We start from the raw sequence: 251,076 nt of genomic DNA, 5'->3' as shown, positions 1-251,076 counted from the left end.
TGGTTGGAAGGGATTAGGGTGAACCTCCATGCAAATGATTTGCATGGAAACTTGTTGGAACATCGATCACTATTCCACAGTTAGTCAAAAAAATCAGCCAATAGCAACTTGCATGGTCTTAGCAACTGTTAGTGCATTGAATCCTGTGGCTGTTCTGTACAAAGCTTTGTACAGATTTGAGCCTGTGCCTCACTTGACCAGGTATCAAAAATGTAGAGTTAGCATATGGTTCTAGAAAAAGGAGGACAGATTAGACATCCAGGTTTTACTTCCTTTGAAAACACTGGATGTAAAATCTGGATGTCTCAATCCATCATCATTTTTTCTGGAGCCATATAGTAACCCTACAAGAATGCGAAGAGGAACTACAAATTGGTTTGGGGATCTGGGAAAAGTTTACCAAAATTAAAGGTATATATATCCAGTGACATGTAGTGCTAGTATAGGTACATTAGATAGATTGTGAGCCCACCAGGCCAGAAAGGGAAAAATGCTTGAGTACCTGAATAAGTTCATGTAAACCATTCTGAGCTCCCCTGGGAGAACGGTATAGAAAATTGAATGAATTAAATAAAAATAAATAGGATTTTGCTTAGGGTCTATGATTTTCTAAACCAACTGGCTATTGCAGGCAGCATCCAGACTTCCCTTTGTCTTAAATGCAAGCTGGATCAAAACCTGCTTTGGTCTGTCCAAAGGTACTAGTTTAGAATAGTGATTTATATGATCCATATTTTGGGCACTGGGTTGACAAATTCAGGAATATGATGGGGATTGGGTGTAGTTCCAAAGAGGATTGTTACAAAATGTAGCTAGTGTCGAGGAAATGTATTTTGCAGAACTGGACATCAGTTACACTAGTTGGCCACGTGGAAGACCAGGGATTCAAAAGGATTCCTTCAAAGGAAAATTTAATAGCTGAGGGTATAGGACCCCTAGTTATAGAATGCACATCCCAGGGGGCGCAGTATGCTAGTGAATGAGTTGTAGAGGATGATGTGAACCAGGGCCCTCCCTGATGATATGACATAATTCTGTAGCAATTATGCATGTATAGTGGGTTTGGCATTATTTTCTTCTTAGTCTCTGATAGTAGGAGCAGAAGTAGTTCTGTCTGTCTCTTTCTGCTGCAGAAAGAGTCCAGGAGTGTACATTTGAGACCATTGGGAACGAACAGCTGCAAAATTAGAAATTCCTGAGCCTACAGCAGAGGAATCTGAGTCCTATAGGAGTTTGTACGTTAACTTACATGCACAGCTAATCCTCCTTACAGGATCACGGGCAGCAATGTCTGTTGTGAACCAGCTTCATTTCTGCACAACCATGGACCCATTCACTGCTCCAGATCCACATGTATAAACACGCAGTTAGATATAGGAACACACAGGCACCCATCTGGCCAAGCTTGTGGGGAAAATCTGGAAATGAATTACACAGTCAGCTTTAAGCAGATTTTGTGTTTCCTCTTTTTTTTTTTTTTTTCCTTTTTTTCTGTTGCTTCCTACCTTGCCATAATCTTCCTCCCCTTGCTTTACATTTGTTCTTGGTTTGGAACCTGCTCTCGGGGGAGGGAGGGGATGCCTGATGTCCTCCTTCTCGAAATCCAGCAGAAGCTCTGACTGAGTGTATATACTGTTTGGTGCTTCTTGGCTGGTGGTTGATTTCATTCTCCAGCCATTCTCCCAGACTCTTTACTGTGATTAAGAAGCTGCTGACCCATTCACGTGCAGCATCTCTCCTAGTCCTGCTTTGGGCCCAGCCTTAAAGAAACAGTCATTACAGAGGAAAACAAGAGTATTCCTTAAATATATAAACTGATGCAAATGGGAGGGGGGGGAGGGAAGTGGATAGACTTGAGCAGGAAAATCAGTATCGTAGCGTCCTCCCCTCAAACAGCTGCAGCTTTTGGCTTCCAAAAACTGGACTCTGCCTGAAACTTACAAAGGGGGAGGGGGGCAAGGAAATCTCAGGCCAAAATACAGTAGAAAAGCCCCAAACCAATAAGCAACTGAAAGTGTGACATTGTCCATGGCCTTGGTCCATTTGTAGGCAATATTACTAATGGATGTAAAACTCAATCCATCTTCTGAGATGTGTTCAAAGCTTTTGATATATAATCAATTTCAATTCTATCCTGGTGTGCAACGCTGCTCAGTTGATCATTCTGAAAACCAAAATCTCCTTTTACCCTTCTATTCACTTGAAGTTAAATTATGCCAGTAGGTTTACTCTGCATTATTAGTGTCAATCAGGCTTAGGCTAGCCATTCTTAGAAACCAAATTACAAGGCACACCATTTCATAAAATGTTTTCATAAAGGCAGTTAATACATCCCAATAAATGCAATATCAAATAAAAGCTGGGATAGGAGAGTGATTGAAACCACTGTTCTCATTAAACATTTCGTAACATTCTGCCCGATTATGCAGTGCTATTTAACCGGGTACACATGCAGAACACAGATAACCCCTATGGAAATACAGAGCCACAAATCCCCCCCCCCCCTCTCTTTTATAAAACGGCGTTAAGCTTTTTTGTCATCAACTGTGATGGTAAAAGCTCCAATGCTCATAGACTTCCTATGAGCATCGGAACTAATACCACCATGGCTGGTAACTAAAAAGCCTAATGTGGCTTCATAAAAGGGGGCCTAAAAGTACTAAGATGCTAGACTCTACTTGCATTACACCAGAGAAGTAGAAAGAAATTGTAATTTCTTCCTGAACAGTGCAAAATATAAACAGAAGGCATTCGACAAGGTTCCGCATGAACGACCACTTCAAAAAATTGCCAGCCATGGAATTGAGGGTGAAATACTCACGTGGATTAAAAACTGGCTGGCGGATAGGAAATAGAGAGTGGAGGTAAATGGACAATACTTGGACTGGAAAAGCGTCACTAGTGGAGTATGGCGGGGTTTGGTGCTTGGACCTGTGCTTTCAACTTATTTATAAACAACCTGGAAATTGGTACGATGAATAAGGTGATTAAATTTGCAGATGATACAAAGTTATTCAGAGTAGTGAAGATGCAGGAGTGAAGACCTGCAACGTGACACAAACACTCTCGAGAAATAGGCTGCGACATGGCAAATGAGGTTTAACATGGATAAGTGTAAGGTGATGCATGTCGGTAACAAAAATTTTATACACGAATACAGGATGACCGGTATGGTACTTGGAGAGACCCCCCAGGAAAGAGACCTAGGAGTACTGGTTGACAAGTTGATGAAGCCGTCCACCAATCTGCGGCGGCGAAAAGGACTAACAGAATGCTGGGAATGATTAAGAAGGGTATCTTGAACAGATTGAAGAGGGTTATCGTGCTGCTGTATCAGGCCGTGGTATGCCCTCACCTGGAGTACTGCGTCCAGGACTGGTCGCTGTACATGAAGAAGCACACAGTGCTACTCGAAAGGGTCCAGAGAAGAGTGACCAAAATGGTTAAGGGGCTGGAGGAGTTGCTGTACAGTTAGAGGTTAGAGAAACTGGGCCTCTTCTCCCTTGAAAAGAGGAGACTGAGAGGGGACATGATCAAAAAGTTCTAGATAATGAAGGGAATAGACTTAGTAGATAGACAGGTTGTTCACCCTCTCCGAGAATGAGAGGACACTCTCTAAAGTTAAAAGGGGATAGATTCCGTACAAACATAAGGAAGTTCTTCTTCACCCAGAGAGTGGTAGAAAACTGTAACTCTCTTCCAGAGGCTGTTATAGGGGAAAACGGCCTCCAGGGATTCAAGACAAAGTTAGACAAGTTTCTGCTGAACTGGAACATACACAGGTAAGGCTAGTCTCAGTTACGGCACTGGTCTTTGACCTAAGGGCTGCCGCGTGAGCGGACTGCTGGGCATGATGGACCACTGGTCTGACCCAGCAGCTGCAATTCTTATGTTCTTAGATAAAAATTCTCAAAACAGACATATTTCGATCACTATATTGAAAATAAAATCATTTTGCCTACCTTTTTTTGTTTGGTGATTTTATTTTTCTAACCATCTTTTTACAAGTCTCTAGCTGCACTTCCTTCTGTCTGTGTTCTTAACTGTGTTTCCAGGGCCTTCTTATCCATTTATTGTTTTTCTCTCCTTCACTTTCTGCCCTACATCCATCTTTCAAAGTACAAAAAATCCTCAAATAAAAACCCAGAAGTATGGACAGCACTGCAAACAAATGTACCACTTTCCAAAAACCAAAAACCAGTTCTGTAGTAAAAGCTATGGTGAACTGTTACTAGTGCTCCTAGCTTACCATCTTTGAAACAAGCCAACATTCAAGCTTCGTTGTGCACCATCATGGGCCCCACAATGCAAATTAATAATGAATTATAAAGTTTGAGTGCAATAAATAAATTTAATTTAAAAAGAACATAAGCAATACCTCTGCTGGGTCAGACCTGAGGTCCATCGTGCCCAGCAGCCTGCTCACGTGGCGGCCCAACAGGTCCAGGACCTGTGCAGTGATCCTTTATTTATACCCTTCTATCCCCCTTTCCAGCAGGAAATTGTCCAATCCTTTCTTAAACCCCAATACCGTACTCTGCCCTATTACGTCCTCTGGAAGCGCATACCAGGTGTCCACCACACGCTGGGTAAAGAAGAACTTCCTAGCATTTGTTTTGAATCTGTCCCCTTTCAGTTTTTCTGAATGCCCTCTTGTTCTTATATTTTTTTGAAAGTTTGAAGAATCTGTCCCTCTCTACTCTCTCTATGTCCTTCATGATCTTGTAAGTCTCTATCATATCCCCTTTAAGTCTCCTCTTCTCCAGGGAAAAGAGACCCAGTTTCTCCAATCTCTCAGCGTATGAAAGGTTTTCCATCCCATTTATTAGATATGTCGCTTTCCCCTGAACCCTCTCGAGTAATGCTCTAAACCAGTGAAAAAAGTAAAACTTATCTGCGGTAATTGCCAAAAAGTTCAAGTCCACCATCCACGAACTTTCAAATGTCCTTCTCAATATTCCAAAGAGGCTTAAAGTAGCCAAGTGTAGCTCAACTGGTCCAGTTTCAAGAAAAACCCTTTTTCAGGAGCATGGAAAGAAACTTGTTGTGAAGGAAACAGGCCGCAGGCATCCATCTTTGGCATTAACTTTCTCATTCAACTTTCTTCCATTTTTCTGCTTTCTTCCTTTCTATCCATGTATACCATCTCCTCTCTTTCTTCTCACCTATTCCCATTTATCCATAAGCAGCATATCTTCTATCTCTCTTCCCTGCTACACCTCCCTCTCTCCCCTTTCCCTCCATCCCTATGCACCATCTTCTACTATCTTTCTCTCGTATGGTCTGGCATCTCACTCCTCTCCCATGGTCTGGCATCTCTCCTTCCCTCCCCCTTCCTGTGGTCCAACATTTTTCTCATTCCCTTCCCCCCCCCCTTTCCATGGTCTGGCATCTCTCTTTCTCCTCTCCTTCCCACAGTCTGGCATCTCTCCCTCTCTCTTCTCCTTCCTCTCTGATCCAACATCTCTCCCTCTATGAGTCTAACTTTTCACACTCTGCCTTCCCCTTCGCTTGAGTGAAATTTCTCATTCCCTCTTTTCTGCCTTCCCCATCTTACCCTCTCCCCCCACTTCCCCGTGAAGTCAGCCAGCAGGAAGGATGCCCACTCTCTCCTGCCATAACCCCCCCCCCCCCCAACTGTCTATGGCAGCAAGTTGCTTCATTGGCTCCCTGTCCTCGTCTGCATATAGTTCAAACTCCTCTTACTGACCCACACGTGCGCTCACTCTGCAGCTCCTCAATCTCTCCCCTCTCTTATCTCTCCCTACAATCCACCCCGGGAGTCTGTTCTTCAGGTAAATTTCTATTATCTGTACTCATCTCCTCTACTGACAACTCCTGAATCCGCCCCTTCTGCCTTGCTGTACCGTATGCTGGAACAACCTGCCTGAATGAATACGCCAGGTTCCATCTCTGGCAGTATTCAAATCCAGGCTCAAAGCTGCATTAAGTCCTAACCCTTCCAACTTGCAATACACTATATCTGTTTCTCATTCCCTCTGCAGCCCCTACCCTCTCTACCTCTCCATCCCTTTATATTTCCCTTCATCAGCAGCATATATTGACTCACTCTCTGCCCTGTGTGTCTGTCATAATTAGATTGTAAGCTCTTTCGAGCAGGGACTGTCTCTTACGTATTTTATGTACAGTGCTGCGGGCATCTGGTAGCACTATAGAAATAACAGATAGTATGTAGTAGTACTAGCAGGCTTCCAGAGCTGGTGTGTGCACATGATCGATTACCCACCTACAGACACAATTGCAGTGGTGCTAGCATTTCTTCAAGAAGAACTTGAACAAGGTCTAGCAGTGGGCTCCCTCAAAGTACAAATCTCAGGTCTCTTGTGCTTTAGACTTTCGACCAGATGTATCCAGATTTTTTAAGGGAGCATTGCATCTGTATCCGCCAATACAGCACCCTTTTCTAGAATGGAATCTGAATCTTGTCCTGTGAGGTCTAGCCAGAGCTCCATATGAGCTTTTTGGAGAAGGCATCAATAATGGATGTCAATGTGAAAGAAGCATTTTTGATGGCTATCACATCTGCACAATGAGTATAGGAGCTGCAGGCTCTATCCTGCAGTGAACCTTTTCTCAGACTATCAGAGATGGGAATAGTATTCCATACAGTCCTGTCCTTCTTGCTGAAGGTAGTATCCAGTTTTCATGTCGTCCAGGAGGTCCGGTTGCCTACATGTGCACTTTTGGAATCCAAGAAGGCCAAGATCATGAAACTGCTAGATGTGTGCCGAGTATTGCTACATTACCTAGAAGTGACTAATGAGTTTTGGCTGTCAGATCATCTTTTTGTGTTAGCGGGTACTAACTGCCATGAACAGCCGGCTTCAAAGGTGACCATATCCAGAGGAATTCAAAAGGCTATTTTGTCTGCTTATATTGGGAGCGGTAAGATACCTAGCTTCCCTGAAGGCCCACTCCACTAGGATTGTGGCTTCTTCCTGGGAGGAGTCCAAGACAGTGTCCATGGAAGAGATTTATAGAGCAGCCATGTAGTACTCTGTCCACACATTTACAAAATTTTACAGGGTGAATGTAGTGGCAAAATTGGATACTGCTTTCAGAGCTTCATTGCTGTCAGCAGGCTCATCTGTCCCACCCTAGATTCCAGGGACTGCTATGATATGTCCCACTGGTTCAAGACTGATGTTCCTATTGAACTAGAAGAGAAGATTATGTACTATACCTACCTTCTTAATCTTCTTTCTAGGAGATAGGAATGTCAGTCTTGAAGCTCACCCTGTCATATGACTTCTAGCCTGCATTTCTGCCTCAGTCTTGTCTGTAGCACCAAACAGCTTGCTTCTCCCATTGATTCACCCAATGTTGACCTGCAAGGTCTCCCTTCAGCCCTCTTCCTCAGATGCTAATGGGTTCACTCAGTATTTCCACAGTAAAAGAGCACAACATCGTTGAAATGTTCTCTGCATCTTGCTTTATATTGTTCTCTTCATAACTTCCTATTCCAATTTGATGTAAAAAAAAACAACCCAAAACAACCCTAAGAGGAAAAATGTGTTAGTCCATAGTTGCTACAGAGATGGCCTTAGGCCAAACCTTGGAGAAAAAGCCACACACATAAGTTTAATAGCCTTATTGTTCATTGTGGTGACTGACGGATCTATAGGAACATTACATTAACATATCCAAAAATAGAAGGGGCCAGAAGTTCTATTTTGTTGTCACCAGCTTTTGAGACACTGTTAATCTCTATAGCAATCTTGTCATAAAGGCACAATGCATTCAGAAATACTATGCATCACAAAACCCGCTGAATCATTCATTATGGCTGAGGTCTGAAGTTTTCAGACCCAAATATAACATGATTATGAAGTAATCCTGATATCAAGTAAGGACAACACAGAATGGTGAAATGGTAAACACAGCTGCTGTGTGCAAGGTTGGTTCTGGAAGGAATGAATAAGACTCCATCAGTGATCAGTGAGGCTATTGCAGTGTGTGATCTCAGTGACATGTGGAGGAAGGGAGACTCCACAATAAGTTGTGTGTAACAGGGAAAATGTTGGTAGAGTACCCTCGTCAGTTAGGACCTGATACAAATAGGAGTACATAGGAACATAAGCAGTGCCTCTGCTGGGTCAGACCAGAGGTCCATCATGCCCAGCAGTCCGCTCAAGTGGCGGCCCATCAGGTCCAAGACCTGTATAGTAATCCTCTATCTATACCCTTCTATCCCCTTTTCCTTCAGGAAATTATCTAATCCCTTCTTGAACCCCAAAACCGTACTCTGTCCTATCACATCCTCTGGAAGCGCATTCCAGGTATCCACCACCCTTTGGGTGAAGAAGAACTTCTAGCATTGGTTCTGAATCTGTCTTCTCTTAATTTTTCCGAATGCCCTCTCGTTCTTGTAGTTTTCGAATGTTTGAAGAATCTGTCCCTCTCCACTTTCTCCATGCCCTTCATGATCTTGTAAGTACCACCCTTTCTTTAAAAAAGTTATTTTCTTAGATTACTCTTAAGCCTATCACCTCTTAACTTCATCCTATGCCCTCTCATTGCAGAGTTTCCTTTCAAATGAATGAGACTCGACTCATTCGCATTTACATTACGTAGGTATTTAAACATCTCTGTCATATCTCCCCTCTTCCGTCTTTCCTCAAGATTATTAGGATTTTATATACCGCCTATCAAGGTTATCTAAGCGGTTTTTACAATCAGGTACTCAAGCATTTTTCCCTCTCTGTCCCGGTGGGCTCACAATCTATCTAACGTACCTGGGGCTATGGAGGATTAAGTGACTTGCCCAGGGTCACAAGGAGCAGCACGGGGTTTGAACCCACAACCCCAGGGTGCTGAGGCTGTAGATCCAACCACTGCGCCACACACTCCTCCTCCAAAGTATACAGATTGAAATCTTTAAGTCTGTCTCCATACACCTAATGATGACCATATACCATTTTAGTAGCCTTCCTCTGGACCGACTCCATCCTTTTTATATCTTTTTGAAGGTGTGGTCTCCAGAATTGTACACAATATTCTAAATGAGGTCTCACCAAAGTCTTATACAGAGGCATCAATACCTCCTTTTTCCTACTAGCCATACCTCTCCCTTTGCAACCTAGCATCCTTCTAGCTTTCGCCATCACCTTTTGGAAGATGTGGTTCACTGCTAGAGCATGTTGCCTCTGCACCCAGAGATTGTGTGAGATCAAATCCCAGTGCTGCTCCCTGTAACCCTGGGCAAATCACTTAATCCACCAGTGCCCACTGCATTGAATGTTGGCTTTGAAATGCCAAAGCCACAAAAATATGTTCCCCATTCCCTTTTCCCTTTTGACCTGTTTGGCTACCTTTAGATCATCATATACTATTACTCCCAAGTCCCGCTCCTCTTTCTTCACCCCCTAAATTGTACCTTAAATTTCTTAGCATTAAATCTTAGTTGCCAAATTTCAGACCATTCTTCAAGCTTTACTAGCTCCTTCCTCATGCTATTCACACCATCAGGAATGTCTACTGCAGGGGTGCCCAAAAGGTTGATCGCAAAGGCAACGCGAGTCGATCACCATAAAATTACCTTTGTCCTTCCTATCATTCTTTCTGCAAGAAACTCCCCTACCCCTAAATGTCCTGTCTGTCTGTCCAAACTTGTTGTTTGTAAGCTCTTTAGAGTAGGGACTGTCTGTTACGTGTCAAATGTACAGTGCCTTTCATCGCTGTAGAAATGTTAAATAGTTGTAGTACTAGTAAGGTAGGGATTGGAATTGAGAATTCCAGCTTGGGATATGCTCAATTGTAGTGGCGTTCTAGAAAATGATCCATTGGCACACAGAGTGGGAATTTCCCAAATATACATGCTGGAAAAAATGAGTGGCACAGACCCAGCAACTTCCAAATGGAGGTGTTGGCATTTATATGTAGAAGTGGCAATTTCATAATTTCGAAGGGCAAGTGACACTACTTCATGTCTAGCTGCCCTGTTTTACGAATTTACACATGGAAGTGCAGCCAATGAGGCCCCAGTTTTAGCAGGGCAAAAATACACTGCATGTGATTAAGGATAATGACTCCCTTTCTCCTTCATGTAAGCCTTGACCAAAACAAGCACCTCTTTAAAACATAGAAGTGTCATTGAGTAGCCCCTAAAATCTCTCTGAGATATGGATCCCTACCTGTAAAGAGCAGCTTTCTAAGTTCACTGTTTACATTCGTATGATACATGTGTAAATGCCACTTTTCTCCAGTAGGTGTGTTTCAGAAATAATGTTCATATAGATGTTGGTCAATTGTCAAAAGCCCCTTTAAATCCCTATTTTATGCATGGAAATGGCTTAGAAAATTGTTCCTATAGCTTTCAGAGCATGACAGAAAAACCAAACCAGACCCTAACCCTAACTTTTGTGTGTGAGAGGAGAATACAATATCACAGTACAGCAGGAGTCCTCATCCCAGGCCTCCGGAGCAGTGGGATAGCTAAATCCTATTTTGAAGCTGCAGCTTTCAAAATTCTAGTCCAGTCATTGCTGTTGAGTCTTCTGGACTATTGTAACATTATTTACTTGACGAGTACAGTAAAACCTTAGTTTGAGAGCATAATTCGTTCCAGAAGCATGCTTGTAATCCAAAGCACTTGCATATCAAAGCAAATTTCCCCATAGGAAATAATGGAAACTTAGACAATTCATTCCACAACCCCAAAACTTTAATACAAAATACTATACGTACTCTTATTGCAAGACCTCACTCGTTTAGAACAGTCACTACACTCCTGCAGAACCATCGGCTCAGTTGTGATGATGTGACGCGTGTATACTGTATGTACTCGTATTGCAAGACCTTGCTCGTTTAGAACAGCCACTACACTCTTGCAATGTCAGAGAGAGAAGAACCATCGGCTCAGTTAGAAACATAGAAATAGACGGCAGATAAGGGCCACGGCCCATCTAGTCTGCCAACCCCAATGACCCTCCCCTACCTTTCTCTGTGAATAGATCCCCTGTGTCTATCCCATTTGGCCTTAAAATCAGGCACGCTGCTGGCCTCAATAACCTGAAGTGGAAGACTATTCCAGCGATCAACCACCCTTTCAGTGAAAAAGAATTTCCTGGTGTCCCCGTGCAGTTTCCCACTCCTGATTTTCCACGGATGCCCCCTTGTTGCCGCGGGACCCTTGAAAAAGAAGATATCTTCTTCCACCTCGATGCGGCCCATGAGATACTTGAATGTCTCGATCATGTCACCCCTCTCTCTGCGTTCCTCGAGTGAGTACAGCTTCAACTTATCCAGCCATTCCTCATACGGGAGATCCTTGAGTCCCGAGACCATCCGGGTGGCCATTCTCTAGACCGACTCCAGTCTCAGCACATCCTTACGGTAATGCGGCCTCCAGAATTGCACACAGTATTCCAGGTGGGGCCTCACCATGGATCTATACAATGGCATAATGACTTCAGGCTTACTGCTGATGAAACTCCTGCGTATGCAACCTATGATTTGCCTTGCCTTGGATGAAGCTTGCTCCACTTGATTGGCAGTCTTCATGTTCTCACTGACGATCACCCCTAAGTCTCGTTCTGCTTCAGTTGTGATATGTGTATACTGTATGTACTTGTATTGCAAGGCATTGATTGTATATCAAGTTAAAATTTAATAAAATGTTTTGCTTTTCTTGCAAAACACTTGCAAACCAAGTTACTTGCAATCCAAGGTTTTACTGTACTAAGAAAAATATTGCCAGACTGAGATTGATTCAAAACACAGTGGTGAGGCTGATTTACAGTCTGAAGAAATATGATCACGTGTAGCCTTACTACCATGAATTACATTGGCTTCCCGTTGAGGCTTGGGTAATTTTCAAGCTGAATTGCTTATGTTATAAAGTTGCGTTTGGTTTAGCTTATGTTGTTACATAAGAATAGTAGAAAAACATGCTCTTTTTACTTTTCCGTCAGTCGAGGGATATAAAAGTAAGAAATACTTTGCGTATACTCTGTCATATCAAGCATCTCTTCATGATAAAGATTTTTGATTTTTTTGCTACTTACATCCTACTCTTAAGGACATTTCAGAAAATTGTTGAAAACTTTCCTTTTTTCAAAATTTTTGTCAAATTAGTTCTAGTCATACTGTCTTATATTGTAATCTTTTGTAAACCGCATCGAACTAATGGTTATGTGGTCTAGAAATCCGATGTAACAGATGACGGTGTTTAGGTGGGACAATAGGTAGGATGGGTGTGTGAATACAGATTTCCTTTCCAAATGCTCTGCCTCTCGCCCCTTGTTCCCTACCCCCCACCCCTTTGACTCTGCTTCCCCCTCCACTTCTTCACTCCCCCCCAATCCCTCTCCCCAAAACAAAACTTAAATACCTTAACTGGTGGGGTTCCCCACCAGCTGGGTTGAGAACCACTACACTAAAGACAAAAGGAATGGGACTTGTATACTGCTTTTTTGTGGTTACACATTCAAGGCAGTTTATTTATATAAAGGGACTTATTTTATACCTGGGGCAATGGAGGGTTAAGTGACTTACCCAGAGTCACAAGGAGCTGGGATTTGATCCCACAAGCTCTGGGTGCAGAGGCCACTCCTTCCCTCTGGATTTGACTGGGGCAAACAGGTGAAGGATTAGCTGGAGTGAAGTAAGAGCTAGGACAGGATGAAGAAAAGGTGGGTTTATAAAGGCAATAGAGCGAGTGAACATTATAAAGAGGCTAAGAAAAAAGAAATAAGCAATAAAAGGCATGGCAAGAGAAAGTGACACAGAGAGACGGAGGTGATGAAAGGGAAAGGGGGGATAGAAAGAAGAAGGAGACTAGAGTTGAGCAGATGGGAAAGGGTCTCCTGCATGTCTTGTAATACTTCCCATGAGACTCAGCTTTCAATTAGTGAAAGTGGTTCTGGATTGCTGCGATAAATCACAGAGGACCAGAGGAGAAAGCATCTCCATACAGTTAACCCCTTCGGCACTGGGTGAAGAAGCTTGTGCTAGGACCGCAGTATGAACTATTAGACTTTCACAGGCTGGAAGGAAGATCTGACTGCAGTGCTCTCAGTTTATTCCAATGGTGCATCCTATGTCAAATGTAATTATGGAACTGAGAGAAGCCGATGGCAAAAGGCAGATGAGGATTTGGGAACTTAAGCCAATGCTGGGGCCTGGTGTAGAACAGTGGCTGCTTCACAAGTCTTTCTTCCCAAGCCTCTTACACACAAAGAACTTTTTCTTTCTGGAAAAGTTAGAGGGCATTGTAGCAACTTCAAGACAGTTACAGAAAAGGGCAGACGGGTTGATGCAGCTGCTGAGTCTAGTGTGATGAATACAATAAGAACTTCAAGTTTTAAACACCTTTCATCTAAATGAGAAAAGGAGGATCAAGGGTCCTGGGCTGTAGGAATTGGAGAGGGTTGACAAGTATAGCCTCGGTTCAGGGGCTTAGATACCATTCAGCGAGCCCAAAACATGCCCAGGGCTACCCAATGGTAGGGGCCAACTGAAGATGCATGCACTTGATCCCTTCCCCCTGTTCGCCCAGATCTAAAGTACTCTAGCCCCCCCTCCTCCCAACATGGCCTTCACACACTGCAGTGGTGATTGCAACAGAGACAGCCTACAAACTGCCTTCCTTCTGCCGTGTCCTACATCCCTCTGATGCAACTTCCTGTGGGCAGAGTATGACAGAGTAAAGGTCCCGTCAGCCAGTGTGGCAGCTTTCAGGATATTTCTGCTGTGATCTCCACTGTAACGTGTGCAGGCCCAGCAGGCAGGGAAGTGGGATGGTGGACCTGGGTGCAGGGGGGATAGAGAAGTGCTAGACTTGAGGGGAGCAGAGGGTAAAGAGAGGGTAGATGCTGGATTAGGGGAAGGCAGCAGAGACAAGAGAAAGACTGGACATGGGAAAGAAGGGGACAGATGAAGGGCCAGCAGAAGGAGGGAGGGGCGGAGGCAGGAGGAAGGGAAGAGAAAAGTTGGACATGGGCAGGGACTGGACACAGAAGAGATGGAGTCCATAGAGGGAACAGGGATACTGAGAAGCAAAACTGGAAATAAACAGATGGAAAAGGACACAGAGGATTGATGCTGAACATGGGAGGTGAATAGGGACAGGGACATAGAGGGCAAACACTGGGGAGGAAAGAAAGGGACACACAGAGAAGATGAATGCTGGACATTGAGAACAAATGTCAAAAGTTCAGAAAACTCCATAATCGTGACAGCCATTTATCTCCAGTTAACAACGCAGCGTGTGGAGGGACTTCAGCGCATCCGAGAAGGAAACAATCTCTGCAGGTGGTTCATTAGTCGTGATGACAGCAGCAGTAACTCAGTCCTCATCAGACTCTTGGTTGTCTGCAGTGTTCTTTATGACTGTACAGATATTGGAATTAGTGCTGTCAGATGATGTGGGCAGATCGTTGTCAACGGCGACATACAGCTCAAACTCTTGTGACGAGAGTCCAACTGGGAGTTCAATGGACAAAGTTTTTGCTTCAGTTGTCTCATCAGATGCGTGAACGAAGCTTGCCTGTCGATAACAATTTGAAATCATTGATGATGAGACTCAACTCCATGCCTCCCGTACCATATGAAAAGAGTTGAGCCAGCTCAGCAGCTGGATTCTGTGTTTGTATCAATCACTGCCATTACATATCGTAAGATGAGTGACCTGTAATGATGTTTGAAGTTTGCAATTATCCCTTGGTCCATTGGCTGGCTCAGAGGTCTTGTTTGGCGGCAGAAACATGAGTTTAATATTGGTTAGTCATACGTCATTGCTGTGTACTGCGCAGTTATCACACAGCATTACAATGTGCCTCCTTCGCCTTCTCATCAGATTGTCAAGCTTCTGTAACCATTCAATCCACAATGTTGCTGTCGTCCATGGGTTTTTGTTGCTTTCATATTTAACAGGCTCTGCATTTAATGTTTTTGAAGCACTGAGGATTTTAATTGTTCCCAATCACCAGTAGCTGGAGCTTTTCACTACCATCCACATTGCAACTGAGCAGCAATGTTGATCGTTCCTTTTGGCACTTTGAAGCCAACAGCTTTGCTGCGTTTGAAAGCCAATGCTCTGTCAGGGATGGCACACCAGTACAGGCCCGTCTCATCAGCGCTAAAAACGTCATATGGTTCATATCCACCAATGACTCATGGCAACACTTCCTTGACCCATCTTTCTGCACCAAACTCATCTACGTCTTGTTTTTCGCCATGCTTCTTAAATTTTATGCCATTATGAACTTTTCACCTCTCCAGTCATTCATTTGTTGCTTTGAAATCTTCTTTGCCCAGTTCTTCGGATAGCTGTGCTGCTTTCTCCATCAGCAGAGGTTCACTGATTGGCAGTTGTCAACTTCTTCTAGCTTCCGCAAACCTTCGCAGCAATGCCTGTTCAATGTCTCCAGCCTTCCCAATTCTTTTCTGTTTCCTGGTAGGATTGCTGTTGTTTTGCCAGTCTTTCAATATTGCTTGCTTTTTTTTTTTTTTTTTTGTAAATCCGAGAAATCTCTCTAGGATGAATGCTGTAATGTTTTGCAATAGAGACCTGACTCTCCGTTTGGTCAAGTCTCTTTGACATTGACACATTCAGCCAAAGGCAATGATTTTTGTCCATGCGACGCCATGATGCAGTTCTGAAAGTTTGAACACCTGGCCAGGCCTAGGATGCAGTTCCGAAACACGTGGCTCATCCACGTCAGAACATGATTGCATTTAACCGGAGTGAACGTAACGTGAAAGAATAGAGGTGGAACCTATGACAGTGCGCATAAGCGGATTGTGTGCTTATCAGAATTGTAAATATCTGGAGTTTACGTCCATTGACTTTAATGTAAAAAAATCAGAACCGTAGTGGTCAGGTGCTGATAACCGAAGCGTGTGTTTAACTGATGTGCATTTAGGTGGAGTTGACTGTATGTCAAAAGATGGAGGGGAAACTCGATAAGGTTGATATTGAGTATATTGTTGTTGGTTTGCAACATTGCTGGTTTAATCAATAATGACAATTATTGTGACTTTCCAAAATGATAAAACCACTCTACCCTATTTGTGGTGTCAGCATTTGATCGTTAAGTGTGTAACCAATACAGAGAGACGGGTCAGGCTCTGCCTGCCTTATTGGACAGACTAGATGAACTAAGTAAGCCTTTATCTGCATCCTATACTGTACAGAAACATAATAGCATATGTTTTTAGGGCAAGGGCTCTCTCCCCAGCCCTAACTTTAACAATGAGCAGCAGCGCCACCTGGATCATTTAAGAGCCCAATGCTACAAGCTGTGGGAGGAGTGTGGTGACTAGAGTAAGGGGCTGCGCCCGGTGCAAATCCCCCTTGTCCCTTTGAACCATTTCTAATTTTGAGATATCATTTTTTGACATAGAGCGACCAGAACTGAACACAATATTCCAGGTGAGTTTGCAGCATGGAGCGATCGAGTCATGGAGGAAGCCACTGCTGGATTGGCCACTGTTGGAAACAGGATACTGGGCTAGATGGATCATCAGTTTGACTCGGTATGGCTATTCTTATGTTCTTATTTGGTGTTGAAATGCAATATTTGTAATCCATTGTTTTTATTTTTAGCTCTCTGACAATAAAATTCTGGCCTATTTTTACTTCCACGCTATTGTCTTAAGGTTGATGAAGGTCATTTGCTTATAACAGGTTTTGAGTTAAGTAAAGTAAAGAAGGGAATGAGCTGTTAGGGCATGCTGAGGAAAGGAAATTATGTTTCCCCTTGTTAATTAGCATTGCCAAGCCCCTGCTCTATGGCCATGAGAGGGGCACGGGTGGGTCAGGGTCATTCCCAGAAAATTATACATGATGTTAGGAAATTATCTGTATTTCCATGCCTAACTGCCATTAGTTGGATGCAGAGCAAAACAAAAGCACAGAGGACCTTCAAGTACTGCCTGCATCAGGGTTCGGTCCATAGAAAAGTAAACGAATACAACCATCCAACATGGAGTCCTGCTGATGTTGTAAATTTAAACAAAATTCTGCCTCAAAGGGAAAGTCAGGTGCTTCAGCGAACCATTGGGGGCGAACAGATACTGACAGTTTGCTGAAGTGCTGGGAATTTGAAGGCCCTTTGTGCTTTTGTTTTGATCTTCATGTGGCTTCTGCTTTGTCTCCCCCTCTGCTTTTCACTATTAGTTGGGTGCACCTAGCCATTGGTGGGTGTAAATGCCTGTGTCCAAAGTCAGGTGCAAAATGTGCGCTAAGGTAATAATCTGAAAAGGATGTTTAGCATGGATCATCCTAACTGTGGGTGCCGATTATTGAATCTTTCCATGAAAGTGTCAGTAGAGACTAGAGATGCCTGATTCAAATCAATTCACCGATTCACTTCAGTGAATCGATTCATTGTCTGAAAAAATCGTACTCACCGATTCAGTGACCAACACCTCTCCACCCTTCCCTGACATATCTCCAGGCCTCCTAAAGCAGTGGCAGCGGTGGCCGGTCAGCAGAGGCAGCACTTTGAATGGGCTACTCAGGGCCTTCCCTCTGCCGAATCACTGAGGCCTATGACGACTATGGGTGCCGATAGTCTGTATGATCTAAAAGTTTAGTGGCATACAGGTGGTACTGCTGAGGTCTGTTAGCCTAAGAAGTCTAAAGTTGTTAAACTTATGAAGACTTCTTTTGTGATATATTCATTTGAATCACTGATGCAGCAGAAGGAAGGCCTGGTGGGGCAGGACACAATCAGCCTGTTCACAGCGCTGCCTCTTCAAGGCTGGCCACCACCATGCTGCTGCTTTGGGAGATCCAGAGGTATGTTAGGTCTTATAGTGAGAAGTTCAGTGGGGTGCTGCTGCTCTAGGGGATGAGAGAGAAGGTTGAAAAAGTACTGCACAAGAGAGTGGGAGGGAGGGATGGAAAGCTGCTGCTCAGGGGGTTGGGAGAGGAGGAAGGATGCTGCACATGGGGGAGAGGTGAAAGAGGAAGAATTGTTGGGGTGGAAGAGAGGAAAGGAGAGATGAAACAGGTAGAAAGGGGTAAGAGGGTGGAGGAGAGGAATAAATGCTGGACATAGGGTGGAGGACAAGGAGAAATGGTGCATGGGAAGAGAGAAAGAAATGTAACACATGATAATGGAGGGGAGGAATGGAAAGATGTTGCATGGAGGGGAATGAAGAGGTTTGACCCAGGGCACAAGGCAGGGAGAGAAAGAGATGGTAAACAGTGGGAAAGAAACAAATATTGGATATGACAGTGGAAGGTAGAAAAGTAATTTTATTTTCTAATTTGTGATAACGATATATCAGATTTGAAATATGTATCCTGCCAGAGCTGGTGTTAGACAGTGAGCATGAGCTAGGACCTAACAAAGAGAGAAAAGCCTTTTTTGGTTATTTTGTTTACATCACAGCACTGGAGTGGGGTTGGAGAGAGCAAAGGGGGATGGGATGGGTAGAAAAGCTACAAAATAAACCCACTAGGGAAAGTGAATCAAATTAAAAAATGGATTCAATAGACCAAATTGAGTTGAATTTGTAACTTTTCCTTGAATCGGGCAGCACTGGTAAAGATCACCTGGGGGAAGAGAAGAGTGAAGCTAACAAGGCCATTATGGAATTAGAAAAACGATGGGATTTGATATGCTGCCTTGCTGTGGTTACAAATACAATCAAAGTGGTTTACATATTGAATTCAGGGACTTATTTTGTAGCTGGGACAACGGAGGGTTAGGTGATTTACTCAGAGTTACAAGGAGCAGGCAGGGGTGCACCCTGGTTCTCAGGCCATTGCACTAACCACTAGGCTACTCCACTTGATAGAAAAGTGATGGGGGAAAGGGAAATTTGTTTGTTTATTTATTTAAAATTATTTGTAACCCACCTATCCAGAAATCTAGGCGAGGAACATTACAAACATAAAAATCAGCAATTGACAAACAACAAAAAAACAAAGACACAACACATCAAAAATATCACAAAAACATCATTGCACAATCCCAAAATATATCTTCAAAAAGATAATTTGGTGCTAATAAAGCAGAATCTCCTACACATCCACAGCTGGTACCAAAAGCGCTTTCAAAGGACACTGTTTTTACTTCTTTTCTACATTGACAAAGCATGGCCAATTGACGCACTGAAACTGACAGGCTATTGCACAAAACCGGAATAGTTAAAAAATGCTTGCTCAGGGCATTTAAGAGCTCTGGAAAGTGGAGACCAATGGCAGCGTTTGATTTGTGTGCTCATTGATTAAAATCCAGGGCTGCAAACACTTAGAGAGATTAAAAGAGGAGGAAAAGGGAAGAGACAAACCAAGAACATTTTATACAGGAGAAGCAGCAGCTAACGGCAAAAGAAAGTATCCTGCTAAAAATGCTCAACAATCTGTGAGAAGGTCTTCACTGATTCTGTACTTTGGGATATTTTCCTTCCCTTGACTTTGGCAATTCACCTACAAACCGTTGGCCCTGGAAAGAGTCCTGAGTCTGAAAGAGGAGCAGAAAGACCTGTGAAAGAGAATAACACTCGATTTAAAAGATTAACAATGGAATTCATTACAATGTGCCTGCCTAATATTTAAGATCTTACATGACACTCTTCCTCCTTTAATTTCTCTATCTTGGAATTCTGCCAGACCTGATATTACCAGATCTATCCAAAGGCTTAAATTATCTTTCCCTCGTTAAAAGGCATTATCTATATTGGGAAATTTAGGGAAGTCTCTGTAAAATTACTGAGCTTTGGAATAATTTTCCTGTCCAGCTGCATAATTTGGGCTCTTTCCAATAATTTTGAAAACATCTGAAAACTTGGCTATTTTCAAAAATGTAAATTTTGCTTCTCTTATATAATCACTAATTCTTATTATGTTTTCCTTTAAATGTTTTGTAAACTGTTCTGAGCTCTGTCTTTATAGAGAAGATGCGGTATAAAAGCTTATGTTTTAGTTTAGTTTACCATGACAGCAGTCTGAGGAGTGTATGACTCATTTAGACACTGCCCACTTTTCAAGCAAAAAAAAAGAAGAGTACCGAGAAGACTATGAAAGACTGAAAGAAAAAGTATTCATGGAGAGAAAAGTTTCCATAGGAAAAGATCATGAGAGGAGGAGCAGAGTGGAGGACTGACAATGCTAGAGAGAGAAAGGGGAAGGAGGGGACCGAGTGAGTGGATGCAGAGCGTGGGGTCTCTTGTTTGTGGCCGGGCAGAGATGCTGGAATAGAGTGAAGGACCTGAGATAGTCCACCCTGGACTGATAATCCCAAGAAGGAGCAAAGAAAATCCAGGTGAGAGAGAGGGAGGCAGTTTTAACGTCCTGTTCTTATCACTATTACAGTATATGCCTATTTTATCATATCTTTTATTGAATACTTTGGCAGTATACGTATGAGTTGACATGCCAGTAAAGTTTCTTGAATATGATTCTGCCAGAGACAAATTGAAATTTGTCATAAAGAGGAAGAGGATTACTAGAACCTGGGAACTGTCTTTCTCTTTATCACTTTGTGTATCAGTGTGGCTTATTTGAAAATTTAAAAGAAATAGGGAGAGAGAACGTGTTTGCATGGGAGGCAGAGGGAGAACTGGAGCAGGAAAACTGAGACTGAGAGCTGGAGCCAGGTGGAAAGAGAAAGGCAGGAAACGGAGTGTGTGGGAGAGTTTTCACAGTTCAGGGGTAGGTAGAGTTTGTCTGTTTTGTTGTAAGGGTGGAGGGGGGTGAGGGCCTCAGAAAAAAAATAGTTAATGTCATATTAAAGAAATGATAATTTTGCATGTTTTTGGCTAAGTCTTAATAATAATATTGTAATTTATAGCTAAAGAGACATATGATCAAGAAACTGTTTTATTTTACTTTTGTGATTATGATAAACATACTGAGGGCCTCAAAATAGTACCTGGCGGGCTGTGAGTTTGAGACCCTCCCCCAACTCTGTCACTCACACTCATAGATTCTTATTTTTTTTTTTCCTCACCCCTCTTCTTCTGAACAGGTCAGTGTTTAGACTCTGCTTGGGCTTAGAGAGTTGGGCGGGGACAGAAATCCCTCTCGTCCCCACCTTTCCCTGGCAGAATCCTGTCCGTCCCTGCCCGAATTCTCTCTGTCCCCGCCCGTCCCCCATAAATGTTACCTGTCCCCATTAAAAGCAGCAATTACTTCTGACAGGTTTGTTTGGCTTTTTTTTTAAGTCTTAGTTTATTTAAACCAACAATAAAATACAATATAAACAAATAACGGTGAACAGCAATAAGAGATGCATGCATCACTGGAAAGAATTAGACCATTTCTTGTTAAGAAATAAGAGTTGGATTTTTTTGTCAATATAAAGCTCATATCTGTAGAGCAAACAAATCTGGTTCTGCCATCTGGCATATAGGTAACTTGTGAGAGGTCCTTCCAAGATCCACAAATGATTTTTAATGTAGCAATGAGTAAAGAATCAAACAATGCAGCATCAAAATCATTTAAAGCAGAACTGAGAGAGGCACTTTTCAGGACAATGGTTGCATAAGAAAATGTGCCAAAATTGAACTGAAACCCCAAAACAAACTCAGCAAGTATATCATTTTGTACTAAACACAATTGGTGGCATAACCATAAGAGGGGGCTGGGTCTCCCATTTTGAGCTTAGCCCCCCTCAAAATGAACATCTCCCTTGCTGTAGCTGGTGGGACATTTTGTTTTTTCATCATCTTGGTCCCAGTTTTTGCTTTTGTCTGTCTTCTACTAATTCTCTTTCCAGGCCTCGGGAATCCCGGTTCCATCCCTGCGAGAGTCCCGTGAGCCTGAGGAGGGTCCTCATGGGAGTCCCATAGACCGGGGGGGGGGGGGATCCTTGTGGGAGTCCCATGGGACCCACGGGATTCCCGCAATCCTCGCTCCCGTGCAGACCTCTACTCTGGCTGTGAGGTTTAACTACTACTACTACTACTTATTTCTATAGCACTACTACACGTATTGTGACATTTCCATCCCTAGGGATGAACCAATCATGGTTAAATTCCGAGCTAAACCAATCCCCAGAGGCAGGAAACTAGTTGAATGTAGAGCCTCAGAGGCTGTAGAAGCCAGGGCTGCCTATCCTGAAGGAAATGAGCTTGACTGACCCAGAACCCATCCATGAGCCAGAACCTGTCAGGAGAAAGTTGAGTCAGTTCCCAAACTGCTTTACACCCAGTGAGCTGAGAGGGAGCCAGAGAGCGTACAAACCTGTGCCCCAGCCACATAAGCTAGGGAGTAGCTTTAACAGCTTAAAACAGCTCTCAAAGAGTGTGAGGCAGGAAGACCTGGCAGATAGGACTCTTCTGGCCATGCAAGGGCTTCATATTCCAAGTCACAGCCCATGGCTGTGAGTGTTTCAGACAATGTTTACCGCTGCAGGCTGAATATCTGGGAGATTGAAACTAAAGAATATAGAGAAAAAGAAATCCTTACACCCCCTCCTCCCCAATAGCAATAGGAGTAAGAGAAGGTGTTATCATGCCATTGTACCGGGCCATGGTGCGCCCTCACCTGGAGTACTGCGTCCAGCACTGGTCACCATACATGAAGAAGGACACGGTACTACTCGAAAGGGTACAGAGAAGAGCGACTAAGATGGTTAAGGGGCTGGAGGAGCTACCTTACAGCGAAAGATTAGAGAAACTGGACCTTTTCTCCCTCGAACAGAGGAGATTTGAGAGGGGACATGATCGAAACATTCAAGGTACTGAAGGGAATAAACTTAGTAGATAAGGACAGGTTGTTCACACTCTCCAAGGTAGGGAGAACGAGAGGGTATTCTCTAAAGTTGAAAGGGGATAACTTCTGTATGAACATAAGGAAGCTCTTCTTCACCCAGAGAGTGGTAGAAACTGAACGCTCTTCCGGAGTCTGTCATAGGGGAAAACACCCTCCAGGGATTCAAGACAAAGTTACGCAGGTAGGGCTAGAACCAGAACGTACGCAGGTAGGGCAAGTCTCAGTTAGAGCGCTGGTCTTTGACCAGAGGGCTGTCATGTGAGCGGACTGCTGGGCACGATGTACCACTGGTCTGACCCAACAGCGGCAATTCTTATGTTCTTATGAATCTATGGATTTGAGAATCGGTTCTGAAATTTTCATTTTGATTCAATTTGATGTATTTGATTTCAGGCCATGCCTCTGGGTGGTTAATATAATACAGAGCAGAAGTTAGCCAGGGGCTATTAACTCATCTGAAGTGCACCTTCTCACTCCATGGACCCCCGTCTAGCTTAGAAAATGGCAAGAAGTTGGACCAGGATAAAGACCGTACTGCCACTTCTTCTCCACTGGCTGGCATCATCCATGCCCACCATGGCCACGCCCAATCCCACACCGGTTGATGAAAGTGGTGAGATTGTGGTAAGTCTATTGGACCACTGAAAGATCTTTTATTCCCCTCATGTATGCCTTCAAGTGGATATCTCACATGGAATACAGTCTGTAATATATACTTTTCATCCACTATAACAGGAGATATAAGGTTGTAAGTTTCTGGGCTGTTGTGGTAACTTGAAGATGAGTATCTGAAATTTGCATAGGAACTTGCAGAAAAAGCTTCCACTTCCTCTTACTTCATATTTTGTTTGTATTCAGACATGTTGTTCATCTGATTTAGCATCTTCTTCTCATGCGCTATCTATCTCTCTTGTCTCATCTTTGCTACTGCTTAGCTACAGTCACTTTCCCAGCTATCCAGCCTCCCTTCTATGCTTTTAACAAATAGAGATGTCTTTATTTTCTTTCCCATCTGCATGCACTCTTCTAAGACCTCTCAGCAATCTCCCCTCTCCCACAGGCAGAGTTTGACTTTAACTTCCCAATGGCACTCTCCCCCTTCTCCCAAGCTCAAAACTTCTCCCCCATCTTCTGTCCTGAAACATCTCTCCCTTTCTGGTTTTTCCTCCACTTCCTCTATATAACAACATTTCCCCCCCCCCCCCCCATTTCTCTGCCCTGCAATTCTTCTCCTTTCCCAAAATTCCCCTCACCCTATCCATGTAACATCTCCCAATCATTAATTTGTCTCCAACCCCCTGCCTGTAACATCTTTCCCCATCTCTGATTTTTCATCAAAGAACATAAGAATAGCCATACTGGGTTAGACCAATAGTCTGTTTCATCCAGTATGCTGTTTTCAAAAGTGACCAATCTAGGTCACAAGTACCTGGCAAAAACTCTAATAGTAGCAACACTCCATGCTACCAATCCCAGGGCAAGCAGAAGCTTCCCCCCTTGTCTGTCTCAATAGTAGACTATGGACCTTTCCTCCAGGAACTTGTCCAAGGCATTTTTAAACCCAGCTATGCTTACTGCTGTTCCAGAGCTCAACTATTCTTTGAGTGCGGAGACGGAAGAGACCGCAGTAATGATCCACATTGGGACGAATGATGTCAGCAGGAGAGACTACAAAAGAAGTTCGCTGATAGAACAGTTCAAGATTCTGGGAAGGAAGCTGAAGATGAGGACCCAGAAGATAGCATTCTCAGAGATCCTACCGGTACCGAGGGCAGATGTGAAAAGGCAGGATGAACTACAATCAATAAATGCGTGGATGAGGAGATGGTGTGAGGAAGAAGGATTCCACTTCGTGAGGAACTGGACGACGTTCTGGGGCAAGAGCAAGCTCTACAGGAGAGATGGATTGCACCTGAGCACAGCGGGAACTAGACTTCTAGCAAACAATGTCAAGAGAGGAATAGAACAGGCTTTAAACTAAGAAGAAGGGGAAAGCCGACAGTCGACCAAGCGTCGATGTTTCGGAAAAAGGTATCCCGTGAAGATACTGAGGGGAAAAAAGGCTGGGAAGAAACAATGGACAAATTACAGGAGTCTACTAACCAAGAAGAGAAGGTTAGAAAGATTGTAGCCCAAGAGAAGTATCTAAAGACCGAAGCGCAGGGAAAGGAATTAAAGGCAGCAAAATTCCAGGAGCTAAATTGCATATATACTAATGCAAGGAGCCTAAGAAACAAAATGGGGGAATTAGAAGCCATGATCATTGCAGAAGACATAGACATCATTGGAATCTCTGAAACATGGTGGAATGAGGAAAGCAAATGGGATACAGCACTGCCGGGGTACAAGCTCTATCGCCAGGATAGGTCAGGACAGAAAGGAGGTGGAATAGCACTATACATAAAAGAAAGCATACAATCAACAAGAATGGACACAGCGGAGACGACCAACAAGCTAGAATCACTATGGGTTAAAATACCAGGAAGGAAAGGGCCTGAAATAAAGATAGGCCTATACTATCGTCCACCCGGACAAACCGGAGACATCGATGAAGAAATGGAAGCCGAGATGAAGCGAGAATGCAAAGGCGGTAACACGGTTATTATGGGAGACTTCAACTACCCTGGGATAGACTGGAGTCTCGGAAGCTCAAGATGCGCTAGGGAGACAGAATTTCTGAAGGCTGTACAAGATTGCTTCATGGAACAGCTTGTTAGAGAACCGACAAGAGAAAATGCCACTCTGGATCTAATCCTAAATGGGCTAAGGGGACCTGCAAAGGAAGTGGACGTAGTGGGACCGTTGGGAAACAGCGATCATAATATGATCAAGTTCAAGATGGAAGTAGGAATACTGAAAGGAAAGAGAACCATAGCGACAACTTTTAACTTCAGGAAGGGTAACTACGAAGCAATGAGGGGAATGGTAAAGAAGAAACTTAGGAACACTTCCCAAAAATGGCAGACGGTAGAACATGCCTGGTCCTTTTTCAAGGACACGGTGAGCGAGGCGCAAAATCTATATATCCCCAAATTCAGAAAAGGGTGCAACAAGAGTCGAATAAAAGACCCGGCGTGGATAACTAAAATAGTGAAGGAAGTGATAAGCAATAAGAAAAATTCATTCAGAAAATGGAAAAGGGACAAAACTGAGGTAAACTGGAGAGAGCACAGGAAGTATCAAAAAGAATGTCACCGTGTGGTACGAAAAGCCAAAAGAGAGTATGAAGAGAGACTAGCCAGGGAAGCACGAAATTTCAAACCTTTCTTTAGATATGTTAAAGGGAAACAGCCGGCTAGGGAGGAGGTGGGACCACTGGATGACGGAGACAGGAAGGGAGCGGTGAAGGAAGAGAAAGAGGTCGCAGAAAGACTTAACATGTTCTTTTCATCTGTATTCACAAACGAAGACACAACCAACATACCGGAACCTGAGAAATTCTTCAATGGAAATCAAGCACAAAAGTTAACTTCCATAGAAGTGAGCCTTGATGATGTGCGCAGACAGATAGAAAAACTAAAAACTGACAAATCCCCGGGTCCGGATGGAATCCATCCAAGGGTGCTGAAGGAACTAAAAGAGGAAATAGCGGAACTACTACAGCAAATTTGCAACCTGTCTCTGAAAACAGGTGTGATTCCGGAGGATTGGAAGATAGCCAACGTTACGCCCATCTTTAAAAAGGGATCAAGAGGAGACCCGGGAAACTACAGACCGGTGAGTCTGACCTCTGTTCCGGGGAAAATGGCGGAAGCATTAATAAAAGAAAAAATTGATGAACATTTTGAAAAACACGAACTTCTGATAACCAGCCAACATGGTTTCTGCAGGGGGAGATCGTGTCTGACCAACTTATTGCACTTCTTCGAGGGAATTAACAAACAGATGGACAAAGGAGACCCCATAGACATCATATACCTAGATTTCCAGAAAGCCTTTGACAAGGTGCCTCATGAACGTCTACTCCGGAAACTGAAGAACCATGGGGTGGACGGAGCCGTGCATAGATGGATCAGAAACTGGTTAGCGGGTAGGAAACAGAGGGTAGGGGTGAAGGGACACTACTCAGACTGGAGGAAAGTCACGAGTGGTGTCCCGCAGGGCTCAGTGCTCGGGCCACTGCTATTTAATATATTCATAAATGATCTAGAAACAGGAACAAAGAGTGAGATAATAAAATTTGCGGACGACACCAAACTATTTAGTGGAGCTCGGACAAAGGAAGACTGTGAAAAATTGCAAAGGGACTTGGACAAATTGGGAGAATGGGCAGAGAGATGGCAGATGAAGTTCAATGTTGAGAAATGTAAAGTATTGCATGTGGGAATCAGAAACCCGAGGCACAGCTATACGATGGGAGGGATGTTATTGAATGAGAGTACCCAAGAAAGGGACTTGGGGGTAATGGTGGACATGACAATGAAGCCGACAGCACAGTGCGCAGCGGCCGCCAAGAGAGCGAATAAAATGCTGGGGATAATCAAGAAGGGTATTACAACAAGAACAAAAGAAGTTTTCCTGCCGCTGTACCGGGCAATGGTGCGTCCGCATCTTGAGTACTGCGTCCAGTATTGGTCACCATACCTTAAGAAGGATATGGTGTTACTCGAGAGAGTTCAGAGGAGAGCGACAAGACTGATTAAGGGGATGGAAAACCTTTCATACGCTGAGAGATTGGAGAAACTGGGTCTCTTTTCCCTGGAGAAGAGAAGACTTAGAGGGGATATGATAGAGACTTACAAGATCATGAAGGGCATAGAGAGTGTAGAGAGGGACAGATTCTTCAGACTTTCAGAACATAAAAAAACAAGAGGGCATTCGGAAAAGTTGAAAGGGGACAGATTCAAAACAAATGCTAGGAAGTTCTTCTTTACCCAACGTGTGGTGGACACCTGGAATGTGCTTCCAGAGGACGTTATAGGGCAGCGAACGGTACTGGGGTTTAAGAAAGGATTGGACAATTTCCTGCTGGAAAAGGGGATAGAGGGGTATAGATAAAAGATTACTGCACAGGTCCTGGACCTGATGGGCCGCCGCGTGAGCGGACTGCTGGGCGCGATGGACCTTAGGTCTGACCCAGCGGAGGCATTTCTTATGTTCTTATGAGTGAAAAAATATTTCCTCCTATTTGTTTTAAAAGTATTTCCAGGTAATTTTATTCCTGGCCTTTGTACTGTTTGAAAGGGTGAAAAATTGATTTACTTTTACCCGTTCTACACTACTCAGAATTTTGTAAACTTCAATCATATCCCCCCTGAGCTGTCTTTTCTAATTTGAAGAGCCCTAACCTCTTCAGCCTTTCCTCTTATGAGAAATGCTATTTGCAAATTTAATTACCTCACTTGTCATTCCCAATTTCTAGGTCATTTATAAATGTTAAATTGTACCAGCCTTGGAACAAAACCCTCCTCTACTGAGAAAAAGCCATATAGCCCTACCCTCTACTTTCTGTCCAATAACCAATTCCAAATCCACAACAGAACATTGCCTCCTATTATCCCATGACTCTTTAATTTTCTCAGGAGTCTTTCATGAGGAACTCTATCAAAACCTTTCTGAAAATCTAGATATACTACATCACCTTTATCCACATGTTTATTCACACTTTCAAAGAAATGAAGCAAATTAGTGAGGCAAGATTTCCCTGGCTAAACCCCATTAAACCATGTTTGTTTGTGTTCCGTAATTTTATTCTTTATAATAATTTCCACTATTTGGCTCATACTGAAATCAGGCTTACCAGTCTGTAATTTCACGGATCACACCTGGAACCTTTAAAAAAAAATAAAAAATCAGTGCTACATTCACCACCCTCCAATCTTCAGGTATTATGGACAATTTTAGCGACAGGTTTCAGATCACTAATACCAGATCATGGTTGAGTTCTTTTGGTACCCTGCAGTGTATACCATCCAGTTATGGTGATTTATCACTCTTTAACTTGTCGATTTGGCTCAGTACATCTTACAGGTTCACCAAGATTTCTTTCAGGTCCTCTTTGTCGTTACCCTTGAAAATCATTTCTGGCACAGGTAGATTTCTAAAATAAAATAGGATCAGGAGTATAAGTCTTCTGTACAGACTGAAACAAAAAGCAAATTGATTATGATATGTGAACAGTGTGTTATTTGACTCAAACTTCCAGTATGCATTGTTGCAGCCTGTGGGCTCAGTATGCCCTCCTGCTACCAGTGGGCATTGCTGCAGTGGGCTGAAGCAGCCTTCCCTTCTTCTGGTTTGTGGAGAAAAGCAAACTCCATTTTGTTAGTTAGTACATGGCTTAGAAAGCATTGTTGTCCCATCAGGTTCATACCTTTGAATTTTGCTGGCCAAAATGCAGCTTCTGAGAGAAATACGGCATTGCTGTGCTAAAACACTACCAGCTTGAACCTGATCTCAGGAGGTGCTGGTTGAAGTGTGGATTCTGTGAGAGAACTGTCTTAAGAACTGCTGAACTGTGAGTGTATTCATGTCTTTGTTTAAGTTTGTATTAAAGAAACTTGCTTAAGAAATCAGAGTCCAGCCTGGTAATATTATAGGTTACAAGTTCAATGTTTTAACGTCTGAGATCCCCTTTGAAAAGCCTCAGTCACACTCTCCGCTATAGCCTTATCCTCCATGAGTACTCATTTTGTTCCTTGATGATCCAGTGGTCCCACAGATTCCTTCACACATTTTCTGCTTATGATGTACCTGAAAAGTTATTACTGTGAGTTTTGCCTCTGCGGCATGTTTCTCTTCATAGTCCCTTAAAGCCTTCTTTATCAATGCTTTGCATCTAACTTGCCAGTGCTTATGTTATATAGAAACATGATGGCAGACAAAGGCCAAATGGCCCATATCGTCTGCCCATCTGCAGTAACCATTATCTCTTTCTCTCTCTCTGAGAGACCCCACGTGCCTATCTCACACCTTCTTGAATTCAGACACAGTCTCTATCTCCACCACTTCTTATTTTATTTGTTTGGATCCTTTTCCCATTCTTTGAAGAATGTTATTTTGGCTCTAATAGCCTCTTGTACTTCGCTTTTTAACCTTGCTGGCTGTTTGCTTTTTGTTCACCTTTGTTAATACATGGAATATATCTGGTCTGGGCTTCCACAATGGTATTTTAAAAGGGGAGGGGATAGGGACTTGTATGCCGCCTTTATGTAGTTACACAACCACATTCAAAGCGGTTTACCCACCTTAACACCTTCCAATTAAACAAATACCATAAATAGATTGTAACCTACCCTCTCTAACTGCATTCCATATGTATTTTTTGTACAGTTCTTCACTGTCAGTTTAATTTCCATCCTATAAGTTCACATAGAATTTTTCTTTTTTCAACCATCTTTATTTTCTCTTCTTTATTAATTTCCAGGTACTTTAGTTAGATTGTGAGCCTTCGGGACAGTAAGGGAATTTTTTAAGTACCTTCTTACTTCTCATTTATAATCTTAATGTATACTTTCTTCAAACCGCTTAGAACCTAACGGATGTAGCGGTATATAAGAAATAAATTACATTACATTACATTTACATATAGGTACTCAACAATGTCTATGCCTGATGTAAAGTCCTAACCTTTGCAGCTGATCCTTTTAGCTTCTTCTCTGCAAAGTTTTCCCTTCTTTCTCTGGTTTCCTCTCACCCTTTTCCATTGCTATATCACCGCTCCCTGCAATATTCTTCCTCCCATTTTTCTGGTTTCCTTTCAGCTCCTACCATATAGCATATATCAGGAACAAAAAGGGTTTCATACAGAACGAAGGCCTCACTACCGGAACCCAGGTCATGTGATTTCTAAATTCCTTATTGTATTCCTCCTCTTTAGGACTGGTTGACACGCTATGGTTACCTCCCTCTGCCTGATCCCGTCTCAGGCAAGCTGCAGACCTGGGAAGCAGTGACCAGTGCAATACAGAGCATGCAGCGCTTTGCAGGCATCGCAGAGACAGGAATTCCAGGTATGACACTTAGAGCAGAGGAAGGGGGCAGAGGGAAGCCATCAAATCTTCGGTCCATATTTAAGCTTTTATCAAAGTCAATTCAGTTGTTACTTGCACAAACGCCAGTTTTCTGTGAGTCTAGAGTCATAGTAATCCATGCATAATTTGCCTTCTACAGTAGAATTACAGGATAGAGCTTTTCTTAATTTAGAAACAGAAAAATTAAAACAGAGACAGATCATATGGCTTATTCAGTCTGCCCATCCATCCCATCTACTATTTTTCTTCTCCCAAGCTTTCTTGAATTCAGATACAGAGTTCTAGTCAAGTTATCTGGGCAGCTGACAGACAAAATAAAGAGGTTGTATAATCAGAACCATATCATCATATATTGCTTCTATCCCCTCCTTTCTTATAAAACATGGTTCCCGTCACACCATCATAGCGTTCCAGATCCTAGTTAACACTTTGTTACTCTTAAACTATTGACAAACAAGATCTGTGTGATAAGAAAAATAAACAGTGCAAATAGGGTTCCCAAATTGGGCTCACCTAGGTCAACTAGAGCTGTATCAATTTTGAACAGGTTAAGACAAATGCACAGGTTGGTTCCTTCTGAAAGGCAAGGCAAAAATGACCCAGAATAATAGTCACAATGGTAAGAACATAAGAATTGCGGTACTGGGACAGACTGAAGGCTCAGTATCCTGTTTCCAACAGTGGAAAACCCAGGTCCCAAATACATGGCAGAAACCCTGATAGTAGCAACATTCCAGGGTTGAGACTGTGAGGTCATAATGCCTCATTTCATCAATGCCTAAGTGCCAACCTCATTAGTGATGTCACAATGGCTTGTCTGTCCTTTACTTGGCTCACATAGAATATAAGAACATATGAATTGCCATACTGGGACAGACTGAAGGTCTATCAAGCCCAGTATCCTGTTTTCAACAGTGGCCAACCCAGGTCCCAAGTACCTGGCAGAAACCCAAAGAGTAGCAACATTCCATCAATGCCTAAGAGCCAACCTCAACAGTGATGTCACAATGCCTCAATTTCCTATACTTGGCTCACATAAGAACATAAGAGTTGACATACTGGGACAGACTGAAGGTCCATCAAGCCCAGTATCCTGTTTCCAACAGTGGCCAATCCAGGTCCCCAGTACCTAGCTAGATCCCAAGTAGTAAAACAGATGGTTCTGGAGATGCTGTCTCTGAAGCACCATCTACAATTTTGACTGGGCCTCTCTTATGGCGTTATCTTTCACCATACATTGCCACCCCACTGAATGTGAAATTGATTTGTTCTTCTTCAGTTCAACCATTATCTCCTCCAATAGATTATCCATTCGCAGTTGGTATAAAATAGACCATGCTGCTGCTAGAGAGGAGACCCTTTTTGTTGTACCATTAAAAGTGAAAGTCAAACAAAAGGGAAATCCCTACTTATATTTAATGCCCACTGATCTTAAGAAGGCCACTATACCACCAAATTCTCTTCTCCTTTGAAGTGTGATTAAGGAGAGGTCCTGATAAATTTCCAATTGTAGTGATTTCCATTGGAATTTCTCCAGCTTCCTTGCGGCCACCATGATTCTTTGATAGTGAAGTCATGGATACAGGCTAAAGATGTCTTGAGTCTGATTCTGCCTCTTTGTCCCTAATGCTAGTTTCAAGTTTCAAGTTTATTAGGTTTTTATATACCGCCTATCAAGGTTATCTAAGCGGTTTAACAATCAGGTACTCAAGCATTTTCCCTATCTGTCCCGGTGGGCTCACAATCTATCTAACGTACCTGGGGCTATGGAGGACTAAGTGACTTTCCCAGGATCACAAGGAGCAGCGCTGGATTTGAACCCACAACCCCAGGGTGCTGAGGCTGTAGCTTCAACCACTGCGCCACACACTCCTCCCGCTCTGTGTGTTCTGTCCGCCTTAATCGGATTCTCCATCAGATCAGTCTTTTCCTCTGCAGAAAACAAGTAGGCAGCGAGCTCTTGAACCAACGCAATACAGTCTTGAGGTGACTGTTCTTCTGGGACGCCCCTAATCCTGATATTGTGCCTTCAGGATTGGTTCTCCAAATCTTCAACATGATCCCATAATATTTTCAGATCGATGCTTTTGGGTTTCATACCCAGACTGCATTGTTTCTACAGAGACCTCATAGGCCACAGTTCTGCCCTCCATCTCTTCCTGATTAGCATCCATGCCTGGTCATCTTTCTTTAGCTCTTCTATGAAATATTTAAAATCCTGTCGTACCAGCTGGAGTTCCAATTTAATTTCAGCCATCCAATGCTGCATATCGCAGTTACTAAGAGCTCCACTCCCACACTCAGAGTCATCTCCCTCTTTTGGTTCAGACTCTTGACAGTGTGGGTCAATCTCTCCCTCAAGTCCTGTGTTTGCTTTGCTGCTTTCGTCGTAGAGATCTCTAGGGCTTCTCTCTAGTGTCCTCAAATTCTGACAGTGCCATTTTGGTAGCATTTCTGTCCTGGGTTCTAATTTTATTCTCCAGTTTGTCACACTGTGAGGAAGCAGATTGCGATGGTTCAGACATCTTTCCTAGCCATCCTGCCTTCAGCTGCTTCCACACGAAGATTGGATCAAAACAAGAGATGTGAGGAAAGAAAAGATACCATTAAGGTGAGCCCGATCAGAGCATCATTCCCTTGCAATCAACACCGAAGCTGATGTCACCTCCTCTCGAAAGACTTTTTTTCAGGTGTTAGAAGGAGGTGGAAGGCCAGATGTGGAGCTGTAAGATTGAAAGATGCAGAGGATCGATGTGAGGAGGAAAAAGTAGAAGTGGTGAATAAAAATGTCTGGTTTGGTGTTCACAGAAGAACTCATGTGGCTGGCACAAGGCCATATGAGGCAGAGCGGTGTTTTTTATATGCTGCTTAAAGTATTTCCTAAGCAGAGGAATACGACAAAATGGAGTCGGTTATTCCCTCATATATGCCTCCCCCTTTTAAATCATAGCACTGTTTTTAGCGCTAGCCGCGGTGGTAACAGTTCCGATGCTCATTGGAATTCTATGAGTATCGGAGCTGTTACTGCAGTGGCCGGCACTAAAAACTGCACTACGGTTTTGTAAAAGGGAGGAATAGAGAAGTAGTTCATAAACTTATACAGAATTCTTCTTTTTTTAGTTCATGGCCCTACTCTTTGGAATTCTTTACCAAAAAACATAAGGCTACAAAATAATTTGGGATTTTAAAAATTAGAATTAAAAACTTTTTTTGCAAACAGTACAACCATAACACAGCAAAAAACATGCCATCACAGAAACAGCAGTCCATATCAACAGAACAAGTGCGAGTACAAGATACAAGACCAAGTGATGAAACGCAAGTAGACCGCATGGCTCAGACAACGCTATCTGTGGCTGTGGCAACAATGTTTATCTTCTGGGTGGAGCCAGGGATGGTGGGGCTCCTCTCTGTCTCTCTCTTAGAATCTTTCGGGCACTGTCTGGGTAGGGTGGGCTAGGCTGGGCTGGGGGGGGTGACTGGAGTGTGATTGTTGGATCTCTTTTATAATTAATTTTGATGTAGATTTGCAATGAATTGTTGAAAAAGAAAAGACAAGCACACAACCTTATGTTTTATCTCTTTCTTTCTCTTAAATTAATATACAGTATTTCTATTATTTATCCTCACTGTCTAGTCTTCTTAAATGACACATCCCTTAAATTTTATTTAGCATTGTAAGCTGCTGAGATGGTTTTACCATAATGGGTGGGATAGAAAGTCGTAATAAACTTGGAGTAGACAGGAGTAATCTAATGAAATGCAAGTATTTTTTTACAGAAAATGTGAAGGCTGATTGGCTCAGGCATTGACAGGAAAGTAAGGCTTGACAGCTCAGAACCCCCCTCCCCTCCCTGGCAAATTAAAAAAAAGACCCCCAATCCCACCAACACCCCCCACACTTTAAATAGGATGGGAGGGTTGCCCACTCCCTCCTGCTGTCAGGGTCCCCCGACAACCCCTAAGGGTCTGAATGGCCCAGGTGCCTAGGGCCCCTTCTATGAGAGAGGCTGTAGGTGCCTGGGCAAATCAGAATCTTAGGCCCCTCCCTGGGAAGAGGAAGGCATGACACTTTGAAAAGATGGGCATGGTGGCCGATGGGAATAGGCATCCCTCCTGCCAGACTTCATCATCAAGATAAAGGGGGGTCATCGAGGGCGGAGGGGGACCTCGATGGCCGGAGGGAGTGGGCATCCCTCCTGCTGTCCTTCAGTTTAAAGTGCAGGGGGATGATGGGTGGTTATTGGGGGGTGGGGACCCCAACAGAGGGAGTGGGCATCCCTCCTGCTATCCTTTAGCTTATAGTGCGGGGGTTGTTGGGAGGCAGGGAACCCCTGGCGGTAGAATAGAATGGGCATCTCTCCTGCCGTCCCTCGGTTTAAAGTGCAGGGGAGTGTCAGGTGACTGTTGGGGTGGAGGACCCCAACAGCAGGATGGCGTGTGCAACCCTCTTGCCTTCCTTCAGATTACAGTGCAGGGGTTTGTTTGGAGGCAGGGGCCCCTGGTGGCAGGAGGGACTGGGCAACCCTCCTGCCATCCTTCAATTTAAAGTGCAGGAGGTTGGCAAGGGGGGATGGCAGCAGGAGCGGACCGCTGTGCGGGATGGACCTCTGGTCTGACCCAGTGGAGGCAACTTCTTATGTTCTTATGTGTCAGGGAGTGGGCATTGCAGCTCTCACCTTCCTGTTTTGTATCGTAACTAGCCAAGTGGGATCCCAGAAGACATTTTCATAATAACATAACAGATGCTGGCAGATAAAGACTGATTGGTCTGCCCCAGTTGGCCTTTTTATGTATCTCCCATTCTATCACAAAATATAATCCTTTCATGATCAAAACTCCCACCAGATGGTGATTTCCTTTCTTCTGGGATTCTCTTCTGCTATTCTTGTGTTCTCCTTTTTTGTGGACCTCCACTTTTAAATCAGTCTCCATATAGGATGCTTCAGTAGGACTTTCATTTATTTCCAGCGCCAGGGAAGTGTTCTCTATATCAGTACCACTTGAGGAACTTGTGTCTGACTTAGAACTCAGAGCATACCAGTGTTTAACCCAATCCATCTACTACTCCTTGTTTTCAAATTCTTCGTATGGATGGCAAACTTAGGTTAACTCGAAAAGGTTCTAAAATCTCAGCTCCATCCTCCCGTTATTATACCTCCCATTCTTTCTGATCCTTTTATATGGTTCAATGAATGCTTGTGAAATTTCTCTTTTATTAACACTACCTTAATCTGAAGGATCACAGATTCTATAAATAAAACCGTAAATAGAATGGGTGGACCTCCGTGTAAGAAGAACTCAAAAATGTGGTTGCACATAAGTTTGAGATAACAAAATCTATTTTTCTCTAGATGATTCTTCTGTTGCTCCAGTAAAAGATTTCATCCTATGCAGGGAATTCTGTATTCTTTAAGCTCAATACCAGAATTAGACACCTGTACTCTGAAATGCACCAAAACTGAATCTCTCTCCCACCTCATTTTGCTTAATTTTTGCCATAGATGATGTCACACTGGCACTTATCCGTACACCACGTTGCTCTTTGCCTGACATCAGTCCCGTCATTCTAGAGAAGAGAAAAAGGAAACGGAGAAGTAAAAAAAGAATGCCGCGCAGTGCGGGGTCTTCCTGGGGCAAGAAGAACATCTCCTGGAAGTGAGTAAGACTGAGCCTCTACCGTACATCTCACCGCCTCTCTCTCCCTTTGTCTGTCTCTTCTTCTCTGTCTCTTTGCTCTTGCTTCTATTTCTCTCATCTGCCGTGGATATATGGCAAAAAGACTTCCAAAATGGACAGTTTACCAATAAAACAGGAGAGAATCGACCTATCCAATGGAAGAGAAGCTGGAAACCCAATGTGATTGTGGGGACTGGTCAAAACTGCTGAGAAGGTTTCTGTGATGTATCTGGAGTTGATTTCTGCCTCTTCATCTCTAGATTCCTTGTAAGCATTCTGTGTTTTACCAGGTCTGTACTATTTATTTGAAGAGTATTGCTTGGATTGGTTGTGGGTGTAAAGATGTTTAGAAGGATAGGACTTTCTGTGAGAATAGTAAGTTAACTTTTTGTAGATTGGCAAGACTGATCTGCCATATCATCCTCAATGGTATCCAGTGTAGGGCAGTTCTTCTTCAAGGAATCAATTATCTCCTTGATCTTGTCACCAAATAAAGTATCACCCAAACAAGGTGCATCAGCAACTTTCAAGTGGATATCCTGACTCAAAGCTGATGTTTTAAGCCATGCCAAACGCCTGGTGGAAATGGCTACCGCTGCCCCTCATATGGCTGTATCATAAGCGTCATGAGAAGTCTTAACCATATTCATAGAACATTCAAGATCTGCTAAGATGATGTCAAACGGTGACCTCGATTCCGAAGGAAGAGCATCCACTTGAATGTGAAGAGAATCCATTATCGTGTATGGGTATTGCGTGGAACGAAATTGACAAATTGCTATTCTACTTCCAAGCATAGAATTCTGATAGTCCTTTGAGGATTTAGCTTTTCTCATAGCAGAGTGAACTGATATAGATTGGGGAGACAACTGTGCTTTACTGTGGCCCCATGTATCTTCAACCCGATATTTGGTATCCAGACTTTTCTTTGCTGATCTAGAAGAATATGGTGTTGACCAGACAGCTTTTTTATTTTCAATAAGAACGTCATGCACCGGTAGTAAAATTATTTCTTTTGGTACATTGAGGTATTTTAAGACCTTTAAATTGGTAGCTCTAGGATCTGGTTTGGTTGAAGTCGCCAATTGGAGTACTAAAGCCATCTTCGGGAGAAAATGGGAATAAGAGACATCTGGTTGTGAAGATCTGGTGAGTTCTGGAGGAGACGGGTCAGATGAAAGCCTAGGTGAGTCCTTTCCTAGAGATGAAGGCGCTCTAGAAACTTGCGGTGTAGATTGAAGAGAAGCTCTGGCTGCAGCCTCCATAGAAGATGTGGTGGAGACAGAGCATGATCTCTGTCGCAACAGAGGAGGAGAGGCATGACAGCTGAACCTGAAGAAATACCTGAAGCTAAAGAGAAGGCATATGTGTCTGAACAGTGTTGACTCAGTACAAATTGTTTAAGCAAAGACAAGATCTCTATTGGACTTGGAAGCAGTAGCTGAGTGGCTCAGATTGCTGAGGTTCAGAGAATTCAGATTCCTCGGAGAAAGAAAAATTTCTTATGAAAAGGGATAGCTTACGCTGCTTTGTAGGAGGAGAACAGTCTCTGGGTTTTATAGCAGGGATGTATGCATACCGAAACAAGTGTACCAAACCAGATATACTGATATTGCTTAAAACAGGAACCTGTGAATTTCAAACACCCAGAGGCCTTATGGGGTATGAATATCATCCCAACGGCTTCCTCAGGGCTTCACAAACTTTTGCAGTCCGGATTCAGCATTTCTAACGCCTGCCTAACAGCAAGATATCAAACAAAATGTTTTTTAAAGCCTGAACAATTCAAATGTGACACTTAAATAAAATGATTTTCCCTTTATTGTTTCCTGATTTGTAATTTTTAATTAATTTTACACCCCGTTAAAAAGTGCTTCTCTCACCATTCACTAAACATTTCGTCTTTAGTATAATATTTTACAAACTCAATAAAAAAACTTTGCCCTAACAGCTGATTATTAACTTCATTTGTTTAAAAAGCATTCAACATTATTTATATATTCTATGCTTTGCCTTCACAACGAACTGCCGACATTCTCCTGGCCTTTTTTATTTAAAAAGCATATGACACAGTTTATATTGTTAATGCTTTTCTTACCTCACAATATTCGATCATGTGACACCTTACTACCGACAGCTGCATTGGCTGCCGATGGAGGCACATGTGAAGTTTAAGTTTGGTTGTTTTTGCTTTAAGATACTATTCAGTCTAGCTCCTAAATATATAACTGACCTTTTCTCTTTCTCGGCCAACAGACTTAAGAAAAGCTCACACTTGAACTTTGTTTCCCCTCCAGTTAGAAGATGTAAACTCAAAAGACATCATCGACACCTTTTCTCACATCAGGCAGCACTATGGGGTAAAGATCTAGATCAATTGCTTACGCCTACTACTTAAGGGGAATTTAGGAAACGCCTACAAATATATCTGTTCCTGAAGTATCTAGGCAGCTGACCTGCACAACTCTTTCTCCACAATAACTGATCCCTAGAGCTGTTATTCACTAGCTTAACTCTGTTAAGTTCACTCATTCTATACCATCTTTTAATCATTGTAAACCGCATAGAACTTCAAGGTCCTGCGGAATATAAACTGTTGTTATTATTATTAACATTAATGTTGTTCTCTTTAATTCAATGCCAGCCAATCAACACATTACTGTACACAGTATCTTGGTTTGCTCGTTGTTGCAATCTTAATTTGTGGTTTATAGAAGTAGCATCCCCCAGAAGAAGGTCTTTTACGACCGAAACACGGCCCGTGTCGGGTCTATACCACATACTTTATACCATGTTTTATATTTTCATATTGTGTTTTATTTTTTTATTTATCTGTACCTTTTTCAAATAAAGATTTCATCAGGATCATCAGTTCCACAGTTTCTTTTGTGTTTTGTGATTGCAATATGTCAGATTTGAAATGTGTATCCTGCTAGAGCTGTTAGACAGCAAGCATGAGCTAGGACCTAAAAGAGAGAGGAAGTCTTTTTGTTTTGTTTTTGTTTACACCACAGGGTGGGCATGGAGTTGGAGAGGTTGTAACCCTGTGGAATGTTAAACTGTAACCCGTTCTGAGCTCTCTGGGGAGGAAGGGATATATAAAGAAATAAGCAAAATTACTAAAAATATTTTTTTATATGGTGGGGGGGGGGGTTTAAAAATTATCAGCCCCGGGTGTCACATACCCTAGGTCCGCCACTGGTCATGGGTAAGCCTGAGCCAAGAATGGGTGGGCTGTACCCACCCATAGCTACGCCAATGCCAAGACTTTCATTACCTACCTACCTCTCTCTCCTGTATCTTTCCTATCTTCCTCTCTGACTTATTCTGTTTATCTTCTTTGCCTTATCTCTTTCTTTCTCCTCATATAGAGTGAAGTCATACCCGCGGCACTCGTTCCTGAGCCGGGAGACCATGCGAGTGCTAATGTACTATGCATTGAAGGTGTGGAGTGATACCACGCCCTTGAACTTCCACGAAGTGAGAGCCCGGAACCCAGACATCGTGGTGGAGTTCATGCAGAGGGAGCACCAGGACGGGTACCCCTTTGATGGGGTGGGGGGTATGGTTGCTCACGCTTTCTTCCCCGATGACCCCATCAGAGCTGGCAATGTCCATTTTGACAGTGACGAAAACTGGACATTCCGGTCAGCAGGTGAGGGTCGTAGATCCAGTTCTCAGTTCTCTCTGCCCCATCCTGTGGCTTCTGAGAGAGAATCCCCAAAACTGCATTCCTACCATCTCAACCCAAATCTGCTCAAAGTCTGTTTTTCCTATTATTCATTTGAGGCCTTTTTGATGATGTCTCTTTCTATAGCTTTTCTTTATTGTTCCTTTACTGTATTTAGGTCTTTCTCTATGTATCTGTATACCTATGCCTGTTTTTTTGTCTCATTCTTCCTAATTCTCTTTATTCTTTCTGTCTCTCACTATATACCCCTCATTCATCCTATATTGGGCTCTCCATTTTGGTCTCATTCCTGTGTTTACTTTGGTTTCCAAGAGGATTATGGGACAGATCTCTTCGCAGTGGCAGTCCATGAGTTTGGTCACAGCCTGGGCTTGGCTCACTCCTCCCTGAAGCGCTCCATCATGCGTCCATATTACCAGGGACCAGTGGGAGACCCCCTGCAGTACCAGCTGAATGCCGACGACCGGGCAAAGATACAGGGACTTTACGGTAACACAAACATGGCCGTCTAATTAGCTGAGTCTAACCTTCTTCTTTCCTTCAGTCCTGAAAGAAACTGAACAATTTATTTAGAAATCTGCTTCAAGAGACAGATAGGAAGAAGCAAAGATATGAGGGCGTCCAAGATAACAAGACAAGAGGACAAAGAGGGAAATACAGAGAAGGGTATGAGAGAGACAAGAAATAGAGACAGATTATCAGGGGTAGAAGTGGGCAGCATGAAAATTTTCATTTTGTCATATTTTAAAGCTTTTTTTGGTAGAGGAGGAACATCTTTCCTTCTTGAAATTGCATGCATATGTGCATTATTCGTACATCTATACATTATCAGGAAAGAGTGTGCACGCATCGCAAAACATTGCTCTCTCTTTGCAAATAGCTTGCACTCTTTCAAAAGCATGCTCACCATTAACAACACACACAAAATCTCAACAGGTTGGGGGTTTCCTTGTCATTTCAAAGGAGAAAATGAGGATTATATGAAGAGCATTCGAGGGACACTCCAGCAATTATCCTACACCCTGCCTATGCAAAAGGAAGACGTATAGTTCTGTTTTATTTTGTTTTGGGGGTTTTTCTTTGTACAACCAGATTAAAAATGTCACTGAATTTTGTGCAAGACCCACATGAGCAGATCTAGGATTCTAAAGAGGTAACATGGGTGATGTGGTGCATCATTCCTCTCTATCCCTTTCACTATGAAATTCTCAGAACCTGCCCAGATTTCTCACCATCTTCACCAGGTTTTCTTCACATTCCTCCACCCTGGTTTCTTCTCCCAAGTTCATCACCATCTCTTCCTCCTCTATCCATGTTTTTTTTTTTCTCCTCTTCTCCAGAGTGTAACTATTCGAGTGAAAAAAATATATATTTCCTCCTATTTATTTTAAAAGTATTTCCATGTAATTTAATCAAGTGTCCTCTAGTCTTTGTACTTTTTGGGAAAAGTGAAAAATCAAATCACTTTTATCCATTCTACACCTCTCAGTAGATCTCAGTCAAATTTCCCCTCAGCCATCTCTTTTCGAAGCTGAAGAGTTTCAAGTTTACTAAAAATTTGTTTGATTGCTTTACATAGAATTCTAAGCAATTTATAATAAAATATGGGGAAACAAGTCATGGTATAAAAACAATACAAAAGACATGAACGCAAATCACATACTTGAACATAAGGAAAGGAAGAACTACAAGTCACTGAATTTCCCCCCCCCCATTGCCCCAGGTACATTAGACAGATGGGGAAAAATGCTTGAGTACCTGAATGTAAACCACGTAAGCTGTAAGTGGTCTATAAAAACTTAAATACATAAAATAAAATACGAGTGGGAGGGGAAGAACATGTTTAAAGGGGAGCCCTGATCACTTTACTCTTTTCATCCCCTTTTAACATTTTGGTTGCTCTTTGGACCTTTTCTAATTCTGCTATATCTTTTTTGAGCTACAGCAACCAGAACTTAGTGCAATATTCTTAGATTCTTTGTCTCTCCGTCCTTTGCCTTAAGCTCCCCTCCATATCTCCCTTCCCCCATTTCTACCATTTCCTTCAGATTCCTATCACCCCCGTCTGTTCTTTTCCTCCTCTACAGATGGAGTCCTCTTGCCTCCCATGGAATCTTCTCCATCTCTCCTTTTCCCCATTGCTCCAAGCAGTGGTGCAGTGAAGGTAGGAGGCGCTTGGGGTGATGATGCCCCTCGCCTTCTTCTCCACTCCCTTGCTGTGCATGTACCTTCCCTTCCACCATACCTCTTTAACTCTTTGCTGGCGCAAGCAGCCTCTCCAAACTGCTGTCTGCACCAGCCTTGGATCTTCCTCTCAGGTTTTTTCCTGGTCCCCCAACCTGGAAATACTTCAGAGGAGAGCTGAGATCAGCAGCAGGATGGAGATGGTGCTTGCACCAGTGAAGAGTTAGAGGTAGGGAGAGGCGAAGAGGTGGAAATGTGCCAGTGCCCCAACCAAGAAGCTGCCCATGGTGGTCTTCCCCCACCCCTCTTACTACACCACTGATTCCAGGTTCCTCTCCATCTTTCCATTTGTCCTCATATTCCATTCTATCACCCACTCTTTTCAGTTTCTTTTCCTCTTCACAGGTAAAGCCCTCTTCATCTCCTTAGGGGTTCCTCTCCATCTTTCCCTCACCTCAGATTCCTTTCCATCTTTCCATTTGTCCTCATATTCCTTTCTATCACCCACTCTTTTCAGTTTCTTTTCCTCTTCACAGGTGAAGTCCTCTTCATCTCCTTAGGAATTCCTGTCCATCTTTCCCTCGCCTCAGGTTCCTCTCCATCTTTCCATTTGTCCTCGTATTCCTTTCTATCACCCATTCTTTTCAGTTTCTTTTCCTCTTCACAGGTGAAGTTCTCTTCATCTCCCTGTGGATTCTCTCCATCTTTCCCTTTCCCCATTGCATTAGGTTTCTCTCCATCTTTCCATTCGTCCTTAGATTCCTATCATCCACTCTTTAGTTCCTCGCCACCTCCACCATTCTCCCTCTCAGATTCTTTGTAGTTTCTTTTTCTCCTCCACAGACAGTCCTTTTCAGTCCATGGATTCCTCTTCATCTATCACCTTCCCCATTGTCCCAGGTTCTTCTCCATCTTTCCATTTGTCCTCAGATGCCTCTATCATCCACTTCTGGGTTCCTCATCACCTCCCTATTTTCTCTGTTTGTTGGTACACAGAAGTAGTGGCAGGCAAGTGAGGTGGGAATATGGTGAGCATGTGCTTCCCTGTCTTCTTGGTTCTTCTTGCCCCATAAGGTATTTTTCCTTTGTAATCAAGAAACTATAGAAAGGAAAGGAGAAGCAGAGAATGAGTGTACATTTTTATTGGATCCCAATGATGTGGGTTTGCTGGCACCGAAAGAGAAGATGATAGATGGGGGACAATTAGTCTTTTATATATGGTGTCCTAGATTCTTGTGATATGTTGATGACCATCCTAGGGCCAGAAAGAGGTTTTAATAATTTGTGCATTTCCTGGATTAAAGGAAGCCAAGATCTTCACTCAACGGAGCAACCTGCCATGACTGCTGAGCTGGGAGAGCTGTCACCCTCTCCTCAAGAGATCCCATCATTCAGGTGAGAACAAGAAAGGGAAGGTGCTGAAGAGACAGTGAAAGAAAGCAGGTAGGTAAATGAGAAATAGGGAAAAGGATGAGAGAAAGAGTAAAGGTAGGAAAGAGACATAGGAAGAAAGGAAAAATTGAAAATGGATAAAGAGGGGAAAATGGAAGGCAAAAAAAAACAATGGGGAAGTAAGAAAGAAAGGTGAAAAATTAAAGGAGAGAAGGAAAGGATGGGAAGTGATGGAAAAAGAGAAGGAAGCTAGCAGAAGAATGCAAGCAGATGAGAAGATTTTACAATCTGGTCAATATTCAAAGTGACTTATGCAACCAGCCAGAAATGGCTCTTGGCTAGATAAATCACCTGTTTGGGGCTAACTGGTTGCCACAGTTTACATTGCTTCATTGTTTTGCACATAGAGGTATATTAAATGAATCAGTGAAAGGGGTCACGCTACTCTGGTGCATTGCGAACAACATGCTTGTGAAAGAAATGTCCCGAAGGCAGAAGCATGTTCTTTCCTATCTAATATTACTGTTTCGAACTGATCAAAAACATATTCTAGTCTTAATGATAATACAAGCAGAGAAACAGGGAATGGCAGAGGGGCTGAAGAAGAAAAGAGAAAACTGGATACAGATACAGAGAGAATGAAAGGGAAAGAGGAAAAGTTAGAGATAGTAAGTGAGAGGGTGGTGAGACCCTGAAGCTTTGTCTTTCTCTGTCTTGATCTTGGGTTTATTTTATGCTTCCATTTCAATCTCAGATGTTCTTTATGTTCTCTTTCTGTCTCTCTTTATCTAAGGTTCTTTCTATTTGCTCTAGGTCTGGTAGAAAAATCCCCGATCGTTGCATACTGGGGGTTGATGCCGTCACTCAGATCAGAGGGGAGACATTCTTCTTTAAAGGTTTGTTTAATGTCTGTGATTTGTTCACTCTCAAGTATTGTCAGGAATTTCTTGTGGATGAGAGATGGCCTTTTTCTAGTGTTTCATTACTGGACATTGTCCTTTCCATCTGTATCTCTCTCTGGGAATTGTTGTTTTTTTAGCATCCTCCCTTCCTTCTCAGGTCAGTATTTTTGGCGCCTCACTGCAGCTCGACATCTAACATCCCTTCACCCAGCAATGATTCAGGGATTTTGGCGGGGCTTCCCAGGGACCCTAGAGAAGGTTGATGCTGTTTACGAGAGACATGTGGACCATCGCATTCTCTTCTTCAGTGGTAAGAGGACAGAAAAAAGCAACCTGTAGGCATCAGTGATATTAATTGTGTTCATCAGATCCCTTAGATTGTCCAATGTCGGTCCTCGAGGGCCGCAGTCCAGTCGGATTTTCAGGATTTCCTCAATGAATATGCATGAGATCTATGTGCATGCACTGCTTTCAATGCATATTCATTGGGGAAATCCTGAAAACCCGACTGGATTGCGGCCCTCGAGGACCGACATTGGACACCCCTGCTTAGAACATCAGAATTGCCATACTAGGACAGGCTGAAGGTCCATCAAGCCCAGTATCCGGTTTCCAACTGTGACCAACCCAGGTCCAAAGCACCTAGCTAGATCCCAAGTAGCAAAACAGATTCTATGCTAATTATCCTAGGAATAAGCAGTGAATTTCCACAAACCATCTCAATAATGGCCTATGGACTTCTCTTTTAGGAAATTATCCAAGCCTTTTTAAAACCCCGCTAAGCTAACTGATTTCACCACATTCTCTGGTAACAAATTTCAAAGTTTAATTACACTTTGTGTGAAGGAATATTTTCTCCAGTTTGTTTTAAATCTTAAGCTTCATCGCATGCCCCCTAGTCCTAGTATTTTTAGAAAGAGTGAATACGCATTTCACATCTACCCTTTCCACTCCACTCAGCATTTTATAGACCTCTATCATATCACCCCAGAGCCATCTCTTCTCCAAGCTGAAGAGCCCTAGCCACTTTAGCCTTTCCTCATAAGGAAGTTGTCCCATCCCTTTTATCCTTTTTGTTGCCCTTCTCTGTACCTTTTCTAATTCCACTATAACTTTTTTTTTTAGATACAACGACCAGAATTGCACACAGTATTTGAGGTTCAGCCATACCATATAGCGATACGAGGGCATTATAAAATTTTCATCTTTGTTTTCCATTCCTTTCTTGATAATTCCTGTTTGCTTTCTTAGCCACCGCCACACATTGAGCTGAGGGTTTCAACGTAGCCTTAGCAATGACACCTAGATACTTTTCCTGGGCAGTGACTCATCATGTAGAACCCTGCATTACGTAGCTATAGTTCCCACATGCATCACTTTACACTTGCCCAGTCTTACAAGGTCCTCTTGCGATTTAACAACTTTGTGTCGTCAGCAAATTGAATTAGCCAACTAGTATTGAAACATCTTCCACTGTAACTATGGCAAATTCAACCTGTAACTGTACATTATGTATATACTGGCATTGATCCCTAAGGGGTATCTAGTTAGGATATTCCCAAGGCAGGTCACAATAGAATCCATACACAAACAGAATCACATACAGTACAACATATCGAACATGAATAAAACATAACGGTGATAATGTACAGCTTCCTAAAATTACAAAGAGGCTACCAATGGATAGAAAACTTGTATTGAAAAACTTACACTGTTGAGGATTACTATGGCAAACTTTAACCTCTGAACTCTATCTTATGTTTATTGGTATTAGACCCCCTCTAGTATGTATAGAATTAGGACACAACCTTGTATCGTGTTCTGTAACTGTCAAATTGTAACCTGTTAACTGTATTTTATCTATGTTTAACCTGTAACCCATTCTGAGCTCCCTGGGGAAAATGGGATTAAAAAATGAATGAATGAATGAATAAATAGTTCTTTTTCTCTCAGATTCAGGTTCTGAAAACTTTATTGAAATCTCAATTTAAACATGTCTGTCTCCTCCGCCCCTTTTCTCTCTTCTCCTAGGAAGGCAGTACTGGGTATTTAAGGATAATGGGATGGAGGAGGGCTATCCTCGCCCAGTGACAGACTTTGGCTTGCCAGAGGCAGGAGTGGATGGGGCTTTCTCACACCCCCAAGACAGCAAGACATATTTCTTCAAGGATGGAAGGCACTGGCGCTATGATGAAGTTGTGAAACAAATGGACGCTGGGTATCCTGAGGAAAATTCAGTCTGGCTCCATCTCCCTAGTCCAATAGATGATGTCATCAGTGGAGCAGATGGTGAGTAGCTTGGTGACTTTTGTCCCCCCAAAGGCCATTAATGTCCTCTGGTTCTTGGTATCTCTGTCTTCATACCATTCTTAAAGCTTCCACTAATCACCAGGTTCATTCTCTAGACTTTCCTTACTAATTGTACTAATTCCCCAGGTTATTCCTTAATTAACAATATCATATTCTAGAAGTTTCCTATTGACCATGGTGATTCTTTAGGATTCCTGTAGTCACCATTTCCATTTTCAAGGCTTCCTATACTGACTATTTTCTTCTTCATGTTTCATGTGTTCCTCTTACTGAATGATCTCTTTTTTTGTATACTATATTTATTGTAATAATGTAACAGAACATCAAGAATAATACACATTTTTCAAATATAAGAGTAACAGCCTTATAACAATCAGACTTGTCCACTCACTCATTTTCTGTGGTCAATTATGGATGTGAAAGCTTGACACTACAGAATTAAAGGGAGTTCATTCCATAGTTGAGAAAGTTTAAAGGCCAGAGATTGATGGAAGATCTTAACTCCTGCATGATAGAGTAAGTCACAAATATGTTTACTTTTATTTCAACATTTGAGCTAATGTCGTACATCCCAGTTTATAAAGCAATCCTCCTCTGAAATGAAAGATGCTGGCGACAATCATTCCCCTGTTTGCTGCATCTCCTGCACCCAAACTGGCCTCTGAAATTGGGCAGAAATTTGTGTGAATATACAGTGACAAGACAGATTCCTAGCAAAAAAAAAGTAAATATCTCGGCTCAATTAAAGAAAAAATTGTTATAAATTTATTTATTTAGATTTGTATCCCCAAAGAGCTCAGAACGGGTTACAGTTTACATTCACAATGTTACAATATAGGACCTGGGAGTCAGGGTCAGGGGCATAGAGGTTTTTTTAGAAGTCTGATTGCTGCATTTTGTACATGCTGGAGACGTATGTTCTTCGCTGTGAGACCGTTGAATAGCGTGTTGCTGGAGAAGACTAAGGCATAGTTGGGTGAAGTCAGGCTCAGAAAACTAGTTCCTTATTTTTGGGAGTTGTCACAGGTGGTAAAATTCGGAAGATACCACTTGAGAGATATGGTTGGAAAGCGATACGTTGGAGTCAATGAGTATCCCTAGGTTGCAATTATGATAGTTGAGTCCTGGTGTAATGAGGGACGGGTGCAGTTGCAGATCCAAAGCAGTTCCGTTTTGAAGGCGTTTAGTTGTAATTTGTTGACGGACATTCAGTTTTTGATTTCCGAGAGATATAGTTGGATGTTATCTGCAAAGGAATGAATCTGTATTTGGTATTTGGGGGCTATGTCTAGGATAGATCTAATGTAGAGATAGGGGGAATAGTAGAGCCCCCGTATTTGATCGGTTTTGGTTTCAATGGTGCATTGTTGAGCAGTACGATGAAACCTTCCACCCAATGTGCGGTGGTGGCCAAGAAAGGAAACAGGATGCTAGGAATTATTAAAAAGGGATGGTTAACAAGAGTAAGAATGTTATAATGCCCCAGTATCACTCCATGGTGTGACCTCATCTGGAGTATTGCGTTCAATTCTGGTCTCCTTATCTCAAGAAAGATATAGTCACTTCATTGGCTCCCCGTCCATTTCGGAATACAGTTTAAACTCCTCTTGCTCATCTACAAGTGCATTCGCTCTGAAGCCCCCAATATCTCTCCTCACTCATCTCCCCCTATGCTTCTCCCGTGATATCCGCTCATTTGGCAAGCCCCTTTAATCTGTACCCTTCTCTTCCACTGCCAACTCCAGACTCCATCCCCTCTTTCTTGCGGCGCCGTATGCCTGGAACAGGTTGCCTGAATCAATACGTCGTTTATCCCAGGACAAGCAGGCAGTATATTCTCAACATGTGGGTGATGTCATCCACAGAGCCCAGTAGCGGACAGCCTCGCAAGCAGACTTGCTTGAAGATCTTCAAAGTTTGCTACTGCTGCACCGTGCATGCACATGTGCCTTCCCACCCGAGTTAGGGCGTGAGTCTCCTCAGTTTTCCACGGAGCCAAGAAGCCCTGTTTTTTCTTAGCTCTGCTGTTTACTGCCTTCTTGCACCACGGCTTTGTTCTTTTTCTTATCGTTCAATCGCTGTGCGGTGCGTCTTAAAAAAAAAAAAAACAACCAAAAAAACTTATTTTTTTTTCTTTCTGCCGGTTCCGTCTGGCGGGCTCCAGGCTTAGGCCCTGCCGTCAGCCCTCGTTCAGCTGCAGCTGTACTTTGTCTATGTCTCGGCCTCTTACCAGGTTTAAAAAGTGTAGCCAGTGTGGCTGGGCCTTTTCTTTGACCGACCCCCATCGTTGGTGCATTCAATGCTTAGGACCCGAACATTGTCCTGAGTCCTGCCCATGCTGTGCTACCATTCAAAAACGGGCCCTTCGCAGACCTTGTGTCAAAATTCTTGAGCTCTTTGGCACTATGGAGCAGTCTGTGGACAAGGCCTCGACCTCGGCCCCAGTGGTGACCTCGACCTCGGCCAAGTGGCCCTTGACCTCAAAGGCCTCGTCTTCTGTGCCTCTTAAGGTTCCATCCTCGGGTAAGTCTCATCTTCCTTCTCCAGGTACGCTACCTAAGAAGCCTCCAGTTGAGTCTCAGGCAGTCCAGGCAACGAGTGCAGTCGTGCCAGCCTCTATGAGACCTTCATCCAAGCGTGCTTCCAAATATAGGGAATACTCATCCTCGAGGTCACCCTCATTGGAGCGCACTGCTGCACCTATATGACCAGATCCATTGGTCGCGGTGCCTATGTTCGAGGACATGCTGAAAGCCATATTGACCACGCAAATTACCTTGGTCTTTGCTCAGCTTGCTCCTAGCTCGACCCTGCTTACTGCGAGCCAGCCTGAGCATTCCATCGAGGTACCTTGAGACAAGCCTCGTAGGTCTCGACGATTGTCCTCCAGTGACTCTTCGCCTCGTCCTTCCAGGCCCGAGTCTCCAAGCACCCAGCCTGTTCTAAGAAGAGCAAAGCGTCTCCTCTAAGGGGTGGACAGTCTCCTGTGCCTTGATTGTCGAGGCCCATCGAGACCCCTTCAAAGTCCAGGCATAGGTCTCGACCTCCAGAGCCTTCTACGCATCCTGCTTCTCCACATTGAGGCATGTCGAGGTCAAGGACTCCTTCCTCGAGACCGCTCATAAGAGATCCTCCTTCACCTTTCTTTCCGAGGCACAACTCGAGGACATCAATTCCTCGGACTCCTGGGTATTCTCCTTCGAGGCTTCTGAAATGTAAGCACTCTCTGACTCCACCAATATCACAAAGTAGAGCTTCTTCAGTGTCTCTTACGTTGGATACGGATATGCTTTCTCAGTATTCTAGAGAAGCTTCTCCATCCTACTCGGCAGCACCTAGATCTCGCTCCTCTTCATCCCCTGAGGAGGCTTTGACTTCTAAGGCATCATCCTTTACTAAACTCATCTTTGATATAGGTAATGCTCTTCAGCTTGATCTCCAGTCTGAATCCAAATATACCCCTGAATATTTGGCCGAGATGGAGCTCCCTCATCCGCCAAAAGAAGCCTTGAAACTTCCAATGAATCCTGTATTAAAACAAACATTCATCAGGAATCTTGAGACTCCCTATTCCATTCCGACTATTCCCTCTAAAATGGAATCTTGTTATCATACAGTTCCTTGCAAGGGATTTGAGAAGGCACAATTGTCTCATCAATCCTTGGTTGTGGAATCATCTCTAAAGAAACCTAATCCCTCCAAGATCTATGCTGCTGTTCCTCCAGGCAGAGAGGGACGTACTATGGATAAATTTGGTCGTCGTCTTTATCAAAATTCAATGATGGCTAATAGAGTCTTCAATTATAATTTCCTCTTCACGTCTTACTTCAAATACTACATTAAAGCCATGCCTTATTTCTTTCCTGACTTGGCTGTCCATCGCCTACCTGCGTTTAAACAACTTCAGAAGACTTTTTCACAAATTCGCCTTTTCATGCTCCAAGCCACTTATGATGCCTTTGAGTTGTCCTCTAGGGTAACAGCTTTTGCGGTAGCAATGCGACGCTTGGCTTGGCTACGCATTGTGGATATGGATCCCAACTTGCAAGACCGTCTAGCTAATCTACATTGTCAGGGTAATGAGCTTTTTGATAATACCATCGAGGCGGCTACCAAGCGTATTTCTGAGCATGAGCGATCCTTTGCGTCTCTGGTGCGGCCTAAGGCTAAAACTCCACCTGCTAAGCCTTATAAGCCGCCTCCACGGTGTTGCCCTCAAAAGTCTACTCTGGCTTTTTCCAAGCCTCCACCTAGAAGACAGCAGCAGCAACAGCGTCAACAAAAACCTTAGGCTCCTGCTGCGGCTAAGCCAACGCAGTCTTTTTGACAATCTGAGTCTGAGCATAACGTTGACCTGCATCCATCAGACTTCTGTCCTGCCCATAGGTGGTCGACTCCATCACTTTTACCAACAGTGGGAGCAGATTACATCAGACCTCTGGGTTCTCACCATCATTCGGGAGGGTTACTCACTTCAATTCCTTAAAGTGCAGTCAGACTCGATCCACAATGATTCTAACATGTATGAGTGAGACAGATAAAATGTTGTTAATGAAACTTTATTTTAAAAATAGACTGACCAAGTTCTGTGGGGATTTGGTCAGTATATTTCCAGATGTTTCAAGAGCTACTCAGCTTAGAAGAAAATAATTTTTGAAATTGAGAAATAGAGTATTAGCACTTGTATTAGTATTCTATCTAAAGTTTCCCTGTAAATGTTTGGTTAAGATACAAGATACTGAATTTGTTTTTTGGGATCCTATTCAATTGCAACAATTTTTGTTAGCTCATGAACAGAAGTGAGATTTCTCTTTTTTCTTTTCCTTTTCCGTTTCTTTCTTTTATTCTTTATTGAGAAAATAAGATAAGTATGTCCATGTCCCAAATATAGTAGGGAATGATTTGGGTTCTTTGGAATTCAACCCATTTCTTTGTTTTTCCTTTAAATCTAGTTGATAAATAAGCAACATGTTTTCCCCATTTAGTGGGCTTGTAAAGGATTGTTTGTTGTATGGTTTTGTTGTATTGAAAATCTGTATGGAAACCTTTTTTTCTTGATATCTTTATGATATTGTAAATGTACTAAATTCAAATAAATAAATAAATAAAAAAGGACCCGGTATGGGGGCAGCTTTGGGGGAGGGGTGTGCTGCGAGGCAGACAGCTTTGCTTGGGGGGGGGGAAGAAAGAATAATAATAATAACTTTATTCTTCTATACCGCCACAATCTGATTAAAACCGGAAGGACCACAAGAAACACCAAAAGGAATGTCACCGAGTTGTTAGAAAAGCTAAGAGACAATACAAAGAGAGGCTTGCTGGGGAAGCAAGGAACTTCAAAGCGTTCTTCAGATACGTGAAAGGGAAGCAACCAGCGAGGGAGGAGGTGGGCCTGTTAGATGATGGAGACAGAAAGAGAGTGGTTAAAGAGGAAAAAGAGGTAGCCGATAGACTGAACCGGTTCTTCTCGTCGGTCTTCACAAGTGAGGACACCTCCAATGTACCAGAACCCGAGGAGACCATAAGTGGGGATCAGGATGAAAAACTGGAGACCTTAGAGGTAAGCTATGAGGATGTCCTCCGACAATAGTAGAGCCCTCATATTTGATCGGTTTTGGTTTCAATGGTGCATTGTTGAGCAGTACGATGAAACCTGACAGATTGAAAAGTGACAAATCACCGGGCCCGGACGGAATCCACCCAAGGGTACTAAAAGAACTGAGGACAGAAATAGCGGACACACTCTGACAAATCTGTAATCTATCCTTAAGCACTGGGAAGGTACCGGAGGACTGGAAGCTAGCGAATGTCACACCTGTCTTCAAAAAGGGATCAAGGGGTGACCCGGGGAACTACAGACCAGTGAGCTTGACTTCGATTCCGGGCAAGATGATAGAAGCATTAATAAAGGATAGCATCTGTGAACACATAGAAAGAAATGGACAGCTGAAACCGAGCCAACATGGCTTCTGCAAGGGAAGATCGTGCCAAACAAACCTACTGCACTTCTTTGAAGGGATAAACAACCAGATGGACAAAGGGGAATCCATAGATATCATTTATCTTGACTTCCAAAAAGCCTTTGATAAGGTCCCCCATGAGCGGCTACTTAAGAAATTGTCGAACCACGGGGTGGGAGGAGATGTACACAGATGGATCAGGCACTGGTTGGCCGGCAGAAAACAAAGGGTTGGAGTGAAGGGTCAATACTCCGACTGGCAGAGGGTCACAAGCGGTGTTCCGCAGGGGTCGGTGCTGGGACCACTGCTGTTCAATATATTTATCAACGACTTGGAAACGGGGACGAGGTGTGAAGTTATAAAATTTGCTGATGACACCAAACTCTGCAGCAGAGTTAGGAACACAAAGGACTGCGAAGACCTGCAAAGGGACCTAAGCAAACTGGAAGAGTGGGCAAACAAATGGCAAATGTGCTTTAACATAGAAAAATGTAAGGTCATGCATATAGGGAAAAGGAACCCAAGGTACAGCTACAAAATGGGGGGAACATTGCTGGGGGAGAGTAATCTTGAAAAAGACTTGGGTGTGCTGGTGGATACAACTATGAAATCATCAGCGCAATGTGCAGCGGCCTCGAAGAAAGCTAACAGAATGCTGGGCATCATTAAGAAGGGAATTACAACCAGGACGAAGGAAGTCATCATGCCACTATATCGTGCAATGGTGCGCCCGCATCTAGAGTACTGCATCCAATATTGGTCGCCGTACCTCAAGAAAGACATGGCGATACTTGAGAGGGTCCAGAGAAGAGCTACGAAAATGATAAATGGCATGGAGGACTGTTCAAACGCTGACAGGCTGGACAAGTTGGGACTCTTCTCCCTGGAAAAGAGGAGGCTTAGGGGAGACATGATAGAAACTTTCAAGATCATGAGGGGCATGGAGAAGGTAGACAAGGACTTCAAACTACGGGGAACCACAGGCACAAGAGGGCACTCGGAGAAACTGGAAGGGGACAAGTTTAGAACCAATGCCAGGAGGTTCTTCTTCACACAGAGGGTTGTGGACACATGGAACGCGCTCCCGGAGGAAGTGGTCGGGCAGAGTACGCTACGGGGATTCAAAGAGGGATTGGATGGATTCCTGAAGGATAGGGGGATTGAGGGATACAGATAAGGGTAGATAAGAGTATGGAAAGAGTAAAGATAAAAACAACGGGACTATAGGGCTAAATCAAGTAAACATGACAGGTCATGGACCTGATGGGCCGCCGCGGGTGCGGACTGCTGGGCGCGATGGACCTCTGGTCTGACCCAGTGGAGGCAAATTCTTATGTTCTTAATCTTGCGACTTCTAGGCAGTTTACAATCAAGAGTGCTGGACATTCAGCGAAATACAATAAGTAGATATTCAGAGGAAATACAGAGATCAGAGACCTCAGGAGGCAATAGTATAGAAATACAATTTGCTGAGTGAAAATGTAATATGTACATTTTAGTAGGTAATGTCCGACAGGACCTGTTGGGGATAAATAGCAACGTAAAGTTACGATAAAATGAAGATAACAGATTATATTTATAACAGTGCTGTAAGTTCAGGTGGAATAGAGAGGGGGAGGGAGAGGGAGAGCGGGTCAATTGTTTAGGTATTTCTGGAACAGGTATGTTTTTAGGCGTTTCCTGAATTCCCCGTATGTAGTGGGCGAAAGCAGTTGGTCTAGGTCTTTGCCCCATAGGACTGCTTGGTGAGAGAGAAGGGGGGCCACGGAGACATAGTCTGGGACGAACTGGAGAGGGAGAGGGAAAGGGGGCTGCTTTGGGAGAGGGGTGTGCTGGGAGGCAGACAGCTTTGCTTGGGGGGGAGACAGAAGGGGAGCCACAGAGAGACAGTCAGGGAGGAACTGGAGGGGGAGAGGGAAAGGGGGCTGCTTTGGGGGAGGGGTGTACTGGGAGGCAGACAGCTTTGCTGGATGGGGGAAGACAGAAGGGGGGACATGGAGAGACAGTCAGGGAGGAACTGGAGGGGGAGAGGGAAAGGGGGCTGCTTTGGGGGAGGGGTGTGCTGGGAGGCACACAGCTTTACTTGGGGGGGAAGACAGAAGGGGGGCCAAGGAGAGACAGTCATGGAGGAACTGGAGGCCGAGAGGGAAAGGAGGCTGCTTTGGGGGGAGGGGTGTGTTGGGAGGCAGACAGCTTTGCTTGGGGGAGGGGAGACAGAAGGGGGCCACAGAGAGACAGTCAGGGAGGAACTGGAGGGGGAGAGGGAAAGGGGGCTGCTTTCTAGCACCCGTTAATGTAACGGGCTTTAACACTAGTTTCTTTATATTCCCAGTGCATTGTATTTCTTTCTCCAAAGTCCCTCTTCGAGGGCCGCAATCCAATCGGGTTTTCAGGATTCCCCCAATGAATATGCATGAGATCTATTAGCATACAATGAAAGCAGTGCATGCAAATAGAGCTCATGCATATTCATTGGGAAAATCCTGAAAACCTGACTGGATTGCGGCCCTCGAGGAGGGACTTTGACACCCCTGTCCTAAGGCGAGCTTCAGACTAACTTGTTTCATCGATTTTTATTTATATGGCCCCTTTTCCTTGGTATCTTGTGGTCACCTCCTCACCATTGCTGTTGCTTTCTCACAAGCTCCCGATGCAGACGGCACAAGTTCTCCCCACTTCCATCATCTGCCCTTTTTTCTCTCTCCCTCCACCCCAGGCAATTCACTTAGGGGGCAGGATAATGTGATGAAATTGCCTGGGGTGGAGAGAGAGAGAAGGGGCAGATGATGGAAGTGGGGAGAACTTGTGCCATCAGCGTGAGGCACATATGGGAAAGCAGCAGCAATGGTGAGAAGGTGAGGGGGAACACAGCTAAGACTAGAACCAGCTACCTCTGAAAAATCCCCATCCTACAAAAAAGTACTCCAGCATGCACACTATCTGCTGCCAAGATCAATGCCAGGATAGGTCAACAATAAATATATTATTTTAAATAGACACCATCACTGACAATCAATGGGACATTCTCTTGATTACAGAAACATGGTTAAAAGACAATGAAGGTACAATGTTAGGTGTACTATGCCCTGCCAGCTACTAAGCGCTAGCATCTTCCCACCCTGATAAAGGGGGAGGAGTGGCTGCCATCATCAAATCAATCCTAAACCCCAACTTATCGACTTTATAGTCCTTCAAACCCTAGAATCCCTTATCTTTTCAGTAGGACACGACAAAAAAAAAATTCATCTTTATTCTAATCTACCATGCGCCCCATTTACCAGTGAGCACCCTCGAAGACCTGTTAGCTATCATCAGCAAGCTGGCGATAACTCATATACCAGGATGATCTCGGGGCTCAAGGGTCTCTCGTACGAAGAGAGACTGAACAAATTACAGCTCTACACTCTCGAACGTAGGGAGAGGGGAGATATGATTGAGACATTTAAATACATCACAGGACGTATCGAGGTGGAAGATGATTTCTTTCTCAAAGGACCCTTGGTCACAAGAGGGCATCCGCTCAAACTCAGGGGTGGGAAATTTTATGGCGACATCGGGAAGTATTTCTTCACGGAAAGAGTGGATGACCGTTGGAATAAGCTTCCAGTGCAGGTGATCGAGGCCAGCAGCGTGCTAGACTTTAAGAATAAATGGGATGCCTACGTGGGATCCCTACGAGGGTCGAGCTGAGGAATTGGTCATTAGGGCATAGACTTAAGAGGATGGGTCAGTAGAGTGGGCAGACTTGATGGGCTATAGGCCTTTTCTGCCGTCATCTTTCTATGTTTCTTTGTTTCTATACAGATAATAGTCTCGGGTGACTTTAACTTTCACAACTACCCTGCAGTCACAAGACTTTACAAGAACATTAACAGATCTAGGCTTCTCCTAGATGATAACCTCTCCCATGCACACCTCTGGAAACATTAGACCTGATCTTCACCCTAGATAATCCACTTCATGGCCAAAAAACGACCAACTACACTACTACTCCAGTTCTATGGTCTGATGACTTCCTTGTTGTTTTCAATCTCCCAATCAAACACAAATAAACCGTGCATAAGGACAAACACAGAGTAAAACAATATTCAGTCTTGACTCCATAAACCCTGAATCCTTCTCCACGGCCATTACCAAAAGATTCAGAGCCTATGAACAACTTCCTAGAAGAGGCAGCCATAGCATGGCACAAAGGAATAAAAAATGTGTTATGAAACACTAGCAAAACCAAAACAAATCAAAGCACCAATGCACCAGAAAACTTCTCCATGGTTCATAGAAACCCTCAGATAAAAGAAAAGAACAGTGAGGAAAGCTGAAAGTCATGGCACAAATCTAGAAGACACAAAGAGAAAACCCTTTGGAAAAAAAACAATTGGAAGACTATAAATTAGACATCTCGAATGGAAAAACAAGTCTACTATTCTAACCTACTACTGAAGGCTCCAAACAGATCCAGCAGGCTCTTCGCACTAACAACAAATTTCTTTACTGCATCCCGAGGAAACAGCCAATCCCTACAAACAAGCCTAGACAGTGAAACATTATCAAACTTCTTCCACAACAAAATACAAAAAATCCGCTTTAACCTTGATTCAGCTGTTAACCAATCACAAATACACCACTACCATTATACCACCAAACACCATCCCAGCAGCAAACGCCCTCTGTCAATTTAAAACCATCTCTCACGCAGACCTGAACAAAACAGTTGACTCATTAAGCCCATCAGGCTCAACCTTAGACCCTTACTCAGCAAGTCTACTGATCTCAACTAAAGAAGCCTTCCTAAAGTTAATTCTCCCCCCTGATCAATGAGTTACTTACATCCGGAGAAGTACCCACAGCCTGGAAAATTGCAGTGGTATGTCCCATCTTAAAGAAACTGAATGCAGACCCAGATCAACCAAGCAACTTCAGACCAATTTCAAACCTCCCATTCATTTCAAAGATCCTAGAAAAGTTGTCCTACAACAACTAAAAGACTTCATGGACAACCAAAAAGCTCTGTCAATTTATCAATTGGGATTCAGGACATCCCATAGTACCGAAACAGTCCTATTAGACATTATTGACAATTGTTGGAAATTTCTTGACCAAGGAGAAGATGCGCTGCTTGTCCTCCTTGACCTCAGCGCCGCTTTTGATACCATCAACCACACTCTTCATCTCCAGACTTACCGACATAGGCATCGGTGGCACAGCATTACGCTGGTTCTCCTCATTCCTAAAAAATAGATCACAGAGTGTACTGCTAGAATCGGACCTCTCACGTCCCAAACCACTCAAATATGGCATGCCCCAAGGTGCATTTCTATCGCCGCTGCTCATCAACTCGTACATCAAACCAGTGCTTGACATTGCGTCAAAACATGACATCATGATTCAGTCATTTGCAGACCATATTCAACTCTACCTCCCACTTGGTAAGAACCGGGACACCCAAATAAAAAAATTTACAATGCTGCCTTTCCGAAATCAAAAACTGGATGACTGTATCTCTAGCTGCTATACTCGTATTGCCTTATCGGGTGTTCTGTATATTTGCTATGTGTAAATTTGTAACTTTGTTGCTATCCTTTCACTATGTATGTAAAATTGTAACCCGTTCTGGGCTCTTTTGGGAGGACAGGCTAGAAAATTGACTAAATAAATAATAAAAGAAAAACAAGTAGAAATAAAGAAGAAATAAATAAATAAAAGGGGACATGGCGGGCCCAGGGGCCCAGTGTACTTGTGTGCCTAGGGGTCCTCGAAGAATTAATCCTGCCCTGGTTACAGGGAAATATTTTAAAACCAATGAGGAATTTTTTTCACTCGGAGAATAGTTAAGCTCTGGAACACATTGCCAAAGGTTGTGGTAAGAGCAGAATAGTGTAGCTGGTTTTAAGAAAGGTTTGGACAAGTTCCTGGAGGAAAAGTCTATAATCTGTTATTGAGAAAGACATGGAGGAAGCCACTGCTTGCCCTGGATCGGTAGCATGGAATATTGCTTCTCTTTAGGTTTTGGCCAGGTACTAGGGACCTGGATTGGCCACCGTGAGAATTGGGCTACTTGATGGACCATTGGTCTGACCCAGTAAGGCTATTCTTATGTTTTTATCAATTATTCAAGAAGGAGGTGAACCATCATAATGTAGTGTCTCAGATTCCAATTTCAGAGAGCTGTACAATGAGGAGAGGATGGTCAAATAGTGTTGAACACTGTGCTGAGATCCAGAAGGATATCATTATCCTGAGTTTCCAGCAGTCGTTGATGTAGAGGACGGTTTCAGTACTGTGGAATTTCCTTAATTCTGATCAGAAAGTGGAGACAGGTTTAAAATTGCTGGGCTCGTTAGGGTCAAGTGTGGTTTTTTTCAAGATCGGTCTGATGACTTCCAGTTTGCGGGCACTATTCTTGTTTGTAGGGCAGTGTTGATGAGAGGAAGGATGGAGTCTACAAAGCTGTCTTTCACAGCCACTAGGAGGCGTGGCAGACAGGGGTCTAGGTTGGAGCCGGAATGGCGAATAGTGGCTAGTGTCTTGGTGATTATAAAGTGTTGATGAAACGGTATATGACACCTGAGCACCTTCATAAAATCAATAAATCTGTTTCAATGCTGTGTTGGAGGGGCTGCAGGACTGTAGGATCTTTCATATGTGGTAGCAATGTCCGATGGTAACCTCTTTTTGCTCATAAGTGAAGAACGGTTACTAGTAGGATAGTAGGTACCATTATACAATCAGATCCGGGGTTATGGCTGATCTCTGTTCAGCAGAAACTCATCTCTTCCTCCTTTTTGACAGTGAGATGTGTTATTGCCTCTCAATGGAAATTTCTACAACCCAACAGTTGGAGGTGTGGTACAGGAAGCTACATTTGGTCCTATGGAACAGCTGAATGCAAGGCGCTCTAATGCAAATGCTAAATTTGATGACACCTGGGGTCCGTTTCATCAGAAGTATTTAACTGATCAGATGAAGTCTTTTCTATGGCACAAGGTAGTGAACTTCGTTTGAGAGGTGGAAAGGAACATGTTTGAGCAGTTAGACCATGAGAGGGATATGTTACTTTATTTTGAAATAAAGTAAAAATAAAAGTAACATACTGTTAAATGTCTAATGATTAATGATTGTAAGTTCCTGTTACTCTAAAGTTCAACAAAAATGTATAGATTTTAAAAAATAAATGTGTATGAATACATCAAAACTAAATAGAAATCCTTTCAGCTTCAAACGTCTGCAAATGAGACCCTTTAGATACAGGAATGGTAACTGAGTACTGAATCCTGACAATCTCATGCCTTTCATGTCTCTACAGGAGAGGTTTATGTCTTTAAGGGCCTGGAGTATTGGAAGTTTGACAGTGAAACCCTGCGGCCAGAGGCTGGCTATCCTCGCAGTATAGCAAAAGACTGGATGGACTGCACAAAGGATTCAATTGCAACCCAAATCGTCACTTCACATCCCTTCTTGGGTGCCAAAATCCAGCAAGATGATCGGGGGCCTGAGCTAGAAGTGGAAAGATGTATGTGTTACAACTCCTGGACTGGCTCTGGCACTGGAAGGACTTTACCATCTGTGGTGATCTATGCTGTCCTGGCAGTAGTTTGCACTGGATCTCCCTAGAGGCATCTGCTTTTCCCACCACCCCACCCCTTGCATGTGCAAACCCACTGGACAATAAATGACAAGGAGATGTAAATATCTGTACAAAGAAGAAACTAACAGTAAATCAAACAAGTAAAGATCTTTATACGCCATATTCCCTCTATCCTGGCAGTATTTAAGGGAAGGCGTGACAGCCAAAGAGATATTCCTTACATTTTACTCCTGTGTTTCATCTTGGCAACAGGTTCAGCCAGGATACAATTAGTGTCAGATAATGGTTTCATAGTTTAGTAAAATTTGATATACCACCTTATCAAAATTCAAAGCGGTTTTACAAAATTTTAAAAAAGAAGGGAACAGAACGACATCAAAAAAATGATAGACAAAAAGACAAGATATACAGAAACGAGAGGAGACGGGGAGGAACTACAATATTTGGATAGAAAAGAACGCAAAGTGGAAAAAACATAAGGAAGGGAGAATGATTAGTAGGCGGAGCTCCTGGGTATCAGGTTGTGGTGTGTGAGGCAGGCATCCTGGGTATCAGGCAGTGTTCCCTCTAAGCTATGTAGTCTTCTTGCATCCAGTAATTGACACTGTTCTCCCGTTGTTGGTGTTGATTGGAGTTCTTTTCCCCTATGATTATAATTATGTAAACTGGCTCTATTATGCTCCCATGAGCAGCAGTATATGAAGTTTCATAAACCACTATAGATATATTCTAGTGCAAAAGACATATGCAACTTGAATCAGTGGGTTATTCACCTCTAATTCCAAGTTATAGAAACATGACGGCAGATAAAGACCAAATGGCCCATCTAGTCTGCCCATCCACAGTAACCATTATCTCTTTCTCTCACTCAGAGATCCCAGGCCCTCTTGAATTCAGACACAGTCTCTGTTTCCACCACCTCTTCCGGGAGACTGTTCCACGCATCTACCACCCTTTCTGTTAAAAAAAAAAAAAAAGTATTTCCTCAGATTACTCCGAAGCCTATCACCTCTTAACTTCATCCTATGCCCTCTCATTGCAGAGTTTCCTTTCAAATGAAAGAGACTCAACTCATGCACATTTATATTACATAGGTATTTAAACGTCTCTATCATATCGCCCCTCTCCCGCATTTTCTCCAAAGTATACAGATTGAGATCTTTAAGTCGGTCCCCATACGCCTTATCATGAAGACCACACACCATTTTAGTAGCCTTTCTCTGGACCGACTCCATCCTTTTTATATCAATTTGAAGGTGCGGCCTCCAGAATTGTACACAATATTCTAAATGAGGTCTCGCCAGAGTCTTATACAGAGACATCAATACATAGAGACATAGAGTATGATGGCAGAAAAGGTCTGACAGCCCCAACAAGTCTGCCCACTTGAATAACTCACCCCCCTAAGCACTTCCTCGAAGTGAACCCACATGTTTATCCCATTTATTCTTAAAATCAAGCACATTTCTGGCCTCTACTACCTGTAGTGGAAGATTATTCCAGTGATCAATCACCCTTTCGGAGAAGAAATACTTCCTAATGTCCCCATGAAATCTCCCACCCCCTCCTTTTTTCTACTGACCATACCTCTCCCTATGCAACCTAGCATTCTTCTAGCTTCCGCTGTCACCTTTTCAACCTGTTTGGCCACAATCATACCCAAGTCCCGCTCTTCTGTCGTGCACAAAAGTTCTTCACCCCCTAAACTGTATTGTATCCTCAGGTTTTTGCAGTCCAAATGCATGACCTTGCATTTCTTAGCATTAGATTTTAGCTGCCAAATTTCAGACCATTCTTCAAGTTTCGCCAGGTCTTTCTTCATGTTATTCACACCATCCGGCGTGTCTACTCTATTGCAGATTTTCGTATCATCCGCAAAGAGGCAAATCTTACCCAACAACCCTTCAGCAATATCATTTATGAAAATGGTAAAAAGAACAGGCCCAAGAACAGAAACTTGAGTCACACCACTGGTAACATCCCTTTCCTCAGAGCGATCTCTATTGATCACTACCTTCTGTCGCCTTCCACTCAACCAGTTAATGACCCAGTCCGTCACTTTGGGACCCATCTCAAGGGCACTCAATTTATTTATTACTTATTTGCTAAAATCCAAATGTGCCACATCTAGCGCACATCCTCTAACCAATTCTCTGGTCACCTAGTCAAATAAACTGATCAGATTTGTCTGACAAGACCTACCTCTAGTGAATCCATGTTGCCTCCAGTCCTGAAATCCACAGGATTCCAGAAACTTGACCATTTTCTGTTTTAAAAGTGTTTCCATGAATTTGCTTATCACAGAAGTCAGACTTACCGGCCTGTAATTCCCTACTTCTTCCTTACTTCTACTTTTGTGGAGAGGGACCACATCCGCCCTTCTCCAGTCCTCCGGTACCACTCCCAACTCTAGAGATTCATTGAAAAGGTCAGTCAGTGGAGTTACGAGAACTTCCCTAAGTTCCTTCAGCACCCTCGGATGTACGCCATCCGGCCTCATTGCTTTGTCTACCTTTATTTTAGCTAGCTCCTCACAAACGCAACCCTCTGAAAATCGATCAGGGACTATTACTCCTCCATCCCTATTCATGTTTGTCTTCTGTGGTCCCGCTCCCAGCGCTTTAGCCGTGAACACAGAACAGAAATATTTATTAAGCAATTCGGCCTTTTCTTTATCAGCTTCTATATATTCCTCCCCTTCATCTTTGAGTCTCACAATGCCACTTTTGCACTTCTTCCTATCACTAATATATCTAAAAAATGTCTTGTCTCCCCGCTTTACTGTGTCAGCTATTTTTTTTTCTTCCATTTGCATCTTTGCTTTCCTGACTACACAACCAGCCTCTCTTAACTTTTCCAGATATTTTTGCCTGTCTTCCTCTTTCTGGGATCTTTTGTAGTTTATGAAAGCTAACCGCTTATTCATTACCTTCTCAGCTACTACTTTTGAGAACCAAAGTGGCCTTTTTTTCCTCTTACTTACTTGCCTCACAAAAAATGTTAAGTCGCCCTAACAATCGCTCCTTTCAGTTTTGCCCACCGCATTTCTACTCCTTCCAGGCGTTCCCATCCAGACAATAATTCCTTGACATAAACCCTAATGCTTTCTTTATTCAACACAATGACAAAAACAAGTATACAAAAAATAAACTAATTTCTATCTCCCAGCCCTCTCCCCATATGTTCAGTTACCCTCAAAATAGTCCTGTAATATTTCCCAATAATGCTCATAGGATTTTATCATGAACTGAAGCTGTGAGGTTTTCCCAAATGAATGACATATCTTAGTCTCTGGCACCATCTAGCTACTGAAAAAGGAGTTTTCAAAATCCAGTCATTAATTTTTATTTTGGGGTTAAACCAGAGTAAGGTATGTCTGTTATGATGATTTTGTTTTAAATTATGTATGTCATTCTGTAAACCGTTTAGTTATAAAACAGTATAGAAATTTTTTAAATAATTAATTAATTAATTTGTCCATGAAGGCCCGGATTCTTTAAACGGTGCCATTATCAATGGCTACCCAGAAAAGTGACGTCCCGTGTTGCTGCATTCTGTGATAAATAGCATCTCTGTATACACATAAGGTGTCCATTTTTGTGAGTAATAATAGTAGTAATAGTGAACCCAGTGATACAGCTGCTATTATTAAAACAGGCTGCTTCAAGGCTTTCCCTGTGATGCTTCCCACCTTCTTTGATGCAGCTTCCTGTTTCTGGCAATGATCAATGTATATTAAAAGAATGAACTGCAGGGGGGAAGGGATAAAGGAGAGAGACAGGCACCATGTCCAGGGACGTTGAAATGTGCTGTTTGACCTAGAAAGGAGAAGGAAGGAACTGACAGGGAGAGGCAGGGTTGGATTAAATTGTAGGCCTAGTAGGCACATGCCATGGACCAGATGAATTCAGGGGGACTCGCCGATGTGCTACTCCGATGACTGTCTGGCTTATACCTCTGGATCTCCCAACCTCCCCACCGCTACAATTGAATCTTCGGGCTGCTGGCAGCGGCAATGAGGTAAGCCTGCTGCCATGGGCCTGCCATGAAAGCCATCTTTCTGCAGCAATTTCCTGTTCCCATCTAGGCAGGATACTGCAGAGAGGGGGCTTCCGGGTCAAGCCAATAGCAACAGGCTCACCTTGTTGCCACTGCCGGCTACCCAAAGATTCAATTGCTGCACCAAAAGAGGTAGGTGCCCCCCCCCCCCCCAATTCTCTCATCTCCTTCCTTATACCTTATGACACTAGAATTTGAATAGATTCTATTTTATACACTGAGTTATAAAGTGAAACATCTTATTCCTTCTCTTCACCTGTTATTGGGAAAGTTTTATTGATTATGCTGGGAATGTACCATATAAATAATTATACTCTGACCAATCAAAGGCAATTATAGGTTTGACAGTTGTGACCAGTCAGGCTCCGTGCCTGCCGTGGTCCCAGTGAAATTGCATAGAAAGGGCAGAGGTAAACCCAGAAAGCAATCCTTTCAAGCTAAACTTCAGATCCAGATAGAACAGCCTAAGGATGGGTCAGACCCAGAGTGGGAGGATATGGGAATCCTCTCCAGTCACTACGCTTCTTTAAACCCACCTAGGAACATAGGCTTTAAATCTAATCCTGTTTATAGGAAGTCATGCAATCTCTCTGACAGCCACCAGCGGGAGCCCAAGAGAGCCACAAGCTAGAGCAAGCTCAGGCATGGCAGGGCGTGGCTTTCCCCATGAAAAACCTACAGATTTCTCTAGGCTGTTGGAGAGGATAGGGAAGAGGAACAAGCCTCTCCCCAAGGAGCAGTTGCCCAGCTCAGGTCAGGGTAATGGCCCAGATCTGATGGAAGTAAAGGAAGATGGTTCTTCTACAGAGTTTGCAGCACCAACCCAGGAGGAACTGATGGATTTTCAGGAAGAGCTGTTCCAGGAACCTGAATTAATAGATGTGGGTATGGCTGCCAAGCACTACGGAATGCAGCGCTGTAAGTTTGGAATTGCTGAATTTTGGGACATTTTGAAATGACTGTGCTTTACTTTTGGTGATATTTTTCTGTGCATTTGCTGATTGAAATGTATTGATTGTTGTGCCAGAGTTAAGTACCTTGAGTTTAAAAACCCCAGCTGTTTTGTTTTGGACTCTGTGTGGGGGTTGGGTACTAGCTAGTGCCTGAAAAAGAAACTGTGTTTTCTTTCTCCCTGGCCCAAGCCTTGGCCTAAGCCAGTAGGAAGCTGATGTTTGCTACAATCCTGGGTGGAAATTTTGAAAGCAATTTGGGAAAAGCGTTTTGGAAAGGCAAACTTGTGGCAAACTCCCTGGCCTCAGTTCTGCTTGCTAACAGCTGGAGGCTTCAGCTTGTTTTTGTTTTGATAAATGTTTAAATGCTTGGACTGCTACAACTTAGGAAAGTTGAACTTACCTGGGACCTGCATTAGGCAAGACAGTGGAAAGAAGTTGGAGAATAAAATAAACTCTTTAGGAAAAGAAAGTTTTTGATTTTGAGAAAGGAAAATCCTGAAAGTTTTACAAGGGATTTTTTTCTTGATAATCATTTTTGTTGTGCTTGAGTTTACTGGAGGGATTTGGCACATTCTGACAAATAAACCTGTGTTGGGAAGTTTCTTTATCACAAAACTTGGTGTTTTGCACTCTTTATTTTGTTTGTATTTTTTTTTTTTTTTTTGATCCTGCAGGGCTAACTCCATCTTGAGTAGCGCGCCTAGACCAGCAGTTTTGCCTGTGACCACTTGGGGCGCTGTTGGCTGTTCTGTGAGACCCCTGTGGTTACACAGTGAAAGCATAATTAACTAGAGTTACCAGATGTCCGAGAAAATCCAGACATATCCTCTCCTTAGAGGACTGTCCTGGTGCCCAGAGGGATTTCCAAAACCCAGCAATTTGTACGAGTGTTGGAAGTCCCCGTGTTCAGGGCCGCATCTGGAGGACGTCGATGCAATGACATCATACTCATGTACATGATGTCATTATGTTGATGTCCGCGTATGTGCAGATGTAGTCCTGAGCTTAGGGAGGTTTGTGTGAGGGCTGGGGGCAGAATGGGGCGGAGCTGGAAATGGAATGGGGCGGGGCTGGGGGTGTAACAAGGAAGGGCTAGGTGTCCTCTCTTTTTTTATAGAAGAAATCTGACAACCTTATAATTAACCTATCTGAGTAGTCACAAAAATATATAAATAATAATATTGGACTGTTTAAATTGCTAAGTGGACAGATCTTATCCATATATTTGTGGGTCACGTTAGGAGAGGAGCAAGGGCAAGAAAATTATCAAGATAGCAGCAACATTTAACTAGTATTCAGGTAAGTTACCAGGATATGCTTTGTTTGGGCCTTTGGAATAGCAGGCGCAGTTTTTAGAGCTACAGCCTCAGCACCCTGAAATTGTGGGTTCAAATCCCACACTGCTCCATGTGACCCTGGGCAAGTCACTTAATCCCCCTATTGCCCCAGGTACATTAGATAGAGTGTGAGCCCACCAGGACAGACAGGGAAACATGCTTGAGTATCTGAAAATAAATCACTTAGGCTAGAAGTGGTATATAAATAAATAAATAAACAAACAAACACAGATAATGCTAGTGTGATCACTGCGCAATCTTTATATTCAGTGCTGCTACCTCCATAGATAGTGCCTTGAAAGTATGGATTAAGTAAAAAGGCAATGCTGGTATTTGAGTAAAGTCAGTGCCTATGCTGGTTGAAATTATTGAAACTATTGACTAATAGTAGTGTTGTAGAGATGGAGGAGCAGAAACGTGAAAGTTAGCTCAGGACACTAGATGCACTACAGATAGTGATTCGATTGCTGTTGGCCAATTCTCCAACAGTAATCGATGCACTATCAATTTGCATGCAAACAATTTGCACAATTTGTCCCATTAAAAAATGTTTTTAAACAGCCCCCCCACCATGCCCTCCCACCCTGCACCAGCACCCCAAATCACTGTCCAACCCTTTACCCCCTGACCCTCGGCAAAATTGCAGGAGGGATGCTCACTCTATCCCCCTTGAAAAAAACTCCCACTCACCCCCCGCACTCCCTCCCTCCCCTCCTGTCTCCAGGCCCCCCTGCCTGTACCTGTTAATAGTTGGAAGCAGGCGGTACAGAGAACACCTTCTGCTCCTCTTCCCTCCAACTATAACACTGGGCCTTAGACAATGCGCTGGTGCATCATGAAAGTCCCTGAGACATCTGAGCCAATCAGGGACTTTCTTAGGAAGGAGCATAAGGAAGTCCAAAACAAATGATGCCATCACATGATGCACTGGGGAGGGGCCTAAAGCCTAGTGCCATAGTCAGAGGGAGGAGCAGCAGGAAGTGTTCTCTGTACCTTCTGCTCCCAACTATTAACAGGGGGGGGCTGGAGGTGGCAGGAGGGAGTGGGAATCCCTCCTGCCTTTTCTCGAGGGGGGAAGGAGGAGGGAGTGGGCATTTCTCCTGCCATTTTTTTTGGAATGCACAGGGAAGGGAGTTCCTTCGTGGCAGGAGGTTGAAGGCATCTCTCCTGCCATTTTGGGGGATTCGGGAGGGAGGCATTTGTCAAGGGGGAGAATTCATTTTTTCTTTATGGGACAGATATTTTTCGTGTGTAAACATTGCTGAATCAGAAGAAGGGAGGGGTGGGTATTCCTGGCATAAGTATTTGTTACTATAGGAACACAATGCCTACAATCAAGTGAACATTAAATTAGAGGTATCAGCATAACTAACCACAAGGGCTATTCAAAAAGCTGATCTGAACATGTCACGTGAAGGGCGAGCATGTGAGAGGAGGAGTAAGGACATGTCTGGGAGTTCTGATGGCTTTTCAAAACCCGGCACTTTGTCTGTCTGGGTTTTGAAAAGCTTCCAGCTAGCAGTGACATCGGGATGGTATCTGCGCATGCAACACAGTGATGTCACATGCATGCGTGTGACCTCATTGCATCACAGATGCCCTCCTGACAAGCAAACAGGTTGAGGAGGTGGGGCTGGTGCAGGGCTGGGGGCAGAACACAGCATGACTCAAGCGGATCAGGGTGAAACTGGGCGGGCCTGAGGGTGGGGCCATGGGTCTGGATTTTCATTCCGGAAAATCTGGTAACCCTAAGTATGTATGAAGGAGTCTGATAGGTTGTGAACTATCTTTGCTCTATCAAATGAGCAGACAGGTAGGAGGGACTAATAAAAATATGGACTAACTACAGTATATATTGTGTGATCATGTAAACTTCTGCATGCCTACCTTGCCAGATTGTGCAGATTGGATACCCTTTTTGGCCAAAAAGAAAATAAATTAAATTGCATTACTTTACCCAAAGTCTCCGCAGAGTCTTTCTCATAGTATTAATAATCTTGCCCTCCCAGAGGACTTTTACTTCTTGCTCCCTGTGGCCAGTCAGCCTAACATTCCTTTGCTTATGTTGGCTTTGCCTCAGCCTCTGATTCCTCAAGTTAGCACCACCTACTGGAAGGTAGCTTAATCGCCAAATCAGCGAGGGAGCGTTTCTATGGATACTTGTTACCATGCCACTCACTACCTCCCACCCAGGCTCCTCCCCCTGCATCCCCACGACTTCCTGTTACCAAGGGAACCAAAGAAAACGGTTGGGAGCAGCAAGACCAGGAACTGGATTTCCTTTCCTAGAGTCTGGTTGATGTTGTCCAAGGTTCCTGGGCCTAGAAGAAGCAACCAGCGGTTCTTGCGTTCTCCTTCAAAGAGTTCCTCTGCAAGGGAAGTCCGTTTCCTGTTCAGCATGTCCAGAGTGGACCTGCTTCTCCTGATCCTGTTATGGCAAGGTGAGACTGGTGAAGTGAAAATGATGATAAATAGAAAAAGCGGTAGGATGAGACTAGGAAGCTTCACTCCACCACCACTGGCTCTCACATGAGAGGACAGGGAACAGATTAGAGCAGGGGTGCCAAAGTCCCTCCTCAAGGGCTGCAATTCAGTCAGGTTTTCAGGATTTCCCCAATAAATATGCATGAGATCTATTTGCATGCACTGCTTTCATTGTATGCTAATAGATCTCATGCATATTCATTGGGGAAATCCTGAAAACCTGACTGGATTGCGGCCCTCGAGGAGGGACTTTGACACCCCTGGATTAGATCATTGTACTGTTGGAATTTGAAAGGACTTTAAACCACTTGGAAGCTTTTTTTGTGGTATATCAAATGCCAATAAAGATAAATGGAAGTGCTGATTTTGGAAGCTGGTCAGCTTCTCTTTGACACTGTACTTCCTTTTGTGATAAGGCTGAATGTTTTGGGCTTAATTAAACCTGTATGAAACTGAAATTCATTTTGAAATTCTGTACATTTATACTAAATGTGTCTGCTTTTGTAGGTTCTGTCTACCAAATAATGACAGCAGAGTATATGAATCCTACTGATAATGTAAAAGTGAAGCGAGCACTGTGTGTCATCATCCCATGCAAATTTGATTTCCCATCAACTATAACATTAGGAGATAATCCTCATACATACTGGTTCAAGGAAGCAGCATCTACCAGAACAGACAAGCCTTTATCAACCATTGATGACTGTAAAGAAGTGTCTGAGAATACCAGTGATTGCTTTCACCTCTTGGGAGGCTCCGAGAAGCACAACTGTGCCCTCAGGCTCAATGATGCCAGTGAGGAGGAAGAAGGAAGATATTTCTTCAGGACTGAGGGAAAATCTCTTTACATCTTCTTCAAAAGCAAACCTTTTATGAATGAAATAGGTAAGTGTTAATAGAAACAAAATTTAAAGTCTACATGATTTATATCATGTCACAAGAGACATACCACAAGCAAAATCCTGTGCAGATTTTCTAAACAGACGCAGCTATTGTTTTTAATCAAAGCATAAAAAGTAATCTATTCAAGTTTAATATGTATTTGATTAATCGCTTATCTTTTTTACTAAGCGATGTACAATATACAATGAGAAAAACATATTTAAAACAAATTACAAGGACCAAGACTGACAAGAGATGGTGGAAAAGGGGAGAAACAAAAGGGAGGGGGATTTTCTCTTTGAATCTATTCTAGTTAGCTTTGATACTCTCTTTGATGTATGGTTTTATTGTGTGGTTTAACTGTTGTTGACTGTATGCCATCTCAAGATAGATTAGTCAACTTAAAGCAAAATAAATAAGTAATAAGATCATACAAGTTATAAACCAACTGCATTAGAGGCCAACTGAATTTTGGTTTTCGGTATGGAAGTGAAACTGACCCAAAATCCGTATTTGGCCTCGTTTCAGGTTCAGCTGAAAATGCAGCTGTATTTTCACTGAAACTGGGCTGTATCCTTCTTCCTCTCCCCAGAGAAACTATATCCATCCTTTTGTCTCTCCATCTTCCCCCACCCACCCCAATTGGAGGAACACCCTTCATACACTCACCCATGAGCCTGTCCCCAGCCTACTTTTACACCCTGATGGCCAAACCAGAGCAGGAGGATTCCCAGTTGCTCCTGCCTCTGCTGTCTCCACCGTCAGAATGAGTGTTGAGACCTTTAGTGGCAGTCTTGGAAAACTACTGTTGAAAGTCAAGGTTGCCATTTTGAAATTGGAGCCGACATAGGCAGTAGTATAGTACTTCACAGTCGCTCCTGCCTATGCCAGCTCTAATCTCGGCAGCCATTTTGATGGCAGAGATGATGGGAAGAAGCAACTGGGGATCACTCTTGCACAAATTAAGCCACTAGATTAGTGTTTCCCAACTTCTTCAAGCCAAGTACCCCCTAGATTGAAAAAATTTCAATTGAGTACCCCTGAGCTCTGAGCAGCAGAGATTTTTAAATGGACATTTTATTAAGAACATAAGAATAGTTGTACTGGGTCTGACCAATAGTCCATCTAGCCCAGTAGTCTGTCCTCATGGTGGCCAATCCAGGTTACTAGTACATGGCAAAAACCCAGGAACTAACTAGGCAACACAAATAACAAATACAGATCACTGCAACTGGCATACAGAACAAGGCAAATCTGGCAAGATCTGTTATATTTCAGTCTCATATAAACTGGCCCTTTGACAGGTGGTGTGTTAGTCTTACAAACTGAGTGAAACTGAGCAATGACTCTTAGATGGGGCCTATGTATAAGAATAGGAGAAAAAGGCATAGGATGAAGTTAAGAGGTGATAGGCTCAGGAGTAATCTAAGGAAATACTATTTTTCAGAAAGGATCTCCTGGAAGAGTTGGTGGAGACAGAGATTGTGTCTGAATTCAATAAAGCCTGGGACAGTCACGTGGGATCTTTTAGAGAGAGGAAGAGATAATGGTTACTGCAGATGGGCAGACTGGATGGGCCATTTGGCCTTTATCTGCTGTCATGTTTCTATGAAACCATAAATAGTAATCCACTCAATCAGAAAAGTGCATATCTTACTCTAATGTTACTATATCATCTCTTCTTAATTCAGGAAAAAGGCCTCAGAAATGGAGCCTACGCACAATCTTATCAAAGACTGAGAGTCTGCGTAGTTTACAATGCTCTGTGCTCCAGTCATCGGCCAAAAAACCTGAGTTCTTTATTTAGTCTTTTTACTCAACTAATTTTTTCAATATTTTGAATTTTCTTTAAAGTTCATTAGATCATTTCATTTGTCTTATAGAATATCATTTAGCTCTTTTCAAAAGTCACTAGAAATGCACTTCTCCTTTAGTTTGAAAAAGATTGACAGCTATTTACTTATCTCAATCAGTATTATTCTGAACCATGGTTCAATATGCCTGATGTAGACTGGAACAAACTTTCCGCTACAACCAGCGGCAGTAAGAGGCTACTGGCCTCCATGCGGGGAGCAAGCCTCAAACAGATGGTATTGGAATCCACCAGGGATCAGGCGATTCTGGACCTAATACTCACTAATGGAGACAGTGTCACAGAAGTTTCAGTAGGAAATGCTTTGGCCTCCAGTGACCACAACATGGTGTGGTTTCACCTCAGGAATGGAGTTACTTGGTCAAATACAAAAAAGGTTCTAAATTTTAAGGCAACTAACTTCTAGAGCATGGGAGATTTTGTCTATTAGGCACTGCAAAATCAGGGCATGACGGACAGTATGGAGGTACTATGGTCAACCCTGAAAACCACCCTGCAAGAAGCAACCAAACTTTACATAAAAACCGTGAGTAAACAATGGAGAAATAATAGACCCCAATGGTTCTCCACGGAGATCTCTGAACTAGTAAAGCAAAAGAAAAAAGCATTTTTATCCTACAAACAATCACAACGACCGGAAGCTAAAGAAACCTATCTGGTAAAATCCAGAACTGTTAAAACAGCAGTCAGGGATGCCAAACTCCGGATGGAAGAAAATATAGCTAGGCAGGATAAAAAAAGGGGATAAATCCTTTTTCAAATATGTTAGCGACAGAAGAAAGAACACAGACGGGATTGTGCGCCTAAGGAAACCTGACGGTAACTTTGTAGACTCAGATAAAGCCGAACTACTCAACAGCTACTTCTGCTCGGTCTTTACCCGTGAGGCGTCGGGATTCAAACCGCAGCTACAGACAAGAGGGTGCTCGGAGGACCCATTCCGAGATTTTGAATTCACCGAGAGCAACGTCTATCACAAACTATCGAAGCTAAAAGTAAACAAAGCCATGGGGCCGGATAATCTACACTCCAGAGTATTTCGGGATTAAGAAATGTCCTGGCGAAACCGTTAGCCGCGCTTTTCAACCTTTCCTAAGCAAGGGAAAAGTCCCCTTGTGTTCAGTTTTGGAGGCCACATTATCAAAAGAATGTGAAGAGAATGGAGTAGGTTCAGCATATAGCCACTAAGATGGTCTCAGGACTTAAGGATCTCCCATATGAAGAATGTCTAAGCAGGCTGCAGTTATATTCTCTCGAAGAACACAGAGAAAGGGGTGACATGATAGAGACATTCAAATATCTTACAGGCCGTATTGAGGTGGAGGAAGATATCTTCTTCCTTACGGGTCCCATGGCAACCAGAGGGCATCCGCTCAAACTCAAGGGTGGGAGATTTCATGGTGACATCAGGAAATACTTCTTCACTGAAAGAGTAGTTGATCAATGGAATGGTCTTCCACGTCAGGTAGTTGAGGCCAGTAACGCACTCAACTTCAAGGGATGATGGGATAAACATGTAGGTTCGTTCCGGGAAATGCTTAAAAAGAGGGTTCTTGTTGAGGAAGGGTTCTTGGAGTGGGTTCGCTCCGGGAAATTCTTAAGGGAGGGTTCTTGTTGAGGAAGGGTTCTTGGAGTGGGTTCGCTCCGGGAAATTCTTAAGGGAGGGTTCTTGTTGAGGGAGGGTTCTTCAAGTGGGCAGACTTGTTGGATCGACGGCCCTTTTCTGCCGTCATATTCTATGTTTCTATGTTTAAATGATATTCTATAAGACAAATGAAATGATCTATTGAACTTTTCAAAGAAAATTCAAAATATTGAAAAAATTAGTTGAGTAAAAAGACTAAATAAAGAACTCAGGTTATTTGGCCGATGACTGAAGCATGGAGCATTGTAAACTACATGGACTCTCAGTCTTTGATAAGATTGTGCGTAGGCTCCATTTCTGAGGCCTTTTTCCTGAATTAAGAAGAGATGATATAGTAACATTAGAGTAAGATATGCACTTTTCTGATTGAGTGGATTACTGTTTATGGTGTTATTTTGAATATTTGGCTCTCGGGTTGGTAAAATCTTAAGTCATGTTTCTATGAAACATGAAATCTGATTGGTCACTATGGGCAAGTTCTCTCATACATCCCATTTCTTCTCAGCCCCTGCATATCTCCTTCTATTTTTCTCTCTCTCTTTCTCTTTTTCTCTCTCTCTTTCTCTCTTTCTTTCTCTCTCTCTCACATCCCACCTGCCATTCTGTTCTACTCTCTCTCAGAGAGCTTCTTGATTTTGCCGTCTCATGAGATTGGGAGTTATAAGAGCAACAGGCTCCTCTTCTACCTCAACACAAATCAGTTACATATATCTAAAGCCCTGTCTGATAACATAACAAGCTATATTAAAATGTTTTGATATCGCCCAATCCCACCACTACAAAACATTGCACAAACTAGTGCAAAAAAAAAAAAAAAGAGTTGGAACCTTACCATACCTTACCATAACTTTTTCAGTCTTCCCTAATCCCCTCCCATGGTAATCTCTGTGTTCAGGTATCTTTGCTTGGAAATAATGGCCTTCTGAAATTGCTATCTACATTTGTAAATACTACTATTTTCATATGTGGAAGAAGAAAACATCCTTACGCTGTTACTTATGATTGCTTTTTAGGCTTTTTAGCGCAGGCAGATAGAAAAACTAAAAACTGACAAATCGCCGGGTCCGGATGGAATCCATCCAAGGGTTCTGAAGGAACTAAAGGAGGAAATAGCAGAACTACTGCAGCAAATTTGCAACCTATCTCTGAAAACAGGTGTGATTCCGGAGGATTGGAAGATAGCCAACGTAACGCCCATCTTTAAAAAGGGATCAAGAGGGGACCCAGGAAACTACAGACCGGTGAGTCTGACCTCGGTTCCGGGGAAAATGGCGGAAGCCACTGATAAAAGAAAACATCGATAAACATTTTGAAAGAAACGAACTTCTGAAAACCAGCCAACATGGTTTCTGCAGGGGAAGATCGTGCCTGACTAACTTACTGCACTTCTTCGAAGGAATTAACAAACAAATGGACAGAGGAGACCCCATAGACATCATATACCTAGATTTCCAGAAAGCCTTTGACAAGGTGCCTCATGAACGTCTACTCCGGAAACTGAAGAACCATGGGGTGGACGGAGACGTGCATAGATGGATCAGAAACTGGTTAGAAGGTAGGAAACAGAGGGTAGGGGTGAAGGGCCACTACTCAGACTGGAGAAAGGTCACGAGTGGTGTTCCGCAGGGCTCGGTGCTCGGGCCACTGCTTTTTAACATATTCATAAATGATCTAGAAACAGGGACGAAGTGTGAGATAATAAAATTTGCGGACGACACCAAACTATTTAGTAGAGCTCGGACAAAGGAGGACTGCGAAGAATTGCAAAGAGACTTGGACAAACTAGGGGAATGGGCAGAGAGATGGCAGATGAAATTCAATGTTGGGAAGTGTAAAGTATTGCATGTGGGAAGCAAAAACTCGAGGTATAATTATGTGATGGGAGGGAAGTTTTTGAATGAGAGTGCACAAGAAAGGGACTTGGGGGTGATGGTGGACATGACAATGAAGCCGACAGCACAGTGCGCAGCTGCCGCTAAGAGAGCGAATAGAATGCTAGGTATAATCAAGAAAGGTATTACAACCAGAACGAAAGAAGTTATCCTGCCGCTGTATCGGGCAATGGTGCGTCCACATCTTGAGTACTGCGTCCAGTATTGGTCACCGTACCTTAAAAAGGATATGGCATTGCTCGAGAGAGTTCAGAGGAGAGCAACACGACTGATTAAGGGGATGGAAAGCCTTTCATATGCTGAGAGATTGGAAAAACTGGGACTCTTTTCCCTAGAAAAGAGAAGATTAAGAGGGGATATGATAGAGACTTACAAGATCATGAAGGGCATAGAGAGAGTAGAGAGGGACAGATTCTTCAAACTTTCAGAAAATAAAAAAACAAGAGGGCATTCGGAAAAGTTGAAAGGAGGCAAATTCAAAACTAATGCTAGAAAGTTCTTCTTTACACAACGTGTGGTGGACACCTGGAATACAATTCCAGAGGAAGTTATAGGGCAGAGTACAGTACTGGGGTTTAAGAAAGGTTTGGACAAATTCCTGCTGGAAAAGGGGATAGAGGGGTATAGATAGAAATTTACTGCACAGGTCCTGGACCTGTTGGGCCGCCGCGTGAGCGGACTGCTGGGCGCGATGGACCTCGGGTCTGACCCAGCGGAGGCATTTCTTATGTTCTTATGTCACCTTCATAATGGAAGAAGATTTATCTTTGGTCTAGTCTGCATCCATGTTACCAGTTTTGGGTTCCTAAACACTGGTATCTTTAGCCTTCAAATACCCCATAACTTTTTTTTTTTTTTTGCTCCACTAATATTGAATTGGTATTCCAAGTATGATTTCAAGTCACTTTTGTTGTATGCTAGTACTTCGATTGCTTTTTATTACTGGTTGTCTAGTACAATTGACACTCCATTCCTGAACCTACAGGTAGTCAATCCCTTCTTGCAAAAGAACTCTTGTAGGATGCTTAATTTGCATATCTTTTTGCACCTCACCTCTTACCTCTGGGCTGTCCTTCAACTCCCCAGTTGTCTTCCTACAAGCAAGACAGTAGGAGCTTGTCTTTTCTGCTCATATTTATTTTGTTCAAATTTGAGTATTTCGCTCAATTTTCTTCTGAGGCTTTTGTTGCTGAAGAGGATCCCCTTGTGGGACAGCTCTGGCTGTGGGAGAATGCAGATTTTGAAGTAGAGAGCCTGCTTCCAAGGGGTTGGCTGCTTTGCAGTGCACCCACTTGGACAGCCTGCATGGACCATTCCCTTGGGAGCATAGCTCACCCCAGGTTTGTTTGCAGTGGGCTTGAGCACAGGCGACGTGGCTCCATGGTAGTTTTCTAAGATAGGAGCCAACTACTTTCTCCTTCCATGTGGCATACACGATGTCTGTGGAGGGAAAGAGCTCTCCGGCCCATGGTTCAGGCCCAAGAGGCAGTCAGAAGACACAAGCAGTTTGGATTCCATGCTTGAGGCAGTGGTTCTCCCTGTAAACTGCTTGAAGCTTCTTCCATTGCAGCTCCCAGCACACAACATGGCACAATGACATCCAACACATACTTCTGAGGAATGTTAATTTACAACGCTATGACATACAATGTAACCAGCTTAAACTCTCCCTTAGGCGGTTCTGTATTCTCCACCATTTGAATTAAGTGAGATGAATCCCTCACATAAGAAGGAGATTCCATCACAATAGGTTGTAAGTGAAACCAAACTCTTATTGGAGATGATGGGATGACCCGGGGGTTCATTCTAATGATTTATAAATCTTTGGCACAAAATATTGACAAACCCAATGCCAGCCCATTGTCCCAATGAGAGTAAGGAAAAACACATGTTCCCTGATCAGAACAGCTGATGAGATTAACACTAGAAACCCTGAGACAGCTGCCTACTCAGAGAGTAAGAACAAACAGAGAGTTATTTAGCAGTAACAGTCAGGTAGTCCCTTACCAGAATAAACCTGTTTCAAAGCCTGGCAAGTTTGCAGTTTTCAAATAGAAGCCTGTCCCTTTAAGACAGCCGCAGTACAGAGAGTATAAGAAAAGCCACACTCTGCACCCTAGAGAGCTAAACTTATCCCCCTTCCCAGGAGGTGTAGGCATGGTGCTGTTAGTCATAAGGAGAGAGCCCTGAACCAGGAAGAGAGGCAGGAGGTAGAACAGTCCACATGAACATTGGCAAGGCAAGAAAGTGGAGATGACTGAAGAGGGAGGGCAATCCCTGCTTCAACCCACTGAAGGCCCAGAAGAGTTTGAGGAGATGGACACAACTGAAATGCCAGTGGAACTAATAGAGCCTCAAGAATGCATGGAGGTGGGTTCCTAATGGTGTGGAAAAAGGAACCTTAAGTGTTTGTTTTTGGTGGATTTATTTTCTTTGTTGAAAAGGAAGAAGCCTCTAATCAGAGAAAGAGAGGGTTATGTTTTTCTTTTTCTCTTCCCAATGAAAATATTGTGTTTGAAACTGTTGTTCAGTGCAGCTGAGGACCTTGTGAGACAAAGAAATGATTGTGTTTGCCAGCTAGACATTGCCTTTCTTTTTGGTGTTTGCTAATGATTTTTGCCAAGTAATGCTGAGAGTCAGCAAGGAAGGGAACTTCAGGTAAAGCTGGACTGAGAATTGTTGTGAAGCCAATGAGGAGAACTATAATTGTGTTGACAATGTTTGGATTTTGCTGGAATGAAGTTTTGCTTTAATTTGCCAAGAATGAGCTTTTCCTGCCACCTGCTTGTTGAGTTTTTGAAACTAATAGTTTGGAGAACCTGCTTATTACAAGACAGTAAAAGTAGAAAGACAACCTGAATATCTGATTGCCAGGGTAGGAGTTTGACTCAGAGGGTTTTGCTAACCAAGCAAAAATAATTAATAGATTCCAGGGTTTCTCCAACCCAGAGTTCTATAGAGCTCAGTTCCACTTGCAGTGTAGGTAGCAATTGTAATCAGTGTCTAAAGTGGTGGAGTGTTTTGTCTTTGTTGTCCCCCCCCCTTTCTTTTTTGGAGGGCTCTTTGTGAACTTATGGATTAAAGGGGCCCATAGTACTGTGCCCTGGTGAAGAGGACGTACCTATTTGAACCTGAAAGTCCAGGTCCAATAAGAAGGATTTGTACTCCTTTGGACAAATAGAAAGAAAGTGTTTTTGGTGGGTTGTTTTGTTTTTTGGGTTTTTTTTGGTTTTGTGGAAAATTGGCTATCCTGAACTGAGACCAGTTAGAGGTCAGAATTAAAAGTTTGAAAACTGCTGTTGAACACTGTATTTTTATTTTTTTTTTGGGGGGGGGACAAACTTTACAGTACAATCAGTTGCAATAGGCGGACAACTAGACTGTACCTACTTGAAGGGTTTTCCCATTTCCAGGGGGACACGTCCAGTCCTAAGGAAGTCACTGCTAGCACCGCCTACTGGCCTAGTCAGGGGCCTAGCACATGATAATATACAATATATAGGGTATTTTAGGGTAAGGATTATACATATAATCAAACTTCTTGGATGTAATTAATCCTGCATCCCTAGCTTTCTCTAAAATTGGTATCGCCTATTCTAAGAATATTCTAGTTGGATCTTGGGGCAACTGAAAGTAATTTTGAATCTCATGCTTTTTGACTATTATCATGCTCCCCTATGTATTTTCCTATCATGTCGTGACCTAAAATGTACTGTCATGCTCTACATTACTATACCCTGTTCTTCTTGATTATGTAAACCCTTTTATGCTTTTATAAACCAGTAAGCTGTTCTAAGCTCTTCTGGGAGGACGGGATCTAAATCTAAATAATAACTACCTAAAAGCTTCCTCCTCATAATCAACCATATCCTAAACTACTGTCGCACCTCCCTTGTGAGCTTTCATAATGTTTCAAGTTCAAGTTTCAAGTTTTATTACCATTTGATGAATCGCTTATACAAATTTTCTAAGCGATGTACAATTTAAAAAGCCACTAGATAGTGGTCTCACATACAATTGGACAACCAAAACAACATACAAATTAAATAAATCAACTAACATTTTTGCAGTCATATTAAAGACAGACATGATTGAAGAAGGAAAGGGGGGAAAAGTTACAACTTCATTCTATATTGGAAATTACATAAAAGGAAAAAAACGATAGGGAGGGAAAGGGGTTAATGTGTTTGTTATCCATATCAAAATGTGAAGAGTCCAAGATAAAGCATATTAAACATCAAAAGCGTCTTGAAACAAAAGTTTTTAATAATTTTTTAAAAGATGAGAGATCTTTTTCATTTCTAATATAATGAGGCAGTGAATTCCACAATTTAGGAGCCATAACAGAAAACATATCATTTCTTCTTGTGCCAACGATTTTCAAATGCATATAGATTTATCTTCCTGGAGAGATTTCAGGGCTAATCTTTGGTCATGATTTAAATTATTGTGCTGAAACATCCCTTGTGCTCCAATATCCTCTAATTATCCCAGGATAAGCAGGCAGTCTATTCTCATATGGGTAATGTCATCCATGAAGCCCGGATGCGGACAGCCTCGCAAGCAGACTTGTAGACTTGTAGAAAACTTAGAAGTTTAGAGTCTGCAGCACTGCGCATGCGCGAATGCCTTCACGCCCAGCTTAGGGCGCATCTCCTTAGTTCTCAGTTTTCCGCTGAACTGAGAAGTCCGTCTTTGACGCTCTGCGCTGAACTTAGTTCGCTTCGTGCCTTCTCTTTACCGCGGTTCTTGTTTTATTTTGTTTTACCGGATCGCTGTGCTTTTCTTTTTGTTTCTGTTTAAAAAAAAAAAAAGTGCGGGCTTCGACTTTGCGGCAGCTATCTTCCCTTCTATGTCCCGGCCAGTCACGGGCTTCAAGAAGTGTAGCCAGTGCCAGTGTGCAATCTCCCTCACTGACCCACACCGCTGTTGTCTTCAGTGCCTGGAGCCTGACCATTGCTCGGAGTCGTGCATTTGCTGTGCTACTCTTCAGCCTTGAGCCCTCAAACATTGTCTGGTTCAAGTGGAGAAGACTTTCAGGATGGACTCTTCTGTTACACCCTCGACCTCGACATCCAACTCGGTCAACCCTTCTGCGGAGTGTCCTTCTGCCTCCTCAACTCCTACCTCGAGTCTCATCAGACCTTCCTCATTTGGATCATCCTTGACCTCGAGTAAATCTGCCAAGTCTTCTCATGAGCTTCCCTCAGGTCAGATACCTAAGCAGGTGGTTCCGGCAGTGGACCTCAAGCTATCCAAGCATCATTCCAAGCTGAAACATGCTTCCTCTGCCCCTCGGAGCCTTTAGCCTCAGCAAGTGGTCCAGTTTCAAACTCGGATCCACAATTGCAGGCTACTATCCAGACCATTTTAGAGTGGGAACTTGTTCAGTTACTGAGCAAATACAGTCCTGCCTTGACTCTGCTTCCTTCAGTCCAGCCTGAGCACTCAGCAGTCTCACAAGAGGTCGAGTCCCTGCTTGTGCCTCGAGCTGAATCTACACACTATATGCAAGGAGCCGAGTCTTTGCGAGTGTCTGGTCTGGAATCCACACACACACACTATGCAAGGAGCCGAGTCTTTGCGAGTGTCTGGTCTGGAATCCACACACACACACTATGCAAGGAGCCGAGTCTTTGCGAGTGTCTGGTCTGGAATCCACACACACACACACACACTATGCAAGAAGCCGAGTCTTTGCGAGTGTCTGGTCTGGAATCCACACACACACACTATGCAAGGAGCTGAGTCTTTGCGAGTGTCTGGTCTGGAATCCACACACACACACTATGCAAGGAGCCGAGCCTTTGCGAGTGTCTGGTCTGGAATCCACACACACACACACTATGCAAGGAGCCGAGTCTTTGCGAGTGTCTGGTCTGGAATCCACACACACACACACACACACTATGCAAGGAGCCGAGCCTTTGCGAGTGTCTGGTCTGGAATCCACACACACACACTATGCAAGGAGCTGAGCCTTTGCGAGTGTCTGGTTTGGAATCCACACACACACTCTATGCAAGGAGCCGAGCCTTTGCGAGTGTCTGGTCTGGAATACACACACACACTCTTTGCAAGGAGCCAAGTCTTTGCGAGTGTCTGGTCTGGAATCGACACACACACTCTATGCAAGGAGCCGAGTCTTTGCGAGTGCTTCGAGATTCCTTGATCCAAACCACTGAGTCTATGGGGTTTACAGCTTCCATCTCTATAACCTCACCAAAGGCATTTCCTGTTTTCGAGGCACAGGGCGAAGTCTCCTCGATCTCGCACGAGACCTGCTTCCAGGCAGCACTCTCATCACCAGTCGAGGCCCTCATTGAGGCATTCATCGAGGTGCAGGTCCTCTTCCAGGAAGAAGCCTTCCTCGTCCAGGCCTTCCAGCTCTTTGAGGCCTCCAACCCCTCGATCAAGGACACTAATAGCAGAACCTGAGGACTCAGCTGATTCCAATGCCTCATCCCAGTCTGTCTATTCACTGGGATATCAATACTCTTAGAGAGGCTTCTCCTTCGTTTTCTATTTGAGTTGCCTCGAGGTCTTCGAGTCCCTCTCGAGGCCATGCTTTGGTAGATCAATTCTCCTTTTCCTTTTTCCTCTGGAAAATGGCTGAGGATCTGGATCTTAAATTGGATGCTGGTTCTAAGTATTTAGAGGAAATGAGTATGCCTCGGCCTCCTGCAGAGTCTCTCAAGCTTCCTCTTAACAGACTTCTATCTCAAACTTTCAAACGAAACCTTGAGACTTCCTATGCGATTCTTGCTGTTCCAGGCAAGTTGGAATCGAGGTATAAACATAGAAACATAGAAATAGATGGCAGATAAGGGCCCACGGCCCATCTAGTCTGCCCACCTTAATGTCCCTCCCCTACCTTTGCCCTGTGAATAGATCCCATGTGCTGATCCCATTTGGCCTTAAAATCAGGCACGCTGCTGGCCTCAATCACCTGTAGTGGAAGACTATTCCAGCGATCAACCACTCTTTCAGTGAAAAAGAATTTCCTGGTGTCACCTCGTAGTTTCCCGCCCCTGATTTTCAACGGATGCCCTCTTGTTGTCGTGGGACAATAGAACAATAGAACTTTACATTGCAAGGGTTTTGAGAATTCACAACTATCTCACCAATCCCTTCTTGTGGAATCTTCATTGAAGAGGACCCATCTTCCAGGGTCTATGTCACCATATCTCCTGGAAGAGAGTATAGGACCGTGGATAAGTTTGGCCGTCGTCTTTATCAAAATTCGGTGATGGCCTCCAGGGTCCTAAACTATAATTTTATTTTCACTACTTATTTCAAGTACTTGATTGATATTCTTCCTGGTTTTTCTAAAGACTTTGGTCAACATAGACATTTGGAGTTTCAGCAATTCACTGCTACCTTGGCACAACTCAGGTTGCATCTTCTCCAGTCATCTTATGATGCCTTTGAACTTTCCTCCAGGGTCACTGCATTCTCAGTAGCGATGTACTGCCTGGCCTGGCTTCGTACCATTGATATGGATCCCAATCTTCAGGATCGTCTGGCTAATATTCCTTCTGAGGGCAATGACCTCTTTGATGAATCCATAGAGGCTGTCACCAAGAAATTGTCTGAACATGAAAAATCTTTTGCTTCTATTGTCAGACCAAAGCCTAAGCCAGATCCTGCAAATCCTTCTCGACCTGTTCCATCCTACCAGGGGCGTTATCCTCCAAGGGCAGCTCCTTACACTCGAGCACCTCTCAAGAAACAACAGCAACACAAGCAACAAAAACCTCAGCCTTCTGCTGCACCTAAGGCTGCGCAGCCTTTTTGACTGTCTCTCCTGGAGCATAACCTCCATAATTCTGCATCTGTCCTCTCCTCTCCCCATAGGAGGTTGTCTCCATCATTTTTACCATCGATGGGAGTCCATTACATCCGACCAATAATCAGGGAAGGATACTTTCTTCATTTTACTCAGATTCCACCAGAGCTTCCTCCAAGAGAGTATCCTTCCAATCCATCCCAAACCGCCCTTCTTCAGGAAGCTCAAGCTCTGCTTCATCTCCGTGCCATCGAGGAAGTTCCTCTGGAACAGCAGAGCAGGGGGTTTTTACTCCCGTTACTTCCTAGTTCCGAAGAAGACTGGCGATCTGCGACCCGTACTGGATCTTGGGGGCTCTCAACAAATTTTGGTCAAAGAAAAATTTTGCATGTTGTCCCTGGCATCCCTTTATCCCCTTCTAGATCAGAATGATTGGTTATGTTCTCTAGATCTCAAGGAGGCTTACACTCACATTCCCATTCATCCAGTCTCCCGTCAGTACCTTAGATTTTGGGTGGGGAGCCTGCATTTTCAATACAGAGTGCTACCCTTCGGTCTGGCATCATCTCCCAGAGTTTTCACCAAGTGCCTAGTAGTGGTAGCAGCAGCTCTAAGGAACCATGGTCTTCAGGTATTCCCCTACCTGGACGACTGGCTCATTAAAGATTCAACATCTCAGGGGGTTATAGTAGCGACCCAACAGACTACGTGGTTCTTACAAAGCTTGGGATTCAAAATAAACTTCCCCCAAATCTCATTTTCAGCCCTCTCAGAATCTACAGTTCATCGGAACTAACCTGGACACTATTCAGCTCAGAGCATTCCTTCCTCAGCAGCATCTGGATGCTCTTAGAAACATAGAAACATAGAAAGATGACGGCAGATAAGGGCCATAGCCCATCAAGTCTGCCCACACTATTTACCCACCCTCTTAAATCTACTGACCCCCTAAAGAATAATTGTAATTATACTGTCACTCTACTGACCCGCTCATTCAGTCATAGTGACCCTATCCCTTGGCATGACCTCGTAGGGATCCCACATAGGTATCGCATTTGTTCTTGAAGTCTGAGATGCTGCGTGCCTCGACCACCTGCACTGGAAGCTCGTTCCAATGCTCAATCACTCTCTCCGTGAAGAAGTATTTCCTGGTGTCTCCACGGAACTTCCCTCCCCTGAGCTTGAACGGATATCCTCTTGTGGTCGAGGGTCCCCTGAGAAGAAAGATATCATCTTCCACCTCTACCCGTCCCGTGATGTACTTAAATGTCTCAATCATGTCTCCCCTCTCCCTACGCTCCTCGAGAGTGTAGAGCTGCAATTTGCTCAGTCTTTCTTCGTACGGCTGTGTCACAAAGTGTCTTCCCTTTCTTGACTCTCAGCGAGACACATGATGGTATTACTCGGTCACATGGCCTCGACCGTTCACGTGACTCCTTTTGCCAGACTTCATCTCAGAATTCCTCAGTGGACCCTGGCATCTCAGTGGACGCAGGCTTGTGAACCACTTTCTTGACATATCACAGTCACTGCTTTGCTGAGAAAGTCTCTCCGCTGGTGGATGCTCTCTTCCAATCTCTCCAGAGGTTTACTGTTTCAGACACCACCTCATGAAAAGGTCCTCACGATAGTTTCCTCGACCTATGCTTGGGGGGCTCACCTCGATGGTCTCCATACTCAAGGCCATTGGTCCAGCACGGATCGTCAGTGTCATATCAATCTGTTGGAACTCAGAGCGATCTTGAATGCTCTCAAAGCTTTTCAACATCTTTTCACAACCAGGTAGTCCTCATTTGGATGAACAACTAAGTCACCATGTACTATGTCAACAAACAGGGAGGAACAGGATCTCTCCCTCTTTGCCAAGAAGCTCTGAAGGTTTGGGACTGGGCAATCCTTCACAAAACCTTCCTCAAAGCTCTCTACATTCAAGAAGAGAAAAACTGTCTGGCGGACAAGTTGAGTCATCTTCTGCAACCTCACTCAATTCCTTGCCCCTTCATCACATTTTTTCTCAGTGGGGAATTCCTTAGATAGATCTCTTTGCATCTCCCCACAATCACAAATGACCTCAGTTCTGCTCCAGGATATACCCTCCACATCATCTCGAGGCAGATGCTTTTCTGTTGGAATGGAAGAATCTCTTCCTGTATGCTTTTCCTCCCTTACCTCTCATTCTCAAGACTCTTGTCAAGCTCAAGAAAGATCATGCTACCTTGATTCTGATAGCTCCTCGGTGGCCCAGGTAACCTTGGTACTCCCTTCTACTTCAACTTAGCAGCAAGGAACCATACCTTCTACCAGTTTTTCCATCTCTGCTTACACCGAATCAAGGGTACCTACTTCTTTCCAATCTGCAATCTCTCCACCTGACAGCTTGGTACCTCTCAACATAACTCCTCTTCAGTTTTCGCAACCTTTTCGAGACATTTTAGAGGCTTCAGAAAGCCTGCCACTAGACAATGCTACCATCAAAAATGGACTAGATTTTCTACCTGGTGCATCTCAAGTTTCAAGTTCAAGTTTATTAATTGGCTTGTTCAATCGCTTAATCGGATTTCTAAGCGATGTACAATAAAATATACATACATAAGGAGACAAAAACATTACATACACTTAATTAATTATAATATAAACAAAAGGAAAGAGGGGATGAAATCCATTTTTATAGTAAAGAAAGGACATACAGGGAAAATACAAAAGGAAGTTGGAAAAATTAAAAAAATTAAAAAAAAGCAGAATAATTCACTAAAATAACATTTTATACTAAAATTTAATTAAGTTGCAAATGCATCTTTAAACAGAAAGGTTTTTAATTCGCTTTTAAATTTCCCAAATACCTTCTCCTCCCGTAAAAACATGGGAAGCGCATTCCAAATCTGGGGAGCTGTACATGAGAAGATAAATTGTCTTCTTGTACTAATAATTTTTAGCGAGGGAATTGATAAAAGGTTCCGTTCACTAGATCGTAAGGTTCTTTTAACTGAATATGGGATAAGTAACCTAAATAAAAATGCTGGAGTCTTATTTTCTAATGTTTTAAAAATAATTGTACATAATTTATGCGTAATTCTATGAATGACTGGGAGCCAATGAGCCTTTTTAAGGAGTGGTGTCACATGATCAAATTTTTTAGATTTTGTTATTAATTTGATAGAAGCATTTTGAATAATTTGTAATCGTTTAATTTCTTGTAAAGCAATTCCTGTAAATAATGAATTGCAATAATTGATTTTAGACATCACCAGAGAGTGAATAAGAATATTAAGTGCTTTGGGACAAAGAAATTTAGAAATAGATCGAATTTTCCGCAACCTATAGAAGGTAGTTTTAACAATACTACTAATGTGATCATGATAATTAAGTTTATTATCAAAAATTACTCCTAGAATTTTAGTATTCTTAACTGATTGAAGAGGAATATTTTGGATCAAAATAGGAGCAACTAAAGAAAAACTTTCCTTCCAAGGAAACAATGGGCCTCGAGATACTTCATTGTCTTCCATCTTAGATTATCTTTTGCCCTTATCTACCTCTGGCCTCGAGTCTACATCTATTCGAGTGGCGCAGTGGTTGGAGCTACAGCCTCAGCACCCTGGGTTTGTGGGTTCAAACCCTGCGCTGCTCCTTGTGACCCTGGGCAAGTCACTCATTCCTCCATAGCCCCAGGTACGTTAGATAGATTGTGAGCCCACCGGGACAGATAGGGAAAATGCTTGAGTACCTGATTGTAAAACCGCTTAGATAACCTTGATAGGCGGTATATAAAAAAAACCTAATAATAATAATCTCAGTGCAATTGCTGCTTTCCATCAGCCTATTGATGGGAAACCCCCCTCTCCGCTCATCTGGTGGTTTCCAAATTTATGAAAGGACTTTTCAATGTCAAACCTCCTCTCAAACTGCCTCCAGTGGTTTGGGATCTTAATGTTGTTCTTGCTCAATTGATGAAGCCTCCTTTTGAACCAATGGCTTCGGCTCATCTGAAGTATCTCACTTGGAAACTGGTGTTTCTCATTGCCCTCACATCTGCTTGAAGTCAGTGAGCTGCAAGCTTTAAGTTGCTGATCCACCTTTCACAGTTTCTAATCATGACAAGGTGGTCCTCCGTACTCATCCTAAATTCTTACCTAAAGTGGTTTCAGAATTTCATCTCAATCAATCCATTGTACTTCCAGTGTTTTTTCCAAAGCCTCATTCTCATCCTGGAGAATCAGCTCTTCATACCCTGGACTGTAAACGTGATTTGGCCTTCTACTTAGAATGCACCAAACCACACAGATCTGCTCCTCAAACTTTTTGTCTCTTTCGCTCCGAACAAGTTGGGACATCCAATTTCTAAGTGTACCATCTCCAACTGGATGGCTGCTTGTATCTCTTTCTGCTATGCCCAGGCTGGACTGCATCTATAGAGTCGAGTCACAGCCCACAAAGTCAGAGCCATGGCGTCTTCAGTAGCTTTCCTCTGATCCACTCCTATTGAGGAGATTTACAAAGCTGCCACCTGGTCCTCGGTTCATACTTTCACCTCTCATTATTGTCTGGATGTTTTCTCCAGATGGGATGGCCATTTTGGCCAGAGAGCATTACAAAATTTATTCTCCTAAATTGCCAACACTCCTACCATCCCATTGTGCTTAGTTTGGAGGTCATCCACATGTGAGAATAGGCTGCCTGCTTGTCCTGGGATAAAGCACAGTTACTTTCTGTAACAGTTGTTATCCAAGGACAGCAGGCAGCTATTCTCACAATCCACCCACCTCCCCTGGTTGGCTTCTCTGCTAGCTATTGGAACTGAGAAGATGCGCCCTGTGCTGGGCAGGAAGGCACTCGTGCATGCGCGGTGCGGCAGACTTAAAACTTCTAAGTTTTCTATAAGCAAGTCTGCTTGCGAGGCTGTCTGCATTTGGGCTCCATGGATGACGTCATCCACATAGTAGATGACGGCAGATAAAGACCCGAATGGTCCATCCAGTCTGCCCAACCTGATTCAATTTAAATTTTGTAAAAAAATTTCTTCTTAGCTATTTCTGGACAAGAATCCAAAACTCTACCCTGTACTGTGCTGAAATCTCCATCAAAATCTACTCCAGCCCATCTACACCCTCCCAGCCGTTGAAGCCCTCAACAGGCCATCCTCCTCCAAACAGCCATATACAGACACAGACCTTGCAAGTCTGCCCAGTACTGGCCTTAGTTCAATATTTAATATTATTTTCTGATTCTAGATCCTCTGTGTTCATCCCACGCTTCTTTGAACTCCATCACTATTTTCCTCTCCACCACCTCTCTCGGGTGAGAATATGAAAACATGTGAGAATAGCTGCCTGCTGTCCTTGGATAACAACTGTTATGGTAAGTAACTGTGCTTTCTTTCCATATTAATCTTTGGAAAGCTTCAATAAAAGGATCTAACTGTCCAGGAGGAGTCCATGATGATTTTAACTTATATTTTTGAAGAAAAGCACTCTGTTGTGCCCAACTCTTCTCTATATTTTGAGCAAAAAACACCCATAAGAACATAAGCAATGCCTCTCCTGGGTCAGACCTGAGGTCCATCATGCCCAGAAGTCCGCTCACGCGGCGGCCCAACAGGTCCAGGACCTGTGCAGTAATCCTCTATTTATACCCTTCTATCCCCTTTTCCAGCAGGAAATTGTCCAGTCCTTTCTTAAACCCCAGTACTGTACTCTGCCCTATTACGCCCTCTGGAAGCGCATTCCAGTTGTCCACCACTCGTTGGGTAAAGAACTTCCTAGCATTCGTTTTGAATCTGTCCCCTTTCAACTTTTCCGAGTGCCTTCTTGTTCTTTTATTTTTAGAAAGTTTGAAGAATCTGTCCCTCTCTACTCTCTCTATGCCCTTCATGGAGAGAGTAGAAAAGGACAGATTCTTCAAACTTTCTAAGCCGTAACTTGCATATGAATTTATTGAGATATTCTGTGGGTACAAATGATAAACCTAACTGGAGGACTGATAGCTGAGATGCAGAAATCCACACACTTTTGTTTCTTCATGTTCTACTCTCACTTAACTGAGTAGGCACAGAGCCTTCTTCAATTTCAATTTCTGCAAGTGAACTGTGCAGAAGTCTTTCTGCTCTGCTTCTTTTCTTAATTTTCTCGGCTTAAGTTCATTTTTCAGTGGCTTCGGTGCATGAGACCTCTTTTGGAGAGGTTCTCTGCCTGAGGAAGGAAGCAGTTTTTTTCATGGAGATGGCCTGCAGCATCACAGGGGAAACTTTGTGTAGGCCTATGAGGCCAGCCTGCTGTGTGCCACTTTTTGGGCTTGGGTTTGACCCCCTGGGAGCTTGCTTGCCTTCTGACCTTTTCAGAGGCGTAAGCGCAGGCTAATTACATCTTGAGTAACAACCTTCAGGGTATCAGGGCGCAGGCTGCATTTTTCCTAACCCCGGTCATGTGGAGAGGTTCCAAGGGGTCGGAGGTTTCAGTTGGGGCCCGTTCAACTAGCAGCCCAAAGATCTAGTGGATTGGAGAGCAATTCTAAGGCAGAAAATCCTTCCAGTCAGCTGCAGTCACTTTGGATTTTTGTTGATCTTTTTTCTTCTAAGTTTAAATTCTGCCTCAAAACTCATCAATTTTGCTTAAAATCAGTAGGGTTGGACTCCTCAGCCCCTAATATGTTGAATTCATGTGGATTGCGCTAGCTTGCCAGCAAATGAGCGCCCTTATACTGCAAGCTGTGGTGCACTTGGGGAGGGGGTGGGAGCTTTGGGCCTTGCCTCCTCCAGGTCTTCTAGGGCTGGGGAGCCAATGTGGGTCTGGTTATGGGCAAAAAATCCCCCCCAGTGGCACCAAATGGCAATGCACCAAGTCCGGGAACTCTTTACAGGAATCATCAGGGGTCTGTCGGGACTCAGCCTCTGCCCAGGGGTACGCTTTTACTCCAGAATTTATCCAGCTTATGTGGAGAGCTTATACTACAGATCTGATGCATTTGACGCAGCCAGCAGGCACGTCACCTGTTTCCATGCCGGTCATTTCCTTGTCATAGGTCCCTGTTCAGGACCCTCTATCCTGGCTGACACGGATCCAGACTGCCTTAGTTGGCACTCGGACACTGTCTCCACCCTGGATGTTGCTGATATTCTCTGTGGACTGAGTCAGCAGGATTCCTTGGAGAGTTAGTGTTCATCATTTTATTTTAGATACCATGAAGGAACTGAAATTAGAGTCATCCCTACAGCACAGCCTTCTGTCATGAGCTGCTCTAATGCTCTGATATCCTTTTTTCCTGCACATCCAGCACTCACTGCTTTGGTCACGGAGCAGTGTAATATCCTGAGAGCTCTTGTCAGCTGACTAAAGCTATGTTTCTAGGTTTTCAAGTGTATTTATCATTTGATATACCGTCTATCAGGCAATAGCTAAATGGTTACAATAGAAAAAATATGGTAAAATAAAATTAAATAGAAATTAAATAAATTAAAACCAATAAAACTAGGGTCAAAAACAGACAAAAACAGACAGAGTCAAAGGAGAGAGCATACAAATAAAATAAAAGGGATGAGAGGGGAGTGGAAAGTCATAAAAAGGAGGGGGTCGCTTCTTAGGAAGCATTTGTTGTTCTCAGCTAAAGCGTTCATCTGTGTTTGAGGAGGAAGTGAGATCCAGAATCCGTACACATCCTTAAAGAGAAAAGTTTTGACTTTGGAGTAGAATTTTTACAGCGAGGGTTCCAGCTTAACGTCCAGTGGAAGAGCTTTCCAAAGCGAGGGCGCAGTAACCAAGAACATGGCCTTTTGGGTGGTATAGAATAGTTTGCGGACAGAGGAGATTGCTAGTAAGTTCTGATTATTGGATCTTAATGTTCTGGAGGAAGAATAAGGAATCAAATGTTTATCGATAAATGAGGGAATGTGGGGTGGTTTAGTTTTGTAAGTGAGAAGTATTTTAAAAGTGATGCGATGTGTTATTGATAGCCAATTAGCATCACGAAGGAGGGTGGTAACATGATCTAATTTCTTAGCTTTGTAGATGTTTGACTGCTGTATCTTGCACAATTTGAAGTCATCAAATTTCTTTTTGCATTATGCCTTGGTAGAGTGAGTTGCAGGAGTCTATATGTGATATCACTAAAGTATGTTCACAGATGGGGAGTCCAAAAGTGATATGATTGAGCGTATGAGCACTTCTGAACAACTGAGCTTATCTGTTCATGAAATGTTTGATTTTTGGCCAAGGTTATCCCCAAAAGTTTAACTTTTGAATCCATTTGAATCGGTATGGTATCTATGCTGATTGGTAAAGTTTTCCTTATCTGAGGTTAGGAAAAGAATGCCTTTGGTTTTAGTGATGTTCAATACTAGCATGTTTTCTTGAAGCCAGGCACTGATTTTTGTCAGCTTAGTGTTTATTTCTTGAATTTCGTCAGTGACTTGTGGATTAAGGGGGTGAAGTAGTTGAATACCATGAATCCTATTGATTGAGTGAGTGTTAGTAATGGGCCTAAGAAGACCATGTCACCTCCTACTAAAATCTGCTCATTGGTTACCAATTCCTTACCGGATTATTTATAAAATAGCTATTCTCTCTTAAGTCTCAAAATACTAAAGAACCGGCCTTTATCCATAAGCTTCTTATTCCTCACGAACCTACTCGAATCTTAAGATCTGCCTCTCAGTATCTACTCCATATACCATCATTGAAAATCATTAGCACATGTCGAGCTACTTCATTCGCTATTACAGCCCCCACGATATGGAATTCTCTATCTTTTCATATCAGGGCAGAAAAAAATTTAGACAAATTTAAGAGAAATTTAAAGACTTGCCTTTTCCACGATGCATTTGACGCTTAAAAAGATCTTGAATATTGCCAGAGTTGCTCAACAATCTTGATTGCTTTTCCTCCCTTTTGGCGCTTACCTTCTATGTACTCTTCACTTTTAGTTTTGTAGTTCCCCTTTATTTCCTATTTTCTTTGTATTGGTCAAGTTTTGTGAACTGTATATTCATCTGTTTTGTCTTCCCCTTTTCAATACAATTTGTAAAACGCTTAGCAGTTCTGATTTGCGTTTAATCAAAAATTTTAATAAACTTGAAACTTGATAGTTTGGAGCCTTGAGGGAATCCATGATTTTGGGTGATAGAGCAAATATAGAAACATGATGGTAGATAAAGGCCAAATGGCCCATCTATTCTGCCCATCCACAGTAACCATTGTCAAAGTTTACTCGATAGTTACGGTCCTGGAAGTATGAGGAGAACCAGTTTAGTACCGTACCAGAGATTCCTGTGAATTGTAGTCTTCTGAGGAGCAGAGTGTGATCAATCATGTCAAAGGCTGCTGTGAGGTCCAATGATATTAATAAGACAGATTTTCGATGATCTCTAAAGTAGCTTTATCTTGTGGCGCCTGAATTCCAGTAGCTGTTTCAGCAGCCTAAGGTGAATTCGGCAGTGGCTCAGGTCACCAAACACAAGCTCTCCCTAGTGATGGGGGAGTGATGTTTAAAGATTCCTAAGATTGCAGAGTGGACATTATCTTAAAGAAGCTTTTTGATGTAGCTTCTTCAGGCATCAAGGCAGCCTCGTTTGCGGCATGTGCTTGTCACATGAGATTGCGCCAGGTGTCCTCAGCAGAGGAGGATGCTTGTCCTCAGCTAGTAGGGTGTGGATTATGTGGCGGATGCCTTGTATGACCTCATCAGAGTTCTAGGCAAGGTCTCAGTTTATTCGGTGTCGACCCGCAGGATGCTTTAAATTCGTCACTGTGCTGGAGACGTGGCCTCTAAGGCGACACTGAGCAGACTACCTTTTAAAGAACCGATGCTTTTTGGCAAGGGTTTGGATGACCTCATAGCTAGCATGGCTGATCACAGACCTAAGCCTCATCCAGATAAAAAGCTTTGCTGTCCCTCACACAGATTTCACCAGAATTCTTTGGGTTCTTCAGCCCTGAAATATACCCAGGGGTACAGCCAATGCTACAGTACCAACTTCATGTCCCAGCCTTGCATCTAAGAAGTCCCAATTACTGTATCAATTCATCCAAACCAATTCCATATACTAAGTACACAGGAGAATGTGCATCACTTTTCCGTTGTAGCTCCAACTTTATGGAATGCCATGCCACCTCAACTCTGCCTTGAAAATTCACTCAACAAATTCAAGACTAAACTAAAAACGTTCTTATTCCAAGACGCATACCATAGCATCTGAATATTTCCTTTCCAACAGCCTGCAAAATAAACATGAACCGCTTTTAAGAAGCGATCCCCATTCCTGGTGTTTTATCCTCCCCCCTTCCCTTTAATTAATTTGTTTTTAATGATGTAATTATTAACTTCCACTCCCCCTTCCCCCTCAACTCGTGTTCGTATTTGTAATTTGGCTATTTAATGTTCACAATTCCCCCCCCCCTACAAAAATTTATTTTAAGCTTTCATTTTTAGCATTGTAAACCAGCCAGGTGCACGTCGATGGTCGGTATATTAAAATTAATTAAACTTGAAACTTGATATGATTACACTATAACATACAGATTAACAATCTCACAACATTGAATTATACCTCCCAGGGATGACCAGTTGGGGGCCCGTCTACATGTATGGGACAAGGTATTGGCCATGTCCTGTTGGTTTTCCCTGATGGATTTCATGGGCGAGGGGGTTGGAGTGTTACCTTATGATAGAGCCAGATTTAATACCTGTTTCCAGTTTAATGCAGATTGCTGTGATAGAGGTAATTGCAAATTCAGGTACCGGTATAGTCAATGCAATGGAGTGTATCCAGCCTTCTGTTGTGTTGGGTTTTGGTTTGGTAATAGAGGATTGGTCATTCCTGGTTGAGAGTTTACATGAATGTGGTACACAGTAACTTATTATGAAATGGTTTTGCAGAGGGTTTTGTCATTCCTTTTGAAAGCCCCATATTATATCATCAGTCCAGCAATGCTGCTTCTGTAAAAAGTCATCCAGAGATTGTGCAAAATAAATTGCACAAAGAATTGGAGTCGGGAGGAATTACTGGCTCTTTTCGATTGCTGCCTTTGCAGGATTTTGTGGTGTCCCCATTAGGAATTAATCCTAAAAAAAGACCCAGGTAAATTCCTCTTGATATTTAATTTAGAATATCCAGAGGAGGCTAGTGTTAATGACTTTATTGACCCAAATCTCTGCACTGTTCAGTATGCCTCTTTTGATGAGGCTGGATTTATTGACTAGTTTGGGACCTGGGGCGCTCATGGGAAAAGCTGACATAGGATTGGTGTTTCATTTTCTGCCAGTACATCCTTCTTCTTTTCACTTGTTAGGCTTTTGTTTTGAAGGTCTTAATTATTTTGACAAATGCATGCCCATGAGCTCTTGTACTTATTTTGAGGCTTTTGCTACTTTTGTTCATTGGGTGGTACAGTTCGTTAGTGGGTCTCAGGCTATCGTTCACTATTTGGATGATTTTTTGTTTGGAGGGTTAGCTAATTCTGAGGAGTGTCAACTTTTAATTGTGTAGTACAAACTTTGAGTATTCTATTGGCAGAGAAGTCCGAAGGACCAACTACATAAGAACATAAGCATCGCCTCTGCTGAGTCAGACCACAGGTCCATCATGCCCAGCAGTCTGCTCCTGCGGCGGCCCCCCAGGTCAATGACCTGTAAGTTACCTATTACTCTAAAGCAGCGGTGTCCAACCTTTTGGCTTCCCTGGGCCGCATTGCCTGAAAAAAATGTTTCTGGGGCTGCACAAATGCGCAAACGCTGCAGCAAGACAGAGGAGGGAGCTGGCAAGACGGTAAACACCCAGGGGCAGCAGAGTAAAACACTGCATCGCCCTCGACCAGGGCAGCACAAAATACTTCACTGGGCCGCACGTGGCCCTCGGGCCACAGGTTGGACACCCCTGCTCTAAAGCATTTTGTACTCTATAGTACCCCTCTGTTTGTACCCTTCAATCCCCTTTTCCTTCAGGAACTTGTCCAATCCCATTTTGAAACCCAAAATCGTACCACATGTTGTACCACATCCTCTGGAAGCGCATTCCAGGTGTCCACCACCCTCTGAGTGAAGAAGAACTTCCTGGCATTTGTTCTGAATTGGTCTCCCTTCAATTTTTCCGAGTGCCCTCTAGTTTTTGTTGCCCCGGCCAGTCTGAAGAATCTGTCCCTCTCTACCTTCTCTATACCCTTCATGATCTTGTATTTTTTTTTATTTTGTTACCTTTATGGTAACTTCACCCCTGTAGCCTATTTGAGCTTCCCTGGCTGCTTAAGAATGAGCTTTTGCATTCCCCATTGCCTACACTAGGGTGCAATGTGGACACAGCCACCTTCTGTGAAAGCCCCCCTGGTACCAGAAGTGCATATTCCTGGGAAACAGTTATAAAACTGCTCCCAGGACTTTTCAAGCAAATTAAATAAAAATAAAACCTTGTCTGAAGAAAAGCGTCGGAGACCAGCAGGGTGCAGAAAGAAGCCGTGTGCGACTCGGAGACCTTGGTGTGGTTTAGGGTTGCCATCGGCATGTCCCCATCTTCAAAACTGCTGCAAAGGGCCAGATCCCCCAGCTGGTGGCTTTTGATGGGTTTGGTTGATCAAACAGCAGAGTGCCTAAATGAGACGGCTTGGTATCTGAGCCTTGCCAAGAAGCCGAGCTCCTCTCTCCTCGGCACTAGATACTGGCCTAGTAAACACAGATTGAGATGGTATTTCCGTTTTGTTTGGATTTAGCTTTTGCCTTTACATTGCTTGTGCTAGATGAGTACAGATCTTGCCAGTCTCGGGTGGAGGGAGGGGAAGACCTATTATAGTGGAAGTAAGTTGCCCGCTAGTGTTTGTCAAGAGCACTTTGAGGCCCTTAGAAAAGGAATCCATTCTACTTGATACATCGTAAGCTTAAACTAACATGTGTCCATCCTGGAGCAGGATTTCTCATCATTCTCCGTAAAACACCTTTCCAGATGCCACAAGGCACTACATGGAAAGAAAGGTCAACAAATCAGTTATGGGTGATGTTTTGTTGGGCTAAGGCAGACATGGGCAACTCCAGTCCTCGAGGGCCGGAATCCAGTCAGGTTTTCAGGATTTCCCCAATGAATATGCATGAGATCTATTGGATTCCGGCATGAGATCTATTGGATTCCGGCCCTCGAGGACTGGAGCCGCCCATGTCTGGGCTAAGGCAATAGATTTGTAGCTATGATTTGACACCGTTCCTTTTATTTTTTTTAGTATTTATAGATCACCTATAGTCTATGTGGTTTACATTCAGGTACTCAAACATTTTCCCTATCTGTTCTGGTGGGCTCACACTCTATCTAATGTACCCGGAGCAATGGAGGATTAAGTGACTTGCCCAAGGTCACAAGGAGCAGTGTGGGACTTGAACCTGCAACCTCAGGGTGCTGAGACTTTAGCTTTGACCACTGTGTCACACTCCCTGACTGAGTCAACATTCATGAGAATGTTGACTCAGTGAGGGACTCGGTCCTTGGAGATGTGATCCGGAAATATGCTATAGTCATCCAGAGTAGAGGTTTCAGCTATGATCTCGCTTACCTTTATTTTCCGCTTTTCAGTGTATGAACGTGATGAGTAGACAAGTTCATTTAAGCGTAAAGGTGTGTTAAGGTGAGCCTTGATAAAAAATCATCTGTGTCCCTGCGTAACACTGTAATCCTAGCAGAGAATCATTTCAGAACATTTGTAAGCAGATTTGCGGCCTGCCTGTCTCTTCTGAACAGTTGTGGGCTGGTTTGGACAGGCTCCTTTTCCTAATGCTGTATTAGGTACACAAATATATATCAATAGGAAGATCTTGTAAACGTTTCTAGCAAAACTGTATTTCTGTATACTCACAGACCTCAGTGATATCATCTGTATGTCATTAAACTTTAGATCATACAGACATCATCGGTATCCCTAATCGTCATCGGTCATATTACTTTCCAATACTTTTTAAATTATTTTCAATAAATATATTTTTAGTAGTAAATGTTAGTAATAAATTACTCATCTTATCTCCTGCTACACGGGTGGGGGTACGCACTCCGACGTAGTCTACGTTTCGCCCATACGGGCTTTGTCAAGGAAATCCCCCTGCGAATTGAAATAGATATATGTTCAAAATACTAATAAAATTCTATTTAGAATTTAAAATTAGAATTAAATACTCATTCAAAAGCAGTTAGCAGTTAGTAAATACCTCAATATTAGCAGTTCATGCTCCCCGCGTTGTCAGTTTAAATCAGGAAACATGGCCGCGGCGTTTTGGCATTTAAATAGCCCAACCCCTTTCATCCGGGGCCTTGATTTAGCTACAGGAGGGGAAGAACTTTAGGGGAAATATTGGGGGGAAGCAGCCTGGAGGCAAACGGGAGAGATTCATCCACAGCCCGAGGAGGCTGGAGACTGGCAAATGGTGGACACAGAAGAGCTTACTGCTGACCCAGGGAGTGAGGAAGGAACCCCAGGGGAACCCATGGAAATCCAGGAGAGTCTGGTAGGACCGGAGGAGGTGTCCATGGACATTGATAAGCAGTAAGGGGATGTGTATTGCCTGTGTCCACAGTAGTGAAGCTACCCGTTATGTCAGTGATAGTTTAAAGGGGAGTTGTAGTTCTCTCCCTGCTGATAATGAACTGTTAATTGCTGCTTGAAAGCTTTAGTTGTAAAGCTAGCAAATGTTTTGGCATTTTTTTTTGTTCTCTCTGCTAGCAGCCAAGCTGAGCCTAGAGCGTTCTTCCTCACAGCTGTGCATAATTAATTACTTGAAAGGCACAGCAGGGAGCTGTGCTGAGAGCCTGCACGGACCTTGTGAATTCTGTGCTAAAGAGGAGAATACGGTTTACAGAGCTACAGTATGTGATAAGCCACGTTAGGCTGTGGAAACCAGGTGACATGCTGGCCAGGTTTCTTGTTGCCCAGTTGTGGTTTAAAGTGTGTTTCTGTTCTGAATTTTTTCATGCCTGTGAAATGACCCAGCTGCTGGAGCTGAAGCAGCTTAGTGAAAGTTACTAAATCCAAACTACTCTGGTGAACAGGACTGTTTATAGATGGGCTAACAAAGTCCAGAGGCTGTGGAACGATAGGTTAAGATGAGACACACCCAAAAACCTGGACACTGGATTTCTTTAAAAGTTATGCTCTGTTTGAACAGCTTGTGTTTTGCCTCATAGTTTTGAGTGCTTGTTTTGAGGTCTGCTAAGCTGAAGCATTTTTCCTTTTGTTCAATGCAACCAGTGAACATAATAAAACCTTTGTTTGATTATTCTACTATACTGGGTTTTGAGGTGTGTGAGTTTCTTTTCCCTTGCCTGTTTTTCTTTTGGTAAGGTTAGGGAATCTGATATTATACCTTAGGCAGACGCCTAAGAAGGCCTGAAGGGTACCCTGGTTAAAGGGTACACGTATGGACAGGAACAGTCACAGGGTTCCAGCTCGCTGCCATGAACAGCTTGTAGGATCATCCTGATGGGGAGGATTTTTGCTTGGCACCTTGCCTTCCTGTCAAAAAAGAAACATTTTAAAGTGTGGTTGACATGGGTTATAAAACAAGATTTGTACTTGGCAGTACACTGCAGCGTCTAATGTGGATTTACACTTCTTTACAGATGCTTCTGGACAGGTGGATTTTGGAACATATTTTAATGGTGCATGGTGTGCTTAATGGTGTGTTATGTGGTGGAGAGAGAGGGGTTGGTGTGCCAGTGAGGCACTGCTAGAGCTCTATCTGGTTTGGGTTGCATTGGTTCTCTGGAGGCATCTTTTGCAGCATCAGAGAGTTGTGTTGTTTTCAGATAACATAGCAGTAGTTCATTCTATTGACAGACAAACATCCCGCTGTTCTCTGTAGACAGGCAGAGGATATGCAGCCCCACTTGTTGGTGAAGTCTTTGACTGAGCCAATCACGTTGGACTCTCCCCTAGCTATAGTAAGCTTTTGAGCTTACTGAGCATCTGCAGGATTGCCCTACTCCACGAGCCCCCTCCCCTCCTGTCAGTTTTTTTCTAACCCGCTCCGGTACACTTGCGGCTCTTCCCTGTTTTCAGAGAAAAACATTAAATTTATATTAAATAAAAGTAATTTTTGTCAGAAAGCTTTAGCTTTCTAGCCCTAGGGGCAGTTACAAAAAAAAGAAATAAATCATAATGAAAGATTATTTTCTTATCAGCAGAAAAACCGTTTCAACTCGAGCGGCACTGCAGAAGAAAAAGGAGAAGAAAAATCATATCTTGGCGGTTCAGAGGCTAAACACCCCCTCTCCACTGCTGGCAGCGGCATTAATGCGTCCTGCCGAAAAGGCAGCAGGGACAGTCTGCCAGCAGCGGCTCCTTCTAAAAGGATTTCTGCGGGCCTGAAAGTGGCCTCGTGTTCCTCTCCCCACTTACTCTTATTGACCTGCCAACAGGAATCCCTTCTTGCCTTTTGTTCCCGTTCGTCTTTGTCCTTAAATTGTCTTTTCCCTTGGTTTGTTTTTGATTAAATTACATTTTAATTGGTATATTGTTATGACATTTTTGTACAACGCCTAGAAGGCTCGAGTGGGTGGTATAATAAATTTTTAAATAAACTTGAAGCTTGAAACTCTTCCACTGGAGGTGGAAATCCCGCAGGTACCTTCAAAGAGGTTAGCTCTGTCTCCTTTAGTGCCAGGCTCTCCTTCCCTTGCTTCTCTACACCCTATGGTTAGTTTTTTCACCCTTTTTCAGAGGTTCATGCAGGATAGTGCAGGGCTTTTTTAGCAACCATATTCTGCGCCTTCTATCCCTATTTTGGAGCCTCAACAAGGTCCACCAATGTCTAGCAGTGTTCAGCAATGTCGTGACAGTCTTATATGTTCACCAGCTGCACTTCACATAACTCCACAACAGGATTGGAGCCCGGGAACCCCCATCTGCTCCTCTCCTACCCAGGAGCCATCATCTCCTACAGAATGGACGGACCAGCAGGAGCCTTTAAATATGGATGAAGAATCTGACTTGCCTCTACCTCAGCCAGCTGTCACTGAGGAACATTCCTATTCAAAGTTTTTACAGAAAGTTTCTTCTCTTCTGAATCTTAATCCGGAGGCATCTCCCTCAGGTAGCAAGGATTTCCAAACCATCTTTCAATCCTGTAAAGCTCCAGTAAGAGAACTTATTGCCTTGCCAGTTCATCAGATCCTTCAAGATCTGCAACTTCATAATTGGCAAAAACCATGCTCAGTATTCACGGCGTCCAAGCGCCTGCAGATTATATATGAAGTGCAAAAGGTACCTGGACATGAATCCCTGCAACTTCCTCACCATTCCATGATTTCAGAGTCGGCCATTAAGAAGGGTAAAGCATCAAGATCAATCACTAATGCTTATCCTGGTAAGGACTGTCATCTTTTGGACTCTACAGGCCACAAGGTCTACCAGGGCACTATGCTCTCCTCAAGAATCATGGCTCACCAGCTCCAAATTTTGCATTTCCAGCATTCAATCTTACAGCAGCTGGAATCGGCTTCGCCTGAGTCCATCCCTAATTTACAGGTAGCTCTTCAGGAAGCCACTTACTATTTAATCAAAACAAACTATGATGCTTTTGATATGATAACCAGGACAGCAGCTAGATGTACTGCATGGCTGAAGGCATCAAATCATAGAGTGGATCTTCATGACAGATTGGCGGATGCTCCTTGCTTGGGAGACAGCCTATTTGGTGCAAAGGTGAAGGACATAGTTTCACAACTGAAGGAGTCCTCAGCTAGCTGAGAACTTTTGACAACTCACTCGGATCAGTCTACCCAATATCGTCGCCCTTCTTCTAAATATCCATACCGAAGAACATATCAACCACAACAGTTCTTCAAGCAATATTATCCAAGGAGATGTTTTGAACCTTATACCAGACTTCCTTTGCAGTGTCCACAGACTTCTCAATATACACCTCGACAATGTCAGCAGCCAGCAGTCTCAACTCCCAGCACTCGAGCCTGCTCCTAGTTTTTGACCATCTTCTAGTAGGTGGGCGGCTAATCCATTTTACTCAATTTGGCAGAAGGTCACAACAGATCAATGGGTCCTCAGCATTGTACTTCAGGGGTATCGCCTAAATTTCCAGTCCCATACCCTACCTTCCAGACCGCAACCCCCATCCACAGTTCCTCCTCAACATATTCCTCCTCAACATATGTCTCAATTGGCAGTGGAAATCTCACTTCTTCTCCAAAACAATGCCATAGAAGAAGTACCACCCATTCAGATCAATCAAAGATTCTACTCAAAATTTTTTTCTAATCCCCAAGAAGACACAGGGCCTTTATCCAATACTCGACTTAAGACCTTTCAATACCTGCCTAAAAAGGGAAAAGTTCAGAATGCTCTCCCTTCCTGTGATTCTGCCTCTTCTACATCAGCACGATTGGTTAGCCGCCTTGGATCTCAAGGATGCCTACACATGTTCCCATTCATCCTTCCCACTGGTGTTTCCTCCGCTTCAAATTCCTCAATCATCATTTCCAATACAAGGTTTTACCATTCGACCTTTCATCAGCCCCACGAGTATTCACAAAATGCCTTGCATTAGTGGCAGCACATTTAAGAACACAGCTTCATCTAGTGTTTCCATACCTGGACGATTGGCTATTACTAGCTCATTCCAAGGACCGTCTTCCTTTCACCATTCAAACTACTGTAAATACTTTGCAGAGCCTAGGCTTCATCATCAACTTTGAAAAGTCCAAGCTCACTCCAGTGTGTACCCTAACTTTCATCAGAGCACTCTTAGACACCAACTCTGCAAGGGCCTATCTGCCTCAGGAAAGACATCAGGCAATCATCCAGTTGGCAAGCCGAGCAAGGCAATCAACTCTCTTGCCAGCTTGGGACATTTTACGACTGCTAGGCCACATGGCAGCTTTGCTATCATTAGTAACTCATGCCAAACTCCACATGTGACCTCTACAGTGGCACCTCAAGTTACACTTGAACCAGCGTCTCCACACACTATCACAGCTAATTCCACTGCCATCCAACATCAAGGATTCCCTGCTGTGGTAGATTTCATTCCGCCTCCCTTCAAGCAGGATGTCCATTCCAGCTCCCTCTACCTTCTCTAATCATCACCACCGATGCTTCCAATCAGGGCTGGGGAGCACACCTAAACAAACTGTGCACTCAAGGTCTATGGGACTCTCTCTGAACAGTCCCTTCACTTCAATCATCTGGAACTTATAGCAGTATTTTATGCTCTTCAAGAGTTTCGTCGCTGGATAGGTCACAAAAACATTCTCATTCAGACCAACAATCAAGTGACCATGTTCTATGTGAACAAACATGGTGGTTCGGGATCCCTCAAACTATGCGGAGAAGCATATCATCTCTGGTCCTACGCCCCGACTCTCAGCATAGATCTTCATGCACTATACATTCCAAGAGATCAAAATATCCTGGCAGACTCCCTCAGCAGGAAATTCGACCCACACGAATGGGCCCTCAATACTGCAGTGGATCTCTTCGCCTCTCCACTCAATGCACAGTGCACCCTCTTTTGCTCTCTGCATCCATCTCCACAAGCTCTAGCAAGGGATACATTTTCAATTACATGGAACCACATTCTTCTCTATGCGTTCGCACCTTTTCCTCTCATCTTCAGAGTGCTTCCGAAAGTTTTAACAGACAAGGCACATCTCATTATCATTGCACCAAGATGGCCCAGGCAAATCTGGTTTCCACTACTACTGGATCTTCTGGATGCACCCTTGGGTGACCATCCGTCTCTTCTGTCTCAACAAGACGGCCAGCTGCTACATCCCAATATCTGTAGTCTGAGTTAGAGAGCTGCACGGGGATGACGGGAATCCCACAGGTTCCCCCTTCAGGTCACAATCCCATGGGGACACCCCCTCCGGTCACAGGTGATCCTGTGGGGATGCCACCTCGGATCGCAGGGATCCTGCGGGGTTGGAGGCAGCTCAAGCCGAGAGGCTCGTCTTCTTTTCCTGCCTGCAGCACACCACACGTGTGTGGCAAGGCTTCGCCTCAGTCATGTGCAGCGTGCAGGGATCTTTTCAGAACAATGCTTTTTAATTTCCCTACCAAAGGCTCCATAGAAGCTGACTTTTGATTGGACACCAGAACGAAGTAGAAATCAGCTGATGAGTTTTAAATTAGCAGCAAAAGAGACGTCGCAGCCCTACTGTTCAAATTACTTCCACAGAGTCTTTGGTAAGGAGATTTATTTTTGTGTGATGTTAATTTACAGTGACAAGTAAACGTTTGAGGCTATTGTGAGCAATGCTACCATTACAACCCCTGCTGTTATCTGGACTTGTTTTTAACTAGGTTTTCTTTTTGGTGCTGGTTCAGCATATGCCATTGCATTTCTTCCTTTTTCATTGGCGTGAACTTCTTCTTTTAGTTCTCTTTTGATGTGATTCATATCCTTAGAGGTCCACCACAGGCTCTATGAATGCTGCTATTTGCTTATTGATTTTAAAGCCTTCCACAGCTGTTCTTTTACATCGGTTCTTATGGTTATGGCTTAGTCCATTTAGCCCTCGACATGACGTTCACACATTTTTATACCTAGTGTATGAGTTTTTCTGTTATGACTGTCCATTTCTTATCAGTATTTAAACGGACTTGCCATGAGTTTTAACTCAGCTCTTATTGATTTTCATGTCTGGTTTATGAGTTTTTTTCCCTTTTATGACTGTCTGTTTTTTTGGAATCTAAATGTTCCTGTTACCTGTTTTAAGTCTGCTTTTATTGATTTTTATGCCTAATTTATTCCTGTTGTATGGGCTCTTTATTGTTCTGACTGATTTTTTTATTTTTTAATTGGTATTTAAAGTGCTTGCTATGAGTTCTAAATCTGTCTTTTTTGATTTTCATGTACGATGAAATTAATTTCATTCACAGCTTTACATGTATGATGTGGTTCTTATGTATAATTTATTCCATTCACAGTGTAAAGACATTCATTCTGTCTTTATTTTATTTATTTATTTATTCCATTTTCTATACCATTCTCCCAGGGGAGCTCAGAACGGTTTACATGTATTTATTCAGGTACTCAAGCATTTTTCCCTGGGCTCACAATCTATCTAATGTACCTGGGGCAATGGGGGGATTAAGTGACTTGCCCAGGGTCACAAGGAGCAGCGTGGGTTGGAATCCACAACCTCGGGGGGCTGAGGCTGTAGCTTTAACCACTGTGCCACACTTTCCCCACTCTCCCTACATCTGAGGAAATAGAAAAGGAGAATTGGGCATGGGTGGACAGCAACAGAAGGATTTACATAAGAAGGGAAAGCGGAAACAAGAAATTAGGATCAACTTGATGGAAAAATAAGTCTCCAGACAACAAAAGTAAAAAGTGGAATTTATTGACTAAAATATGTCAGCTTTGGGAAATGTATATAGCAGATGCAGATGTCTTTGTATTGTTTTCAAAAGAAAAGGAAATGCATTTCTGGGTTTATTTCTACTGTGACTGGTGGGAATCCCCAAGCACAAGCAGAGGACCTTCTCTAGAGATGGCCAGAACTCCCCTCCACCAAGCATGGCAGTCGCTGGCAACATCCATGAGCCACTGAGGTGCCAGCATCTGTGACTCAGGGACGCTACTGCTGCCTGCCAAGCTTGGCAAAAGGGACCTCCAGCCAACTGCAAAGGAAGTCCTCAGCTGACAGCTTAGGAGTCCTCATCAGCTGAGTATTTATATTTACAATTAGAGGCTCTGGAAGAAACCTGTTTACAAAGTATGTATTCTTCCCAATTAATATTTCTAAATTAATAAAGTGTCTTTGCTTATTTGTAAATGGGTCTCTACCAGAGCCTTTAATTCAGTACCACAATTAAATGAAATAACTACTTCTGAAGTTTATGGGGACAGGCGGGGACGGGTTTGACTCCTAGCGGGGACATCCGGGGATGGGTTTGATTCTACCGGGGACGGATTTGATTTCTGTCCCCGTGCAGCTCTCTAGTCTGAGTCTCACGGTATGGAAATTGAGAGCTCACTTTTTAACTGATCTTCCACTCTCACAATCTGTCAAACATGTTCTTCTAGCAGCAAGACGACCTGCTACACAGAAAACCTATCAAGCAAAATGGAAATGTTTTTCCTCATGGTCTCAAAACCAAGGGCTTCAGCCTCGTCATTGTACACTGGATCAAGTCTTCACATATCTCCTGCATTTGTCTGATTCAGGACTTAAGACTAATTCTGTCAGACTTCATTTATCAGCAGTTTCAGCATACCACAGCAGCGGCAACTCTTAGGTTCTTATAGGGAAAAGATTCTGTACAAACGTAAGGAAGTTCAACACGGCTTCAGGGAAGGGAAATCATGTTTGACGAATTTACTTCAATTTTTTGAAACCATGAACAAACAAATTGATAATGGAGAACCGGTGGACATAATGTACTTGGACTTCCAAAAAACGTTCGACAAAGTTCCACATGAAAGGCTTCTCAGGAAACTACAAAGCCATGGAATAGAGGGAGATATACTAAGATGGATAGGCAAATGGCTAGAGAACAGAAAACAGAGAGTGGGCATAAATGGGAAGTTCTCAGACTGGGAGAAAGTGACTAGCGGTATATCCCAGGGCTCGGTACTTGGGCCCATCTTATTTAATATTTTCATAAATTACCTAGAAGAAGGAACATCCAGTGAGATCATCAAGTTTGCAGACGACACAAAGCTATGCCGGGCAATCAGATCACAGAAGGATAGCGAGGTACTCCAGAGTGACTTGTATCAGTTAGAGAAATGGGCAGAGAAATGGCAGATGAAGTTTAATGTGGAAAAGTGCAAAGTAATGCATTTAAGCAGTAAGAACAAGGAATACGAGTATAGAATGTCAGGTGCAACTTTGGGTAAGAGCGAACAAGAAAAGGACCTGGGTGTACTGATAGATAGGACCCTGAAACCGTCGGCACAATACGCGGCAGTGGCAAAGAAAGCAAATAGAATGTTAGGCATGATAAAAAAAGGAATCACGAGTAGATCGGAGAAAGTTATAATGCCGCTAGATAGGGCAATGGTCAGACCACACTTGGAATACTGTGTCCAACATTGGTCTCCCAACCTAAAGAAGGATATAAAACTGCTGGAGAGGGTGCAGAGACGAGCAACGAAGCTAATAAATGGTATAGAGAACTTGGAATATGAGGAATGACTTAAGAAACTGGGACTGTTCTCCCTTGAGAAGAGGAGACTGTGAGGGGATATGATTGAGACTTTCAAAATACTGAAAGGCATCGACAAAATAGAGCAGGGAAAAAAATTATTTACAATGTCCAACGTGAAACGGACAAGAGGACATGGACTGAAGCTAAGGGGGGGACAAGTCCAGGACAAATGTCAGGAAGTTCTGCTTCACGCAGTGAGTGGTGGACACCTGGAATGCTCTCCCAGAGGAGGTTATTGCGGAATCCACCGTTCTAGGATTCAAAAGCAAATTAGATGCACATCTCCTTACGAGAGGCATAGAGGGATATGGGTAACTAAAACTACATCAGGTGTACACCTGACTGGGCCTCCGCGTGTGCGGATCACTGGACTCGATGGACCGTAGGTCTGATCCAGAGATGGCAGTTCTTATGTTCACCCAGAGAGTGGTAGAAATCTGGAACGCTCTTCCGGAGGCTGTTATAGGGGAAAGCACACTTCAGAGATTCAAGAGAAGGTTGGATAAGTTCCTACTGGAACAGAACATACGCAAGTAAGGCTAGACTCTAATAGGGCACTGGTCTTTGACCTAAGGGCCGCCGCATGAATGGACTGCTGGGCACGATGGACCACTGATCTGACCCAGCAGTGGCAATTCTTATGTTCTCATCTCAGGCATTTAATTTTTTCTTTTTAAATTGAAAATAAAGTGTAAGAACAATAAAGTTGTACAGAAAAGCACAATAGTTTGTGTTTTTATGAGTATCTCAATAACAACTTCTAAAACTGTCTGTAACATGTCCCCATCCTCCCTCCTCTCCCTAAAGCAGTTGAAAACAATATTATAAGGAATAATAAGAATCATCCCAAGGCTACCCAACCAGAGGAGCTCCAACAAGACTAGAGCAGAAATAGTGGTATCTGGGCCCTGGACTCATGGGCCCCAAAGAACACTGCAGAGGAGCTCCCCTAGCCAACAAAAAGTCTACCCAACAAACAGAAAAAAAAAATATAAAGAAATATATATAAACTAGTCTTTAAGCCCGTTACATTAACGGGTGCTAGAATATATGTATGTCTGTCTGTCTTTCTTTCTGTCTCACTCCCTGCCCTTGTGTCTTTCTTCTTTTCTTTCTGTCTCCCTTCCTCCTATTATTTGTCTTTCTTTCTATTTGTCTCTCTTTCTGCCTCCTATGCAGCATTTATGTCAAGCCCGTTACATTAATGGGTGCTAGAATAGATGTGTCTGTCTGTGTTTCTTTATCTCTCCTTGGCCGGTCTGTATCTTTCTGTCACCCCCTTCCCCCCTCCCCCGAGCAAAGCTGTCTGCCCCCAGCACCCACCTCCCCCCCAAATGTCTCTCTATGGCCCTCTTCTGTCTTCCCCCCCAGAGCAAAGCTGGCTGTCCCCTTTCCCTATCTCTCCATGGCCCCTTCTGTCTCCCCCCAGCACACCCCTCCCCCCAAAGTAGCCCCATATCCCTCTCCCTGTCTCTCCATGGCTGTTTGCCCCAAGCACACCCCTCCCCCCAAAGCAGCCCACTTTCCCTCTCCCACTGACTCTCTCTCTGGCCCCCTTTCTCAGTCTTTCTGTCCCTCTCCCTGCCCCTGTCATTTTCCCCATTTCCCTGTGCAGCAGCATTTCCATCCCACTTCCCTATGCAGCAGCAATAGCATTTCCCTCCTATCCCCCCCCTCCTTTCCTGTGTAGAAGTAGTAGCAGGATTTTCCGCCACTCCCCCTTTCCCTTTTCTTACCTTCTCTTCCCTGCTCCATTCGGCCCCTCCCCCTTCTTTTACTGGCGTTGTCGATCCGGCCTGCTCCTGACCCTCCCACCGCCGACAAACCTCGGGACTCCAGCCACTTAGGCAGCACTTTAAACACGCTGCTTAGCGGCCTTCAACTGGCGATTTCCTCTGCCGCGTCTGTCTCCGATTATGTCATCAGAGACTCGGCAGAGAAGGTTGCGAAGCAGCGTGTTTATAGTGCTGCCTACGTTCGAGAGAGGAGCCAGGGGTGAGGAAGGCCGCCGCAGTTGTGTACCTGTTTTTTTTTTTTATTTGAAAGCCGCCGCCGCAGACTCGGATAGAGTCCTTGCGCCCCCCCCCCTTCTCTTCCCTTGTAAGTCGGCGATTCAAGCAGCCTGTGCAGCAGTCTTCACACGCTGCTTCGGGTCCTTCTACTGCGCTTATTTGCTCTGCCGCGTCTCTGATGACATCATCAGAGATGCGGCAGAGCAAATCAGGGCAGTAGAAGGGCCTGAAGCAGCGTGTGAAGACTGCTGCACAGGTTTCTTGAATCGCCGGGTAGGTATTCGGGTCAGCGGCAAGGGAAGGGGGGTGAGCGGCAAAGAACTCCTCTGGTCTGTTGTGGAGGATGGCCCGGCTCGATTTATTGATTCGTGGGGGGGAGGGATTCGCTGTGTTGGGGGGAAGGGTAGGCAGACGCGGGGACCGTCCAATTCGAGAGAGGAGCCGGGGTGAGGAAGGCCGCCGCAGCTATGGAAATTTTTTTTTTTATTTGAAAGCCACCACCGGGGCCGCGCATGCGCAATCGTGTTTCCGTGACGGGATCAGGGAACACGATTTTTTTAGTGCGCATGCGCGTCCTACCATTTTATTATATTAGATAAATAAAAGTTTGAAGGAATAACCGGGAGATCTGTAAAACTAAGAAAACTACCCACCATCACCCAAAAACAATTCAGACTTTTAAAATGTTAAGAATATGGCTATGGGTTTTAGGAGAGAAGGAATATATAGAAGGACCCCAAACCTGCACAAAGAACTTGGATTACCGATAAGAAGCACACCCCTGACCTCGATCAAGCAGCATTAGAGTATGCAGATGCCAAGCCTAATAAGATGGGGATTGCTCAGATGTCTATTCCCCCACAATGATTTTCTTAGGCACCAATCCCACCTTTCACAGGAATAACCGGCCAACATTAAGGGGGGAGCTGAAAGGCCTCATTTAAGAACATAAGAACATAAGCATTGCCTCCGCTGGGTCAGACCCGAGGTCCATCGCGCCCAGCAGTCGCTCACGCGGCGGCCCAACAGGTCCAGGACCTGCACAGTACTCTTCTATCTATACCCTTCTATCCCCTTTTCTAGTAGGAAAATGTCCAATCCTTTCTTGAACCCCAAAATAAATTCATCTCAGGCGTTTAATTAGCACAATATTTTTGACATCTGTTTACAGTACATACAATGTGGTCAGGAAACTATAGATGGCGACCCTATGGTGAATTTTTGATCTTGGCCATTAAATTAGCAATTGTTGACATGATTTGCATTCTTGAAGTTATGTGGTGGAGCACATGGCAGTAATCTAACATACTTGTTCTTGGAATTGCTTTATATTTGCTTCAAGTGTTAACTGCTAAAATGTTTTGAGAATAATGTAACAATTTCTTTCTGTATCTCAGAGCAGCTCAAGAGCTCACACCCTGCAATGCTACCTGCCACAGTTCCAGTGAACATTGCCTGCACTGCTCCAGGGAGGTGCACAGGATCTGCCCCCATCATCACTTGGACAGGAACTTCAAATACACCCAATGCATCATCTAGAAATGGAAATGAGACGGTCCTCTATGCATCCAGTATCACCTTCACTCCATCTTTAAGAGACCACAACAAAACACTGACCTGTATGATCTATCACCCTGTGGTGGAAGCATCCATGCAGACAAATGTCTCCTTAAATGTGGCATGTAAGTATCTTCCTGAACCATAAACGTGAACAAACCTGTACAGTGTGGATTGCATGAGTGAGTGAGACAAAGTCCACAGAAAGCCCTTTGACCTAATCCTGAACTTCCTAGAACCAAAAGAGTATGAGAACTTTCTAACTTCTTGATAAAAAAATATCTCATGAACAGAATAATCCACTAAGCATTCTTACTGCACTGGAAAATGCAATGGTTGATAAAATCAGTTAATTTCTTATATAGCACAGATGTTGTTTGTCTATAAGATCATTTGTTTCAAAAATGAAAACGGAAGGATTTTTCTCTGGTTATTCAGTCCTCCTTTTTTATTTTAGACAGGTCTGCATATTTAAACCAGATGGCATCAAACTGTACTGAAGAGGGTTATAGTGTGATGTGCACCTGCATGATACAATCCGACCCTCTGCCTGTATTACAATGGTTTGTCAATGAGGAGGTTGTCGCCGGGAATTACAATAATCAAACCCTGCAGTTGACAACTACCGTTAAAGAAAAAATAGCAAACAGCAGATTAACTCTGAAAAAAAAGAAAAAGTCCCAAAACCTGAAGATCCAGTGCTGGAATGCAAATAAAAGTACCACGATCACGAGAAGTAATACATTTAGCAACATTAATTGTTATATTGAAAGTGTTATATGAGACAATTGTTGATATAATAGTTACTACAAAAAATCCTGATACAAGGGGAAGAGTTCTTTACAACAAGTGGGCAGAAACAGATTAGGAAAGGTCTCTGTCTGGAAAAATTATGTACAGTGTCTACAAACAGCAGGTATGCACGATCCAATTCATCTTAACAGAGGCTTTGACTAAAGTTTTATGCCTCTACTAGGAAACGAAATATAATGGGTATATTTTTTCCTCTAAGACAGGGGTAGGGCACTCCGGTCCTCGAGAGCCATATTCCAGTTGGGGTTTCAGGATTTCCCCAATGAATATGCATTGAAAGCAGTGCATGAAAATAGATCTCATGCATATTCATTGGGGAAATCCTGAAAACCCGACTGGAATACGGCTCTTGAGGACCGGAGTTCCCTACCCCTTCTCTAAGAACCGAGCAACCTCATTGCTACCAGTAGGGGGTGGTGTGTTTTTAATCTCTATAGACAGGTAGGTTCCTTGGAGTCCTGCAGAACTTGCCTGTCCCTCACTATTGAAAATGTGATAGTAAAACAGCACCTCCCACTGGCAGGACTGTGGGTGGAAAACTTCTGCTCAGCTTAGAGCAGGGGTCTCAAAGTCCCTCCTTGAGGGCCGCAATCCAGTTGGGTTTTCAGGATTTCCCCAATGAATATGCATGAGATCTATGTGTATGCACTGCTTTCAATGCATATTCATTGGGGAAAACCTGACTGGATTGTGGCTCTCAAGGAGGGACTTTGAGATCCTGGCTTAGAGGGAACAGCGAATGGGTTAATTTAGTCATGGCACTAAGGAGTGGGTGGACTATGGTACTCAGGAATTGGGATATTAACTTCTGCCTCTTACAGAAACCTCCTCATGGTTGGACTACAGGCTGGTACTTGGAGTTATCTTTGCAAATATCCTTCTTGCATCCCTCATTGGTCTGGCTGCTTTCTACTGGGGCAGAAAAGTGCAGGAGAACGAGAGATCAGAAGAGAATGAGAGAGGTGAGACCAGAAGAGAATAGGGGACTTTAGCTTCATGAGGGAAATTATATGTTTCTCCAAGTGGGTTAGGAACAAACCTCACGCCTAAGCTGATCTCAGTATCTCAAGTTTATTACCTCCCTGTCTTATATTTGTATCTTTTGATTGATTTGGGATATATTTGACACATACACATCTTCACCAGTAGCTTCGATGCAGGAGGTATTTCCCTGTCCCATGGGACTTACAATCTAAGGGCTCGTAACATTCTTTAGTATAACATTCGCATATGTTAAATAAGAATGAGATGTGAAAAATGCAAAGATATTCAAAGTAGCACATTAGTATACAAAACCACAACTTGCATTTAAAAACTTTGAAAAGGGGAGTCAAATTAGCAATATTGACAGAAGAAAATTGCATCTTGTAGACAATTTGTATTGATAGACCAGAGGAAAACAGGGGTTGATGTTTAAAGCACTTTTCCAGTAACTGTTGGTGGGAGGGATATCCGGTGCCCAAGCCAGATAGTGCTAGCTAATATTGGAGTACCGGGGCTAAATAGACAATCGTACTCGGGGCAGGAAGAGTGCTGCCAACAGCTCCCTGCCAAGTAGCAGGAGAAAATCCAGTGAAAATAGACTGGAGCCTCCTCTGAGCCATGGCCATTGCTTCTATTCCTGAGAGAGTCCTCTCGGCTATTTCTGACACTAGACCACTGTGGATTAAATATGAGACAGATGTGGGGGAAGCCACTGCTTGCCCTAGGATCAGTAGCATGGAATGTTGCTACTATTGGGGTTTTTGCCAGATATTTGTGACCTAGTTGGTTGGTTTTGATTATCCTCTGAGTTTCTATGTTACTGGCCATTGATTATGAGCCCCTTAGGCTATAAGTGGTATATAAATATTAAAAATAAATTGTACATAATCAAACTGATCAAAATCCTCCAGGAAACTCACAAACTTATCCATCAAGTGGGTAGCCAAGATTAGTTGGCCACTAGTCCATTGTTAACAAATTGCTTCAGGTCTTTCCTCTCGATATTCAAAACTATTTAACCAGCCAGAAACCAGTTAAATAGCTGACTAGTTATATAGCATTTAACTGACTAAACGCAAATATTCAACAAAAGATAACTGGTTATCTACACTGAATATTCACAGTGGTAACCAGCTTTATCCTAAGACAAAAAGGCAGCATATTTTCACTGTCCATACCGGGCTCCCTAGATGATGTCACCCACATGTGAGAAGTGCACCGGCACTTTGAGTTCATAAGCTTTTAGACTGCCTGTATCACGCATGCGCAAGTGCCTTATTGCCTGACAAAGACTTGTGGTACCTCAGTTCTTCGTTTTCCGCAGAGCAATGAAGTTGTGTTTTCTAGTGCTGCATTGCCTTCCCTCAGCATGATTGATTGTGAAATATAGTTCCACAAGTCTTTGGAATTTTATTTTGCGCGTCATATTTCTTTCTTTAGCCGGTTTTTTAAAAAAAAAGATTTTGGTTTATTTTTTCCCTCAGTTCTCTGAGGTCAGGGGTCTCGCTTTTGTGCAGTGGTTTTTCTTTTCACAAAAATTGAGTTTAACTTAGCCGCTCAAATTTTCCCGTCCTTGTCTAAGACATTCAGCAGGTTTAAGTAGTGCTGTCGGTGTCAACGGCATATTTCCATCATCGACCCACACAACTGAACATCGGGTGGACTCCTGCATTCATTGTTCTACCCTTCAGAAGCATTTATTGAAGGCCTATCGGCTTCATCAGGAAAATATTTTTGGTTCACGTATGGAGGAAAAGTCTCGGTCCTCGGTACCAACTGTGCCTGCATTGACATCAGCCATCCCTGCCTCTGGTAAGTCTACTTAGAAGCCGACCACTTCTCAGCTGGGATCACAGGCCTCTTCAGCATCAAGTCCCTCAATGCAGGCCAAGCTTTGACACCAGCATTCTCCTTCAGTGCAGGCTGTGTCTCCTACTGGGCAAGCATCCTCTTAGAGGTCTCCCATCCCTAGACACACTGCTGCATTATTTGATACCCGCTCAGTCTCAGGTATTGGTGCAAGATGTTCAATCCAGGGTCAATGACTTTCTGTGCAGAGAGATTGGAGACATGTTCAAACTAATCTCCATGCCAGTGTCCACACTGATTATCTTGCATTACTGAATGGTTTTTAGCCCCTAACAATTTTTTCACAAAAGTAAATAGTTCTTAAAGAATTCTTTTACTGCCAAAATTCTGGAAAAGAAAAAGGTATGCTTTTCTTCCAGTAAGCTCTTCATGCTTCCAGTTTACTATATACCATACCTTTTTCATCCCTACTCTTTTCCTCTACTTCCTCTCTAATCTCCTTTTCTCTTTTCTTTTCTTTAACTCAAAATTTCCACAAGGATCTGAACCAATCCTTTTGTCCAAGGAATCTTCTGTATTGACTTAAGGTTATGGAACACCACTGTTCTCTTTTTACAAAGCTGTGCTAGTGATTCCCATGCAGCAAATAATAATAACTTTATTTTTATATACTGCCATACCACAAACAGTTCTAAGCGGTTTACAAGGGAAGAGACTGTATACAGACAGCGACATTACAGAGAACTTTCAAAATTACATTGGCATGTTAAGTTTAGTCAGGTTTATCTGGAAGTCTTTTGGAAGTACATCCGGTTGAAGTGGGTCAGAGAAATTTGTCAAAGAGATAAGTTTTTATTGACTTCCTAAATGTTTGGTACAAAAGTGCATTTGAGATGAAGTTGGTTAAACATTTGTTCCATTTGCCTACTTGGAATGATAATGTTCTATTGCGGTATCTTTTGTAGGTGCAGCCCTTTAGGGATGGAAAAGCAAATAAGTAGGTAACATATAAACATAGAAAAAACATAGAAAATGACGGCAGATAAGGGCCATAGCCCATTAGGTCTGCCCACTTTACTGACCCACCCCCAAGTCTACTTTCTTAGAGATCCCACTCCTAATGACCGATCTTCTTAACTTAACCCTCTAAGGGATCCCACATGAGCATCCCATTTGCTCTTAAAATCTAGCACGCTGTTGGCCTCGGTTACCTGCACCGAGAGCTCATTCCAAGGATCAACCACTCTCTCGGTGTCCTGATGTCACCATGAAATCTCCTGCCCCTGAGTTTGAGCGGATGCCCTCTTGTGGCCGAGGGTCCCTTGAGAAAGAGAATCTCCTCTTCCATCTCGACACGGCCGGTGATATATTTAAACGTCTCGATCATGTCTCCTCTCTCCCTACGTTCTTCGAGAGAGTAGAGCCGCAAATTTTTCAGCCTCTGTTCGTACGAGAGGTCCTTGAGCCCCAAGACCATCCTGGTGGCCATCCGTTGAACTGACTCCACTCTCAGCACATCTTTCCGGTAATGTGGTCTCCAGAATTGCACACAGTATTCCAAATGTGGTCTCACCATTGTTCTGTACAATGGCATTATGACTTCAGGCTTCCTGCTGACGAAACTTCTGCTGATGCAACCTAACATCTGTCTTGCCTTAGCTGAAGCCTTCTCCACTTGATCGGCAGTTTTCATGTCTGCACTGATGATAACTCCCAAGTCTCGTTCTGTTGAAGTCCTAGCCAAGGTCTCACTATTCAAGGTGTAAGTTCTGCACGGGTTTCTGCTGCCGAGGTGCATGACCTTGCATTTCTTAGCGTTGAAGCCCAACTGCCAGGTCGAGGACCAATGCTCCAACAAATGCAGGTCCTGTGTCATACTATCGGACTGATTGCTGTTGCTCACTATATTACATAGTTTGGCGTCGTCGGCGAATAATGTTATTTTACCTTGAAGCCCCTGGGTTAGGTCCCCTATGAATATGTTGAAAAGGAGCGGGCCCAAGACTGAACCCTGCGGTACTCCACTGGTCACCTCCGATGTTTTAGAGAGGGTACCGTTAACTACCACCCTCTGAAGTCTACCACTCAACCAGTCATTGACCCATGCAGTTAGTGTTTCTCCTAACCCCATCGATTTCATCTTGCTCAATAGCCTGCGATGTGGGATGCTATCAAAAGCTTTACTGAAGTCTAGGTACACGACGTCCAGGGATTCTCCCAAGTCTAGCTTTCTTGTTACCCAGTCAAAGAAGCTGATGAGATTGGATTGGCAGGACCTACCCTTGGTGAATCCATATTGACTGGGGTCTCATATATTCTCCTCATCCAGGATTGCATTTAATTTACGTTTGATTAATGTTTCCATGAGTTTACATACTATTGATGTGAGACTCACCGGTCTGGAATTTGCAGCCTCTGCCCTGCAACCCTTTTTGTGCAGTGGAACGACGTTAGCTGTTTTCCAGTCTTAAGGGGACTCTCCCCGTACTCAGGGAGAGATTGAAGAGCACTGATAACGGTTCCGCCAGGACATCACGCAACTCACTGAGCACCCTAGGGTGTAGATTGTCCGGTCCCATGGCTTTGTTCACCTTGAGTCTTGTCAGTTTGCAGTAGACGTCGCCGGGTGTGAACTCGAAATTCTGAAACGGGTCCTCCGCGCTTTGCCTTGCCAGCAGCTGCGGTGCCCCGGTGCCTCGCAGGTGAAGACCGAGCAGAAATATTCATTCAGTAGTTTGGCTTTATCGGAATCTGATTCTGCATAGTTCCCATCTGGTTTTCTAAGGCGTACTATCCCGTCTGTGTTTCTTTTTCTGTCTCTAATATACCTGAAGTTTGGCCTCCCTAACTGCCGTTTTGACCGCTGCAGACCTAGCCATATGTTCTAGTTTAGCTTCCCTTTTCTCCGTTCGTTTGTAGGAAATAAATGCTTTTTTCTTCTCTTTGACGAGGTACAAGATCTATGGGGTTTATTGGTTCTCCGCCGTTTATTTACTGATTTTATGTAGAGGCTTGTTGCTTCATGTATGGTAGATTTCAGTGATGAGCCTGGTTCTGCAGTGTCCGATGGACAAAATCTCCCATGCGTTCGAAGTCGGTGCCTCGGAAGTTGAGTACCTTTGTTTTCGTATTTGATCTGGGGAAACCTTTCCTGAGGTTGAACCATACAATGTTGTGGTCGCTGGAGGCTAACGTATCTCCTACCGAGACCTCCGAGACACTATTCCCGTTAGTGAGTACCAGGTCCAGGATCGCCTGGGCCCTAGTGGGCTCCAATACCAGTTGTTTGAGTCGTGCTCCCTTTATGGATGTTAACAGCCTCCTGCTGCCGCTGGTTGTTGCCAACCATGTGTTCCAATCTGCGTCAGGCATGTTGAAGTCCCCTAGTAGAACAACGTCTCCCCATAGAGTGATATTCTCTATGTCTTCAATTAATTGAGTCTTTGTCTTCCGGTTGTCTTGGAGGTCTGTATACTACACCAAGATACAGGCATTTTTCTCTGCCTCTGGCCAGGTTCACCCAGAGGGATTCCCTGGTGTACTTGACATCTTTGATTCTGGTGGTTTTCATGTCTTCTTTAATGTATAGTGCTACCCCTCCTCCTAACTTTCCCTCTCTGTCTTGACGAAGTAAGTTGTAACCTGGTATAGCCATATCCCACCCATGAGAGTCCGTGAACCAAGTTTCAGATATCGCCACCACGTCTAGGTCAGCATTCATTATTTCGGTCTCCAATTCTAGAATTTTATTGCCTAAACTGTGTGCATTAACATACATAGCCCTCCATACCCCGTGATTGCTAATTCCCTGTGGGGAGTTTCCCACCTGAGTTAGTGTGACTCCTAGAGAATTGTTTGCAATGAAGGTGCTTACCTCGGACTTAGAATCGGAGTTTCGACTCTCCTCATCAGGATGGTCCGACTTTCCTCATCAGGATGGTTACTTACTGCACTGTAAATGAGTGGGTACCCTCTCCCAACTTACCTAGTTTAAAACCATACGAAGCAGGTGGGCTAATCAATGTCCGAAGACGTTCTTACCTATACTGGTCAGATGGAGTCCATCTGGTCCCTGAAGTCCTTGCAGCGCCTCTCCATGGTTCAGGAATCTGAAGTTCATTTCCCGGCACCATCCTTGTAGCCACTCGTTAGTGTATTGGTCATACCTGGAAATTCGAATTCGTGAGACAAATAGGTTGGGGAGCAAAGGCAAGCAAACTTAAGAATGACCCTTGTTTCCACAGGCAGCCAGTATAGTTTTTTGTAATATGGGCTTACATGGTCTGATTTCTTGAGGCCATAAATGAGACGGACTGCAGCATTTTGGATGACTCTTGGTTGTTTGATGGTTTTCTTGAGAGATCCCAAGTATATAATATTGCAGTAGTCTAAGGTACTTAAGATCAGGGATTGAACCAGCAGTCAAAAGGAAAATAAATCGAAGTATTTTTAATGGTATGAAGTTTCCATAGAGTAAGAGAGCATTTTTTGACTTGAGCATTTTTTGACTTGACCGAAGCCTGATGTTTCTTCAAACATCAGGCTTCGGTCCAGGGTGATGCCAAGGATTTTGGTTGTAGGATTAATAGGGTAGTCTGATCCGTCTAGTCTCAAGGAGGTGTTCATGATCTTATTATTGAGACTTGCCAAGAAAATCTTGGTACTTTTGGGATTCAGTTTTAGTTTGGAGTGCATAGTCCAATGTTCAACCTTGGTAAGGACAGATGAGATGAGTTGTTCTGTCTCTTGGGTCAATGAGCTCATTCATTTCCAATGGATTTCATTGCATTTACCACATGGGAATCACTTGTAAAAAGAGTTCTTTCTTAGTGGCCATCCAGACTGGCACAGAAACGGATGGGTTTATTCTCCTCTGCCAGCAGATGGAATCTGAGACATTGACTTTTGACTACAGTACAAGTGGGCTGTGCAGTCCTTCTTACACTCAGTTTCCAGCAGTCTGTGCTGAGGTTGCTTGGGCATGTTGGATCTGGTTAGGAAATTTTTCTTGTCCCCTTTGCTGTTCAGACAGAGCTTGGGGGACCCTCTTAGGGGTCCTACTGACCTGGGGGTTGAGTCCCTCCCCCAATTTCCCCTATCTCCCCAGGTTTAGAGGAGCCTCAGCTGTATTCCTGCCCACCTGTCTGGCACAGACTACAGTTTAGAGTGCCTTGTGGGGTCTTCTCACAGCTGCCCATTGCATCTAGAGCTCCGAGTCATCAGGATAACATTGCGGTCTCTGGAAAAGACCCTGGAGGGAAAGGCGGTAAGAGTATTTTCCGACAATGTAACAGTAGCATATGGGCAATTCGGCCAGTTTTGCAAAATTTGTTTTCTTAAAGGCCAACTCTCCCACCATCCCTTTCTAGTTAGCTTGGAGGTCGCCCATGTGTGAGAATAGGCTGCCTGCTTGTCCTGGGATAAAGCACAGTTACTTACCGTAACGGGTGTTAACCAGGGACATCAGGCAGATATTTTCATAACCCACCCACCTCCCCGGGTTGGCTTCTTAGCTGGCTTATCTTAACTGAGGGACCGTGTGCCCTATGTCGTACGGGAAGGCACTCGCACATGGTTTCGGGCTATCGCAAACTTTCTAAAGACTTAAAGTGGCAATGCATTTTCAAGTGTCCGTACTGGGGCTTCTGCTGTCCCTGGATAACACCTGTTACGTTAACTCTGCTTTCTAGATTGCTTCATATGCTTTTATAGTTTTCCTCTTTGGGTTTATACTATAATATTTCACGGTTTATGTTTTGCTGATTTTTATTACAGTACCACACCTTGGACTTGAAAAGCATGTAACAAAAGGTTGATGGATATCTCCCTTCATTCTCCCCCCCCCCCCCCCCTTCTTTTGCTGCCCTTTCTCACTGATGCAATCTGGTCTGAGTAGGAAGAGAACAGCAGTGGATTGGTTCACATGGTTATCTGCCATTTGGAGTTTAATTTATGGTTTCTCAAGTCAGTCCTGGAGTACCCCCTTGCCGGTCAGGTTTTCCACAATGAATATGCATGGAAAAGTTTTGCATACAATGGAAGCAATGTTTTCAAATCAATCTCATGCCTATTCATTCTGCTAAAATAATAATAACAGTTTATTTATATACCGCAAAGCCGTGAAGTTCTATGCGGTTTACCTGCACTAATCTCATGATTGTAAATCTGCTTAAGATGAACATAAATATTTTATTGTGAACCATCTCAAGCTCAAGCTTTTGATGGTGTATGAAAAATTTAGGGGTCCTTGTACTAAAGTTTATTGTGCGCTAACAAAATTAGTGCATGCTAAATGATAAGAAGCCCATTTTATCACTATGGGTTTTTTTTTAATCATTTGGTGCAGTGTCTCGTAAACTTTCTGGCCGGTGGCACACTAGATCCAGTGCCCCGGCCGAAAGGAACCCGGAAATGCGTGGACGTTGACGTGATGATGTCACATGCATGCGTGGAGGCCCATCTGGCTGCGACCTGCTTCAGTGGAGGGATCCAGGAGGTGCGGGGAGAGGAGAGACGCCGGCCAGAAGAATCACCTGTGCCAACTGTCTTCTTACAGGACATGCCTCTCGCCGCGAGAGGCACATCTTGTAGGCAGTCAGTTGGCGTGGATGACGCTCCTGCTCACCAGTGTGTCGTGGCACACCTGAAATCTCAGGAGGCGCACTGGTGTTCAGTGGCACACAGTTTGCGATACACTGATTTAGTGTGTACTAATTTTGTCAGAGTTTTCTAAGATTTGGTAAAAGGGCTCCTTAGTTTTAAATGATATTTTACAATACAATACAGTTTCTTGTATTTCACAATTCTTCTTTTATGAATCAATGCAGCTCATAAGAGTTTCTTACATTAATGACTCATGATATAGAGATGTTAGCGAAGAGGTTAAACAGGAATGATTATTATTATTCTTGTATAATTGCAGAGACTATGTCTATTGGCTAAGGTTTACAACTCACTCTCTGGACTACTGCCTGAGCCTAGAAAATGCAGGTAAATCTTACTATAACTTGGGAAGTTAACAGTAATATCTTTCTCTCCAAACAGCTCAAAACCTGTAATAGGATGTTTCTCCATCCAGCCTCGTGTCCACAGAATCTGAGAAATAATCATTGAGAAAAATTCAGAGTCTGAGTGGTCCTGAACTGGAACTTGAACAGCATCGGTCAGATCCCATTAAAGTTATATACAATGGGGCAGGGACAGGGTTTAGATTTTGTGTGGATTATTTGGGGGGGGGGGGGTAAATGGGAGCTAAAATAAGTAACGAGTTTCTGTATTTTTGTTTGGTATTGTTAGTTCCACATAGACTTCCGAGCTTTCATGCACTGGAAGGTTAATCTGGCTACTTCATGTTGTGCTATGTGATTCATATCTATGTTGAAGTCTTGTATTTTAGTGGCTTTTATGTTGATGATTCTCTGTTTTGGGGGTTTATAGTCAGACAAAAATTTTTCATTAAATATCTCTTATAAATAAACATGAAGTAGAAGGGGATAGGGATGAGGTACATTTTCTGTGAAGGGGCCTCCCTTTTTTTTTCCTTCGTGCCTTAATCAAAACTGTATACTGTGAAAATTTGTAATCATTTGTGTGTGATTATTCTGTAGTGTTCATTTTGCAGCCTTTGTGGGCCTGTGTATTTTGGAAAATTCAATAAAAATTATTACACACAAAAAAAAGTTTTATAAGGCTTGGAGGTTGTTTCAACAGTAGAGCACAAATAAACAGGTAGATCCTTGGAGAGCTCGGGTGGCAGTGGATTTGGCTTCTCTGTAAGCCAAACTGGCCATAGGATCCCTTAAAGTGCAAGTTACAGGCCTCTCAAGTTTCAGAGCCTGAGTGGAAAAGGGGTCCTTAGCCTCGTATCCGGATAAAGTCAGATTTTTGAAGGGGGCCTCAAGTTGAGACCTCCGGTAAGACAGCCATTTCCCACATGGAACCTTAACTTTGGTCTGAGTGGCCTCAGCAAGGCACTTGAGCCTTGCAGGAAGCATCCCTTCTGAATTTAACAGTGGAGACAGCTTTTTTAGTAGCCATAGCCTCAATAAGGAGAGTCTCAGATACAGGCACTTTCATGCAGGGAACAGTTCCTCAGGTTTACAGAAGTGGAAGTTTCTATCTATACAGTCTCTTCATTTTTGCCGAAGGTGGTGTCATCTTTCCATCTCAATCAAGAAGTCAGGTTACCTGCCTTTCAAACTATGGGTTTCAATAGGAGAGACAAAGTGTTGAACTTGCTGAAAATAACTAATGCTCTTCTGGTGGGTGAGATACACCTTCAGGCTCTCTCGGCTGCACAAGTGGCTGGAGTAGAAAGTGTTCAATCGCACTTTCTCAGTCGACAAGTCCTGAACCTGGGGGAATAGTCTCTCTTTCAAAAAGCATTGAGAGTCATTGGGGCAGACCAACAATGGATTTGATGGCTTCTGCCAAGAACTCGAAAGTCAAGCACTTTTTCAGTTGAAGAGCCTAACCCAGAAGCTTAGGACAGGATGCGTTAGTTCAGTCCTGGCCAAGCTAGGATCTTCTTTAGGTCTTCCCACCTTAGCCCATGGTGGGCTGGGTCATCTTCAGGATTGTGGCCCTGGACTGGCCTCACTGCCTGTGGTATGTGGATCTTGTTCGTCTTCAGCGGGACAAGGGCCTTAAGTTTTCTCTTTATTGCAACCTTCTCAGTCAGTGACCAGTCCCCATGGAGAATCCCCAGTGCTTTAGTTTTATGGCATGGCTCTTGAGCACAAGACCCTGATTCAAAGAGGTTACTTGGCTGTGGTCGTTACCACCTTTTTGTGGGTGAAAAAGCTTTCTATTATGGCAGCCTATGCCAAGGCTTGGAAGGCTTTTCAACAGTGGTGTGAAAGGGACCAGTGGAACCATTACGAGCTCCCGTTTTGGTGATTTTAGCTTTTCTGCGGGCCGCTTAGAAAAAGGCATGGCAGTGGCTTCTCTCAAGGTGCAAGTGGCAGGTCTCTCATGCTTCAGGGCGCTCAGCAGTTCAGTTTCACTTACAGCTCATCTGGATGGGACTAGATTTCTTAGAAGGATGCTCCATTTGTGGCCACCACTCTGTCTTCCTTTTCCCACATGGCACCTTAATTTTGTTTTGGAGGGCCTTACTAAAGCTGCTTTTGAGCTGCTCCATAACGCATCCCTTTTGGACCTTATGGTCAAGACAGTATTCCTAGTGGCCACTGTTTCAGCAAGACGCATTTCAAGCTCTCTCTTGTAGAGAGTTCTTTCTCCTGAAAGTGGTTTCTGATTTCCATGTGAACCTGGTTAGTCTGCCTGTTTTTTGGCTCACAGAGTTGAGTAAGCAAGATAGGAAATTACAGAAACTGGATGTGCGAAGAGTCTTACTTCACTACTTAGAAAGAACCAAAGATTCTTGTCTTTCTGACCACCTGTTTGTGCTGACTTGTCAGTCCCGGCATAGTAAGCCAGTGTCCAAGGCCTCTATTTCCAGATGGATTCACATGACCATTTTATCATTATACATTTTCTGTGGGAAGCAGCCGCCGGTCTCTCTCAAGGCCTCTATTTCCAGATGGATTCACATGACCATTTTATCATTATACATTTTCTGTGGGAAGCAGCCGCCGGTCTCTCTCAAGGCACACTGAACTAAGAGTATTGCAGTCTAATGGGATGAATCTCGGGAGGTCCCTCCAGCTGAAATTTGCAGGGTGGCAACTTAGTCTTCTCTTCATACTTTTACCCGATGAGATATAATAGGCATCTCCTGTGTTACCTGGGTACAAATTATATTACAAGCATAGCGTAGATCAAATTGGAGGGGGGGAGGGAGTGCACTATATGTTAAAGAGGGAATTGAATCAAATAAAATAAAATAAACATTCTGCATGACATAGATAGCAGTGTGGAATCCTTATGGATAGAAATTCCATGTGTGAAGGGAAGGAATTTAAAAGTAGGGTTATACTTCATCCCTCGGGACAAAATGAGCAGACAGATGAAGAAATGTTTTCAGAGATTAGGAAAGCTGGAGAAATGGCCAACAGTATAATAATGGGTGATTCCAATTACTAGTCTCCAAAACTCATACTCTAAACTAAATAATTAAATTGAACCCCCCCTGCTTTCAGCAAATAACGCTAATATATCAGAGTATAGGAAAAGCATAATGCTGCATTCATGCATCAAAGAAGAACAAACAAAAACAAGACATGAAAAAGAAAAAGGAAAGTGGAGAAAAAAACCTCAGGCTGCATATGGTTTTTAAAAACTCCACTTTATCAAATTATATCTCGACAAAACAACTTGTTCTTTATCAGTAATGTCCACTCTCAGCATACAAAAAATTGCAAGCTGAAGGGCAGGATCAAAATACCACAGATGGCACAGTTCCAGCATAAGCACAAGCACAGGCAAAGAAAGAGCAGATACTTGGCTGCTAGTTAGAGAAATTCCGCTCATGCCCGATCCCCAAATCTCTCAAATTGCATATACAGGACCAGCAAAAGACTAAGCAGGCATCTTCAGCAAAAGACCTGACAGGGAACTTCCTTATTTTTCCGAAGTTGCGTCAGGAGTCTTGCTTTGACACTTTGAGCTGAAGTCACTGCAAACCATAATAACTACACTCGCGCACACAATGGCGCCAGGGATCTCAAACGCCGGCATCTGTGAGTAGAAAAAATCTGTAAAAGCTCTGCCCTTATCAGGGATTAGCCAATCACCAGCAAATCACATTAGAAGAAGGTGGCCCATTCTACCTGTGCATTCAACCCAATCAGCTTCATTGTCTGCAGCTGAAATATCCAATGTTGCTCCTTCTAACAAAGGAGATGTCACCAATCACCATGTTTGATTGGTTTAGGACAGTACTCCAGAACACAGCATCTCAGAGTGAAAAAATCATGCTTAAACTGAGTACAGTGGGTGACCTTGGGCTCATCCATATGCTTAGTGGTCAAGTAGGAGCGATGTTCTAACAAGCATGTCTTTAATACACAAGATGTTTGCCCCATATATAGCATATCACAGGGGCATTGGACCACATAGATGAGGTACTATTCCTCAGAGTAAATGATTGCCTGGTTTTTGGATAAACAAAAGTTTGGGTTTCCATCATAACCTGGCACATAGTACACCTCCCCCATCTTGAATGCCCACTTCTGATCTCCAGCATGTCATCACTTAAAGGCTTCAGCTCATTAGGGCTCACTAGGTCATACAGGTTGGTATTTCTTCCAAAAGCAAACAAAAAACGGGTGTCAGCAAAACAGGAATGTGCCCGTAAAATCCTTAAGTGAGTAACATAGTAACATAGTAGATGACGGCAGATAAAGACCCAAATGGTCCATCCAGTCTGCCCAACCTGATTCAATTTAAATTTTTTTTTTTTTTTCTTCTTAGCTATTTCTGGGCGAGAATCCAAAGCTTTACCCGGTACTGTGCTTGGGTTCCAACTGCCGAAATCTCTGTTAAGACTTACTCCAGCCCATCTATACCCTCCCAGCCATTGAAGCCCTCCCCTGCCCATCCTCCTCCAAACGGCCATACACAGACACAGACCGTACAAGTCTGCCCAGTAACTGGCCTAGTTCAATCTTTAATATTATTTTCTGATTCTAAATCTTCTGTGTTCATCCCACGCTTCTTTGAACTCAGTCACAGTTTTACTCTCCACCACCTCTCTCGGGAGCGCATTCCAGGCATCCACCTAACATTGCCCCTGAATCTACCACCCCTCAACCTCAAATTATGTCCTCTGGTTTTACCATTTTCCTTTCTCTGGAAAAGATTTTGTTCTACGTCAATACCCTTTAAGTATTTTAACGTCTGAATCATATCTCCCCTGTCTCTCCTTTCCTCTAGGGTATACATATTCAGGGCTTCCAGTCTCTCCTCATACTTCTTCTGGCGCAAGCCTCCTATCATTTTCGTCGCCCTCCTCTGGACCGCCTCAAGTCTTCTTACGTCTTTCGCCAGATACGGTCTCCAAAACTGAACACAATACTCCATTGAACAATCCTTTGAATATGTCTGGATTAGTTGATGATAAACTTTGACACAAATGGCATGACATCATTCTGTTGTTCTACTTCATTGTACTGTAGCAGTTAGTCACTCAGATTGAGAAATGCCCACTTAGCTGCTTTATTAACAAGGAGCTTTGCGTATTCACGATCCTCAAACTTTCTACTAAGTCCCTCAGTGCGTGTCACATATTCTTCATTAGTACTGCCAATGTGGCAATATCGTATAAAATGGGCATAGGGGATACTAGTTTTCATTGGAAATGGGTGCATACTAGAAAAGTTCAAAGGGAATTTCAATCTGTTACCGTAGTATACACAGGTGTCAAAAAATGACCACCCTCAATTTGAACCAAAACATCCAGAAAATGGATATGGGTAGAACTGTGCAGAACTTCAAAGCTCAGCGCTGGGAGCTCTGTTGGGTAGCTATAATCCTATTCAAAGCTGTATACAATGGGAGAGGGATTTGGGACAAACATTTGCTTTTTTGACCTGGCAATATGCTTTTCATAATTTGTTTAATGTGTCTGTTGCAAGGAGCGTGGCTAAAAATGGGCATAAGAGACTATATAGGTGGTACTATACGCTGGAGTTATGCCTTGGGATCTTCTGCCTGCTGGTGTATGTATGGTGAATATTTTACCATATTTGGTAGGGATGTCTGAAGGTTTGGCTTTTTTGGAAGACTACTGGCCAGGCATATTTTCAGGTCACACAGGTTATTTACCCTCTTGAGGCCCATTACTGTCTGTAACATTTGTGGCCCCCATAGGTATCGCAGTCACATTATAATTTTTTTGTAGCGGGTAAACTACTTAAAGCAGGGGTGTCCAACCTTTTGGCTTCACTGGGCCGCACTGGCCAAAAAAATGTTTCTGGGGCCGTGCAAACGCTGCAGCAAGATACAGGAGGGAGCCGGCAAGATGGTAAACACCCAGAGGCAGCAGAGGAAAACACTGCATCACCCTCGACTGGGGCCACACAAAATACTTCACGGGCCGCAGGTTGGACACCCCTGACTTAAAGCTTCGGATTGGAAGAGGTATGATCCTCCTTTATTAGATAATTTTTTAAGCAAATGTGATTTCTTTTGCTTAATGTTTAAGCTAACTCCTATGGGAAGGCAGTGGTTGCACTTCTTCTCTGAGGTGTGGGATGATTTTGTCCAATGGAGAGGGCTCCATGCCCTGGGTGTCTACATTTATCCTAAGAGTTGCCAAGCTCCCCATTCCAGGTGGGAGACTTTTTGGCCAGTCCTGGTTTTTAAATTTGCATCCCAAAGCAATGTCGTAGTTGTAGCCCATGATTTTGTGCATTGAAATCAGTGTGGCAAGTGCCTTACGCCAGGATCTGCTGAAACTAGAACCCAAAACACCTGGCAATATGCTTGTCATAATTTGGTTAAAGTGTCTGTTGCAAAAATGCACAGCAACCATTTCATTTTCTCGCGGTTTCCTCTATGCAAAATGCCCTGCACCAGTCCAACTTTGCTTAAGAACGGCTCGTTGCTTGCAAGCGAAAAGGAAAAAAAATCTCTTATAGGAACTACGTTTCCCTCCGCTACAAAGCAATAAACTGCTCATTCACGTATTTAATTCCAGCTTAAGGAACAGAATCAAGCGACGACTTCCTGTGGGAGTAGGAAGAAAACTACAACTCCCGGCGTTCAAAGGGGAGCGTGCGTAAAGATAGCTTAAGACTTTACGCAAAGACGTCAACTAGCTCTGCTATTTTATCACCGACTTTTAGCCGTGCCGATAGGGGGTGGGTCTTGTGCCCCCCTCCCTTCTTAAAGGCGAAGTGACATCTAAGTTGGCTAAGCTAGCTGCCGGGGAGAGGCCGAAGGCGAGCGACCACGGGTGACGCGCAATGTAACGAGCAAGGAAAGTTACCCAGCGAAAAGGCGGGGCAAATGCGTGCCGGGGCCTGTGTTAAAGAAAAAGTGTTGACAGTTGAAGGGAGACAGCGCGCGCAGGCGCAGCTGTGTACATCTGAGCAACATCGCGCGGAGCTCCCGAGAGGCCTTTCGATTGGCTCGCGCGTCTGAGCCGCTGCGAGCGTTCGAGGGGAGGCGGAGCCTCTAGGCGCGCGCCTGCCAGCAACCGCCGGAATCCGTTAGGACAGTGAAGTCATTGTGCCGCGCTCCGCGCCAACTGCTCTGCGCAGGCGCGGAGGCGACTCTGACGAGAGGCCGATGCCGGGAGGCCCAGAGCCCAGGCCCGCGGCGCCGCGGGGGGATTCGTCCGAGGCGGAGTCGAGCGACGAGGTGCTGCTGGTGGAGGAGACGGGCGGCGGGTGCTGCCGGGTGCTTCGCGGGCTCCGGAAGCCGCCGTCAGCGTTGCAGTGCCGTCGTAGGAAGGCGGAGCGTCCGCGTCGCACAAGGAGCCCCGGCGGCCGCGGAGCGCCAGCCGAGCACGAGCTGGTGGTCCAGGACGAGGAGGAGGAGGAAGGCCGCGTGATCCAAGAGGCGGCAGCGCAGAGCCAGCGGGACCCACAGCGGCGCCTAATGTGAGTGACCCTGACAGGGCGGGAGAGCGCGGGCGCCGCCCACCAGAGGGCTGGCGAAAGGCGACTTAAAGAGACAGGCGGGGGCTGTAAGGAAGTGGGTGACTGACTTCACTTTCAGGCACTGTTTCCAAATAGCTCTCTTACTACTTGGGATCTAGTTGCCAAGTGCTATAAAACTTTTATTCAACCCAAAACACACCGAATACAGTTGTAGAAACACACTACAGTACAGTAGTTGTCCACCATGCCAACATTTTACTAAAATAATCAGATATTGTTTTCTCCAGGCAGATTCAGGCTGGGTATCTGACACCTGTTCCTAAAGCATCTAGACAACTGATCCACTCATCTCTCTCCCCCCCAATAACGATTAACTTGTCCAATTGATCACTTTTTCCTCAACAATGAATTTCCTGTCCTATTAATTCTCTTTCTTCTACCCCTCTTGAAGTCAATCAATTTGTATCTTTGCTTAATCTTTTGTAAACCGCATAGAACTTCACGGTATTGCGGTATATAAGCTGTTATTATTATTATTATTACTGATGTTGTAAAACTGCCCATAGTGTAGTAGGGACTTCAGGGCGTCTGAGAAGGAAACAATTTCTGCAGGTGGTTCATTAGTCGTGATGACAGCAGCAGTAACTCAGTCCTCATCAGACTCTAGGCTGTCTGCAGTGTCCTTTATGACTTTACAGATATCGGAATTAGAGCTGTGCAGATCGTTGTCAACGGCGACATACAGCTCAAACTCTTGTGACGAGAGGGTCTTTATCTGCCGTCATTTACTATGTTGCTATGAGAGTCCAACTGGGAGTTCAATGGACAAAGTGTCGGCTTTAGTTGTCTCATCAGATGCATGAACAAAGCTCGCCCGTCAATAGCAATTTGAAATCATTGATGATGAGACTCAACTGGACTCCATGCCCCCCGTGCCTTATGAAGAGAGTCGAGCACTGTCATTTTTCTCGCTAGCTCAGCAGCTTGGGGGCTGGATTCTGTGCTTGCATCAATTACTGCCATTACATATTGTAAGATGAGTGACCTGTAATGACGTTTGAAGTTTGTGATTATTCCTTGGTCCATCGGCTGGATCAAAGAGGTCATGTTTGGCGGCAAAAACACGAGTTTGATGTTGGTTAGTCTTAAGTCATTGTGTGCTGTACAGTTATCACGCAGCATTACAATGTGCCTCTTACGCCTTCTCATCAGATTGTCAAGCTTCTGTAACCATTCAATACACAATGTCGCTGTCATCGATGCGTTTCTGTTGGGCAGGCGTTTAATGTGTTTTAAGCACTGAGGATTTTGAGTCTTCCCAATCACCAGTAGCTCGAGCTTTTCACTACCATCCATATTGCAACTTACCAGCAATGTCAATCGTTCCTTTGGCACATTGAAGTCAACGGGTTCGCTGTGTTAGAAAGCCAATGTTCCATCAGGGATGGCACGCCAGTAGAGGTCCGTCTCGTCAGCGGTGAACACGTCACATGGTTCATATCCACCAGTGACTGATGGCAACACTTCCATGACCCATGTCTTTCAGCGTCTTGTTTTTCGCCATGCTTGTCTTCTTAAATTTTATGCCATTACGAACTTTCCACCTCTCTAACCATCCCTTTGTCACTTTGAAGTCTTCTATGCCCAGTTCTTCGGATAACTGTGCTGTTTTTTCCATCAGCAGAGGTCCACTGATTGGCAGTTGTCGACTTCTAGCTTCCGCAAACCATCGCAGCAATGCCTGTTCAACGTCTCTAGCCTTCCCAATTCTTTGCTGTTTTCTGGTAGGATTGCTGTTTTGTCAGTCTTTCAATATCGCTTGCCTTTTTTTTGTAAATCCAAGAAATCTGGCTAAGATGAACGCTGTAATATTTTGCAATAGAGACCTGACTCTCTCTTTGGTCAAGTCTCTTTAACATCGACACGTTCAGCCAAAGACAATGATTTTTGTCCATGATACAGTACTGTAGTTCTGAATGTGCGAACACCTGGCTAATCCTAGGCTGTAGTTCCAAAACATGTGGCTTATTCAATATGTCTGAATGCGTGTGTGTGCTAGGGTGGGTCTAATTGACTTGTCAGAACGTGTAAATGCAGTTAACTGGAGTGAAAGTGACGTGAGAGAATGGCGGTTGGACCTATAACATCTGTGCGCGTAAGTGGATTTTATGCTTATCAGAAGTGCAATTATCCAGAGTTTATGTCCATTTACTTTAATGTAAAAAAAAAAACAAAAAACGGGACCGTTCAGGTCACGTGCGGATAATCGAAGCGTGCGCTTAACAGCATGCTCTTAGGTAGAGTCAACTGTATTTGGGACCTGGGTTGGCCACTATTGAAAACGAGATGCTGGGCTTGATGGGCCTTGGTTCTGTCCCAGTATGGCAATTCTTCTGTTCATTGGGGAAATCTTGAACCCAACCTGGTGAGGGCCTAGGTTGGACATTCATCCTCAAGAGACTTCAACAACGTGTACTTAACTTAACAGTACTGCTAGAGGGAAGGCAGTAGTGATAAGCGTATGGAGGACAGCAGGATAGAAGAAAAAGAGGCGGCAGAAAGGAGCCTAATTGCTGTCTTTAAAAGAGAGGAGCATACGCTTCTCAATTGCCTTCAATTGACTTTTTGTCTAGATCAGGGGTGTCCAACCATGGCCCTCGACAGATTGGGTTTTCAGGATTTCTGAAATGAATATGCATGAGATCTATTTGCATACAAAGGAAGCAGTGCATGCAAATAGATCTCATGCAGATTCATTAGAGAAATCCTGAATACCTGACTGGATTGCAGCCCTCGAGAACTGACATTCGACAACCCTGTCCAAAGTTTCAAGTTTATTAGGATTTTATATACTGCCTATCGAGGTTATCTAAGCGGTTTTTACAATCAGGTACTCAAGCAAGTCTAGAACCTTCTTCCTTTTTTTATGAGTAGAATATATTGCATATCAAAGACAGTCCTAAAGGATAATGCAGGGGTTCGGGGTTGCTGCATTTCAAAATAGGGAGGTTGATGGGTAATCCGAACTTTTATGGCTGGATTCTCTTTAGGACGCCGATCTCGGCGGATGCCTAAGAGGTGGTCACGATCGTGTGTCAATCAAGCATTGGTATCCTAAAGAGAATTGCATCTGCATTGTTGAACAGATGCCTTAAATGTAGGCATAGAGATGCTTAAACATGCCAAAGGCCACTTCCGGGTGAAACCATGCCCACGCCCCACCTTGGGTGTGCTTAAGCCTCCCTATGCATCTCCATAGACATGCAACACATGCCTACAACATAAATGTCCTTACCCCCTTTTTAAAAAAAATGTGCATCCCAATTGGCTGAGAGTCGGCGATAGGACGCCTACCATCGGGACATGCATTTGCAGAATCAGGCACAATACAACTCTGCGTGTGTAGCACTGTAAAAATAATAAATAGTACCAGAAGTAGTAGTAATGGTATTATTATAAAACGCTATAATATGATTTCAAAGGTGGTAGAACGAAATATTTTTTTCACTCAGAGAATAAGTAAGCTCTGGAACGTCTTGCCAGAAGATGTGGTAAGAGCTGTTAACATATCTGGTTTTAAAAAAAAGGTTTGGAAAAGTTCCTGGAGGAAAGGTCCATAGTCAAGTTTCAAGTTTATTAAAAATTTGATTAATCGCTTAATCCACATTCTAAGCGATTTACATATTACTAAAATTACAATAAAAGGGGAAAAATACACTGAATAAGACTGAACATACTATTGACAAAAATTAAAAAAAAAAACAAAAAACAAAACATGAAACATGAAACATGAGGGAAAGCATGGGTAAAAGTTACAATATATTTTAAAGATAGAAAAACAAGTAGGGAAAATACATAAGGAAAAGGAAAAGGCTGAATATTTCAGTAAAAGATTAGAGGTAAAAGAATTATTATTAATTAGTGTAGAAATGATTAATTAGAAAAGGCATCTTTAAAGAGAAAACTCTTCAGCTTACCTTTGAATTTTTCTATGTTTGTTTCTTCCCTTAAATAGATAGGGAGAGAATTCCAGATTTGGGGGGCTGAGACAGAAAAGTCCACTATTGAGACAAACATTGGGGGAGTCAATGCTTGCCTTGGATTTGTAGCATGGAATATTGGTACTATTTGGGTTTTTGCCAGATACTTGTGACCCAGATTGGTTATTCTTATGTTCTTATCAGATATCTATCACTTTAATGTCAAAATGTTTTGGTACCTTAACCAGACAGACCGCCAATTTTTTGTGAGCACAAAATTTTCTCTGCCCTGCGTTACCCCCCCCTCCAAAAATACCCCTCATATAAATCTAAACCTAATGAGGATCCTCAACCTCTGTCAGCAGAAAACTGTCCCCACAGCTGGCCAGAATTCCCTTTTACTATGCTTGGCATGCAGCAGTATCAGTAACATACCTCAGCCACTGATGCTGGTACCTTACGTATGCTTAGTTATCCCAGGACAAGCAGGCATGATATTCTCACATGTGGGTGATGTCATCTACGGAGCCCCAGCGCGGACAGCTTTTCAAGCAAACTTGATTGAAGTTTCAAGTTTGCTATGCTGCACCACGCATTTGCATGCCTTCTTGCCCACTAGAGGGCGCATCCCCACCTCGTGGTCCTCAGTTCATTTTTTTCCGCGGAGCCAGAAGCCCTGTGGAAATTGTGCTCTCTCTTTTTTGCCTTCTGACACCGCGTCTGAGTCGTTTTTCTCGGTCGCTGTGCTTGTGTATTTTTTTATTCGTTCGTGTGTTTGTTAATCGTCGAAAAAAAAAAAAAGATTTTTCGTTCGGCTCTGGGGGCTCCCGGTGGCCGCGGGACCTCGTTCCGTTCCCGGCCGTTTTTCGATTTCTTGTCCCGTCCTTTGACGGGCTTTAAAAAGTGCACCCGGTGCGATCGGCTTCTTTCTCTCACCGATCCCCACCGGTGGTGCTTACTTTGCCTGGGTCCCGAGCACCCCACCGATTCCTGTCCCAGGTGCTCGACTTTTCAGCCAAGAGCTCTCCGCCGCCGTCGTGCCAGAATGGCGGAGCTCTTTGCTGTTGACCCAGCGGAGCAGGCCTCGACGTCGGCCTCGGCTTCGGCCCCGGCCTTGACCTCGGCCTCGACTCCCTCGGCCTCGCCGAGACATCCTGCTTCCTCGAAACCGACGGCCTCGACTTCGAAGTCGACGGGGGGTAAGTCGTCTCTTCCTTCCTCAGCTCCAACTTCGAAGAAGCCATCCTCGGGATCCTCGACGGGGGCGGGTGGGTCGTCCTTGGCCCCGCCCCGAGCGTCGAAGTCGGGTGCCCCGCGGGAATACTCGAGACCGAGGTCGCCCTCGAGGAAGCACCCGCCGGCCCCGGATCTACCAGCCATGATGGCGGTGCCGGCTTTTCAGGACTTGCTCCATGCCCTCATTACCTCGGAGCTCTCCGGCGCCTTAGCGCACCTGCAGCCGGCTTCGGCGGCCTCGGTCTCGGTGCCCTCGACTTCGGCCCCCGGGGTGGTTCCGGCCTCGACCCCGACCTTGCTCTCGACCTCGGTCGACCAGCCGGAACGGAGTGTGCGGCCTCGAGACAAGGTGCGGAGAGTTCGGAGGATCTCTTCCACTTCTTCCTCGTCGAGGTCCTCCCGGGGCTCCTCGGGTCGGCCTCGGGCGAAGCGCCGGCCGAGGAAGCCCAAGCGTTCTCGCGGGTCTCCTCGGAGGCGCGGTCACTTCTCGCCGACCGGGGCTGAGACGCTACGTGTCTTGGAGCTCCGCCTCGATAATCCGAGGTTGTTCCGTTCCTCCGAGGGAGGGTTGTCGAGAGACTCCTCGCCGAAATGGAAGGGGCAGACCTCGGTGCCTCGTACCCCGGGGACTTCATACAGGGGTTCCTCGGGGCATAGGCGGTCCCCGACCCCATCGAGATCGCTCGGGGTGGTCTGAAATATCAAGTGGATACCTTCATCTGCTGCTCTGCTCTCCAAAAACATTCTGTAAAGACCAGGCGTCTCCAGCAGGAGATACTTTTCGGTACTGCCATGGATTCACAAGAAAAGTCCCAAACTTCGGTACCACCGATGCCTACATCGAAATCAGACATCCCTGCCTCAAGAAAGCCTGCTAAGAAGCTGACCACTTCCCAGCCAGCGTCAGTCCTCTTCAGCATCGAGTCCCTTGATGCAGGCCAAGCATCGATGCCAACAATCTTCTTCTGTGCAGGCTATATCTCCTACTGGGCGTGCATCCTCTTTGAGGTCTTCCACCCTTTAATACCCTGCCACACCACTGATGCCTGCTCAGTCTCAGGTATCAGTGCAGAATCTCAGATCCTGGGTCAGTGACTTTTTGCGCAAAGAGATGCGATGAGTGTGGCTTAGTGGTTAAAGCTACAACCTCAGCACCCTGGGGATGTGGGTTCAAACCCACGCTGCTCCTTGTGACCCTGCAATTCCCCAGGTACATTAGATAGATAGTGATCCCATACATCAGAGGGGGGGAGGGCGGGATCATGTCAGAGGGAACGTGCTACCGAAGTGGAGAGTGGCCTGCGAGGTTCACTACAGCCGGCCGGTGAACCTCAGCAGGCTTTTGAAGAGAAGGGCAGACGCGAATGAAGAGCAGCAGGGGCAGCAGCAGTTTGTGCAAGACTTAGAGTGAGTGAGGGCGGGAGGGGTGAGTCGCCAGCGTGTTCTATGCATCCTTGCATCCATGGTCGCCATTTCAATCACCACATGCGCAGTAGGTTCTACTGCCACGGAGTTACAGATCACGGACGCAGGGATCAAGGAGGTAGGAGTGCGCATGCGCACATAGGGTTTTATTATAGTAGACTAGCTGATGCCCCGGCGTTGCACGGGTATTTAATTATAGCAATAACACTGTAAATGGATTCAAATAAAGATACTTTATAGTGGTGAATGAAATTATTTTTTTACAGCTTAATAAAAAGTACAATATTCAAATTATAATGTGAAATATTTGACAAAATGAATACAATACAACTAACGCAAAACGTGATTATAAACAACATTTTTAGTTTCACCTCCTGGAGCAAGAACATATAAATTCTTGGGTGAACCCACCCTTGAGCAAGCAACATAGAGTTGTGGGCCGCGAGACCCCCAGAACATATCACCCCAGGTAGTGAGGGATCTGCATACCAAGTTTCGTTCAAATCGGTCAAGCCGTTTTTGAATTACTGTGAGAATGGCAGCTTTTTACATTTTTTCCATTGACATGAATGGGTGAAATCTGATGTTCTGTTTGTAGCTCCGCCCACGTGTGCAGGTGGGCCGCGAGACCCCCAGAACATATCACCCCAGGTAGTGAGGGATCTGCATACCAAGTTTCGTTCAAATCGGTCAAGCCGTTTTTGAATTACAGTGAGAAAGGCAGCTTTTTACATTTTTTCCATTGACATGAATGGGTGAAATCTGATTTTCTGTTTGTAGCTCCGCCCACGTGTGCAAGTGGGCCGCGAGACCCCCAGAACATATCACCCCAGGTAGTGAGGGATCTGCATACCAAGTTTCGTTCAAATCGGTCAAGCCGTTTTTGAATTACTGTGAGAATGGCAGCTTTTTACATTTTTTCCATTGACATGAATGGGTGAAATCTGATTTTCTGTTTGTAGCTCCGCCCACGTGTGCAGGTGGACCGCGAGACCCCCAGAACATATCACCCCAGGTAGTGAGGGATCGGCATACCAAGTTTCGTTCAAATCGGTCAAGCCGTTTTTGAATTACTGTGAGAATGGCAGCTTTTTACATTTTTTCCATTGACATGAATGGGTGAAATCTGATTTTATGTTTGTAGCTCCGCCCACGCGTGCAGGTGGGCCGCAAGACCCCAAGAACATATCATCCCAGGTAGTGAGGGATCTGCATACCAAGTTTCGTTCAAATCGGTCAAGCCGTTTTTGCGTGATCGCGGCACATACAAACACACACACATACATACACACATACATACCTCCGATTTTATATATGTAGATAAATGTTCCCTTGACATATGCTGGAGTGATCTTTAACCTCTTTGTTTCTGTTGATATCACTAATATTCATAAAAGACTGGTAGCAATCCTAACCATTTTGAAAACCTGGAAAAATGCATCCTTGTTGTCTTTCCAATTTTGGTGGAATTCAATGTGTTTAGTTGAGAAATATGAGGCAATCATAATGGAGATGAGAGGTAAAGGGGCCAAATTTAGATCATTATGGGAGCCCATACAAGAGTTTACAGATAGTAATTTAATTATAGTGAAAGAATGGAGATATATGCATCTAGATGTGGATGGATGTTAGTTTTTCACCCTCTGCAAATGGGATGGGTGGGGTGTAGTGGGGTGAGGGAGTTTAATTTCAATGATTTTGTCTTTTAATATCCTAAGCTTTGTGTTAATAGTGTTATGAGCAATTTAGAAACATAGAAAATGACGGCAGAAAAGCGCCACCGGCCCAACAAGTCTGCCTACTCTAAGGACCCTCTCCCCTAAGTACTTCCTCGAAGTGAATGAACCCACATGCTTATCCCATTTTCTCTTAAAATCGAGCACGTTGCTTGCCTCAATTACCTGAAGTGGAAGGTCATTCCAACGATCAATCACCCTTTCTGTGAAGAAATACTTCCTAGTGTCACTATGAAATCTCCCACCCCTGATTTTAAACGGATGCCCTCTTATTGCTGTAGGTCTTGTAAGGAAAAAGATATCTTCTTCTACCTCAATACGGCCAGTAACATATTTGAACGTCTCTCTCATGTCTCCCCTCTCTCTGCGTTCCTCGAGACAGTATAGCTGCAACTTACCTAGATAAGGACAAGAAATGCCATTCACCGGATCAGAACCTAGGTCCATCCTGTCCGGCGACCCGCACACGCGGAGGCCAATCCCGGTGTTCCCTGCTAAAGACCCTGTTTACCCATACCCCTCAATATGTTTTGCAAGAAGGTGTGCATCCAACTTGCCCTTGAATCATGGAATGGTGGTCTCCGACACAACCTCCTCTGGGAGAGCATTCCAAGCGTCCACCACTCGCTGAGAGAAACATAACTTTCTGATATTTGTCCTGGGCCTGGTGCCCCTCAGTTTCAGTCCATGACGCCTTATCCAAGTCACATTTGACAATGTGAATAATGATGTTTTTTGCTCTATTTTGTCGAATCCTTTTAGTATTTTGAAAGTCTCTATCATGTCCCCTCGCAGCCTTCTCTGTTCCTCATATGGGAGATCCTTGAATCCTGAGACCATCCTGGTGACCATTCGCTGAACCGACTCCACTCTCAGCACATCCTTTTAATAATGTGGCCTCCAAAATTTGAACACAATATTCCAGATGAGGTCTCACCATAGATCTGTACAACGGCATTACAACTTCGGGCTTCCGGCTGACAAAACTTCTTCGGATTAGGTTGTCCATCTCAGGATGCAACCCAGCATTTGCCTAGCCTTGGATGAAGCTTTCTCTACTTGATTGGCAGTCTTCATATCTTCACTAATGATTACTCCTAGGTCCCGTTCTGCAGCAGTTCTTGTTAAGGTCTCACCATTCAGAGTGTAAGTACTGCATGGATTTCTGCTGCCAAGGTGCATAACTTTACATTTTTTGGCATTAAAACTCAGTTGCCGAGTTGTGGACCATTGTTCCAGTAAGAGTAGGTCCTGCGTCATTCTGTCGGGTCCTGTGCTTTTGCCCACTATGTTGCACAGTTTAGCGTCATTGGCAAATAATGCAATTTTACCTTGAAGTCCCTGAGGCAGGTCCCGTACAAAGATATTAAATAGGATAGGATGTTTAAAATGTTTCTCCTGCTTTATTGTATGTTACTATATAAATTTCAGTAAAATTTTGGAACTGAAAAAAAAAGGTTTGGCTTATGGACTCTTCTTTTAGGAAATTATCCATTATTAAGATGGACTTGGGAAAATCCACTGCTTATTCCTAACAGCATAAAATCTGTTTTACTGTTTGGGTTCTTATCAGGTACGACCTGGGATGGCTACTGTTGGAAACAGGATATTGGACATCCCCGCCCTGTCCCCACGACTACTATTCGCGCAGCATCCATACAAGCCTCAGAACTGCAATATTTAGCTTATTCCTTCCTTATAAATCAAAGTTCTGGCTGCTGAACTAGAGAAAGAGATGTTCAGCTGGCAGGGCTTGTTTATAAATTTTTATAAACACAACTAATATACGTACTACTTTATCCTAAAGCAAAAAAAAAGGAAAATAAATATAAATTTTTTTTCTACCTTTGTTGTCTGGTTTCTGCTTTCCTCATCTTCTCATTCAATTCCTTTCATCCACTTTCTGTCTTCTCTCGCATCTCCCATTTGCTCTATTTCTGTGCCTCTCCCTTCACCCACCTCCCCCCCATTGGTCTGGCACCCATCTTCTTCCCTCCGCTCCCCCCCCATAGTCTGGCATCTCTGTCTTCTTCCCTTCAACATCTTCTCCTCACTCTGTCTTCCCCATTTCCCTTCAGCGTCTTCTCCCCACTCTGTCTTCCCCATTTCCCTTCAGCGTCTTCTCCCCACTCTGTCTTCCCTATTTCCCTTCAGCGTCTTCTCCCCACTCTGTCTTCCCCATTTCCCTTCAGTGTCTTCTCCCTACTCTGTCTTCCCCATTTCCCTTCAGCGTCTGTTCCTTTCCTCCACCACTCTTTCCTCTCGCCACCTCACCGCCCTTCGGCACCCCTTGCGCGGCCCCCTCCCTCCTTCTTACCTACTCGAATCTATCTATCTCCCTCCCCCTTATCTTCGCGGTGCATTTTAAGATTGAATAACTTGTTCAAAGCTGTTGGAGCCTGCGAGCAGTCACGTACGTCTGTGGGCAGAAGCTTCTCCTCTGACGCAACCGGAAGTTGCATCAAAGGAGAAGCTTCCACCCACAGACGCATGCGACTGCATGCAGGCTCCGACAGCTTTGAACAAGTTATTCAATCTTAAAACGCGCCACGAAGGTAAGGGAGAGGGAGGGAGATAGATAGATAGATTCAGGTAGATAGGGAGGAGGCCGCGTGCAATCGGTGACCACGTGCATTCCCTCCCTTAACTGCGGGGACAAGGCCATTCACCACTCCATGGGGCGGTGGATGGCCTTGTCCCTGTACTCGCAGTGAGCACTTCCCCCCCCCCCAACTGTTTCGGCTGGTAGATGTGTTCTATCCCATTGGTCTCTGGATTCATCTGCTGCGTCTAAAGGAAAGAAAATTAACATGTAAGAACATAATTTTTCCTTACATTAGGGATTTCTATTCCGCCATTACCTTGCGGTTCAAGGCAGATTACAAATGGATTATCAGAACATTAGAAGTATTTAGGGAATAGTTTGTACATTTCTTTGAGTTGCTAAGGATTACATCTGAATTGTCATTATAAGAAGTACATATGGAGTAGTTGCAGGTGATGCTTGGGACATTTCTGATTGAGTTAGTTCGGTTTTATGTGTTTTTTGAATAGAAGGGTTTTTATTTTTTGAAGGTTTTGTAGTCTGGTCGAGGTCAATAGGTTGTAGAGTTGGAGGTCAAGTGTTGCAGCTCGAGTGGCTAGGAGGTTGTCATACAGGTTTTTTTCTTTTGATGTTTTTGGTTGGAGGGTGTATGAATGGTGCGTGGATTCTCCTATGTCTGATTGAAGCGGATTGAATTAGTGGATTGTTCCAATAAGCTGGGCCATTTGGGAAGCTAGAGATGCAGGAATTGTAAGAAAGCGAAAAATGTTATTTATACAAATTTGGGATTCATATTTGCAAGATTTGCATCCTAAGGGTCGTAATGCAATTTTAAGTTGGATCTCTTAATTGGGCTTTTTATTAAGTTAAATGAAGAGAGTAACATTGGGTAGAGCAGGGGTGCCCACACTTTTTGGGCTTGCGAGCTACTTTTTAAATGACCAAGTCAAAATGATCTACCAACAATAAAATTTAAAAAAAGCACACTGTACGCATAGAAAATGTTAATTATCATTCCTATTCCAGGGTTTTTCAAAGAGGTCAAAGCAGATGACTCTATGCACTATCACCTCAGTAACAACCATACAAAAATAGACAAATATACCCCCCTCCCTTTTTACTAAACCACGATAGCAGTTTTTAGCGCAGGGAGCTGCGCTGTATGCCCAGCACTGCTCTCAACACTCATAGGCTCCCTGCGCTAAAAACCTCTATTGCGGTTTAGTAAAAGGGGACCTTAGTGTAAAATATAGACAGCAGATATAAATTCAGACACATTTTGATCACTAAATTTAAAATAAAATCATTTTTCCTACCTTGTCTGGTGATTTCATGAGTCTCTGGTTGCACTTTCTTCTTCTGACTGTGCATCCAATCTTTCTTCCCTTCTTTTAGCCTGTATGCTTCCTCTCCCCCAGACCTCATTCCTTCCCCCAACTTTTCCTTCCTCTTCCCTGCCCTTTCTTTCTCCCTGCCCTCCCCCAAGCCACTGCCACTGCCATTGCCATCGGGGACCAGGACCCAAACGCCACCAATAACAGGCCCCAAGCTCTCCCTGCTTCGGCCAACCAGCATTCCTCTCCCCGACGTCAATTCTGCCGTCGGGAAGAGGAAGGCTGATCAGCCCAAGATCATGATCAACCTATTGGGGGAAATGCTGCCGGGTCCTGCCTTCGCGGAAACAGAAAGTAGGCAGGACCCGGCAGGAAGAAGAACAAATGCTTCACTAACCTGTCTCCCGCATTAGCCCGTAGCGAACGCTTGTTTCAGGGCTCTCAACATGTGCGTGCCGGCTTCCCTTCTCCCACCCCCCCCCCCACCCCTCCCGGAAATAACTTCCAGTTTCGGAGGGAAGAGAAGAGAGGCCGGCACGCATACGTTAGAGCCCGGAGCATAAGTTTTTTGGGGTTTTTTTTTTAATGTTCAGCAGCGGCAGATGACAGCTGGGTGGACCGCCCAGCTAAAAGGCCCTAGGGAGAACACTGGAGAGGAAGGCTGATCGACCCGTAGATCAGGACGGCAACATGAGTCTATCACGGAGCCCGGGAAGGGCTCCGCGATCGACTCACGTTGCCTTCCTGAGCTACTAGTCGATCGCGATCGACGTATTGGGCACCCCTGGGGTAGAGAGTACTATTGGAAGTGAAGGGGTGGGTGTGGAGAGGGATGGTTAAGGTTTAAATTCATATAGATAAGTGGGGGGTTTAATGAAATTGGAAAATTTTTTTTTAAAATTTATTATTTATTTTTAATAATTGATGCATTATTGATGTCTTTTGATGCTGTATTTATTTGCAAGTTTTGTACTCTAAGGGCTGTAATGAGATTTTAAGTTAGATTTCTTTATTTATGAGAATATCATTGGATAGAGAGTACTATTGGGTGGGAAGGGGTGGGTATAGAGAGGGAAGGTAAAGGTTTAAACTCATATAGACAAGTAGGGTTTATTGATATTGGAATTTGTCTTTTATTATGTTTATTAATAATTGATGCATATTGATGTTTTTTTTTATGCTGTATTATTGTATTTGATGATAATTGTATCAATAAAAACAGTTTGAATCTAAGCTGGGCTTATTTATTGCTTTAAATAGTAGGCAGTAAAATTTGAAGGGTACTCTCGCTTGTATTGGGAGCCAATGTGAGTCGTGGTATGCCTTTGATGTGGTCAGATTTCTTCAGTGAGTAGACCACTCTTAGGGCTGTGTTTTGTATTGTTTGTAATTTTATCATGGTTGCTGTGCAGGAGAGATATAGTATGTTGCAGTAGTCTAAGACCTAGGATTAGGGATTGCACCAAGAGTTGGAATTGTTTTCTGTCGAAGAATTTTCTGACTTGCCTCAGGTTTCTCATGACTGCGAATGATTTTTTTTGTTGTTGTTGTTTTGTTGATTTGTGGTTACATTGTACAGCCTTTGTCTATTAGCAGGAGTTTGAAAGTGGATTGGATGTGGTATGTTGTATTATAACAAGGTTTGTTACGGTTGGGGTTTTGTTATTTTTGAGTAGGATGAAGTTTGTTTTGTCCTGATTCAGTTTCAGTTTGTGGTCTTTCATCCATGCTGCCACTGTTTCAAGTGTTCTGTGTATTGTATCTGCCATGGGCTGGTTGATCGAAAGGAAGGAGAATGGTGATGTCATCTGCATAGCTGTAGGAGGTTAAACCTTGTTTGTCTAGGTAGGAGCCGAGGGAGGCAATGTATAGGTTCAAGAGTGTGGGAGAAAGAGGTGATCCTTGAAGTACTCCGCAGGGGTTAGACCATGGCTTGGATTTTTCTTTGTTTGTTTTAACTCTATATGTTCTGGATTTTAGGAATCCTTTAAACCAGTGTTCTTAAACCTTTTTACACCCGTGGACCGGCAGAAAAAAAATAATTATTTTGTGGACCGGCAAACTACTAGGACTAAAATTTAAAAATCCCGTTTCCGCCCCATCTCCGCGAGCTCGGTCCCCACAAATCATCTGATCCCATCCACACAAGCCTCAGTTATGATTTTATATTGAATGTATTTTATTAAAGTATAAAAAGAAACAATATTCTGTACAATTGTCATTTTATAAATACAAATAATTCAGAGCAAGGATCAACAAAACCCCTGTCTCCCCTCCCCTTCACATATATCCCCTCTACTATCAAGAAAACTGAACAAGCCAAATTATTACAGAATGCTACACAGAAATATCATGCTAACAGAATACTGCAGTCACACATGACAGGAATAGTTTTAGGGGAGTGCAACTAGGGCAACTGCCCCCTGGTCAGAGAGCACCCTAAGTCAGCTGGAAGCTAAAGAAGCACTGCCTGGGTTTTGCAGTCCCCAGTTATGTCTAACACCAGCTCTAGCAGGATATATATTTCAAATCTGATATATTCTAATCACAAAATAGAAATAAAATTATTTTTTTCTACCTTTTGTCGTCTCTGGTTTCTGCTTTCAATCTTTTTTTCACTCTCTTCCTTCCAGCGTATGCCCTCTCTGTCTCTTCAATCCAGCATCTGCCCCTTCCATCCACTATCTGTCCTCTCCCCCTTCCATATGGTATCTGTCTTCTTTCTATGTCCCTCTCCCCTTTCCATCCAGCTTGTGCCCCTCTCTCCTATTTACATGATTCATTCCAGCTTCACTGCTCTCTTCATTTTTATCTCTCCTACACCAGATCTATCATCGTTGTCCCTCTGCTTATTTTTCTGCTGACCCCTTCCTATCATCAATCTCTCTACTTTCTCATGCCTGTGTCTCCCCTTCCCCTCCTCTAATCTCTCTGCCAGCTGTTTCCTTCCTTTTTTCATTCTCCCTTCCCTCCTCCTCCTGTCCAGCAGTAACTCTCTTCCCTTCCTCCCCTCCCAGCAGCATCTCTCCGTCTCCCTCTCCAGTAGCAGCTGTCCCTTTTTTTTCCTTGCCCAGCAGCTTCCCAGATTCCTTTCCCTCCTCCCCTCCCAGATGCATCTCTCCTTCTCCTTCTCCCTCTCCAGTAGCAGCTGTCCCTTTTTTTTCCTGGCCCAGCAGCTTCCCAGATTCCTTTCCCTCCTCCCCTCCCAGATGCATCTCTCTTTCTCCTTCTCCCTCACCAGTAGCAGCTGTCCCTTTTTTTTCCTGGCCCAGCAGCTTCCCAGATTCCTTTCCCTCCTCCCCTCCCAGATGCATCTCTCCTTCTCCCTCTCCAGTAGCAGCTGTCCCTTTTTTTTCCTGGCCCAGCAGCTTCCCAGATTCCTTTCCCTCCTCCCCTCCCAGATGCATCTCTCCTTCTCCTTCTCCCTCACCAGTAGCAGCTGTCCCTTTTTTTTCCTGGCCCAGCAGCTTCCCAGATTCCTTTCCCTCCTCCCCTCCCAGATGCATCTCTCCTTCTCCTTCTCCCTCTCCAGTAGCAGCTGTCCCTTTTTTCCCCTGCCCATCAGCTTCCCAGACTGATAGTGGTTTTCTCCCCTCCCAGCAGCTCTTCTTACTTCCCAGCGCAGCGATTCACGAAGGCAGCCTCGGGTCCTTTGTTGGGTCGCGCCGCCTCTGAGGAAAGAGGAAGTTGCATCATCAGAGGCAGCCGCGACTCAGCAAAAGCCCCGAGGCTGCCTTCGTGAATCGCTGCGCTGGGAAGTAAAGAAGAGCTGCAGAGAGGGGAGAAAGCCACTGTCGGAGGCTCCCCAAGATCTCTCCGGCCCAGCGCACGCTTCCGATGCTGATCTTGCCGGTCCTGCGCGGACCGGCAGGAAGTTCAAATGAGTCAATCTTACCGGTCCTGTGCGGACCGGCAAAAATTTCCTGCGGACCTGTACCGGTCCGCGGACCGGCGGTTGAAGAACTGTGCTTTAAACCATGATAGTACCTTACCACTGATTCCTATTGAGTCCAGTATCTGTAGAAGGATGTTATGGTCTACTAGGTCAAAGGCTGCGGAGAGATCTAGTTGGATAATTAGCATTTTTTATGCTGATGTGTTGTCTGGCGGTGTCCATGAGTGAGCCTAGTAGGGTCTGTAGTTGGTTCTGAAGCCTGATTGTGTTGGGTGGAGTAGGTTGTGGTTTTCTAGGTATGAGTTTAGCACTTTGGCTACGAGGCCTTCCGTTAGCTTGACATAAAGTGGTATTGAGGCTATGGGTCTGTAGTTGGATGGTTGGTCTATTTCTCCTTTGAGGTCTTTCAGGATTGGAGTGATGATGATTTTGCTGAGGTCTTGTGGGAAAAGGCCGTCAGTGAATAGGGTTTGTATCCATTGCAAGAGTAGGGTACTAAATAGTGTACTGGAGGCTTTCAATAGGTATGGGAGGCAGTGGTTGAGGTCGCAAGTTGCGTGGCTGTATTTGTTGTAGAGTGTGTTGAAGTCTGACATTTGTATTGGTGAGAAGTGGGACCATGTTCTGTCTGCTGCAACTGCTTCTTCTTCTGTGGAGGGTGTTGTGATCTCTTCTAGGTGCATAGGTGTTCCATTGAAGGTGGATCTTATAGTTGCAATTTTGTCTTTGAAGAATGTCGCTAAGAGGGTGGCTGTGGAGGCATTGTTGCTTGTCTGGTAGGGTTTGGTGTCTGAGTTCTTTTAGTAGTTGGAATAGTTTATTTGTGTCTAAGGATTCTTCTCCTATTTGCTTTGTGTAGTATGTTTTTTGTTTTTCTTTTAATTTTTGTTTGCATTTTTGGTTCAGTTTTCTCCATGCTGTTTTTGTGGAGTCGACTGTTTTTCCTCCATTTTCTTTCTAGTTATCTGCATTGTCTTTTTAGTAGGAGTAATTCATTGTTGAACCATTTGTCAGATTTTCTATGGATTCTGGTTTTGGTCTGTTCTGGAGCTAGCTCATCTAGAGTTGCTGCACTTAACTGGTTCCATTGTGAGATGAAGTTTTGGGGGTTATAGTCTTGGATTATGGCATCTGTTTTCATCCGGAATTTGGTGGGGTCAATATGCTTACTTGAAATGTAGGTTATTTTTTGTGTGTTTGGTTTGTTTTTGTTGTTGGTCAGTTGATATTGAAGGAATATGTATAGTGATCTGACCAGAGGGAGCGATACCAGTTTCCATTTGATGTGTGAATTTCTGGTTGTGTGGGTTGTTGGATCATGTAGGCTGCAATGTCGAGTTGGTGACCTTTTTCATGAGTGGTTTGAAGGTCTAATGTCTTGTATATTAAGGCCTCAAGGTAAATAGTAAGATTTTTACTTGTTTGGAGGCTTGGTTTTCAAGGTGGAGGTTTAGGTTTCCTAGGATTAAGTTGTAAGTTGTTGTTAATGAGTTTCAATAGATAAAGTCTTTGAATTTTGGGGTTGCTGTGTTCCAGTTTCCAGGTTTTATGTAGCAAAGCATGCAGTTTAGGGTGCCTTTGAGTGAAGTGCCTGAGTTGACAGGCTAGTAAGTCCATGTATGGGGTAGTAATTTTGTCTTGTATTTTTAGGTCTATGGTGTTTTTGGCTATGATGGCAATTCCTCCTCCTCTTTTGTTTTCTCTGCAGACCACTATCATTTTGTATCCTTTAGGGCAAACTTCTGTTATTCTGGGGTCTGTTTCAGAAGTAAGCCAGGTTTCAGTGAGAAAGAGGCAGTCTAGTTTTTCCCTTTCTATCCAGTTTTTTTATGTGTTCTGTTTTTGGGCCTTTGCACATGTGAGATTGGTGTAGTTTGTTGGTTCGCTGTGAGTTGTTTTCGGGTAGATGAGCGATCTTTGGTGAGTGCGTTTTGGTCTTGTAGGGGTAAGTTGGTCTTTTTCTTGTTTGTGTGTTGGGGTGGTAGGTGTAGGTCTGGTAGTTTGTGTTTCTGTCTGTTGTGATTCGTCTGGATGGGTGGAGAATTCCATTAGTATTTGATATAGTTGGTATTGGGAAAATGTTGTTTGCTGTTGCCTTCCAGTTAGCTATTTTTTATATATAAGCATACTTATAAAGTGCTTATCTTTTAAGTAAATACTCATCTTTGCAAACGCGGCTAGGGATACATATTACGGCATAGGACTGTGTTTCGCCACAGGCTGTTTCAAGAAATTCCCTCTATGAGGCAAAAAATGCAATCAGCAGAATATATTAATACTAATAGTTAGATAATTCAAGGTGTAATAGATGCTGGCACTGTCATCTAGACATGGGAACATTGGATCACTTACTGTTTTATTGCCCTATGATTCTGATTTTTTGGAAGTCGATTTGGGGTCATATTAATAATATTCTAGATCCCTTTGACTTATGAAGTTGTGATTTGTGGTACTGTGTTAAATATAAAGGATCCCTAAGACAAATATAAAAGATGACTTTTTTTAAATTATGACGGGTACAGCCATACAATTAATTACACAAAATTGGGACCGACTTAACTTTACATTCTGGTGGGCAAATTTATGTTTAATCTATAAATATAAGAAAATGAATGCTGATTTGTCAGAGAATTCAAAAAATTTCAAATTAATATGGGGGCCATTGATGTCTTTTGTAGAATTATTATAGTTTGTTTATGTTGACATTAATGCATATCCAGGGGTAGGGGAGGGTGGGAATATAGGCTTCTAGAATGAATTCTTAATTTTCTTGAGTGTATGGGAGGGGGGAGGGTATTTTTTGAGGTTCTGATATACAGTCTATAAATGTTTAATATATAGATAATAATAATAATAATAGTCTACTATAATAAAGTGCGCATGCGCACTCCAATCTGCGTGTTCCGTGATCCGTATGTCCATGGCAGGCAGGAGAGCACATGTGCGCTTAGGGTTCTATTAGCTTGGAAGGGAAAACGGCACACAGAAGTTATTTGTAAGTTCATCGGACCCCCAAGGTAATGTTCTGGCCAAAGTTATTTTTAAGTTCAAAGCCGCCGCCGTGGCTCCTCTCACGAGTCGACGCAGGCGGGGATCCTGAGATGAGCCACCGTGGCGGCTTTGAACATAAAAATAACTTCCGCCACAACTAAGGGAGTCATGTCTCCAGAGGCCCCAATTGTAACAGTCGGAGACAGAAATTGGCAATTCCTTGCGATCCCGGCTGCTCCTCACACTCACTAGCCTGCTAAAAAGCTTCCCGATTACCCTCTAACCTGGTTACAGCCACGGCTTCTCAACCTGCCGAGCATTCGCTGAAGGATACGCGAATGCGCTACCCCTGCGTGACTAGGCGACCACTTTAGCTGGGTACCTGATTAGGTTTTCTAAAACAGTTTGCAGTTCCGCACTGAATGACAATCGGCTCTCTGTTACAAAATAGTTCCTGCTGATGATTCAAATAGAGCTTCCTGATTCATTGCTTTTCTTCTGTGATTTAAGAGTGAATTTGAACAAAAGGTAAATAATAATGTGGTTTTTATAACTTAACTTCGTGTTCAATCGTTCCAGGACCGTGAAGTTCTATGCGGTTTACAATAATTAGAAGATGTTACAGATTGAATGGATTTAACAATGTTCTGCCGGTTAACATTGATTGAAAGATGCTACAAGTTGAGTGGATTTAACAAAGTTAGAAACTAGTGATTAACAGCTCTAGGGATCAGTTATTGTGAGATGAGGTTAGTTGCCTAAGTACTTTGGGAACAGATATGTTTTTAGGCGTTTCCTAAATTCCCCATAAGTAGTAGATGTAAGCAATTATTCTAGATCTTTATAGGGTTCTTATTATAAGTTCATAAATACCAGTGAATAATTTGATTGATAACGTGGGATGGGGGAGGGATTTTACTTTGTTTAAGTCATATAAGAGTATTAAGTATTATTCAATTGCAAATGTCTTCTTTACTGTTTTTACTTATTGAAAGTGTTAAAAATGAATAAAGAATATTACAAAAAAAAGAATATACTAATACTTTTTCTAATAATTTTTCAACAAAAATCATTCTGAAGTTCTCCAACTTGATAAAAAACAATAACTTAGAAGAATATTACCTTTAATTGCTGGTTCCATGTTACCTACGTTGTAGTTCTCTATCAGGAAGCATGGCCGCAGCTTTTGTTTTATATATGAATATAGACAAACGTCTAGTTGATGCTATGATGTTTGTCTCTTTGAACTATATATAATAATAAAATGCTAGAGGTGTATGCGCTCTTGAAAATTCGTGAGCGGTAGCGCCGTGAGGTGTGCTTCTGTGCCAGTCCTCACGGCGCCTGCGCGTGACTGTGCAGAAGACACCGGCGACTCCTTCCTCCCGCTCCTCTTCAAAGCAGCCTGCTGAGGTTCGCCAGCTGCTGTAGCGAACCTCGCAAGCCGCTCTCCACCTCCGTGCAGAAGAAGGAGTCGCCGTGTCACCTCCCGCCCTCACTCGCCGCTGCCGCCGCTGATCCTCCTCTTCAGAGCAGCCTGCAATCGTGGCCGGATTTAAAGAACCTCGCAGGCCGCTCTCCAGCTTCAGTAGCACGCTCCCTCTGACGCACGGGATCGCGTCAGAGGGAACGTGCTACCGAGTTGAAGAGCAGCCTGCGAGGTTCGCTAAAGCCGGCCACCACGATCACAGGCTGCTTTGGTGAAGAGGAGCAGGCCAGAAGACACTTGGATGTTGGGAGGGTAAGAAGGGAATCAATACCGGGAGCCAGGGGGAAAGGGAAAGGGGGCTGCTTTGGGGGGAGGGGTGTGCTGGGGGGAGACAGAAGGGGCCATGGATAGGGAGAGGGAAAGGGGGCTGCTTTGGGGGGAGGGGTGTGCTGGGGGGGAGACAGAAGGGGCCATGGAGAGAGAGAGGGAAATGGGGCTGCTTTGGGGGGGAGGTGTGTCCTGGGGGCAGACAGCTTTGCTCGGGGGGGGGGGGGAGACAGAAGGATACAGACAGCGGCCAAGGAGAGAGAGAGATAAAGAAACACAGACAGACAGACACATCTATTCTAGCACCCATTAATGTAACGGGCTTAAAAACTAATATATATATATATATATATATACACATACAAAAATGATCTGAGCTTGTGACTGTATGGTGTCTTGTAGTATTCAAATTTGAAGTCAGGCTCAGCATAGGAGGGAAATGCAACTCATTGATCTGCTGCTCTTCTCTTTGTCATGTATTGAGCAGGAACAGCAGTGAATGTTGAGGAGCTACAGAGTATGATGAGTGTTTTGTGGTTCTGGTTCTGGGTGTGGGGAGGGAGGGAGTGGTTTTGGGGGCAGGGGTGAGGTGTTTTCAGGTGTTGAGGTAGAGAAGAGGAGTGATGCCACTGTCTGTGCTGCTAATCATTTGCTTTTGTAGAATTCTGTACAGAGGAAAAATTCTGTACAATGCTACGTTTGCACAGAATTCCCAGAGGAGTATCTAGTGGTTTAAATTTGGAATTTTTTAAATCTTAAACATTTCTCAATGGTTTGTTCTGAACTTAATTCACATGGTTGGTGTTTAGAAGACTCAAAAGATCTAAGATTATCTGAAGTAACTCTGTTTCACATGTGAGACATGCATATTGCACTGTAACTTATTTTATTTTCCTTGCAGCTATGTGGAAAAAGAGTCCCTGGATAAAGGTAAATCCACCTTTTTATTCTTCGTTGTGTTGTGCATTTTTCAGTGTGGTGTTATAGAAGTAAAAGAGCTCTTATCTGCAAACTGCTTCTTTCCTTATCATCAACAACAGATGAATCCAGAGACTAGTTGGGATTATATCCATCAACCAGCAGGTGGAGATAGAGAGAACTGAGTTGTCCTCAGCCTTATTGGATGCACAGCCACCTGGCCAATCAGTATACTCTATCTCCAGCAGGGTGATGGATGTGTTCCTCACAGCTCCTGGCTTCTGCTTGTGGATTTCGGTCCAGGCCTGGCTGGCGGATAGGAAACAGAGAGTTGGGGTAAATGGTACAGCAGTTTTGTGTTGGTTCTGACCCCCCAGGTTTCAGTCTATTGACCATAGTTCTCGTAGGGTTCAGAACATGGCTTTTACCCTTAACTGAGCTGCTATGTGTTCTTTCCTCAAGAGCCTTGGGGGTTCCTGTTGAGAGTGTTTGTGTGTATGTGAAAATGTGCCCCCCCCCCCTTCCAGTGGTGCATTTGCAAATATTTTTTTTTAACAGGTCAGCTGTGCTTTGACTTTTTCTTTAGCATTTTGCAGAGGAATTAAAGCTACGTGTATGTGTGTGTGTGTGGGGCACAGCAGATAGCAGACCAGTTAGGCATCTGTGGGCAATGAATTCAGTGGAGGGGGAGAAGTTTTTCAGCCACAGTGATGTTGGGGCATGGTGAGGTGGTGCTGGTAGGAGCCACTGGCAGAATTGCTGTGCCTGCTTCTTTCCTGGGTGAACTTAGGAGATGAACACTGAAGTGCCACTGCAACAGTTCTGTTCTTGGTGAGAGTGGCAGCCCTTTTCGTCATTGACCTGCCAGTGAAGATCATTGCAACCATGAGGTGGAGCCCTCGGTTTGGTCTCATGTCCCCTTAGCTATTGCTTTGAGGCAGGGTGGATTTAATTTAAGTCACTAGTCAGAAAGACTTAGGGCTCCTTTTACGAAGCCGCGTTAGCGGTTTAACACGCGTAATAGCATGTGCTAATTTGCCAGCCGCGCTAGCCACTATTGCCTCCTCTTGAGCAGGCGGTAGTTTTTTGGCTGGGTTAGCACGCGCTAAAAAGGTGCGTGCGATAAAGCCGCTAATGCGGCTTCGTTAAAGGAGCCCTTTATTGCTGTTATAATCTTAATATTATTTCTTGAAAAATAACTTTTAAGATTACTTTTACAGTTATATCAAATAATTACTGTTTTGGTTATACTATTAGAAATACATAGATAAATAATTATGAAATTATTGCAAGATAAACTTTCCAGTTTAATAGGTTAATCATTCATATTTGGACTTTTCTGCTGTACTTTATTGAAAGCAGAAAAATAATTATTGCCTTACCAATGTAAATAGTTTTACTTAACCAAAACAATAACATCTGAAAACTTGGCTATTCTCAAAAATGTAAATCTCGCTATTCTCTACAATCACTATTATGTTTTTTCTTCTTTTTAAATTTCCTGTAAACTGTGCCAAGCTCTGTCTTTATAGAGAAGATGTGTTATATAAGCTTAAGGTTTAGTTTAGTTTAATTTAACATTATAGCATATGTATTCTTGTATTTGCTTAAAGATCTATGTTAACTGATATGGCTGAACAAAATATCTTTAAAAAAAACACCTTAGGACTATCGTGTTTCCTCGAAAATAAGCCCTAGCATGATTTTCAGGGTAGGTCTTAATATAAGCCCTACCCCAAAAATAAGTCCTAGTTGCTGGCAGCAGCGCCCCTCTGTGCCATTGTACCCCCCGCTGACACTTCTAGCTCTCCCTCCCATTAGAACGCCGCTGACCGCAAGACTGATATACAGTACCTTGCAAACAGCAGCATGCAGCAATCTAATCAGGCTGCTTTGTGGTCTTTTCCTGTCCGAGCGTTCCTCTGTTACGTTGCTGATGACATCATCAGTGATGCAGCAGAACGCACGGGCGGGTGAAGGCCACAAAGCAGCCTGATTAGATTGCTGCATGTTGCCGTTTGCAAGGTACTCGGGTATATCAGGCTCGTGGTCGGCGGCGTTCTAATGGGAGGGAGAGATGGAACTGTCAGTTGGGTTTGATGGCACAGGGGGGATAGAAAGATGTTGCACAGGGGGCGATGGAAGGGAGGTTTTGAAGCTGTGCAGAGGTTCTGCTGCACAAGGCATGGGAGGGAGGGACAGAAGGATAGAAAGAGGGAAGGTACAAGGGGATGGTAGGGGAAGGCTGCAGAAGGAAGGCACAAGAGGATGGGTAAGAGGGGAGGAAAGATGCTACACATGGGCAGAGAAAGGAAAGAGGAAGAATTGGGGTAGAGGAGAGGAAGAATTGGGAGGTGTAAGAGAGGAAGGGAGAGATGATAATTGTACATGAAAAAAATAAAACATAGTGCATTTTTTGGGCCCAAAATTAATACTAGACAGTGTCTTATTTTCAGGGAAACAAGGTATTAGCCAGGTCCACACATTAAAAAACTTAAAATACTGTCTGTAGATCACTCCATCTTCACCTTCTTCTTTATTCATAATCTGGAAAACAAAAACAAGCTTTCCTGCTTTTTGGGGTCCCAAATGATTTCACAATTCGGAACAAATGAGTCCAAAGGAAGAGAATATTCTTTCTGTGCCAGTAGAAGAAGCTACTACTTTTAAAAGTGAAATCATTACTTCAACAGTCTCCAAAGGAAGAACATATTCTTTCCAGTGCGATAGGTGAAACATTCTAGACAAATGGGTTGTGTCCCAATGGCTACATGCCATGTGCAGAAGGAATCCAATCTGGATTTTTTCTGTGACTCTGCTTTACTTCAATGTGCTCTCTAGCTCCACCTGCAGTTTTTCTCTTCTGCACACATGCCAGCAGGAGTGTACTTGTTCTGCTTTCCCCTTTTTATTATTTTATTTGGTGTTTTTCGTCCCTTTTTATGGGATTTCTTGTGCTCAGAGTGATTCTTCAGCTCTGCCTGCATAGAGAACACAGACTTCGGTCTGCAGCTGACAGGCTAATCCTTGATGGTACCTGTTAGTCAGCTTGCATCTGCTTCTAAGAAGTTCGGGCCATCCCCGCTTCTCCTACTGTCAGATGAAGTTCAGCATAGGCTGTTGGGCATACCTAGGAGACTTGGCAGTGTCTTACAGGGTGCTAGCTGCGTTCTGCGCTTCTGCCCGTACTTGAGTGTGTCCATCGGTCCGCAGGGGTGGACAGCCCGAAGATCAGCATCACAGCGTGAGATAGTGGTTCTCTGATGCCAGCTACTGTAAGAGAGCTGAGACAGGCTGCAGCACATTTCCAGCACAGGTCACAGTAAGTAAAAGTTGTCACAGCCTGTGAGGTGACTTGGGGTGGAGGTTCTGAATATTGCAATTTTGAGGGTTTCTGCATGTCCCTCTGTGTTCTCCCACCTGAAAATCCTAAAATCACCAATTTTGCAGTTTACTATATGTGAAAAATATTGTGATTTTGACATGAATGTTCTTAGTGGTGGCCATTTTGGATTTTTAGCTGTCTTTTTTTTCTCAAGAGTTCCCTGCTTTTTCAAAACTCCAATTTTTGCCTCAAAACATGTTGGGATGGAGACCTTGACCTCTCCTAGTGTGAATTCTTGCCAGGATTGCACAAATTAGGCACCTTTTGGAGCATTTATGTCCCATGTGTCGCAACCAGGAGTGGTGGCAGTGCAAAGCTTAACCTCTCTCCTGATTAAGCAGGTGACTAGATGCTTGGCTAGACCGGTGAGGTGCTCTGTTTTGTTTTCGGGGCTCGACATGGCTGATATTTCTTTGCGCAAGGTTACGGCCCTTCCGCAGCCTAAGAAATGTATTCTTCTGTCATTTCAGGGTGACTCTCTGCTCCAGGAACCGAGGGCCTTCTCAGACTTTATGGCATATTTATTTCTTCCTCTGTACAATCCCACTCTGCCTCTGATCTGTCTCTATGTGACGTTGCTTCTATGGGCACGTTGTCTTCTCAGTTCGCCGCTGTTCCAGCACTGCTCGATCCTAATCTGAGCTCATGGCGGCCAATCAGCTAGTGGTTCTGCACAGACAGGAGCAAAGTAAGGTCACTCTTGCTGCAATTCACTGCTGGACCACCAGGGATACTTGAGGTATACGAGGGAGGCGGGAGGGAGATAAAAATAATTAGAAACGGTTAGGCAGGAGGTGGGAGGGATCCCTCCTGTCTTGGCCTACCCTGGACCATTGGGTCTCACGGAAGGCCCAATGGAGGCCTGCAAGGCATTGGGAGGGGGGGAAGAGTGGCAAGGAGGGGGGGGCTAGGTGCAGAGACTGGCAGGGGAGGGAAGAGAGTAAGGAGGCTGGATGCAGAGCCTGGCAGAGCAGCCAGGGAGGGGGAACAAGGAGCAGAGCTGGGCAGGGCAAGACTGTGCACTTGAATATTAAACCTGCCTGGTTTATATTTGAGTCAACCATTTTTCCTCCTTTTATGGGGGGAAAAAAGGTTACCTCAGTTTATATTCGAGTATATGCAGTATTTGGACACCTGCTTGTTAATGGCTCCTTATTTGGCCAAGGGTAGATATATAGCTGATCCGGTGATCTACGTTCTGGAGGACCTTGGTTGGATTGTGAGCTGCAGAAAGAGCAGTTTGATGCCCATGCAGTCTTTGGAATATCTGGGTGTTCTGTTTGACATCAGTGGGCCACGTCATGTCTTCCAGAAGCAAGCAGATAGGAGCTGTGTTCTCAAGATTTCTTCCTTCCTGATGCAGCCAGCTCTGTTGGTGTGGGACAGTCTTGAGATCCTAAGGTTCATGGCAGCCACGTTGGATGTGCTCCCTTGGGCGAGAGTGCACATGTGTCCTCTCCAGTGTGCCTTACTCTCTCGCTGGGCTCTGCGCAAGGATTTGTTACAGGCCTGTCTTCCCTGGACTCTGGAGGCCTGGGGCAGCATGGCCGGATAGCTTCTCCCGTAGTCACTCTGCAAGGATTGCCTCCTGGGTCGTTGTGATGAGAGATGCCAGCTTTTGGAGCTAGGATGCCTACTGCAGTGGTTGTTCCATTTAGTGGTGTTGGAAATGGTCGATCAACTAGCTGGAGCTGCGAGCCATTCGGCTGACTCTGGTGCGATTCCAGAAGTTTCTGGAGGGCCAAGAGGTCAAAGTCTTTTCTGACAACGCAATGCAGTGTCCTATGTCCATCGAGGAGTCTTCCTGTGCAGTGCCGTGGCCATGAAGATAAATAAAATAAATAAATAATAACAGCTTATGTACCGCAATACCGTGAAGTTCTATGCGGTTTACAAAAGATTAAGCAAAGGTACAAATTGACATTATCGACTCCCACATGTGCTGCTGAAAGCGTCTACAGATAAAGTGCCACCCACAGAAGTAGAAGGCATGCCTCCTGAGCTAGAGAGGGACCAAGAGAACCTCTCTAGCTCAGGATCTCCTATGCTTGCACTGTGTATTGCTGGCTGCCATTGAAATGTATTGCAGCACATATATCAGAGCTGTCTGTGAGTCACATAGTTTGCTGATTTTGGAGGGTGCTGAAATTGGAATTTTGGGTGGTTTCCCTGCATGCACTGGGCCCCCCACCTGTAAAATTGTAAAATCACTGTTTTTCATGTTTTCCTGCTTTTTTCCCTGAGTGTTTTTAATGCAAAATCAGCACATCTTGGATTTTCTTCATAGTTTTTAAAAGTATATTTCTTAGACTTAGAAGCTTCGTTTTTGCTCCAAACTTCACAGATTTCTATCTCAGGACAAGATGTAATGTAATGTAATGTAATTTATTTCTTATATTCCGCTACATCCGTTAGGTTCTAAGCGGTTTACAGAAAATATACATTAAGATTAGAAATAAGAAAGGTACTTGAAAAATTCCCTTACTGTCCCGAAGGCTCACAATCTAACTAAAGTACCTGGAGGGTAATAGAGAAGTGAAAAGTAGAGTTAGAGGAAAAATAAAAATAAAATAAACATTTTAACAAGACAGCATTGATCTAAATACTTTGGAAGGTAGAAGAGAGGAGAGAAAGGAATAGAAGCAGAAGGGGGAGCCGTTGAACAGTAGAATTCTGGAGAAATTTAAATGATAGAAATAGAACAAAACAAAGACAAAAGGCAAAACAATAGATAAGATTAAAGATAAATCATAAGCATAGATTCATGCCTTAGGTGCAGCAGATGGCGGCCAGATTCGTGGCCATGTATCCCGTGTACCGCGGGTCGTGAGAGAGGGTGAGACGTGTGCAGATGCCGTACTCCCCTTCTCCTGAGAGGCCCTAACACCCTTTAATTCCACCTGAATCGCAATTGCTGCGTCCAGGGCTCCTAAACTGCGCGGATGGCGTTTTTGCAAAACGCAAGCCCAGTTCTGGGAAAAGTCTCCTCAGTCTGCTAATCTTGTGAGATCTGAGACTCACAGAGTGGTTCTGGCCGCCGGTGACTGTTTTTCCCCAGATTTTGGGCTCTGAGGTATCTGGCTGTAAAAAAAACCCCTAGAAAGAATAAAAGAAGCTTTGCCTATTTCCCCAACTCAGACTCCAGTGCAACAGTCTGTTCCACCTTTAGATGCCAGCATGATGATTTGTTCCTTTGCTGGGGTACCAGAAAGCATGCGGCTCGTCCCCGTCCTTGCTTCTACTTCGGTGTCTGTGCCTTTGCTGTCGCCTGTTTCTTCGGCGGCATCAGCAGATGTGGCTAACTTAGTGGATCTGGGTGATACCCAGAACAATGGATTCCGAGACCTTGCGGATCGACAGGTTGTGTGCCGGCTCTTCAAGACTAGCCGCCTGCCCGTCTTTATTTCTAGGTCACTGTGAACACAGAACCTGATTTCGGACCATGCGTTTCCAGCAGAATGTACAGTTCTGAGTTCTGAGCCTCTGCTGTCCGCCTCCTTGCTGGACAATGCGGTTTTGGCGGAAGTGCTGTTAGAAGTCTAGGAGTCCATGGAGGGTTCCATTATCCTTGGACATGGCAAAGTTGTAACCCCTGGCATCGGACTTCAACTAGAGACTGGTCCCGCTGACAGTGGATTCAGCTGTGGCTGAGGTCATCAAGCGTACCTCTTTATCCTCAGATGGAGGGATTGTCCTACAAGATGTTCTGGACTGAAGAGTGCATTTTGATCTCCAGCGTTTTTCTGTTTCCTCTACAGTGGGAAGGCGAGCTGCAGCGGCCACTTCCTTGTGGCATGGGCATGTCTGAATTTTGTGACAGATGCACTCTGTAGCATCTTGAACGAAGCGGGGAGCTTCTTCAGGCTCCGCTCGGCGAATGACTTGGATTCACCAGTGGTCAGGTGCTACTTTATCTAAAGGTTACACTGAGCAGATTCTCTTTTAAAGATTCGATCCTGGTTGACCAGGGTTTGGATGGCCTTATGGCTAGTGTTCAGGTCCATAAGCCTGAGGTGCTCCCTGGCTCTAGACCTCATCCAACCAGGGGTGTGGGATGACTGGATTTTCATCCCTTCTGGTGCACTTCTCAGTACGCAGGATCCCCGGCGACAGGACAACGTTTCAGAGCTCCCTCCAGTCCTCGCTTTGGAGGTGCAGTGTACCAACAGTTTTCCTACTCCTGGCCTTCTTCCCCTCCCTAGAGAAAATTACTATGCCAGGTCTCTGGTGGGGCCTCCCCAATTCAGGGAGGGGGCGGTTTTCGGCTTTCCTTCTGGAATGGCAAATGGTAATCTCGGACCAGTGAGTCCTCAACTTGCTCAGGGAAGACCTTTGACTACGGTTTTTCCGGCCTCCATCAGAATTCTTCCTATCTCCTCCTGTGAGAATTCCGGACAGGGTCAGCAAGGTGCGAGCCACGATGAGCAGGTTGTTGGATCTGGCGGCTATAGAACATAGAAATAGACGGCAGATAAGGGCCACGGCCCATCTAGTCTGCCCACCCTAATGACCCTCCCCTACCTTTGCCCTGTGAATAGATCCCATGTGTCGATCCCATTTGACCTTAAAATCAGGCACGCTGCTGGCCTCAATCACCTGCAGTGGAAGACTATTCCAGCGATCAACCACCCTTTCAGTGAAAAAGAATTTCCTGGTGTCACCTCGTAGTTTCCCGCCCCTGATTTTCCACGGATGCCCTCTTGTTGCCTGTTCCAAAGGGAGACTTGGGCTCTGGGAGATACGCGATTTACTTCATCATGCCAGTGAAGGGCTCTGAAGATTGCAGACCAATTCTGGACCTGAAGGCAGTGAACGCCTTCCTGCGAGTTCCGTGTTTTCAGCTGGAAACGGTGCGTTCAGTGGCGGCAGCAGTGGCACCTGGGGAGTTTTTGACTTCCTTGGACCTCTCGAAAGCGTACCTCCACATCTCGATTTTTTGTTTTTCCAGATCATCGGAGGTTCCTGAGGATTCATGTTCATGGGAGGCAATTCCAGTTCGCGGTGCTGTCCTTTGGGTTGGTGTTGGCGCCCAGATCATTCACCAAAGTCATGATGGTGGTGGCTGCCCATCTGCTCTCATTGGGTGTGCTGATCCATGAGTACCTCGACGACTGGCTGATCAGAGCGTCCTCTTTGTAGGAAGGCCAATTGGTGGTTCGCCAAACGGTTACTGCTGGACAGTCTCCTGTGTTAAAACAACTGCACTGGCTTTCAGTGTCGCAAACAGAGCTTGTATGGATTTGTGCCATTGAATTTTCAAAATCTGTGGGAAGTGTATCAGCCGAGGAGAACACTAAGGTCGGAGGGTGCTTTGAGACTAGTTTCCATGAAGGAGAAAACTGTTCGATAGGCTAAATCTAGAGCAGCAATGTTAGAATTTTGGAATTCCCTTCTTGCCATCCTGAAGACCTGTTCTGACTGTTTACAGTTTAGAAAGATGTTGAAGACACAATTGATTGTGGAGGCTTTTCTTTGAAATTGTGTTGGTAGGCGTTACTAATAATAAAACCCTAAGTGCACATGCGCACTCCTACCTGCGTGATCCGTAGCTCCATGGCTGGCAGAGAAATGTTAAAGCGTGCGGCGCATGTGTGTTTGGCCCATGCACACGTTCGGAGCATGGGCGCATGACGGTTTATTGTATCCAGCAGCGGTTACTGTGTGCCGGTTGCCCCCCCAAAAAAAAAACCAAACCAAAAAAGAGGTAGGTGGGAGAAGGGGCATGATAAACAGACAGGCAGTGGGCAGGGACATTGACAGACAGACAGAAATAGAGGAAGGCTTTGAAAAGGAGGGCAGATGCGAATGAAAAGCAGCGGTTCGTGCCGGTGGGCCAGAAGAGACCAGGAGGCCAGGATGGAGGGAGGGTAGGAACAGGGGTTTGGGAGCAGGGAAGAGGTGCTGCTGGACAGGGGGGAGATAAAACGAAGGGAGATGGACTGCTGCTGGACAGGAGGAGCAGGCAAGGGGTGGTAGTGGTGTACAGCTGAGGAAAGAGAGAGACAGAAAGACAGACACAGACAGACAGAAAGACAGACACAGCACCCGGGCTTAAAGACTAGTATTTAATAAGAACTCTGGAATGTGGGGGTGGATATCATGTAAACTCATTGAGTTAAGAACATAAGAAGTTGCCTCCACTGGGTCAGACCAGAGGTCCATCGCGCCCAGCGGTCCGCTCCCACGGCGGCCCATCAGGTCCATGACCTGTGAATTGGTTCCTGACCATGTCTATAACCTACCTCTGCATCTATCTGTACCCCTCAATCCCCTTATCCTTTAGGAACCTATCTAAACCTTCCTTGAACCCCTGTAGTGTGCTCTGACCTATCACAACCTCCGGAAGCGCATTCCATGTGTCCACCACCCTCTGGGTAAAAAAGAACTTCCTAGCATTTGTTTTAAACCTGTCCCCTTTCAGTTTCTCCGAGTGACCCCCTAGTACTTGTGTTTCCCCACAGTCTGAAGAATCTGTCCCTATCTACCTTCTCTAGGCCCTTCAGGATTTTGAAGGTTTCTATCATGTCCCCTCTAAGTCTCCGCTTCTCAAGGGAGAACAGCCCCAGCATTTTCTTGTGTCCCTGTATCGTACTTTGTTTCTTTTGATGCGCTCATGCCACCCCTCTCTTTAAGTCATTTCACTGGCTCCCCTAACTGCTATCACATAGGGTTCAAGATCTTATTGCTGACCTACAAGTGTATTCATTCTGCTGCCCCTCAATATCTCTCCTCTCTCCTTATATACCTCCCAGAGAACGCCATTCCTCAGATCAGCTGCTCTTAGCGTTACCCTTCTCCTCCACTGCCAATTCCAGACTTCGTTCCTTTCATCTATCTGCCCCACCCCCTATGCCTGGAATAAATGACCCGAGTTTGTCCGTCAATCCCCTTCCCTAGTTTAAAAGCAGCCTGAAAACCCACCTTTTTGATATAGCTTTCAATCCATAACCCTACTCCCCATTGACCACCAACCCAACCAGCTGATTAACCGTTCCCCTTAACTCAGGCATCTCAAAGTCCCTCCTCGAAAGCCGCAACCCAGTCGGGCCTCCAGGATTTCCCCAATGAATACGCATGAGATCTTTGTGCATGTACTGCTTTCAATGCATATTCATTGGGGAAATCCCGAAAACCCGACTGGACCATGGCCCTCAAGGAGGGACTCCGACACCCCTGATCTAAAATGAAGATGTTGGTGTCCTCTTATATCAGGGATCTCAAAGTCCCTCCTCGAGGGCCGCAACCCAGTTCTTAGGACCTCCCCAATGATATTATTCTAAGTGGGTTAAATTATTATGTGATTGGAATGTAACTGAATGCATTTTGTAAATGTACTGCCCTTTGAACTACTGTGAATGTTTTAATTGTTAACCGCTTAGTTATAGACGGTTTTGAAATTTTTTTTTAATAAATCTTTATTCATTTTTATCTCGTACATCAAGTGAAGATACACATATTAAATCAATTTTTACAAAACACATGAAATTACAATCATATAATCTTATAGAATAAGAATAAATACCCCCCCCCAATGATCAATACTTAATTGACAATATTATACATATATCCTATCCCTATCCAAGTATAAACTATTCATGTGCTTAAGATGTCTGATCACTAGAATAAGAAATCAATGGTTTTGAAATTTTTTTTTAAAAACTGCACCAGACAAAACTATGACTATCTGGCAAGTTCCAGGTCTGCATCACTCTTTATAGTAACGATAGTCATTGAGAGCTCGTGTTGTATCCCTACATCTGTTGGTTGGGTGGCACAACCTCTTGTTTGGACTGATCTAGCAGGATAAGAAAATATACTTGGCCATATGAAAATGAAATAAGTGTGTATACTTTTCCTTCCTTGGTCTGAAATCACCATCTCTCGATGTGGCTCATAGTCCTTGAGTTACATTGTTGATGCAGATGTGTTTGTCCTTGGAGAATTTGATCTTGAGAATACACCAGTTATGCTCAGGTACAGTTAGTATTTTCCTGTTCCTGAAGGGCTTACAATATGTTTTGTATCTGATGCACAAGGAGCCATAGTGGGATTTTAATCTCGCTTCCCTGGTTCTCCTCCACTGAGGTACTGTGCAACCATTTATCTTGCCTGAACTGTATTGCTGTTGTATTACAAATAGTTGACTCAGTACTAGAATTAACAGCTATTAGGTTGCATACAAAAGTGTTTTAGAAGAACACTGCCTGTTATGCCCCTTGTATCGTCTTTGTTGGAGCATGAAAGAATCTTTCACATCCTCATGTCTGTGTGTGTGGCTTTTTTTTCTTCTTCTGTAGATCCAAAGCAGGAAGATGATATATCAGCCATTCTTGTGCATGAAGCCTCCATTATGAAATCTTCCCGTGGCACTCGTGGCAGACGAAATAACTCTAGAAATCCAGCTGCTTCTCATTTTTATGATGCAGAAAACTCACGCAAATCAAGGTCTCGAACCAGCACCCTGCAACTCATCTGCAAGTCAGAACCAGAGCCAGAACAGCTTGAGTATGGTGGGTACTGAAAAGAGGACAAGAGAAGGAAACTGAAACATATAAAATGAGAAAAGGTTTTCTAGTACGACAGACACTCCATTCCCGAACGTGTGGGTAGTCAATCCCTTCTTGTGAGAATTCTTGTAGAGAGCTTCATTAGCATTCTTTTGCTCTGCCTGCCATCCATCTGGGCTATCCTCCAATTCCTCAGTTGTCTCTCTACAAGCGAGATGGTAGGAGCTCGTATTTCTACTCCGTGTTTTTTTTTTTAGTTCAATTCAGTCTTTTTTGCTAACCATTTGAGAAACACTGACCTAATGGTTAGTGCAGTGGACTGAAATCCAGAGGACCCAAGTTCCATTCCCACTGCAGCTCCTTTTGACCCTAAGCATGTCATGTGAACTTCCATTGCAAGACCAGAAGGAACAGAGAAAGCACCTGAATATAATATGTAAACTGTTGTAGTTGTACCACAAAAAGGCAGTATATTACATGCATTACCCATTATATCAAAGTCCTTAAAACCTTCCCTCTAGACCAGTGGTCTCAAACTCGTGGCCCGCCAGGTACTATTTTGAGGCTCTTGGTATGTTTATCATAATCACAAAAGTAAAATAAAACCGTTTCTTGATCATATGTCTCTTTAGCTATAAATGACAATATTATTATTAAGACTTAGTCAAAAGGAAAGATTTATAAACTATAAAGAGTTTTAACTCATGCAAAATTGTCATTTCTTTAATAAGACATTAACTGAGGCCTTCCAAGTACCTACAAATCCAAAATGTGGCCCTGCAAACGGTTTGAGTTTGAGATCACTGCTCTAGGCCATCCTGGTCAGTAGGCTGTGATTTTAGAAGTATTCACTCTTATGATGGAGGGTATGAAAAATGGGACAAGCTTCTTGATAACTCTTTGAACAACAATGGGGAAAAGTCTGCATGGGGATCCCATTTTTAGCCCCCACCCCACAGTTGTTCTCGCTACTTCTAACCATTCAAAATATGACCTTCTTGATCTCCAGGTAGCCATGATTATGAGGGAACTATCTTCCCAGAATGAATAGGATATGATGTTAGATAACCAATAGAAATTACCCTGGTCTCGCTGACATATCAACCTGATCTAAGGGCCATTGAAAAAGAGAACTATTGCTTCAGCTGAGGTAGGTAGGCCATTGGGAAGAAAGAATAATTTCTTAGTCAGGTATGCCAAATGACCAGAGCATTAGGGGACTCTGGTGATTAGACTGAGTCTTTGCATAAAAGTTTAGCTTTTCTTCTTGTCTGAGATCCTGTATACTGTATATGAGTATATGGTGATCTTTGTGCAGAAATGGTACACTGAGAAGGGGATATCTTTGAGGGGTGAAGGGTTCCTCAATGGATCTATGACAAGTAAATGCCTCTAGGAGCTTTTTTAGTCAAGTCTTCATAAGACCTGATGCAGATTCAAGAGAAAGAGTTGAAGGTTTCATGGGTTTGGCAAGCCCACTTAAAGGCACAGGAGTCCAGGTAGATTGCCAGAGAAGATTAGTAAGGCAGTATCCCTCATCTTAATCTCTTGTTTTCTTTAACCACATCAATTGAAGAGAGACCCACATGGTGTACAGGAATTCTGGAAGTTGTCACGGCGTCTTCCAGGGTAGATCTTGTGCACATCCCACATGACTGGATTGGTCTATTAAGGACAATAAGGAAAGCAAAATTTAAATTTACCTTTTAATTTCATTTACTTTAGTTATGCAAGATCAGATCAGAATACACCCAGGATAATCACAATGATAATTCTCAGATGGCCAAGATCAGAACACTCATGTTTTTGGTGTAATGGACTCTCTTATTTTTGCATTAGTGGACATGGAGTGAGGTTTTTGATGGTATCTGTGTTGGTTGTAGTATTTTAGAAGCCAAAAAACAAATTACTTTGTTTTATATTTGACAAAGTATGCTGACAATCTATAGGTTGTAGCTAACCAATGTAAGGGGAATGAGATAAGTTGTGAGCTTTTTAAATCTCTGTCTTCATCTACTAGCAGGAAAAACATACTGTATTTCCCTATGTATAGGCCGCGGCCTATACATGGGTTTTACAATCCCCTGCAATGGGTGCAGCTTCCTTATATGGGGCTGCCTATCTAAAGATATCATAGATAAGCCGCCCCATTGGAAGATCAGCTGTGGAGTCTCCTGTACCTGAAGCTCCCTCCTGGACGGCTGCCTCCTGCCTCATTGCGGGACTCGTGAGACCCGCAAGCACTGATGCAGGCTTTGAGGAAGCAGCGTGGGGCCAGCTGGATGATGAAAAGAATGCTACTGCCTTGCACCGCTGGCGGCAGCCAGTGAAGGTATTTACCGCCCCAGTCACCCCATTGTATAGGCCCGTTTTAGGTTTTAAAACGCTTAGATAAGCCACGGCTAGTAACAAGAGTTTTAAAACCTAAATCAGCATTTCCTGAGGCCTATACATGGGGAAATATGGTAATCCACTTGTCTGGACTGCTGAAAGGACAGGAAATTAGCAGGTAAGTTAAAATTTCACCATAGTATCTAATTGCATTTATAAAATTGTATTTATTTTTCATTCTATTCAATTACTTACTGGTACAAAGAGAGAGAGAAAGAGAGACTTTAAACCCTCATTTTTCTTTTTTAGAGATCACTGAGGTTCATCCTTCAGTAATTGGAATCAGGTAAGCGGATGATCTGTAAATTTTTTAGTATGAACAATAATTGAGATTGGGTGTCACCTACAGAGCATTTTACATTGGTGATCGTCACTGATGTTTAAGTCAGGGCCACTTTTGATCCAATGAGTTGAAGGAGAGTTGCCAAATATTTTCTCATGTGAGATCACAAACTTACAGATCAGTGTGTGTCAGTGACATCCACACCACTAGACACCTTCAGACTGTTTATTAGACGTTTCTTCAAAGAAATGGGCATTTTCCTTACTTTCAAGCATTTGGCTCTATCTCCTATCCACTTCCCCCCTTGGTTAGAGAGACAAAGAAAAAGCCAGAATGATGATGAGGGTTGTCACAAAGGTCCATTGGCCCTTGGGCCTTGCATTGAAGTACACTAATTTACATTGTGAGAGCTTATTAGCAAATAAAAATCCCTTCATAGAACAAGGGCAATGTGTGCTGTAGAAAATGTGGAAAGGGCAACTGTAAGGAAATAACTTTTGTAGTACTTCTCCAAGGATAATTAGGCATTAAATTCTCACAAATGGGTGACATCCTCCACAGAGCCCGTTGTGGACACTGCCAACTTCACTGTCTCTTTAAATCTTTTAAGCAGAGCCCCCACTATGCAGGTATGGGTGCATTTCTGTTCAAGCGCAGAATTTGCAGTCTCTCATTTTCCACAGAGCAGAGAGGTTATCTATTTCAATACTTAGCATGTCAAACTTTTTTGGTTCCTTCCTGGTTTTTATTTTTGTTTTGTTTTTCTTCATTTTACACCTTATTTGTTTGTGCATCTTAATTTTTCTTTTTTATATTTTTATCAAATTTGTATTTTTGACCTATGTGGCTCTAGAGGCCTTATTTCACCCTTGCATTATCAACATTTTTCAATATAACTGCTACTCGAGCTGAACATACTGTCTCAGACTAATAATCCATCTAACACATTATTCTGTTTCCATAGTAGCCAATCCAGCTCACAAATACCTGGTAGAAACCTAAATTGTAGCAACATTCTATGCTACTGATGCCAAGGCAAGTGGTGGCTTCCCCCATGTCTGTCTCAATAACATACTATAACTTTTTCTCCAGGAACTTGTCCAAACCTTTTTTTTTAAACCTATCTACATTAACCGCTGTTTACACATCTTCTGGAAATGATTTCCAGAGCTTAAGTATACTTTGAATTAATAAATATTTTCCTGTAATTTCATTAAGTGTCTCCTAGTCTTTGTAATTTTTGATGCAGTGTAAAATCAGTCCACTTATACCCATTCTACACAACTCAAGATTTTGTAGACTTCAATCATATCTCCCCTCAGCTCTCTTTCCAAGCTGATGAGCCCTAATCTCTTTAGTATTTCCTAATTTTTGTTGCTCTATTTTGAACCTTTTCTAATTCTGCTACATCTTTTTTGAGATATGGTGGCCAGAACTGAACTCAGTACTCAAGGTGAGGGCACACCAAGGAGTGTTACAGAAGCATTATAATATTTGAAGTCCTACTTACCATATCTTTTCTAATAATTTCTATAATCCTGTTTGCTTTGTTGGCCATCATTGCACATTGGATGGAAGGTTTCAGCCTATTGTCTACGATGATACCTAGATCTCTCTTACTTGGGTGCTGACCTCTTAAGGTGGACCATAATTTGGATTATGCATCACTTTGCTTTTGTCCACATTAAATTTAATTTGTCATTTGGATGACTGATCACAAGTCCCGAGTATATACTCAAATGAATCTTCTCCATTGGTTCGCCATTGAAAACTATGTGGCCATACGTTACATGACCTCAAATATTCTCCAGCAGTTCTATTGGCTTCTGGTGCAAAACGCTAGCATTCTGAGTCTGGGGACTCCTCTGGTGGAGTTCGTGTGTCTCAATAGCTCCCTGCTATGGATGTGGGGTGTGACTTTTGCCTGAATTTATTCAGCTTCTCTAGAAAGCTTTTTCTATGGACCCTGCATGTTCATCACGATTGGAGGGCGCAGGAGAACCATCTTGGCCTGTTACACCATTGGCGAAGCTTTCTGTTTGGGAGTCCTCTCGTCCTACCATGGCAGACCTCGATTGCATCAGCTGCCATTCTAATGTTATGCCAATGCTATCTCCTGACACTGCTTCTATTTTGGATCCAGCTGATACCATTGCTGGGTCTAGTCACCCTGAGAGTCCGGAAATGATCCTGCAGTACCCAGGCTCTTTTAGCATAGTTCTGTCTCTCTTCTCATTGCTGATGTTCTAAAGGAACTCAAGCTGGATCCTCTTCCCACTTCTCAGGTTTTGTTCATGGACCACTGTAAGGTACTGTCTTCCTTTTTTGCCATCTCATCCGCAGCTTATTGGACTGATTCAAGCACGGGACTCTCCAGGAAAGCTCTCTGCGGTCCTCTAAAGCTATGTTGAAGCTTTAGCCGCTGGTGCCTGATTTTTAGCAGGCTTTTGAACACCATAAAGTGGATTCCGCTGTGGCGCAGGTCATGAGGTGCACAGCCCTTCCTAGTGAGGGGGTGTGATGCTTAAGGATTCTCAGGATCGCAGAATGGACATTATGTTGAAAAAGATCTTAGAAGTGGCGTCTTTGGGTCTCAAAGCAGCAGTGGCCATGTCCTTTATGGCTCGAGCCTGTCATTCTAGATTGTGCAATGTCTCCTCTGTGGACATTCATTATGGATGGTGTGGATTTATTTAGCAGACATCCTTTATGATTCTAGATTGCGCGGTGTCCTCTGCGGACATTCCTTCCTGTCCACTGTTCATTATGGATGGTGTGGATTATGTAGCAGGCGTCCTTTATAATCTCATCCAAGTTCTTAGCAAGGTCAATTTATACAGTGTCTACTTGCTGGACTCTTTGGATCCGTAATTGGGTGGGGGATGCCTCCTCCAAGGCTACTCTAAACAGACTTCCTTTCAAGGGCCATCTTCTATTTGCTAAAGGCTTGGATGACCTTATGTCCAGTGTGGCTGAGCGCTGCTGTGAGTCTCTCCTTGTGAGCTGGTCTCAACAGCCAATGGGTGGGGCTTGTAATAATTTTTGTTTCTCCTGCAGGTTTCATCAGGATTCTGCAGGATGTTTCCTCTCAAAGATATTCCCAGGGCTACCACCCTCATTACAACAGTTCCATTTCCAGGTGGCCTCAGGCTTCTAGTTTCTGAGCAGCAGCTGCTCCTAAAGAACCAATGGCACTAGGAGTCAGTTGGAGCTTCCTCACATTGAAGGTCGCTTTTCTCAGTTTTATCAGGAGTAGACTTTTGTTTGGTCAGATCAGTGAGTTCTAAAGATGCAGTACATGCTGGAGATATTTGTCAGAATTGTGCTCACTTAGAGCTTCTAATATTACAATTATGACCAACAGAAAAAGATTTAAGATGAACTGGACACAGATAGAAAGTCTGACACTAATAAGCGTAATCTTAATTAAAGTAGGACTAACTGATAGAGCCTACCAAAATAACTACAAACTGAGCTGCTTCAACAGGCATTAAAATATCCTTCAATAAAGCACACCAATTTAAAAACAAATACAGCACCCATTCGAATCAAGAAACCCAGCTAAAGCTGATGCCATCAAGAATGGATACACTAGGGTCCCAGATGTGATTGTAGGAAATAAGAAGATGAAACCCATAATACCTGAAGTTCCTTGCCGGTTCAGCAAACATTGGAACAGTATCCCACCAAACTTTCAACCCACTTACCAAAAGAAAAGGGTTTAGACTAAACTAAACCTTAGGTTTGTATACCGCATCATCTCTACATTCGCAAAGCTCGACACGGTTAACAGGAGTTAGGGTAGAAAGGAACTCCAGAGGAGGGAAGGATGAAGAGGAAATTTAGAGGACTAGAATAATCAGAGAGGGAGGAAGAGTTACATTTTTGAGAATAACAAGGTTTTCAGATGATTGAGCATTCAGTCTTTTGGGATATGAAATATCTGTCCCCTCCGGTTTCCAATACATCCCCATGTCCGGCATTCGCATAGGTTGTTCCGGCAGTAAGAGCGGGATGCCAGAGGGGAAGCCGGAGGACGCTGCAAAGAGCAAGCAGCACTAGTACAGACTGCGGGCCGCAATATAGTACTTGGTGGGCCACGGGTTTGAGACCACTGCTCTATAGAGTCCAACTTTTCTTCCTTTCTCCTCCGCCCCCATTGGCAACATGTCTCCCTCGCTCTCTCATTCCCTCCCCTGCTGCAAAGGTGGGAGGACTCAAAATGTTTGCAGGAGGAAGAGAGAGAGAGAGAGACTGCAGAGAGGTGGAAAGATTCTGGACCAAGGAGGGAGGGAGGAAGGAAGGAGAGAGAGGCAGAGAAAGACCCGGAAGAAAGAACAAATGCTGGACATTGGAGAGGGGGGAGGGTTGTAAGCAGAAGAAAGACAGAGAGAGAGGCCTGGACCAAAGTGGAAAGACAGGAGGCAGATGCAGACAGAGGGTGAGAGTCCCTGAGGAAAAACAGAGAGATGCAAGATCTAACAGAGGAAGGAGAGAGAGGGAGACATGTTGCCAATAGGGGTGGAGGATAGAGGAAATAAGTTGGACTCGTGGAGAAAGAGATGTTGGTTGGGGAAGGGAATGAGGTGTGGAGGAGAGGAAGCATGCAGGAGGCAGAAAGAAAAAAATGTTGAATGCACAGTCAGAAGGAAGTCCAACCAGAAACTAATTAAATCACCAGACAACAAAGGTAGGAAAAATGATTTTATTTTCAATTTAGTGATTGAAATGTGTCAGTTTTGAGAATTTATAATTTGCTGTCTATTCTTCTATAGTTGTTACTGAGGTGATATTGCGTATTTTAAAGGCATCTGCCTTGACCTCTTTGAAAAATAAAACAAATATAAATGATAATTAACATTTTCAAGTTTATTAAAATATTTGATTTGCTCGCAAAACCAAATCCAATGTGATTTAAATTTAGTTAAGAATTAAGTTTAAAAAACAAACTTAACAGGACAATTGGAACTATTTTGAGAAAACAAAACATGTGAAGAAGGGAGTAAAACAAAATTAAGGAGTAAATACACCCGCTGTTGGGGTATTCTAAATGTGTATGCATTTTGGCATTATAGACGTGTATCTGTATTCTGTTGTACTATGTCTCCCTGTCTTTGCCCAATAAAGAAATATTATACTAAAAAAAAAAAAACTAATAAAAATGGGTAAGTAATAAAACAAGAGGTTGAGGAGGGTTACCCACTTAATTTTCACTTACCAGCGCTGCTAGTTGACTGTACAGTATCCTAATATAATAGATTTTAAATGATTCAATTAAAACCGTCCTTAAAAAGCCAGCTTTTTAGAAGACTTTTAAACTTAAGTTATTTTTCTTCTCTTACATTGATCGGGAACGAATTCTAAATCTGAGGGGCTGTAACAGAAAAAATCGTATCTCTCCTTGAGTAAACAAATTTTAGCGAAGAGACTACTAGTAAAGATTTTTCTTCAGATCTTAAAGATTTTGTGGGAATATAAGGAATTAGAAATAATTAGTATTTTATGTGTAAGTAATGCTATTTTATATGTAATTCTGTGGTTTACAGGTAACCAGTGCTTTTCTTTTAAAAGAGGAGTTACGTGATCAAATTTTTTCTTTTTAGTAATTATTTTTATTGCGGTATTTTGGAGAATTTGCAGTCTACGTAATTCTTTTAAAATAGATCCCTTGTACAGGGCTTTTGCAGTAGTCAATCTTTGATATGACTAGCGAATGTATTAGAATATTCAGCTATGATTCATCAAAAAAGGCTGATAATGATCTGATCAACCTTAAGCTATAAAAACATGTCCTCACAAGTGAACTTATTTGATCATGGTAGCTAAGTTTTTGATCCAATATAAACCCAAGTATTTTTACTTTAGTGACCACCTTCAGTGTAGTTTTGTTTATGGTTATGTCGGCTCCAAATTTCTGGCCCTTCCTGCAAGGGAATAGCATAATCTCTGTTTTAGATGTGTTAAGAGCCAGAGCTTATTGTCATGTAACCATTTGGATACGTTGACTGCTGTAATTTCTGCTCCTGAGCTAGAATCTAAAGGATACAGTAGTTGTACATCATCTGCATAAGCACATGGTATAAACCCAATTGACTGACTAAGTGTTAACAGTAGTGCCAAGAATACATTAAATAATAAGGGAAATAGGATTGATCCTTGCGGGATCCCAAAGCTTGTCGAAATTATACTTGAAGATGAGTTATTAAATGTTACCTTTGATGATCGTTCAGAAAAATAAGACTGAAACCACTGGAAAGCAACATCTGATATTCCCAAAGATCCTAGTCTGCTCAAGAGAAGATGATGGTCTATAATAAGTCTAATGATATGAGGAGAACTGATTGATGATGATCCCAGAAATATAGGACAGAGGATGTCACTACATACAGTGTGCTTTGTGGTTTTTAAAAAAAATTTTGTAGTTGCCATTATGAATTAATAAGATTATAATCTGTGTACATGAAAAATGAATGGAAGAAATTGCATTTCAAGTACTATTATAATGGGGGTGGGGGTCAGGGGCGGAGCTTGGGCTGGAGTACTTGGTTGGTATTTGTTAGACTTAGGGGGTACTTGGCTTGAAGAAGTTGAGAAACACTGGTCTAGGTGACTATGGAGTTCACTCAGTAAGGGCCCCTTTTACAAAGCTATAGTAGCAATTCTCCCATGGCAAATGCACCAAAGTCCGTTCAATTCCTATAGGCTTCAGTGCATTTGCTGTGGCAGAATTGCTATTGTAGCTTTGTATAAGGAGCCCTAAGGCAGGAACTACTGTCGCTTTACATTAGATTCAACATGAGTTTGAAGTTGGTTGAGTGGTTTGAAGTTGGTTGAATATCACTCTCAAGTACGGTAGTTTTGAAAGAAATTGAAGGTTTGATACTGGCCAGTAGTTATTTGGAATAAGAGGATCTGCATTACTTATTTTCAAGGGTGGCTTAAATGCTACTGGAATACTGCCTAAGTGTCAAACCTTAAAAAAGGAAGTATTGAGCACTGGAAAAAAATTTGGGGGGAGAACACTGCTTATGTTTCTATGTTCATTGTCCAATGTCATGATTCTGGCAGTTTGGGAGTCTTACATGTGAGAATATTAGGCCTACTTGTCCTTGGAAAAAGAAAAGATACTTAACTGTAGCAGATGTTCTTTGAGAAGAGGATGCATATATTCTCAGAGTCCATCCACCTTCCATAGTTGGGTTCTTAGCTCTTTTCTTTTTTTAACTAGATGCAAAATATCAGGCAAGCGCCCAGTATGGGCACTGCCTAAAGATTTAAAGTAACGGTGTACTTGATAATGACATCACTCATAATTGAGAATATATGCCTGCTTTCTTTGGAGAATACCTGCCAAAGGTAAGTATATTTGCTTTTTTGATTTGTGTCAGTTGACCCACATTTAGGATCTATGTTTTTGATTTATTTTTTTTTTCTATCTGTGTGTTCTCCTGAGCAAGGACTATGTCTATGAAGAGTTGTGTACATTTTGATAATACTGTATAAATGTATAAATATTTGTGTATGTGTAATAATGTATAAATATGTGTAATAATGTATAAATATGTGTAATAATGTATAAATATTTGTAGTTGGGTCAGGCCAATGGTCGTGTAGTTTTAAGCTCTCAGTTTTTGCCTCATGCATCTCTTATGGGTAAGTTAGCTACTTTGCTCCCCATCCCATACCACACCCCAAGCTATATATTGCATGGTGTGCTAATAAAATTTTTCATATTCTTAATCCAACAATTAGGTTTCATTTGGATCAGTTTAATGAATCTATGCACTTTATACATATCATTGCCTTCTGTTCTTCTCCCACAGTCAAGTTACTTTCAAAGTAAAAAAAACAGATAAATCACATGCCTACCCAGTATTGTAGCACCATTTGAAGTTTGGTTCAGCTCAGTCTTTGTTAGGGAGCAAGGGAACATACAGAGCACACAAACTGAATTAACGTAAATTATGTGTGATTTGGTGAGCTTCTCATACTGTAGAACTGAAGGTAAGAAAAACAAGAGATGCCAGAAGATCTTTGAAAAAGTTAAGAATATTAAACTGTACCAGAACAATTTGTGATACTTCAGATCATTTTTCTGTAATATTTCCCATAATTTTTTGGACTAAAATAATTTCCAGTGCAATAGGTGAGTCATTCTTAGTCATATGGGTTTCCCTCAATGGCCACGAGCCATCTGCAGAAGGAATGCACTCCAGATTTTTTTCTCTACTTCACAGGGAGCTTCTGCAAGCAAGCCAGAAGGAGTGTTTTTTTATTTTTTTTATTTTGCTCACTGTTTTCTTGGGTTTTTTGATGTTTTTAGAACTTTCTCAGTGTTTAAGTGCTTGGAGCTTTTCCATTTGGCTCTGCCTGCGGAGAGAAATCGCAGGCTCCAGTCTGTAGCTGACAGTCCAATCCCTGGTGATACCTGTTAGCCAGCATGCATAAAGATCTTTGGAGCCCTGGGCCATCCCCACATTTTTTTTCTCACCCATTGCCGGCCAAGGGTTCGAACACAGGCTGTTAGGCGTCCATCAGAGAGTCAGCAGTCTCGCAGGTGCTGGCTGCATTTGTTACTTGCCCACCCCCCCTTCTAAGTGTGTATCTATCAGTCCGCGGCAGTGGGGGTGCAGTCAGGCTTTGCTTCTGACCAGCAGCCAAAAGATAGACTTCTGTGAGGCATTTTAGAGTTGGAGGCAGTAATACTACTGTTAGAGCTGAGGCAGGAGGTAGCATAGCACATTCCTAGCACAGGTCACAGTGAATAAGGCCTGTGGGGTGGGGGTTCTGAAATTTACAAATTTTAAGGTTGCTGCATGTTCCCCCACCTCTAAAATCCTAAACTTGCCATTTTTATATTTTATTTAAAGCCTTAAATTGGCATTTTTTAGCACGAAAATTGTAGTGGTGGTCTTGGATTTTACCAATATTTTTTGCAAAAATTCCCCTGCTCTTTACAAACTGCAATTTTTTCCTCAATTCTTGTTGGAATGGAGTCCTTGGGCAATGATGTTATGAATTCATGCCTCGATTGCACCTCAGGAACGTCCTTGTCTAAGCAGCTTACAAAAAGGGTGATTAGCCCATTGGGATGGCCATCACTGTTTTCGGGGCCTTGTAATTACATTACATTACATTAGTGATTTCTATTCCGCCTGTGCCTTGTGGTTCTAGGCGGATTACAAATTATAATGCTGACAGTCCTGTGCAAAAAGATATGGATGCCCCACAGCCCATGAATTGCTGAGTGAGGTGATTAAGTTTGCGGACGATACAAAGTTATTCAGAGTAGTGAAGACACAGGGGGATTGCGAAGATCTACAAAGAGACATAATCAAGCTCGAGAAATGGGCAGCGACATGGCAAATGAGGTTCAACATGGATAAGTGCAAAATGATGCATGTCAGTAACAAAAATCTCATGCACGAATACAGGATGTCCGGGGCGGTACTTGGAGAGACCTCCCAGGAAGCCGTTTGCACAATGTGTTGCGGCGGCAAAAAGGGCAAACAGAATGCTAGGAATGATAACGAAGGGGATCACGAACAGATCAGAGAAGGTTATCATGCCGTTTTACCAGGCCATGGTGCGTCCTCACCTGGAGTACTGCGTCCAGCACTGGTCACCATACATGAAAAAAGACACGGTACTACTCGAAAGGGTCCAGAGAAGAGCGACTAAAATGTTTAAGGGGCTGGAGGAGTTGCCGTACAGTGAGAGATTAGAGAAACAGGGCCTCTTCTCCCTTGACAAGAGGAGACATGATTGAAACATTCAAAATACTGAAGGGAATAGGTAGGGAGAACAAGAGGGTACTCTAAAGTTGAAAGGGGATAGATTCCATACAAACGTAAGGATATTCTTCTTCACCCAGAGAGTGGTGGAAAGCTGGAACGCTCTTCCGGAGTCTGTTGTAGGGGAAAACACCCTCCTGGGTTTTAAGACAGGTGAGGCTGGACTCATTTTAGAGCACTGGTCTTTGACCCGGGGGCCGCCGCGTGAGTGGACTGCTGGGCACAATGGACCTCTGTTCTTACTCAGCAGCGGCAGTTCTTATGTTCTTAAGTCATCTGGGGATGACTCTTAAGCTCCATGCTCCTGATGTTATCTCAGGTTTCATTAAATTTTTGTGGAATGCCTATCATGAACACGGTACTTTGTGTAATCTAGCTGCACCTCAAGCTTGTCTCCCAATAGCCTTGCCTTCCAGGGCACATCTGTGCCACAGTCTGCAGCTGTTCCTGATTTGGGAGACCATGCTCGTGCAGATACGGGCAACGATGACCATTTTGTTGATCCCTTTTATGGAGACCAGGACATGTATGCTGGCTCTCAGGATCCTGCACAGGTTTCTGAGCCAATGTATGATCCTTCAGTTTTGCACTTTATTAGGTCTGCGGCCTTGATATATCTTCTCAGAGTCATTGCAGGAGTTGCATTTAGACATGCAACCCGCTCTGTCTGCCTCCTCTTTTTTCATGTGTGAAATGAGAACTCAGTCCACAGCATTTCCCTGGCATCTGGATATTAGTATTCTCATCTCGGAGCAATGGGACGCTCCGGAGGGGTCTCTCAAGGTGGTGAGAGCCATGTCCTATTTATTTCCTATGGCACAAGAGTGTCAGCAATTTTTCACTCCGCTTAGGGTGGATTCACTGGTGGCTTAAGTAACCAAGTGCACCTCCCTTCTGAGTAAGGGCAACGTGGTGCTTAAGGATATGCAGGACTACAACTTAGACATAATTCTCAAAAGGCTTTTCAAGGCAGTGGCTATGTGAGTCAAAGCAGCCTCGGCATCGACCTTTCTCACTCATGCTAGCTTATGTAGGCTGAGCACTTTGGAGTCTGAGGCAGTCAAGCCTCCTCCCCAACTTTTGTTGGAATGGGATTATGTGGCTGACACCCTGTTTGACATTCTTTGGGTCCTGTGCAAGACATCTGCTTACTCCATCTCTGCTCGTAGAATGCTCTGGATCAGACAGTGGGCTGGTGATTTCACTTCTAAATGCTACTTTTGCGAGGCTTTCCTTTAAGGGGCAGTTATTGTTTGGAAAAGTCCTTGATGATCTTATGAATTCTCTAGTGGACAGGCGCCTTACAGCAGACCCGAACCGCTAGAGGCTCTGGGAGGTCTAATTTTCATGGCTGTGGGCATTATTGGCAGTATTCTAGCTCCACGTCACAGAGCGCTTCCCAGGGCTACAGGCAGAGATTCTTGGGACCCAGACGTAACTAGTTCCCGACCGTTCCTTCAGCCAAAAAGTTGCACTGACGCAAGGTTGAAGCCTGCCCCGATGCATATAGGAGGCAGACTCTCAGCATTCCTGTCAGCTTGGGTCTGAATTTCAACCTACCAGTGGGTCTTGGATATCAACCAGTTCGGCTAATGACTGGAATTCGCATGACCTTTAGCAGATTGGTTCGTGGACTCTCCAGTGGGATGTCCAGACAAGGCTGTTAAAAGGCAAATCACGGTGCAGCATAGAGCCAGTCCTGTCTGAAGACTGGGGCTACAGCAGATACTCTACATACTATATCGGGTCAAAGAAAGGCTCCAAAGATTGGAGGCTCATCCTGTACCTTATGCATGTGAACGCTGCACTCAAAGTGCCGCGTTTCCACATGGAAATGGTTCATTCCGTTTTATAGCGGCAGTTGCTCCTGGGGAGTTTCTAGCCTCTCTGGATCTGACATAAGCCAACTTGCACATTTCCATCTTCCTGGGCCACAGAAAGTTTCTCATATTTCATGTGCTGGAAAATCATTATCAATTTTCAATCCTTTGGCCTGGCGACAGCTCCTCACATCTTCATCAAGGTGATGGTGGTAGTAGTGGCAGCTAATCTGCACAAGATGAGTTTGCAGGTCCACCCTTACCTGGACGACTGGCTGATCAGAGCTCCCTTGTTTTCTGAGGGTCAGAGGACTGTGGATCAAGCTGTCTGAGTCTTGGAAGACCTGGGCTGGATCATGAATTACAGATACTCCAAGGACGCCAACACAATCTTTGGAGTATCCACCGTGTTTCCCTGAAAATAAGACCTACCCCGAAAATAAGCCTTAGTCCCGGGATTTGCCAGCAGTTTCCCTTCCCTCCCTCCCTCCCATCCCTTGTGCAGCAGAACCCTTGAGCGAGCACCCACCACGCAGCCGAATCCCTTCCTCCCATCCAAACCCCGCCGACTGTGAGCGAGCCCTACATACCTCCCTAAGCAGCTTCAGGCCAGCAGCACTCTACACAGGCTGCTTCGGCCTTCCGCCCGTGAAATCATTCTGCCGCTGCTTAGGGAGGTATGTGATTTTTTAAAAAAATTTTAAATTGTCTTGTTATTGGCGTTGTTTTTATTTTGTTATGTTTTTGTTTTCCCTATTATATTTTAATTTGTATCTCGCTTAGAAATTGGATAAGCGACTGTATCAAATTTTAATAAAAACTTGAAACTGCGTACCATTCATTTGGCTCTGGTGCATCTACAGCAGATGCTGGAAGGCCAAAAAGTCTTCTCCGACAATGTGACAGCGGTGGCATCTGTCAGTCACTAGAGAGGTACCAGGAGTGCATCTCTGGCTCTGGATGTCTGTATGCTCTTCTACTGGGCAAAGCTTCACGTTCAGGCGCTCTCGGCAACACATGTAGCGGGAGATGACAATTTTCAAACAGACTTCCTTAGCTGACAGACCTTGGATCCGGGCGAGTGGATGCTGTCTTTGGAGATGTTTCAGGCTATAGTGCAATGCTGGGGTTGTCAACACTTCAAGCTCACGGCGACAGCAAAGAACAAGTAAGCCGACAGTATGTTTTTCCTTCCTGACCCATGTTAAGCCAAATCATTTGGTGAATCGCGGCCCATTAGAGCAGAGTAATTCTAGTGGCTCCAGATTTGCCTCATGTGCAAATCTGATGTGGCTCTGCAAAGGATGTGGCCTCCGGTTCTGGATCTGTCCAGACCTTCTGTCTCAGGATTCAGTCTGTCTAGAGAATCCAGATCGTTTTGCTCTTAAGGCATGGCTATTGAGCGCTAGCACTTAAGGGCTATTTGGTTGTGGTCATTGCTACTCTTCTAAAATCCAAGAAGTCGACTACGGTCTTGGCTTATGATAAGACCTGGAAGAATTTTCAACATTGGTTTGACCATGAATGTGTGGAACCATATTTGGCTCCGGTATCTGTGGTATTGGCCTTCCTCCAGAAGCGTCGGGACAAGGGCCTCACTGTAGCTTCCCTTCGAGTTCAGGTTACTGGGCTCTCTTGTTTCAGAACCTGAAATCGTATGCCTTCTCTGGCATCACACCTAGAATTCTGAAGGGGGATCTTAATGAAGTTCTGGTAGCTCCGATGACTGACCTTTACAACGAATCTCTAGAGCAGTGTTCCTCAAACTTTCTCGAGCCGTGGTACACTAAAGGTAGTGGCCGCGGTTCAAGGCACCTGGAAGTGCGCAGATGTTGCTGTGATGACATCATGTCGATGGCCGCGCATGCACGAAGGCCCTCCAGAAGGTCCCTGAGATGCCAGTGAGGGTGCTAGCAGGTAAGAGGGTCGGAGAGGAGAGGCGCTTGCGCCTGCTGATTGCCTACTGGATGTGCTTCTCACTGGCACCTCTCCTCCTCCCCAGCATACCACGGTACACCTGAAATCTCAGGAGGCACATTAGTGTACCACAGCACATAGTTTGAGATACACTGCTCTAGAGTCAGGAGTGGTAGCGGAGGACTGAAGAAGGGCATATGTGATCCCTCGCCACAAAAGTGGAAGTAAGGAAGAAGTAGGGCATTACATGCTGGTAAGTCTGACTTCTGTGGTAAGCAAATTAATGGAAACACTTTTAAAATAGAGAATGGTGAAGTTTCTGTAATCCTATGGATTACAGGACCCAAGGCAACATGGATTCACTAGAGGTAGGTCTTGTCAGACAAATCTGATCAATTTCGAAGACACTGGGGTGACCAGATAATTGGATAGAGGATGTGCACTTAGTGTGGTGTATTTAGATTTTAGCAAAGCCTTTGACGGTGTTCCACACAGACGTCTAATAAGCTGAGTGCCCTCGCGATGGGTGCCAAAGTGACGGGCTGGGTTAGGAATTGGTTCAGTGGAAGGCGACAGTTCTGATGGAGATAGTTCTGAGGAAAGGGATGTTACCATTGGTGTGCCTCAAGGTTCTGTTCTTGGGCCTGTTCGTTTTAACATTTTTATAAACAATATTGCTGAAGGGTTGTCGGGTAAGATTTGCCTCGTTGTGGATGATACCAAAATCTGCAATAGAGTAGACATGCTGGATGGTGTGAATAACATGAAGAAAGACCTGGCGAAGCTTGAAGAATGGTCTGAAATTTGGCAGCTAAAATTTAATGCTAAGAAATGCAAGGTCATGCATTTGGGCTGTAAAAACTTGAGGGAATGGTACAGTTTAGGGGGTGAAGAACTTATGTGCACGACAGAAGAGCGGGACTTGGGTGTGATTGTATGTGGCCAACAGGTTGAAAAGGTGATGACGAAAGCTAGAAGCATGCAAGGTTGCATAGGGAGAAGTATGGTCACTAGGAAAAAGGAGGTATTGATGCCTCTTTATAAGACTTTGGTGAGACCTCATTTAGAATATTGTGTACAATTCTGGAGGCCGCACCATCAAAAAGATATAAAAAGGATGGAGTCTGTCCAGAGGAAGGCTACTAAAATGGTATGTGGTCTTCATCATAAGGCGTATGGGGACAGACTTAAAGATCTCAATCTGTATACTTTGGAGGAAAGGCTGGAGAGGGGAGATATGATTGAGACGTTTAAATACCTACTTAATGTAAATTCACGAGTCAAGTCTCTTTTATTTGAAAGGAAACTCTGCAATGAGAGGGCATAGGATGAAGTTAAGAGGTGATAGGCTCCAGAGTAATCTAAGGAAATATGTTTTTTTACAGAAAGAGTGGTAGATGCATGGAATAAAGAGGACCTGGGATAGGCACATAGGATCTCTCGGAAAGAGAAAGATAATGGTTCCTGCGGATGGGCAGAGTAGATGGGCCATTTGGCCTTTATCTACCATTATGTTTGGATTAGACCACCAATCAAGCCACCTTTTCGCTTTGTGGGACCTTAATGTGGTTTTGTCCAGCCTTTCTAAAACTCCGTTTGAGCCTCTCAAAGATGCATCTCTTTTGGACTTGACGCTTAAGGTGATCTTTCTGGTCGCAACCACTTCAGCGAGATGTGTCTTGGAACTTCAGGCTCTTTCTTGTAAAGAACCTTTTCTGAAGATCTCAGTGTCTGAGATCTCCCTACGCACTGTTCCTTCTTTTCTGCTGAAGGTGGTTTTAGCTTTTCATGTTAATCAGGAAGTGCACTTGCCTGTCTTTCAGCCTACCGGGTCTAAGTTACAAGACCAAGTTTTTTAAAAGTTGGACGTGCACAGAGTGCTCCTTCGTTATTTGGAGGTCACCAACAAGTTTAATCTTTCAGACCATTTGTTTGTGCTGACTCATTCCTCCAAACGGGATGCTCTGGCTTCCAAAGCCATGATTTCCAGATAGATCTGTAAAGCCATTTCGTCAGCATTTATTATCTCTGGGAAACAGTCTCCTGTTTCTGTCAAGGCACATTCTACCAGGGCTGAAACTAGGACAGTATCCCCAGAGTTAATTTGCAGAGTTGCTACCTGGTCCAGTCTAAGTTTTACAGAGTGGACGTGTCGGCACGACAGGATTTTGAGGGCTGACACAGTCTGCCCACTCTAGATTTCTGAGACTGCTTTGGTATGCCCCATATGCCTAGAATGATTTACTTATTGCACTGGAAAAAGATTGTCCTTACCTTGATAATATCTTTTCCAGTAGATAGGTGAGTCAGTCTAGACTCCTGCCATGCCCTTCCTGCGCCTGCGTACTGTTTCTTTCTATTATGCCTCTCCAAGTTGATTCTTGGATGCCAGTCAAGTTCATATAGGGGTACTATAGGGGTAATATCCAAGCATAAAGTGCTCCATCGACAACAGGTGAAGTAGGAACACTCATGGGAAGTTTCCCAAGAACATTTCTGCTGGAAGTAAGATAGAAATTCAAACATGGAAACAGCCAACAAAGCTTCAAAGGCTCCTTTGATGCTTTGTTGGCTGTTTCCATGTTTGAATTTCTATCTTACTTCCAGCAGAAATGTTCTTGGGAAACTTCCCATGAGTGTTCCTACTTCATCTGTTGTCGATGGAGCTCTTTATACTTGGATATTAACTGCAAGTGGCAGCAGAGCTCCCTGTGAAGTAGAGAGTTAGAGAAAAATCCAGAGTGGATTCCTTTTGCAGATGGCTCACGGCCATTGGGAGAGAACCCACATTTCTAGAACGATTCACCTCTCTACTGGAAAAGATATTATCAAGGTAAGGGCATAATCTTTTTATTTTCTGTTGCATAAACACAGGCGTCTATACATTTGGTGATCTATCCATATTCGTGAACTGTTACAGAAGTATGTCAATCACATCTCTCAGCTCCTTCTCCTTCACCAGTGGAGTATAGTGCCCTCTAGTTTTTCCTTCTGTAAGCAAATTGAGAAAGTGTGTTCTGATCTGCTTTGTTCGATTTTTATTATTTTCAAGTATTTGTCTTCCTTTTCGTGAGTCTTCAGTTCTTTCTAAACCCCTGTATTGAACCTCTCCAAGTCCCGTCTCACTGAGAGTATTACCACCAGAAATATTGTCTATACCATGAGATCCGGAAGGATCTCAGAATTTCAGGTTCTTTCCTGCAGAGAGCCCTTCCATCCATGATCACAGAGGCTGGGGTTTCATTGCGCAACCTTTCTACCAAAGGTTGTGTCAGTGTTTTTCATATCAGTCCTATGGGTTCAACTAAGCAAGATAAGATATTGCAGAGGCTGGATGTGTGAAGAGTTTTACTTCACTACCTGGAAAGGACAAATGATTCTCAACTTTTCGGCCATCTTTTGGTTCCAACCGGTCAGTCAATATGAGGCAGACTATCTTCTAAGGCTTCTATCTCCAGATGGATTTGCATGGCAATTTCTTTGACATACATTGGCTGTAGCAAAAAGCCACCTTTTTCTCTCAAACTTCATTCAACCAGAAGTGTGGTGGAGTCTGGGCAGTTCCACCCGAAAAGCTTTGTAGAGCTTCTATTTGGTCTACTCTCCATATCTCTATAAGGTTCTACAGTGGACATGTTGCTTGAGAGGACACTGCTTTTGGTCCCATCTTAGACTTCTGACATTGCTTTGGTATGTCACCTCATGTACAGACTCTTGTGCTTATGTAACAGTGAAAGATTAGATTCTTACCTAGATAATCTTCTTTATCCCAGGACAAGCAGGCAGCATATTTTCACACATGGGTGACATCACTGACGGAGCCGCGGTATGGACACTTGAAAAGTGAATCGCAACTTGAAAGTTTAGAAAGTTCATGATCAGCCCACACCGCGCATGCGCGAGTGCCTTCCTGCCCAATGTAAGGGTGTGGTCCCTCAGTTTCTTAGTTTCCGTGGAGCTAAGAAGACATGTTTCAACAACTGTTGAAATTTTTTTCAAGCCTTCCCACTCTCACGTTTTTTATTTTTTAGTCACTCTCTTTATTTTTTTTCTTTTGTTATTTTACCTCTGGTAGAAAAAAAAAAATCTGTATTTTTTCTCCCTTGTGGGTTTTGGCCTGGCGGGGTCTGTTTATTCACCTTGGCCACTGTGTTTAATTTGGCTGAGGTGGTCTTCCCATCGATTTCACGCCTGCATATGGGATTTAAGAAGTGCGTTCGCTGTGCTCGGCCTATCTCTTTAACTGAACCACATCGTTGGTGTCTCCAGTGTCTAGGGCCCGAGCACCGTCCGGAAACTTGTACCCGTTCTTTCCTTCAGAACAGGACTTTGAGAAACCACCTTCTTCAACAGCAACAACTGTTCAATGTCTATGGAGGGGGAACCGACATCGCTACCGACACCGGCGCTGACCAAGATGACACTGCGCACATCGACACCAACAGAGACATCTCCGGTGTCACAACCTCCAGTGGGTAAGCCGGCTAAGAAGCCTTTCCTTACCCATCTGGGACTCAGGTCAAAATGGCATTGAGTCGAGAAATGCTGACCTCGAAAAACTCCCATAAGTGCCCGGTCCCGATCTTGGTGAGTGCCTCGACTTCGGCTTCCTCATCACCGGACCGGAGTGGAGTGCTGCACCAGTGGTACCGGGGAAAAAAGCCAGCTGTACTGATGCTCTCCCATAAGCAAAAGGTTGACAATTTGCTTCGGGAGGAATTGGGTGACCATTTTCAGATGTCGGTGCCGACTTAACTTATGGCCATGTCGACACCGACTCTCCAGGCCATGTTGACACTGACTCTTCAGGTGATAGTTCAGTCTGAGCAAATAACGACACCAACTGCACCTCAATCTGATGCTCCACCGGTGCAGAGACCATAGACACGGGAGTCGATCGATCTCGCTCCATGGCACCAGTTGTCCTCGAGACAAACATCGAGAGAGGTTACTCCAATGCGGTAGCAAAAACCCTCTCATAAAAGCAAACACCTCGAGGCTTCAACACTGAGTCTTCAACACTCTCATTCTGTACAAGACTTGGACTTATTTGGAGATTCGGACCAGGAACCACTCTCCTCGGATGAGGAAAATTCTTCAGCTTCACTTTCTCCATGGCTTTCTCCTGATGCTGAATTCCTTTTGAAGCGCTCTTCAGAACTTTCCATTCCTCTTGAAGCAGACTCTAAACACAGTAAAGAATTCTTAGAGGCTTTGGGCTTTGAACTTCCACTTCATGCCATTTTGTGGGAAACTTTCTATAAAAATCTGGAAACTCCTCTGTCCATCCCAGTGTCTCCTAAAAAGCTTGAGTCCTTGTACAGAGTAGTTCCTATTCCTGTTTTTGATAAACTTCAACTTCTTCATGAGTCTCTACTGGTGGAATCAACTGTCAAGAAGTCTTCAGGGACTAGTGTCTACGCATCTGTCCCTCCTGGTAGAGGGTAAGGCCATGGACAAATTAGTAAGCGCCTGTATCAAAATGCAATGTTGGCGAACTGAGCTGGAAACTACAATTTCCATTTTTCTTTCTATCTGAAGCATCTGGTCAAGCAGTTTTCAGCTTTTCAGAAATATGTTCCTGCTCACAAAGCAAGGGCTTTTCAAAACCTTATTTCCACAACTGTACAATTATGGAAACATATGGTTTGTTCTTCCTATGACACGTTTGAGCTTACTTCATGTGCTGCAGCCATGTTTGTGCCTATGAGACTACTTGCGTAGCTCCGTGGCTCCGAGCTTGATGTCAACCACCAAGATCATTTAGCCAATGCTCCATGTCTTGGGGATGAACTTTTTGGACCATCCATGGACACTGCCGCTCAAAGATTGTTGACCCATGAGACCAGATGGGAATACTTTGGTCAAACCAAAAAAAAAAGCCTCCACCTTCTCAACCTTTCCGACCTGCTGCGTCTTACCAACGCAGGTTTACTGCTAAAACTACTACTCCTGCTCAGCCTAGGAAGCAGAAGCAACAACCCCATCAACAGCCTAAACAGCAGCAGGCTGCTCAACCAAAGACTAAACCAACCTGTTTGACATGTTCTTCAGGAGCATAGCCGCAGTTCCCATTCTCCAACTGCTGCCTCAGCCGATCAGAGGGCGGCTTCAACATTACTTAAATCATTAGGAGCTCATCACCACAGATCTCTGGATTCTAGACATCAATCGTCAGGGGTTTGCTCTACATCATTCGTCAGGGGTTTGCTCTCCAATTCATACCCTATCTCTGGATCATCCTCCAAGAGAGTCTTTTTCCGGACCCAGCACAATCTTCTCCTCTCATTGAGGAGATTCAATCCCTCTTCCTTCTCAATGCCTTCGAGGAGGTTCCTTTATCTCAGCAGAGTCAGGGATTCTACTCCCGGTATTTTTTTATCCCGAAAAAGATGGGAGGTATACGACCTATTCTGGATCTCAGAGATCTCAACAAATTTCTAGTCAAAGAGAAATTCCGGATGCTCTCCCTTGCTCTTCTTTATCCACTTCTGGATCAGAACGGCTGGCTATGCTCGCTGGATCTCAAAGAAGCCTATACGCATATTCCAATCCATCGGGCTTCCAGGAAGTATCTCCATTTTCAGGTAAATCAATGTCACTATCAGTACAAGATCCTTCCCTTCGGACTGGCATCTTCTCCCAGGGTCTTCACAAAGTGCCTGATAGCAGTAGCTGCATCTCTTTGATCCTATGGTCATCAAGTCTTTTTTTACCTGGATGATTGATTGATCAAAGCTTCTTCGGCTCAGGAGGTGGCTCTGGCAATATCTCAGACCATATCCTTTCTCCAAATTTTGAGATTCAAAGTCAGTTTCCTCAAGTCCCACCTCAATCCGCCTCAACATCTAATGTTCATTGGGGCTGTCCTAGACAATATTTTCCTGAGAGCATTTTTCCCTCTAGATCGTCTACAGGCTCTCTTCAGCCTCTGTCAACAGATGTTCTCTGTTCAAACCATCTCATTGAAGCGCATGATGGTTCTCCTGGGCCACATGACTTCCACTATACATGTCACACCACTGGCAAGGCTACATCTTCGTACTCCTCAGTGGACCCTTGCGTCTCAGTGGTCTCAAGCAACAGATCGTCTCTCACAGCAAATTTCTGTAACATCATATCTTCTGCAGTCGCTTCACTGGTGGATGACCTCCAATCTATCCAAAGGTCTTCTTTTTTATTTATCTCCTCATCAAAAGGTGATCACGACTGATGCATCTCCCTATGTTTGGGGAGCATATATGGCCGATCTTCAGACCCAAAGTCATTGGTCCAACAGAGAATGGAAATTTCACATCAGTTTCCTAGAGCTCAGAGTGATATATTACGCCCTCAAGGCTTTTCAACATCTCTTGAGTCCTCAAGTACTCCTCTTTCGCACAGACAACCAAGTAGCAATATATTACATAAACAAGCAAGGAGGTACGGGCTCTCTCCTCCTATGCCAGGAAGCACAGAAAATCTGGCTTTGGGCCTCAGTTCTGCTTCAGACTATATTCTCCTCACTGTCTGGAAGCAGATGCATTTCTTCTGGACTGGACGAACATGTTTCTCTACGCATTTCCACCCACTCCTCTCATACTGAAGACTGTTCAAACTCAAGTGAGAGTCAGTCACCATGATTCTCATTGCTCCTTGGAGGCCCAGGCAGCATTGGTTCTCCCTTCTACTTCAACTCAGCTCCAGGGAGCCAATACCTCTGCAAATGTTTCCTACTCTGCTTACTCAGCATCAAGGAGCTTCTTCCAACCTGCACTCATTACACCTCACAACTTGGTTTCTCTCGGGCTGAATCTGTCTCAGTTACATCTTTCTCAGCCTGTACGCAATATTATTGACGCCTTCAGGAAGCCAGCCACGCAAAATTGTTATCAACAAAAGTGAACTCGATTTTCTTCCTGGTGTCTTCTTCATCATCACGATTCAACTTTCTTGTCAGTGGACTTCGTGTTGGATTATCTTCTTCATCTGTATTACTCTGGACTCAAATCTACATCTATCAGAGTCCATCTCAGTGCTATTACAGCTGTTCACATGCCAGTCGAGGGAAAACCTCTAACTGCTCATCCTTTGGTCTCCAGATTCATGAAAGGGCTTTTCAATGTTAAACCACCTCTCAAACCTTGTCCACTAGTCTGGGACCTTAAAGTGGTTCTCTCCATCCATTTGAACCAATGGCCACAGCTCATTTCAAGTTTCTTACCTGAAAATTTTTTTTTTCTTATCTCTCTCACTTCAGCTCAGCGAGCCGTTGAGTTATAAGCCTTGGTGGCAGATCCTCCTTTCACAGTTTTTCACCATGATAAAGTGGTTCTACACATGCATGCAAAGTTTCTTCCGAATATTGTCACGAAGTTTCATCTCAATCAGTCGATTGTTCTCTAGGTTTTTTTTCCCTAAGCCTCATTCTCATGCTGGAGAAACGGCGCTGAACACTCTGGACTGTAAATGTGTTTTGGTTTATTACATCGACAGGACAAAGCCACATAGAACAACTTCACAACTTTTCATATCATTTGATCTTGACAAATTGGGGCATCCTGTTTCCAAGGGAACAATTTCCAGCTGGGTATCTGTCTGTATATCGTTCTGCTGTGCTCGGACTGGACTACACCTGGAGAGTCATGTCACAGCTCACAAAGTCTGAGCTATGGCAGCTTCTGTAGCTTTCCTTAGATCTACTCCTGTTGAGGAAATCTGTAAAGCTGCCACCTGGTCCTCAGTTCATATATTATCACCTTGCATTATTGTCTTGAGTCTTTCTCCAGATGGGATGGGCACTTTGGCCAATCAATATTACAAAATTTATTTTATTGAAGGCCAACACTCCCACCATCTCATTCGAGTGAGCTTGAAGGTCCCCCTTGTGTGAGAATACGCTGCCTGCTTGTCCTGGGATAAAGCACAGTTACTTACCGTAACAGGTGTTATCCAGGGGCAGCAGGCAGATATTCTCACAACCCACCCACCTCCACTGTTTGGCTTCTTAGCTGGCTTATCTTAATTGAGGGACCGCATGCCTATGTTGGGTGGGAAGGCACTCTCTCATGCGCGGTGCGGGCTGATCGAACTTTCTAAGCTTTAAAGTTGTGATTCACTTTTCAAGTGTCCGTACCGGGGCTCTGTCAGTGATGTCACCCATGTGTGAGAATATCTGCCTGCTGTCCCTGGATAACATCTGTTACGGTAAGTAACTGTGTTTTCTGTTAATATACACTGGAGTCTGTAAGACCCGTTCTGTGAGTTTGCAATTTGCCTACTTTCTGCCTTGGACAACTCTATAGTCCAGAACTGAAGTTCTCCTAACAATTGGATGAACGTGTATGAATAAATTACTGATCAAGTAATGAGCTCGTTGAGCTTTGGAACTCCTTATATATTAGTGCTAGTTGCAGACAGCAGGATGGTTCATTGATACATCTACGTTGCAAATTCATGCTAATTATTGTGCCTTTTCATGAGTTAAACAGCAGAACAGAAATATATGATATCTCCAGGGAAGTTCCCCATACCCCTCTTCTTTTCTTCTGTCACAGTCGAGATTGATTGTTTTGGCACAAACTGAAGAGGGCAAGCCACCGGTGAAGAGGAGGAGCTTATTGACATCCTTCTTCAATAGTTTGTGAGTACCTAACATACCGACTCCTGTGTATATTAACAGAAAGAAGATTCCTTTAATCTTTCATAGGTGGGTTTTCTTTCAACTTTACTGAAGCTGCCTTTGCTGGGCATTTCTGTTGTCAGTATTTCAGGAATGTTCAGAATCATTCTTCATCCTTGCTCGCCTCTCCTTTTCTTCTCTGCATCTTCTTTACCAGTGATGAAGAAGAATTGCTGATTAGTGAGGAAGAAATTCCCTTCAAAGATGACCCAAGAGATGAAACCTATAAACCGCACTTAGAAAGGTAGTAATTCTAACTTTATCTCTAAATTATTTATATGTGGGATTGCGAGTAATATTGAGTATTGCTGTTGGGAAGATATATTAATATTATTAATGATTTGATTTTTAGAAATATTCCATTAATCACTGCCAGTTACTGAAAAACTCATGCTTCACCTCGCAATTCTTAAAAGCACTGGGGAGCACTTCATTGGCTATTTCTTTTGGGTGGGGGTATGTGAAACTAATGGATTCCTCCTTAGAATCCATACCAGACCATTCAAGAACTCCTGGGTTATGTCTGCTAACCAGGAGATGGAGACAAAAAAATAAAGTAGTTCTGTGTGGTTTGCTTCATAAGGGCACCGTGCAACCTCAGAATGCTCAGTATTTTTGTCTCCAGTAGATAGCTGGAGGTCAAACCATGCAGCTCTGGACAGGTTCTGTAACAGGCTGCTGGGCCAGTTGGAGAACCAAGTACCCAAATGAAAAAGCAAAAGCTCATTTAAAGAGTTGCTATACTAGGACATACTGAAGGTCCATGAAGTGCAATATCCTATTTCCAAAAGTGGCCATCCAAGGTCATAAGTTTTAGCAAGATCCAAAAAAATAAAACAGATTTTATGCTGATTATCTACTATAATAAAACCCTTAGCGCACATGCACATTTGAAACTTCGTGCTTCCGTATAGAGAGCTGCACGGAAACGGAGATGACGGGAATCCCGCGGGACCCACAGGGATCCCATGGGTTCCCCCTTTGGGTCGCGGGGATCCTGTGGGGACGCCCCCTAGGGTCGCAGGGATCCCGTGGGGACGCCTCCTAGGGTTGCAGGGATCCTGCGGGGTTCCGAAGCACTCAAGCTGCGAGGCTCGTCTTCTTTTCCCTACCTACCCTACCGTAGCACACAGCCGACCCGGAAGTCTTCCACGATGTTAGTGCTGATGTCGGAGGGAGGGCTTAAGCAAAGCCCTCCCTCCCTCCGACATCAGCGCTGACATCGGGAAGACTTCCGGTCGGCTGTGTGCTGCGGCAGGGTAGGTAGGGAAAAGAAGACCAACCGAGCTTTCTAAAAAACAGGGGTTGCTTGACTTTTTTTTTTTTTTTCTTTTTCTCTCTCTCTCTTTGATTCTTCCTTATTAGCAAATAGGAAAAGGGGAGCCAGGGGAGAGGTGATCGCAAAAAGTAATCCACCTTCGAGGGAACCAAAGGCAAGGTAGAAGAAGGGGACAGAGTTCTCTTACTTGGAATAGACAACATTTCTCTTATTTCAGATGCTAAGGACCATTTGCAGCCAGGGAAGCAGATGCGTGCAGAGTATTTTCAGAGTTAAACTGGTTTACTGTAGCCGGAAATATATAGTGTGCATGCTTTAAAATAAGAAGCCAATGCTCCAAATTCAAAGTAAAATTTATATTTTTTTTTAAATAAGAAACTAAGGTAGTTAATTCTAAATAGACAGTTATTATAGCATCTGTGGATTGGTTATGAGAAATAGTTGTTTCTGAAAAGGGTGTTCTAGATGGCTATGGTATGTCTGGTGTGTGGGGGGTATGCCTGTGTATGTTTGTGGGGTGTGTGGGGAGGGTGGGTGTGAGAGTGGGATGAGGTACCGAGGGCATTGTGGTTGGTAGCACATACTCAAACTGCAGCGGAGTTTAGCTGGGCATTCATGCCTGATTTGAAAGTGACTACACTTAATGTGGATGGAGTCAAGTCTCCCATTACCGTAAGCGTTCACGGATATTGACTCATCTCAGGAAGCTGGGTACTGATATAGCATATTTGTAAGAGACCCACCTTTCTCAGATCGAGCATGCCAAGCTGCTGAAGGGTTGGGTGGGGGAAGTCTACTCTTCTACCTTCAGTGGGAGGCAAAGGGGTGTTGCCATCTTAATGCATAAGAGATTGCCATTTACTCTACATCAGTGGTCGGCAAACCACGGCTCGCGAACCACATGCGGCTCTTTATCCACTTGAGTGCGGCTCGCGGCTCTGCTTCAACCGCTGGTCCACAGAAATTTTCTGCTGGTCCACAGGGCCAGCACCTCCATCGGGTCCAAGAGATTGTTCAGTAACTGCCGGTCTTCGGTGCGATCAATGTGGCATCTTTGTGCTGGCTCCCTGAGTACTACAGTGCACAAAGCCATGGGAAAAGGCTTCTACCCGTGGCCTGCGCCTGACTCGGAAGCCTTCTCTCTGACGTCGCAAAGTCAGAGGGAAGGCTTCCAGATGAGGTGTGGGACGCGCGCAAGGAGCTGCTTCCCACAGCTTTGTGCAAGGCAGCACTCAGGGAGCCAAACCAAAGACCCTGCGTTGATGGCACCATGGACCAGCCTGAAGCTAACACCATCCATGCTGACTGGGATCCCGAAGATTCCCTTCATTCAAGATTGTGTCCAATTTGCTTTTAATTAGTGTTTCCGTGAGTTTGCACACTATTGATGTGAGACTCACCGGTCTATAATTCGCAGCCTCTGCCCTGCAACCCTTTTTATGCAGAGGAACGACTAATTTCCAGTCCAGGGGAACTTTCCCCTTACTTAGGGAGAGATTGAATAGCTCAGCCAACGGTTTCGCCAGGACATCGCTCAATTCTCTGAGCACTCTTGGGTGCAAATTGTCTGGTCCCATGGCTTTGTTCACCTTGAGTCTTGCCAGTTCACTGTAAACTTCACCTGGTGTGAACTCAAAATTCTGAAACTGGTCTTCTGTGCTTTGTGTTGCCTTCAACTGCGGACCGTGTCCCGGTGCCTCACAGGTGAAGACTGAGCAGAAGTATTCATTCAGTAGTTCGGCTTTATCAGAATCTGCTTCCACGTAACTTCCGTCCGGTCTTCTAAGGCATACTATTCCACCTGTGTTCCTTTTTCTGTCACTAATATACCTGAAGAAGGATTTGTCCCCCTTTTTAATGTTTTTTGCCAGAATTTCTTCCACTCGAAGTTTTGCCTCCCTAACTGCCATTTTGACCGCTGTAGACCTGATCCTATATTCTACCTTTGCCTCTCTTTTCTCAGTGCGCTTGTAGGAGAGAAACGCTTTTTATCCCAGGACAAGCAGGCAACATATTCTTGACTGATGGGTGACGGCACCGACGGAGTCCCGGACTCCCGGTATGGACAATTTTAGAGTGATTGCACTCTAAGAACTTAGAAAGTTCTAGCAAGGCCGCACCGCGCGTGCGCGAGTGCCTTCCCGCCCGACGAAGGCGCGCGGTCCCCAGTTTCTTAGTTTCCGCGGAGCTAAGAAGACGCGTGTTTTCCAACGGCTGTTGGATAATCTCTTTTTTGCCTTCCCGCTCGCGTTTTTTCTTCGTGAAACTCTTCACGTTTTCTTTTTTAGTTCTTTTCTTAATTACAGTTAAAAAAAAAAAAAAAGTATTTTTTTTCGACTTTTTTTGGTCGGCCCCGGTGGGGCCTGTTGGCACCATCGAAGCCTCGGGCTTCGATTTTGCTACTGCCGTTTTTCCCTTCATGCCCCCTTCACCGGGTTTTAAAAAATGTCAGCGGTGTGCACGCCCTATTTCCTTATCCGACCCGCACAAGTGGTGCCTTCAGTGTTTGGGTCCGGACCATAGGGCTGAGACGTGCACCCGCTGTAGTTCTCTTCAAAAGAGAACTTTGAAGAATCGCCAAATTCAACAGCAGATTCTTTTCGGTGCCGCTATGGAAGTTCCACCGGCATCGACCCCGGCATCGGCAACTTCCTCCAAGTCGGTACCGGTGGTTTCGACACCGCAAGATGCATCTTCGGTGTCGCACCCCACAGGTAAGCCGGCTAAGAAGCCAACCCCTACAGTTCTTGGCCCGCCAGTCGAACATGCAGTGAGCCAAGTCCTGCAGACTGTGCGCCGGCCCCGCAAACGCTCCGCTTCCATAGAAGTGACTGCTTCTTCATCGGCATCGACTTCGTCGAGCTGTACCGCAGGTACCGAGCAAGAAAAAAGCGGTACCGGTGCCATCGGGACCGTCTCTGGATGAGCGCATAGCATCCATCCTCCAGGTCCAGCTTAAGGAGCAATTACATCACCTGCTCCCGGCTCTGCTGACTCCGAACCTTCCGGTGTCAGTACCTACTGAGCCTACGGTACCGATCGTCGACCAGCCTATTTTGTCGGCATCGACGTTATCAGCACCGCTTAAATCTGCCTCTTCTATATCTATGCCTATATTATCGGCAGAGCCAAAGTCTCTTCGTCGAGCTGCTCATGCTGTCTCTGATCCGGTACCGCTCTCAGACATCCGTACTGCTTTACAGTCGCCAGGTACGGTGTCGATGCGTTCCGGCAAATCGGTACGCAAGACCAGGCATACCGAATTCTCTATTCCTCTATCTCAGGGCCTTCTTCCATCAGTACGTGACCCTGATTTATGGGATGACTCCAAGGATCCCCTCAGTACCGAGGAGGATTTTTCATCGGACGAGGCTGACCCATCAGTGCAGGATCCTGCTAGTAAGCCAGAGCACTCTTCCTTCACTAAATTTCTTAGGGAAATGTCAGACACCCTTTCTCTCCCCTTGGAGTCTGATTCTAAGAAGTCAAAAGCATTCCTAGATGCTTTGGACTTTGACCAACCTCCCAAGGAATTTTTAAAATTACCCCTTCACGATATCTTAAGGGAAACTTTTTACAAAAATCTGGAGACTCCTCTCACCATCCCAGGAGCTCCAAGGAAAGTGGAATCACTTTATAAGGTGATCCCTATCCCAGGGTTTGACAAACCTCAGCTTCCACACAAATCTTTGCTAGTGGAATCAACCCTAAAAAAATCTGCAGGCTCGAGTGTGTATGCTTCTGTCCCTCCTGGCAGAGAGGGCAAAGCTATTTACAAATTTGATAAACGACTTTACCAGAATGCTATGTTGGCCAACCGTTCAGGTAACTATGCATGCCACTTCTCCTTTTACCTGAAACATCTTATCCAGCAGATGGCCACTTTTCAGAAATATATTCCTGACCGCAAGCTTTATGCTTTTCAGCAATGCACTGCCAGTCTCTTGCAGCTCAGGAAGTTTATGGTCCGTTCCATCTATGACACTTTTGAACTGACATCCCGAGCTACTGCTATGTCTGTAGCGATGAGACGATTGGCATGGCTTCGCGTCTCAGAACTTGATGTAAACCACCAGGACAGCCTTGCCAATGCTCCCTGCCTGGGTGATGAGCTGTTTGGAGAATCTCTGGATACCACCACCCAGAAACTTTCGGCTCATGAGACGAGGTGGGATACCTTATTGAAAAACAAAAAGAAACCCCCTCCTACTCGTCCTTTTAGGCAGCAGACATCCTACCAGCGCCGTTTCTCTACTCGGCCAATTCAGCCTCATCCTCCTCAACCTCGGAGGCAGTAGCAGCAACAACACCAACAGGCTCGCCAACAACAGCCGCCTGCAATTAAACCTGTTGCTCAGCCTAAACCAACTCAGCCCTTTTGACTCTCTTCTCCAGGGCATTGCCAGTCTTCCTCCCTCCTGTCCCCTTCCACAGCCTATCGGAGGTCGCCTCCAAATTTTTCTGGCTCGATGGGAGCTAATCACCACCGATCAGTGGGTGCTTTCTATCATCGCCCACGGCTACTCCCTGAATTTTCAGACTCCTCCGCCGTTAGGCCTGCCAAAATAGTCTGCTTCCAACAAGTCTCAATCCCTCCTTCTCTCTCAAGAGGTTCAATCCCTCCTTCTTCTCAATGCCATCGAAGAAGTTCCTCCAGATCAGCGAGGTCAGGGTTTTTACTCCAGGTACTTTCTGGTTCCCAAAAAGACCGGCGACCTCAGACCTATATTAGATCTCAGGGATCTCAACAAACTTTTGGTCAAAGGGAAGTTCATAATGCTCTCTCTTGCCACCCTCTACCCTCTTCTCACTCAAGGCGACTGGCTATGCTCCCTCCACCTCAAAGAGGCCTACACACATATTCCTATCCGTCTGATGTCCAGGCAATATCTACGCTTTCTCATCAATCAAACTCATTATCAGTACAAGGTGCTACCCTTCGGTCTGGCCTCCTCTCCCAGGGTATTCACCAAGTGTCTGATTGTGGTAGCAGCTTATCTCCGCTCTCACAATTTTCAAGTCTTCCCTTATCTGGACGACTGGCTGATCAAGGCTCATTCTCCTCAGGCGGTTCTGCTTGCCACCAACCAGACCATTCACTTCCTGCAACTGTTGGGTTTCGAGATCAATCTCCCCAAGTCGCATCTCATTCCAACTCAGCGACTTCAATTCATTGGCGCCATTCTGGACACTGTTCTCATGAGGGCGTTTCTTCCATCCAACCGCCTTCAGACCATCCTTCATCTCTGCCGGCAGGTGTTTCAACAGACTACCATCTCTGCAAATCACATGATGGTGCTCTTGGGGCACATGGCTTCGACAGTGCATGTCACCCCTTTCGCACTGCTCCACCTGCGCACTCCTCAATGGACCCTAGCAACCCAGTGGTCCCAAGCGGCGGATCCTTACTCACAACACATATCTGTGACATCGTCTCTTCGGCAGTCGCTTCTTTGGTGATTGACATCTTCAAATCTATCCAGAGGTCTACTGTTCCATCTACCTCCTCATCATCTCGTGATCACCACAGATGCATCCCCCTATGCCTGGGGAGCTCACTTGAACGAATTCCAAACTCAGGGTTTTTGGACTGTTCAGGAAAACAAGCATCACATCAATTTCCTGGAACTCCGAGCAATGTTTTATGCCCTCAAGGCATTTCAACATTTTCTCTTTCCTCAAGTACTACTCCTTTGCACAGACAATCAAGTTGCAATGTACTACATCAACAAACAGGGAGGGATGGGCTCTCGCCTGTTGTGTCAGGAAGCCCAACAGGATTTGGTCTTGGGCGACAGCTCGTCATTTATTCCTGAAAGCTGTCTACATTCAAGGGGAACAAAATTCCTTAGCAGATAATCTCAGCAGAATTCTCCAACCTCACGAATGGACTCTCGACCCCTTGACTCTCCAGTCCATTTTCGCTCAATGGGGCACTCCTCAAGTGGACCTTTTTGCATCTCCTCACAATCATCAGCTGCCCCTGTTTTGCTCCAGACTCTACTCACCTCACCGTCTGGCACCCGATGCATTTCTCCTGGATTGGACCAATCTCTTCTTATATGCATTTCCTCCTCTACCGCTCATGCTGCGGACATTGTTCAAGCTCAAGAGGGACCAAGCCACCATGATTCTCATCGCTCCACGGTGGCCCAGGCAACACTGGTTCTCCCTTCTACTTCAACTCAGTTCCAGGGAACCCATACTTCTTCCACTGTTTCCTTCTCTGCTTACTCAGCATCAACAGTCCCTACTGCATCCCAACTTACAGTCTCTGCACCTGACAGCTTGGTATCTCTCGGGCTAACTTCGGCTCATTCACTTCTGTCTCAGTCTGTCCATTCTATCATTGATGCTTCCAGGAAACCGGCCACCCTTCATTGTTACCAACAGAAGTGGTCTCGGTTTTCTTCCTGGTGCCTCTTACATCACCATAATCCCATGTCTCTAGCAGTGGGACTGGTGTTGGACTATCTTCTTTCCTTGTCTGACTCTGGTCTCAAATCTACTTCTATCAGAGTTCATCTCAGTGCCATTGCGGCTTTTCATGAGCCAATTCATGGAAAACCCCTCTCTGCTCATCCTTTGGTTTCCAGGTTCATGAGGGGTCTTTTCAATGTGAAACCACCTCTTAAAGCCCCTCCTGTTATCTGGGATCTCAATGTGGTTCTTTCTGCTTTAATGAAGCCGCCTTTTGAACCTTTGGCCACAGCACATTTCAAATTTCTCACTTGAAAAGTGGTCTTCCTTATAGCTCTCACCTCTGCCAGGAGGGTCAGTGAGTTACATGCACTAGTGGCTGATCCACCTTTCACTGTTTTTCACCACGATAAGGTGGTTCTACGTACACACCCAAAGTTTCTCCCTAAGGTTGTGTCTGACTTTCATCTTAATCAGTCCATTGTCCTACCTGTTTTTTTCCCGAAGCCTCATTCTCATCCAGGTGAACAGGCTTTGCATACCTTAGACTGTAAACGTGCTTTGGCTTACTATCTCGAGCGCACTAAACCTCACAGATCATCTCCTCAACTTTTTTTGTCCTTTGATCCTAACAAGCTGGGTCATCCTGTATCTAAACGCACTTTATCCAATTGGCTTGCTGCTTGCGTTTCATTCTGTTATGCTCAGTCGGGCCTGACACTGGAAGGTTCTGTCACGGGCCACAAAGTTAGAGCTATGGCAGCGTCTGTAGCTTTCCTCCGCTCCACTTCCATTGAGGAAATCTGCAAGGCTGCTACTTGGTCCTCAGTTCATACTTTTACATCTCACTATTGTCTGGATGCATTCTCCAGATGGGATGGACACTTCGGCCAATCTGTTTTGCAAAATTTGTTTTCCTAATGGCCAACCTTCCCTCCATCCCTCTTTTTGTTAGCTTAGAGGTCACCCATCAGTCAAGAATATGCTACCTGCTTGTCCTGGGATAAAGCACAGTTACTTACCGTAACAGGTGTTATCCAGGGACAGCAGGCAGATATTCTTGCGTCCCTCTCACCTCCCCGGGTTGGCTTCTTAGCTGGCTTATCTTAACTGGGGACCGCACGCCTTCGTCGGGTGGGAAGGCACTCGCGCATGCGCAGTGCGGCCTAGCTAGAACTTTCTAAGTTCTTAGAGTGCAATCACTCTAAAATTGTCCGTACCGGGGCTCCGTCGGTGCCGTCACCCATCAGTCAAGAATATCTGCCTGCTGTCCCTGGATAACACCTGTTACGGTAAGTAACTGTGCTTTTCTTCTCCTTAATGAGGTGCGAGATCTCCGCGGTGAACCATTGGGGTTTATTGTTTCTTTGTCGTTTATTTACTGATTTTATGAAGCAGCTAGTTAACCACTTAGCTTCTACATCATTGGTCTCCACTTGGTCCTGCAGCATCCTATGGACGAAATCTCCCATGCGTGCAAAGTCTGTGCCCCGGAAATTGAGTACCTTTGTTTTCGTGTTTGATCTAGGGAAGCCTTTCCTAAGGTTGAACCATACTATGTTGTGGTCGCTGGAGGCTAGCGTATCTCCTACTGAGACCTCTGAGACGCTTTCCCCATTGGTGAGTACCAGGTCGAGGATCGCCTGGGCCCTAGTGGGCTCTGTTACCATTTGTTTGAGACGTGCTCCCTTTATGGAGGTTAAGAGCCTCCTGCTACCGCTTGTTGTCGCTGAAAATGAGTTCCAGTCTGCATCAGGCATATTGAAGTCCCCTAACAGTACAGCTTCTCCTCATAAAGTGATATTCTCTATGTCTTCAATTAATTCTGCGTCCATGTCTTCCAGTTGTCTTGGGGGTCTGTATACCACACCTAGATACAGGCATTTTTCTCTGCCTCTTGCCAGGTTTACCCAGAGGGACTCCCCGGTGTACTTGACATCTGTGATCGTGGTGGTTTTGATGTCCTCTTTAATGTATAGAGCTACCCCCCCTTCTAACCTGCACTCTCTGTCCTGACGAAGTAGATTGTAGCCCGGTATAGCCATATCCCACCCATGTGAGTCCGTGAACCAAGTTTCAGATATTGCCACCACATCTAGGTCGGCATTCCTTATTTCAGCCTCCAATTCTAGAATTTTGTTACCTAAACTGTGTGCATTGACATAAATGGCCCTCCATATCTTGTGTTTGCTAAGTCCCCGTGAGGCGTATCCTACCCGAGTCGGTGTGACTCCTAAAGAACTGTTTGCAATGTGGGTACTTACCTTGGACATGGAAGCGGAGTGTCGACTCACCTCATCAGGATAATTCCTTTCTGCACTAATATGTGAATGGGTACCCTCCCCCGACTTACCTAGTTTAAAGCCCTGTGAAGCAGGCGGGCTAGTCGGTGTCCGAAGACGTTTTTACCCCTACTGGTCAGATGGAGTCCGTCAGGTCCCTGAAGTCCTTGTAGCGCTTCCCCATGGTTTAGGAATCCGAAGTTCATATCCCGGCACCATCCCTGTAGCCACTCATTCGTCCTCAGGATACGTTCATCTCTGGCTCTTCCCTTGCCTCTAGCTCATTTCGATAGTCTCCGTACTCAAGGGCATTGGTCCAGCATCGATCGTCGGAGCCACATAAATCCGTTGTTACTCAGAGCGATTTTCAACGCTCTCAAAGCTTTTCAACACGATCTTCACGATCAAGTAGTTCTCATTCGTACAGGCAATCAAGTTGCTATGTACTATGTCAACAAGCAGGAAGGAACAGGATCCCTCCCTCTTTGCCAGGAAGCTGAAAAGGTTTGGAATTGGGCAAATCTTCACAATGTCTTTCTGAAGGCTGTCTACATTCAAGGAGAGAAAAACTGTCTGGCGGACAAATTGAGCCGTCTTCTACAACCTCACGAATGGACACTCAATTCATCGCCTCTCCATCACATTTTTTCTCAGTAGGGAACTCCTCAAATAGATCTCTTTGCATCTCCCCATAGCAACAAGCTGCCTCAGTTTTGCTCCTGGATCTATTCTCCTCAACGCCTGGAGAAACAGATGTGTTTCTTCTGGAATAGTCGAGCAAATTCCTGTATGCGTTTCCTCCATTATCTCTAATTCTCAAGACGCTCGTCAAACTCAAACACGAACATGCTACCATGATTCTGATAACTCCTTAATGGCCCAGACAGCAGGGAGCAACTACTTCTATGAGTTTTTCTGTCTCTGCTAACACAGAGTTAGGGTTCTCCACTTCATCCCAACCTGCAGTCTCTCCACCTGACAGCTTAGTACCTTTCAATGTAAATGCTGATCTACACTTATCTCAATCTGTCAAAGACATTTTACAGGCTTCCAGGAAGCGTACCACTAAGCAATGTTACAACCAGAAATGGACTAGGTTTGCTGCCTGGTGCACTCTTCATCACAAGGAGCCTTAGTCTACCTCCTTGTCTTCAGTTCTGAATTACCTGTTTCATTTATCTCAGCAGGCCTCAAATCCACATGCATTCGAGTCCATCTCAGTGCAATTGCTGCTTTTCATCAGTCTCTAGAGGAGAAACCTTTCTCTACTCATCCTTTGGTTTCCAGATTTATGAAAGGACTTTTCACTGTCAAGCCACCTCTCAAACTGCCTCCAGTGGTTTGGGATCTCAATGTTGTTCTTGCTCGGCTGATGAAGCCTCCATTTTGAACCAATGTCTTCGGCGCATCTCAAATATCTCACTTGGAAAGTGGTCTTTCTCATTGTTCTCACGTCTGCTCGCAGAGTCAGTGAGCTACAAGCTTTAGTAGTGGACCCACCTTTCACAGTATTCCATCACGACAATGTGATCCTCCATACTCATCCTAAATTCTTGCCAAAAGTTGTTTCAGAATTTCATCTCGATCAATCCATTGTACTTCCAGTGTTTTTTCCAAAGCCTCATTCTCATCCTGGAGAAACAGCTCTTCATACTCTGGACTGCAAGCGTGCTTTGGCTTTCTACTTGCAAAGGACTAAGCCACAGAGATCTGCTCCTCAACTTTTTGTCTCCTTCGATTCATACAAGTTGGGACATCCAGTTTCTAAGAGAACAATCTCCAACTGGTTGCCTGTATGCATCTCTTTCTGCTATGCTCAGACTGGACTACATCTAGAGGGTCGAGCCACAGCCCACAAAGTTAGAGCCATGGCGGCATCTGTAGCTTTCCATAGATCTACTTCTATTGAGGAAATCTGCAAAGCTGCCACTTGGTCATGGGTTCATACTTTTACCTCTCATTATTATCTGGATTCTTTTTCCAGACGGGATGTCCATTTTGGCCAGGCAGTTTTACAAAATTTATTCTCCTAAATTTTCAACACTCCCACCATCCCATTTGGAGGTCACCCATATGTGAAAATAGGCTGCCTGCTTGTCCTGAGATAAAGCACAGTTACTTACCGTATAACAGGTGTTATCCAGGGACAGTAGGCAGATATTCTCACAACCTACCCACCTCCTCTGGTTGGCTTCTTAGCTAGCTATCTGAACTGAGGAGATGCTGAGGAAACACGCGCATGCACGGTGTGGCAGTTGCAAACTTTCTAAAGTTCTTCAAGTAAGTCAGCGAGGCTTCCGCATCGGGGCTCCGTGGATGACGTCACCCATATGTGAAAATATCTGCCTGCTGTCCCTGGATAACACCTGTTACAGTAAGTAACTGTGCTTTCAGATCTGTTTGTGATCCTCTTCTTAATCATTCCTAGAATTCTGTTTGCCCTTTTCGCCACCGCCGCACATTGCACGGACGGTTTCATTGACTTGTCTACAAGTACTCCCAAGTCTCTCCTGGTTTTGTGATCGTTGCAGGATCAGTGGGTTTAGTGGATGTAGCCCTATGAAGGAGAAGCACCCTCCAAATGATTTTGGTCTTCCTGAAACAGCATTCTGTGGCATCATTTTCAGTTTGTCTTATGAGTTGCTTTCTACAATATGATATAGAACATTGTTTATGCCATTTAATTTACCTTGAATGCAAGAGTCTGAAGGAAAATAAAAGAAACCTTTTGTTTTTGAATCCAAAGTTTGCAGTGTATTATTGTGGGTGAGGCTTGCTTAGCCACTCAGGTGAAGCGCTCTGCTGGAGGGGTGTGTGTGGATCAGGATAGCGTATTGGCACCCTATTCCCTGCCTCACTGTGTAAACTGAAATTTATTAATAGGACTACCATGAGACAGTTCACAAATATACTTAACAGTACTGAAATACAAATGAGAGATACTGTATAATAAACTAAACTAAACCTTAGGTTTGTATACCGCACCATCTCCGCAAGCGCAGAGCTCGGCACAGTTTACAGAGGTTGAGAGGAAAGGAACTACAAAGAAGGGATATAGGAGAGGGACTGAGAAGATAGAAAGGGACAGGGTACTAAAGAACGGGAGGTGATTAGATTTTTGAAAAGAGCCAAGTTTTCAAGTGTTTGCGGAAGGATTGGAAGGAGCTAGAATTTCTGAGCGGGGATGAGAGGTTGTTCCAGAGTTCTGTGGTTCTAAAGGGGAGGGATGTTCCAAGTTTTCCTGAGCGGGATATACCTTTTATAGATGGGAAAGATAGTTTCAGTTTTTGGGAGGGTCTAGTGGAGAGTGGGTTTGAGGAATTCCAAAAGAGTGGGATAACGGGAGGAAGGACGCCATGTAGAATCTTGAAGGCTATGCAGGCACACTTATAGAGGACTCTGGAGTATACTGGGAGCCAGTGAAGCTTGGAGAGGAGTGGGGAGACGTGATCGAACTTGCCTTTTGCGAAAATAAGCTTGGCCGCGGCGTTCTGAATTAGCTGAAGTCTATAGAGGTTTTTTTTAGTTAGGCTTATATAGATGGAGTTGCAGTAGTCCAGTCTAGAGAGGATGGTAGATTGAACGAGGATGGCGAAATGAGAATGATGAAAGCAGGATCTTACTTTCCTCAGCATATGGAGGCTAAAGAAGCATTTTTTTACCAGGGAGTTGAGGTGATCATTGAAGGAGAGAGAGGAGTCTAAGATGATGCCTAGGACTTTGCTTGAAAACTCGAGCTGAAGAGTGGGGCCGGAAGGTAGTGGGATGGAGGTGGGTAAATGATCTGAAATTGGGCCGAGCCAAAGTAGTTTTGTTTTGGACTCATTCAATTTCATTTGTACAGATTGGGCCCAGGATTGGAGGTTCGTAATACATGTGGATATGTTCTCAGTGAGGTTAGAGAGGTTCGAGTCGGTCTCGAGGAGGATGAGGATGTCGTCAGCGTAGGAGTAGAGAGTTTCTAGATGAAGGAGTTTCAGAGAGGACATGTAGATGTTGAAAAGGATAGGGGAGAGGGGTGAGCCTTGCGGGACTCCACATTTTGGCTTCCAGGGGGGGGATGAGGTACCGTTTGTGTTAACGGTGTAGGAGCGGAAGCGTAGGAATTTCGAGAACCAATCTAGGACTGTGGAGCTTATGCCTATTTCGGAGAGTTGGAAGATTAGGATGTCGTGGTGGACGACATCGAAGGCTGCGGAGAGGTCGAATTGAAGAAGAACAGCAAATTTGTTGCGAGAATGGAGTTGTTGCACCTTGGAGATTAGTGAGGCCAAGAGGGATTCGGTGCTGAAGTTGGGTCTGAAGCCGAATTGGTGGGGTAGGAGGATAGAGAATCTTTCTAGGTAGGATGAGAGTTGGGTGGATATGATGGATTCTAATAACTTGGTTAAGAGAGGGATATTTGCTATATGACGGTAATTTGATGGAATGGAGGGATCAAGGTCGGCCTTTTTCAGTAGAGGGGACAATGAAATGTGTCCCATGTCGGGGGAGAAAAGGCCCGATGTTAGGGCAGAGTTTATGAGTTCGGTGAGGGAAGCGATGGCCTGTGTAGGGATATTCTCGAATAGATAGGAGGGGAAAGGATCCAAAGTGCACTTGCAAGTTTTTAGTTTGAGGCAGGTAGGGTAGGGTTGAGGTCAGTAGAGGTCAGGGAGTTGTAGGAGACTGTGGGAGGGAAGGAGCATCTTAGGGTGGTAACCTTTTCATTAAAGAAATTTGCAAGGGCATCGGCTGATAGAGATGGTGGGAGCAAGGATGGGTCTTTTTTTGTGGTTAGGGAGCGCCAGATGTTGAACAGCGCATTGATCTGGTTGTTGGATCTAGAGATCTTGTCTCTGAAGAAGTTTTTCCTGGCTTTTTTTTAATGTTGAATTGTAAAATTTAATATTAACCCTCCAGGTCTGTCTGTCAGAGGGGGATTTAGATTTTTTCCATTTGCGCTCCAAAGCACGACATTTCTGTTTCAATTCTCTGTGAAGAGGTAGGTACCAGGGAGCCTTTCGGGGGTAGGAGATGGTTTTAGTGGATAATGGAGCAAGGGAGTGGAAGGTGGACTCGGAGAGGGCGGTCCAGTTGTGCCAATGTGATTTGGGGTCTGTAGGTCTAGGGTTAGAGGAGAGTTTGTTGAGGAATTTGGACCAGAATAGGTTGTTCGAGGTTTTTTTGCGGAAGGTTATGGAATGAGAGGAGTGGGGAGGGGAGTCAAGATGTGACATGAAGATGGGGAGGCAGGTAGTCCCTAAGAAGTATGAGGGATCTAATAAGCACAAATCAGAACATTTAAATAACATAGATAGGATGATAATGTTTTTCTTTAATACAGCTTGTTCTATCACCAATGGGTCATATGCAGGTATTGGATGGGGACAAGATGGGTGGTACACTTGCATTGAAATAAACAGATGGGAGGCTAAACTCACTTGGCAAGTTGTTCATACAACTGTTGTTTATAACTGATTTAGTTGGTGTGTGGCAAGCTAGCTCTGGTGCAGAATGGGTGTATAGTCAGTCACCCTAAGTATTAAAGGCTCAGGTAAAGAGCCATGCTTTCACCCTCTGGAAGATCATTATATTTGGAATCTGCTCGTAAGCGGGAGTATTCTCATTTTGTGCCAAAATTATGGAACCAGATTCCCTCCATTAATAAAGCATTAAATGGGTTATTGTTCCAGAAAACATTAGAAATTTGTGTTCTGAATTTGGTTATATGAATGTTATAGAGTAACATGTATAGGTACATTTTTGTTAACTACTGTACTAGAAGTTTCATAGCTCCACGCTATTCCCTTCTTGATTAGGCTGAGAACTTTTCAGCATGTCCTCATAATCCTCCTACCCTCCCCCGCCCGGAGTTGTATTCCTTCAGCTATATTATTCTACTGAGCAACCTACGCTTGTATTTAGGGCAGGAAGGCACCAGTGCATGCATGGTGAGACACTGCTAGAAACTTTTACAATATTCTTGCTAGTCAGCATCCATAACACTACTTCGGATGATGTCACCCATCTGTGAGAATACTTGGCCTGCTGTCCTCGGAGAACACCTGCTACAGGTAAGTAACTTTGCTTTATGAGCAGGTAGTTATCAGAAAACAGCTAGAGTGTGAAGGACTGTATGCCACAGAAGGATGTATGGAATGGTGGTCATTGACAGACAGTTCATGGGAGGGGGTAATTTGAGAAACTGCTGCGTATATGTGAGTACTATGGGGTTTTGTATGCTGGAGGGAGGCAGGGAGAGAGCATTATTTGGTTTTGTGTGCTTGGGGGAGAGAGAGAAAAAGTTGTGGGGGCTTATGTGCTTGGGTATGGCAGAGGGAGAAAAATTGGGGAGTTTATCTAGCAGCCATGTTAGTAGGATCAATTTAAATTTTTAAAGAATGAATATAAATAAATAAAAATGTAATTTATTCCATTCAATCCAAAGCTGGGCACTAGATTTTTGGGCTGACTCTTAGATCTTTGCGAGCCCTGGTCTACATGAAGATTCCTGATCTAACAGCTGGTTTGGTCAGACATTTCTTCAGAATTTAAGGTTTAGAATCCAATTCTACCCCATTAGGCCCATTTCTTTTCTGTTAAAAAAAATTAGCAAAATTTCTAAAAACAAATTTAAGTTTGCTGTTTAGTGTCAGACCTTGTCTTTTGCTAGTCTCTTCTTTTATTATTTGGAACAGCTTGGAAAGCTAGGGATTCCTATCGGTGTGAAGATATCATCCTGTTTGTCCTTGGAGAAAACAAAGTTACTCACCTGTAGCAAGTATTTTTCAAGATCAGCAGAATGAATATCCACATTTATTTATTTATTCATGAATTTATTCAAATACTCAAGCATTTTTCCCTGTCTATCTAATGTGCCTGGGGCAATGGAGGGATTAAGTGACGTACCCAGGGTGACAAGGAACAGCGTGGGTTTGAACCCACAACCCCAGGGGTGCTGAGGCTATAGCTTTAAGCACTGCGCCACACTCTCATTGGCCTGCCCATCTCACCTTGGAGTTTATTTTTATTTATTCAGAATTTACTATATTGCTTTAACTGACTCGCAGGGCAAAGCAATGTACAGACTAAAAACATAGATGAAGGAACAACAGCAAAAGGATAGGAAAGATAGTCATTCATCCCATCACATATGTTGCAACAGATTAACTTCAATAAATGTAACACAGAAATTATTTTAGGTGGTGGTATCCAAACCAGCTAGACTTATTCTCAATTTAGGTATTGTATATCCGCTGAAACAGCCATGTTTTTACTACTGATTTAAAATGTTTTAAAAATAATTCATCGGAGATTTAGTGGCATAGAATTCTCATGTTGGGACTGTGAAATAGAAAGCACTGTGCCTAGTACTTTCCATCGGGGATATTCAAAGCTCAGGCAGGTGGGTCATTTATCGATCTTAAAACAGTGTAGATGTACAACGGATAGTTAATATAGACAGATGTGCCTTAAAGGTTATATTCTGTCAGCTATTGTACTAGACTGAACTGGTCCCATGCAATGATGACTGGCAAAAAGAGACACGTGAATGGTGGACTGCTTTCAAACATCAAAAAGGGAGCCAAAGGAGGTCTCAACAATGAGACAAGGCACAACAAAGGAGCCGTGAGGATGAGATGGTCAATAATTCAGCTACGGGTTTAAAGTTCACTTTATTGATAGTAGCACTCGAGGACTCAACACTAACAGTATTTCAGTCGTGAACCTCAGCTTCACTTTGGACACCAGATATTTTCCTGTTCCTTCTAAATTTGACCTGTATTGAATGCTTAATTTATGTGATGGAACTACCAGCCATTGAGACTCTTGACAAAGGCATAGATGCCGAAACACTGTCACTGTCGAGTCTTCGCTACTATCAATAAAGTGAACTTTGAACTTTACACCCGTGGCTGAATTATTGACATCTCATCCTCATGACTCCTTTGTTGGGCTGCTTTCAAAAGCATTCAGAAGAATGCTGGTGAGTGCCTCTTGTGCTGGGCTCCCTTGGATGACTTTGCCCCATCAGTGTGGAGATATTCTACTTGTCCTCAACACCTACTACAGGTGAGAAATTTTGCTTAAACCACAGTTTCTGGATCGGTCTGGTAGGATTAAAGGAAATAAAATTCGTTATTGTCTCTCCAGAAAGGCACAGAAATTGATGGGATTACATTCCTCTGCTAGCAGGTGGCGACTAAGACGCTGACTTTTGGCTGTAGTATAAGTGAACTGTGTAGTCCCAAATTCAATCAATCTGTTCTCAGTCTCCAGCAGGTGGAAGTGTTAAGCCTGTGCAGTCTTTATCTGGGTTAGTGTAGGGCTGTTGTGAAGTGGCCTTCTTGTCCCTATTTGTGGTGCCAAATTGAGCTTGGGGGCACTTTTGGGGTTCCACACTTGACTTGTTGAGTCCCTCCCCCCATTTCCCCCACCTCCCCAAAAAATTTTTCTTTAGAGGTGCCTCAGCTGTAAGCCTTGCCACCCTTATTCAGGCAAGGCATATAGCTTTGAGATCCAGTGGGGGTCTGTTCCATTTGAATTAAAGTTGTGTTAAAAAAAAAAAAAGAAGTCCTGAGGTCTGTAGAGAAGCCTTCAATTAAGATTAATTTTTTTTTATTATTGCTAACCGGCACTTTATTTTCCCTTGTAACAGTTTGCGCAATGTGCACTTTTCAGAAACTTAAAAAGTACTCATTGTGTTCCAGGTGCATGGTTGATGCAGCTGGCAAGTCAGCCGCCATGAAGGAGAATCCTAGTCAGCTTTGGGTGCCAGTGAGCTGGATTCTCTTTCGCCTGGTGTAGCTGGCAAGCTGTGGGAATGTTGTTGAAGGATCTTATTCTAATCAATATCCAACAGTGTTTGCCCTTTCCTTTTTGGATTGTTAGCTGCAATTCTCCTTCTGGGAGTGATGTTGCTGTTTCTAGTCATAGTTATTAGTTTCTTAGTTCTGCTTGGCTGTTCGTCAGACTGAATGTACTTGGGACTACATCCCACTTATAGTACAGCCAAAAGTCAGCGTCTCTCTGTCTCCACCTGCTGGCAGAGGAATGAAAACCCATCAGTTTCTGTGCCGGTCTGGAGGGACTAAAAGAAAGAAAATTAGCAGGTAAGAACCTAATTTCTCCTTATCAGGTTATACATCATTTCTTCCTCATTAGTAATGGAATTTTATGTTTGTACTTTAGATGTTATAAGGTTTGGAGAATAAAGAATTTATATTGCTGACTTTTATGTAACTTTTTATGGGCAACATGGGAATATGATATTAATATGAAGTTTTGGCGCTGTACCTTGTATGTTGATTTAAGCATGTCTGTCTGTCTTTTCTTCAGGGAACCCCTGAAAGCCAGGCGGAAATCAGGGAAAGGGAAGGAAGAAAAGGAGAAGGAGATCAAGGTAGAAGTAAAGGAAGAAAATGAGTTCCGGGAAGAAGATGATCCACCTAGGAAGTGAGGGATAGATTTGATTACTACTCAATATTTCTATCATTTCCTAACTCACAGTATTACAACATTTGTAGGAAGTGATTGTCATGACTTTACTATCATTGAATTTACTTTTCTTCCCTTTTCATTTTATTCTTGCTAACTCAACACCTCCAAGAATGCACTACACTGCAAATTGCCTCCTCCCTGAAATAGACCACAACTGCCTCAACACACCACATTGCCCCATCCCCACCCCTCAGACACTATGCCCTGCCACTTCTCTACTGCAACTCCTAGCTACTTTCCACATACACAGCACATGCAGGGCATACTCAGAACATACAAACACACACACTTGCAGAGTAGAGTACTAATTCTATTGCTTCACTTCTTCCTAGAAGAGGTAGGAGGCGCAAGGATGACAAAACACCCCGGGTACCTAAAAGGAGGTAAGTGAGAGGTTTATATTTCTTTTCTCAAAGCAAGGCAATGTTTGCTCTTGTAAAAGATATACTGAGTAATTGATACCAACAGAAATAATCGTCGTAGAATGCAAAAAAAAAAACCCAAAACCTTTGACAGACTTTCCAAGTGTAGAGGCTGACCAAATTTTGGTTTTGAATTTTGAAACCAACCCAAAATGGGTTCAGCTTTTGGCTGAAAATGCCAGGGAATTTTTGGCTGAAACCAAAACTCCTTGCCCTCGCTCCCAGTCTATGCTGTTGTTGCCAGAAGCCCAGGGCCAACTGCTGCCACCACCCAAACCTCCAACAAAAACCCATCCCCAACTGACATTCTGTTATATCCACTCCGGAGTCAGTACAATAGGTGTTTTATCTCAGCCCATGAACCGGGTCTTGCAGAAAGCCACACATTTTTTCCCTTCTCCTCCTACTTAACAGAGGAACTCTACAGAGCCCACCATAGTTTTAATTTCTGAAAGTGAACCATGCAGAAGTAACTGATCTGCTTTGCTGCTTCTTTTCTTCTTCATTTTTACTTAAGTTTGTCTTTTCTGGTGGTTTTGGTGCCTTGAGACCTCCTTTTTGAGGGGTTTTCTGCCTGCAGAGCCAAACTCCAGCTTCACAGGGCAAGCTTCGGATGGACCTGTGGATCCAAGCCAGCCTACTGTGTGCTACCTCATGGACTGGGATCTGTTCCCCTGGAAGCAAGCTTGCCTCCTGACCTTGTCAGAGGCTTAAGCACAGACTGTTTACACCCTGAGTAAAAGCCCTCAGGATATAAGGGTGCAGGCTGCGTTTTCCCGCCCCCAGTTGTGTGGCAAGGTTCTGATGAGGGCAAAGGCTTTGGTCAGTGTTCATCCAACTGGCAGCCTGAAGATCCTGAAGACTGGACTGTTTGCAGAGGATTTGAGGCAGAAATTCCTTTTATTTCACTTCAGCTGCAATGAAAAAGGCTGACAGGCAGGCACTACTGAGACTGTAAGTACAGCCCCATTATTTCCTATGGGAAAATTGGGGGGGGGGGATCTAAAAACATTGTTTTTAGCAGTTTCTGTGGGTAGGGTTCAGGTCTCCCACCTCCAAAAACCCCTATTTTTTCAAATAGTCTTCACGGGCCATTTTGGCACGAGTTTTCTGGCAGTGGCCATCTTGGATTTTATTGATCTTCATTTCAACTTCTTTTTCTGCCTCATAACCCCTCAATTTTGGTAAAAATGGTTACAGATAGACTCCTGAATTCATGTTGAATTGCGCCAGATTGTCAGTGGAGGAGCATCCATTTACCATGTGCCACTGCATGCGCGAGAAGGGGACGGGAGCTTCGGACTTCGCCCCCTTCAAATCCTCTAGGGCTGTGGAGATGATGTGGGTCTGGAAAATGGGCAAAAAAAATCCCGCCTGATGCCCATTTTTGGTGACAGTGTGAAACATAAGTACACAGAATCCAGGGACCCTGTACGGGCTTCGTCTGGGGTCCATCTGGAGTTAGCCTTGGCCCAGTGTGTGGCTTTTCCTTGAAATTTGTCCAGCTCATGTGGAGAGCATTTCTCACAAACCAGGCTCATGCAGTGCAGCTGGCGAGTGTATCACAAGCTCCTAAGCCAGTGCCTCTTTGGTGAAGGTCATGGCCCAGGTCCTCACTGCCCAGGCTCCTACGGACTCAGACTGCTTTAGTTGGCACACTGATACTATGCCTCTTGTCACCAAACACTGTTTCCACCCTGGATGATGCTGATAAACCTTTGCAGAACAGTTCAGCAAGATGCCTCAGGGAGCCTAATCCAGGTGATGACTCTTCCATACACTGGCTATTTAAGTCTGTTTTGGTCCACCATTTCATTGCGGACAACATGAAAGAATTGAAGCTGGAAGGTCAGCTCTCCACATCTCAGTGCACAGTCATGAGCTGTTCTAAAGCTCTGACGTCATTTTTTTTCCTGCGCATCCAGATCTCACTACCCTGGTCAAGGTAGAGTGGGACACCCCCCAAGAGTTCTTGCAGTCTGACTAAAGCTATGTCTAAGCTTTATCCTAAGATGCTGGAATTTCGGCAGCTGTTTGAGCAGCCCAAGGTAGATTCGGCAGTGGCTCAGGTCACCAAGCACACAGCCCTCCCTAGTGAAGGAGTAGTGATGCTTAAAGATTCCCACGATAGGAGGGTGGACATGATCTTAAAAAAGCTTTTTGAAATGCCTTCTTTGGGCATCCAAGCGGCAGCAGCTGCTTCATTTGTGGCACATACCTATCTTATGAGATTGCACTTGGTGCTGTTGGCGGAGGAGGATGCCTGCCTCCAGCAAGGTGTTGGCTTATGCAATGTCGACTCACAGGATGCTTTGGATTCAACTCTGGGCTGGATATTTGATCTCAAAGGTGACAATAGGCTCTCATTCAAGGGTCAAATGCTATTTGGCAAGGGGCTGGATGATCTTATGGCTAGAGTGGCAGATTACTGTCCTAAGTCTCTCCCAGGAAGCAAGCCTCGCCATCCCCCTAGGGGGAGTTGCAGTAACTTTCATCCCTCACGTAGATTTTGCCAAAATTCCACGGTCACATCCACCCAGAGATATTCTCAGGGGTACAGACAATTCTACAACAACTCCAGACACCAACAGGCTTCAGGTTCTCATACCAGCTCCTCATCCAAGGCTGATCTCTGACTGAGCTTTCTTGAATTGGAGGCTGGTTGTCTGCTTCCAGCTAAAGACAGGAGATGAAGGTAGTAGATAGCAATGCAAATACAGTGGTGCCTCACACAACGAACTTAATTCGTTCCAGGAGCAAGTTTGTTATGCGAAAAGTTCGTTATGTGAAACGCGTTTTCCCATAACAATACATGTTAAAAAAAATTATTCGTTCTGCAGCATAAAATATGCTAAGATGACATAAAAAAAGATAAATTTGTCAAAATGGTGAAAATGGTGGTCTTGCTGAGGCCAAACTCTTTGACGAGGTCACACTGTTTTACCCCACATTCACTCCTTCTAATTATTTCCCGTTTCATTTCAACAGAAATCACCTTCCTGCTTTTTTTAGAAGCCATGATATATAAAAAATATTGAGTTTATCTTAAAAGGACGACTGCTGTGATACGTGCGTGCGTGCGTGATTTAATTTGTAATGAAGAACGATTGCCGCGATATGTGCTTAAGTTAAGCGCAGTGACTAACGACTGCCTGCAGTGCCTGCGCGGAAGGATGCAATACATCGGCAGCGATTGTGGAAGCTCGGGCGACTTCGTTGTGTGAAACGAAGTTCGTTGTATGAATCATGACATGAAGTTCGTTGTGTGCAGCGTTCGCTGTGCGAGGCGTTCTTTATGCGAGGCACCACTGTAACATTATTAGCAATACACTTCTTAGCAAGGCAACAGGAAGTGAGACTAAACAAAAAACTAGACAAAAAATAACATTGCCGCTGAAAAGCAATGACCACAAATGCTCACAGTCTAGGCAACAAAAATCATGATCTGCAAGCCCTGATGTTAGAGGCAAACTTGGATATTGTAGTGATCACAGAGACATGGTTCAGTGATTCCCATGGATGGGATGCAAAAATACCAGGCTATAATCTTTTTATGAAGGACTGAGATGGTTAAAAAAAAGGGGGAGAACATAAGAGATGCCTCTGCTGGGTCAGACCAGTGGTCCATCATGCCCAGCAGTCCACTCACGCAGCAGCCCTTTTGGTCAAAGACCAGCGCCCTAACTGAGACTAGCCCTACCAGCGTACGTCCTTGTTCAGTAGGAACTTGTCTAACTTTGTCTTGAATCCCTGGAGTAGCTCTCTATGTAAAGACTAATATCCAAGTGACAGAAAAGCAAGGGGGCCTGTGGAAAGGAAGAAGCGATATGGATAGCTTTGAAAATAGAAGATGGATGTGGCTATAAACCTCCAACTCAATTGCAGCAGTTAGATAAAGATCTTGTTGCATATATCCATAAGTTGGGGAAGAAAGAAGAGGTGCTGTTGCTGGGTGACTTCAACCTCTGGATGAAGATTGGATGCTGTTCAAGGGGCTTTGCTCAGAGAAATAGTGACAGAACTGACAAGGATAAAAGTGATACTGGATCTGGTGCTCACAAATGGGGGAAGTATCTCTAATGTCCAAGTGGGTGCCCACCGGTACAGTAGTGATCATCAAATGGTTTGGTTTGATATATCTACTAAAGTGGAAGGCAGCCATACAGAACTCAAAGTCCTGGGGTTCAAGTATGTGGACCTTAGTAGCATGGGGGAGTATCTGAAGAAAGAGATAAAAGGATGGGAGGACATAGGGGAAGTGGAAAACCAGTGGTCCAAGTTGAAAGGAGCAATAAAAATAGCTACAGACTTTTATATGAGGAAAATCAACAAAAACAAGAAAAAAAGAAACCACTATGATTCTTCAAATAAGTGGCAGGGAAAATAAAGACAAAAGAGTTGGCATTCGTGAAATATAAAAATACTCATGAAGAGGAGCCCCAAAAGGGATGTGCCCTAAGAGGCAGGATTTGCCCCTTGGGAGCCACGAGGAGCCTAGGGAGTTATTAGTGTCACTGGAAGCGAGATAAGTCCATATTTAAATAAATTTGATGTTAAACTATGGACAAATGTAAGGGCAAGACTTGAGTGTCAAACCCTGCAACATCTGGCCCAATGGACCAACATGTAACTTCTTTGGAATTTTCGAGACAACTGAGTCAGAAACTTGTATTAACATCAGATGCATCGCTTAGCTCTTTAGAGCGTACCCCTCCTCTCCCTTCAACTCTTCTTGGTGACTCAGGATCGGAAGGCGTTTCTGTTGCAGCTTCTTTGGAAGCCTCCAACCCTCAGACAACTCTAGAGATTACTTATATGAAAATGCCACAATATTTTTCTAATTCTAAAGGAGAGTCTGAGGAGTCGGGTTATTCTAAAAGGATAACTTTTATTCTAAAAGTTATTCTAAAAGACTTGTGACGAGTTCTTGGATGGAGATAATGTTGAAGTCAATAACTAATTGGGTTCAGGTGTTTTCTAAAGAAGTGGTAGATAAACTAGTGAATGTGGATTTCAGTATAAAAAATTTAGATAAGCAAACGAATGTGGTTGATAAGCAGACCTCAAACTTGCAGTCTTTTTCTGCATCAGCGACTAAAGATTCATATAATATTCACCTTAAATTGGAAATGATGAAAAATCAGGCAAGAATAAGGAATCTGCGTCTAATGAATTTTCCCTTGACTCACCTAAATAACCACAGAACAAGGAGTGGATCAGTTGGTATTGGAAGATCTTAATCTTACAGATTTTTTGGAAGACTCAGGATCTGATTCAAACTAGTAACTTGTTGGAGTGAATCAGACAAGGTCCTGATCATGAAACTTTATTTTAAAAGTAAAAATCTAAAATTCTGTGGAGATTTTTTGGCTTTGAAACCATGAGCAGTGGGTCTAAGCGCTGCTTTCTTTTTGAAATTTCCCTGCAAATGTTTGCCACGTGAGTGGACTTCTGGGCACGATGGATCACTGGTCTGACCCAGCAGCGGCAATTCTTATATTCTTATGTTCTACTGCATTTGCAAAATAAGGATTTATTTTTTGGGATCCAACACAACTAGAATTATTTCTGCAGGTTAATGAGAAATAAGATCTGACTTGTTTATTTTTTGATTTCTAAGGGGACTTAAATTTTGATATCAGTGCTTAAGATTTTAGGATGTAATGCCATATTTTTTCTTTATTTCCTTAAAAATGTGAATACTTTCTCTCAAGTTTGTGGGCTAGATGAAATCCAAACGCCTCAGAACTCAAACAACTTGGAATTCTAACTATTTTTTTAATTAAATTTTGCCCCGGAATCCGAATGCTGCTTTGGAATCTGAATGTACGGGAACTGCAAGCTTTGCTCAGCTCAATGCTTCCCCTCTGATGCAGCTTCCTGTTTCCGCCTGGGCGGTTCACGTCAGAGGGAAGTTTTGGGCTGAGCATTGCTTGCAGTTGCTGTTGCTAATCTTGCTGCCTATGCTGGCCAGGGCCCGATCTTGCTGTCTTTGCCGGTTGGGGTGCCTGATCTTGCTGTCTATGTTAAATTTATTTGAAAATCTGAATTTGTGGGACCAAGGAACAGATTAATCCAGTTTCTGTTATTTTCAATGTGAAAAATTGTCTTGAAACTCAAACGTTTTGGAACTCAAATGGGGTTCTAGAACAGATTAAGTTCAGATTCTGAGGTACCGCTGTAAAGAGATATGATTCTATTGCTTTATTTCCATATTCTTAAACTTTGTGATGTAACATTGTTGAAAGTTGCTAATAAAAAAACTAAACAAAAACTACTAAAGGTAAATTGTGCCAAACAAATCTGATTGAATTCTTAGACTGGGTAATCAGTGAATTAGATCGAGGAAGTACTCTAGATATAATTTAGATTTCAGCAAACCCTTTCACACGGTTCCTCATAGGAAGCTCTTGAACAAACTTGACCAGCTGAAGTTAGGACCCAAAGTAGTGAACTGGATTAGAAAATGGATGACAGACTGACATCAGAGGGTAGTGGTTATTGGAATTTGCTCGGAGGAAGGAAAGGTGAGTAGTGGGTGCCTCATGGATCAGTGCTGGGGCCAATTCTGTTCAATATGTTTGTGAGCGATATTGCCGAAAGGTTAGAAGGAAAGGTTTGCCTTTTTGCGGATGATACCAAGATTTGTAACAGTGTGGCACCCAGGAGGGAGTAAAAAACATGAAAAAGGATCTGCAAAAGTTGGAAAAGTAGTCTGGCAACTAAAATTCAGTGCAAAGAAGTGCAGAGTGATGCTCTTGGGGAGTAGAAAGCCAAAGGGATTGTATATGCTAGGAGATGAGGCTGATATGCACAGACAGGGAGAGGGACCTTGGGGTGATAGTGTCTAAGGATCTGAAAGTGACAAAGCAGTGTGACAAGTCAGTGGCTGTAGCCAGAAGGATGCTAGGCTATATAGAGAGAGGTGTAACCAGCAGAAGAAAGGAGGTGTTAATGCCCCTGTACAGTTTTTATGAGGCCCCACTTGGAGTATTGTGTTCAGTTTTGGAGACCACTTCTGGCCAAGGATATAAGAAGACTTTAAGCAGGTCAGAGGAAAGCGACGAAAATGGTAGGGGATCTGCGCCAAAAGAAGTACGAGAAGAGACTGGAGGACCTCACCATGTGTACTCTGGAGGAGAGAAAAGAAAGGGGTGATATAATATAGACATTTAAATATTTGAAAGGTATTAATATAGGACCAAATCTTTTCCAGAGAGAGAAAATTGGTAAAACTAGAGTACATAATTTGAGGTTGAAGGGTGGTAGACTTAGAAGTAATGTTAGGAAATTTTTTTTTCACGGATAGGGTAGTGGATGCCTGGAATGTCCTCCCAAGGAAGGTGGTAGAGAGGAAAATGGTTACAGAATTCAAAAAACCGTGGAATGAACACAGAGGATCTCTAACTAGAATATAAATGGGAAAACTTTCATGGTCTGAATCTCGCAAAGGAGATAATAATAATAATAACTTTATTTTTGTATACCGTCATACCCAGGGAGTTCTAGGCGGTTCACATCAATTAAACATAGTTACAAGCGGTTCAAAACCAATTGATCAAAGTTGCGGACAACGAAGTAGATGAGGTTGGAAGAAGTAGGGAAGAGTAGGTCAACGAGGGGGGGAGGAGGGAGGGAGTAGAGTAGAGGAGGGGGAGAGGTTTTGGTTAATTAAGAAAGGGCATTAAGATGGTTTGAATAGGCTGAAGGTAAGCTTCAGTGGCAACTCTAGTAGTTGGAACTTAAGGACAGTACCAAGTGGACTTCTAAGGTTTGTGGCCCTGAATAAACAAAGAAAAAGACAATTCAATCATAAAATTATGCATATTCCTACAGGGCAGACTGGATGGACCATTCAGGTATTTTATCTTTATCAACACAGCAGCATGAAGGGGCCATTCTAAGGCTGTCCACTGATGCCAAGTCACTTGAGAAAAACGCACCAGGTTCTGAGAGAACTGTGTTCTCTTTCATCTCTCCTAACTGCTGCTCTTTCTGGGGATTCTATCAGCTGGTTCAACACAGCTTTCCCCTTCCGGACTTTTGTCTAGAAGTGGGAAGCCTTCGGCGTGATGCAGCACGACCCCGACGTGCTCACCATAAGTGGATTGATGCCGGTGTCGGAGGATCTCCTGTGGCCTACCCTCTCCTCAGCGGATTTGCACTCCTGCAGCTGCGTTGTTGGACACATCGAATAGAAACTGAACCTCACTTCAGGAATCTGCTGTCGGTGGTGCCTGGCCTTTCCTGTCTGGTGACTGGTGTCATGGTGGTCTTCATTGGCGTGGTTCCTGGTCCTGCTTCTTTTGTGGCGACTGGCTGACCTGGTTCTGCAGATTGAACTTATTTATTTTTGCCGGAGAAGATATCCAAGGTCCGAGCATCACTAGAGCGTCTCTTGGACATCCAGTCATAGAGACAGTTCCCGAAAACGAATCGGACTCTGGCAGATACTGCTTATACTTCATTGTGTCAAAGAAAGGCTCAGAGGACTGGAGACCTAGTCTGGATTTTAAGGCAGTCGATGCCTTTCTGTAGATTCTGCACTTTCGAATGGAAACAGTGCGTTCAGTCATCGCAGCAGTGATTCCAGGAGAATTTCTAGCATCTCTGGATCCGAAAGAGGCTTATCTTCATATTCCTATATTTCTGGGGCACCAGATGTATCTCCAGCAGTATTTCCAATTCACAGCCCTCCCCTTTAAGCTGGTGACAGCTCCCCACACCTTCACCAAAGTGATGGTGATAGTAGCAGCGCACCTCTGCAGAATGGGGATCCATCCTTAGTGGGTTGATCAGGGCTCTGTTCCCCCTTACTGGAGAGCAAGGAAACAGTGGTGTCCCTTCTACATAGCCTGGGCTGGATTATCAATTTGCCAGCTTATGCCTTCTCAGACATTGGAACATCTGGGAGTTCAGTTTGACATGATCCAAGGTCGTGTCTTTCTTCCCAAGCCACACAAACAAGCTCCAGAAACAGATCCTGGATCTCTTGATGCTTCCAAATCCCACTGCTTGGAATCCATGGTGGCGTTCTTGCAGGTTGTGCCCTAGGCCAGGATGCCCATGCAACCTCTGCAAGAGTCCCTCCTGTCCCGGTAGTCCCCTCAGCATCATCCTTTTCAGATGCCATACCCCTGGATGGAGCCAGCACAGAGCAGTCTATGCTGGTGGATTCATGGAGAAGCTCTAGTGCAAAGCATGCCTCTTCTGATCACAGAGTGAATTACTCTCATGATTTTTTGACTGAGGTGCTCAATGCAGAGACCGCTTCATCCAGGGCCAGTGGACTCCCCATCAAAAGGGTTGGTCGATCAACCGTCTGGATCTTCAAGCCATATGGTTGGTGTTGAAAGCTCTACAAAACAGCCTGGAAGAGAAAGCGGTAAGGGTGTTTTCCAACAGTGTCATGGTAGTGGCATACATGAATCGATAGGGAGGCACCAGAAGTGCTCACTTGAGTCAGGAGGCTCGGATGCTATTCCGATGGGCAGAAGTGCATCTTCAAGCTCTCCCCACAGCACACGTTGCCAGAGTGGAAAATGTGCAAGCAGATATTCTCAGTCGCCAAATCCTGGACCTGGGAGAGTGGTCTCTCTCACAGAGAGTGTTTTGTCTCATTGTAGGCATTAGGGCAGGTCAGTGATGGACTTCATGACTTCAACCAATAACTTGAAAGTCAAGCGCTTCAGTCGAAGAACAGAGCCAGGTCTAGACACATTGGTTCAGCCCTGGCCAACTCAGGAACTCCTTTACATCTTTCCGCCTTGGCACTTGGTGGGTCGAGTCATCCACAAAATAGCAACTCATCCAGGACTTGTGAACTTAGTAGCTCCAGACTGGCTTCGCTATTCGTGGTATGTGGATCTGGTCCGTCTTCAGCAGGACAAGAAGTTCAAGCTCCCTCTTCAATCCTGACCTCCTCAGTCAGGGACCAGTGATTTGATCTTGTAGCATGGCTCTTAAGCGCAAGGCCTTGATTCAAAGGGGCTACTCCAACCTAATGATTGTCACTCTTTTGAGGTCCAAGAAGCCCTCCACTATGGCAGCTTATGCCAAGGCTTGGAAATCTTCCCAGAAGTGGTGTGCCAGAGACCAGGTGGAACCCATTCTAGTCTGCCTTAAGATCAGTAGAGAGAGGCTTGGCAGTGGCTTCCCTCAAGGTACAGGTGGCAGGCCTTTCTTGTTTTAGAGTCCACAGAGGTTCCAGTTTGCGTACAGCTCATCCAGATATGACTTGAATTCTCAGGGGGGGGGGGGCACTTCGCTTTTGGCCTCCCCTGCAACAACCTTTTCCTACGTGGAATGTAAATGTTCTGAAGGAGCTTGCGGAAGCTCTTTTTGAGCCACTTAAAGATGCGTCTGCAACTTGGACGTCAGGTTCACTATTTGGAGAAGACTAATGACTTTCAGCTGTCTGATCATCTTTTTGTCCTGACTAATCCGTCTCAGCCAGGTGGGCTGGCTTCTGAGTCCTCAGTTGCCTGTTGGCTTCGTATGGCCATTTCTGTGACTTACATTGCCCACAGTAGGCAGCCACTAGTTTCTCTTATGGCCCACTCGACTAGATATGTTGCTGCCTTATGGTCGGGGTCCCGAGTGCTTCATCCAGATGAAATTTGCAAGACAGCTTCTTGGTCCTCTCTTTATACCTTTACCTGGTTTTACCGAGTGGATGTGGCGGCTTGCTCTGATGCCGCTTTTGGGACCTCTGTGCTCTTCTGTCCCTCCCTAGATACTGCCATTGATTTGGTACATCACTTAGAATATGGAATCTGGAAGGGACGTAACAGAATGGAAAATTAGGTTTTTCCCTTCGATAATCTGTTAGTCCCTGTAGGATTCCATACTACCCGCCCTCCCTGTGTAAGCTCTCTTGTTTCGGAATCACCTGTATTTCTTTCTGCCTCAGTAATTCTCCTTACAGGATTCAGGATCTGGAGGCAGTTGCTTTTCTGTGAGTATGCATATTTTTGCACATCAGGTTAGTTCTACATCCAATGTCTTTTCTGCGTTGCATTTTGCCTGTTTATTACTTGTTTTTATATTTGCAGAAATTGTTTGTTGCCAGGGAGGTTCCCCCGTACCCCCTTATTTGTCATGGATTGGATCTGGTATGGTTGCTTGGCTTTGGAACTGAATTGTAGGGGTCTCGAACTCACTCTAAGGTTGGAGGAGCACATGCTCAGAAAAGTGTTTGGATTTCTGCAATTCCCGGATTGCGGGAAGGGATTGAACACCTGGAGTATGGTCCTAGAGGGACTAAGTTTCAAGTTTATTAGGTTTCTTGATTAATCGTTTAATCAAACTTCTAAGCGATGTACATATTAAAATTTACATTTGTTAGGTGACAATACAATACATACGAATACTTAAAAAGGACTAAATTACACTCAATTTAACATATTCTTAACATTAGGTGAGGAGGGATGAAATACAATTCATTAAAGTAAAGAAAAGACATTAAGGGAAAATACAAGAGGGTAACAAATAAAAAATATAATAAAATAAAGTAGGGTAGTAAGATAATAAAATTAGTTTGCAAAGGCATCCTTGAAAAGAAATGTTTTTAAGTTACTTTTAAATTTTCCAAATTCCTTCTCCTCCCTTAAAGAGATAGGGAGGGCATTCCAAGTCTGCGGTGCAGTACATGAAAAAATAAATTGTCGTCTAGTGTTTATAATTTTCAACGAAGGAATAGACAATAAGTTTTGTTCATTAGATCTTAAAATTCTCCTTGCAGAATATGGAATTAATAACTTAAATAAAAAAGCGGGGGTCATATTATAGAGGGTTTTGAAGATAATTATACAAAGTTTATACGTTATTCTGTGAATAACTGGAAGTCAGTGAGCATTTTTAAGAAGTGGTGTTACATGATCAAACTTTCTAGATTTGGTTATTAGCTTAATTGATGCATTTTGTATAATTTGAAGACGTTTTATTTCATGTAAAGCAATTCCTTTAAAAAGAGAATTGCAATAGTCGATTTTAGACATCACCAAAGAGTGAATCAGGATGTTAAGTGATTTGGGACATAGAAAGATTATCAAAAGTCAAATCCTAATCTTCCATTGGTTTCTGGTTGAAGCTAGGTTACATTTTAAAGTTTGTGTTTTTGTTTGTACATTTATATAGAGAATTACATACATATATGGCAGACATTTCCAGCTATTCAGGTTTATCCTCAAGGAATATGAGAAACTGAGATTTCCATGACCAAAATCCATAAAATCTTTTCAATTGTTAGGCAGACAGCAATAAACTAGAACGCTCTTATGCTCTTTCTTAATCTGTAGTTCCCCTAATACATAATCTTTGCTTTAGAAAATATGTATTAGGTCTGCAATGATTTTAGGGTATCTGATGTTATTTTAGCTGTCATCTGTGTTGATTTTCTAATCATTTCTTATTTTGATGTACGTAATTACTGGTTACCATCTAGTTGTTCTTATTGTTATCCACTTTGAACCGGAATGGTAACTGCAGCTTGTAAGATCTTTTTAATGTGATGTACATAAGAATGTAAGAATAGCCATGCTGAGTCAATCTACCATGTTTTCCCAAAATTAAGACACTGTCTTATATTAATTTTGGGCCTAAAAAAGGCATTAGTTCTTCTTTTTGGGGATGCCTTATTTTTTTCCTCTCCTCCATCCCAATTCTTCCTATTCCCTTTCTCTCCCCCACATGTGCACATTCCATGTTACCAAGCCCAGGCCAAGCATTGTTTTTCCCACATGTCTGTCTCAATAGCAGACCTATGAACTTTACCTTCAGGAACTTTTCTAAACCTTTTTTAAAACTCATCTACATTAACCTGCTGTTACCACATCCTCTGGTAATGTGTTCCATTGTTTAACTATTTTCTGGAGTGAAAAAAATATTTCCTCCTATTGGTTTTTAAAGTATTTCCCTTAGTCTTTGTAATTTTTGACGAAGTACCTCTTCTGTACCGCTCGGGATCTTGTAGACTTCAATCATATCTCCCCTCAGCTGTCTCTTTTTCAAGCTTAAGAGCCTTAAACTCTATAGTCTTTCCTCACACGAGAAGCATTCCATCCCCTTTATCATCTTAGTTGCTCTTCTTTGAACCTTTTCTAATTCCACTATATCTTTAAGATATGGTGACCAGAATTGAGTGCAATACTCAAGGTGAAGTTGCACTGTGGAGAAATACAGATGCATTATAATATTCTTATTTACCATCCAATTCTAATAATTTCTAGCATCTTGTTTGCTTTTTTGGTTGCTGCTAAACATTGGGCTGAAGGTTTCAACTAATTGTCTCCGATGACAATTAGATCTTTTTCTTAGGCACTGACCCCCAAGGTGGACTCTAGCATTTGGTAATTATGATTTGGATTATTCTTTCCAGTGTGCTTTACTTTGCATCTGTCCACATTAAATTTAATCTGCCATTTCATAGAAACATGATGGCAGACAAAAGCCCATCCACAGCATCCACTATTTCCTCCTCTCCCTAAGAGATCCCATGTACTGCCCCTCGCTTCCTTGAATTCAGACATGGGGCTAGATTCACTAACCTGCGTGATCCATGGCCGATCCGCAGCAGGCCGATGAATTCTGAATGGGTCAGCAAGCAAATGGGGGTGATCTGAGGAACGCCCCCCCCCCCCCACCGACCACACGGATCACTAGTAAGCAATTCTGAAGAATGCGCAGACCATCTTCTTTGTCAGTAGATGGTCTGCGCATGCTTACAGAGCTGCTTTTTTTTTTTAACTTTTTTAATACTTTGCGAGCCTGTGGTTTTAACCTGCTTTAAACCTGCTAGTTAAAACCACGGACTCTTACTGCAGCGGAAGGGAAGGAGAGTCGGAGAGTCGGAGTGGCGAGTCAGGGCGCAGGGTGGTGAGTTGGGGCAGAGAGCAGGACAGCGAAAGGGGGACAAGAGGAGATTTGGGGCAGAGTGTAGGAGTTTTACTGAGCAGGGCAGCAGAGAATCGGGTCAAGGCAGAGAGCACTGAGCAGGGCGGCAGAGAGCGGAGAATCGGGACAAAGAGCAGGAGTTTACTGAGCTTAAGCAGACCATCTGTAGATGGTCTGCGCATGCGCTGGCCCTCCATGCCCGGCAGCAGGAAACAAAATTTTTTTTTAACTTTAGGAAACACTTTTTTGCGAGCCCTACTTTTTCTCGAGCCCATGGTTTTTACCCGCTTTAAACCCGCGGGTTAAAACCATGAGCTTGCACTGCAGGGAAGGGCAGGAGAGTCGGGGAGAATCAAGCAGGAGAATCAGGGCAGAGCAGGAGAATCGCAGCAGAGAGCAGGAAATTTGGGGCAGAGCAGGGCAGCAGGAGAATTTCAGCAGAGAGTCAAGACAGAGCAGGAGATGCAGTCGGAAAGGATGTGAGCGACTGGTCCCCAGCAGTCGCTTTTTTGTTGATTGGCCAGCCCAGTCAGTGTTCCAGATTTTGTTTAGTGAATCGCTGCTTGCCTACTTTGCATGCTGTTCCCCCCTCATTTGCATGCATGGATCAGAATCGGATTGGAGGTTAATCGGCCACGAGGTTAGTGAATATTTCCTTAGATTATTCCTGAGCCTATCACCTTTTATCTTTATCCTATCTTTATCTTCAAATTTTCTAAGGTCTGTCTGCAAACCTTTTAACAGCTTTGAACAGTTTAGTGGCATCAGCAAATGTAATCACCTCATTCATCGTTCCAATTTCTAGATCATTTATAAATACGTTAAAAAGTCCCAGACCTAGTACAGATCCCTTCAACACTCCACTATTTATCCTCCTCCATTGAGAAAAATGGCAATTTAACCCTACCCTCTGTTTTCTGTCCATTAACCAATTCCTAATCCACAACAAAACATTGCCTCCTATCTCATGACTAATTTTTTCTGAAGCCTCTCATGAGGAATTTTGTTGAAAGCTTTCTGAAGATCTAGATACACTATGTCAACCAGCTCTCCTTTAGCCACTTGTTTGTTGACCTCCCTTGGCTAAACCCTTGCTGATTCTGTCCCATTAAATCATGTTTGTCTGCCTGCTCCATAATTTTATTTTTTGTAATGGTTTCAACTATTTTTACCAGCGCTGAAGTCAGGCACACTGGTCTGTAATTTCCCAGATCCCCCTGAAATCCTTTTTAAAAAGCCACCCTCCAATCTTTAGATAATACAGACGATTTTAGCGATAGGTTATATAGATCACTAACAATTGGTCCCAATGTAGTATTCACTTAGAGCTGCTCTTTGCTTTAAGTACTCCATTGTACCATATTGTTCATGCAAACTGTGGCCATGTTACTGTAGTTTCTGTATGCAGCATCAGTGTGCTGTGATCTAGGTGCTTTTTATTTAAAGTGCTATTTACTTTTCATTTATCATATAAAACTTGACAGCTGTGTTGGTTTATTAAGATCATAACTTAACACATCTTTGTTACATAATACAGGAAGAAGCCCCCAATCCAGTATGTTCGCTGTGAGATGGAAGGCTGTGGCACCGTACTTGCACATCCACGCTACCTGCAGGTTAGTAAAGTGGATTTTGCCACTTGATATGAATCTTTAAAATTCATATATATTTGAAGGTAGGGTGAGTGGGGGGGTATAAATTTATGTATATATGATGTTATTATAAGGAAATTCAAGTGATGTATTCAAGTTTTAACTGGTATATTATTGTGTACTTGATGTAAGATGGAAAAATGAATAAAGAATTAAAAAATAAAATAAAATAAAATTCCTGTATTACCTCTTTCATAAAACAAAAAATCTCAATGAAATTATTAAACCATTTTTTTTACATTAATACCACAATGTATCTGAAAAAGATTTTAACCAGATCATCTAAACAAAACCCAAATCAAAACACCAAGTAAATTTTTAAATGACATCAATAAATCTAACCCCCCCTACCTTTTTTATGATGCTGCATTAGCGTTTTTTTTTTTTTTAATCACTGTCCACTTTTTAACGCAGCTTCATAAAAGTATTTTATTGTACACTTGTTTAAGATTTAAAATGAATAAAGAATTTAAAACGGAAAAGGAATCCAATATGGATATTATCAAGTGCACTATCATTTTAAATCTTTAAGTAGTGCCCATACTGCGCATGTGCTAGTGTCTTCCTGCTTGACTGTTGGCTTAGAGCAGTGGTCTCAAACTCGTGGCCTGGGGGCCACATGTGGCCCGCCAGGTACTATTCTGAGGCCCTTGGTATGTTTATCATAATCACAAAAGTATAATAAACAGTTTCTTGATCATATGTCTCTTTAACTATAAATGCCAATATTATTATTAAGACTTAGCCAAAAGGAAAGATTTATAAACTATAAAGAATTTTACCTCATGCAAAATTGTCATTTCTTTAATAAGACATTACATATTTTTTCTGAGGCCCTCCAAGTACCTACAAATCCAAAATGTGGCCCTGCAAAGGGTTTGAGTTTGAGTTTGAGACCACTGGCTTAGAGTGTCTGATCAGGAAACTTCAGTATAAGAAAACCTTTCAAATGTTCCTTGTAAGTGCACTGATCTGTTTGGGGATAAAACTGAAGAAGCTGCCTATAAGATAACTGATACTATGACAATTTTATCTAAACCACATGTTTCTCAGTGTTAAGTAAGAACATAAGAAGTGCCATACTAGGACACACGAAAGGTCCATCAAGACCAGTATTCTGTTTCCAACAGTGGCTAACGCAGGTCACACGTATCTGACAAGTTCCCAAAAGAGTGAAATAGATTTTGTTCTGCGAATAAGCAGTGGATTTTCCCAAGTCCATCTTAATAACAACTTCTGGACTCTTTGTTTTAGAAAATTATCCAAACTTTTTATTAAACCCTGCTAAACTAACCGCTTTCACCACATTTTCAAGCAATGAATTCCAGAGTTTAATTACCGTATTTTTTGGACCATAAGATTCACCGGACCATAAGACGCACCCACCTGCAGAGGAGGAAAAAACAGGAAAAAAATTTGGTTCAGAATTTTTTTTCCTCCTCTACACATACGTGTTTGGTGTCTATTCCCCTGTTTTATTGAAAGCCCCAAATGCTTGTTGAAAAACGTGGGTCTTTAATAACTTCAGAGATTCTTCCATATGAATTTCACCAGGGAGCTGATTCCATAGGAAGGGCATAAACAAAAAACATGGCACCCTTACATGTACATTCCAGATCAGCTGAAGTTGGAGAGGGACAAATCAATCTATGATGCAATCTGCAATGTCTGCAGATAGGACAGGGTTGTATGAGCAGTAAGACCACAATGAAAGATTGGTTTCTGACTACAGACTGCAGAGCTGATTTTCAGTGGTGCTTCAAGCATGCAGTGGCCCTGTACCTCAGCAGCATTTGCTATAATTATAGATCATGTGGCTGTTTCCTTCCTGCCTTAATGTCTCAGTGCTTCTGAAAAGAACTGATGGTAAAAAGCCTCTTCAGGTTCTACATAATGAGAATACATAACATGACTTTATTCCCTGTCTTATCATGGTCTTTTTGTCTTTTTAGTATATGCAGGTGAAATTGTCCTAAAAATAGAGGACTGATCGTTGCAAAAGCTTTGAGTTCTATTTTGAAGGAGTTGGTAAAGGCTGGTAGAACCATGAATGGACCGAATACACCGCGCGCTCCTCCGGTATCTTTTTTAAGTGGCGATGGTCCAGCACGGTCTCCTGCTGGACGGCTGCCTTTCTCTGCAGAGCGACACACAACGCAGGAGCGCCACCTTTGCGCTTCCTGCCTGGTCCCGTGCCACTCTGATTGGCTGCAGTCAGTAACTCTGCAGCCAATCACAGAGCGGCGAGGGACCAGGCAGGAAGCGCAAAGGTGGCACTCCTGCGTTGTGCGTTGCTCTGCAAAGAGGCAACCATCCAGCAGGAGACCGTGCTGGACCACCGCCACTTAAAAAAGGTACCGGAGGGGCACGCAGTGTATTTGGTCCATAAGACTCATCCCTTTTTCGGAAAAAGTGCATCTTATGGTCCGAAAAATATGGTATATGTTGAGCAAAGAAATATTTTCTCCAGTTTGTTTTAAATCTACTAATAAATACCATTTGTATCTGATTCATTCACCATGCTATGTGCTAAACATCATATCCTGAATGTACTCACTGGATTACTTGCTTCTGCTCACCCGTGTCTTGTCGCTACGGCCATATTCTCATGAGTTATTTAAAGAGAGCTGCACCTATCAGACCTCACCCAGTGCATTACGTAGTGAGCGTCGGTAGCTCTTCTATGATTGGCTAGGCTCAGCCATGGTTCTCTAGGATTGGTCATCTCTGGAGGTGCAATGTAGTGCAAAACCTAAAACAAAATCTAAAATAACAGGGATTTAGTAATTGAAGTAGTACCAGTCAATGCTCATATTAAGACCTGTTAGGATGATAGATCCGAGTTCATAAATCCATCGTTGTTCTTTCTGTTGTAATCGTAGCTGTCGGTTACCACCTTGTACATCATGCTCTATGTGTTCTAATACATAACACCGGAGTGCAAAGAAATCATGGTTATATTCTAAACAGTGCTGTACTATCGGAGCTTCTGTGTCTTTTCTTTTCAATGCACTTCTATGCTCATTTAGTCGAGTCATTAATTGTCTGATTGTTTGACCAACGTATACTTTGGGGCATGGACATACAATACAATACACCACAAATTCTGTAGTACATGTTGTATTATGTTTAAATGCATATTTTTTCTTATTTATAGGGTTGATAAACTCTATAGCTATAACCATAATAACACAATTAATGCATTTGCCACATGCTGTATGTTGTGGCTGTATATGTCTTCAATTCTTCTGTAATACAGCAGGACTTAACTGTTCTTTAAAATTCACACCCCTTCTATAAGCAACCCTTAGGCTATGAATGGAGGTAATGAATGGTGAATGAATCAGATACAAATGGTATTTATATACTTATTTCTACAGAAAACGTATTGGAAAGTGCTTAGAGAATTGAGAGTGCTTAGAGAATTGAGAGATGTTCTGGCGGAACCGTTGGCTGTGCTCTTCAATCTCTCACTAAGCACGGGGAAAGTTCAGTTGGACTGGAAAACAGCCAACGTCATTCCTCTGCATAAAAAGGGTTGCAAGGCTGAGGCTGTGAACTATAGACCGGTGAGTCTCACTTCAATAGTGTGTAAACTCATGGAAACACTAATTAAGCATAAATTAGATACGGTCTTGAATGAGGGGAATCTCCGGGACCCCAGTCAACATGGATTCACCAAGGGTAGGTCCTGCCAGTCCAATCTTATCAGCTTCTTTGACTGGGTAACAAGAAGGCTGGACTCGGGAGAGTCCTTAGACATCGTATACCTTGACTTCAGCAAGGCTTTTGACAGCATCCCACACCGCAGACTGCTGAACAAGATGGAATCGATGGGGTTAGGAGTAACACTAATTGCATGGGTTAAAGATTGGCTAAGTGGCAGACTTCAGAGGGTGATGGTTAACGGTACCCTCTCTAAAACGTCGGAAGTGACCAGCGGAGTGCCGCAGGGCTCAGTCCTGGGTCCACTCCTCTTCAACATATTCATTAGGGATTTGACTCAAGGGCTTCAAGGTAAGGTAACCTTATTCGCTGATAAAGCCAAACTATGCAATATCATAAACATCTACAATCTGCAGGATACTATGGAACAGGACCTCCGTGCTTTAGAAAGTTGGTCCTCTATCTGGCAACTGTGCTTCAATGCCAAGAAATATAAGGTCATGCATCTCGGAAATGGAAATCCATGCAGAACTTACACCTTGAATGGAGAAACTTTGACCAAGACTACGGCAGAATGAGACTTGGGAGTGATCATCAGTGCAGACATGAAGACTGCCACTCAAGTGGAGAAGGCTTCACCTAAGGCATGGCAGATGATGGGTTGTATCAAGAGAAGTTTCGTCAACAGGAAGCCTGAGGTCATGATGCCATTATACAGAGCCATGGTGAGACCTCATCTAGAATACTGTGTGAAGTTTTGGAGGCCACATTACCGTAAAGATGTGCTCAGAATTGAGTCGGTTCAGCGGATGGCCACCAGGATGGTCTCGGGGCTAAAGGGTCTCTCGTACGAAGAGAGACTGAACAAATTTCAGCTCTATACTCTCGAGGAGCGTAGGGAGAGGGGAGACATGATTGAGACATTTAAGTACATCACGGGACGGGTCGAGGTGGAAGATGATATCTTTCTTCTCAAAGGACCCTCGAACACAAGAGGACATCCGCTCAAACTCAGGGGAGGGAAGTTTTGTGGAGACGTCAGGAAGTACTTCTTCACGGAATGAGTGATAGAGCATTGGAACAAGCTTCCAGTACAGGTGATCGAGGCCCGCAATATCCCAGACTTCAAGAATAAATGGGATACCTATGTGGGATCACTGCGAGGGTCATACCAATGAATAGAGTCGCTATGATATAGACTTAATAGAGCAGGTCAGTAGAGTTAAGGGGGCCAGTAGACTTAAAAGGGGGTCAGTGGTATGGGCAGACTTGATGGGCTGTAGCCCTTATCTGCCGTCATCTTTCTATGTTTCTACAAGCCCTGAAGAAACGGTCTTTACCGTGAAATGTCGGCTTTAATTTAAATATCACTTAGTTCCTTATGATAGAGGCAATAGCTGTTTTAGTCCTGCACTAATATTGTTCGTGGCACTTGCACATCCCCTTACGGAAGTTTTTTGCTGATGATGTGGGTGGAGGAGGTTTGAGCATTCAGACTCTGCCTTAAATATAACCTGAGGCTTTTTCTTCTGTGGGGATAGTGCTCTCAATTAAAAAGAGTGGAGTTAAGTTTAATATTATTTATTACCCACTTTCACTAGATTAAACATAGTAGTTTCTCTTAAATATAAGGAGCACAGACTTTATCCCAGGACAAGCAGGCATGATATTCTCACATGTGGGTGACGTCATCTACGGAGCCCCAGCGCGGACAGCTTTTCAAGCAAACTTGATTGAAGTTTCAAGTTTGCTACACTGCACCACGCATGTGCATGCCTTCTTGCCCACTAGAGGGCGCATCCCACCTCGTGGTCCTCAGTTCAGTCTTTTCCGCAGAGCCAGAAGCCCTGTGGAAATTGTGCTCTCTTCGATTTTGCTTTCTGACACCGCGGCTGAGTATTTCTTTCTCGGTCGCTGTGCTTAATTTGTTGTTTTATTTGTTTGTGTATCAGTTTTCGTCGAACAATCAAAAAAAAAAAAAGATTTTCCGTTCGGCTCCGGGGGCTCCCGGTAGCCGCGGCCGCGGGACCTCGTTCGTGCCCGGCCGTTTTTTGTGTCCATGTCCCGTCCCTTGACGGGCTTTAAAAAGTGCACCCGGTGCGATCGGCTCCTTTCAATCACCGATCCTCACCGGTGGTGCTTACTTTGTCTGGGCCCGGAGCACCCGACCGATTCCTGTACTCGGTGCTCTACTTTTCAAACCAGGGCCCTCCACTGCCGTCGTGCTCGGATGGCGGAGCTCTTTGCGGTGGACACCGGGGCGGGGAAGGCCTTGACGTCGGCCTCGGCTTCGGCCCCGGCCTTGACCTCGGCCTCGTCGCCCTCGACCTCGCCCCGACAGCCCGCTTCGTCGAAGCCGGTCTCCTCGACCCCGAAGCCGACGAAGGGTAAGTCCTCACTTCCTTCTTCTCTTCCAGCGAAGAAGCCATCCTCAGGATCCTCGACGGGGGCGGGTGGATCGTCCTCGGCCCCGCCCCGAGCGTCGAAGTCGGGTGCCCCGCGGGAATACTCGAGACCGAGGTCGCCCTCGAGGGAGCACCCGCCTGCCCCGGATCTACCTGCCATGATGGCGGTACCGGCCTTTCAGGACTTACTCCGTGCGCTCATTACCTCGGAGCTGTCCGGCGCCCTCGCGCACCTCCAGCCACCTTCGGAGGCCCCCGGGACGGCTTCGGCCTCGGTCTCGGTACCCTCGACTTCGGCCCCCGGGACGGCTTCGGCCTCGGCCTTGCCCTCGACCTCAGCTGACCAGCCTGACCGGAGCGTGCGGCCTCGGGACAAGGGGCGGAGGGTTCGGAGGATCTCTTCCTCTTCATCCTCGTCGAGGTCCTCCAGGGGCTCCTCGCCCTCGGGTCGGCCTCGGGCAAAGCGTCGGTCGAGGAAGCCCAAACGTCAACGGGTCTCTCCTCGATGACGCGGCTGCTCCTCGACGACCGGGGCCGAGACCCTTCGGGTCTCCGAGCTTCACCTCGATAATCCGAGGCTTCTCCGCTCCTCCGAGGTTGAGTACTCGAGGGACTCTTTGCCGAGACGGAGGGGGCGTGCCTCGGTCCCTCATACCCCGGGGACCTCCCGCAGGGGTTCCTCGGGGCATGGCCAGTCCCCGACCCCGTCGAGGTCGCTTGGTGCGGCCTCTTGGGGTTCAGGTTCGGGCACGGGGAAGGAACCTCGTTATTCCCGTGAGGCTTCCCCTTCCTTCTTGGCGACGAGGGCTTCTCGTTCTCCCTCGCCTCCTTCGAAGCCCTCCTCCTTTTCAAGATTTGTGCTTGATATGGGAGGGCTTTGGACCTTGACCTGGCGGCTGGGTCTCAATACACAAAGGAATTTTTGGAGGAGCAGGATTTGCCCTCTCCTCCCAGAGAGATCTCCCGGCTGCCTCTTAACAAGGTTCTACACCAGACCTTCCTGAGGAAGTTGGACTCCCCTCTTACAGTCACAGCTGTCCCGTCTAAGATGGAGTCTAAATACCACACAGTCCCCTGCAAGGGATTCGATAAAAGCCCAGTTGTCTCACCAGTCGTTGCTGGTGGAGTCGGCGTTGAAGAAGTCCCAGCCTTCTCGGGTCTCTGTGGCGGTCCCCCCCGGGCGGGAGGGGCGGACCCTGGACAAGTTTGGTCGTCGCCTCTATTCCAACTCCTTGATGGCCGCCAGGGTCCTTAATTACGCATTCATCTTCTCCTCCTATTTAAGGCAGATGGTGAAGGCATTACCCAGGTATTATGGAGTCATGCCTGATTCCCATAAGGAGGATTTTGGAGCCTTTATGACCAATTTATCCCAGCTGCGCCTCTACCTTTTTCACGCAGTCTACGATGCCTTTGAGTTGGCCTCTCGCGTATCCGCTTTTGCGGTGGCGATGCGCCGTCTCGCATGGCTTCGTACTTTGGATATGGACCCGAACTTGCAGGAACGTCTGGCCAACCTCCCCTGTGTTGGCTCCGAGTTGTTCGACGAGTCCTTGGAGGCGGCGACCAAACGCTTGTCCGAACATGAGCGCTCTATTGCCTCATTGGTCCGTCCTAAACCCCGGGCTCCGCCGCAGAAGCCGTTTAGACCTCCTCCGTGGCGGTACCCGCAGAAGTCGATGCCGGCCTTCTCCAGGCCTCCGCCCCGGCGTTCCCAGCAGCAGGGCAGGGCGTCCCAACCAAAGCCTCCGGCGCAAGGAACGTCTAAACCCGCTCCGTCTTTTTGACGTGATGTGCGGTTGGGGGCGGGCCCCCTCCGCATTGTCGAAGGACCCCCTTCCTATCGGGGGCCGATTGCAGGCCTTCCTCCCAGCCTTGGACGAGATCACGTCGGACGCATGGGTACTCCGGATCATCTCCGAGGGTTACTCACTAAACTTTTTAGCCATGCCACCGGAACATCCGCCGGGGGCTTCCCTTGGCTGTCGAGACCTGCTTCCTCTTCTTTTATCGGAAGCCAAATCCTTGTTGAGCCTTCGGGCGGTGGAGCCTGTTCCCCCGAACCAAAGGGGACAGGGGTTCTACTCCCGGTACTTTTTGGTCCCGAAGAAGACAGGGGACTTACGCCCGATTCTGGACCTCCGGAGGCTCAACAAGTTTCTTGTCCGGGAGAAGTTCCGTATGTTATCCCTCCCAGTCCTGTACCCTCTGTTAGAATCGGGGGACTGGATGTGCTCCCTGGACCTAAAGGAAGCATATACTCATGTTCCGGTGCATCCCGCCTTCCGCCAGGTGGGGGAGTTGTACCTCCAATATCGAGTCCTTCCCTTCAGGCTGGCCTCGTCTCCTCGGGTCTTTACGAAGTGTATGGTGGTGGTCGCGGCTGCCCTAAGATCCCAGGGGCTGCAGGTCTTCCCCTACCTGGACGATTGGCTGATCAAAGCTTCATCCCGGGAGGGGGTTATCTCAGCGACCTGACAGACTATCTTTTTCTCCAACGTCTGGGGTTCGAGGTAAATTTTCCCAAATCGCAGTTGTGCCCGGCTCAATCCCTTCAGTTTATCGGGGCCGTGCTGGACACGGTTCGTCTTCGTGCATTCCTGCCCTCGTCGAGACTGGAGGCTCTGCTTCGCCTGGCCCGTCAGATTCTGCTGCAGCGCTCCGTCTCTGCACACCGGCTGATGATTCTACTCGGCCACATGGCTTCGACAGTTCATATCACGCCGTTTGCCCGATTGCATCTGAGACTCCCTCAGTGGACCTTGGCTTCCCAGTGGCGTCAGGATCGAGACCCGCTCTCCCTTCCTGTAACGGTCGCTCCTTCCTTGAAACGATCGCTCCGTTGGTGGACCAACTCTTCCAATCTTTCCGGGGGTTTGCTCTTTCTTGTCCCTCCACATCGCAAGGTCCTGACCACGGACTCTTCGGAGTACACGTAGGGGGCTCACCTCGACGGTCTGCGGATCCAGGCGCTATGGTCGGCGGAGGACCGTCGTTGTCACATCAATGTGTTGGAGCTTCGGGCCATTTTTCTGGCAGCTCGAGCGTTCTGTCATCTGCTGCGCGATCAGGTGGTCCTGGTACGGACGGACAACCAAGTGGCAATGTATTATGTGAACAAGCAAGGGGGGACGGGCTCTTGGTCCCTGTGCCGGGAAGCCTTGCGCCTTTGGGAATGGGCAACCTCCCAGAACATTTTCCTGCGGGCAGTTTACATTCAGGGAGAAAAGAATTGCCTCGCCGACAAACTCAGTCGTCTTCTCCAGCCGCACGAGTGGTCGCTCAACTCCCGAGTTCTACGCGAGGTCTTCGACCGCTGGGGGACTCCTCAGGTGGATCTGTTCGCCTCCCCGGAGACTCGCAAACTGCCCCTATATTGTTCCCAGATATACTCCCAGGACCGTCTTGAGGCAGATGCCTTCCTTCTCGACTGGGGAGGGAGATTCCTTTATGCGTTTCCTCCTTTTCCTCTGATCTTGAGGACGTTGGTTCACCTCAAGTCATCCAGAGCCACTATGATTCTCATCGCGCCTCGTTGGCCTCGTCAACACTGGTTTTCCCTGCTCCTTCAACTCAGTGCCAAGGAGCCTCTTCTTCTGCCGGTTTTTCCCTCTCTGCTGTCTCAGAGTCGGGGTTTGCTGTTGCATCCCAATCTTCAGTCATTGCATCTGACGGCTTGGTTCCTTTCCCCCTGACTTCGGCGGTCAGGGATGTGTTGGAAGCCTCGCTCAAGGCCTCGACTCGTCTTTGTTATTCCCAGAAGTGGACCAGATTTTCATCCTGGTGTTCCTCGCACCATCTGGATCCGAGTTTGGTTCCGGTGGCCTCGGTTCTGGAATATTTGTTGCATTTGTCCAAGTCTGGGCTGAAGACGACTTCCATCCGGGTGCATCTCAGTGCTATTGCTGCTTTCCATCGGCATCTAGAGGGACGTTCTCTCTCTCTTCATCCTCTGGTGGTTCGTTTCATGAGGGGTTTGGTTAATGTTAATCCCCCTCTGAAACCTCCTCCGGTAGTTTGGGATCTTAATGTGGTCTTGGCTCAGCTGATGAAGCCTCCTTTTGAGCCGATTGACAAGTCTCTTCTTAAGTTTCTCACTTGGAAGGTGGTCTTTTTACTTGCGCTCACGTCTGCTCATCGGATTAGTGAGCTCCAGGCTTTGGTTGCGGACCCGCCCTTTACTGTGTTCCATCATGACAAGGTGGTTCTTCGCACCAATCCTAAATTTCTTCCTAAGGTTGTGTCTGATTTCCACCTCAATCAGTCTATTGTTCTTCCGGTGTTCTTCCCGAAGCCCCACTCTCATCCTGGGGAGGCGGCGCTTCACACGCTGGACTGTAAGAGGGCGTTGGCTTTTTATCTCCAACGTACCAAGTCTCATCGGAAGGTTCCTCAATTGTTTTTGTCCTTTGATCCTAATCGACTGGGACATCCTATTTCCAAGCGCACCTTGTCCAACTGGCTAGCTGCTTGTATTTCTTTTTGCTACGCTCAGGCTGGTCTCACGCTCCATGATCGAGTCACGGGGCATAAGGTCCGGGCCGATGGCAGCTTCTGTTGCTTTCCTCCGGTCTACTCCTGTGGAGGACATATGTAAAGCTGCCACTTGGTCTTCGGTTCATACGTTCACCTCACACTACTGTCTGGACACTTTGTCCAGAAGCGACGGCCGGTTTGGCCAGTCGGTGTTACGTAACCTGTTTTTCCTAAATTGCCATCCTCCCACCTGCCCCTTTTTTGGTTGGCTTGGAGGTCACCCACATGTGAGAATATCATGCCTGCTTGTCCTGGGATAAAGCACAGTTACTTACCGTAACAGGTGTTATCCAGGGACAGCAGGCATATATTCTCACAACCTGCCCTCCTCCCCGGGGATGGCTTCTTTGCTGGTTATGGAACTGAGGACCACGAGGTGGGATGCACCCTCTAGTGGGCAAGAAGGCATGCACATGCGTGGTGCAGTGTAGCAAACTTGAAACTTCAATCAAGTTTGCTTGAAAAGCTGTCCGCGCTGGGGCTCCGTAGATGACGTCACCCACATGTGAGAATATATGCCTGCTGTCCCTGGATAACACCTGTTACGGTAAGTAACTGTGCTTTTTGGTGCAGTTTCTCATTTGGTAAAATCAAGGTTATTTCACTCATCGATCATTGTGCACTTGTCTCCCACACCCTGTTCTGAAATACGGACCATGTAGGGTCCGGAATAAGTCACCACCTTTGTGAGCAATTAATAGTTTTTGATAGTGCCTTTGCATATGTATGATTTTCTGAACACATGGATTGTGAATCTTGATGATTTTTTATTTAGATATTTCATCTTTAATAAACTTTTAAAATCCGACTGTTCCTGTTGCATCCAGAGCCTACATTTGCTTACCTGTAGCAGATGTTCTCTGAGGACAGCAGGCCAAATATTCTCACAAACCCTCCCACCTCTCCTAGGAGCTATATTATTCTATTGAGGTACCTGTGCTCAGACATCAGGCAGCAAGGTACCCTTGCATGCACAGTGGGATGCTGCTAGAAATTTCTACAAAATACTCGCTAGTCAATATCCACACTGGGCTCTGCCGGATGACGTCGCCAATCTGCAAGAATTCTTGGCCTGCTATCCTGGAAAACACCTGCTAAAGTGAGTAACTTCACTTTACTTTCACAAGGTGTCACTTTTAAGAGTTCTTTCTTTCAAGCCTCATATTACCAGATTGATTTAGAAATCATTCAAGAACTAGAGAAGGTTAGATTATTGAAACCTTTCTTAGGTGGAAAAACCTTTAAGATCTCACTTTGGGGTCCTTTTACTAACGCGCTAGCCGTTTTAGCGCATGTTAAACGCTAACGCGTCCCCTTTGGTTTTAAATTATTTTGACTATTGGAGCTTTTTGTTGAATGGAGTGCCTTCTTCTCTGCTGAAACAACTTCCGTTGATTAAAAATACAATTTGCATAGGCATCCTGTTGCCAGACAGATTAAATTTTAATCTTCCTTCCTCTCATGTTCGATATTATGTCTAAGTATATTGTTTTGCTTCCTTTTGTTTTTTCCAATCTTTGTTTTTGTGGGAGTGGTTGTGATTTTTCTTTGTGTTGGTTTTGCTACTTATCAGTTATTTTATATATTATTCCCATCTTACTGGTCATCAAATACTGTGAGCTCTCGTATAAATTTGGCAAATAAATTTGAATGTTTGTTGTATTACATTAAATGCTTGTTGCCAAAGTCCAGGTTATTCTTGATGTACTTCACTTTGTGTAAATTTCTTCAAAAAGGGGATAAATAAATCCTAATAAATTACCAGTAAATAATTTCACTTTCTTTCTCAGCATCACATCAATATCAACATCTTCTGAAGAAAAGTATGTATGTCCACATCCTTCTTGCGGACGACTTTTTCGACTTCAGAAGCAGCTGCTTCGACATGCCAAGCACCATACAGGTAAGGGCAGGATCTCCTTGCTACCGTAGAAATACCTCCTCTTTGTCTCTTTATGTCTATACTGTAAATGCTATAATCTAAACCACCTTTGTCTATACTGTAAATGCTGTAAAGTCTGCATTTCTCACTAAATTTTGTCCTACTTATACTATGAATGTACTCTTGTAACCCATTCGGGGCTCCTTTTGGGAGGACGGGCTAAATAAATGACTAAATAAATAAATTTATCCAGGACAAGCAAGCAGCATATTCTCACATGTGGGTGACGTCATCCACGGATCCCAGTACGGATACTTTAAAAGTGCATCGCCACTTTAACAAATTTAGAAAGTTTGTGATAGCCCGTGCATTCGCGAGTACCTTCCCGCCTGACATAGGCGTGCAGCTCCTCAGTTCTGTTTTTTCTGCGGAGCATTGAAGTCGCATTTCCTAACGGTCTTCCATTTTGTTGCTTGCCTTCCCGCTCTCACGTTCTTTTTCTATCTTTTTCTTTTCATTGGAGAAATAATTAAAAACTGTTTTTTTCTTTTTTAGCCGTCCACAGGGGGTGGGTTCCGGCGGGGCCCTTAGCCACATCTCAACCATCAAGTTCAATTTGGCTGAGGCGGTGTTCCTGTCGATGTCACACCCCACTGACGGGTTTTTTAAAAGTGTTCCTCTGTGTTCTTACACTATTTCTTTAACGGATCCTCATAGTTGGTGCCTCCAGTGTTTGGGGGCCTGAACACCGTGTTCAATCGCGTGTGCATTGCTCTTCACTTCAAAAGCGTACCATAAAGAATCATATTCTTCAACAAGAAAATCTCTTCTGTGTCAGCCTGGAAGGGGATGCGCTGATGATACCGTCGATGAAGTCAGCGACACCGCTAGAGGCACCAGCATCCAATCCGGTGTCGCACATCTCTCCATTGGGTAAGCCGACTAAGAAGCCACCGTCTTCCCAGTCAGGGTCACAGGTCTCGAAATCATTGAGTTAATTCATGATGACTGCAGCGACTGGTTCCACTGTCGAGGGGGTGCTTCATCATTGGAGTCATTCTCTCGGGAACATGTTGCAGCACCTGTGATACCGGTGACAAAGCCACACATACCAGTGCTTACTTTGAGGCAGAAGCTAGATGCTTTGCTTTGAGAGGACCAGTTTCAGCTACTTCTCCCAACACTAACCTCTTTGGTACCAGCCCAGTCTGAGCCTAACACTGCCAGAGCCTCCGGTTCCGTCGTTGCTCCATCGGTGCATTCCAAGGACTCTTGACATCGATCCAATCCTGCCAGTCCTGCATCGAAGCAATCGCTCGTCCAGCACCAGTCCCCATCTACCCAATGTCATTCGTCATCATCCAGACACTCTGACAGGATTTCGATGAGTTAGGGAAAGTGTCCCATAAACGAAAACATTTGGAGACTCCCAACACCGGGCCGGCATCAGTCAAAGCACTGTTCTCCTCTTCTGTGGGACTCTGATCTACAGGATGACTCCAATCCTAATCTGTCACCTTCCACCACCGATGCTGATGATTCTTCTGCATTGAAATCTCTGAGATATTCTCCAGCTAGAACTTCTTCTTCCACTGAAAAGCTTTCCTTTATTTGACAAATGGGAAAGGATTTTTCTGTGAAATTGGAGGCTGATTCTAAATACAGTGAGGAGTTTCTGGAAACTTTGGATTACGATCAGCCTATCTAAGGACTGCTTAAGCTTAAATTGCATGGGATGCTGTACAGATTCTTTACAAAAATTTAGAAATCGCCTCTCAGTACTGGTGGCACCAAAAAGTTGGATTCTCTGTATAAGATAATTTCTCTCCCAGGATTTGATAAGCCTCAACTCCCTCATCGATCCCTAGTAGTGGAGTTTACTTTGAAAAAGTCTACTCCATTAAAAGTTAATGCGTCAGTTCTTCCTGATAGGGAGGACCGTACTATGGCAGATTTGGTCGACGGCTTTACCAGAATTCCATGTTGGCTAATAGAGCTGTCATACTACAATTTCTATTTCTCATGCTACTTGAAACATCTCATTAAGCAGTTTCCTATATATCACAAATATATTCCCTTCTCGTAAGTTGAAAGGTTTCCAATATCTTGTGAGCACTGACATTCAGTTAAGGAAGTATCTTGTTCACTCAGTTTATGCCATCTTCGAACTCACATTCCAGGGCCTCTTCTATGTCTGTAGCCATGAGGAGGCTAACATGGCTTAAAGTCTCTGACAAGGACGTCCCTTGCTTAGGGAATGAGCTTTTCGGGGACTCTACAGATACTGCAACCCAAAAACTCAAGACTCATGAAACCTAAGTCTAAACCCTCATCATCGAGACTAGAGAATGACACGGTGAAAAAATTGGTCCCCGTCACCGCCCCCGTCCCCGTCTCACCATCCCCGTCACCGCCCCGTCCCCGTCTCCACCATCCCCGTCACCGCCCCGTCCCCGTCTCACCATCCTCTTCACCGCCCCGTCACCGCCCACTGCCAACCCCATTCACCGCCCCAGTCACCGCCACTGCAATCCCATTCACTTTTCTTTATTTACGTATAAAGGAAACATTCTTTAAAACTTTAAAACTTAGTTAAATATTAGTTAATAACTATACAAAAACAAAACACGCAGAGAAAAAATTAATTAATAAAAATTCTCAAAACTGACACATTTTGATCACTAAATTTAAAATAGTTATTTTTTCATACAGTTTTTCAATACACTAATCTTCCACCACCCCCTGGGGCTAGCAATGCAAAAACAAACACGACATGTACTTTAAATGCTGCCGTGATTAGCATAGTGACCGCGGCTACGGCTGCAAGTCTCCCCTCCCCCACAGCGATCACGGCAGGAGGGCACCCAACCCCTCCTGTAGACCCCCCCAACGGCCCTCCCGACAATCGCAGCAGATAGGGTACCCAACCCCTCCTGCCGGTCCTCCCAATGGCCTCCCTAAGATCGCCGGCAGGAGGGTACCCAACCCCTCCTGCTGGACCCCCCCACACGAACCCTCCCACCCCGGAACCCCCTTAGTCTTACTTTTCAAGTTGGACCGGAACAGCTCCTCGCTCGTCTGGCCAGCAGGCCTGCCTCCGTCCCAAATGAGGCGGGCCCGCCCCTCCCCTCCCCTCCCCTGCCTCCCAATGGCCTCCCCTAAGATCGCCGGCAGGAGGGTACCCAACCCTCTGCTGGACCCCCCCCAACGAACCCTCCCACCCCGGAACCCCCTTAGTCTTACTTTTCAAGTTGGACCGGACAGCTCCTCGCTCGTCTGGCCAGCAGGCCTGCCTCCGTCCAAATGAGGGCGGGCCCGCCCCTACCCTGCCCAACCCACAGGATCCTAGGGCCTGATTGGTCTAGGCACCTAAAGCCACTCTCCGCTATAGGAGGGGCCTTAGGTGCTTGGGCACAATCAGGCCCTAGGATCCTGTGGGTTAGGCAGGGGAGGGAGGGGCGGGCCCGCCTCATTTGGACGGAGGCAGGCCTGCTGGCCAGACGAGCGAGGAGCTGTCCGGTCCAACTGGAAAGTAAGACTAAGGGGGTTCCGGGGTGGGAGGGTTCGTTGGGGGGGGGTCCAGCAGGAGGGGTTGGGTACCCTCCTGCCGGCGATCTTAGGGGAGGCCATTGGGATGGCAGGGGAGGGGAGGGGCGGGCCCGCCTCATTTGGACGGAGGCAGGCCTGCTGGCCAGACGAGCGAGGAGCTGTCCGGTCCAACTTGAAAAGTAAGACTAAGGGGGGGTCCGGGGGTGGGAGGGTTCGTTGGGGGGGGGTCCAGCAGGATGGGGTTGGGTACCCTCCTGCCGGCGATCTTAGGGGAGGCCATGGGAGGACCGGCAGGAGGGGTTGGGTACCCTTTCTGCTGCGATTGGCAGGAAGGGTTGAAATGACAAATGAGGAGCACGGTGAAATAGCGGTTCCTAGAAGGGGGTACATTGGCCCGCGGGGACAAACCTGTTCACCGTTTCCGCGGTCGGTGAATGGCCTTGTCCCCGTCACCGCAGCGACTGCTAGTTTTCTTCCCCGTTTTCGGCGGTGACCCGCGGCTTAAATGCGGTGGCCCGCGGGTAAACCGTCACCGTGTCATTCTCTAATCGAGACCTTTCAGACCTGCTTCTTCCTCTTATCAGAGGTGTTTTTTCAGCCAAACCCTCTGCCCCAATAAGGCCTTCAGCAGAAAAAAACAAAGTAGCAGCGTCCTCCCAAGACCCACCTGCTGTTTCTGCCAAGTCAACATGTTCTTTTTGACCTGTTGATCGAGAGCATAGTTACAATCCCTCTACTTCAGCCTCTCCCTCAACCAATCGAGGGTCACATTCAACTCTATTTTCATCATTGGGAGCTCATCACCTCCGATCTCTGGGTTCTAAAAATCATTTGGGAGGGCTACTCTCTACATTATGTCACCATCCCTCCGGATCATCCTCCAAGAGAGTCTGCTTCCAACCCTCGCCAATCCTGTCTTCTTCTTCAGGAGGTTCATTCCCTTTTTCTCCTCAACAACATTAAAGAAGTTCCTGCAGATTAACAAAACCAAGGGTTTTACTCCCGCTATTTTCTAGTAGCAAAGAAGACGGGAGGTCTCCGACTGATTTTAGATCTCAGAGCCCTCAACAAGTTTTTGGTCAAAGAGAAGTTTTGCATGTTATCTCTAGCCACTCTATATACTCTCTTAGCTCACAACAATTGGCTATGCTCTCTGGATCTTTAGGAAGCCTACATTCAAATCCCAACTCACCTGGATTCAAGGAAATATCTCAGATTTCAAGTGGCGCATCTTCTCCCAGAGTCGTCACCAAGTGCCTGGTCATGGTGGCAGTGGCCTTGAGGTCTCAGGGTCTTTCCCTATCTAGACGACTGGCTCATAAAAGGCCCTTCATGTCAAGATGTCGTTCTTCGACGAATCTCACCTTCTTGTTTCTTCAGAACTTGGGATTTGAGATCAACTTTCCCAAGTCACAGCTTCGTCCGACTCAAAGGCTTCAGTTCATTGGGGCTCTTCTCAACACCACTCAGATGAGAGCGTTCCTTATACAGGATCGTGCAGTTTCGAAAGTTTGAACACATGGCCATGCTAGACTGCTGATCCAAAACACATGGCTCATCAATGTGAGAATGTGATTGCTTTTAACCAGAGTGTAAAGTAATTGTGAACGAATAGAGGTGGGACTTATAATATCAGTGCGCATAGGCGGATAGTGTGCTTATCAGATTTGCAATTATCCGGAGTTTACATCCTTTGACTTTAATGTTTAAAAAAAAAAAAAAAACCAGGACCATGGTGGTAGGCTGTGGATAACCGCAGCGTGCGCTTAACCAGCATGCACTTAGGTGGAATAGACTGTATCATTTATTAAAACAAAAAATACATATAAAAGCACGGGTCATGTTTCGGCAATGATTTGCCTTCCTCAGGAGTCCTTAAGGAAAAAAAATTAAAATGAATAGAACGATGAAAATGTGCTGGTTTCATGATCAAATGAACTAAATAGTTGAAAAGTTTCAATGGTTTTAGTTGAAACTTAGTAGATGTATATGAATGAATGTGAACTAGACAATGCAAATATGTATAAAAATGTAAATTAAAAAGATCATTAAAGCAAAGCCCAGAATGCTAGGAATGATAAAGAAGGGGATCACGAACAGATCAGAGAAGGTTATCATGTCAGTGTACTGGGCCATGGTGCGCCCTCATCTGGAGTACTGCGTCCAGCACTGGTTGCCGTGCATGAAGAAGGACACGGTACTACTCGAAAGGGTCCAGAGAAGAGCAATTAAGATGGTTAAGGGGTTGGAGGAGCTGCCCTACAGCGAAATATTAGAGAAACTGGGCCTCTTCTCCCTCGAACAGAGGAGATCGAGAGGGGACATGATTGAAACATTCAAGGTACTGAAGGGGATAGACTTAGTGGATAAGGACAGGTTGTTCACCCTCTCCAAAGTAGGGAGAACGAGAGGGCACTCTCTAAAGATGAAAGGGGATAGATTACGTACAAACGTAAGGAAGTTCTTCTTCACCCAGAGAGTGGTAGAAAGCTGGAACGCTTGTTGTAGGTGAAAACACCCTCCAAGGATTCAAGACAAAGTTAGACAAGTTCCTGCTGAACAAGAATGGGCTAGTCTCAGTTAGGGCGCTGGTCTTTGACCAAGGGCCGCTGCGTGAGCGGACTGCTGGGCACGATGGACCACTGGTCTGACCCAGTTGCGGCAATTCTTATGTTCTTATGTGACAGAAAGTCACACTAACCTGTGGTTGAGCCTTCATTGAAATTAGAACATCAATATCAGAGTGATCCTGTAAATTGATTAACTCCAAATCATAAAACGTATAATAAAAATGTATAATAGAACCGTATAGTAAAACAAAAATGAAAATGGTAATCAGATGAGAAAGGATAAAAGAGTCACACACCTGATAGACCATACGTGACCAATTGGTGAACTAGAGCGAAAGTAGTGTGAATTTAAACTATAAACTGATGCATAATGTTTGAAATACCCAACGTGAGTTTGGCACCCATTAACATAGTTGTGTGGTGATCTAGTCTGCCCATCCGCAGTAACCATTATCTTTATCATCTAAAACCATTGAAACTTTTAAACTATTAGTTCATTTGAGCATGAATCCAACATATGATTTCATAAAAATTATGTTTGTAGCTTATATGCTTAGCCGGGATCACATTTAATTCTTAGGGAGCATGGCCCTACTTGCACTGGAGGTTCCTCCCCCTAAGAGTGCAGTTCTCAAGCAGTTCATGCCATGCATAGGTCAGGGAAGTTCAGTCGGAGGATGACAAAAGTGACTTTATTATGCCTTTACTCTTCAGGGTCCTCTATAGCAGGAGATACAGCTTCATTTCTTTGGGGGGGGGGAGTTGGTCGATAAGGCACAGACCTCTTGCTTTCCCTTACAACAAGACATTACAGAAATGCTTATGGATTTTTGGGAGGTACCAGAGGGGCCCCTTCAAAGCTCTATCCAATGGAGGCTTCTTTTAACCAGCCTTTTTTTTCACCAAAGGTGGATTCACTGGAAGTGCAGGTTATCAACTGTACCTCCCTTCCTAGTGAAAGCAGTGTGGTATTGAAGGATATCCAGGACCGCAGATTAGATTTTGTGCGCTAAATGTTCTTGAGGCCGCGGTCTCAGGTTTGTAAGTAGCAACAGTGGCATCTTTTGTTGACCAAGCTTGTCACACTTAAGTTGCGCCACGATCCGGACACTTCTTGGACAAAGATCTCCCATTTTTAGTGACTGGGGTGGATCATGCGGCTTATGATCTTTTCAGAACCATGAGCAAAATGTTGGTTTACTCCTTTTCTACCTGCAGAATATTATGGATCAGACAGTGGGCAGAGGGGGATTCTTCCTCCAAGGCGACCCTAATTAAAACTGCCCATTACTTTTTGAGACAAGCTTGTATGATCTTATTGCCAGTGTATAGATCTGTAAGCCAAAATTCTTACCAGACAGCAGGCCTCGAGCCCCTAGGAGGACAGATCATGATAATTTTCAGACGTCCAGGCGATTCCACCAGTTTTCAGGAGGGCCTCCAGTCTAGAGATCGATTCAGAACTCCAGACAACAATTTGGAGGAGCCAAACGCTCTCAGTCTCCAGGATCCCACTCTGCCACAGAAACTGATCTGCTCAATGCTTTCTTTGAACCATCTCACCTTTCTGCTTTCCTGATAGCAGAATGTATTGTAAGGAACCAAGAAGCTGTTCTTGAAGGATTGTCTATAGGCCCAAGCATATGTCAGGTGCATTTGCCTGAAGTGTAGTAGTATTTTCTTCATTGACTCCTGCTTGATGTCTTGGATCTACTAATTGTGGACTTAAGTGATATTTCCTTGATGTAGTTGATTGCCTTAATTTGTTTTCCAACTCCGATATACTTGTATAGATAAGTATATCGTTTGGTTGGAAGATTTAAAATTCGATAGATAAAAGAAATCTTATTTAGAAGATTTGCAGTTGTGTGAAGATTATTTATACTTTATACATAAAGTAAAACATTAGTGATCTGTATAAAAGCTTATGCTACAAATGGATAAATATTTTGTGGCTGGTGACAGGTGAATGAATGATGGGATTCAAGATGAAGTTAGACAAGTTCCTGCTGAATCAGAACGTATGCAGGTAGGGCCAGTCTCAGTTAGGGCACCGGTCTTTGACCAGAGGGCTACCGCGTGAGCGAACTGCTGGGCACGATGGACCACTGGTATGACCCAGCAGCAGCAATTCTTATGTTCTTTATTGTATAGTGGATATTGGTGGGGGAAACATCCAACCCCATTATGCTATTCCTTCCTATATTAAGCTCTTGTAAACCGTGCCGAGCTCTATAATTATGGAGAGGATACGGTATATGAACTTAAGGTTTAGTTTAGTTTAGTTAGGATCTTGTGATAGTGCCTAGCTAAATGGAAACCACAGTTTTTGATTCTCATGATTTTGGATTTTCTTTTATAAATGTTGAATAAAACTGCAATTGAAATACAGAAAAAGTTTTGTCACAAAGCCGCATTAGCTATTTCCTTGTGGCAAATGCACTGAAGCCCAAACAGTTCTGTGGGAAAATCACTACCGCAGCTTTGTAAAAGGGGCTCCTAGTTGGTGTGTGTGACAGAACATAGGAACCAACTTTTCAAAATAATTGCCCAATGGAAATGCCCTCTCCCTGGACATTAACATGGAGTTTGCTTAATATTGGGGGTGCTCCTATGTGACAGATGTCAAGTGTTCAATCTGTATAGTTCATAATTCTTTTGTCGTAGAATGCCTGTTAGAGTAGAGCAATTTTTCTTTTCTATTCCCTTGTTCATGGGTAGACAATTGTCACTTCTAATTCCATAAAAGTATGATACTGGGCTAGATGAACCATTGATCTGAGCCAGTAAGGCTATTCTTTTGTTTATCTGCGTGCCTGTCCTTTCTGTCCAATGTTTGGTTTTTCTCACCTCCACACTATCTCTAATTCTCCTTTGCTGCTCTTGGACTCCTTTTCTGTCTGTTTCTATCCTCTTATTTCAAACTCCTTGACTGAACTTTTTCTACCTTGACCTCATTGCATCTTTGAGACTCATGTTTTCTTCTTTTCTGCACAGACCAAAGGGATTACATTTGTGAATATTGTGCCCGCGCTTTCAAGAGCTCCCATAACCTTGCTGTACACAGAATGATTCACACAGGCGAGAAACCCCTGCAGTGAGTACCATTGTTTCTCTTGCTGAGACCTTCAAATCTGCTTTCCTCTATGCTCTCCATACTTTTGTACTGCTATGGTCAACTCTCACCTTGCATCTCTGGGCTATTCTACCGTGTTAATGGGGATTCCTGTCTTTCTTTCAGGTGTGAGATCTGTGGTTTCACCTGTCGTCAGAAGGCCTCTCTGAACTGGCATATGAAGAAACATGATGCAGACTCCTTCTATCAGTTCTCCTGCAACATATGTGGAAAGAAATTTGAGAAGAAGGACAGCGTTGTGGCACACAAAGCCAAGAGTCACCCAGAGGTGCTGATTGCGGAGGCACTTGCTGCCAATGCTGGAGCCCTTATTACCAATACCAGCATTCTTGGCACCACCCCAGAGGCTTTGGTCCCAGCCACTGATGGCCAGGGCTTGCCTCTACTTCCTGAACCACTCAGTGGGGAAGCATACTGCAGTGGACTCACCAATGATACGAAGATCCTGATGGGCTGCGGCAGCAGTGACGGCATGGACGGACTTGTTTTGGATTCTGAAACTCTGGGTGCTACCACAGATGTTCTGGTTGAAGATTCTGATTCCACTGGGGCTTAGAAAAACGGAATCTTCCGTTCTAAATATAACACAGATGTAAAGAGCAAACAATAAATATTACTTAAATAACCAACAGGCAATCACTAGCTCCGATGGCTATAATTGCCTCTTCCCCCATTCATGTACTTTTGATGGAAAGAAAAGAAGCCAACTCTTTTCTCTCCTTCTACACCCTTCATCCTTCAAGACTTCTAAACCAGTATGCTGGTTTTGACTGGGATAGGATTGGGTTCTAGCTCTGTGCAGCAATCCCTCTCATTCCCCTCTGACATTGCTGCAGTGAAAGGGGACAGCTGATAACTGCAGGAACCACATATATTGTGACTGCTTCATGTGCTTGCCCGACATCTTTGTTTCCTTCCTATACTTTGCCTCTTGCCTGCTGGATTCCTGCCCTAGTAGAAAGTCCCAGTCATCACCCACAGTTCCTGCCTATGTGGTGACAATTATTGAACTTTGCACTTTATGATATTTCAAAGGAAGAATGTGCAGATGCAGAGGGGCTCTAGGTTCTAGGAGCCAAGCAACCCAGCATTGTGCATCTAAGTCAGGAGGGAGATCAAACATCAGTGTTTGGGGTTGCTGTCACTTCAAGTGCCTCAGTTTTGCTCTGTGTGTGTGTTTAAGGAGAATGCCTTCGGGCTTATGTTACTGCTCTGGGACTTGTTTATTGCTTAGAATAATGCCATCATACACATAGTGATGGTCTGGAACTTAACTTGCTCCTTCTAGGCTCATTGGCTAATGTTGCTGGCTATGTCCAATAATGCATTTAAGCCCATTTCTCTGGAATGTCTCCTTTTTAGGCTCCTGTATTATTTTTCTTTGAAGGCTCCAACACATCTGGCACCTGAGTTTCTTATGTATATCAGCCTCCAGTGATATGGCAGAAAATCTCTAGTTTTGTGGCAAAGTATAATATATCAAACCTCATACGCATCCCCAAGCTGTGAAGGAAAGCCAGAGAAAGTTGCATCTGTAGGGAGACGTATGCTGGAGCAAAAAGCTCCCCGAATGTCAAAACTTCTCAAGCTGTATGTGGCTTTACATAGCCAGCTGACTTCAGCAGCAGTGCTTCACAAATCAATAGCAGAGGAATTGGAGTGAGCTGCCCCTAAAGGCAATTTAAAGATATTGTATAACATGATATCTCTCAGTATAGACAAACACAACTTTAGGGGACTGCCCCTCATTTGCCACAGGTGCTACTCTTGCACTACAAAGAGGAGACTTTTGTAGTAGAACTTGGAATTGGATGAACCCTTGATTGGGCCAGTCCAAACAAGAAAAAGTGTCATGTAAAGCTTTATATTTTCTATTGCCTCATTGTCTGCTTTCAATTTCTTTTATATAGTAAATATAACTCAGTTCTACCCATTTTCTAGAAAGAACAGAGGCCATTTTAAAGTGCATAACATAAAACCTTGGACATATTTTGCACATGAGAAGACTGAGAGGGAATGATTTGTAACAGAATGCCATAATGGCAGGGGAGCAGTGATTTGCACTTTGTTTTGGGAGAGCACTATTTTTCTTTTTTGCAGGATCCTCTGTATTTATTAATTAAAAATGGATGAAGAGATTTGTCTCTCTTCTCCTCAAGCAAAGGGTTGGCCTTTGCATTTTGTGAAATTTATATGGTGGTATCCACAACCAGTGGAAAGAAGCAGTTGGGAAAAGCCAATCAGAGAAGCCTGGAAATACCTGCAGTCCAGGCTTGGTCCCAGTTAAAGAACTGTAAAAATGGCAGGTTTAAAGGCTCCTCATAATAAAGAGACTTTGTATAAACAGACTGTTTCTGTATGTATTTCTAGCCCACCAGTTTGGGACTTGGTAGTGGTTAATATTTAAAGTGAATAAAGACTGATGTCTAAAATGGGAGCTTGAAGCAAGTATTTGGTATCCACTTTTTCTCATGTTCTAAGTGCTATTTGTATCAACGAAAGCAGAGAAAGGAAGGCATTCTCATTTTCTGTGGAACACTTCTGTTCTCTAAGAACAAGCAGGATAGATCCTCATGTATGAGTAATGTCATCTGCTGGAGCCCATACTAGATTTTTCTAGCACTATTTCTATACCTTTTGAGAGAAACTGTCTGCGCATGCGCATCTCTTCCCACCTGCTACTGTCACGCAGAGCCCTTTCAGTCCTTAATTTTCCATAGAGTATGTCGGATCTGTCTTTTAAGTAAATCCTGTTGTTGTTATGTGGCCCTTTTTTCCTGGTAGATTGCCTAGTTAGGTTTTGCAGACACTTAAGATGTTTTTTTTCTTTTTCTCATGAGCTTGTTTTGGACTGCTTTAAGTCTTGAGTACCTATCCAGAAATTTTTTTCATCATTTAGTCATTTGATTTCACTATGGTTGTTTTGCTAAAAAAAAGACTCCTTGTGGCTTCAAAAGGTGTTCCCAGTGCAACAAGATAATATCCATTCTGATATGTGCTCAGGTGTTCACTCTTCAGAAGGTCTCAGCGAGACAGATGATACGCCTTTAAGATCACAACATGATCACTTGTTGAATAAATTGGATGGTGCGCAGAGTACTTCTGCATTATCTTGAGGCCACTGAGTATCGTCTCTGACCATTTGTGCTGACTCATTCAATTAAGTGGGGCACTCTTGCTTCCAAGGCCACAATTGCCAAATGGATCCATAGGGCCATTTTGTCAGCCTATATTCTTTCTGGGAAACAGTCCCCTGTTTCTGTCAAGGCACATTGTACCAGGAATCTCTGTGATGATTTGTAGGGTGGCAACGTAGTCTTCTCTTCACATGTTTGCAGAGTTTTACAAAGTGGCTGTGGCGGCAAGACAGGACTCTGCTTTGGAGTCCTCAGACTTAAGGGTCAGTGCAACAAGCCTGCCCTAGCTTTTTGGGGACTGCTTTTGTACATCCCATCTGTCTATAATGTCTCACCTAATTCACTGGAAGAAGAGATTATGTACTTCTGGTAAGCTTTTTTCCAGTAGGTAGGTGAGTCATTCTAGACTCCCGCCCAGTCCTTCCTGCGCCTGTCTACTGTTTCCATCTGAACTCCTTTGCTGCCTTTGTTGACAGTTGACTTTACTGTCAGATTTACTTATTGAGCAGAACACTTTGTTACTAAGTCTGTTGATACAGGTGCCTCTACTTAACATGTATTGAGTGGCTCTCAGTGCATGGGTACTTACTATAGGTGGAGCTAAGGAGCCCAGTGAAGTGCAGCAGAGGCAAAGTGAAAAATCCAAAGTAGATTCTTTCTGCGGATGCATGCGGCTATAGGGATATTACCCATATGTCTAGAATGTCTCACCTATCTACTTGAAAAGAGCTTACCAGGATAAGTACATGATCTCTTTTTAGCAACTCACTTCCTAGCAATGCAACAGGAAATGAAACTGTACAAAAAATGAGTTTACTACTGCAAGAAAGCTGGAAAGCAATGACCACAAATGCTCACAGTCTTAAGCAACAAAGTTCATGATCTGCATGTTAGAGGCAAACCTAGATATTGTTGCTATCATAGAGACATGGTTCAGTGACTCCAATGGATGGGATAAAAACATATAGGGATATAATCTTTTTTAAAAAGGTCAGAGATGGTCAAAAAGATGGAGTAGTAGCTGTCTATGTAAAGATTGATATCCAAGTGACTGAAATGCAGGGGATCTGGGCAGAGGAATGAGCAATATGGATTGCTCTGAAAAGAGAAGATGGAACTTCTATCTACGTGGGGGGTAGTCTACAGACCAACTCAATCACAGCAAATTGATGAAGATTTGATTACAGATATACAAAAGTTCAGAAAGAAAGAGAAGGTTATGCTGTTAGGTGATTTTATATGTCGGATGTGGACTGGAAAGTTTCCATCTGTGGAATCGGAAAGAAGTAGGGAGATTGTGGATGCCTTTCAAGAGACTCATGAGGGAAAAAGCAATACTGGATTTGGCCCTCAAAAATGGGGAGTGGATCTCTAATATTTGAGTGGGTGCCCACCTGGGAAGTAGCGATTCATCAAATGGTTTGGTTTGGATATAGCAGCTAAAGTGGCGGGCGGCCACACAAAACTCTTAAGTCCTAGATTTCAAATGGGCAGACTTTAGTAAAATGGGAGAGTACCTGAAGAAAGAGCTGGGAGGTCATAAGAGAAGTGGAAAAACAGTGGTCTAAGCCAGAGTCAGCCAGTCGGGCGACATAATAATATCTGAGCTAAGTATTATATAATACTATTGAACATAACAAAACAGAGGTTTAAATAGTAAAAAATATAAAACGAAAAAAAGTTTGAACAAAAAGGATAGACTCAGATCAATGATAAGTTCACATGTAAAGTCAATATACCAAGATTAGTTCTGGTAATTGACGGTGAACACTTGAGATCAGCAGTCTTCGTTCTTGACATGGTAGAGTAAACATTCTCTTAAAATGTAAAAGAACCTCTTGATCTAAAAGTTAGCATTTGAATAGGAGATATTAGTAGATATACTAGCATAAACTATTGGATTTCTACTAAGCTGAAAGAAGCAATAAAAATGGCTACTGACCTTTATGCGAGGAAAATAAATAAAAACAAGAGAAAAAGGAAACTGATATGGTTCTCCAAACTAGTGATGGAGAAAATAAAAGCAAAAGAGTTGGCGTTCGTGAACTATTAAAAAAAACTCAAGAAGAGGAGTACAGAAACTGAAAGAAGCCAAGAGAGTGATATTCCCCCTTTGTACTTCACTTTTTCTTTAACTATTGTAGTTCTTCCCTTCTTTCCATTTGTCCCCATTTGTCCCATTTGTTAAGTTATGTTGTTAATTGTATTATCTTTTACCCTAATTTTTTACTGTACAACTGCCTTGAAACAAATGATAAGGTGGTATATCAAATCAATAATAAACTTGAAACTTGATATGTCTGGCGAAAGCAAAAGAGCAAATGGTTTGAAATGTAAAAAAGAGAGACAAATTTTTTTTTTTTCAGATATATTAGTGAAAGGAGGAAGATGAAAACTGGAGTTGTGAGACTAAAAGATGCTATGAACCAATATGGGGAGAGTGATGAGGAAAAAGCAAACATGCTAACAAATACTTCTGTGTTCACAGAAGAAAATTCTTGAGAGAAGGGAAGGGAATAAATTTATATATTTGATGTTATATTAGAAAGAAATTCAAGTTATGTCTTTAATATCAAATGTTTTATTATTTATACACTTGATGTAAGATTAAAAATGAATAAAGAATTAATAAAAAAAGAAAATTCTTGACAGGACCAAGATCATCTGGCAGAATTACACATAAAAATGCCATTCACAGAAGAAAATATTTTTGAATAACTTGAAAAATTGAAGGTGGACAAAGCAGTGGGATCAACGGGATCCGTCCATGGATATTGAGGGAGCTGAGAGAGGTTCTTGGTAGATTATATTAAAGATTTGTTCAACAAATCTTTGGAGATGGGAGTGGTTCCTGGGGATTGGAGAAGAGCAGATCTGGTCCCTAGTCGCAAAGATGAAGTGAGAAACTACAGGCCTTTAAGCCTCACTTTGGTTATTGGAAAAATAATGGAAACATTGCTGAAAGAAAGATTCTAGGGATTTCACTATCCTAATGGGTTACAGGATCTGAGGCAACATGGTTTTACTAAAGGTAAATCATGCCAAATGAATCAGATTGAATTTTTTGATCGTGTGACCAGAGAATTGTTACAA

The 251,076-nt window shown here is 44.0% G+C and overlaps 2 protein-coding genes across 5 annotated transcripts; both read left to right on the top strand.

Annotated features, from left to right (window-relative positions):
- The first annotated feature begins 19,946 nt into the window (after positions 1 to 19,946).
- Positions 19,947 to 121,260, top strand: LOC117348678 (matrix metalloproteinase-17-like). Of its 4 annotated transcripts, XM_033921050.1 has the most exons (15): positions 19,949 to 20,243; positions 23,090 to 23,320; positions 30,516 to 30,648; positions 36,174 to 36,327; positions 39,720 to 40,003; positions 40,352 to 40,528; positions 43,528 to 43,618; positions 44,429 to 44,511; positions 44,675 to 44,827; positions 46,549 to 46,806; positions 69,713 to 70,090; positions 109,822 to 110,106; positions 110,439 to 110,717; positions 111,616 to 111,756; positions 120,632 to 121,260. In XM_033921050.1, exons 2-15 carry the CDS (start codon positions 23,198 to 23,200, stop codon positions 120,643 to 120,645), a joined length of 2,553 nt encoding a protein of 850 aa, XP_033776941.1. In that variant the 5' UTR covers positions 19,949 to 20,243; positions 23,090 to 23,197; the 3' UTR covers positions 120,646 to 121,260. The 4 variants fall into 4 exon arrangements, with proteins under 4 accessions (XP_033776942.1, XP_033776941.1, XP_033776944.1 ...); XM_033921051.1 differs by lacking the exon at positions 111,616 to 111,756 and having other exon boundaries at positions 19,947 to 20,243; XM_033921052.1 differs by lacking the exon at positions 69,713 to 70,090 and having other exon boundaries at positions 19,951 to 20,243.
- A 6,055-nt stretch (positions 121,261 to 127,315) lies between these two features.
- On the top strand, positions 127,316 to 247,192 carry ZFP91 (ZFP91 zinc finger protein, atypical E3 ubiquitin ligase). Its single transcript, XM_033920160.1, is given in 12 exon segments — positions 127,316 to 128,097; positions 149,897 to 149,925; positions 161,596 to 161,808; positions 164,446 to 164,482; positions 187,829 to 187,915; positions 206,974 to 207,090; positions 207,471 to 207,518; positions 222,988 to 223,066; positions 235,500 to 235,504; positions 235,506 to 235,612; positions 244,708 to 244,807; positions 244,952 to 247,192. Coding segments are annotated over 12 exon segments (1,587 nt in total). The 5' UTR covers positions 127,316 to 127,783; the 3' UTR covers positions 245,403 to 247,192.
- Positions 247,193 to 251,076: the final 3,884 nt, after the last annotated feature.

This window comes from Geotrypetes seraphini, chromosome 14 (assembly GCF_902459505.1).
Source record: "Geotrypetes seraphini chromosome 14, aGeoSer1.1, whole genome shotgun sequence".
Classification (NCBI taxonomy): domain Eukaryota; kingdom Metazoa; phylum Chordata; class Amphibia; order Gymnophiona; family Dermophiidae; genus Geotrypetes; species Geotrypetes seraphini.
Note: the sequence above shows the minus strand (reverse complement) of the source record. Positions and strands in the feature narration are given on the sequence as shown.

Coding starts and splice junctions, on each gene's coding strand:
- LOC117348678 (XM_033921050.1), top strand. CDS start 23,198: ATGGCAAGAAGTTGGACCAGGATAAAGACCGTACTGCCACTTCTTCTC. Junction 36,328..39,719: donor AAGAAGAACATCTCCTGGAA/GTGAGTAAGACT, acceptor CTCCTCATATAG/AGTGAAGTCATACCCGCGGC. Junction 43,619..44,428: donor CAAGAGATCCCATCATTCAG/GTGAGAACAAGA, acceptor TATTTGCTCTAG/GTCTGGTAGAAAAATCCCCG.